Below are 271,541 nucleotides of genomic sequence, written 5' to 3'. Positions count from 1 at the left end.
AACATATACAATCAGTAGTAGAGCTGCTCAAAACTGGAAAAACAACTTCACAGAAAACTTAAACTTTGAAAACCTATTTTTTATTTCACAAGGCTCAAAATGGACCAATTTCCCCTTTCCTCCCACTTTTTGGGGAAAAGATTGATATATTTTTCATTTGAAACCTAATAATTTTTCTTGATTTTTTTTTTTTAATTATTTTTAGAAGGCCATTTTTCAATGAACCTTTTAAACTGTAAAATTCCAGCCTGGTATAGTCAGAAGCTAGTTGCAGCGAGAGAGAATACGGACAGGCTAGATTACAGCAACATCTGTGTTCTGCTTGCTAAGTAAAGGTATGCAAAATTTCGAATTTCCTGTTTGGGAAAAATCCAATATTTTAACATTTGTTTTTGTCCCAAATTGGGACAAAATGGTGATTTTTTTTTTTTTTTTTTTTTAATTTCTCAATGGAGAGAATTGGCACTTGAATGACAACTCTTAGGCATAGTGCCACAATAGAGAAATGCAGTCTAATGTTGAACTGACTCGAAACAAAATGTTTCAGGTCAGTTCAGCAAAGGTCCAGTTGACCCCAAACTTAATATTTAATTTAGTTTTTTCCTGATGGAAATTTGAAAATTTTCAACAAAATTGGTATTTCCCCACAGAAAATTTCAATTTTGCAAAAACTACATTTTCCATAGGAAAAATCATTCCAACTGAAAATTCTCAACCAGCTCTATTAATAAACTATTTTTTGTGTTAGTTAAATTGTTTTAAAAGCTGCTTCCATATGGAAAGACTCCACTGTCATGTGACTGTGCTAATGACTGGCAGAAAGCATTGCTATAGTGCAATACCAAACAAGAAATTTCATTGGATTAAGACAAACGGGTTTACCCACAAAGTTATTCTGTCTTTCTGATTCACTGTAGAGCTTCTGCATAGAACCTTCCCTAGCCCTGTTTTACCTCTGACAGATTTAAAGAAACTGTACACATTCAAACCATCACCTGCTGGGAAGAATTCTCCTAATTTGGTAACAAATTCACTATGACAGTCTTTTGAGTATAGAGTTGCCTGATCTAAAGCAACAAGAAACTTGCAGGCCACTCGGCTTGTGAAAGCGGTGGGTGTGCTAGCTCAGACACCGCAGCTGATAGCAAAGGTATAATCACCCAGAGAAAGACGTATGTCCTGGGTGCCTTTTAGGCTAAACCTAATGTAGGGAGCCTTGCAGTAATCTAATATGGCTGAAAAAAGAATGAATTACTGTGGTGAAATACACAGCTGAATGCAAATGTTAAAAACCACCAAGCGAGACAGAGACAAAAGTATTTCTGTAAACTTCCGCTATGTCTCCAGAAGCAGTTGCCAATCCAATGCCACCCCTAGATTGCATGTGCCAATATGGTAATGGGTATAAAAATGTTAAGTTCATATATCTAAATAGCCATTTGTATGTGCCAATACATAATTTGTATATGCAATCATAACAATTGTGCAAATTTGACACACAATAATTGTATGTACTTTTTAATGTATGCACATTTTGCAAATCAGGGCCTTTTCTCCTAACTATAGACCTGAAAGGAATGTTTGTTTTTTGGTTGGTTGGTTGACTGGTTATATTTTTAGGGTAGGTGTGAGTGATTGTGAGGGAAAGTAAGACTTGCCTGTTCTAAGAAACATGGTATTGGACTGAAATAATACTAAAAAAGGAGCCTGATTTTGCTATATTCTCTGAACATTGGGTGGCATATTAAGTAGATAGCTTCTTTTAGAGTTTATACAAGCTACTCAAACAAGAAGTGATTAAGTTTATACAAATCTCCAATTCTGGATACAGATTTTTACAAAGGAAATCTCAGAAACAACAAGGAACAAATATTTATTTAAGCACAGACTGGTCCAACAATCTTTTTCAATGCTAGTAAACCTAAAATTTAGGAAATGTCTGTGCATCACTAAATGCTGTATTTTGAGATGATCTTGTAACTGTGTTCCTAACTTTCTCATTTCTGCCAGGTGATTGCATGTTGCACATCTCTTCAAATTAAATTACTGGCAAGTTGGGTCAGTGCTTTTACCAACAATTTGCAGAGAGAGGAGCCTGTCAGAAAGACTTAATTGGCGATTTAAGGGATTGCTTTCTGGAGTCATTCTGAAATGACAGTTAATGCACAGATAGCTTTCCATGATAGCTCACCCACAAAAAGAAAATAACTTGCTATCTACATCAAGAGTATATTGTACATATGGAAGTTAGCAGAATTCTATATTTAGAACAACGTAGTACAGAATATCTATTATATATGCATGTATATGTCATATAATTTATGTGCACTCACATGTGCACATCCAGTTGATACGTACTACATATTTTCATTTAGAAGCCAGGACTTCTATTTACTGTAGTTACTTGCTAGCTTATTCCTGCTTTGCATGGTAAAGGAGTATAGCAAAGATGTCTACAAATCAAAGAGATTAGTATATTTTACAGGAGCAGGAAAAAATGTTCAAATAAGCAAAGGGTCTAATTTACACTAATTAAAGTAAATCAAAGATAAAATTTTAAAGCTACCCTTAATTCATTACAGTGCATCCATGTCTTGCAGCAGTCTGAACATAAGACATGAAAACTTGCACCTTATCTGGAGATCAGTTCAAAACCTAGGCACAACAGGATGAAATATAATGAATGCCAAATATTTGATATCTAAATCATCTAAATCTTAACCCTGACTTCCTTTATATAGGTACACACACTCTGGTTACCAATTGCTCATTTCTATTTTTATTTAGATTAAAATCCAGGTAGAGATTAGCAAATAGCACATTCAGTAGAGTTGTTGAAGTGGTTCCTAATAAAACTCAGTTTTTTCCTGCTTTCACGTCATCAACCACCAAAAAGCCCTCTAAAAGCCCTACACCAAGCACAATTTCTAGAACTGAAAAAAGAAGAGCTAGAAACACCAAAAAGTCCATTAGGGACATTAGCAATAGCAATCTGTTTTATGTGGAAGGCACTGAATGTAATTTTGGGCACAGTACAAAACCATGAAATGAGGGGTACAAGATAATAGAATGATATTGCAATACCTTTGGTAAACTGGTGCTGTTTGGTTACAAAGAACTTGACGGTACAAGTGGGGAAAGAACAAGGGGATCAGGACAGTCTCGTAGGCAAAGGGAGTCAACCACTAAGGAGCCAGCTAGATAAGATTAGGAATTTATTCCTTAACAATGCAAAATCAAATAAGTTTCTTAAGCAGCAAGGATCTATAACTTTTTGTATGTGAACATAGTATGCTCAATTCATTTTTAAGAATGGTAAATAAGATAGAGTTCCTGTATTGAAATTTAATCACAAGACTAGATGATGCTCTATAGAGGGAAGAACACTGAAGACAAAATGAAACGAGGGGAGTTTTGACTGAGGACCACAGGATTGGGCTGTATGTGGAAAAACTATTCAAATAATACATGTTCTTAGCAAGGACTACATGTTGTACTGTAGTTACTGTGGTTTTGATTTAACTTGATGGCTTTATTTGATTACTTGCCTAGAAAGAAGTGGTATTTTTTAATCTTGTTTTGCTGTTGGCATAGAGAATTTACGGTTAATTAGAGAGTCTTGTTTTCTGTGTAATACACTGTGCTGTTTTATAAGGTGTTCTGTTTGGGCATTGTGTGTGTGTGTGTTGCTTTTCCCTCCTCACCCATCATCTGTAGTGGCTAAGTATTTCTAACTTCTCTATTAATCTCTCCTCATATTTTTCTTACCTTACATATTACAGAAGTAAAGTGGCATGTTGTTTCATTCCTTTGTAGCATTGTGTTTTAGCAAAGTGTTTTAGGAAATGATTTGTGGGGAGTTTGTATAGTGCTGGAATCCTTGTACGACTAATTCAGATTCATGCATGATGAACTGAACAGAAGAGGGATGTTGCATATAGAAATTCCAGGGTACATGAGTATATCAGTGTGTCTACATTTACCTCAGAAGTTAAGGCCAAAACAACTAAAATTATGAGGTTACGCAGGGCAAGGAGACAGGCTGGACTGGCATGGACCTAGTGACATCAATTCAGAATGCTTATTTTACTCCTCATTTCCCTGTATGTACTCCACCAGAATGATTCTTTCACATATATCATCAGGTACTTGCTAAAAGAAAAATCCAGAAACAACCAAGCAGCAGTAGGTGGGCCAACAAAGAAATAAATCAGTGGCAACAAAACTAAACATATTGGCCACTTCACATACATACATACCTTTTCCACTGTTGATGTTAATGTTTGACTGCAGAATATCTGGTGGTGGGTTTGGTTTTTTTTCTAGATTTTTCAAAGTTTTAACAATAGGACAGAGACAAATCTGCATTTCTAATCTGACATTAAAGAATAACATAACTGAACTGTGATTCTGCTGCAAAAGAGTGTGTTTAATGAAAGTAGATCCCACTGTTAACAATAATTAAGAAACTCCAAAAACAAGGTTCACATCCAATCAGCCCCACTGCCCAGGAGATTCCATCAAAAGTGTACGCTGTGGAAATGAACACTCCATAAGCATTTATATAACTTTTATTAAATAGATCTATAAATGGGCCTGAACCAAAATCCCAACACCCACAAATTTCAGATCTAGATCCATATTTCACCAAATTTTTCAGCTTGGTTCCCTCTCATAATAAAACTGATTAATAATTAAAATATAAAACCAATAATAAGCATAAATGTGTGCAAAAATAAAATGTATAGAAGATATCTCGCCTCCACCTGTAGTGGAGGCAGCCGGCAGACACCCTTCAAAACCTATTTCACCAGTCTGCCTTAACTCCAGAAGCCCAATGTTGTGGCTACAGGTCAACTAAATTTCTTTATACTTCCTCAAATTATTGAGCTGCTAGCATTAAGTACTACCATCACACTTGTATAAATTATCTACATATAAAAGGCTCAGCACTTTCTGAGTTAAATTTATTTGAGCCATTACTTTTGGGGTCAGTTACACAGGTATGCATTACCAAATAAAAGTGTATTGCTTTGTTGTTTATATAGTGTTGTAAGAATGCATGGTGCTTTGCTGTAACTAGAATGTGGCAAAGAGCCAAGAATCCCTGTCCTTAAAAACTTTATCTAAAGGATAGAGCTGCTACAGTACAGTGTTCCTAATCATAGCACAGAGAAAGCAAACTGAATTGCTAATGATGATTACAGCTGGAATTGTTTGTGGACCAGATGGATTTTCATGAGTGGTTTTTAGCAGAATATCAAGGTACATTACTTGGCATGCTGTTCCAAGCATGAGTGAGGCATGAAAAAAGTACTCAGGCATTCTTAAAGGGAAAAAAAAGAACCTAATGTAAAGTCCGCTAAAGTAAAAGGAAAAATTCCCACTGACTTCAATGGACTTTGGAAGAGGCCCAAAGATATCAAGGAAGGAAAAATCATGAGTGAAGCAGGAGATAATTGTATAGATGTAGGCAGGATGGAGTTACAGTGCTTTGAATGTGAAGAGAAGTTTTAACTCTATAATTTAGTATTCAACAAATGAAAATAAAAGTTATAAACAGGTAAATTGCCTCTCCAGAAGCAGAGATTCCCTTTATTTTCTTCTATCTACTGATCCACAAATTGAATGACCTCTTTGTATACAAGAAAAAATATTTCCTTTGTACAAAATTTGCAGACTAGCACAGAATACCTAAGCATAAACCCAGACATAACTATCCAGAAGAGTATCCTAAGGTGCCACAAAGGCTTTTCTTCTTTAATTATCAGTGTGTAAGCCATCTACCCGCAAACTTTCTTCTCAATACACACCGTCTGAGTTGCCTCTCTTGCCCCACAGAAGACTCTGTTATATGGGTTTAAAGTAGAACCGATTACAACAGAACTGGCATTACAAACTTTAAAATCCCTTAATTGTCATGCCCACTTCACAGAGGGGCTAAATACTATTCCCATTTTACAACGTGAAAACTGAGAAACAGAGAGTGAAAGTCAAAATGAAAGTTAAGCACCTGAAGCCACACCTCTAGATTTATAAAATTGGAAAACTTTGGCGTATGAGTTAATAAATGCCAGAGAGGTATTTAGTGTCGAGCTGGGATCTGACACTTTCTCTCAAGCCAAGTCTACACTACAGACCTATATCGGTATAACTTCATTGTGCAGGGATGTGAAAAAACCACTCCTCTGAGCGTCATAGTTATACTGACCTAACCCCCAGTGTAGACAGCGCTATGTCGATAGGAATCTCTCCCATTGGCATAGTAGCATCTTCACTAAAGCAGCTGCAGTGCTCTACATGAAGACAAGCCCTCAGTCCCTTGTTTAGTCCACAAGACCATTCTGCATCTCATGCTACTGAGCTGCTCCACCTTGTGACCAGTGAGCATACTGGCTGCATGGCAGAGGAGCTGGCTCAACCAGTAGCCTTACCGGTGTGTCTGCACTGCAATTAAAAACCTGTGCCAGATAACTCAGGCTCGTGGGGCTCAGGCTAAGGGGCTGTTTAATTGCAGTGTAGATATCTCAAATTTATAAGGACAATTCTGATATTCAAGGCTTTGTCTTATATAGGCATCTATGACCACCCACCCCTGTCCTGATTTTTCACTGTCTGGTCACCGGAGTTCTGGCTCTGGTTGCAGCCCAAGTTCTGGGACCCTCCCACCTCACAGGGTCCTAAAGCCTGGGCTCCAGCCTGAGCCCAAACATCTTCTACACTAATTAAACAGCCCCTTAACCCCATGATCCCAAGTCAGCTGACAGGTTTTTAATTTCAGTGTAGACATACTTAGTGCTGTCAGCAGTAACCTGGTCATCACTGGTAAATCTCCCCAGATATCAGTTGGCTATGGTTTTTCCAGACCCCGGAATCCAGCCCCACATCACTGGGAGGCAACTGTGTGCGTAAACAGCGATGTCTGTGAACAGGCTTGGAAAGATTTGTTTTTTATCTGTAAATGTTAACATCAATTTCACTGTACACACACAAAGTGATGACAAAATATTTCCATCAATGATGATTGAGATTTATGGACAGGCAAAGTAAGAAAAATGCTGCTTGAGGACTGAGAGTGTGTTTTAAAAATATTTACATTTGTACATTTTGATATGTTGTTGACATTTTGTGTTTTAGTGGTTATAAAGCTTTCACTTTTTGAATCTCAACATCTCAACATTAAATAATTACTGTTTGACTTCCCTACCTCCCAGAATTCACCACAACTGTAGTCATTGAAATAAACATCAATATTATCCAGTGAATATATTTTTTTTAAAATAAATCAAATTCTGCCCAGTCTATTTGTAGAATCAGTGAATAAACCTTAGTAAGTGGTTTACATTTTCAAGGCTATCTTTGCTTTAAAAAAGGGCTAGAACAGTCCTTTTTTAATGAAAGCTGAGAGTCTCATTTATGTTTCTTGTTTCTCCCAAATCAGGGAGAGAGCAAAGGCTAGCTCTGGACTTGATGCAATGTGCTCATATTTACTGCTTGTTTATTTCAGTTGCATTTGTATGAGCTGAAAATGTTGTCCTTTAGCTTCCAGTATTGGGCACAGCAAACCAGATAAAGGTGTGAAAGATCCTGCCTCTGATAATGTTAGATGACTCCTAGGATAGCCTTTGTGCAGAGGTTGGGAAAATAATCAAATATGCAGCGCTGATTGCAAATTTCTATTTAAAATGCTCAATTTTAACTTTCAAACCGCTTCCATCATGTGCTGCATCCCATTTTGCTTAGTAAATGAGAAGTGCTTCAAGATACAATTGAAGTGCTTTTTCTCAGCAAGCTAAATGCATTTTGCTGATGATTGAGAAGGTCTATTTCAACCTCTGACAGGAAATGACCAGGACTGTCAGGTCAGACTGGATGGAAAAGAATGAAAGCCTCCTCATATTCAATCAGTTCCCAATTACAGTTTATCAGCAGGAGAGTAGATCAGAAATGAGTTTCTTTTCAACTGGAACTCTTTGCATATAGCCTTGTGAATCGGGATACTTCAAAACTAATAAATAACACCTGGTATTTAGTGCTCTTTAAACAGTTTATGTATTTGATTTATCTGCTTCTTGTTTTAATCACAGGCTTTTTAAATGTGAAAAATATAAAAATCTCCAGTCAATGAGAAATCTTTTTGTTTATTTTTTGAGCAACAATCATGGCATTATTCTTTTACCATTATTTAAGGATTTGCCAGGCTTATTTCTCATGACAGACCATAGTTTAGTTTCTGATGAACTCATCATATTGTGAAAGCTAAACTTATCTGGAGACTGCTAAAGCTATGAAACTTGACACAGTGAATCTCTTCTCATGAATAAATTGCAGTTCAAATCTTGTGAAATATCAACTGTGCTGGATGTTTGTGATAAAAGATTTTTTTACTAGCCTTTACTATGGGTAAAGTTAAACTATATTTTCCAAAGGGATTTCAGGGGAAAGAGTTTATGTTGTATGAAATTAGTTGACCTCTTTATAGATCAGTTACAGACCTCAAATTTCAGAATAATCACATAATTTAAAAACCTAGCTGAATCTTTACAAAAGGCTCAATCAGAACCATTGGTCACCTTGACCAAATAGAACAGCTTTTTTTTTTGTCCGTCTCTTTGTTCACTCTGTATACAAGAACAGTTTTAGTGCTCCTTTAAAACGATGGTCATACACATAAATGTGTATACATGCCCACCCTCACCCCAAAAGAAACATGAGCTTATAAATAGAACTACAGAGTTTATCCTAAGAGGCTTGATAATAGTGATCATGTGAAAATATAAAGCCATACTTGATCCAAGTATCTATTCAAGAACCCTTCACTAAGTTAAGTACACATTTGCTCTTTTCTGAAGGGAACTAGGTGAATTATGGAAGAGACAATTTAGGACTAGAATGTGCCACTTAGGCACAGCCTATAGCCAGGGAATGTATGGTTCTACACCACCATAGTAGGAGCAACAGGAATCATTATTCCTGTTTCCAGGCACACCTAATGGCTGCATGCCCACTTCTGCATTATTATTGATTTATTTAACATTCCTATTATGGTAGGATCTACAGGCCTCAACCTCTATGCTGAATCCCCTTTTCAGTGCAACATATTACTTCCTGCTGGCTGGCCAGCACATTTCAGGGAGGCAGAGCCCTTTCTCTATTTCCTGTCTACAGGGCCAGCCCTAGACCAAATGGCACTCTAGATGAGGAGCATCTTTGACACTCTTCCCATTTGTTAATCTTTAGAATACCTACTTTTTATTGCATTTGTAGTCCATTTCATGACTTTGATGCATGATTTGCATGCATGATTCTAGGAGGTTAGTGAAAAATGAATCCTGCCCCTAAATCCGCCTGCCACTAAATCTGACCTTGCATGTCTATTCCTCTTCACCCCTCTTTGGGACATTATGCACCCCCACGGATAGGGAAAGCACAGTTCCTGTGCTTTCCTAAGCATAACAACTGCCTGATCCTTACACAAGCTTCACAAGGGAGGGGATGTACTTGGTCCCTCATTGCATAGCAATGTAAGGACCATTAAGAACCTGCTCTATGGCGATTTGCTGTAACACTGGGAGTGGGGGAGTGCTGTGCATTTGCTTTTCTTGCTAAAGATGAAGTCAGCAGTGATCACACATCCTATACACTGATATTCTGCTCTCACAGTATGGGTAAGTGACTGGACACTATTCTCTTTGTGCTGCCTCAGCAGAAAGGGAATAGTTTAGTTCCTACCCTGGATATGTTGTGGCAGTCAGCTGAAATGTTGGCAACTCTTATCTCTTTTATTTCTTGTATTTTGTTAATGTGGGGAATGGACAAATATGAGTTTTTATTTTCAATTAAATACTCTGGGACAGCAGGACCGCTTTACTGATACCATATGCTGACTTCAGCTGGTTTTGAGTACAAAAGAGGAAGAGTGAGTAATTCCTGTAAATTGTAAGGTAAATTGGGGTTTAATCAAAGGTGCCATTAATGGGATTTGGGCATCTGAATCCTATAGGCAGCTTTCAATATCTCAGCCGAACTGCTGAATTTTTGACTGCTAAATTTCCCTCCTAAACTATATTTATCCTGTGATCCACCACCGGTAATAAGCACCAGATTTGCTGGAGTCAGTGATTTAATTCTGGTGTTTTTTTCAGTCCTAAATGATTTCCTGCTTTTCAATTCATCGTGCATTTTAGTGCAAGTTTCACAGGGCTTGAGCACTGTAGAGAGCAGATTCACTGCAAAGGGAGGGTTTCTCAGGCCTTTGTAGCTCTAGCTGAATAAAAGCTGACACAACACAATATTCCCCTTTCCCACAGTAAAGCAGTAATATTTTGTTGATTGCTTCTCAAAGAAGAATGGAAGGAGCAAACGGCTAAGTTGGGCTTAATGCTTGTGGCATTATTGATTGGGGGGAAACTAGCTTTACTAAATCAACACATCTCTGTGGCACCTTTACTGTGGCTTGTCCCCAGCCATTGTGCCCACACTTCGGGCTGAGTAGATCAGCTGCAAACATTCCCCATGCAGTGGAGAGAAGCTGTGGATACTCTACGAATATCACAATTTGACACACTTACCACACCAGATTTTCTGCAAAAGGTAGTGCGAACCAGGGATGAATTTGTCCCATATTGCAGTTTCCATATCAAAGTAATTTCTTAGATGAGCTTTACATTAATGCTCCCAGCTATCCCCCAGTAACAAAGAAAGCTCCCTTTTACTGTCAGGTTGCATTAATTCAAGTTTTTGATGGCTGTGGGACCCTGTGGTTTTACCTTGAAAATGTCCCATAGACTCTACATCTGCATATATTGATCCATATTCTGATCCATTTACTCCAGTGTAAATCCAGAGAAACTCTATTCAATCTATGGAGTTCTTGCAGATTTACACTGGGGTAACTAAAGCCAGAATCTGGTCCATTACTTTCTGGATGGTTGGTTTCCCTCAAGCAACAACACAGGAGCACAAAAGACAACTGCCTAAATCCTCTGGTGCACAGTTCAGCTGTGCCTTTCGCTATGTTTCTTGTTCACCTGACATAAAATTTGTTCACTCTTGTTTCCCTTAGACTGAAAATGTTAATTTGTAAAATAGCAACAAAACCCATCAAGTCCAAAAAGTACAGAAATGTGAGTCTAATACGCAATTATTCAAGCTTAAGGTTTGTCATATGAATAGAGACACTCTTTTAAAATAATACAAAAGTGTCAGATGAGCTTGAAATCTGAGTCCAGTTACTCAACCATCTTCACAATTGGCATTATTTGGCAACCTTCTCAGCAGGCTCTGCAAAGAGGCCTGAGATGAGCCTGAAGAGTGAATTAAAACATTTCAAAATTATTTTTATTTTTGGAAATGGCACTAACAGTAATGCCCTGGTGAGAGAGTTTCTATCTGGCCAGATAGTGATAGTTAATTACTCGCCCACATAGTGGGCTGTGCAGAACTCACTGAGGTATCATACATCAGGGAAAATGTACTTATTGCACCAATCCTTAGAAAGATTCAGCATCTATTCCTTTCCTTACCCAGGCAGTTCTGCTTATTGGCACAGAAGGGAAGCAGGTACAGTATGGGCCATGGAGGGGTTGTGTCACAGCCAAATAGTACAAAAATGGTGCAAAATACTATGCCATACTTAAAACAACCATTTCTAAATTAATAATGCTTTGTCTTGTGTGCTAACAAGTGTGCAAAGTCAATGCAAACGGGCAATATGCATTTATTGCTGCCTGTAAGTTAATGACATCTAAGAAGAAATGAGTGATTCTCAGAAGGTTCAGGGGTTTGTTGGGGTATGTTTATCACAATTTATTCAGACCCCTTGGTTGAGGAGCCAAGTAGGAGCTCTTACAAGTACAGGATCTCTCACAAAACTTTAATTTCTTCTCTATTTACTTTGTTATCCTTCTCCCACTCTCACCTTTAATGTCTCTTTCATGCAGCCCCTTATGCTGAGAACAACCCCTCATGAGCCTCCATTTCCTCTTTCAATACTCACTTCTTTCTTGCAGCTTTCTAGCCTTCACATGACCACGCTGCACTCTGCCAGCCTGTGTGGTATCTGTCATGGTATCATGGTGGTATCTGTCATGATTGTGTTTTTCATACTGCATTACACCCAGTTATGCCTGCAGATTATAAATTCTTCAGGAGCTAAACTCAGTCTTTTGTCTGGCACATTTCACCTTCTGTACAGGTATGGACACTTATTTGTCTGCAATGTAGCACCACAAGCTTTCTAGTACTTCCCAATTTTGTCCTGGTCAGAAATACTGAAAGGATAGGTTTTCTCTCTGACTTTTGGCTTTTTTTTTAATTTCAACTTAATTCCAGATGAATAGCTGAAATTTTGTGCAAGGCACCAAATACCCTAGTGTGATGCTTCCCAGAGGCACCTGACTATCTCCTGCCCTCAACATGTGGAAACCATGTCCGCACCTGCCATGAGTCAGCTCCCTGACTCCACTGACCCTGGGCAACAGACGCACTCTCCCTCTTAGCCTACCCAAGTTCTGCTGTCCCCATTCATGTTTGTGAGCGGCACATTCCAAACCCTGAACACGGCAAGAATCTCTCTGGAGTGTCCAGGCCCTGGTCCACTGGACACTCCCGGTATTCAGATTTGCTGCTCCCAAAAAAGCAGTACTCCCCAGTTTACGAGTTTCAGCTCCGCTCACCACTCCTCCTCATGCACAGCACTCAGGTGTGTTTTAGTGAAAGTAGAAAACTTTTTATTTAACAAAGAGAAGAGATTCAAATGACAGCATGTACAAATATTGGAAACAAGTGATTCCATATAAAATAAAATCATGACACACATTCTACAAACCTTTGTTTGATCAGTAGCGCCATAGACTGGCACAATCTCCACCCTGAATTCTGGCAGATGACACCATCATTTTATCACATGCAATTTATGGGCTCACTCCAACTCCCACTGCATTAATGCCATGCTTTTCCACTGACTTCACTGGGAGCTATAACATCAGGCCCTATTTGAGAATTCACATGCACAGTAAGTCAGAATTCAGTCTGGATTTGAGAAATGCATGCATGCATGCATGCATGCATTGGAACAACCAAGTTAGACTCTTTTTTCCAAATGCAAAAAAAGTTCATGTTTAGAAGGAATCACTGTGTGCGAACATGCTGTTAGTCTACTCTTGCATCTGAACCCACCACTCTTACAAATATTTTATTACTTTTTCCCAATTGACTACAGGTTTTTCTTTCATGCATAACTTTACTTTGTGCACAAGAACTTGAATCAAAAGCTTAGTTAGCCCTGAGATACCCTTTATTTAGCATCCATAAGATGGTCTTGTCTATGCTAAATATGCAATGTACTGTACTGTATATTGCTAAGAATACAATTTTTTTTTAAAGAAAGGTCATATATAAATATTCCTTTTGCTTCAATTTTTTAAAATCTTAGTGCAGAAACTAGGGTACATAAACTATTGGTGCTTTTAATCCTTTAGGAATTGTGGCTTTTTTTAATCATAAATTGTCCAAAATTTTCATAAGCATTGTACTGAGATCTACAGTATGTCAGAGTGTTGGGATGTCAGTTTGGTTCCTTTCCCTTTTGGCTGACTCTTTCCTCCCTTGAAGTCATTCTGCCTTGTAAATGGGAGAGATCAGAAGCTCACGTTAGGCAGTGGTTTTTTTTTTTATTTTCACATCCCTGGTTTGACTTTTGCACAGTTTGCAGTTTGTCAAGATCTTTTCTGAATGGATCTGTTTTATATCTTCAGTCAGTAAGTGTTCAAGACTCTGATGTATTTTGAAGTGTCAGTCATGGTCATTTAATTATATGCATATCCAACTTATCAAAGAGGTTTACCAGGGCAACCTGCAATTGACTCCTATTTTAAGACTTGCTGCTATCTAGTCTTACTTTGCTCCTGCTGGTGCAATTACATTTTATCACTGCTTTGCCAGAAGGCTATTATAGTAGATGCTGCCATAGCATCATTGCTGCTTAAACAAAGATATGTTCAACAAATAAAATATTTATACAGATTCACAGGAAAAACATTTTGAGAAGTTCCTTTTTTAAAAGCTGGAACTTGTTAAATAGAAACACAATAGACAGAGGTAAAAATCTGATGACCTAGTTCTGCAGCCTCACATATATTTGTAATTTAAGGAAGGTATCTGCAATCCTGATGGATCTTAGACTTCTTCATACCAGACTGGCAGATGGGAGCTATGCATGTTTATAGAATAATCTGGCCTTCTTTGCACATACAGAGCTCTCAGTAAGTTCAGTGGGTATTTTGGCTGTGCACAGAATGCATCATTGGGATGAGATTTGGGACTCTGGGAAGCTATACTCTCAGATTCTGGATGGGAAAAGAGACACTGATTGCTTTTGCAGTACTATGTATCACAGTACCTGTTCGATGTCTGCCTGGCCTCTTGGCAAGAGGGAGATCAATGGGAAATAGTCACCAACTCAGACAGCAGGAAAGGGAGTAGCAATGTTGTCAGTAGATGAAGTTTATTCTTCTATAAAAAGGAGACTATTGCAGGAGACAGGGACAATATACTGCCAGAAAGGAAAACATTTTTAAAATATGAAGTGATGTCCCTTTAAAATTCAGTTTGGGCAAATCTCCCTAATATTGTATGTTCATTTTATTTCACTTGTTCAATGCTCGTCCTGTATCTTCTCCGAAAAAATTAACGGTACAAGAACTAGGGTGGAAACCCTATCCCATTTCTGGATCACACAGGCCTGCAAATAGCCCTGGAAGATCATCTTATTTTTTAAAATTCTGCAGCAAGTGCAAAACCTTGATAGATTGTTGGCTGAATCAAGTCTCTAAAACAAGGACTAAGCAATATGTAAGGATTGAAATACCCATTAACAACATTGGTTTACTGCAAGCAGATGAATATGTGGCTCAAAGCAGCAATCTAACCAACTAATTATCTACCAACAAAAAAAGGAGAGAGAAAGAAAAGACACATTTTTCATTATAATAGCCAATCACATTTTATTCTTTATTTAAAAAATAAACAAAACAGGCCTTCAAACACAACACAAGAACATTCCCATTGATTAATTTGTTTTGCAATTTGTGGAGCTTTTGTGAAGCTGTTAAGATGTATTTGGTAGCATTAGTCACGAGGATAAAATCCAGTTAATATACACCTTAAAATGACTGACAATACCAAAGTTAAATTATCCAATAGGTCATTAGTGGGGATAGAACATAGAATCACAGACTTTAAGGCAAGAAGGGACCATCATGATCATCTTCTCTGACCTCCTGCACATTGCAGGCCATAGAACCTTGCCCACCAATTCCTATAATAGACCCCTAACCTCTCACTGAGGTACCGAAGTCCTCAAATCATTAAAGACTTCAAGTTACAGAGAATCCACCATTTATACTGGTTTAAGTGACCTGTTCCCCATACATACTGCCTTGAGCACCAGAAATACACTCTTCTACCACTCTAGCCAAAGGCATAGCCACTAACTGATTGTAGTAGCAGGCTTCTTTGGTCCAGCCAGTAGAGGAAGATATGATATAATAAAAACAGAAGGGGAGGAATGGGCTATATCTGTTGAACAACTTTTTAAATAATCGTTTACTCATAACCGATAGGAAGTTTAGAATCAGCTGTTTGATACCTATTGCAATTAATGTATTGAACTTAATTCCATGGCATAGGGCAGCATGTCCATCCAGTATCAAAATTACATGCTATGCACTGCACTTGAATGTTTTCTCCTTTTTTGTTGCTGATATTATAGATTTATTATATTTAAATTAGCAAATCAGCCTTAACATGGTGCATAACCTCCTTGCAATAAAAGAACACTTGAGCAGGCTCAGTAGCTGAACCTCATCATTTTCATACTGATGTTGATCTCTTGTCTTAAATATGAGACTAACTCTACTGTAAGATTATTCCACAGATTCTCATTCCCATTCCTTGTTCTTTTATAGAGAAGAAATTATTGAATTATATGAATAAGTGGTTATGGCAGAAACAAGCTGCACTTGTTCAGGGAAAGCCATGTTCATTGGAATACAGGGGTAATCTGAATCCTATTGATAGAGCAGGGTGGAGCATGTGTGTTTAATACATTTAATTCTGGTGTAATGCCCATTTCTAAAAGTGAAATCATCTAGGATTTTTGTACAAGTTTATATGTGTCATCTGTTGTGTTCATGCTGCCATCTTGAAAGCTCTTTCACATACCTATCCCAGGTTAGAAAAATGTCAATCACTTAACAGAAACAATATAAGTGACATAGGTGACCATTTATGCATGCAAATGGGTGAATATTTACATAAATGCCCATAGAAAATAGTCTGCCAACAATCTGCAGGTTAAATTTTGTTCACATAATCGATTTGTCATAAAATTGCACAAGGGAGCACACTCTTAAACCACAAACTGTGATAGCTTCCAAACAGGAAAAGAGGATAAATATTATGTAAAGGAAGAAATAAATTGGTTATGTGTAGGTACATATCTTACTCCTACAAACAGGACACAATAATTAGGAACAATTAAATCTACAGTTTAGTACTGATTCTCTGTTTTTGCTTGGACAGTAATAAAGTCTTAATTATTTTAAAGCATATATCTAATGTAGAGTGAATGTATTTAGCATAACTCATAATCACAGTATTCAGAAACACAGAACTGGAGCTAGTCAATTAGCTGGGGGGGAGGAGAAAACAAAACAGTGTTTGCAGCCATTCATATGAATTCCAAATGACTGTTCACGCAGCCATGTGCTCTTTTTTAATTAGCTATTTGTGAACATCTGTATCAATGAGGACCTTTGCATGAATATTTGGGAAATGATGGTTCTGCAGTCAAACCCCAATATTGCATGTGAGCAAAGAAAGTATTCAGAACTAAATAAGTGTTTTTCACTGTTACTTGGTATTTATTTGCTATGCACAATTTCTTCTGCTGTTTAAAAAGTGTTTCATCTAATCTGGGAGCAGAAGCAATACTGTGTGATCAGTCACACACCACAAATAAAGAACAGCCAATAGGCAAAACTAATGTTTGTGAATACCCAATAGGATAAAACTTGTTTGCCAGTTTTCAGAAAACACTTACGTTTTAATCTAATTTACATGGGTTGCTTTGCACTAAATTTGTAAAAATCTAAGTAGGTTGATGAATAGCTTGTGAACAGAAAAAAAAAAAAAAAAGGCTAAAATTTTCAGCTACTGTAATTTATCCACAATTAAGCATTAAACCTGATCTACCCCCTAAGACAACAATGTTCACAGCACAGCTTAAATTATCCTCTGAGACTACAGTGAAAGTACACAGAAGCAAGCAACTGTTCCAATAACTTGTCTGGGTCCCCAGCTACTATCACTGTCACTGTCTACATGCGGATGGAACACCCTTGTCTGAACATCACTCTGCAAAGTCTGAAAGAAATAAAATATAAATAAAAAAAAATCTTAGTGAGTTCTGTGCTCTGGCCAACTTCATGACTGGAAGCTAGTCCCTTTAATTGCCCCCTCCTTGGAATTTTTTCAGCAGGACTGTTTGCAAAACTGCTGTCTCACAAAGCCTGGATGTGACTAAAAGTTCCTGTAGTCAGCTGCTATCTGGATTTTACAAATCCCCTTTTATAACTCACAAATAGTTCCCAGTTCCATGGCATCACATAAGGGAACAAAAGTTTTAAACAAATGTTAAATTTCTAAAACATGCTGCCATGAATGTATCTGGGCACAATAATGTCTAGTGATAATTCTAACAATGTCCTGCTAGTTACTGGACAACAGATAATTAAAAAACAGGTGTGTGAGTCTTGTGCTCTGGCCAATATAATCAATGAAAATTGCTCCTCTTAGTTGGCCATGCTTCAGGGTCTTATTAGGACTGGTTCTCGAACTCATACCATTTGGATTTATAGCAACAGATACTAACAACCTAGTATTCCAGCACTGGCCAGCATAGTATGTTCATTATGCCCACCAAATCTGACAACTCTTTTGAGATAGCCACCCAATCCAGCCATCACTATATTGAACTTATTTGATTTTATGGGGTTTTACTATGTGTCTGCTAATCAGCATGATCAGCCTTCATCCATAGTAATAACTACCACTGGTGAGCACTGTGTGACGATAGGTTGTATATGTAGACATTTGTCTGATAGCAACTAAACTCAGACCACCAAATCATTTCACATAGACAACCAAACTTTGATCACTAATTATATGGTCCAAATTTTAACCAACCACTTAGAGATAAATGGTTCTCTAATCCATTTTACCCACTAGATACTAGGGATGTAAAAGATTAACAGTTTAAATGGTAATCAGCTGTATAAACATTTTAAACAGCTGACGACAGTTTAAACTGGGAGGGGGGAGTGGCAGCTGGGCTGGTTCCCCACCAGTGAGAGCAGCTGGGCAGTTCTTGCTGGCAGGGAAGCGTGGAGTGACAGCTGCCCAGCTACCGCGGTGAGGGGAGCTGCAGCTAGGCAGCTCTCACTTGGCAGTGAGGAGCTGAGCCCAGCATGGCCCCCCTCCCCAGTGTTTAACTGTTTAAACATTCTATTTTTAGAGTTTTAGTTAAACTAATTTTTACATCCCTACGAGACACCACCATTCATTACATTATCCCCCTCAAAATATAGTGCTTTTAGAAATGACCTAGCAATAGCTGTAAGAATAGCAGCTAAATGCTGAGATCACAGGATGATATGACAATTAGAAAGAGGTGAATCTCAGTAGCTGCAGAGTCCTGGTTCACTTCATTGGAACATCCAAAAGTCTGGATATTATCCAAAGCTTAATTAAACTATATGAATCTTTTCAGTCTGAAAAATTGGGTTGGAAATCTTGTATGAATATTATTCCTATTGACAGCCACAGACCAAGGAAAAGCCATTCTAATAGTATTTTAGTTTTTCTGGCGCTAACATTAGCCAGTAAACAGTAGTGGGGAAAACTTTTCTCAAGGGAAGGGATTTCTAATTTTTTTGCAATGTTTCACTGAACTTTATTGCCAAACTGGCTACCAGAGATGCCTGTATACAAATACTTCTTATTCTAACATGGAGTAGATATTTTCCAGCTGTATCATCTCAAGCTATAGCACAATACAGTTCTAATGCATGTTGTGGTAAATATTGTAATTTTTTTAAATCATACTTTTAACATATCACAGTATTGGGTGGATGAAGGATTCTGTCAAAAGCCAAAAGTTAAAATACTGAAGCTAACATGGCTGCTCCTACGTGAATAAAAAAATGTCAATACATACTACATGTTTGGTGCTTAATGCAAGCCTAATTACGTCATTTAATTGCTAATACTGCACACAGTGCATGGACCGTATTCCCTTCTTTCCTCCAGAGATTGTAAATTTGTCCAGTGGATAAAGGCAAGATGCTAAATCAAGACTCACGTTTAGGGGATTTTTGTATTCTCCTGAAATTGCTCTTGCTGCAAGTATTTTTTTTTTTTGTAATGTAAGTACAGAAGTGAAATGGCTTTTTTAATTTGCCCCTTCCATTAAAAAAAATTCTATATGGGCTGCTATTGCCATTGTTGGCAATAAATGAACTAAAAATGGTGTGTTTGCTATGGCTCATGCTTTTGATTCCAAGGGCACTGGAAAGAGGAGGGTCTCACAGACTAGTATTCTGACCTGAGAATTATCAGTTACTTTTGTGGACTTCTAAAGATACCTGAGCATTAGGAGCAAAGCCCTTTACACCAATCCTTTACAGTTCCACTTGAACTTTGTCAGCAGTTGCTTTCCACTGGAGTTGCCTTCTGGCCTAATTCAGTACCCCTTCTGGCTGTCTTCTCTTTAGTTTCTAATCTCAACCCTACAAAAGACCAAAATACACTTGACAGGAATGAGCCTAGCATCACGCTGAAGCACTATGGCAATTTTAAAAGGCTGAAAAGTCAAAACATTTTTTTTTTACAAATTTGGGGTGGGGGGGTTTCAACAAAAAAATCAAACAAATTAAGTGAAATGTTTTGTTTCATTTCAAATTGAAATTTTTGTTTTTGCCCCAGGATTCCAAAACTGAATAAAATTTCATTTTCAAGTTTCACTTTTGGGGGCAGCTTTCCCTTTTTCACTGGATAAGGGGGAAAAGAATTAGAAGAGAAAAAGAGTGGGGGGAGAATAGGCTTGTCCCTATTATAGTAGAATCTAGTCTTTCCCAGCCAAATGTTCAAACCATCATCCCCCAGTCAGTGTTCCAATCAGAATGGACTTCTGTACTACATTTGTCACAATGCCTGAAAAATCAGCTTCTTAGGAAACTGACAGCCTAATCATGTTGCTGTCATTGAACTTAATAAGCATTTTGCCATTGACGTCCACAGAAGCGGGCTTACACATCTGGCTAATGGTGATCAGCTGTATTGTCCGTGCGTGGTATGTGGGATAGAACCCCAGGGATTTAGCATCAAAAACACAGACCACTTGAAGTAAAATTATCTCCCTTGGCTGCTGTAGGACTAGGGTTTGGTTACATCCTCTTGGCATTCCAGTCATTAGAGGCCGATACCTTCATACACACTCAGACAGATCTGACACTACATCCAGCAAAGGACTTGGCCAAAACAGATTACAGTAACACACATTCAGTATAGATCCACCATATAATTTTGCTGTCACATCTTTTTTCACTATTACTACGGTTTCTATTCATAAGAAGCTATGGAATCCATGCCAAAACTGACAGGCCTCCAGAATAATTACAATAGCTTGCTTTTGAGACATTTTTAACAAGTAACTAGGGCTACTATTACAACAACACAGCAATGGATGTCATGTGGAAATTGACAACAGTATAAATGGTGTGCTAAGGCTGAAATGTTAAAAATCTTACAATTCTATAAAAGAAAAAAAAATACACCCCCACACATAGTTTTATACCAGTTGAAAAAGGCTTCCACCACAGCTGCTGTATGTGGGATATGTTGCAACCTGTCCTTGTAATAAACAAAGTTATTTCCTGGACAAAAGACAGAAAAATATCACTACAACCCATAATAAGTGGTTTCTGTTAATATAAGTAAGTTCCTGAAGATGAATATTTCAGTATTATTGCTATTACTTTCTACATACAGAAAAATTAATTTATCTGCCAAGGAAGGAAAAAGGAGAATTCCAACTGCTCAGTGAACAGTAAGCTTTTCATATACTGAGCTCGGATCACCAAATTCTTTCTTATTAATGTAGTGCAATAAGAGTTCATTGTGTTATGAGTGAAATTATTTCATTCCTTTTTGTTTCTTTATTTATCAGAGTCTGAAGTAAATCCTCTGGATGAAATATGATATCTTTCCAAGATATATTTCATTAACCCTTCTTTATTATTAACAAAATATAGCTACTGAAAATGAAAATGTCCTCTCTAATATGGAAAATGAAAGTTGGAGTAATGAGTCATGAGTAAGGCTTTCGGTATCTAAACAAAGTAATAAGATGCATAGGTGCTGTATTAAGGTGCCACAAAAGTTCTTTCTCTCTCACTGCTGCTGTTCAGATCTATTGTCTAATCACCTGTTTGCTCCACCCACCAGTTCTTAATGTGGACAGCACATATTACCAGTACCCTCAGTAATCAACTGATGTTTTACAGTCGTACGTAAAGCAGCTGCTTAAGAGACGAAAATAATGATTATGGCCAATATTTTAAAGAAAGAAATGAGTCTATGTCAAATTTAATTTCATGGCACATACTTGCTCCAATTTTTTTTATGTCTGTGCAAAAGTGTAACAAGCAATAAGTATTTAAGTGAAAATTTATTAAACTTGGTGCTACTCCACACCAATGTGTATTATTAGTCCCATTCTCTATCTGTACACTGCTCCATTAAGAGTCACACCTAGATTTTAGACACATTTTCTTCACTTTTTAACATGTGTAGGTTAGATTGGTTGCCTTGCATATAATTAGAAGGTGCTACCTCTCACAAATTTTCTTTACTTACATGACTAAGCATGTCATTTCTGTAAGACAAACGTTTCCTTTTAAATGAGAGAGATGCCCTTTTCTCAGTTTTCTAAAAGCTCCGTCATGCCATTGAGGCAAAGCACTGAATAAGAAGCAGTGCAGAAACTCATGGTCCCCTAGAAACTCCAGGAGAGATTGTGCTTCAGAAGACAGGCCCCTTTTGGAGCTACCTGGTGCATAGAAGGATTCTGCCTTCTGCACAGTAGCTGGATGGCCTGCGTCATGGCCACCACAAATTAACTGTGCCCTTCATGAATGTCTCTCATTCCTGGGAGTACTTGGTCCAAGCCCTTGTGGAAGAGGGCAAGAAAAAGGAAGGCTCCTTGCACCTTCCCCATCCTCCCACATTAAGGTTGAGCAACACCTGCCCCTAATTTGTATAAATAGCTTTGTTTTGATAATGTTACACTTATTTGCTGAAACATGTAAATACTCTGTAAGTGGCTCCTACCCTGCAGCCATGCCACACAAGAACTCAGCATGAGAGCACCGCACTAGGGGGATCTGCCAGATCGGGCCTCAAATTAAAACAGTTTAAAGGCTGAAAGCTATAAACATTTAAAGCACATAACTCATTCTCTGCCTGTTTGCAACATCTCATTTCTTATAAGGTGTCTGGTCCTGAAAGTGCTCCCCCTCCAATGTCCTGTTGGCTTCAGTGGAAGTTGAGCACAGCAAACGTGTAGGATTAGGCCTAGACTTCGTCAAAATCTTCCAGCTCATAATTTGTAATTGTTCTTTGGTTTTGTTTCAATTGTCTAGCAATTGAAATACAGACAAAATAACCAAGGTAGGGATTTTCAAAAGCTCCTAAGGGAGTTCCAGGGATTAGAACCTCTGCTTCCCTTGGGCTTCATACAAATATAGGATCCAATCCTGCAACCTTCACTTGTGTCATCCCATGGAAGGATGAACATTCTTTGATCTATAAATATAGAAAAAGAAGCTGTGATGGGGCAGATAGGCAGGAGGTTAATGAGGGGCTGTGGACACAATTGCCCCCCCCCCCCCGCCCCCCCCACTGCCGCCTGCTACATCAGTAGTAGGTGTCAAGAGTGGAGAGGGAATTTACGAGGAAGAGGCCCAGTTCAGTTATGGACTGACCATGCAAGAGAGTAAAGTTCCACTTCTTCCTCAAGAAGGGAAGCCTGATTCCAGCCAAGAGTCTCAGACAGCTTGCTACCTGGACAAGCCTCCTGGGGGATAGGTTAAGGAGGCCCAAGAAGACTAAAAAGTTCTGACTGTGTGGAGACAAGCCCTGAGCCAAAGAGCAGGGCTCTGCTGATGAATCTTTGGACAACTCTGAATTTGAGTTCACCATTTTCCTTTTATTTTGGACTCTAATACACTAGAAGGAGTGGGACTCAAGTGTGCCATAGCCAGAGGGCTAAGGCACCATGGTGCCAGAACAGTGAGATGGCACCCAACCATCAGGGACCCACAGCTGGATGAGTCATGCCCTGATAGGACAAAAGAGGTCACAACCTAGGCATCCAGATTGCAAATGTGCAGGCATGGATCTAGCCCTTGTGAAAGGGAGCAGATCAGGACTTAAACCTCCCTAGCAGCAAGGACATGGGACAATTATTGAAATGGATGGCAGAACAGAACTCCTGACACCAGCGACTCCTGTAAAGATGGTCACCCAGCAGCAACAGCTGATCTGAGATTTAGCTACTCAACAGCAACAGCAAAAACAACAGCTGGTGCAGCAGATCGTGCCCATACTGCAACCTCCTGCAACGACTGTGCTTTCTGGCATGGATCCAGCAGGGTTCCTGATATCAGACTAACAAAGATGGGACTTGAAGATGGTCCAGAGACCTTTCTTGAAACAATAGATCAGGTGGCAGCAGCAGCAGTACAGTGGCCACTGGAACAATAGGCAGTCTAACTGGCTCTGTACTTAACAGGAATGGTGCAAGCTATCTGTCATGGGTTAGACGCAACAACAGCACAGTATTATGCATGGTCAGGGGAGCTATTCTGGACTCATTGGACATCTCGGAGGAAAAGTTTTGCCAGTGATTTGGGGACAAATGATATCCTCCAGCCACCTGTTCCTGCAAGAACAACAGGAAAAACCCGTGAGATTGGTGTTTGGTGGTGACTCAGACCCAAGGCAAAGACAGGGATTCAAGTAGCGGAAACAATGCTGCTTGAACAATTTACTCGGATACTCACCACCCGGAGGAATGATTGGGTTTTATGCCACCAGCCAAAGACAATGGCTGAAGCCATCCAGTTAATGGAGAACTATATGGTGGCTAGAACAGCTGCAGTAACATCCAAAAAGGGCTCCTCTGGGACCAAGGGGTTGCCTCTGGGTAATAAGAAATCTGGCAGGCGAGTCCATGTGCTGAAAAATCCCATCTGGATCCTCCTTTGGCAGGATTTAGGAGGCCTGGGAAATTGCAGGGCTATGGCACCACAGCGCCAGACTTGTGAGGGGTGGCACCCAACCATTGGGACCTGCAGACCACAAGGAGGAACCACCTGTGCAACGTGATTACACCAAATTTTGAATGAATTGAGCAGATCAAATGACAAGCCCTTTCACTAGGCAAGATTATATGCATGGTCATATAGATACTAACTTTATGATACAGATGTTACTTGGCGGTTTCTGATATCTTTTCAGCTACTTAAAAAAAAAAAGTCCAACAAAACAATGGAAATGTAATTGGACCGTAAGTTGCCTATAATGTTGGTGTTAATTAAACTTTTTTTGACATTGTGTAGCTTTTTACCGGCCGGATCCAGCAATCCTTACACAAGAAGTTCCATTATCTTCAATTTTGAATGAAAACTACATCCTGCAATAGGTAACGTGATGCATTTTAATGTGCAGCAATACATCACTTATACAATCCCATTAACAAAACCATTCAAAATGATTAGAGGTTAAGAAATGACTTCATAGGGTTAGCATTCGCCAAATCAAAGCGCTAGCCTTTCCTTTCTCAGCTAAGTGCTTAAGCAAGTAGCCTTCTCTCAACTCTCAAATCGTCTCTCACACAGCATCTTTAGCCAGTTTGAATATGGTTTTCATGGTGGCAATACGGTGAACCCAATTTATCTGTATTGGTAACGTGTTGGTGAAAGATATTGTTATACTGAGAAAACGCTAAAGGATATGGCACTGTCTGTGACAGAAACGTGGTCTGAGCACAGGCTCAGGAGGCAGGGACTCCTGAGTTCTAAGCCCAATTTTGCCACTGATTCCTTTTGTCTTGGACGAGTATTGTCACTTCTCTGGTGCCTTTGTTTTCCTCTCTGTAAAATGGGGATGAGTACTTACCACCAATACCTCACAGGGAGGATGAATGAATTAATGGTTTCTAAAATGCATCACACACAAGTATTAAGAAAAATAATACAAAAATAACAACCCACACCCACTGAAAAATCCTAAGGCACTAGTAATTTTACTCTTATTCATAAAAGCCCAGCAAATTGCTGTGGGGTGGTTTTAACCCAGTTTGGGTATACCACTGCCTACATAAAGGTATTATTGCCACCCACTTCAGATGGAAATACCAGTTAGTCTGAGAGTGAGATGGGCTAACCTCTTTAGTCTTCGTGGTGTCTCTGCAGTAGGCATATGCCAATAATGTTCCAGACTTTGAACCTGGGAGTCTCCTACCTTACACCCAAGTGCATTGCTAACTACTAACCACAGGGAGAAGGGCTACAAGCAGTGTGATTATGGTTTTGTGTCATTAATGCATTCGCATCCAAAGGTGCAGCTTGTGCACCTTCTTTGTTTGTTTTGTACAGCATCTAGCACAATGGGGTCCTGGTCCATGACGGTGCCTCCTAGGTGCTATAGTAATACTACAACTAATAATAATAATCTGTGTAGGTATTTTTTATTTATTGATAGAGATATAATTTCACTGCAGAGCAGAACCTCTCTCTCTTTCTCTCTCTCTTAATGGGGAAAAGGAAACCAGGGTCTATGATGTGTACTGCCTCTCAGAACACAAAGAACAGTGAGATGAGCACAAACCAAAAACATAACACTGACCCTTTAGGAATCTGCCTATTCACATTAGCCATCCTGGAAGCACTAATGACAACCCATCAGAAACTGTGATCCTGGCCCTTCTCAGCTGATGAGAATCAAGAACATCTGGGGGCCCCGCTAATCGAGAATGTGAACACCATCATGGGAGTGGGGAATCTGCCACCACCAAAAGCTCACCATAGTCTGACCAGTGCTAAAGAAATTGTCACCCAGGATTTGCAATCTTGCAAACTTCACTTCCGCTCAATATCAAACCTCTGCTTTCTAATCAAGCTGTTCAAGAAATTAGTTAATGATCTCCAGTGTCAGCTGTCTATCTCACAGGGCCTTTTCAGTCAGACATTAAGCTCTGGCACTTATCTGAGCACTTGTTACTGTGGTGGATAACTTCTAACCTATAGACAAGGGACAAACCTCCATGTTCATGCTGCTGGATCTCTTCATACCATTCTGTGCTGTCGATCATTGAATGCTCTTGGCCCACTTTCAAGAGACTGCAGGTTTGAACAGTTGAAATGGCTCAAGTCCAAACCCAGAAGGTCGTAACGGGCAATTGTCCTCCACTTTCAGAGTCCGACAAGGCTCAAACCCCTCCCCATGTTATTCAACATCTATGGGAAGCCAGTGAGACAATCTGTGAGACAATATGGACTGAAGTGCCACCAATACGTGGGCAATACCCAGCTCTACATTTCAGCTACATCAAACATAGATTGCATCATCTCCCAGCTTGTTTGATGCCTGGCTGAGACTTGTTTGTGGATGAAAGGCAGATGGCTGAATCTGCACTTGGGCAAGACCTCTGAATATGGCCCAAGTACTATATCTGACACATTGAGTATTCTGTGGTTAAATCAAAGCCCAGCTCAACTCTCCTGGCAACATTATTTTAAAATATAACATGAAAAGACAGTCTAGGGACATTCTGAATGTTGAAACAAAATGTTTAGGTTCTAAATCTAACATTCTAAAGGTGTCACCATTATGCTTGAGCCCAAAAGACCTGGGCTTGGGCTCAAGGATGGTCCAACCTTTTCAGTGCTGTGGGTTGGATGCTAGTTTTGTGGCACCTCCACAGGCCTCATACAGAAATATAATTCCAGATTCTAGAATCAGATTTGTTTATGTTAGGGTTTAGGAGAATGTAGCTATTAAGGTGTTATAATAACACTAAATCCAAATAAGAGAGTAGCTCATCTCTTAGTGAGAACCCTGAGGAAAATGGTTTTTTTTGCACTAGAGTCCCAATGTGGACATCAATATTTGTGATAGCAAGTTGGAGACAGCAGTGAAGGGTGTCACTTGCAGGTACACAAAGCATCATGGTTGTCCATTACTCTCAATGAACAAATAATCTTCTTCCCACTTAGTTTGAAATGCTCTATTCTTCGCATCAGCTTTTCTTTTCTTAATTTCAGCCATTGCAGTTACTTGCAGCCTGTTGCACCAGGTTGTAACGTGCAACGTTTAACACCCGCAAAGCACATGCCACAATAAAACACACAGATATTCTCACAGCAGTAACTCATAAGCAACTATCCTCCTGACTAAGGAAGAAGAGTTTTTGCAATGGCCTCACGGCTGCCAGCAAGTGGGAGCACAAGGGGCTCTCAGGGATGCACGCAGCTGAAAATTGTTCAAGAGCCAGACAGAATCATCCTGCAGGCCAGATCTGGCCCTCAGGGCACAGTTGGACCACTGGCATCTCCAATAGTCAGCTCAGTGTTCTAATTATTGTCTTTCAACACCACGTAGCGTTAGATCACAACCAACTACTTTCTTTCAAACCAGAAAATGAAGTTTGACTTTAGAGTCACAGAAACAAAATATCACAGTCCAGTCAGACGTCTTAGTGCCAAGCTGCAGGGGGTCCTCAGATTCCAGTTTTTAAGGGCCAGATTGTCGGTCGAACTCAGTGCTGATGTGTAAAATGGTGTGAGTTGCACCCCATCATAGTCATTTAGATTCCTTCACACTCAAACTCCCTTAGAGCTACTTAACGCCCAACAATGAATAACGTAAACACCAAGGAGCCAGAAGAAGATGGAAATTAAAATAGGTCCCAACTAACATCTTTAATTTACATCATCTTCCACCTTTTCTGTATGTAAGTGACACATCAGTAGAGTGGGTGTAAGTGGCTCTGAGTCTATCTGAGTGTGAAAGTCTGCATAGGAAGGATGTCGCTGATAGTAAGACTATCTAATAGCAAAAGGTAGTTTAAGTACTGTTTAAAATAGTTTGTCTTGTTCTTTACATTAAATGTAAATTATAGGGGGACCAGGTATCAACCTCTATCTGTTTAGGGTGCCTAACACTTTCCATTATAAAAGATTCTTGTGATCTTCTTTAAGAGGCCCTAAAGCCTCCACTGTCTTGCAGCAGGCCTTTGAAATTCATCATGGGAATAACTCTCTGGTTAGAGAAGTGCTTTTTATTTGTCCCATTAAATTCCATTCATGTTAAGCTGAGTTTATAGAGTGTTTTAAAATTACCACCTCTCTTGTGTCTCCAGTATTCCTCAGGAGAATATTGGCAACCTGCCAAAATAATAACGGAACACAAACATTCTACAATGTAGAACTCTGCCCCCTCCATGGCAGCACACACTGTATAGAGAATGCTTGGGAGCTGCTAGAGCAGCTGTAGCAGGGCTGGGCTGGGCTCTCCACCAACGATTCACATGTCCCAGCAACCCATCCCTTCATTCTTGAGACACTGAATGAATCAGGAGTTCCCCCAATGCTTGAAGTGGAGCGGAGTTTCATCTGAGCTTCTGTCCACCCGTCCCAGAGTCAGCATATAGCCCTGTTATGCTGAAGTCCCTCCATCCTGACCCTGGATAACAGCCTTCTCCAGCTGCCAGCTAATGTAATTAGTTCTGTAGTTGAAGTGCCAGAATTCTGTGCTAGAGGTTCAGGGTTTGAGCCAAATGATGATACATGATGGAGGAACTATTGCAGTTGCACATAATGGATTTTTTAAAATGTTTTTCCTTTAAAAAAGAAAAACTAATTACATTAAAAAGCGTTTGCTTGCAAAGTCAAGCACTCGAACATTAGGAAATGCCAGATTTACAGTTGTCTGTGCACCCGTAATTCTTCTGCATCATGCATATACATTTTGATAGTCTCGTCACATAACTGTATACTGTTTTTCCACAGGAATCTTGCCTCATTCAGTGCTCAGGATAGACAGAAGGCAGATCTGCATAAGAAGATAGAATTAAGGTTGTCACAAGCAACCAAAAATCTGGCATTTCCTAACTTTCAAAGTGCTTGACTTTGCAACCTAACATTTTTTTAATGTAAGTGTGAGAGAGAGGGGGGGAAAAGGGGGAGGGGGAGAGATATTTCTTACTTTGGCAATGACTTCAAGCTATTAAGCACCACAATTCAAGGTTTAAATGCAATACCATGGGGGTTGATTCTGTAATTCTTTCTGAAAAGACAGAACTCTGTGTCAAGTGTAGGTATGGGACTCTAAAAGTTCCTGAATATAATTTGCCCTCCTATCCCACTTACACATAGTTAACTGCTGAACGTAAGGAATGTCAGTACTGCACAGCTAGTTTGAAGTGACATTTTCTCTCTCATTTCACATGCTTTCTTCAATAAGTTTGTAATACTCAGTCTCTTTCTCTGAGTTTACATGCTGCTGCTAGGCTTCTATCCAGGCTACACCCTTGCAGAGGCAGCTCTATGATGATTATCTCTGCAGGAAAGCTCAAAATGTAATGGGGTGTAGACAAATTATATATATCTATAGTTTGAGCAAGTCTATTTAAGTGTCGGGCACGTTCAGAATCTGTAAAACAATATTTCTCTCTCAAGTCCCTGAAAGTGTAACCAGCAGCTTTCAGCAATCCTCACACAGATATTCACTGGGACAGCCTGACTATTGGGTGAGTGGGTAGAAGGGGGATTAACTTGTAGATGATTTAGGGTATCTTTCCCAAACTTCATTGTTGCTCACGCTGGGGTCTGTGTGCAGCCACCACCAGGAAAAATGTTTTGCAAGGGAGCTGGAAGCCACAAGGCCTCCATCTTCCTGGGCATTTTGTGTTTGTTTGGATGAATGGAGCACTTCTTGAAGGGGTTCAAAGACTTTACTGAATCCGCAAAACCACCCAGTAAGGCAGGTAAACTGTACCCATTTTACAGAGAGTGGTTCTAAGACAGTGAGGTTAAATCATTTACCAACTAGCCAGAGAGGAAGTCATTGTGAGAGCCACAAATAGAATACGGGACTACCTTGCTCCCAGCAGGCCATGATGCATCTCAGAGTAGCCCCTCCTTGTGGCCAGCAGTCACTCTGACTGCTCGGGAAGGGAATGAGTTCAGCTGCAGGCAGCTGGCTAGGACAGAGCTTGCAGCAGCACAAAGACCATCTGTACTAGCCTGGATGATCACTCACCCATAACTATGGACTGATCTTGGATCCTCCCCAACATTTAGGGAACCGTGAGCCATGGGTTTCCTGACCCCAAAGGCCAGCTCTGGGTATTGTGGGGGTGGGGGGAATAGTGACAAACCTTCAGTTCTAGCAATTAATGCTTAAGAATATTTTTGCCAGGAAAAGGGCTAGGAACATGCTGTTTTTTAGAGAAAGCCAGGGTATTTCTAGGTCTACCAAACTGAGGGTAAGAAGTATGGCCATGAGTCTTACAGTCCTCAGAGACTGGCTCTGGAAAATGGCAAGCGCCCAGCTTTCTCTGTGCATGTCTGCCCGACTTTGATTAGTGTTTAAAACTGCTTGTTGTGCAGTATTCTCATTAGTCATATTTTCTCTTCCCTTCTGCCACATTTGTGCATGACTCAGGACCCCCTTGCAAAGGATAGCCCTTAGGGAAAAGGGGTTAATTTAATGGAACATTACATATTCACTGGTGTAGAAAGACCAATCCTTCAGTTACTGGCAGTAAGAAATCACAGTGAGTGTACATTTGGGAATGGGCACCTAAGACAATCCATTGCAGTCATGTTTGGTAGCCCTCCTCTGTTCCTGCATTTAGGATACCACCAGCCATTTTGGATTTTCTCACAGACATATTCGAAGCTTTAAAAAATTCACTTGAATTGTTAAAAATGCTTCTCTGAGCATGCATAAGGTACTGCAAAAACTCTCTCCCAGCCATCATTCTGGATTTCTTCCCTATGAGAAGTGATTCCCTGGTGCCTTCAGTTCTAAAAGTGGGTTTCATGAGGTTTCTTGGTGCAATTTGGAGAAGCAATTTGAAACTCAGTTTTAAAGCTTTAAAACATGATTATTTGGACTCCTTTCTCATGCCACGTGTGCACTAGAATCTTTTCCTAGTATAGTAATGTTAGTTAAGGGTGAGATTTTTTTTTTTAATATAACATTTTTATACTGGCAAAAGCCCTAGTGTAGTTAATGCAGTTATACAAGCATAAAAGTGCTTTTGCTGCTATCACTCATTTCGTTTGGAGAACTGGTATAAGCTATACTGACAAAAGCCCTCTTTTGCTGGTATAACCTGCATCTGCACAAGGAGGGTTTAGCCAGCATAATTATCCCAGCAGCAAATCTTTTCTAATGTAGACTAGGACTCAAGCCCTAGTTCAACACCATTGAAATCAGTGGAAAGATTCTCATTGACTTTAGTGGGAACTGGATTAGTCCCCCACAGTAGAAAAAAATTCCTTCTGCCACTTTTGAAATTTTAAAATATTTTCCTTTAGTTTTTCAGAACCCTAAAGAAGTATTTTAAAATGAAAAAGAACTTACAGCCTCAATAGCTGCTGTAGGGAATCACTCAGAGTTGGCTACGTTGGTTGAGGATCACTTCCCTCTAGCCCCATTTCAAACTTAAAAGCTTTTGCTTTCCACTTAGAATTTCTCTGTATTCATTGCATGGGCTTTAACAAGCATCTTAAAAATAAAATAAATCTTTCTAAACTGTGAGGAAGTTGCTTGTTAGTGGAGCAAACGTAATACTGCAACTAACCACAAATATTGATTTGATATAGATTTGATTCTCCTTTTGAAAACAGTAAATCCTTTTTTAATCTTATTGGGAAATCAGATTAAGATAGTGTGAAAACTACAGCACAAACAAAATGTCCCATCCTTGAAAGCCAGCTATTTATTCTGTATCAGAGATGATAAACTCAGGGCGAGAGAAAGAGAGCGTACAAATGATAAAGCACTTGGGGGGAAATGCTGGCTCCAATTGAAATCGTTAGGAATTTTGCCCTGTCTTCAGTGGGGCCAGGATATCAGCCTTCATGCTTATTATATGCAGCTTCTGTGCTACATTTTCTGCACAGTGAAATTTTGCAAAACCACATGTAAAGAATGTCATTTGCAACTGGACAAAGGCTGATGAGTGGTAAGAAATTGAATTCTAGTAAAGCTAAATAAAATTCAGGAAATTAGATCAGTTGATAAAAGCACAGAGCTGACCCATTAGTCTGCACAACATTGCCTCTTAAGGTTTATTCAAATGAACTTTAATTGTATCACATCAAGATACTTGAAAAGAAAAAGCTGTTGTACGTATGTGATGAGAGAGCTGATCAGAAGTCAGACCAATATTCTTCACCTCAAATGCTCTCAAACTCTTGTTGTTTAGCAGAAAGGTAGATTTTATGTAGGATTTCTGCCTTTTTTTTCCTACTTGCTCTCTCTAGAATTTTTTTATTTAAGCGCGAAGTATACTACCTGGTAGCTAATTTGTCTTTAGGCTAACTCCTGATGTCCCTACAAATTTTTTGTGTGTGTGTATGTTTTATCTTAGATAATTTATTGATTTCTCCAATAAGTAAGGCCACAGATTAGGGTGTTCAATCATTACACAAGTAAGGGGAGTTAAAACACATTGCTTGACAGTAAGTTCTAGGGTGTGCTGGAAGTTAAAAACCCTGACTGATGTACAGTACCAGTTTAAATAAGGAGGGATGCTACCACGTATTTAAGACTGGCCCAAATTTAATTCTGCAAGCACATTCTGTGTTAGATCAGCAGAGGAAATGGAGCAGTCCAACAATGAGGAGTTGGTCCAAGGGTGGAAAAGAACCAAGCAGATGTATGAAAGGTCAAGACACCATTTTGTGTACTGCCACAATGATGCCTTCATGCTTCTGGATCATGATATTCCCATTATCTGACTCCAGCCAGACACACAACAGGAATATCAGTAGGATCTGAAGTTAGTTTAACTGCCTGCTGGGCTAGAACTGATATCACACTCGCATGTTCATCTGAAAGGGTTCCATGACAGCCAAGGTTCAGGCCCTGTGGATCTGTGCACAGGACTCCAACTATTGAGGAAGTTTGCATTGTGTTCTCCAGGTGCTGCTCCAGCGTCCCCTCCATGCTGCTCACCTGTGCGCTCCGACCAGGGGGCGGGGGTTGGCTGGGGGGGTGTTCCTTAATCTGTCGTGTCTTCCTTCCGCCAGTCCATTTGACACATGCTGAGTAGTACCCAACTCTGTAACTTCTCCTGCTGATTTCAGTGTGGATATTTTCAGAGTTAGGTACGATTCAACACACCTGAGGGTATTAGAATCTGCCTTTTTGTTGCTCGTCCCACCAACTGGGAAGGATTTATATAGTAAGTGAAGGATAATGGAAGTGATACCACTAAAAGAGGTGCCTGTTATGAAGTCTGATATTTTTTTCTTCTGCTTCTGTCATTTCTCCTCTCCCTTCCTAATGCAATGTGCCTGCTGGTTGGCTGCACACCATACACCTGTTTCTCTCCCACTGCCCCATGATAAATTTTCAAGTGAGTTCTTGCATTCAAAAACCCTCTTTTTCCATATTATACCTTGTTTCCATCCTTCATTTTGATGCATAAACAGCTTTCACAGCTGAATCTTTTTATTCTTGAGCGGGGGATAAAACTTTCCTGAATTTTACTGGTTTTATTTCCATGTGGTTTATCATCTCTCTCCTCTGCTAAGATCAGGGCCCTGCTACTGCATAAAGGTGCTACAAATTTCTTCTTTAGGCCTCATTATTTCATTGACTTTATCCCCGGGGGAGATTTTCAGAACCTTGTTTTGCCCTAAGCCTCTGATTTTGAGACCTTGCATTTCTCTGAAGTAGCTCCGATTTTGAACTTGGTATGATATCGGACTCCCTCTTCTTACATGGCTTAGACAATACGAACGCTCTAGTAGCCTTTCCATAAACAGTCACTCTGCTTTGCTCCATGCATGGTGACTGTGGCATTCCCTTGCCTCAACTGTACACTGAACCCAGCCCTGTTTTTGTATTTTCCTGCTGTGATCCAAATTTTAATATTCCCCAGCAGCATTTCTTCACTTTATAGTTAAAGACCCCACAAACTGACCTTTCTAAGACAAATGACTTTATTTCTTCCACGTACATGGGTTTTTGCCCTGCTCCTCTTTTATCCCTTTTCTTTTCTTTTAGTGAGTGGAGGATTTTTTTAACCTGTTCTTTTCTGTATTTCTAGTGTGTTCACTTCTTTGTGCCAGGTGAAAGAAAATAAAGTTGGTAGAGTTATCAAGAACAACCTGTAAAGTTGAAAATAAATTCTGTATTTTGTGCCTATGTATTTTTAAATGCAGTTAATGCTTTCTGAACTCTTTCTCCAACCTGTCTCGGGATGAGCGTAATCACTGTTGGTGATATGTACGAGGGGAAGATCAGTTATATGTACACACTTTTCTGAGAGTGAAAAAAAAATTTCCACAGCGATAAAATCAGCAAAATTGGATCGCTGAGAATATATTTTTCACCTTTGTGTGAAACCAATGGAATATCTACACTAATGTTCTGGTTTTACATATGAAATCCCCTTCCTACTCCCCCATTAGAAATCTACTACAGCAATTACATACGTTCTTTAAAATACATATTGAAGTGAGCATTATTATCTACTTCCTGTAGTGCACACAGTCTTTGCTAGGAGCTAGTGCTCTTTTCTTTTAGTATTTTAATCCTCCGTTAGAGTATCCAGTTATCATTGTATTAACTTTGCATGGACAGACTGGCCAGCATGGTGTCAAGCTGGTAGCTGCCATCTCATAGACAAATCACAGCATCTGCATTGAACTGAGTTTCTCTCACTAGTTCTCCTGGGAAGGTTTTCTAGTGAGGAACAGAGGTGGCCTTGCAGGAGCTCTCAGGTGTCTGCTTCACCTGGCTAAGAGACAAGAAAACAAAATTTCACCAGGCAAATTGCTGAGCGATTGAAGTGAGAGGTGCAACAGTCAGAGCCCCAGAGAGCAGAGGCTTCAGTTTTGCTGATCAGTTTGAAAAGAACTTTCCAGTCACTGAAGAAAACTGAAACCACTCCAGCCCTAAGCCAGTGCTCTGCACCTGACATTAGTGCCGGGGTGAGGCTGCTCCCCTGGCCTCTGCTAGCTGTGGCCCCTCTCTTTGAAGTGGAAATTGTGGGGGCTGCAGATAAGGGGCCAGTGGCTGATGGGAATGACAGACACGCACTGTTTTAGCAGAGGGCTGTCATCTCCGCCTTACGGTGGGCTGTGCACATAATCCTCTTGGAGCTTCTCTGTAAGTATCCCAGAGTCAGGGGACATATCACCCCTCCTTGGGACAGTTTGGGGATTGGGCTGACTACAAAAATAGGGGCTAGAGGAAATAGGTTTGATGCTGGAAAGTGCTACTGTCCCTTTAAAACCAGTTCCTGTGAGTTAGGGCTAGAGCTGGGCTGGGTCAGTTGTAAAAGCCCCTTGCTGGCCTTTTGACTTACATCATCTCCCTAATCATCCAATCCTAATCTTCTATGATTCTGTGATCTCTAATCTGTCACAAACAAAACAAGTCAGCCCTGCTGATCAAATGCAAGGAGTGTTTTCTATCACCTGGCCTTTTGTGGCCTGCCTCATTCTCATTCTCTCAGAAGTCAGCGTGCACACAGAAGGCCCTTTATAAATACAGCAGTCTAGCATAATTAAGAATAGAAGCCAAGCATGCAGCCCTGATGACATTTCCAGCCCTGTCACTCACTTAGACAGCGACCTGCTGTCCAGATCAATCGAGGTGGCCTTAGGGATGGCTTACTCCTGCAAACACTTCCTTGGTTTTTTGTCCTTCCGTCTTTAGTGACTCCCTCAGATAAAGAGCAAAGCGTGTCCACTACCCAACTCAGGCAAGACCACCTAATCTGGAGCTATCACTTCTCTTTGAATAAGAGGGGAAGAATGAAACTGAAGCATGGGTCTATTGACTGCAATAAAAGGTTTCAGCTTTAGCAAGTTTTTAAAAAGTTTCTGAAGTGTCTGGGAGTTTCTAACTTCTGCTGTTGCAAGTGAAAAATGGAGGGGAGAGGACTAAAATGCACCTTTCAGATTAAATGTAAGCAGGTTTAGGTTTGAAGTATAGATGATATGTACCTAAAGCCATCCACCCACTCACTCTCACACATACGCAGACACGGGTGTGATTGTGTCATTGTTTCAAACACACACCTGCCTACCAGATATGTGTATATGGAGATTATTTATAGATATATATTAAAAATAGATTGATTATAGGTTCAACAAAATTTAAAGTAGCCATTTAAAATGTACTTGCTGGTTCTTTGAACTCAAGTCACAAGATCTTCAAGTGGTAGGTCTAAATTTTCAACTCTTCATAAATGATTGTACATTAATTTTCTTTCATCTCTTTTGCATTTAAAATACAACTTAGTTTTCAAATAAAAGAAATCCAGAATGTGCATATAGTTAGGAGAAGAGAAAGGGGAAAATAAGATCAAAATTCACTTTAATTGAGAAAATGAGGTAAAATAAATTTTCTTATCTGAAAATTAGACTATCTGAACATATTCAAAGCATAGCTATCATTTGAAAGCTCTTTAAATTAATAAATGACTGGACATTTACATTCACGTGAAGCACAGCTTTAACATTCCCATTTACCTCTAAGTAGTACAGATTACAACAAACTAAAGAAGGAAGAATATATATTTTTGGCTCAAGCATTGGATCTCAAGCTATCTTTCCAAATACAAAGAAGTCAACCCGTTAATAGTGCAAAATAATATACAACCCTGTCAGATCTGAACAAAATAACAGATCACGATACATACCCTGTATGAAACTAAGAGGCACTGTACAAATTAGACATTCTGGCAAGTCAGTTGAAATCACAGTTTAGGCTGCCTCAATTTCTGATTTTACAAAGAGCTGTTAGTAATACCTTTCAGTACAAATCATGTCAGTTCTTCACTCTCATCAAAAGCAACGTATCCCAAAGAAAACACCTCTGCAACTTTCGAAGGTGGATTTTTTATTTAAAAGGAGAGGATTAGCATTGGGCCAAGTATTCAGGAAAGGAAAGTTTTGTTGAATTCCCAATGAAAGCAGATAAATCGGAGCTGACAGTATTTGTTTACTTTTCCACACTTCACGGGGAAGGTGTAACTAATAGTACACGCACTGTAGTCTTTGCTGTTGTTAGTGTTCAGCAAAAATACCCTAGCTAAGCACCTGTGCTGCAAGAGAGATTCCTTGACTTAGCTGATAATTGCCCTTGCACATTAATTGCCCTTACTACACATGCATCAAAATGAGATTATCCTGCTTTACTGGGGGGTGAGGGGAGGAGAGGGCGAGAAAGAAAAAGCAGCACCTAGCAAATAGTTTCAAACTTCAGTAAAATGCTTCACGGCTGCTTCTTTCCCAAACGAGCAGTGTAATCCCTCGTGATACTTTTAAGGTGCTTTTCAAAAGCTTCATCTTATTTTTAAACGAATATATGTATTTGTGCGTGATAGTCACACAAATAGATCGCAGGTGTTTTCTTAATGAACAAGCCTCATTCGAGGAATTTTTTAAATCTGTTTGTAATTAAGTGAAGTGTAAATCAAAACCCTCTCCTGTAAACCATGTTAACTCACATGCACTGAAAGGTAGTAACACAACAAACGGGCTGTGATAAATACATGATACAGACATGTCAGTTAGCAATGTGATCAGAAGTACCCTGAAAGTGAGTAAGTTCGTACTTACTCGACCGGCTCTAGGTTAGACTCAGAGCGCTCTGCAATCTTCTTTTAATCCAAGAAAAACAGACAAGCAGGTTTTATGCATAGGATGGTTTATTTTACCGATGCTACTCGGGCAGACAACGTGGTTAACAGCGACCAAGCAACGATCTGCAAACCCAAGGTCTACCCAAGACAAATACAAGTGGCGAAAGAGTGTGTCATTACACAGGATGAGTACTGTGTAAACTCAGAGGGGTAGACGCTGCTCAGCTTTGCTTGTGGACACCTGACAGTCAGTTTTCCGAAGGGCTGACTGCCAGTAGGAAGTTTGCAGTAGTTCAGAAAGGGACGGACTCAGTTTGTAACGCTTTGGGAAGCTAAGGATTGGAGTCACGGAATAGCATCGTCTGACAGGAGTGGCAATGCCCTGTCCCCCTTCTACACCGGCAGACACTGCCCAGGAGGCTGAGCGCCTCGGGTTTGCAAGGATTGTGTTCTAGGGAGGAGACCGACACCCAAAAGTTGCACGTCGAAGTGGAGCTGCCCCTGCCGCAGTCCTGGAGTGAATGGTCACAGGTGTGAGAGAGGAGGGCACAAGCATATACTGGCGCGGAAGAGATGTGGGGTAATGAAGCAAGCTGAGGGCGCCCCAGAGCACTGAGGGTCTTCACTGCCTGCAAAACTTGCACTTGACAATTTTCTTAAAAGCGTTTTGGAAATCTTTGTTGAAATAGGCGTATATGACGGGGTTGAGGAGGGAGTTGGAGTAGCCAAGCCAGTTGATGACTGAGCATAGCCAGACCGGCATGTGGCACTTGTCACAAAAGGGCAAGACCAGGGCCACGATGAAGAAGGGCAGCCAGCAGAGGATGAAAGTGCCCATGATGATGCCCAGGGTTTTGACCGTTTTCCTTTCCCTGGCCAGAGCCATCTTCCTCTTGGCCTCAGTGTTCTTCTCATTCTTCTTCTCGAAGGAGGGGGCCAGCGGGGTGCTGCAGGGGTCGCTGGGCAGGGGCAGGTGCGTTTTGGAGGAGTTGTTATAGTGATGGACCTCGATGATCTCCACAGCGGCTCCGTCCTCCCCGTGTCTCACCGCCCCGTTGACACAGGCGCTGGCCTTGGGCTCCACGGTCCGCTTCCAGCTCTTGCCGGGCTCCCGGTTGCTTTTCCTCTGCAGGCTGGCCGGGGAGACCGTCAGGCAAGTGTCGGCGATTTTCTTCTTCTCCGCTTTCTTGACCGTCTTGCGGATCCTGAACCTGGCCGCTTTGAAGATCCTCCCGTAGAGCACGAGCATGAGGAGGAGGGGGATGTAGAAGGCGCCGAAGGTGGAGTAGATGGTGTACCCGGGGTCTTTGCTGATGGTGCAGGCATCGGGGTTCGACCTGTCCTCGGGAGTCCTCCAGCCCAGCATGGGCGGGATGGATATCAAGAAGCCGATGAGCCAGGTCAGGCTGATGAGGGCGGCAGCTCTCCTGGGAGTCCGCTTGTTGACATAGTCTATGGGGTCCGTGATCGCCCAGTACCTGTCCAAGGCGATGGCGCACAGATGGAGGATCGAGGAGGTGCAGCACAGCACGTCCAGGGAGATGAAAATGTCGCAGGTGACCTGCCCCAGCGTCCACTTGTCCAACACCTGGTAGAGGGCGGCCATGGGGAGCACCAGCACCGACACCATCAAGTCGGTGACAGCCAGGGAGCCTATGAGATAGTTGGCCACGTTCTGCAGGGACCTCTCCAAGGCTATGGCTGCGATCACGCAGGCGTTCCCCAGCAGAGAGCAGAGGATGAGGGTGCCCAGGGAGAGGGAGGTGAGGAGCTGGTAGCTGAGGGTCACCCCGGCGCCCTGGCCCCTCTCGGAGGACTGGTCGGTGGAGGTAGTGTTGTTGGCCACATCCATGCCGGGGCAGCTAGGAGCGCATGGGAGGGCGGGATGGGCGGATCCGGGAGCCGCCGCGGCGCTGTCACCGCTCCGGGCTCGGGCTCCGGCTCGCAGGCGTGGGGTTCTCCGCTCTCCTGCCAGAAGTCATCGCCTCGGGGCCCCGGGCGCGCCGCGCCGCCGGTGCGCCTGGCCACTCCGCAGAGCCATGGGCGCGGAATCTATTCGGCGCGGGAGCCGCGGCGGCGCTTCAGAGGACGTCAGCTGGCGGCGAGCGACCGAATCTGTCCATCCCGATTTCCTGTGCAAACTGCGCCGAGTTGTGCCAGCCCCGGCACTTCCCTCCCGGCAGCAGCCTGCAGCTCTCCGAGCGGCTGGCACCGAGCAGCCTCGCTGGCGCTGGCTGTTTCTCCCCGGCCCTCCCTCCCTCTCTGTCTCCCTCTCTCTCTTTCTCTGCCCCTGGCTGTTCCTGCTCCCCTTCCTCTCCTCCTCTTTCTCACTGTTTGATCGCCTCTCCCTCTCCCTCCCTCCCCTGTCTCGGCTTCCTCTCTCTTCCCCCGCCCCCTCGACTCTGGGGTGTCTCTAGCTGGATTGTCATCGGACTCCGGTCCCTTTCATCAACGGCGCGGGCGGCGCATGCTCTGCACCCAATAGGTCAAGAGAGAGCAGTGTAGTTGTGCTCCCCTTGTTTGTCCCCCGCAGAGGCAAGACAAACGCCCAGGCAGCCCACTTGGAAGGAACTACCCGGCGCCTCCAAACTGTGTCACTTTAAAACTACCTCCAGCGTCATCCCGTGATCTGCGCCAATCAGCCCCGAGAGCCTCTTGTGGTGTCCGGTTGGCGTTGCTCCTCTTTATGAAGACGCGTGCTGCGTCTTTCCCTGCCCTCTGGCCCGGAGCCCAGCAAGTTGGCGGGGGCGGGCTGGTTATGCAGTAGCATGCATTGGATGATGCTAGCTGTGGCTAGAGGCCAGGGCTAGGGAATCGGGGGAACATGTGCATGCCGAAGTGGTGTGGGTGATGCACATAACGGAGTGTGTGGCTCCTCTTCTCCACCAGCGCAGCGTCAGCACTTTCTGTCACTGTTAGCGTTTAAATGCAAACTCCTGCCCCAGCAGGAGTCACTCCGTTAGCCATGTAAAATCGGGAGTGACAGGTGCACTCGCAAGGAAGGGATCCCCTTCCTTTGCTAGAGCAGCCAGCTCTGCATACGCTTTTCCCTAGACCCAGGTGACAGTCCGGCGGCTAGCTGGTGGGCGCTGCCATGGGCCGGCTGTGTTCATTCGGTTCGCGGCCGGCCTTCAGCACCAGGGACAGCTCCAAACTTCCAGGGTATTTGTCGCCCCCTGCAGGTACAGGGCTTCGGGCTTGCGGAGCTCGCGTACCTGAGGCTGAAACGCGTCCGGCACAGCCTCTGGGAAAGCAGCTGGAAGGTGACTTCTCCGCAGAAGTCCTTCTTCCTCGGCAGCACTTCAGTTCCTTGAACACGCGGCTCCGGTTCCCCGCCTTTCCCTGAGAGCCCTTGAAAGTCGCGCTGCAAAGATAGTTCGCTTGGATCTAAGCAAATCCACCCCAAACACGTACTTTCTTGTATCATACACTTCGGCAAATCCTGCGCGTTATTAACATTCCACACAGAGATCCCAGCAGAGTAGAACTCGCCACATTGCAGCTGCCACTGCCAGGTTTGAGGTTAGAATTATTTGGCTCCTCTGGTCGATGGCAATGAGTTTTTATAATTGCTTGACTGAAAGGAACACACTAATGGCTGGCTGAATTATAAGTGAAAACGAATGCGTGCAAATATGATGAGTGGCATAGGGAAATTTCCTGGGATCTTCAAGATACAGGTAACGCTCACATTTTATTGACTGGTGTATTATTAAATCAAAGTGAATGGCAAAGTATGTCCCCTCGTACCACGTGAAATGTGCAGATCTAAATGTGCCATGAAGTGTGTATAGGTGCACACATACTCACATGCTACCGGTAATTCCTTTTACACTGTGTCAAATGATAGTTCTGTCATCAATGATCATGAGACTATTGAAGACTAGTAGATGGGTAGCAGAACAAGCAATAAAGCAACTTTTAAAAAAAAGATCAAGAGAGATAGACATACAGTAATGTGGTGTAGGTGTCTTGAGATGTATTGTTTTACACTCAGTGCCGGGCATGGTTCCCTCTCAATCATTTCAAAGCGCTGTAGTAATGAAACCCCCATTCGTGATGAGTCATGTCATTTCAGCTATAGCCCTGAAACAAAGAGGACCCTCTATGTCATCGGAGACTTTGTACTAGTGCTCTGAAATCTGATGTCAAAGTTCTAGTTCCCTACAAACAAGCAGCGCTGCGTTATCGTTCTTAAAGTTGCATTACAGGAAATTACAATGCAGCAAACTATTGCAATCACGATCCTCAGAAGATAAAAAACAACGTTACAGTTGCGCTTGATAAAAGAGGAAAAGGCTGGGTCTGAAAGAGAGAATGAAATGAGAAAAATATCTCTGGGAACAATCTTAAATAAAAACAGTATCAGATTGACATACCACAAATAAATAGGTTAATATCCAGTAAACGTTCCAAAGAGTCAGAAAAGTGGGAGGCAGCTTCTGGTCAGGGATCACATACAAAGTTTTATGATTGACAGATTTAACTTTTGCTTTTTATGGAAGGTGAAAATACTGGGACACTAACTTGGTATGGTATGGTATGTTTTTTTATTGTCTTATCACACAATAATTGTAAGGATGTGAAAGGATCTTTTATATTAGTTTGCACTGATGTCATGCAAAGGTAGGTCATGCAGAATGTTAAGAAATTGCCTCAAATTGCTTGACAGCAAGATTTGGACAATTTCCAAATAGATTGAATGTACACAGATACAATGGCCCATGTACACATACTCATACTTGCTAATCTGTACTTAGGAGTGGACAGCAAAGATACAGCTGTGTTCATAACTTTAACAGGTTTGGATAGCCTCATTAGTTCAGGTGTGATTTATCGTTTAGAAAAGAGGCAATGCTGCAGAACTTAGCTTTCAGGCTTTCAAGCTTTCCTGCTTGAAATCCCGAGGGCAAATAGAGTTGATGGGCAGACATAGCAGTAACCCCCAATGTTTGCTAATTAAATACAAGGTCCTACCCTATGCCCTTTTATATGAAAGTTGAGGGAAAATAGGACATATCAGTAATTGATACTTAGGTATGGCGTACTCCTGAACAAAACACCTGTCTCAGACATTGTTTCCCTGTGTAGTGAGGTGGTGTGGCGTCCCTCTCAGCCAGAAGGGGAGGGACCACTCTCTCTGCCAGGGTGAGCGGAGCCAGGCTGTGCCCACCATTCAAACCAGATGTTGAGAGGTGGGACAAGAAGTATAAAAGGCGGAGCCTCCAGCTCAGTTGATCCAGAGCCAGAGAAGGAAACAGATGTTTCTTTCTTGCTGCAGGCCTCTGGCTCTGCTACTGAGCTGGGTGGGCCCCTGACTCCAGAGGAAACTGAGTCCGAAGAAGAGCTGCTGAGCCTGCTGGTGTCCAAATACCCCAACAAAGCAGAGGACCCCTGGATGACAGAGCCCCACGCAAACTGTGGTAGGAAGTAGCCAAGAGAAACCAGACTTTAGTCCGGTTCTTGCTGTCAGAGCTTGCATCAGCATGTTTCTGTGGGATCCCCTCTTACCCAGTGGCAGAACTCTCTGCCACTGTTAGGCCCCTGGGCTGTGACCCGGTAGATAGGGTCCTCCTACCCTCTCCTGTCAACCACACCCCTGGGATGGCAACCTTCCCACGTGTGGCTGAATGGCTTGTGTTTATTAGCTCTGCCCTGCCTGAGGGTCAGAGCTCACCCTAGACTGCTTAGTGCTGCCCTGCTGGAGGACCAGGGCTCATAGCCTGCTTACTTGCTCTGCCCTGCCCAAGGGCCAGAGCCTCATAGACTGCTCATGGCCTTGCCCTGCCTGAGTGCCGGAACTCGCTGAAGATTGCTTAGCGCTCGATGCTGACGAAAGGGTCGACACCCATTGGATCTAGTTGGTTTTTTAAAAACAAAAACAGAAACCCTGTGCCTCTGGCTAAGAGGTCATTTTGAGCCAACCTGGAAAAATGGGTGAAGCACAAAACTGGGAAGCAAGAAGCTCTGAGTTTTAATCCAGATCTGCCACAGAATCTTTGTGTGGCCTTGGGAAGATAACATAGGCTAGAATTGCAAAGTGTCCTCTGATATTGGATGCTTCAGTTCTGGGCTGCCCAAACATAAGGTAATTAGGGTTTGTTTTTCAGATGCACTAAGAACTCCAATTTCTTTTTTTTTTTTTTTTTTTTTGGGTGGGGGGATGGGAGCAGCAAGAGTAATGGACAGTTCTGAAAATCAGTGTCTTAACTAGAGCAGGTCAAACAATGGGAACATTTTCACAAAACATTTGCTTTTCATTTGAAACTTTTCAGCCAGCCCAAGTCTTTACCTCTCTTCTAATTATATCAGTAAAATGGATGTGTTCTGGGGGGCTGAGTTAAATTGTGGCAAGCAGAGGGAGCCACCTTCATGCAAGGGAGAAGTGGTGCAGGCAAAGGGACATCTCGCTCCATAGTGGTGCGATGGCCTGTAGCCTATAGAACTAGCCTGCTTGTGTCTCAGGAACTGCAAGAGGAGTCAAAAGAGGAAGTTAGTGGAGAAACAGTTGTGAGCAGTCTGTTAGAAGAAAAGGGAAGTCAGAGAGTGGTACAGCAAGAGGAAGAGTTAGACGTTATCTCGGAGGCAGTGACTGGCATACCTGATAACATGAATAAAGCAAAAGAGGAGGAGATATCTTCTCTTCCGTTAGCATCTGCTATTGGTACGAAAGAGAATGTACCTCTTGAATCTGTGATTATACAGGGCTTGGAAACTGCTGTTTCTCAAGTGACTCAAGCAACTAGTGCATGTGATATAGTGATTTCTAGATTACAACGAGGAGCAATACAACAGCACAGGGATGTTATCCCTGTATCCCCACCTAATGTTACATGGGCACCATATGATTCTAGAGTTTTAGCCCCTTTACGTGGACGCTTGGGATAATTTGAACAATCACAAACACTGCCTAGATCCCTTGAATTTCGTGAACCAAGAACACCCCCTTGGTATATGTTGGTATCTCCTAGTATATCTGTAGAGCATTCAACTACATCTCTTCAGGAGCTAGGAAATGTTCTGCGCCAGTATGGGGAAGCTTTAAATGGGGAACGTAAAAATTTAATGGAAAGCTATCCTGATCCATTAACTACCCTAGAAGAATATTCAGTAGGAAGCTCTGAGAGTTCTGATGAAGAACATACAAATCAGGATAGAAGAAGAACTTCATCTCCCGAATTGGGGAATCAAACCCCGGAAATTATCAAATCAGATTCAGATTGTCCTGTGGCAGTAGTTACAGATATTAAGACCCTTGATTTGGTGGCTAAGCAAATAGGAATGATGGAGGACAGTAGCCTTATTGGAATATAATCAACACCCAGGACAAGCTGGAGTGACTATCCTGTCAAATTTAAAGCAAAGACTCAATGAGTCTCCACATCAATTTCATCTCCAGTTAAGTGCAGCCTGGCACAGTCATATGAGAGAAGACATAGATGGGCCACAATATATTAGTTTATTAATCAACAATAAACATTAGCAAAATAATTCTAACTCACGGAATAATCCTGGATCTTCGAGTGGGCGTGCCCCTTGACAGGATTATACGTTTGGACCCCGTGTGGGGCCCCAGAATCGTGTTCCTTTCTTTTCAGATACAACAAGAAATCAATCACAGCAGAGATTCAGATTACCACCACCCCGTCAAAGTGAAGACGTAGTCATGCCAGTGCTAAAAGCAATAAAGCAAACTTTGGAATCACAACACTAGGATATTCGGGAACTTCGAACACGTCTAACTAAGCTGACATTGGAAAGCCAAGACTTGGACCATCCCGTGGCCTCCATTGACTCATTTTCTTCTCTCCCATGGACAGCTTTCCCTGTCAGAGGGTTGGCTGCCCCTGAGGAGGTAGTTGAAGAACCAGGGGACAACTTATCTGCAGAATATTTGGCATGATGCCATCAGGCCCCAAGTGAAGTGTCATGTTGTAATGTAATCAGGCTACAGGCCTAAGCACTTTAACATAAGTCTTGAATATTACTCAGCATTTAAATGACTGAACAGTACAAATGACGGCTCCCAGACCTAGTCCCGCTACTAGTCTACTGGTTCCCTGACTTCAACAGGATGAATCCTTGAAGTACTCTGCTGTCATTGGCAATCTCCACCTAGGCCATGATCCCCCCTTTGGATGGAAAGCCCAGGGTAGAGTGAGAGTTAATATTGTTGCAAGTACGTTTGCATGTGGATTTCCAATCAGGCTTCCATCAGCTCCCAAGAGAAGCTTATCATGTATCATGCTCCCCAGATCTGTCCCCTTCCTATCCCTGTCATGCCACTTCCCCACCCACAGAATAAGAATGCTGCAGAAATGCTGCTTCGCTTCCCTCCTCAGCCACCCCAGATCTATGCCAGTTGCTCCCACAGAACACTAACTAAGGCATATCTTGTTCAGCCCTTGAATGGCTGGAGCTAGTGCCCTGGCTGGGAGTGAATGTGGTTATTTATTTCATTTCAAAGATTAATTCCATACTTCAGAAAATTGATTTCAGTTGCTCAGCAGAGAGAAGGGAACAGAATTTCTCTATTCAGTTGCACAGTTCCTGGTTACTGTGCTACTAATGTTGGGGTCATGCATTGCTTTGAATTTTGTACTTGAATACTAGTCATCGCAGTTAGCTACATTTTTGTTTTACTTGCAGTCCTAAATTATTATTGATGCCCAATCAAAAATGTTGTCAGTGTTTCATAGATCATAGGGTGAGTCTCCTTTTATGCCAGGAGCTTTCAGAAGAAACAAAAGTTATAGCATAGCCCCTTAGAGAAGACAATTTGCACTTCTTTGCACTGGCCCAGGAAAAATCTGGATCCTTAACTTTAGCAACTGAAAATTACATGATAAACATTAGGTCAAGACTGGCCCTTCTGCACCTGGTGCAGCTCTGGTGTGGGCAAGGTCTAGAAAAGGTGTTGTAAACCATCTTTGCATTTTCCTCATCTTGACTGGTCCCACAAAGCAAGAGAAGCCTTAGTTGTGTCAACTGCAGTGATACTCAGAGGAGCATTCTGACAACCAGAGATCACTACGGTGCTGCAGAGTTCTAGCCACACTCCTGTTTTCCCAATCACACCTCCTGTGCCAGAGCCAGGTGAGGGCTGGTGTACCGGGAGTACTGGGATTACCCTTTGTTGGGGGGATACCCATGCAGTTGGTTAAACCAGCATTAAGATGGCTTTGCACCACCTGAATGATGTGAGGAGCCTTAAAGGGCCAGAATCTAACCCATTGATTTTAAAAGACACAATGTGAGGCTTGTAATTGCCTTAAACAAAATACTCTCCCAGGTCATTTTTCTCATCTGACATTAACAAAATAAATCTTTATAATAAGAGCGGTTACATAATTCTAGAATGCCTGACTACATTGACACAGCTTCTTGGTTGAATCAGTCTTTTACTAGTTGCTAATTAAGACAACTATCTACTTATCAATAAACATTCACATTGATCTTTTAAGAACAAGCTATAAAACTAATTTACAATTAAAATAATTCATTTTTCAGTAGTTGAATGTATATACCAGATTCCAGCAATTTGGCAATTAAGCTGTATCTGGACAGTTGCTAAAATGACTATTAACAATTAATTCCAGGCTTTATAAGGATGTTCCCAGCCTTAAATTTATATTTTATTTTATTTACTTCACTTTTCATTTTTTAGCTTTCCATCCTACAATTGCAAGAGATTTATATTTCCCCTAAAAATATAGAATAGCCCGTAACATAAGCAAGAGGAACCTTTACACAAATGACATGAAAAGGATTTTGAATAAATATTGGCTTCTAGATAATGATTTGTGAAGAAGTCAATAGGAATTGCCATTTCTGAAACTAGGAGATGTATAGCAGCATTCAAAGGAGCCAAAGTAATAGAAAGAGTGTAAATGTTCTCGAATGCAGTGCCACTTCATCATTTCCCTGGCTAGGTTTTTATAGGTCTCAGCTTTAGGGATGTAATAAAACAGTTAACCAATTTATCATTTTATCAGAAATAAAAATTAATGTTCTTGAGTTAAATCACCAGAACGTAGATGTTATTGGTGATGTCCTTGTGCTGTCATGTCAGGGCCTTATGCAACATGGAAGATTAAAGATAAGTTATGTAGGATCTTTTTCTCCTTCATAAATAAAGGTATCTGTTCCTGTATTAAACAGAATTGCTTATTAGGGAGAGACTGTATTATTCCATGTGTCACACAGGATTTTCCCAAAGGAGTTCGGTGGCTTAGTAAGTCAAGTGTGTGTGTGTGTGTGTAGTTTTTTTTTCCAGACAAAGGTTTATATCAGTTTGTGAAAATTTGCTGTGCAATATCTTACTTAGCTCTGAATATAAATGTTATTTTAAAATAAATATGTATATAATCTCCTAAAGCAATAACAGACTATAATGTATGTGTGATAGTAGAACAGTCTATTAGAAGAAAAGGTATATTCGGTGTATATAAATTAAATTTTAGGAATGAATGAGCTCTACTGATTGAATTTATCCTGTTAATTAAATAAAGTTCTTGCAAGTCTATATAAACCAAATAATTTGTTTTATTTAAAAATATCATTAATGTCTAATCACAGTGAGAACATGGGTCAAATTCCAAAACATACTGCAAATATAGGGAAAATTACTTTTCCAGTGACATTTGGCAAGACTATCAACTGGTATTACTCTAAAAGTTGTTCTAGTCCAACTGTTCATACAGTCAAAAACCTCACAGCTGAGGTATATATAAATTTCAAGTAGCTACATTATTAAAAAATTAGTTAAAAAACAATTTTTCCTTCAATTATCCATCAAATCTTGTGTCCATGATTCTGTTTTAGCTCCAAGAACTGACAACACAAACAATTAAAACAGCTCAGGGAATTCTTATTTCACTTACTGCTTTTTACAGCAGAGGTTGATGCTCACTATTTACTTACTAACAAGTGCAACACACAGTTATGAAATTAAAACAACATCATTTGTAGGTTTGTATAAATCAAATATTTGTGTGACTATCTTCATCTTTTGATTGTACCCTTTTTCCTTCTCTCATGAGTCACAGCTGGTTGAATCCCTGAGATCACTTGAAACTGCTGGAAGTAGTTATTTAGTGAATGCCATGTAATTGCTTTGTGCAACATAATCTGTCCTGGGAATAAGTACAGAGCAACTGGATGCACTTCTTGGTTTTGCTTGATGCCTATTATGGAAAGCGCTTGCTTTATAAAACTCTTCGTCTGCTCACTGTTCATCTTATTCTCCAGTATGTTGCCATGTAAGCCCATAAATCTGAGAGCATTTCAAACATGCTAGTGAGAACGTTCTGAACAACTAGAATTTGAAATAGACAGTCCTTTTTCCCTCTACCCCAGGGTAAGGAGTGGCACATAACTGCACAGACCCAGAGCAGCCCAAGGAAGGAAGGAATGGTGCATCTAAGAGGATGCATTCCTTCCCTGCTTTCTCCCTGTTTATGGGGAATAGTAATAAGCTACTAGCCTTTATCAGTAGCTGATTAATTACCCTTCACCCAAGGACTGGCTCAACTATGCTGGCCACCACAATGGAGGTGAATGCAGAATCTCTTTCCACTGCTGCCCTTCCAAGGGGAGAAGTACCAGGCATGAACTCCCTGCTTTCCTCCCAAGCCCCTGCAGCAGATATGAATGGAAGCAATGCAGGGCCATAAAGACTAACTTATTGCCCAGAATGCCTCCATATAACCTCATAAACCAGACCACAATCAGTTTAATCAAAAACTTAACAAAATTTCTTCATGCACTTTTCTAAATACAGTTAATTGGAATTAATGTTACAACCATATAGACATTTCGCATGTCTAGCCACTTCCACCACTCTTGTTCCACCTCCTCTTTCTTTTTAGGAAGAGGTCAATATTGTGGTACCTGACTTTGAATTCAGGCTTTTTACAGCTACATTTAATTTGTTTTCCATTTTCTGTTTCTGTGGACTTTTCTGTTACAATTTTTAAGTTAATATGCCAGCTAAGACGTCTTGGGTAAAAAAAATTAGGAGTGAGATGACATTTTCTGCACAAACACCCAAATAAATCTGGTTTTGTTTACTTTAATGTCAGAGCAAAATTGCCATCGTGGGGATAAATTATGTTGCATCCAATTATTACTGGACAATGAGAGAGACTAGGGATAAGGAAGAAGATATTTATAGTTCATTGTTCTGGTAATAATATGATAATCTGCCTGGCTGCCAAACCACATAGAAAAGGGTTCTAGAAAAACAATATCTGTGATCTTGGTTGTATATACTCAAAGGCCAGAGGAATTTTTTGTTCAGTTAGGGTTTCTATCCTCTAAACTGTGGTTAAAATGTCATTGTTCAGTATTTCAGTCTCATCACACATTAGTTAGAATGACAGTTAGATAAAACAGATTCTAAAAAAAATTAGGGGCGAAATCCCAGCCCCACTGAAGTCAACAGAAAAATTGGCAATGGGGCCAGGCTGTCAGACCAGGGGCCTCCAAACACTGAGCCAAATTCTCCTCTCAGCTATGAGGCAAATCAATTGGCTTGAAACTCTTGAAATCAAGGTGGTTGCGCCAGTGTAACTGACAGAAGGATTTGGCCCAGTAGCTATTCAAAGGCTCACAAGCACACAGGTGGGTTGCCATCTGCAGTTAGAAAATTCCCTACCAGTTCAAACCACTGGTCCATCTTTATATGCCAATGGCCAGCACCAGAAGTTTCAGAGAAAGATGTAAAACTCCGTAACTGAGACGTATGCACTAATATATCTATGGGATATATCTTAATCTTAGGCAGTCTGTGATTGATGTATGTTCTGAAGCATGAGGGTTAAATTTATATCCCTTATGCTAATATAACTGACAGCATTACTCTTAGTCATATAAATGTCCTATTCTTTTTGGAACCCTACTGTGCTCTTGGCCTTAGTGCTAGATTCAGCAATGTTTTCCACAGATTAACGATGTGTTGTGTAAAAAAAAATGTTATCCCCTCTATCAGTTTTAAATTCGTTACATCTTAAATTTAATTGGATGGCTTCTTGTTCTTCTATTATAAGAAAGGGTAAATACAAGTATCTGAATTATCTTCTATATAATAATGATAATTTTATATACCTCTATCATGCCCCATTTTATTCATCTCCCTCTAAATTAAATAATCCACTCTCTCTTCACGTGGAATTTTTTCCATCCCTTCAAGCTCCTCTTCTGAACATCCCACTTGTTGCCATGTTTTTGTTGCAATTCTCAGAAGTTCCACCCCTAGAAGCAGTAAATTTGTGAATAAGGTTACAGGGTTAAATCCTTCCCTTGTAAGGATAAATATGCACGTGTGAAATTTTCGTATACCTCATGCATGACATCTGGGCACCTATTTTACTTGATAATATGTTCTTGATTTTCAGAACTATGTTGGCAGCTGCTTCTGTAGGCAAGATTTCTCTCTACCTGCAGTAAGCTACCCAAGGTATGTGTAGTCAAGTTTTTACCCTTAGTAGGCTATGTATAACTTTCAGTTTTTCCAGCATGCTTCTCTCTAATTTTTAAATACACAAGCTTCGTAACCATTTCTTACCAGTGATAATGCTGACCATCTTACTAACTCTTAATACCAGTATCTAATTGTTAATGTGCAGATGCAATAGCAGGGTTCTAAAAGCAAACCCTAAAGAATGTGCCTGAATTCAGAAGCTTGAAAAATGGTTAGAATTAACCATTTGGTTGTATGGGACTATCATAGGGTGTGTGTACCCCATGCTATCCCAGCGACTAAAGGGTTAAAATAGACTTTGCCAGCCACTACTGATAGGAAGTCTCCCCACAGCTGGGTGGATAAAGTGGCTAGGAAGCGGTAGGGTTGGAGTAGGGCAGCTACTGGAAGGAAGTTAGCAGGCTGGAGGAAGAAGCCTTTGGCTGCAAGCAACCAGAAAGCTGCCCAGAAACAGTTCCCCAGCAAGGGGACAATCTGTCCAGAAGACTAGAGAAACTGCAGAGACCCAAGGGGAAAGAAGGAAGGAGCTCAGGGCACTGGCAGGATTAGAACCCCTCTGGCCCTGTTTATTTAACTTGAGGGCCCTGAGCTGGAACCCAGTGGAGTGGGCAGGACTGGGCTCCCCTACCAACCTCTTAAGGACTGGGGAGCAGAGCAACCTCCTCAGACCCTGGAGCACTAAGTGTGAATTGACACACACACACACACACACACCCATTGTCCCATGTGAGCCCAGGGGCTGTGCCATATCTGGCCAGAAGGGGGCTCTGTTGAGCTGACACACCAATTCATTGGGACAGATCTTCAGCTGATTTAAATCAGCATAGCCCCATTTAAGTCAAACACATAATTAATCTCTGGAACTCATTGCCACAAGCTATAACAGCTGCAATAGCTCACTAGGGTTCAAAAAGGAATTGGACACTTCTGTAAACAAGAATATCCTCTGTTACAGAAGAAATCTGTTAATTTTTCACTCTTTCCACTGAGATGTGTCAGTCTACACCAGCAGAGGATCTGGACCATTGTAAATATCATTCAGATATTGTCTGGGCTTCTATGTTAGCTGTGTGGAGGTAAGACGAAGAGGCTGAAAAATCAGTTGTCAGAAGGAGTCCTGCAGGATCTCTCTAGTATACAATTGCCTCTCTGCTATTCTTTACTATTTAGGAAAGCAATGCTGGTAGTAATATTTTAAACTTGAATATTCTCTGCCCCATTCTGTTAGGGATGGGGATGAAGAAAGTTTCATGAGACACAGGAAAGTGAATGGAAATCCGTGATTATTCTAAGAAGCATAGGCAATTATGAAAATACATGTATGTATGAACATTTTTTTCATACATACATATTTGTCAACCGATAAATGGGACATTCATTGGAATATCTGTCACACTGCATCAGGACAGAAAGCCTCTCACCACACTGATCACCATTTCAGAAGGAACAGCCTCCAGGGCTGCATGCCTGATTTTGGATGACAGCCAGTTTTTGCTGCATCAGTGGACAAAGTGTTCCAAAACAACTCACTCTTACCATAATAATATGCTTATAATATCTGTTTTCTGTGGGAACTTGAGTTGCCTCTTCTCTAAGTGACTGTTGTATAAATAAAGACTGCCTAGAAGCAGCTTCAATTTGTACATATAACTTTTGCTAACTTTTTTTTTATGTTTTCAATTCTATTGCCAGTTTTTGTTCACTGAGGATGGACCTGGTTTAGTTTCTTCCTTCTCTGATCATATTAGATGCATGATCCACCTCATATGTATCAGATGTATCAGATCAATTTATATCTTAATTCTCAATAGAGGAATATCAATTCATCATAAATTAGAGCCCAGTCATACAGTCTTTGCTCAGGATAAATCCCCACTGACTTTAACATGCATTTTGCATTCATAAGGACTGCAGGATTAGCCACTATTTATGGAAAGTTGCCTAATGCCACTCTTTTTTCTTAAAAATAATTTGATGATCAGGATTATGGAAAGCATAAATCCATCCAAAAAGGGGTCTATGAATCTATGTTCACGACAACTATTTTCTTCTATGTACCACTTAAATTCTCTCCAATCAAAGTGATTACTTCTACTGAAGATATGGGCCATATTCAGCAAGATATTTAAGCACTTGCATAACTTTAGGCACGTTAGGAGACACCAAGCCAATGGAACACCTTAAGTATGCCCCTGAATTGGGGCCCATAGTCAGGAAAATACTTTCCAGTACTCAAAACTAATGTAAGAATAACAGGTAAAATCCTAGCCCTAATGAAGCCAATAGGAGTTTTGTCATTGACTTCATTAGGACCAGGATTTTACTCAAGATGTAGTTCAAGTTTATCATTAATTGAATCAGGATCTTGTTCATTTTCTCAGGACACCTCAAATCTCAAGCCCAGAAATGTTTGAGCATAATCAAAAATTAAAATCCATAAACACATATTTGACTTCATCTAGAAGAACATGAAACTTGAGAGGATAAAGTGTGCAATAGTATTTCTAATTCAAGAAATAATTATGTTAATATTGTTAGTTTATTTTTCATTTCCCAAATGCATGATAGATACTTTGAATAACTACAATGTCATCTCCTCTCATGGAGTTTGGGTTAAGGCTCAAAAAAGAATATGAACCCAATCCCGATCACCTGACTCATGAGTCATGTGAGCAGATATTAACCTTATGCTGGTTTGTCTGTCCTGGAACACAAACATCTTTTGCTTCACAAGTGCTCAAACCCTGCTTTAGCATAGAAGGATGAAAATAGGATCAGGGATTGAGAGTTTCCTGTGCTATCCCAGAATTATTTCTCAGTCAAATCAGATACAGTTGTGAACTCAAAAAAGACCAGAATTTTTTCAGTAAAGACCAGAGCATCAAAAGTTGTTTTAATGATATGTTTGCACTGTTGCTGGTCCCAAGATATTAGTAAAACAAGGTGGTTGAGATAATATCCATTACTGGACCAACTTTTGCTGGTGAAAGAGACCAGATCTTGAGCTACAAAGAGCTCTTCTTCAAGGATCTGGAGAAGGGACCTGCAGAAGATCTGTGTGTAGCTCGAGAGTTTGTCTCTTTCGCCAGCAAAGCTGGTGACGTGTATTTGATTTTCTAAAATTCCTACTTTTCTAGGCAAAAAAATGTGTTAAATAAGACAGATTCATCCTTAGTAATTGACTCAATTTCAGATTTAAAGCTCTCGGGGGTGGTATTCACTCATAAATTATCCTGCACTGTCTCAAATGCTATTTCCAGTATAACCAACCTGGGGCCATATGTTTCATTCTTGGCATCCAACAGGATCCCCCTGGAGTTGATTGCAAACAGAATAGTTTTCATGGAGATGTGAATTTCTAAAATTCCAGCAGCAACCAGTTCTAAACTGATAGCAGAGCAGGTAGGGCTAAATCATTATTTAAACTAATGGTTTAGCAGCCACCACAGATGAACTATTATCTGTAACTGCTTCTCCAATAGTATTGGACCTTGTCCTAAAACAGAGTTCCCGGGAGCAGTGTCTCTGCCTCTAGAGACATTCATCAATGGATCGCACAAAGATAATGGGTCTGATTTGTCTCTCTCACACAATGGATTTACATCAGCATAACTCAATTGTATTTAGTCCTGAATTACACCAGAGCCAGAAAAGTCACGGCCAGTTGGCAGAACTGAAAGGTACTTTTCACAAGTGGCCCCGTAGCTGAACAGTACTAAGAGGCCACAGACTACAAATCCACAGCTTAATGGAACACTCCCAGACTCTTTAAACCCTCTTCCCAATACAAATGGCCTGATTTCTTATCTTGTCAGACTGGTATAAATCTGGAGTAATTCTATTAGCAGAACATTGGTGTAAAGCTGGTATAAATGACAGGATCTGGCCCATAATTTTCAGTATGCAACTCTCTCCCATCAGGGAGCCAGAAACAGCCATTGTGCTGCCTCTGCTTTCCTGCAGGAAAGAAGTTGGCTTTATACAGTTCCTGAAGCAGTAACGGTAACAAGCATTTCTTATGGAAACTTGTTGGCCTCAATATCAAATTAATTTGTGCATCTTGTTTTCAAAGGAAAATTACGACAGTTGCAGAAAACTGTCAGCTATTTGGAATCTATGATAATAATAACGAAGGGGAGGAAGAGGGTTTGCAAACCCTTCATCTTGTGTCATCTTAGTTTTTGTTGCTAACGTTTAGAAATACAGATAGTTGGCACAAGCATGTTTGAGTGCCCAATTCTGAGATTTTTGTATGCATGAGACCTTGGACATCAGACAATTATTAAAGCACAATTTTACTTGCATCTTTAAAAGCTACTATTTGAAAATTTGACCAGAACAGTCTGGAAGGGGAAAAACAAGTGAAGCAAGAAACACAGAAGCTTAAAATAAGCTTGGAGATATGAAAAAGAATTTTTTTAGCCTAGAGCATGAAGCTGGTGATTGAAATCCTAGCCCCCTGCAATCAATGGCAAAACTTCCACTGACTAATCAGTGAGGCCAGGATTTCACCCAGGATGTTTTACCAAAATTCCTAATTTGTCCCAAATATCTGTTTAAAACTACTGGCTCCATACAATGGCCAGCAGCTTGTCTAGTCAGGGCTGAAAATGATTACTGTAACTCAGGTCAATTTACATATTTACAAATGTAGAATATACCTTATATGTTGCAAAGAAATAAAAGGAAATTGAGCTTCTGGGATGCTTTTAGGCAGCCACCAGGAAGAAAAGTTTTTATTTTTAAATAATATAATAAATTTAGTGCTTTTTTTTTTTTTTTTTTTTGACTGGCAAACAGGAGCTGCCAGTCTGACTTATTTTTTGAAACAACAGTGAGAAAAAGACCTTAAGCCCCATGGATCCCATAGAGAAACCAACTGAGACCTGAGAAGGGGAGCAAAGAAGCAGGAAGTGGAATGGCCAGTTATGGATCTGGCAAGTTTTGTCCTATTTTCTAGACCTTTTGTAAAGGGATTGAGGCCTAAATTCAGCAAGGCACTTTAGCACTTCCCTAACTTTGAGCATGTGAACAGTCCCAGTGACTTCAGTAGAGCTGCTTGCATGCTTCAAGTTAGGCACACATTAAGTATCATTGTTACTGAATGAAATCACACACTTGCAAACTATGTGGGACCCTACTCAGTACTCCTTACTCATTTCGATGGGAGTTTTGCTTGAGTGAGGAGTGTTGAATTGGGCTCTTAAAACTTAAAATTGAGTCAATGCACTTAGGATTCTTGACTGCACACACATTAGAACTGGTTTAAAAAAATTAAAAGCCATTTTTACAAAAATGTTTGACATTTTGAAAATACAGCAAATTTTTATAGGGCTTTTTTAAAAAAAATTGGGAATAGTACAGTTTCTAAATGGAAAAATTCCATTTTCATAAAGACTTTTTTGCAAAATCCAGACAACAAAACCCAAAGTACCACACCACACCACCACCACTTATTTTTAACTAGTAGTATTTTGCTGGTTTTACTGTTAATTGCATAGGGAAAATAAAATTCTTAGCCAGATTCTTGTCCACCACTCCTGCTGCACAAAGGAAGATAGAGAATGTCACTAAAGGGGCAACTAAAATCTCCCCTTGTGTAGGAGACTCTCTGGGTGGCATAAAAGTCAGTTATTTGGCTCTACCTGACCTGTTTCTGACCTCACCAATGTAGGCGTGGGTATCAGGAACCAAATGGGGTATGGCCAGAGAATGCAGTGCTCTGGTAAGCCTGAACTGGTAGAAGAGCCTCTGTTACAAAGGTGCTCTGTAACTGTACATATGTAAATAGCTGATAGATCAAATGGCAATAGGTGATTTTCAAAAGCATGTACTCTAGTTCTAGGACCTAAAGCATTGTTGTACACTGCAAATAGCTTCCTTTGTGCAGCTCTTTACAGCAAGCCTTCTGCAGCCCCTAAAGGACATTCCAGATCAAATTAGAATACGCTTGAGGCTGAACTAGTTCTCAACTGCTTCCCCTTCAGGAAGGCCAGGGGGAGCTGAAAGATAGTAAAAAGCCACAAATGCTGCCCCACCTCCCTTTATGTCACCTGGCAGGGATCAGACACACCTGGAAATTTTGTACAGTGTGTGAAATTGTTGTGGTTTCCTCCTCCCTACCCCAGCTTTGGTGAATCTGATCCATGGGTGCTATTGTTTGTGGAAGACATTGCAAGAGCTACCATTCAAACCACACACTGTCCCAAATTTGATGATATTTTAGCCCTCTCATACTAAATATTGGGAAACATCAGTGGAGGTCCAGGCGAATTCTGCTTGGAAAACGTTTAAAAATTAACCTAGTTCTCAGTCTGAGCCTACTGAATATGGATGTAAATTAGTCATTCATATCAAGCTGTAACAAGAACAGCTTTCACACTGGAAAAGAAGCAAGTCCTCAGTGTCCGGATCAAACAACTAGCCAAGTGAGCTGGCTGACTACAGCTGATAAAACTCATAGCTGAGGTGAGAAACTGCCAACATTCTTCACATCTTCTTGTGACAAGTTCTTGGATAAGCTGGGAAAACCAATATAACCAGAAACCTTAGTAATGTAACCAAAAAAAAAGGGGATCATGGGAGGACGCTGTCACTAAATAACAAGCCGTTAAAGAAAGTGTTAATACCGTGGCCAAAGTTGGATGTTAAATGTTTCTAAGTTGGAGTTACAAAGAAGTGTAATAAAAACCACTGACTGGAACTTATGTAATCCAACAATAATGAAAATGGTAATTTAAAGAATAATTTTTCCATTAAAAAGGAAAGGCAGGGTTTAATGTAAGTGGGTTATTCACGGAACATATACAAGTATCAAAGCGTGGGGGGAAAACCCATGGCTAATTATCTGGTTCTTAATAAATGCTAAAGCATCTTCAAAGATGATGCCTAAGATACTCATGATGAAATTACATCAAGGGAAGACTGTTCCAGTTCATACTCAATAAAAAAGCAAATCCTGCCCCCTCAGCCCTGCAGGCCCAGAGAGCTCAACAGACAGTAGAACTGGTGCAGTTTTGCTGGGTGGAGGGACCAGGATGCAAGGAACCCAGCGGTCTCTGTGCTTTGCAGGGCCTTCATCTATCAGTCAGTAGGTGGGTTTTGGTGTAAGGCCAGAAGGGGGAAGAAGTATGTCTGGAAGACCTTTAACTAGGCGGACACAGTGTGCAACGGTCTGTGTGAGTGAAAGGGTCACGGCTGCTACAGGGGCTTCTGCAGCCATGACAATGATTTGATAGGTGCTACACAGTTGTGGGCTGGAATTGCCATTTACTTCAATGGGAACAGAGTTAGACCAATGCTGAGCACTTCTGCAAATCCCACCGCAGTGTGAAGAAAGTACAATACTAGCTGGGGAAGTGTGACTTATATATGAAATAATTATTACCATTGTTGTTTCTAGTGTGAAAAGCACTGTATTATCCAATGACACCATCCAATTCTGCAGTTACCAAGTTACCAAGACAAGATGCCCAAGGTCCAGTCACAATTGCACTCTTACACTTTCACGTGCAATTGCCACACACACACACAGCTAGCTGATGCCTATATATACAATTACACTTGCAATGGACCATTTTGTCTCCTCGCTAGCAGTAACTGCACAGGCAAATGTGGGTGTATAAACTCATGTGTCTACTTCGTTATGGACTTCAGCCTCTTTTATCTTGACAATTTTCCAAAGCGACTCAGCATCTGAAGTTATCTCTGCTAGAATTAGTGAGGGCCCAATGAATGATTATGGCATTGGACTAGAACTGCTCCTATTAATTAAACTGTTGTATAGCCCCCTATCAAATTGCTCATGAAGTGGTATACCCTGGCATTTAAGAACTTAGATTAGGAAGCATTTTTTATTCAGTTTAATAACTGATTATCTGCAGAAAATGATCTAAATGGAACCTGGCTTGTTACTGTCTATTCTTGATTGAGTTAAACAGTGGTGACTTTAGGCATAGGTTCTAGTTCCCTCCCTCCCTCACTGCCACCCCCTCACACACACTCCTTCATGACCTGTCTGCATATCTGTGGCAACACATCAGTATCACTACTAGACAGTTGGAAGGCATCTTTCACTCCTCCAACATGAAAATGTAATCTGTTTCTTCCTGCTGAGAGGCACTATGCAATGGTGGGTAGTTCCTGCTCAGTCCTTATGCTACAGACCCAGGCAAGAAGAATTAAGGGTAACAAAGGGGATCTGACTCAACAAAGAAACATGGAAGGGTTCCTCAGGGTAATGCAGAATCTTGGAAACTGTTGCCTGGTTCTGAATTTCATCCCAAAAGTTTTGTGTGCAGATACCCCTGTAACACGCGGCCAAGAGCATATAGGAGGAAGGGTTGCTTTATCTTTTATCTTAACAGATAGGATTGAGCTTCCATAGGTTACAGGGTGTGGGGATTTTTATGTTTTGCTTCAACACCTTCCCAACCAACATGCGGATTAGACAAAAAAGGAAGTTGGTAGAATTTGCTTGACATTGACACTGAACCTGGCAACAGATTAGAAGCCTTTGGCAGCTGGCTGTTGAGATGATACCTCACTGAAATTAGCAACATTCACAAAATATAAAAATGTTTGGTAGATGGGTCTGACAACAATTCCCTCCCCGTACATATGTGTTGAAGTAGCCTCAAATTAGTTAGTGAAAGAGCATGTTGTGAAGTAGAGAAAATAAACTTTTTTCATAGATTCATAGTTTCAGACCAGATGGGACCATTAGATCATCCATTCTGAGCTCCTGTATTTCACAGACCATGACACTTTACCCAGTTACCTCTCCTGCATGGAATCTGTGAATGGGGTGTTCACCCCACACTTGCCCTGAGAGGGTTAATGCAGACTGAGATAAGAGCTAATTAACCCAACAAACCACAGCTGAGGGGAATCAAGTGGCTCAGTAATCCCCTGACTGAGTGAGGGAGCCCAGCTGAAGGGGAATGAGCTGGGCTGAATTTATAAAGGCAGGAAATTAGGCCTAGAAGGGAAACTGCTAGGAAAATCTGTAGTCAGTCCCTGGGAGGAGTGTTTGGTGGCTGCAGAGATGGGTAGCCTGCAGCCGTTTCCTAGGAGGATGGAGTACCAGATGGTAAGCAAAGGGCTCAGGGAAAGGCAGTAAAGGAACAGAATTTGACTGCTGGCTAGAGGGTCTGTGAGCCTCAACTTGGATTAGGGGTGGGCCTGGTTTCTCCTGTCAGCTACTGAGGAAGTGGCTCTATGAAGCAGGGAGTGGGAAGACTGCCTGGTGTTGTGGAATAAATTCTTTAGTACCCCAGAAGGGAAAAACATGAATGTGATCTGGCTGGAGGGCTGACTCACAAAGAGGCAGCTTCTGAAACCAGCGAGAGACTGAAGACAGAGAGAAGTGTGGAGAAATGGCATGCTATTGTGGGAAAGGATGTTGACCTCATGAAGCTAATCCCCAGAATGGCCAAGAGGAGGCACCATCCTAGCAGTGAGTGGAGCACCCTATCACAGAGCCCAATAACTTGTGTTTGACTAAGGCATAACTTATGACTAGATAAAGCATATCTTCCATAAAAGCATCCAGTCTTGATTTGAAGACATCAAGAGATGCAGAATCCACTATTCCCTTGTAGTCCATTCCAATGGCTAATCATGCTCCCTATTAAAAATTTGTGCTTATTTTTTAATTTGATTTTTGTCTGGCTTCAATTTCCAGTTACTGGTTCTAATTTATGGGCATTAGAATCTTCTTTATAGTTTTTTCCTTTCAGTATATGTTCTGGATTGTTTAGCTTTAGGATATTTCAAATAATATAATCAATGTATTTTTAATAACCCTACAACAATATTTTCTCCAATATGTCTTTGGAAACTTGCAATAGGTCTCCTCACCATTTCCTACCCCCACCCCCGTTTATCAGTCATGCACACTTGTTTGTTGTTTCAGGGCTTCTCACAAGCACAGAGCTGCTTCCACTGATTTCATTGTTTAGAGTAAAATGAGCACAAAAATATTCAAAATTACACTGCTTTTGCAAGGAAGAGAAGTCGTATCAAATTTGTAACCTTGACGAAGTCCCTTTCAGCTTATGATGCTATAATTCAGTGAAAATTAATTCTGTTACTGTGTAAAACAGATACATATTTAACACAAACAACCAGAAAACCCTTCAATTTTTTACAGTATTTTGGCAGTGCTCATATTAAATTATAGTGATCACTTTGCAAAGCAATGGCTTTTGAATCAGATAGAGGGTATTTATTTATAAGTAACACCAGAGCTGGTATACAAGGGGTAAAACCAAGGATTAGATTGAGCTACTACTCAGTGGTGTCATGCCATACCAACAGAGATCTGTTTTTCAGAATGTACGCTTAAAAAAAGCAACTATCCTTTTCGTTGCAAAGAAAACCATTCAAATATAAATTAATGGCAATACAGTATTGCCTTATTGAGTCTGTAAACAGACACATTGAAACAGCCCCCAGAGAGGTGTGAACTGCTATTCACCTCTTGCTGCGTGGCTCTCTCTGAAACCTAATGATGACAATTTAAATGTCAAGATGGTTAGCTATTTCACTGCTAGTCATTTAAGGAGAAACACCTGCCACATTAGGGACACCTGCAACTATGATTGAGTTTAGGCTTGTGGCTGGAGTTTGAGTAAAATGCTGCCACTTTTTTCCCCTCTGTGTTGCCCCCTGAGTAAAGTACTTATTCTATCAACTGATATCTACATGTAGCATTTAGAACTTAGGAATCTCTCATATGCTTGTGCATATACTTTCACTGTCTGTTTCACTGCCTACTGTACTACAAGCTCAGAATGGCAGGCAGGAATCCTTCCTTTGAGTTAGGAATTGTTAGCAGAGCAATAGCCTATGTCACTCTTTAGAACCGTTTATGATAGTCTCTCTTTTAGTGCTAACTGAAATGGATGTTTTACGTGCTGCTTTCAGTTTCTCTAATTATTGCTGGCTTTTATGTTAGTCACAAGAAAGTGTTGTCTAGTGGTTAGGACAAGGTGTGCATTCTCTCTCTCTCTCATATATGCACATACACAGCACCCTCTCTGGGCTGAGAACACTGCCTCCACAGCATTGGTACTGCTTAAAATGACCTAAAGCAAAAGAAATCCACAGAGTTCCATCAGTGTCTCCTGCCTTTCAGCCCTAGATAAATGTTCCTTTTTTTTTTTTTAAAGGAACACACCCTCCATCTACATGTATAAAAAATTTCTGGGGTTACACCTCGTGAAATATAATTGGAAAAAATATACCATTACATTTTGTAGAATAAACACACAGGGCCATATTAAGGCTAAATTCACATCAATTTCCACTAGTAGAATGCCAGGAGTAGGGCCTTGGGGGACACAATGTTAGGCGATGGCAGAAGGCAGCTCCAACCTGTTTTCCATTTTTTGGGGGGGATGTGGGGAGGTGGCAGATGGGGAACCAGCATAGACCAAAATGTTAAACATGCTGGACTGGGATTGGTGCAACTAGAGTATCTGGGGAATATGCTGATCCAGCACATCCCATAAGGAACCCCCAGCTGATTCTAGAAGTGCCTTTTCCCAGTAAAAAGCCCTGAGGGAAGGACAGGTATCAAAACTCCATCACCTCCTACCCTTCTGTGATCAACTGCCACACACACTTGGACTACCAAGCTAGCCAGACTAGTGTAAGTTAGAATCATAGAGTTGGAAGGGACCTCAGGAGGTCATCTAGTCCAACCCCCTGCTCAAAGCAGGACCAACCCCAGCTAAATCATCCCAGCCAGGGTTTTGTCAAGCTGCAGTTTAAAAACCTCTAAAGATGGAAATTCCACCACCTCCCTAGTAACCCATTCCAGTGTTTCACCACCCTCCTAGTGAAAAACCTTTTTCCTAATGTCCAACCTAGACCTCCCCCACTGCAACTTGAGACTGTTGCTCCTTGCTCTGTCATCTGCCACCACTGAGAACAGCCTAGCTCCATCCTCCCTGGAACCCCCTTTTGGGTAGTTGAAGGCTGCTATCAAATCCCCCCCTCATTCTTCTCTTCTGCAGACTAAACAAGCCTAGTTCCCTCAGCCTGTCACAAGTCTTGTACTCAAGCCCCTTAATCATTTTTGTTGCCCTCTGCTGGACTCTCTCCAACTTCTCCACATCCTTTTTGTGGGGGGGGGGGGGGCAAAACTGGACACACTACTCCAAATGCAGCCTCACCAATGCCGAATAGAGGGGAATAATCACTTCCTGCAATCTGCTGGCAATGCTCCTCCTAATGCAGCCCAATATGCTATTAGCCGCCTTGGCAACCAGGGCACACTGCTGACTCATATCCAGCTTCTTATCCACTGTTACCACCAGGTCCTTTTCTGCAGAACTGCTGCCTAGCTCGTCGGTCCCCAGTCTGTAGCTGTGCATGGGATTCTTCTGTCCTAAGTGCAGGACTCTGCACTAGTCTTTGTTGAACCTCATCAGATTTCTTTTGGCCCAATCCTCCAGTATGTTTAGGTCCTTCTGTTTCCTATCCCTACCTTCCAGGGTATCTACCACTCCCCCCAGCTTAGTGTCATCTGCAAACTTGCTGAGGGTGCAATCTACCCCATCTCCAGATCATTGATGAAGATGTTGAACAAAACCAGCCCCAGGACTGACCCCTGGGGCATTCTGCTTGTGACCGGCTGCCAGCTAGACATGGAGCCATTGATCACTACTCGTTGAGCCCTATGCTCTAGCCAGTTCTCTATCCATTTTATAGTCCATTCATCCAACCCATACTTCCTTAACTTGCTGATAAGAATACTGTGAGAGACCGTATCAAAAGCTTTGCCAAAGTAGAGGTATATCACGTCCACCGCTTTCCCCACATGCACAGAGCCAGTCACCTCTTCATAGAAAGCAATCAGGTTGGTCAGGCATGACTTGCCATTGGTGAATCCATGTTGACTGTTCCTGATCACCTTCCTCTCTTCCAAGTGCCTTAAAATGGATTCCTTAAGGATCTGCTCCATGATTTTTCCAGGGACTGAGGTGAGGCTGACTGGTCTATAGTTCCCTGGATCCTCTTTCCTCCCTTTCTTAAACATGGGCACTATATTTGCTTTTTTCCAGTCATCAGGGACCTCCCCCTGTTGCCACGAGCTTTCAAAGATAATAGCCAATGGCTCTGAAATCACATCAGCCAACTCCATCAGCACCCTTGGGTGCATTGCATCCGGCCCCATGGACTGGTGTATGTCCAATCTTTCTAAATAGTCCTGGACCTGTTCCTTCAGCACTGCGGGATGTTCACCTCCTCCCCATTCTGTGCTGCCCAGTGCAGTAGTCTGGGAGCTGACCTTTCTGACCTTTGTGCAAAGCCCAGAAAAGGCGTTGAGTACCTCAGCTTTTTCCACATTCCCTGTCACTAGGTTGCCTCCCCCATTCTGTAAGGGGCCCACACTCTCCCTAATCTTCCTCTTGTTGGTAACATATCTGTAGAAACCCTTCTTGTTCCCCATCATGTCCTTTGCTAGCTGCAACTCTAATTGTGCTTTGGCCTTCTTGATTTCATTCCTGCATGTTCGAGCAGTATTTTTATAAACCTCCCTAGTCATCTGACCAAGCTTCCACTTCTTGCAGACCTTACCACAAACAAAACACCTAAAAATAAAATTGTTACCAGGCTAAAGACTTGCCTGTCAAACAAATTACCCTTACACTTCTGCACATATCACCAACATTACAAAAGAAAAGAAATTTTAGTTCTAAACCAGAACAAGTATCACAATCTAGCATAACTGTATCATGGGATAGCAGAAGACCTGAGGGGCCATATCTAAAAATCCAACAAACTTTCATAGAGCTAGAGCCACACTGCTCACCAAGAGGGCACTGTTTCTGTTCTGTGCTTCCCCCAGCCTCTCTCGAACCAGAGCCACCAGCAAGCCAGATATTGAGGGAGGGAAAGCCCATTATACTTCCCCGCGGGGAACGTTCATTCCTGAACGCGGTGCGCTGTCCATCCACAAGAGATGGAGTAGTTCTATGGGTTGTCAGGCCACTTAGGGTACATCTACACTGCTGCCAGGAGCAAGTCTCCAGCCTGGGTAGACGCATGCTACAAATAGCAGTGTGGAAATGTGTGACCCCAGCGGAGGCTTGGGCTAGCCACCTGAACTCAAGCCCATCCTGTCTCCTGGCAGCTAGCCCAAGCCTCTGCTGGTGCCACAACAGTCACTTCTACTTTAGTTCACTGGCATGAGACCCCCACTACCACTGGTCTGTCTGTCCAGTCACAGTGTAGCTATACCCTTAGAATCCAAGCAACATGGGCATAGTCTTGGGTGTCCTGCAGATCCCTGGGGGTCATTCTGAAGGTTGAAAATTGCTCACTGGGTTCACATTTGCATCACATTTGTAATAATATTGGATTCCTTGAAGGCCTGCTCCATTAATCCCTCAAACATAGCGGGTATATTACATAGTCCTATTGGCAGTGCAATGAACTGCCATAAGCCCTGCTCTGTAGTAAAGGCAGTCTGTGCACAGAGTGACTCTTCTTCCTCAATTTACCATCATCCATTCCAGAGAATTAGCAAAGTGAACCATTGGGAGCCACTCATGCCTCCAGCATGTTGTCTGTGCAAGGGATTGGGTATAAATCCTTGTGGGTCACATCGTTCAAGTGTCAGTAATTGACACTGAGCCATGTCATGCCATCCTTCTTGCCTAGCAGCACCCTGGGGGATGCCCAGGGATTCAGGATGGTTCACTAGCTCCTGCAGCTGTTATCTCACAAATCTTCTGTCCAGCTTCCTCTCTGGGGAGGAGAGGCATGTGATGTGGGACTTGCTTAATATGCTAGGCACTACTTGTGCTGATCTCACATTTAACCAGGTGAGGTCACCCCAAATCATCTGGCTGCTGGGAGAATGCCTCTCATAATGCCACACCAACTGCTGTAAAACCATCCTTTGATCTCATCAGCTGAGATATTGCAGGCTGATGCATCTCCAATAAGCCCTCCCAGAACCCATGAGGCCTCTGTCTTGAAATGGGAATCCACTTGCAGCTGACAGACATCCCTCCTCACCCTTCATCACTAAAATACAAGTAGGTTCTGCAACAGCATGAAACAGCGAATATGTTGGTTTTTAAAACAAGCAAAGCACATCACTAGGCAAGGGGTTGGGCAGAAACAAGCAAAACAATCAATGTGAAATAACTGGAAGGAACTATTTCCCTAAAACAGTGAGAGAAAGAGAGCACAGAGAAAACATGGTGGCAGTGAAACTGGCAATTAAGCAATGGGAAACTAGGGAACAAAAATTCACTGGAAAGATTTCCCAAGAACTAATGGTAGAGTTTTTTTCTTTGTGAGCAATTCCCATCAGTGTCTATTAAGAGCTTCCTACTCAAAATAAGTCTCACTTAGAATCCTAGCAATGAAAAGATAGTTGATGTGTTTTCATACATGAATTAGTTTCCATAATTTCTGTATTTTATTCCCTTTAGCTCACATCTGAGTAAATCTTTCATCAGCATAGTGTTTTCCTAGTAGAGTAGTAGAACTGATATACATTTTCTTTGTCAGTTGAAATTCACTTATGAAGTCTATGGCTAGACAACTTTCCCTCTGTTTTATCCAACCTGACCCTCTCCTATGCTGTTCACCAATGGAGAATCCTAAAGTTATAGGGTCGATCCAGCAGTACTCCCCATTGATTTCCATCTCCTAGACCACTGCAAGCTCTGAAAACCCTTTCTCCTCTCTGAAATTTATGAACAATTTAAAGAGCTTGTTGCTCTAGCCATTACAATTCAGTAAAAAATTGATCTCGTATCCCTTAAGCTAATTGGCCATTTTCTTGCTCATGTTGGCCCATATAAGTGGCACAGCTTTACATGGAGAGCTTTCTCTGTACTTGAGATCTGGGTACCCAGGCAGTTACCTACTCCATACTCTGCTTCCTTAAAATTGGAGAGCAAATTTTATTCAAATGCAGGGACAGCAACTGTCCCGGATCACAGTCCAATACCATTTCAATTTGGCTTAAAGAAAAGGGACAAATCCAGACCTCGGAATTCCTGTGGCATGAAGTCTGGCTCCAACAGATTCTTTTATCTTGTAACAAAATGTAATTTTTCAATCTTCAGACATATGTCATGACTCATTCTTGATCCCATGAGGCACCCAAAGTTATAATAAATCCTCTGGAAAAGTCCCATGCAATGTAATAAGAAAGAAAACATAGACATTACTCTCTCTTGAATCAATAGACTTTCTCATGGGCTTTTAAAAACAATCCTGTAGAATTCTATAAAAGGAATTTATTCTCTCAAAAGGCTTTTTTTTTAAAAGTCCTAGAAAAATTATATTTTCTCCTTATATTCTATAGGACTTTCTCATATAAAACAGTTCTGGGAAAAACAATAGAATCTGACAATAGAGTAAACTGAATTCAGATTTTTTTAATCTGAAATAGGTGGAGTTCATATGTAGCTATGGTATGTAATGCACACAAAACTATCAGAAAGCTTATTCTTATCTATAGTTTTGGGAACTCTAAAAGTTCTATTATCACAGGATTTCATGAAGTTTTCCGTAGCCTCAGGTTTTCTACATGCTAGATTCAACATAGGTTCTCAACTTGGGGGTTGTGAACAGGTCCCAGGAGGTCGAGAATACCTCTCTTTTCTTGATAGCTAGATGAGAGAGGAGGAAAAGGGTCTCAATCTTTCTTTCAAAATCTTTTTGTACCAGGGGGTTTCACAGAACACAAGGCAAAAACATTCTCTTTTGGTTGATTCTGTTTCTTCAAGATATCTTTTATTTTAGGAAAAATCAGATCTAGTTTAACCCATGGGTGGGCAATAATTTTTGGGGACATGCCACTCCACGAACTCTGGTAAGTCTCGCAGGCCTGGGCCTCTTCCAGTCAAGTGACAGGAAGCAGGAAGTTTGGGAAGCGACCAGCCTGAGAAGCTAAACTGTGCAATGCTCCAGTTACCTTGGCAACTGGAGAGTTGGGCAGTTTAGTAATTCTTCGCCAGTGGCTTCTCGAACTTCCGGCTTCTGGTCATGTGGCCGGAAGCAGGAAGTTGGGGTAGAGGCTGGCCGAAAACTGCCTCATGCTCCAGCGTAGTGCTCCTGCGTGGTAGGCGGGTTAGAAAAGTTAGATGGGCCAGATCCAGCCCACAGGCCATATTTTGCCCACCCCTGTCTTAATCCAAAGGAATCAAGACTACTTTGCAGTGAATTATCTGAAAAATTATTTTCCAGGGAAACTTTTGAGAGCTGCTATATGTCTGCCTAGAATCTCAAAACCCTGTCTGCTAACTTGCCGAGGGATTAGAGCCTATGGCGCTGTTGAGAGAGACTGGTGCTGACATAGGAGAGGGCTATGACACTTCCTCCTCCCCATCCTTCTCAGTCTCCTTTTTGGTGACTTGCTCTCAAAGAGGGTATCAAAAATAAGTCATCCCTGCACTCCAAAGGGTCAGGGAAGCCCTTGTGCAGTTGCTCAAAGGGTTTCTGGTACACCTCACCACCGTTGTGCAAACCTACACAATGGCCACTCACAATCTGGCCCTCCAGCTCTTCTTTCATCCGTTTGAGAATCAGGACACACTGTTTGTATTGGACAATCTGGACAACTGCACTAATAGTGGTTTTGCACGTCAAATTGAAATGAATCATCCATGTTACCTCATTTTATATAACAGAAGCTGTGAACTCCCCAGGCTGGAAAGCCAACAAAAAAAAATTCCTTTCATGGTACAAACTGCATAAATTATATCCCATTTTATCACATTATATTATACTGTATATTGATTGTATAATTTATAACATAGGGTGACATGATTTATGCACTGTGCATCATACAAGGTTCTTGGCTGGTCACCTCACTGTCTACCCTAGGGCCTTCCTAGCATTGTGTTGACTAATGAAAGCATATAATGTGACATGGTGGATTTCATCCGGTCAGATGCCCTACAACAGACTGCACTAGGATGATTGAAGATTACAGTGGCAATTGCATATACCTCTCAAACAGATCCCACTCTGCAAAGAGGCATTAATTACTCACCAGCAAGTTCCATGCAACTTTTTTTTCCAATATTGTGCAATCCATTGTAAAGAACCATTTTTGTGGAAATACCGGGATTCAGTGAATCTCCTGTTCACTCTCAACATGGGATATTCACCGAGACAATTCCAACATGAACAACTAACTATCCCATGAACTCCTACTGCTTTTCAAAGGATTACATTAGTTTAATGTATGTCTGTTGCTATTTTGACATGCTATGGCATGTCATATTGCACACTATCACCACTGACATGGCATGAACTGATGAAAAAATAATAAATGAAAAAAAATTAAAATGTATTTCAAACAAAACTTTCATTTTGAAACAAAACCTTAAAATTTCTCCAAAACTAAATTTTTTAAAACAATTTTTTTTATTCATTTAAAAAAATTATTTTCCACAGGAAATTTTGTCAAAATGATACAATTCAGGGCAAAAGCTGATTTCTTCAAAATAGCATTTTCTGATGGAAAACTGTTTATAAAATAGTAGAAGATTAGGACTGGAAGAGATCTCAAGAGATCATCTAGTCCAACCCCCTGCTCAAAGCAGGACCAACCCCAACTAAATCATTTTCTCATGAAAATTTTCTGACCACCTCTTCCTGTAAATTCAAACTCTACCCTTGGGATAAATCTGAGAATGATCTGCAGGCAAGTTGTTACTATTTGCCTCTCTAAGGGTTTTTATTTTGGGGAAATGTGCCCTCCTAATTTTGTACAGCTAAATTAAGAGGGTGTCTCATGATTTTCTGAAAGATAGTAATGTATATATGTTCTGTGCGGATATGTGATAATGATAGCTGAGCATGTTGCTAGTTTTCCACCTGTGGGAGGGGGATTATTAGAGCACACAGCCACTATTGATTAGTCAATTAGTATTGATTAACTAGAGGGAAGTTGAAAGACAGGAAAATGTAATCATATTTCCTGAGCAATGAACCTCAGAGGGCTGAAGATCAAGGAGTTCCTGCTCTGCAGCCCCTAGTGTGAGCTGCTTATAACTTGTACTTTTATGGTGCAGAGGTAGGGAGGGAGAGGGAGGGAAGGGCTGACAGAGGCAGTGGGAAGTGATTGGTCCAGGAGTACCTGTCAACTCCACATTCTCTCCTCCCATGTATATGCTGGAAACCAAAGGGGCCCTGCCCTTTCAAGCTTCTCTCCCTGCTTCTCCATGTGAGCTGGCACCTGAGGAAGCCCTGCCCCTCGGGGGGGTAGGGGCTGAACCCATCTCCCTGACCCCCATGTCAGCTGGCATCTGGGGGAAAACCTGTCCCTTTGAGTGGGTCTGAGCCCCTCTCCTGCATGAACACAGCTGGAGTGCATGAAGAGACTTTCCAATGGCTATTGCCAACTCTAGGAGGCAGAGTTAAGGTTGCATTGGCAGGTACCTTAACTCTGTTGTTCCTGGTTTTTATAGGTTTAAGTTTAGCTGAACTCAACATTCTGGAAGAGCACAAAATACTACCAAGAAACCTTAACTCTGCTCTTAATGGGGTTTTTGTTGCTGCTGGTGAATACAGTATATAATGTTCTAAAAGCCACTACTTAGATATTGACATAACAGTAAGAATGTAAACCTTTCTAAGGACTCATAAAGCCAACATTTATTTAGCTAGTTAACATATGTATACAGGAGGCACTATTTTTCTGTCGCTTGCTATTTGTTTTATTTGTCATTTAAGCAAACAACATGAATTGTACTATAGAATGGGGTTCTTTCATCTGAAAAAAAATGTCCCAAGTGTCTGATCATGTTACAGTATCTCAGTGGGATTTCTTTCTCTCGGGATATTCATGCTGTGCTCATCACTGTAGCATGTCAGCATCAATGTTTTGATTACCTATCCACAAAATGGGAAATGGATTTTAAGGTCGGGGGGAGAATATAGTAGGGACCATTATTGGATGTTCACCCATTTCTCAGAAGTTTATATTTTGGTTGTGAGTGTGAGGGGGAGGGAGAGGGAGAAAGCCAGACACCAAAACTGCATAAATATCAGACTGTTAACTCATTCTGTAATGCAAATGAGCACTGAATTTACAAAAGTCAGCTGGTGGTCATTCCACATCTTGCAGTGTAATCAATCCTGGGGAAGCCACCAGCTCCTGAGTTAAGGTTACTCAAACTCCTGCACAAAATTTCTTTTTTTTTTTTTTTTTTTTTTTTTCTATCCATTTAGATTGATGTACAGCTTTGGGGGATGGGGAAAATGTTGGTCACACTGAAGGCATAATTTATTCAGGCTTTAGGAAAAAAATGAATGAGATTCACGATTATGGGACCTTGTACTCCTGGGACTAGTGAGGGGCTGTTTGTCTTGGCGAAGCATTAAAGGAATACTGTATCTCACTTCAGAACCTCATAGCCTTTTCTTCAGCTAAAGGTACAAGCAACAGATTCAAGATTATTAATCTTGATACAGTAAGCATTAGCTCTTTGTGAAACTTGACAGTTAAAATTTGTACAATAAAGTATGATCTAGTGGTTAATGCACAGGATTGGGAATCAAGAGATCAGATTCTATTTCTGGCTCTGCCATACACTTCCTTTGCAACTCTATTCAAGTCACTTAACTTCTCTGTGCCTCTAATTCTTTCTGAGAAACTAAGATAATTACTTGCCTCTCAAAGTGTTGAGAGACGTAATTCATTAAGGTTTGTAAAGTGCTTTGACATTCTCAGAAGAGAGCTTTTGTGAACCTATCATTAACAATTATAATTGTCAATTGTCGTTATTGTAAATTCATTGACATCCTTCCAGTGCCTGTGGTAAGGAAGCTCATGACCAGGCTGAACCAGCCTTAAGAAATCGTGATATGGAAACTTAATTGGGTTCTGTTGAATCTAGATGGAATATCTATATTGGATATTAGTATCACTTCTTTCTCAATCACAGAGAAATTTGAAAATTGAAGGAATTTGTATAACTTACTAATGTCGTCACTTCTAATACTTGTCCCCGATCACTAATAAATTAAGTTTAAGATCTATTATGTTGCCATGGTACCTGGTTTTCAATATTTTTTTATGTATGTCTCATACTCGTTAGTCATAAAGTCAAGTTAATTTTTCCATAGTGTCCTTTAGAACCCTGTATCCCTATAATCTGAAACTGCAATACAAGAGATGGAAATTACCATACTATGGAGATATTGCTATGCTTATATAACTATATGGAGACAGATTGTTACAAGAGGCTGCATTAAGTTTGCTTAAGATATTATGACTTTACATCTGAAAATTTTGAAAATATGAATCCTTTAGAGGCGATCTAAATGAGGTCACCTGTGTCATTTTACCAAAGAAATTATACTGATGTCTTTGCTAGCTAGCACTGTTGTTTAGACCAGGATAAAAGAGATTTTTTTTAGAATGTATTGGCTAACACACTTTCACCAACAGTTTTTTAAACCCTTGTGTACAAAGGGCAAGTTGTATTTTAATATGTATTAGCTAGTTAAGGGGACCCATAGGTAAATCAGAGGATTAATCTTGACCAGCTAATACATGTTAAAATACAACTTGTGCTGTCTACACTAGAGTTTAAAAATGTATTAACTAACATGTCTTTTTTTTAAAACACCTTTTATTCTATTATAGACCTACTCATACAGAAAATTGGATATGAAAATAATCTATAGGCCTGTACTGATAAGAATACTGAAGAAATTCCCTTTTACATGACCGTTTGCTGCAGGTGTTTCACATGAATTGTGCAAAACTCAACTGGTAAACTGTAACTGTCAAGCAAATCTGTGATTGATGTAGCTTGTCAGCTGATAGTATGTGATAGGACAAAAGGACTGATCAAATTGTCTTGCCAAAATTCACATTGGCTTCACCATGCTTTCCAGCCTCCTGTGCAAAACCACAGTGAACCATCAGTATAATTAGGAAAGTGATGTAGCTCAGATTTAAATCTGATCATAAAGAACCTGGATGATTGGGTCGCAAGATATGGATGTCAGGATTCTGTATCTTCGTCAATGTACTAGATGCAGGTAAAAAGGCAATTCTTATTGATAACTAGAAATTGGCCAGACATGGTGGTATTGTGAGAGTTGGCAAGACTGTTAACTTATTACCAATAAGACTGTGATGTTTTGGGGATCCACCCAGACCAGGAAAGGGTTCTGTCACCACTTCCCCTGTAAACCTGGATGCTCCTGTGTTGTGCAGCTTTGGCTTAGAGCCCTGGCACCGGTAGCCTGCTTATAACATGATGGCCTCATCCTGGCTTCCACCAGTCTGGTTATTCCTTGCAGGGTGACACCACCAGCCCTTCCAATCCTGAGTCTCCCCCAAACCATCTCCCCTGTAGTGTCCAGTCCCCCTCACTGGACCCTGGCAGAAGTTATCAAGTTTGCTGCATCCAAAGAGACAAAATACACACCAGCCTGCTAGTTTGGCTGAGGATTTTACACTTCAGTTTGAAGCACAGCACTTAGATGGTTTTGTAATAAAACAAGATTAAGTTTATTAACAAAACAGATATTTAAGTGATCATAAGTAAGAATAGGAGACACAGGAAAAGTTAAAAATAAAACAAAGAAAACATGCTTTCTTCTGACTAAAAGTTAATTCTACCAATTTACAATCTTTGCTTAAGCAATTTCCTTACATTCAGTTTTCAGCATCCCTAGTCTGCCAGACTAGGGGACCCACTGTTCCTAGGCTTGAATGATGCTGCATCCTATCATCTCCTCAGTGATGAATACCCCCAAAGTCAATCAGCAGTTCCTTATTTTTAAAACAAAGCTAAACTTTGGGAATATAAGGAAGACCTCCTCCTGTTCTTCCTTTCCCATTGATTTAATATGTAAATATGGATTCCATTGTTTGGATTCCACAATGCTTAATTTACACTGGAGATAAGTAGATAGCTACCTTACCTCCTGCACAGGAGAGAACCTGTTTCTCCCTTTGTTTGGTCACAGACTTTAAAGCATAATACCAGTGAGTGTCCATAATTCCTCATATAGTGTTAATACACTTGTATTTCACAATAACATTAATCACCAGTGTCCACAGTTTAAATAAAATACCTTACTCGATACACTTTTATAGTATAGTAATATTGTATACACTCGCTTGATTCACTTGCATGTTGTTTAGTGTACAGACCCTCTGTTTTCCCACTGGAAAGTCTGGACCCTGACTGTCACAGAGATAAGTCCATACCAAGTCTTGTCCCAAGGCCAAACTGCTTCTAGGGCTGATAGTTCAATGTTGCTTAGCCCACCTCTAAAATCCTCTCTGCTTCAGACTCAGGAGCAGCCCACCATTTTATTGCTTCGGGCTAGAGAGCCCTTCCCTTAGGATTGATGTTTCTGGCATGTGTTGCAGTACAGGGCTAACTTCAACCTGTGTCTGCAAGAAATTACACCTCTCTTCCTGCCTTCAACCTGTGGAGCTTTTTCCCATCATTCCCATCACCTACATTTTTTTGCTTGACAACAGTATCCTCGTGTAGCACTGTACTATGGAGACTGCTGCTAGCCTCTCCTACATTTTATATATATATAATACATTTATTTATTTGTTCCACTTTGCGTTGATCTATATATATAGATATATAATATATGATTCTCAGGCATCAGAATGGAGTTTAAAGGCAACTGAATAAATCCTTTGGTATTGGAGAGAGATGTGTCCCAGAAACTAACAGTGAAATACATATGTATTTTTACACTTAACATTCATTCCATTTAAATTTTAAGAACAGATATCCTCCTATGATATGTTTACTCATCTGAAGATAAAATAGTTTATAACCAAGTGTAGGAAGGTGCAGTGGCCTTCCTCCAAGCCTGAGCCAGAGGAATGGCCACAACTGCAGGGCTGGACTGTAAAAGGACCAGCAGTCCAGTCTGCCTGGCAACTGGGGAGCCGGCTAGTGATAGGTCCCGCCGGCCAGCCAATCCGGCAGCAGAGAGGCGGAGCCTCAGCGAGGGCTGTGAATACAAAAAGTAGGCCCTGCAGCTCAGTAGGGAGAGAGCTGCCGCCAGAGGCAGATGTGCCGTCCCGCTGGCTGCGCAAAGGCCTGAACTAGGCTGAGTCATTGGCCCAAGCAAACACCCCCTGGAACAGAGGCCCCGGGAACAGCCCAAGCGGCCAACCCCTAAGGGTTGGATAGGGCCTCCGGGCCCTCTAGTCTGGCCTAGGCCTACAGGCCCCAAGGACTGGACAAGACCTCTGGGCCCCAGTGACTGGACCGAGCCTCCTGAGCCTGAGGTCTGGGAGATCCCCCCACCCCCACCCGAAGCCGGCCCCAACCTGGATGAGCTGCCTGAGGCCGAGCCATCCCCCGAGCCCTGTGACCTGGAGAAGCTGCCCCTTGCAGAGGAGCTCCCCTCCTTGCCACCTGTGGGCGAGGAGGGACTGGCGGGCCTACCCCGTGCCATTTACCCCAGCGACCCCGAGGACCCGGCCAACACAGGTACCTGGGGATACAGGGAGGAAGTGCCCCTGTCTCAGCCACGGCTATCGCTGTCCCTGGGCCAAGCCCCATCGGTGTGTTGCGGCAGGAGCCCCGCTGACTCAGTGGCAAAGGGCCCTGGGCTGGGACACAATGGAGTCAGGTGGGCCTGTGTCTTCCTCTTCTCCCCCCCCTTGTCCTCGCCACCCAGGGAGTGCTTGCCATTCCCTGCTCTACTGACTAGAGGACACTCCCCGCCCGCCCTGCCTCAGGGCCGGGGCGACAGGCTGCTTGCTCGCCCGCCCTGCCTCAGGGCCGGGGCGACAGGCTGCTTGCTCGCCCGCCCTGCCTCAGGGCCGGGGCGACAGGCTGCTTGCTCGCCCGCCCTGCCTCAGGGCCGGGGCGACAGGCTGCTTGCTCGCCCGCCCTGCCTCAGGGCCGGGGCGACAGGCTCATACCAGGCACTAAGGTTCCCCATGTAAGAAGGTGCAGTGGCCTTCCTCCGAGCCTGGGCCCGAGGAAGGGCCACAACCACGGGACCGGACCGGACCCCGTGGTACACGTGGTGGAGAATGCAGGCAACTCCCTCCCCCCCCCCCCCCGACACTGAGGGGGGCTGCCGGTGTTGACGCTTCCTAGGGGTTCGGGCACTGCCCGAATCGACAATGGAAGCCGACAAGCTTATTAAATGGTGGACAGAAGCCCAGCAGCAGAAATGGCCCAGTTGCAGCAGCAACAGCAGCTTCTGCAGACACTCAGCACCCAGCAGCAACAACTCTTGCGGGACCTGGGGGCCCAGCAACAGGAGCTTCAGCGACAGCTCATGCAACAGCTGGGGGGCCGTGTATGGTTGGCAAGCCCTGGGCCAGAAGAGACCTCATACCAAGGCCCACCCGTCACCTGTCTCCAGCTGCGCCTCACCAAGATGGGACCCGCTGACGACCCCAAAGCCTTCTTGGTGACGTTTGAGCGGGTGACCATGGCTGCAGGTTGGGACCCGGTCCAGTGGGCGACCCTCCTGGCCCCCTACTTGACGGGGGGTCCCCCAGGCCACCTATCGGGCCCTGGGTAATGAAGAGGCCCAGGACTATGTGACGGTGAAGGCCACGATAATGGATGCTCTGGACATTAGCTCAGAGGCGTACAGACAACATTTCCGGGTAAAAAACCTTCTCCCCCCACTCCCCCCCCCCACACACACACAGGGCCCAACTGCGGGCTGTGACTCAGAAGCTCCGGGATGCCGGCTGGCGCTGGCTACAACCGGAGCAGCAAACGGCCCCTGCTGTAGCCAAACAGGTGGTCCTGGACAATTCCTTCACATCCTACCTGCCCAGGGGGAGGACCTGGGTGCTCAGACACCACCCCACCACCTTGGTGGGGGCGGTCCGGCTGATGGAGGACTTCCTTGATGCGGAGAGACCCCCAGGCCCCGGCCAGGCCAGACTGGCCAGGGCTGGAAAAACCACACCCGGGCCGGGTCCCCAACCTCCGAAGAGCCTGGCCGCAGCTGACTCCTGAACCAACTGGCTCAGGGACCCAGAGACCCAGGCCCCTGTTACGCCTGCGGCCAACGGGGCCCATCTCCGCCAACAGTGCCCAACCCTGAGCTGCGCTTACGGCATGGCGTATGCCGGAGAAGGGCAGGCCCAGGGACCCTCAGGCCTGAAGACCACAATCACGGTGGGCCTGGCCAGGAGACAGGTCGAGGCCCTCATCGACTCAGGGTGTGGGCAGACCCTCATCCTACAGGACCTGATCCCCGAGGACGGGAAGCCACTGGGCACAGTGGGTCTGTGCTGCATCCACAGGGACCTACAGTTCTATCCGACAACTATAGGATCATGGACCCAAGTCCTGTTCGTGGGGCTGGCTCCCCATCTACCCTACCCGGTGGTCCTCGGACAGGACTGGCCTGACTTTGGGGGGGGGTCCTCAAATGGGTGGATAATGCCGAGGACCCTTATGCCAGGACCTCTGAAGGGGACGCACCCGACCCCCCCCGGAGGGTGAGGACCAGCCGGACCCCAACCCCAAACCAGCTCCAGAGAGGAGCCAGGAGACGACAGCCCTGACTGACGGGAGCCCGCCGCCCTCAGATGGCCAACTTCTGCCGGGACCAGAGGGAGGACTCCACCCTCAGCCAGGCTTACGAACAACTGACTGTGGTAGACAGCATCCCAATCAACCCCCCAACAAGCCGAGCAGTGGCCTCGCTTTAAACTGCAACGGGAGCGGCTGTACTACCTGGAGAGAAGCCCACCAACTCAAAAACCCCATGCCCAGCTGGTGGTGCCCTGACCCCACCGTAAGGCTGTTCTACAATTGGCCCATGATGTCCTGGCAGCTGGACCCTAGGCGTGGACAAGACCCTAGCCTGGGTCCTCTCCCAATTTTAATGGCCGGGCGTACACTGGGAGGTCCGGGATTACTGCGCCTCCTGTCCCGAATGCCAACGAGTGGCGTCGGCAGGAGTCCCGCAAGCACCCCTGGTCCTCATCCCCGTGGTCAGGACGCCCTTCAAACAGGTGGGCATAGACCTGGTGGGACCCCTAGAAAGGAGTGTAGCCGGGTTCTGCTGCCTCCTGGTCCTGGTTGACTACACCACCTGCTTCCCAGAGGCCACCCCCTGAGGAATGCCACCGCCTGGACGGGGGCCAGCGAACTTGATAATGTGTTCGCCTGAGTAGGACTTTCCCGGGAACTACTCACCGACCAAGGGACAAACTTCACCTCCCGGCTGCTGCGAGAAGTGTGCGCCATCCTCAGGATCCAGAAGCTCCGGACTTCCATCTACCATCCCCAAACCAACGGCCTGGTGGAGTGATTTAATCGCACCTTAAAACATATGCTGCGGAAGTTCCTGCCAGAGGACCTGAGGCAGTGAGACCAACTAATCACACCCTTGCTCCTCGCCATCTGGGAGGTCCTGCAGGCCTCCATGCAGTTTTCCCCGTTCGAACTATTGTATGGCCGTCAACCTTGGGGGATCTTAGACCTAATGAGAGAGCACTGGGAGCAAGCCCCATCACCATCTCAGAGGATGCTCCAGTATGTGCTCGCTCTGCAAGAAAACCTCCATCAGACCAGAGCACTGGCCTAGGAGAACCTTCACGCTGCCCAGCAGAGCCAGGCCCAGTTCTACAACCGGGGAGCTCGAACCCAATCCTTTGAACCCGGGGACCAGGTCCTGGTACTGCTGCCTTCTGCAGAGTCCAAGCTGCTCGCCAGATGGCAGGGACCCTATGAGGTCCTCCGGGCCATTGGCCCCGTAAACTACGAGGTCTACCAACCCGACTGACGCAAAAGGAAGCAGGTGTACCACCTTAACCTGCTAAGCCCTGGTGGGAGCGGGAGGGGCTGTTGATCAACCCACACCCCCCAGACCCAGAGCTGGGCCCCCTACTCCCCGAGCAAGGGGAGCCGGGAGGACCTCAACTCGGAAACACCTTGACCGAACTCCAATTACAACAGGCCAGGCTCCTAATCGAGACCTTTCACAGTGACCCCCGGAAAGACCGACCAGGTCTATCACACCATAGAGACCCAATCCAGGGAGGTGGTGTGGACAGGTGTACGCTCACCCCCTCCCCCCCCGCCCGCCACCTCCAGACGGCGGTAGAGGAGGAGGTCCAGGCCATGTTATGCTTCAGAGTCATCGAGCCCTCAACAGGTGAGTGGCAGAGTCCGGTGGTGCTAGTGCCCAAGCCTGACGGGTCCTGACGCTTCTGTATTGACTTTCGGCGGGCCAACAAGATTTTAAAGTTTGACGCCTACCCCATGTCTCGCATCGATGAGTTGCTAGACCGGCTCGGGGAGGCCAATACTTCTCCACTCTCCCCCTCACGAAGGGGTATTGGCAGATCCCCGTGGAAGCGCACTCTCGAGAGAAAATGGACTTTTCGACACCTAGTGGCCTGTTCCACTTTGTCCAGATGCCCTTTGGGCTTCACGGGGTCCCTGCGACTGTCCAGCGGCTGATGGATCAGCTTCTGGCGCCCCACATAAGCTACGCCGCTGCCTACTTAGATGATGTTGTCATCTATAGTCGGGACTGGAGCGACTACCTCAATCAAGTGGCTGCCATGCTACAGACCCTCTGGGACGTGGGCCTGACAGCTAACCCCTGGAAATGCCACCAAGGGTGGCAAAAGACTACCTACCTAGGCTATACCCTGAGCCGAGGGGTCCTGCGACCCCTGATTGATAAGGTGCAGGCCCTACAAGAATACGCACGGCCGACCACCAAGAAACAGGTCAGGCAGTTCCTAGGGTTGGCCGGATACTACCGATGGTTCATACCGAACTTTGCCATCCTCGCCGCACCCCTTACAGATGCTCTGCGAAAGGACCAACCGACCCGTGTCAGTGGACCCCAGAGTGGGACCGAGCCTTCACAGCGCTCAAAGGGACCCTGTCACAAACCCGTCCTTCATAGTCCAGACTTTGCCCGCCCATTCATCGTACAGACTGACGCCTCGGCCGTCAGACTAGGGGCCGTGTTGACTCAGGTATTCAGTGAGGAAGAGCACCCCATCCTCTACTTAAGCCGCAGCCTGTTTCCCCATGAGGAGTGATATGTGACAGTTGAGAAGGAGGCTCTGGCCGTGAAGTGGGCACTGGAAACCCTGAGGTATTATCTACTGGGGAGCCCCTTCATCTTGGTCACGGACCACGTCCCCCTCTGCTGGCTCCAGCAGATGAAAGATACCAATGCCCGGGTGATGTGGTGGTACCTTGCACTGCAGCTATTCGCCTTCACCATCGAACACCATGCCGGGTGGGACCATGCCAATGTGGTTACCTTATCCCGGATGGACCCACTGGGGCATAGCCAGCCCCAGAGACTGGGGGGCTGGACTTGGGGTGGGGGGGTGTAGGAAGGTGCAGTGGCCTTCCTCGGAGCCTGGGCCTGAGGAAGGGCCACAACCATGGAGCCAGACCGGACCCTGTGGTACACCCAGGAATAACTATAAACAAATCACTAAGAAAGAAACAAGTGGATATGGAAATAATGCTTTCATCTTGCTTTTAAAATGTGTATTTTGTTTTGGTCCTTTATACTTTTAATGGACTCTCAGTCATTTAATATAAATGACATCCTCAGCACAAGTGATACAATTTTTCATTTTCTTAACGTTAATTTTTATATCTTCAGCTCTCTTGTTCTTTTCCTTCTCAGATAGTGTTCTGAAACAAAATTAAAAACATGATGGAAAGGCAATCCTGAGTCAGGCAGAAAGACAACAATAGGGACACAGGCCTTGCCTACATACAAAAGTTGCATTTGTTTAACTAAATCAATTAAAATTGATACAATTCAATTGATACAAATGTATAATGTAGATACATTTAAACCTGTTCAACACGTGTGTATTTGTTTAGTTTACATAAGTAATTTACTGACTCAAGCTAAACTGAGTTAAACTAGCTTAACTGCACCTACATTAGGATTTTAACATGGTTTAAGTAAATTAATTTTAAACTGTTGCAACTTTTGTGTACAGAGAAGGCTACTGTAACACGGCGCTTTGGCCTTCCTCAGAGCCTGGGCCCAAGGAAGGGTCGCAACGCCCTCGCTGGACAGAACCAGGCCCTGCAGGGCAAGCCACCTGGAAGCAGAGGGGCGGAGCCAGGGCCAGGGAGGGAAGTATAAAAGGCAGGCCCAGCAGCTCAGTCAGGGGGAAGCTGCTGCCGGAGGCAGATGTATCGTCCCAGAGGCTGCGGTCTAGGCCTGACGCAGGCCCTACTGCGGTTTGGAGCAACTGCCCCACTGACTGGAGTTTCCAAAGCCTGCCTGCCCGGAGGGCTGGGCCCTAGTGACTGGAGGGGGCTGCCCAGGACTCCTGGGTGGGGGAAAAACCCCCTAAGGTTGGCCCTGGCCTGGAGGAGCTGCCTGATGCTGGGGACACTCTGGAGCTGACTGAACCCAGTGGATTGGAGGAATCCCTGGGACCCTCGGACCTGGAGGAGCTGCCCTCCACTGATGACCCAGAGGAGTTCCTGGAGCTGCCACCAGTCGACGGTGAGGGACTCACAGAACTCCCGCTCACCAGCGACCCAGAGGGAGATACATGGATGCAGGTACCTGGGGATTGGGTGGGAGGAAGTAGCCTAGGGACAGCCAACCAGAGAGTGGTTGAGTGTGGCTGAGTCAGTCAGCACGTTGTGGCTGGATCCCTGCTGACTCTGGCAAAACGCTTTGCCACTGATAAGACCCTGGGCTGGGATGCAGTGGAGTCGGGTGGGCCTGCATCCCCCTCCCTCCCTTCCTTCCTTAACCACCCTGGGAGTGCTTGGCATCCTCTGCACTGCTGGCCAGAGGACCCTGAGCTTTGCCAGCCCCGCCTGACTGTAAGGCTGGGGACTATATACCACTGCACCTACCCCGCCCACTTGAGGGCCAGGGGCTATTGACTGCCCCACCAGTCCTGCTCGGCTTCAGGGCCGGGGGTTGCAACCTGCTTACATGCCCCGCCTACTTGAGGGCCAGAGGCAACAGACTTCTCGTCTGCCCCACCGTGCCTGGAGGCCAGGTGCACCAGACTACTCACCAACCCACGCCCTGTTTGAGGGCTGGGGGCCATAGGGCCTTGGTACTGTCCAGCCCCGCTTGTGAGCCAGGGGCTAAAGACTCCATTGCCTGCCCCGCTCTGTCTGAGGACCAGGGGCAATAGACTTCTGGCCCACCCCACCTGTTGGAAGGCTGGGGAGCTGTAGACCCCTTACCAGCCCTGCCCTATGTGAGGGTTGGGGGCTATAGACTGCCAGGGAAGCCTGCCCTGCTTGGGGCTGGGGCTACAGACTCATGAACAGGGAGCTTATTCCCCTCAGCGAAAGGCGCTGTGGCCTTCCTCGGAGCCTGGGCCCCAGGAAGGGTCGTGGCGCCACTGGCTGGACTGTGCCACCAGCCTACAGCTACACACATTCCAGACATAGACACAAACTTAATAAAGGAGAACGATAAGGGTTACAATGTTAAAATGACAACCTGTCAATCTGATGCATTTTTCACTTATTTTAACATGCACAAAGGAGCAAATCCTGCCCTTTATTAGTGTGAAAAGATTCCTGATGGTGGATCTGGTTATATTCTGCTCTTCATGAGTGGGTGAAATCTGTAGAGGCTGTTCATGCATGTATGTACGCCCACCCAACTCTTTGGCTTCAGGCTCTCTTCCCTCTGACTAGTTGCCCAAAATTCCTGTTTACCATTACATGCATGCCCTACTGGTTTCCATCTTGAGACCCTGCTGCATGCCCATTGAACAGGAGCACCCAGTGACAGGACTAGCAGTCAGGTATAGAAGAGGTGTAGCAAAGCAAAACAAAGGAGGTTCTTGCATTGACTGCAGCCACCCCATGAGCGTTTTAGCTACTTGCATAATCATCCCAAAGACACTGATTGCTAGCTGCACAGTGACAGGATAGGCTTGTATCTCTTGCTATACAGCCAAAACTCCTAGTTGTCTCCTAGTAGTTGAGGGCCTGCTCAAAGGCATATGGTGTGTGCTTCTAGACCTCCAGTGCCCAGTTGTATTGAGAGAATGTAAGCCTAAAGTAACAGAAGGTCACTGTGATGAGATGTTAGATGGGGTGGGTTCTGAGTTACTACAGAGAATTCTTTCCGGGTGTCTGGCTGGTGAGTCTTGCCCACATGCTCAGGGTTTAGCTGATGACCATATTTGGGGTTGAGAAGGAATTTTCCCCTGGGGCAGACTGGCATAGACCCTATGGTGTTTCTCCTTTCTCTGCAACATGGGGCACAGGGTCATTTGCTGGTGGATTCTCTGGTGGATTCTCTGTACCTTGAAGTCTTTAAATCATTAGTTGAGGGCTTCAATAACTCAGTCATAGGTTGGGGGTCTATTACAGGTGGGTGAGGTTCTGTGGCCTGCATTATGCAGGAGGTCAGACTAGATGATCATAATGGTTCCTTCTGACCTTAAAGTCTTGGAGCCTAGGAGTCCATGTCTAGGCTACAACATGGAACTCAGAGAAATGATTTGACAACTGCTGCCCCATTTGCAGTTGCTAATGTCTCAACTTGTGCCCTGGCTAAACCATGGAGTGGGACCTAGTACACATCCGTCTGTGACCTCTTGAGGTGGAGCCAGAGTTCTTATGTCCGTGACTTCTTCCTTTCTTGCCTCACATAGTGTGGGAGGAAGGGGTGAGAGGAGGGAGCAGAATTTAACCCAGTGATTGGAATCAGTATTTTAACTCCAGAAACGTTTTCTAAATAATCTGAAAGGAAAATTGTCTAGCATGTAAGGCTAACACTTTAAAACGTGGTTAAGAAAACTAAACTGAATCCAAAAGAGAGAAATGCAATGGCCAAGTAAAATATGAAAAGATAAAGAGCATTGATTTGAGTGATAGGACAAAAAAGCGTATCCCTTCAGGACACAGCAAGTGGAACAGGCTGGTAGTTTTAAAGGGAAAAATATCCTGTAAAAACCACTTGTAAAGAGCAGAAACATGAATGGGTGACATGACAATCCAGTACTTCATTTCCTTGACATTTTAATAGAAAAGACATGCAATGATTTTTTTACTCTACACTTCCGCTTTGTCAAGGATACACCTGAGGTTAATATTCAATATCATTGTTTCCAATACCAAACTAAAGACCTTTACCATTGCCCTCTTCAATACTTTTCCTCATGTAGAGAGCTCAGCCACGTGGTAGCATGCCCCAAACTCACTTGAGAAAATTTCTCTCCATTTCCTTTCTGCTAGTGCAATATGGCCCAAATTCCAATCCTCAAAATATCTGCCTGAGAAAAGAGGACATTTTGCCATTTCAAAGTAAAAATGATTCTTTAAACTATATGAATTTATGGAGATCAGTACCTGCAAGGAGATTGTGTCCAGGAGTGCACTACCCAGACCTTCTCAGGCACACCTTTAGTTTAGCTCAGCTGTACTCATCACAATACCATTTTCTGGCCCCTCAGTACTTGTTCAATCAGCACTGGGCCAGTCTCATTGCTCTTTGATATATGCTCTAAACTACACAGGCTGCCAAGAACCCCCGAGGCTGCCTTGCAGATTAGAATCACAATAGCACCCACAGTCCACCTTTTCATCAGGGAGGCCCTTTGTACTGGGGGGTGGAGTGGGGTGGTATAGTAGTCACTAGGTCAGCTGAAAATGACCTGGTGATCTCCCTCACAAGTGAAACCCTCCACAAGCTGGATCTTTCCTCTTTAGAGCAGTTTCACACCAGGATGCTGGAACAAACCTATCCTAATTGATTGTAGAATCTAGTCCTTTGCCATGAATAGTCTAATGTGAGTAAGGGAGTATTGCTCCCTAGGTTTCTGACATGTACAATGCACATTATTGGTAGTGCACAGCTTACATTAGTGTTAGAGCTAAATTCTGCCCTCATATACACATCTTACTCCATTGAAGTATGAGAGAATTTGACATTCAATGATGCACCAGAGGTTTCTCCTATGCCTATTCAGGTGGCAGAGCTAGTTCAGCTATGGAGGAGAGAGCAGGCTTCAGTTCTGCCTTGTGCATCATTATGTGGGCTTTTTGATCAGAAGCTTTATTGTGCACAGAAAAAAAAGAACACTGTCTGACTTTCAGATCCCAGGGGAGTTTGAAATGTTGTAGTTACAAGGCAAAAGCTGAGCAGATCTGATATGGAAGTCATTGAGAGAATACTTGTGACAATATTTTATGATCACTCAGCTGAGTAAAAGCTGACCTTTATGGACTTCATGAAAATAATACCGTATGGAACACAGTGTCAATAAAATTAACTAGCTCCAGGATTTTTGTATAGAAATGTAAATGTAAGAAAAGCAGAGCAGAGGAAAAGAATGTGTGACTCTAACCACTTACTTACTTGAATTTGACTCTGAATAGATGGTAATGAAAGTGTGCAAAGTGGCTAACATATAAAATTTGCTGTAGCCTAGAGTGGAGAGGTTTAGTTAAGCTATAACCGGCTCACCTTGGGACATCTGACTTGAGATCTTACTGATTTCGTTTAGGGATTCGTTAGTCAAAGTTCAAGGAAGCGGTTGGAAAGCTAAAAGAGAAATTAACTGTTGAGTGATATTGCTTTACGTTTCTAGTGAACTGCAATTTTTATGCTATAACTATATGAAAAGGGAGAGGGTCTATTTGTGGCACAGTGCTGAATTATACAGAGTTGTATTGTTTGTATTACCGTAGTGGGTAGAAGCCCTAATCATGGACCAGCCCCAAAAATAGCATTTAAACAAACACAACTATCATACTATTAGTAACTTAGTGGAAGGATGCAGTAGTTAAAAAAAGATAAGAAGAAAGAAACCAATTGCAGAGTAGGTCTTTTCTCATGTGTTAGTATTTGCAACACAAAAACAAACTAAATCAGCTTATTCAGAAAGATCACAGAGAAATTCCGCAGCATGGGGTTCAAACCAGTTCTCAAAAGTCTGTAGCCCTAGCTCCCCGCTCCCCTTTTGTTTTGCAACAGTTACTCCTGTAGCCTTTCCTCTGAATGCTGTTCGGGGAGTTGTAGTTAATGCCTCTTTCTCTGGAGGTAGGGTCGGACCAATACACAGTAACATGCTGTATTTTATACTAATTAAGGGATTTGTGATTAAACTTGTCATAAGAAAACTGTTTAGAAAGCAATTAAGATGAAGAATATTGATTTTTTGCATCATATTTCTCCAGGATCATAAACGTGTCACTGATTGTACAAGCAATTATTGTCCATTAGGGAAATGTAATTTTGATCAACTGAATTCTGAATATTAATAGTGTAATTAGAATAATTACATTTACAATTATTCTGATATTAAAAGTGGTAGGAAAAAAACTACGTAAGTCAGAGCCCAGAGTAGAGCTAGGGGAAACCACTGAAATTAGAAGGCTAAGAGGCAATGAGGTAGAGTACAATTACCCAGTCTTTTTGCAACCAAGAATTATATCTATGCCTCTTTTCCACAAAGCCAAGTAAAATATGTGCACCAAATGCACGCAACTAAATGCTCTGTGTGCCCAAGTGAAGTGTTCCAAGGCTATGATTGCAGACAGGGGAGAAATACAGCGACAGACTGTGTAGGTATTTTACAGGAACTCATGGACAAAACAGAATGTTTAAATTTAAAAAATTCTGGTTGAATGAGCTGAATAATTATGGCAGTCAACAAAAACTCTAGTGATTCTTCAGAAGATCTTGTGCAAAATCTTTACAATTTTAAATATAGCAGTTTAGCTAAGGATCAAATTCTGTTTCTCTTGTTCCTGGAAAGTCTCACTGAAGTCATTTGGACTAGTCTACTGAGCAAATGTTACATTTTTTACAACCATAATTGCTCTGCAGTTCAGTCAAATGATTGTTTCAAATGGAAAGAAACAAAATGTGAGAAAATACAGATCCTGAGGTTAAGATCAAAATGCAGTGTAAGGGGGTGTAGAAGAGAAACCTGAATGTTTTTAATTATTGAACTATTAGCTTCTATTTTTTCCATTAAAAAATAAGATAAATATATTGATACACTAGAACACTTACAATCACTTTTAATGTTTCTACTTATTCTGTGAATTAAGATAGTTTAGTCTCCTGACTTTATTTCTGGTATTCTGCCCATTACACCACCTATATTTTATTTTCCACTGACTGGTTAAATTCTGTAGTGTCTTCCTATCTTTTTTTTTTATGGCTACTTTGCCAGAAACTTAGTAGCAATTGATAGAATGTTTTCAAAATAGGAACCATAGCAACTCTTTTCTAATCCTCATAAATAATCTTCTGAAGCAGTTGCGACAGAAGAAAGACGTTCTGGCTCAAATTGACTGTGGCTGTTAGTAATGGAAAAAAATAAAATTTCATTTTTGTCTGTGACTTCATTACTTCAACGTCTCTTCAAAGGATCTGTTAGACAAGACAACTAGTTCCAGTCAAGAGTGCAATAAAAAAAATTCAGGTCTATTATTAAGAAATGTTAACCCTGGAATATTTTGTCTGTATCTTTATAGCTCAGCCTGTTAAGTGGCTGCAATACACAGTCTTAATCTGACCACTTGACTCTTGTCTGGTGTACCATTTAATTGCGGAGTTATTGATATAGAAAATGCAGTCCTATTACAGCAGCCTCAGAAAATATTGTTATACGTATTGGTCTATATCAGTGCCATTATTGATGTGTTAGGAGTGCATGTGGACTTTGCTAAACTGGAGATTTCATTGGTTTACTAGAAGATAAAAGCTTGGCGGTGGTAACAGCAGCTTTTTGTTTTTAGTGAATTTTACAGCTCACCGGCCCAATTCTGTTTCCACCAAAGTCAATAGCAAAACTGCTATTCAATGGGAGCGGAAGCATTAGGTTGCATTGAAAATCAGCTACCAGGCATACTCGCTAACATCATCACAATTTTAATATACATATCCAATATATAATAAACAATTGTAACCGCACACTGTATCCCCTCCCTACCTCCTTTGTCTCTTTTTTGTATGTCTGGATCACAAGTTCTTAGGCTGGGGATTCTGACATTAATAACCTAGGCCTTTGTAGTTGTGATGGGTCAACAAACTTCTTATCTATCTTTCCAAGTTACATAACATATTTTATATGGAAGGGAGAAGCTGTGGAAATTGCTTACAGCTGGAGTATGCAGGTAATCTCTTCCATTACTCAAAGGGCTTCGTCCTGAAGCTCATACTCAGGGAAACCTCTGAAATGCATAGGAGCTGTGAGTGCGAAGGCAGATTGCCTTAAATATTCATTCAGGTCCCAGTCAGTCTATATATTTCCACCTGTAAATTGCAGAGGTTTGCATTCTAGTTTACAGACTACACTGCACACTATTTACAGTTATTACTCTTACAGTTATTTCTCCTCTAGAAAATGCACAAATTGTTGCAGTGCGAAGCTCTTCTTAATATCTCTGCTGGATAGCCTTTCTTGATGTAGCTTTACTTGGGTATAAGGTTTGTGAACAAAGCATATTCAGATTCAGAAAGAATAAGTAATGCACAGGCTTGCACAGATAAAATCTGTCCACGGGATGACACTACTATATTCCAGTTCAGGATTTACTTTTATGTTAACAAACTCTTAGTTTGAGGTCAAGGGAGGAAATTCAAAATGTGTTTTTGAAGACTTTGACAAGAAGACTTGAAATTACATAAATCTGAACAGTCAGAACTTCTTACTAACATTCAGGAGTGGAGATAAACAGCTTCAGATTTTCAAGATGTGGGCTAGATCTTTAGCTTCTTCAGACTCTGTAGGATCATCATATTGCTCCTTTTTTCTCTGACTTGCAGAACATAGATTTACATGGCAATCAAAGAAAATCTCGTTCCAGCCATGTCTGAAGGTTCTCCATTTGACTCTTCTCCATTGATTTCCACAGCCTCAGAGCCCCTGCAGTTGGTAGCAGCATATGACAAGAAGAATAAAACTACAACATTTTCCAGAGATGATGATGATGATCTGCTCTGGAATGTAGGAAGATGTTAATGTGGTCTATAGGAAAGCCTTAACAGTTTGAGATTAAGAATAGGACACTGCTTCATATACCATTTAGGACTTAAAGCATAAATAGAAGGATTTGGATTGGATTAAAAAAAGGTGTTGCACTTGAGCTCCTGATGGCAACCCTGCTGGAGGGTGGTGAGGTCGAAAAACTCTGGACTGTTCATTTCAGTCCTATATGGAATATATTTAATTTCGACTAATGTGATTAACAATTTGATATTTTTAACTTGCCTTCCTTGTGTTAAAGTGCTTCTCTGACACTTTTCTATTTAACCGAAGTAGAATATTGTGTCTGAGAGTTTGTGATGTAATCAGAGGAATATGATTAACTGTATTCCCAAGTTTTCAAGTAAAACTAAATTAACTTCTCTGAGTGAATTTAAACCAGAGAATTGCATTGTTAAAACTGGTGCAAAATGTAATGGTGCACAGCATCCACAAAAAGCACCTTGTTTTGAACGCACACAGCACAATGTGACTTGCACTTGAATCAAGTCTTGAAAGGCCTGTGGATCTCTGTGCCCATCTCACAATACCCAACACAGCTCCCTCCAGTAAGGGTGTGATATCTATGCTATTTAATACGTACTTACATTTTGAACGTGATTTCTTTGCCTGGTTTGAATGGTTCTGTCCTGCACATACATTGTAAGACTCAAGGGCTAGGCCCTCATAATTGCAGATACCATGACTGAGAATCGGCAGCCCCCTCCACTCCTTGGATCCTAAGAGGTTTCTTTTATAAGTGAGCACTACTGCTTTTGGGTGGCAAAAGTCGGGAGCATCTCATCTCAGTTGCTTTGGGGCCACCCATCACAAGGGTGATTGTGGGGGGCCAAGGTCAGCCATGTGTGATCTTGGCTGCTTTAGGCAGACTGTTACTGTACCTTCATGGAACCATTTGACAAAGAATGTGCTCTGAGCTGTCATCACTTGAGGGTGACCAGGAGCATGATAGCATGCACAGGGTGGGCCAATTGAACCAATGCTGCTGCTATGCCAGAACTTGCTGTCCATACTAACACTCTACCTGGCAGTTAGCCTTGTTGAGCACAGGGGCAATCCAATCAGCGAAGCAAATATTTGTGTACCATTGGTGTGATTACTTTGTGTGGGGACATAGTGTGTTATAGACATGCTAGGGGGTCCAAACAGTGGTTAGCATGCTGCTTTGGTTGGGTTGTCACTAGGATTTGAATCTGGGACCTCTAGCTGTTCCTGATTCTCCAGCCCTCAACGAAGGGCTTCAACTGGACATAAGTGGTGCAGAGGAGGTGTGCTGGCTCTGTTCTGTGGTGAATTTCATCCATGCTGTTGGGGAAATGTCTTCATAGATCACAACACTTTTGTAATGGCTCTTCAGTGTTCTTTCAACTATTTAGGGAGTATCATATACTAGGACCAAACTCTAAAACACCAAGGAATTCTTTTATACAATGGAGAGTTTCAGAGAGACAACTACAACTGAGTATACCTGGTAATTATCAGCACAAGCTAATAGTATTGCCATATAGTGGGAAAAATCCTTTTCAGCCTGAACTAACAGGGTGGGTAAACTGACTGTTAACTGTCAAGTAAGTGAAAATGTGTGTCTCATAAATCCAATAACAGACGGTAGGTTAATGACAGTCTGTATTCTCTTAGAAGCACATCTGGCAATAAATCCTATTATCTATCAGCCTTGTGCCAATAATCACAGCAGATCTTTATTTGAATGTAGAGAGAGAGGAGCTGGGTTTGATGCCCTGAATCCAAATCAGTTCACTGCTGGCTTGGAAAATATGAACCTATGTACCTATCCTATAGATAGTACTGTTCCAAAAGTCAGAATGGTATGAAAATAATACTCGTTGAATTCTCTATCTGTTCAGCTGTTCATACCTTGCCTATCACAGTGAAAGCTTTGCATCTCTTTATGGAAAGGGTTAAAAGTTGCTGGCCTTCCAATACATTGTGTTGAGTTAACAGCCAAAACTTTAAGCCCCTTAGGCAGATGGGAACCTCCCACATCTCCTCACTCCATCTTGACATAGTTGACATTCCTCCTTTTTTCTGTCTATTTCTCTTCCACTTCTCCCATCAGTCAGCCAAGCAACAGCTTAGAGATGCAAAACTGAAAAATAAGACTTGCCAGTAACATACTCCAGTCCATTCCCCCAAAAATAGGGGAATCAAAACTGCTTTTACTTCCTGGGGAGGAGGAGCTTACTACAACAGGTTGGGGACCGGTTGCCATCCCTACCTACCATGACACCAACTAAGCATCAAGTGAGGACCATACAGAAGGAGAATAAGAGGAGTTTTCATTTTCCTTCTCAAATGAGCAACTTTCTGCACCTTAAAAGGTTTGGGACTGAGAGCTCCATCTTTTTTAAAGAAGACTTAGGCTTAGTACACACTTACCAGGAAATTTGGCGCCAGTCCATGGGAGTTACACATGCTACCCAGAGTAGCTTGCGTGACTCCCGTTGACTTCCTAACTTCCCGTTAGCACGCTGTCTCCACTGCGTTGCGCCAACAGGAACAACTGCGCTGCACCAACAGGAAATGTGTTCCCGTCAACACAACACTACGCCTTTTGAGGAGGAGGTTTAATTGAATTGACTTCCGGATCGATTGAGCGGATCTTCACTGCCATTCAATCGATCCAGATAGATCGATCTAATGGCAGCAAATTTGCCGCCATCAGTGTGTACATACATTTAAAGCCAGGTAATGTCTGATTAAGACAAATTTAAGCACTGCTGTACTACAATTTGAAAGTCCTGCAAAACACACACCTTTTCTTCATGCACCAACCTATTTCATACAGCTAGGCATTTGTGCAATTGCTGGAAGAGAGCAGAGACTGTTTTCATTGTGTCTGGTCTTTGAGCAGGTTCCTAAGATTAGGAAGAGATTTCTTTTGATCTCCCAGCCCCTAGTGTTTATCTACATACTTGCTTGTTCATGCAGGGGCTGGCTACCATCTGAATAAACAGGCATGGGAAGTGGAGAGAGCCATGTTAAGCCTGAGGTTGGCAGTGAGAAGTCCTAGGTGGAGCGGGCCTGCTGAATAGTAGTTTAGTAGAGGGAGAAAAAAATAAAACAGCTGGTGCAGGGCTAAGTTAGAGTATTTCAGGAAAATCCTGGAGGGAAACAAGTGCATTCTTTGTTATTGGTGTTTAATACTGTATCTCTATTAGTGACTTTTTTCTGTAAAGTCAGATTCTTGGATGCTTACAGATCAGAGAGAGCTTTTATTTGGTTGGGTTGTTTGTTTCAATAGAGAAATGAACACATCAGCCACGGGGAGAGACCCTTGAGTGGGCAATTAATGACTGACCAAAGCCATATTCTTTACACACAAACAGATATAGCCAGTAAAAACCAACACATTTTGGGGGGGTAAATGAGACATTTATTACATTTGGTATTTAAAAGAGAGAGACTCATTAGCCAGCAGGAGACACCTAAGGCAAGTTTAATTACTGGCCAACAAGGCTACTTCTCTCACTGAGATGATTAACAACCAACAGGGAGAGGGAAGTGGGACTGGAAATGTGGCAATAGTGGAGTCATACAAAGTGGATCAAAGAAGAAAAACAATTAAATAGAAAGTACTTGATGTGCTAGTAGCATTATCAGACTAAGTACTCAGTTGTCCCCAAAAACTCAGTCAGCTCCACTGGAATACACGTGTATATGGTTTGTTTACTTATGAAATTTCAGAAAAGATTTATCAATATTACAGTTACAGAAGGGGAAGTACTCTTGGTTAGGGAAGACTTACTATGATGAAGCTTAAGAAATCCTGGATTAGCTTGTGGAACAGCAAAGGTGTAGTGGTAAGTGGATTTTTATCAAATAATCAAAATATTGGTACAGGAACTACTCAGTGTGTCTACCTTTATCTTTACCTCTAAATAGGTTGTTTTCCCACACTGAAGTTTTGAGAGGGAAACTAGTCTAATGTGCTTTTATGGATTTATTAAAAGGATAAGTTAACAAATATGAAACTAAGCAAATGTGTTACTAACTAATTTACTTCTAATTGCCCTAATCCAATGTAATGCAATGATCAAATTAAGGTTGTAATTTAAATTAAATCAATAGATCAATGGTTCAATTTATCAGACTGGCCAATGACTACAATGAGTAATGACATCAATTTATAAGGTTAACACAAGAATTACTTCAATTCAATTCAATGAAAGTTAAGAAAGAATGCCTTTATTTTAATTTAATCAATTGAGCTAAGAGCCTGCTAAAAGCAGTAGCTGACTCTTGCCTTTGTTTTAAGGAAGTATAACAGAAAGGTTTTGTTATAGCTTCCCACTTTGGTGTTCCATCTTACATTTCTCTGAATACAGACTATGTTAAACACTATTTACTTAGCACAGTTTCTTTTCCCACACTAATACAGTGTCCTGCATATTTGTGACATTCTTATACAGATGCAGAAGTGCTTCTTAAATCAGGCATTGAGCAGTTTTGGAATAACATGGTTTTAATCCAAACTAATTTCTTAGGGTACATTCCACAAAGATGCTTAGGTATCTCACATGTTTAGGCACCACTGTGCTCCACAAAACACTTAACTCTGTAGGTACTTAAACTCACGTGATGACCAAGTTTTTGCCTCTGGGCATGTGCACTGCAATCTGACTCTAGGAGTGTGCAATCTCCCACCTGAGCATATGCACTGCAGCCTCATTCTAGATCTCCAAAAGCCTGTTGCCTGCCTGCACTGGGAAACCAGTCACTAACTAGAAAAGAGAGACATTTGGCTGCCTAAGTCACATGTGAGGGCCTGATCTGGTAGGTGTGCTTAGAGGCCACCGACTGGACCAGACCCTTAAGGTGAGTTCACACACAACAGCTGAATCTCCCTACACACATTACCCTGGTGGACTCTTCTAGGATGGGGGGAGATTTCCAGCTCAAGACCCCCTTTCCGCGAGAGAGAAGGCATTTGAACATGGATCTGTCACCTCTCAACTGAGTGCTCTAACCCAGTGGTGGTTCTCAAACTTTTTAAATGGACCCCCATGGACTTTTGTCTAACAATCGTGCCCCCCATCCCCTGAATCACACCCCCTTACCCCCTTTTGAAAGGGGGGCCCTTTCAGAAAAAAACAGGGGGGTGCTTCCCACGCTGTAGGCCTTAATAATGGCAGCCTCCCTTCCCCTGAACCCCCCCTTTCAGAAAAAAACTGGGCCTACAGCGCAGGAAGCGGAGAGCGCAGTAGTAGCAATGCAGGGAGCAGCAAGCAGCGGCAGTGGCGCAGGGACAGCAACCGCCGCATCAGCGCAAAGGCATCAGCAGTGTGGGGAGTGGGCCTGGTAGCGGCAGGGGGCTGCCGCTGCTACAAAAGGTAGGCAGCAGCGGTTGCTTTTGTCTCCAGGGAGCGTGTCCCCTGCTCCGTGTCCCCCCAGGGGAGCCTGCCCCCCATTTCGAGAACCACTGCACTAACCCCTAGGCTATGGAGTGTTCCGCTTCTCTGTCCCTCAGTTTCTCCTATTGCAGGTGTTCAACTGTAATTAAATAATTGAATAACTAAATTTGAATGGGGTCCATGAAAGAGTTAGGATGACTGCCTAACCTCGTGGTTAACACCCTCAACGGGGAGGGGGCTGATCCCTGCTTAGATCCCTTCTCCTCCTCAGGAAGAGGGGAGGACTTAAAGCAGGGGTTTCCCACATTCTGACTGAGTGCCCGTGGTGGTTCTTGGGGTACGCAGGACTGAGTCACCTTGTTACTCCCTCTTGCTAGAGGCAGGGGGGTCTTGTCTGTGGTAGCTGGGTGTCAGCTCCTTGACACCATCAGCCTGTCAGTCACTCTAGCCCTCTCCTCTGGGCTGTGCAGTGCTATTACCCGTCTTTACCTTGCAGGTAAACAATAGGTGCATCACAATCCCAGAGTGCCTTTGAAGTAGGGATGTAAAATGTTAGTGTTAACTCTTTTATTAACTGCTAACCGGTTAGTATTAGTCTTACCGTTAACGCATCCCTACCCTTTCCTATGCTTTTGTTCAAATCCCAGCAGTGAACAGCTTCTGGGGCAGGAGAGCAGAAGTGTGAAGGGCTGCTGGACCGCCAATCAGAGAGCAGTATCCAGAGGCCGCCCCTGTCCGCAGAAGCTCATGCTCTGAATCAGAGGAGCAGCTCTTCCTCCCATGGAGAGCGGTGAGGGCGGAGCGATGTCAGACAGTGAGTCCGGTCCTGAGGGGTGGCAGAGCCACGTTGCTGCCATGTGAGCTCATGGCTCACTCCTGCGACACCGTCAGGGTAGCTCTGCCCGGGACACTGCCCTCACACAATCAGGCAGCCACCTGGCAGTTGCGGGTAGGTGGTAAACGTGGGGGGTAGGAGCCTCCAGATTCCAGCAGCTGCCACCGCTCAAGCCAGCCCAACTATTAACTATTAAAATGATATCACTTAAACGGTTAACCAATATAATTTTAATAGTTTAAACGGGTACTTTTTAAAACGTTATTTACATCACTACTTTGAAGCATTTCCCTACCTTCATGTAGCAATATAGTGCTATCAAACCAGGTATATTTCACATAGTAAAAATCATTGCCCTATTTTATATTTGGTAAAATTTAGGCAAAGAGAAGTTAAGGCCTATGTTTTCCAAAGAGTTTGCTAATTTTGGATGCCCAAATTGAGCCATCTCAGAGTCTGAGTTTTCAGAAGGGCTGAGCACCCATGGCACTCACTGAAAAAAAACTGAAGTTGCGAATTCTCAGAATGTCTAATGTGGTCTCTAGAGGCTAGAGTCACAAAAGTGCTTAGGTGCCCAGCTGCCACTTTAGGTGCCTATATTCCAGAATCAAGCACCACTGGTATTCACAAAACCCTCACTCATCTACCACCAAAGACTGTAGGCACCTAAACTTACTTGGCACCTAAGTTTTTGTCTAGGTCTCAGTGCCCATGTTTCTACCTCTACACAGGTGCACTACTGCCTCACTCGGTATCCAGATGCCTAAACCCCAGTGTAATGCACAAAGTGGGGTAAGATAGGCATTCTCCTGTGTAACTCCTCTCTGCAGACTGAGTTGGTAAGTGTGCTCACAGCAAGCTCATACAAAAGGGGACAGTAGGAGCCCCCCCATAACGTCTAGCCCACAGGTTAGGGTAGTTGCCTGGGGTGTAGGAGATCACCAGCTCAAGTCTCACTATTACCTGAGAGAAGAGGAAGATTTTGAACAGGGAATCTACCACCTATTAAGTGAGTGCCCTGACTATGGGATATTCTGATGTTGAGCTACTTCAGTCTCTCCTGAAAGAGAGAGCCTGTAAAAGTTGCTCCATGGGGGATAAATAATTGGAGTAGGGGTAGTGTATCATGGCTCACCTATGTTTTGGGTGAGTGCTGTAATCACCAGGCTATAGTGTTCTTTTCATTCTTATGGGAGCTTTCACTTTTTGTCTGGTCCAATGACTTTTTATGTATTTATCCATATTGGAACAGCTTCAACCAGAGACTGAGGGACTAAAAGGGAGACTGGGGGAGCTTAAAGTTATTAGGGAGATGTCTCTTCACCCTCCCCCAGTGTTGCAGTGCCTAAGTTCCTTTGTGAATCTAGTTCTAGGTTTCTCAAATTAGGCACCTAAATCAGTGAGTGTTCCTGAAAATGTATCTGTAATTACTTGCTTTGGAGGCATTGTGATCTTGTGGCCTCTTGTAAAATGGAAGTCAAGAGGCCTGTGTCCAAATCCTGGTGTTGACAGTGTCTTGATGTGTGACCTTGGGCATTTCAGTTAAATTCTCTTAGCTTCAGTTTTCCCATTTGTAAAACAGAAGAAAATATTTACCTCATTGATGTTGGCAATTTGAGGCCCAGCGAGATAAAATACTATATAAAAGCAAAGTAACATTAGAAGCAATGGCAGAAGGTGGGAAAAGAACTTAGGACTCTGATTATTAGCTCACTACTTAGTCCTCTCTACCACAAGGCTTTTGGGATAATACCAACTTTTCCTCCAACTTTTTCAAAACTCCCATGTTCAAACTTTCACACTCAAGTAGCTTTTCAACTTTTTATATATTTCACTAAAAACAAATTTTAGAAAAATCTGAAATTTCATGGGTGAAAAATCAAAAGTGCAGTAAAATAACACACAAATAAGATAGAAGGAAGTTATGGAGTGATCTGGACATCTCAGAAAGCAAATCTTTTATCTGTTGATGAGATTCAACTTATATATGCAGTACTAAAGTACAGAGTAGAAATAATTAAGGATTGTTTGAATTATAAATATATAATATATATATATATAATTTGAAATATACCAGAAGAGTAAAGCCGGGTAAAAATGGCAATCTACAAATGAATATATTATCTGAATCATTAATGAGAAAATATTGAATAGTACTGTTCCTACTACTGACTTTGATGAGCCCTATTTCTTACCTCTCTCCAGTTTGATGTACTTTGATCAGTTATTCTTAGTTCATGGAAACCAAGTCAATTAATGTTGTATCTAAACAATAGAAGCAAGAGAACATGTTTATGATTTCTCTATTTTCCTGCAGAATTTTTTAACAGACTTAGGAAAATATGGGAGCAGGGATACCTAGCAGGTGACTGGTAAAAGGCAAGCCAGGTTTTAGGTCTATTAAAGGCTTAGGCAGAGGTTAAAGCTAATCTTTATTTTGTCTGAACCAGTTCACTTATGTCTACCTACCCTTTCCTGTTTTAATAGACTCTGAAGGAAAGCAGTTGCTGAATACTTCGGCAACTCCAGCATCCTTTGATTTTTGTACCCACCCATTACGTAACAACAATTCTTTCTTCCTCATAAACACATCCTGAGAGAAAGGAACCGTTAGGTTCATTGTTGATCCCTACGTTTTACATAAACATTCAAAGCTTAAACTAATAAAGATGGAAGCTACTTAAGAAACAGCTACTGAGTTCCAGGTTATATCCTGGCGATTGATGACTGGTTGTGAGATGTAGATGGCCCATCAAGAAGTTGAGGGCCATTAACCCTACCTCCCTATTAATTTCCAGGAAATGACCTTCATGGAAGTCATTAAAAGAATTAAGACCAAAAGTTCTAAACTATCATTTTGGTGGGGGTTTTTTTAATTGTTGCTTGCTTACAACATATTGATCATTATGGGATGCATAGTTTTCTGGGCACCACTAGAGAATTAATTGCCCATTGCACTAGTCAATTTGCTTGTGTGAGTTGTTTGCTGTTTGTTCATAATTTTTTTCCAAAATAAGCCATAAAATTAATGTTAACCAATAAATCTTTCTGCAAGAAAATGTATCATTTCAATCTACACTCTGGCAGATGTGAAAAATTATACACTCCAGTAACAAAATAAATTGTCCTATTAAGGCTTAATATCATTCATCAATATTTGATGTGTAGCAACCATCAATAATAAATGTCATCACAGTCTAGTGATTTAAAATTAATTCCTTGGTAATGGAAATAGTCAAATAATCATTATTTCTGCATTCTTACTTCTTAGATTCTTTAATTTTTTAAATTCTTCAATTCTTTATTTTCTAATACAACAAGAGTCCCAACCAATGCAATAAATTGCTTTCCCTCTATATAGTTTGGGTCTTGGTTGTCTTTGACACCCCTCCCGCATTGCAATGTATCATCGTTGTCATCACTTTATTAGTAGCAGTATTATTGATGACAGTCCCTTGGTGTTTGTTCTTGTGGGCTTGAAGCAGGGCAATCTTAATGGAGGATCACTGACTGTGGAACTCACTCCCTCTGCTGGTCTGTCAGAGCCTACAGCTTTTGCAGTATGATGAAAGGTTCATATTTTCACAGCCAAGTCTTTACCAGATGGGTCTAAATGTCAACACACAAACTGCTGTAGCGGTACGTAGCTGTAGCACTTCAGTGCAGACACTACCTATGCCAGTTGAGGGGTTCTCCCATTGGCATAGGGAATTCACCTCACCAAGAGGTGGTAGCTATGTCGATGGGAGAATTCTTTCGTTGATCTAGTGCTGTCTACAATGAGGGTTAGGTCAGCATAGATATGTCTCTCAGGGATATGGATTTTTCACAGCCCTGAGACATGTAGCTATGCTAATGTAAGTTCCCAATGTAGACCAGCCCTGAGGCAATGTCTTTTCTGATCTCTCGTCTGGTGGTGGCTGATCATGTGGAGCAAAGTTCGTATTGATAGCCATTATGTTTGCCTTATGTAAGTTTACTCCTGAATGCACAGTGGACTTCAATTTATTTCTGGTGAATTCAAGAAAGGAAATGGAAAGAAGATAATAGAGAAAAAAAGTGAGATTTAATAGAGAAGGGAGAAGTTTGACAAAGGGAAGAGAATAAAAATGAAGCAGAGCAAAACACCAAATTGGAAAAGGAGAAAATACAGAATGTAAATAAGAAATGAGTGAATAAAAAATGAAAGAGACCATATCAGAAAAGAAAATAGTACCTTGAAGACAGAGGAGATACAAGGAACGTCCTTGAGGAGGGCAAAAAGAAATTTAGAAAAATATTAAACAGAAAAATGACTGAAGTAAAACGGATGCTAGAGAGCATGGAGGAAAAGATGCATCAAAATATATTGTTAAAATGAAAGAGAAGGAAGAAAAAACCTAATGGAAACATAGAAAGCCAAATGCTGTGCTTATTTTCACCTGTGCAACCCTATGAAATGCTATGGATTTATCTAGGTGCAACTGGAAGCAGAATTTGTCCTCCTGAGTTTATTTTATAAAGGTGTATCCTAAAACATTGTCAAAACACACATTTGATTTTACATGTTAGAAAACATGAGGACATGATGGGGGAGGAGGAAGAGGGGATAGTGAGGGGTTGTTATAGGCAAGTGGTGACAGGAGTTCAGTTTTACTTCACTTTAAGGCAGGGATAACCAAGCTAACTATTTCTCTCTATTTTAAGGCTGATTCCTAAGGGTCCTGGATGGATGGAATTCTTGATAACAGGCCCTTACCTCTGGAATTAAGAACTGCAAGAAATTCATTTAGGCCTGAGCCTACCTACATTCAGGTAAGTGTAAGGCTTTCTCCAGACTTTTAAATAAATCCTTCGTTTTTCCTTGTATCATTAAAACATCTTTCTTGTCTCTGTCCTTTTAAAGCTGAGGTGCTTAAGGTGTTAATTTTTATATGTAGGAAATGTTTTTAACTTAGACTAAGCCATGTATGTTGCCCCCAAATACTATGTGGCTTGGAGCTGTATAAAAGCTTGCAATAAATTAATTTTGATTGCAAAGTACAAAGAATTCCCCCCATTTGTCCTCTGATCAGAGCAAATAAGAAGAACCAAACATCTTCATCATGTGGTATCTCTGTGGAAATGTAGATGTGTTGTGTTACTCAGGGGTCAAATGAAGGAAGATTGAATTGCTTCACTTATTCCTCATTAATTACAGTGTTTAAAATGGCTGTAGCATACTAATTTATAACAAAGTTACTGTGCTGTGTTATCTCATAACATAGTAGGTAAGTAATACGTGCCTCCCTGGAAAGTATCCCAGCGTTAACACTGAAATCAATAAACCCTTATTTCCTAGAATGTCAGTGATGTTAATAGTCCAATTAAAAAGAAAAAGATTCCCAATGTGTTTTAAAGCAGCCTACTGTGACATAGCCAGGGATCTTGAAATTCTGCAGTAAAAAGGAGGAGATACCATAGCAGATTTAGTGCAATGATAATGTGAAATCCTAGAATCAACTGTTTGCTGAAGAATGGCAGCTCACCCGAAACTAGTCACTGCCTACTAATCAATTATTTGTCTTGTGGTAGCACCTACAAGCCCTAGCCATGGACCATGGCCCCACTGTGCCCGAAAGTAAAGTAAATTATCTAAGTAAATTATAGTGGACAAGAGGGTCACACGCACTGTCTTTAAGACCAAGTGCCAGGGATTCCTTATATTACAAATCCCTAACCCAACCTTAGTTACATGCACACAGCCTGCTGAAATATATTTCTTTTCTATGTACAGTAAAATGTAAATATCATATGATTATAAATTGCCCAAATTCTTGTCCTCACTTCATCACAATTCCACCCCATGTCTCCCTTTACTTCTAAGTACATGTCACATTTAGATTAAAAACAAGTTAGGAGTGAGAGTGTCCCAGTTAGGCCCCAATCCTGAAATTTACAATGCACAGGGTCCCATTGACCCCTGCCCACTGTAAACGTCAGGATCAGGGTCTTTAGGCACTGTATAAATGAATACGAAGAAAGATACAAATTGTATAGTATTCTTTTAAAGCGTATTCTTGTATCCATTGCTTAAATCCACCCAGCTATTTCCTCTAACAAATTCATACCGCAAACTTTCATATATTTGACATCCTGAGATAGCAGTAATCTAAACAGTTAGTCTTCTTAATATAAATCAATTTAGTCTGTCCTTTGGAGTATTCAGTAAAGTGGCACAAATTCAGTGTTTATAGCCTACATATCTCTCCAATCTTACTCAAGTTCAAACTAGTATTTGCTCCTAAATTATGTATTGACATGTAAGATTATGATCTCAGGGTATTTAGAAAGAATCAGTTTAACACTTTAACTAATCAGTTTTCTGTTTACATAATGTCCTTTACCGGCCTTGCCTTTAGAACAGATACAGAAGATAAACATTATGCAAACTAGCATTTATACAATCGTTTTAGAACAAGCATTCCAACGTGTTTTACAAAAGGGCAAAATCACAGAGCTGAGTTGGCTAACAGAAAAGCTTTAGAAAATGAACATTTCAAGTCTACTTATAAAACAAAGATAGAGCATTAGATAGTCCATTGCCATTGAGCAGGAAACTCTAAACTCTGACAGCTCAGAGTTTCAGGCTCTGATAAAGGTTCGGGCTCTGATAAACTAAAGTTCATATTTAAGAACTATAGAGGTGCTCAGATATTATCGTCACGGAAGCCATATAAGTCCCCATTTAGAAATAACTAAGGGGAACAAATCATTCATTGTCGATCTCACTGCAGAACACATTTTTAGATGAACATATGACAAAAAGATTACTTTGCATATTTGTGAGATTCTACATGTGAAGTCACAGGCATCATACTATGATTATTCATTTTATACTTGCTATTATTAGACATGAGCATGGGAGTTTCTTTTGAATACAACAGGATACTTTAACATCGCATCATCTTAGAAACATGAAGCACCAACACACTTGTTTTCCTTTTGATATACTGTAAAATTGCAAATTCCAAGCTCTTCATGATATTGATAGGATTATAATACTGGAATTCTAGTTTCAGAGCTATAGAATGGAGGTAACGGACTCAACCGCCAAATGATAAATGTTAACATTTTCAAATAGTGACAATCATTTATTTCCTCAGTTGAAATTAAGGTGTGATTGGAAATGTCATGCTTTGAGCATAAAATGAACAGGAATGCCATTATCAGACATTCCTACTTATTTGTTTGATTATTGAAACTGAAAGCATGGTACTTAAACATGCTGATTTAAGAGTAACTGCTAAACAGCTAAATGACTTTTACTTGCAAATTTGTTATTATTACATATTCAGTTATTTAGTTTTGTAAAGTACAGTGTCTGCACACCCTAGAGAGAAAATTCAGAAATATGCTAATGGAGACCATGTAAAGAATGTGAAACAAACATAAAATGCACCTGAAAGTACTCACTAGAAATCCCTGCAAAAATATTATTCATGCAGAAAATACTTGAGTGGTAGTGTATTCATTTAAATTTGCATTATGAGATTCTTCCAACATGGTTTCCTGACTTCTGAATTCTTTGAAAATAATGCAGTTTTTCGTGATATACATAGCTGCATTTCTTGTAAAGATCCTACCTGACCAAGGTGATTTGTCCTTTATTCTCAAAACACAGCATGTAAAAGGAGAATTTATGTACTTAAACCTAGATGTCTTAAAACAGAAAATAGATTGCATAGTTTTCTTTCAGTCAAATGTTTTGTTCATTCCCTCTACTTCTTTTTCTATCTTTGACATTTGTCAGATACAGAATCAAATGCATTAGACAGAAGTATAAACACTGATTAAAAACTAAATTGATTTAATAATTCTATAAACGCAAAGCAATTTCCACTTTGACAGGCATAATTCATTTAATTTACATGTACCTCATCTTAGAAGCAACTGAAATTGATATGATCTAGGGGGAGTTATGTCAAGTTCTGCTCTCCCTGGCTTTTTCTACAGTGGAGAAAGAGTGATAAAAACATTGGAATCTACTGGAGTCTTGTTGTAAATTAAAGCTCCCACAAGAAGGAATTTTTGAGCCAAGAGGGTTGGAAAACGTGGGGGTGGGTGGTTAATGAAAAATCTTCATTCCCATTTTTGTCAAAATTTCATTTTATTGGTATTTTCCAGCAAGGTCTACATGTAACAACTGGCAGTCCATGGATGCTTGTATGTCTTATCAATAAAGAAACTCAGTTTATGAAATGAGGCTCCCCTTCACTAAAGATGATATAATCATCCCTTAATCCTCCCACTTCAACAAACATGTTCAAGGTCGTACAAACAGATTTTTCATAGATGACCTGGACAATTAGATCCAACCATCTCTTAGAATAGTGTCTTAGAAAGTTACTCACTTGCCACCCACTAATGTACCGGCTTCCTTTCTGTTGTCTCTGCTGTTATCCCTATGCTGTAGGGGCACTGTATGGGGCAGGGGCTCCACTAGCTTCTGTGCGGGAGAGAGACAGCCAAAATGGCTTCCCGCATAATTCCTGCAGACCCAGCACTTAGTTCTATCAGCCCACCTCCAACTCTGGGGGTACCACCTGGGGCAGGAGTCCTCATCTCCTGGGGGGGGAGGGGGAAAGGAGGGCCACCCCAGAGTCAGACCCTACTCTCCCTATTCACTGTCTGTATACAGACAGCAGTTGTGACCCATTTCCCCATGGGATTACAGCCTTCTCCAGATGCTAGTGAATTTAGTTAGTCCTCTAGCTCAAATGACAAATGAATAGTGAAGTGCTGAAAGTTCATGGTTCAAACCCTGCTGATGATGCATGATGCAGAGGGTTGTTACAGTCAGAACATGGTAGAAGTTGTACAACTTTCCTTTTAAAAAAAATCTAGGAAATTACATACAAAGAACATTATTTGTGTTCATAGTCAAGTATTTGAAAGTTAGGAAATGGCAAATTTGTGGTTGGCCATGCAACCTTATTTCAGTCCCTGTTTTCAGCTTCATTACAATACAGTGTTTAATTTCATGATCATGTCCTATTTTTGTCCGGTGGACTCCTGCTGCATTCAGGATGGACGCATTAAGTTTAATTAAGTTTACACTGGCAACCATAATTCTGGCATTTCCTAAATTTCAAGTGCTTGACTTTACAACCTAAATAATTTTTAACAGTATTTTTTGTATGTCATACAAATATGTATTAATATTATTATATTCCTTTAAAACGCCTCAGAGAACATTTTGTTAAATATAGACAGAGTACTCACTTGTCTAATGGGACTGTCCCAAGTTTAGGGTGTTCTGGAACTTGATATATCAGACAAAATGTCCCATGTGATAAAATGTCAGCTGATTAGAGAAGTTACTATGGGATGTATATAGCATAATATAGATTCTACCCAAGAATTATATAGAAATAAGTGATGTGGCTTTATGTTGACCACATGTTGTATATTGGCATAAATCAGTGTGTGCCAACAAGCTACATTGTGATACACAGGTGGACAGTGCGCAGCCTTGCAACCTCTCCATCTGAAGTCTCTTATCTTTTAGAAAGATCCCTACTTGTTTCTGGAAGGGTGCATTGTGCACTGCTGCCTCTGCGCCATATATCTATCTAGATTAGGTCTTACATGGCCTGCATCACCATAGTTTCTGAGCACCTCACAGCCTTTAATGTATTTATCCTCATAACGCCCCTGTGAGGTAGGGAAGTACTATTATCCTTGTTCTACAGATGGAGAAGTGAAGCACAGAGGGACAGAATGACTCGTCTGAGATTACACAGGAAGTCTTTGGAAGAGCAGGAAATTGAAACTGTTTTCTGACTTTCTTGTTAATGCCTTACGTGCTGGACCATTCCTCTTTACATGAATCTCTGCTCTGCACAACATCTTTTGCAGGGTTTGAGCCTGGGGTAGAAATGGTCCTGTGCAGATGGCTCTCACCACTTCCACACGGTGGAAAAGACCACACACAGATGGTCCTTTCCATACACAGACCCAGTGGAATGAATAATCAGGCCCTGGATTACTTATTCCTGCATGCTCTTACACTATAGCAGGGGTGGCCAAACCAGGGTTCATGAGCTGCATGTGGCTCTTTTACAGTTAAAGTGCAGTTCGTGAAGCACCCCTATACCCCCCTTATTCTCCACCTACCAGACAGGGCTGGGGAGCTCGGAGTTTCTGCTCCAAGGCAGGATGGTGGGGCTAGAGAATTCTGCCCAGCAGGGAGAGGGGTCTGGACAGGGGGTGTCAGTAAGTTTGGCCACCCCTGCACTATAGGACAGAATCATATGTAACGATGCATACACTTGCACTGAGGCTGAGTTAGAAGTGGGAGGCGCACCTGTTGAAAGTCATTAGGTAAGAATAAAAGGGGTAAAAAATAAGGGTGATGTCATGGTGTCTACTAAAGACCACCTAACTAGGAAGAAGAGATGGATGAGGCTTTGTTTTTAAACAACTAACAAAATCCTCCAAAACACAGGACTTGGTGGTGATGGGGTATTTCAACTACCCAGACATCTGCAGGGAAAATAATACAGCAGGGCACAGATTATCCAAAAAGTTCTTGGAATGCATTGGGGATAACTTTGTATTACAGAAGGTGGATGAAGTGACTAGGGGAGAGACTATTCGGGATTTGACTCTGACAAACAGGGAGGAACTGGTTGAGAATTTGAAGGTGGAAGGCAGCTTGGGTGAAAGTGATCATGAAATGCTAGTGTTCATGATTCTAAGGAATGGTAGGGTGGAAAACAGCAGAATTAAGATAATGGGCTTCAGGAAGGCTGATTATAGCAAACTCTGAGAATTGGTAAGTAAGATCCTGTGGGAAGCAAGTCTAAGGAAAAAAGTGAGTTCAGGAGAGTTGGGAGTTATTTAAAGAGACATTATTAAGGGCATGAGAGCAAACTATCGCAATGCATAGGAAAGATACGAAGTATGATGAGATCTCAAAAACCTGAAAATCAAAAAAGAGTCGTACAGAAAGTGGAAACTATGTCAAATTACAAAGGATGAATATAAAAAAACAACACAAGCATGTAAGGACAAAATTAGAAAGGCCAAGGCACAAAATGAGATTAAACCAGTTAAGGATATAAAGAGTAACAAGATAGCATTTTACAAACACATGAGAAGTAAGAGGAAGACAAAGGACAGATGAGGCCCATTACTCAAGGATGAGGAAAAGACAGTAACAGAAAAGCAGTAATGGCTGAAGTGTTTAATGCTTTTTTTGCTTCAGTTTTCACCAGAAAAGTTAGCAGTGACTGGATGACTAACATAAATGGGGTAGGAGATGGGGCTAAAATAGGAAAATAACAAGTTAAGAATTACTTAGACAAGTTAGATATCTTCAAGTCAGCAGAGTCTGATGAAGAACATCTTAGAATACTTAAGGAACTGGCAGAAGAGATATCTGAGTTATTAGCAATTATCTGTGAGAACTCTCATAGGATGGGAGAGATACCTAAGGACTGAAAAAATGCAAATATAGTACTTATCTATAAAAGGGGGAAGAAGGACAACCCAGGGAATTATAGACAAGTCATCTTAACTTTGGTTCCTGGAAAAATAGTGCAACAAATAATCAGATAAGTAACAGTAAACATGGATTTGTCAAGAAAAGATCATGTCAAACCAACCTAATATCCTTCTTTGACAGAGTAACAAGCCTTGGGGTTGATGGGAAGTAGTAGATGTGATATATCTCAACTTTAGTAAGGTTTAGGATATTGTCTCATGTGACCTTCTCATAAGCAAACTAAAGATATATAATCTAGATGAACCTGCTGTAGGATGGGTGCACAACTGACTGGAAAACTGTATTCAGAGAGTAATTATCAATGGTTCACAAATGAGCCGGAAAGGCAGATCTAGGGTCTTGCAGGGATCTGTCCTGGGTCCAGTTCTATTCAATATCTTCATACATGATTTGGATAATGGCAGAGAAAGTACACTTATAAATCTGGAGATGATACCAAACTAGGAGAGGTTGCAGGTGCTTTGGAGGACAGAATTGGAATTCAAAAATATCTTGACAAACTGGAGAAATGGTCTGAAAGAAATAGGATCAAATTAAATAAGGACAAATGCAAAGTACTACACTTAGGAAGGAATAATCAAGTACACAAATACAAAATGGGAAATGGCTGCCTAAGAAGGGGTACTGCAGAAAAGGATCGGGGGGTTGTGGATCACAAACTAAATAAGTCAATAATGTAACACTTTTGCAGAAAAGTCAAACGTTATTCTGGGATTTATTAGCAGGACTGCAAGACATGAGAAGTAATTATTCCATTCTACTCAGAACTGATAAAGCCTCAACTGGAGTATTGTGTCCAGTTCTGGGCACCACATTTCAGGAAAGTTGTGGACAAACTGGAGAAAGTCCAGAGGAGAACAACAAAAATGATTAAAGGTCTAGATAAAATGACCTATGAGGAATGATTGAAAAAATTGGTTTTGTATAGTCTGGAGAAGAGAAGACTGAGTGTGGGACATAAGTTTTCAAGTACATAAAAGATTGTTATAAAGGGAAGGGTGCTAAACTGTTCTCTTTAACCACTGAGGAAAGGACAAGAAGTAATAGATTTAAATTGCAGCAAGGGAGATTTAGGTTAGACACTTGAAAAAACTTCCTAACTGTAAGGGTAGTTCAGCACTGGAACAAATGTTCTGGGGAGGTAGAATCTCCGTCATTGGATGTTTTTAAGAACAGATTAGACAAAAATCTGTCAGATAGTCTAGATAATATTAGTCCTGTCTTAGTGCAGGGGACTGAACTAGATGACCTATAGAAGTCCCTTGCAGTCCTACATTTCTATGATTCGATGTGGAAGCAGTTCTAAATGTAGATGTACTCAGTGTGGAACTACAACCACATCTCAAGAAAATTTATGTATTTTCAATATTAAAGGACCAATAACAGTATGTCGGAGTAGGCAGGCATTTTCCTCCAGCATTATAATAGTGCAGCCAGGCAGAAATCTTAATCCTAACGAGTTTTGCATTCTATAGGGATTAAGAAATACTTAGTCTGAAAATACCTAAGTATCACACAGGAAAAAGTAATTACTATCTGTAACCAGTTTTATGACTCCCTGTAGTGGCAAAAACCAGTCTGATAATTTCAATTATTTCAAGATGTAGATCTTGTGAAGAATAGCCTTATTATGGAGAACTGGTCAGCCATTAGATTGACTGGCATCATATCCACCAGAATAGGCCCTCAAAGGATCTGGAATCCATGTTGTTTATTGAAAGAAATGATCAATATGTGTCAACTTTCCCTCAAAAACCAATAGTGTTCCAGCTGAGACACCAGTTATAGAAGAACTATAAGGGGAGTGCTATGGACCACTACTACGATGGTAACAGAGTTGCCTCTTTTTTTACTCCGGGAACTCTTGAAGTTTGGAACCCTCATGTCTGGGGAGAAAACATCCAAACCACATAGGTTTCCAATCTTATTTATTTCATTAACTAAACTAAATGATGAAGCAAAAGCATAAAATACATATAAACATAAACATTAAACATATTAAAAGAAAGTGGATTAATATCAAATCATCAAATTAGTTAATTAGCAGGTTTATTAAATCATCTAAATAAACCAATACTTTCTTATAAGCTCTATGTAATAATGTGCAAAGGCAGCAGTCTTGTTTAGTTAAGAGTCCCAAAAACAGTAGGGCATTATCCATTTCAAAGCCAGAAAGTATATTTAAGATCCAGTCAAATAACGGATGCAGTTCGGATCAAATCACTCTCAGATGAAGCTAATTTTGAGCCTATATCTCTGATGCCAGTTAAGGCAGTCTGTCCAAATTATTGGTGGTTAGCGAATAACCAAACTCTCCTCCTGCAGCACAGAGTCCAGTGAAACATTCCAATATAATTCAAGGTGACACAACTTGTTCCTTTAATATTCAAATGAAAAAAAATGAGGTGAAAATAACATGATTTCTCAGCATTAAACATACCCGTAAAATATATATATGTGATCTTTTAGGCAGCAAAGTTTGTTTAATCTAGAACTGCTTTAGATATTTGAAGTAACAGTACTGGCTGCACCGCTACCTGCTGGTTTGGCCCATGATCCCTTCAGGGGATTGTAATGAGGGGCTTGCTGGACCAAAATTGAGGGGGTGGCATTTTAACCCCTACGTGCACAGGAGGATTGCAGCTCCACTCACTTAATTTTACCCCCATGGCTCCACCATCAGGACAGAGGTGCCATGGAGGCAAGCCTAAGTGTTGCTGCCTTTCGCTGCTGCCATGGGGCTGACTCCTGCACCAGGGCTTCCACCTAGGAACATGCCTGGCCTTGCCCCCCCTTCCAGAAGCCCACGTTCCCTCTCAGGGATGGGAATGACATTGCATCTGGGCAGGCCGGACTGGAAGGTGAGGGCTGAGCATGGCGCAGACTTGGCGGGCCCGGCACTAGGGCCAGTGACTGCAAACAGGGATGGCTCCATAGAGATTCACAGTACATGTCATAGGAAAAATACAGGGGGCATTCCTGGCTGACCGTGCCACTGTGGCTACACTACTATTTTTTGCACACTAGTTCAATGGCAGCATGTGTGAGTATATCTCCTCAAGCTGGGAATCATATTCCCAGCTCCACTGGTAAACATACCTAGAGGGATATCCCTGTTTTACAGATAGATGTTTAAAACTTCCCTTTTGTACTTTGCTACTCAGCAGCTCAATTTTCAACCAAAATTTTCTGACACACAAGATCTGGGAGAAAGGCCTGCATATAAATATTGACATTGTGATTTTTAGGAAGAAATTATTATTATTTTTTTTTTACTGAAGTTAGGGTCTTGTAAGAAATACCTTTGACTAAAAAGGTTTTAATAAAAGAACATCGGATACGGGTAAAGAGTAAAACAAGAAAAGTACTTTTTATTTCTTTAACAGGTTTGCAAAGCTGGGCACAACTCCAGAAAAAAATATCTGAAAGGAGCGCGCCCCTCCTTTATTATTCAGCAGTATATATTTCCTATCCCGGCCGAAAGAATCCCTCCCTTCGTTCCCCATTGGCTGGGTACTAAAAGGTTTACACCTTTCCCGACCGCCTACTACATACATGGGTTTCTTTATACAAACATCTTCACATGTTCATGCTAATGAACCAATTTTCTATGCAGGGTGTGCGATAATATTCTAATACCTTATTACGCATGCATCTTTTAGGGTGCCTTTTTGACCTCCTTTTAACTGGATTGTCTAATCAGGAGTTTTTATTCCAGAAAGGCAACTCCCAACTACTGGGCCCGTTAATTAGCTAAGTTGGCACATAACTTTAGCAAAAGCAGGAAGGGGGTAGACCTTAGTTTCTTCATCTTATGGTTTGCCCTTTATCTGTATCCAGGCACTTGATGTCTGCTTGGCCTTCAACTTCTTCTTTATCTATTAGTGGGCCCCCGTCGCCCTTCTTTCTCAAGCATTTCTTAGGCTTGAAGCTGATTAAATAACTTTCTAAGTTAATATATGCATATAGCAAAAGTATTACTTTTCTATACCTACAACTATTTTATTTCTTTTAACACTTAACTCTTTCAGTTTTTATCTAAATCTGCCTTGTTTTAGATAGTGGGCACTAGTCTTCGCTGAGGTCATTTCAATGTACTTCTTACAATTTTTTTTCACTAGGTGTGCACGAAAAAGAACTAGATTTGCGGTATCTAGGGAAACCCTTGATCTTCTTACCTTCATTTTTCCCACATAGGGTAAAATTTTCAAACGCACATAAATCACCTAGGTTGCTAAGTAACTGTGCCACTGTAAGTTTTAACTATAGACTAGCCTTTAGAGCTCAGAAAACTGACGACACTGTGTACTGTTGTGTCAATCGAGGCCTGTTCCCTGGTGAGAGTCTTTAACTGTCCAAAATGAGTAAATGGTGACAAAAGACTATCTTGACCTGCCAACACAGAATATAAAATTGTTTATAAAAATGAGCACAAATTATATTGAAAGTAATTATTTGGAAACAAAAATGAGAGAAATTGTCTAAAACAACGGTTCTCAAATGCGGCCACCGTGGCCGCATGAGGCCACCAGTGGGTTTCTGTGCGGCTACGAGTAGCTGGGGAGGGAGGGGCACGGAAGGATCCACCCGGACCAGCCAGGTTTCACCTGACCACAAGCTGGGACTTGTTGGGAGCAGCCCCCTCAGAGTGAATAACCCCCGGCCCTTGGCTCCCAGAAGCACCTTCCACCGCCGAACTGCAGTGCCAAGGTAAGTGACCCCTCACCCCCGCGAGCCTGCCTCGGATCCGCACCCCTCTGTGCCAGCCACTGGCTGCCTGCCAGTGCATCAGGTCCTGACTCCCACTCTCTTCCCTCCCTGCCTTCGCCTCCCCCCTGGCCGCGCCCGTGCCTGGGGTCCCAACTTCCACCCCTTCCCTCCCTGCCTTTCTGGCACCCACCCCCGTTTCCTCCCTGCCAGCCGCTCGATTGCCTCCACATGCGGGTCCGACTCCTTGCATTCATCCACTCACCCCCCGGTCTCCCTGCCGGCCACGCCAATGCCTCTTGGTCCCAACTTCCACCCACTTTCTTCCCTGCCTTTCTGGCACCCCTCCCTTCCAGTCACTCGATTGCCTCCAGGGTCCTTGCATTCACCCACACAATCCCCCCTCCCTGCAACCGTGAAAGTGACCCCCAGCAGCCGCCTTCCTAAACTGCAGTTCTTCCCCCCAAAGCAGCCCCCCCTCTGCCTCCTTCCAGCTGGCTCAGGGCAGTTGCTGCACATGTAGCCAGATTGGCTGCTCTGTAGGGAAGAACAAGTAACTCCCTCCAGCCACCTGACAGGAGCTGCAGTTCTTCATGCACCCCACTGACCTTTCTTACCTGAAAGGTGAGTGGGGCAAGTGAGGCAGCCTTTCCATTCAAACAGCTCCTCAACTTTTGCTAATATTCTGATCCACACAATTGATGCATCAAAACCCAGAACTTATTATTTGGACATGTATATGTGCATGTTTATTTGATTTTTCTAAAGTTGACTGAGTATATTAGGAAAAATCATCAATGCAGCCACCAGCAAGACTTCATGGCTGCACTCTGAGGCCACCAAAAAAATTGTTGTGAGAACCACTGGTCTAAAAGGTGAAAGTGAGGCAGCCTCTTCAGCACAGAATCATCACCATGAATGAAGCTGCTAAAGGGCTCTGTTCTCTTATGAGGAAGGAGCCTTGAACCCCTCTTCAATGCCACCTACTGGTCAGGAGGTCACTTTTTAACTTTAACTCAGTCATGATTGAACAGTAAGTGATATCTCCTTTCCTTTCTTCTCTCTGCCTCTCTTCCAGAGCAGGAAAGGCTGACAGGGACATCATGACAACACAGACAACTTATTTGCAGGAAGTGGATGTCTGATGCCACTGATATTTCCTTCTGCTGGATTCAACCCTGGCTGCTATTATTGTCACTGTTGTTACTATTTCCATTGCTGGTATGCCACTCTGTTTTCAGCACACCCATCACTTTAACAGGCACACACTGCTCTAGCTCCGCCCATTCCCAGGACTCAGCCAGGTTACAGCTCCAAAAGGTATTCAACAGACCTACCTTTCCCATGGCATCTAGCAAGCCATACAACTGTTCCTCCACTGGAACCATTCCATGGCACCATCTACATCGTCACCCATCATAGTTTAAATTGTGAGGAACTGTGCAAGGAAACAGAAAGGCAGTCATAAGGAACCTGATTTCAGACATCCAGTTCCTATAAACTGCATAGGACAAATACCTAGGCACGGGTCAGAAGCAGACAGCACAAAACGACATGAATTAAAGTTGATGCTGATCAACACAAGATCTGAAACTAACAAATACTATATAACCTCATTAGTGATGAGCACTCAACATAGCCTGCATCACCAAGACCTGGTTGGATGACATCACAAGCCCTGTGCTAGCCCATGTTGTCCCCCCAAGATACTACATACATCACAGACTGAGAGAGGACAAGAAAGTAGACAACGCTGCATTAATCTTTTTTTGCAATCCTCAAATCCAAGAGAGATGTCTCAGGTAAGACAACTTCATTTGAACTAGAGCCAAAGCTAACATAAATGTTATGCTCATTACACACTTACGGATTCATAAAAATACACCAGACTCTGTCCTGAGAGACTTCAATAGGCATATTGACAAGGACACAAGTGCAAATGCCCCAAAATTAATCTCCTCACTTGCCTTGCTAGGTCTTGCACAGGGTATCTCTGATCCAGCCCACGCAGCTGGTCACACCCTGGACTTGTTCTTTGTCCTAAATGTCAAGATTAATGAAATCCGAATCCAAGTACTGTCTCAGACAGACCATCTCCTCTTTAAGGCAGTGCTCACCTCCAGGCAATAAGATCAGTGGTCCTGATTCAGCCACGAAGACTCATAGACTTCAACAATTTCCAAAGCCTGCTAAAGGACAACAGCACTGCACCCACAAGATGAGCAGCAGAGGACCTGGTGAATCATCATTATTGTACACTACCATTGACCCTGGACACACTGGCCCCCAAACAGTCCCTCCCTCCCATTGTCCATACAGATCTCCTTGGTTTTCTGACACCCATGCTGCATGAAAAGAAGAGGGGTGGAACTTGAGGACAAATGGTGAAAGCAAAGGCTGATACAGGGTGTCTACACTGAGAAGTGAAGTAGTTTTAATTTCAGTCAGCATTCACCCGCTGAACTAATGAAGCGTGATCACACTCTCATTGCGTCAGGGGATTGTGTCCCCACCATCCACTCTTGCACTGATAAGCAAAGCAGTGCACCATGGATAGCTATCCCACAGTGCAACTAGCCATGAGGGCTTTTGGGAAGGTCTTCATCCTCCAATGATGCAACGTCATCCTTTCCCCTCTCCTTTTTTGTCCTAAACAAACAGGAACACTTTTTCATGCCATTTTTTGAAACCTGTCTCTACCACACATACACCATTGCCAGAGAGGCATGCAGCCCACTCAGCTCTGCACTATCATTGTGAGCATCACAAACACTTCACGACAATCCTGCAGTATTTTCAAGGACAAGAAAAGAGCTGCAGTGTGGAATATTGCCATGTTACTCAAGCTGTTCTGCTACAAGACACAGAACGAAACAATTCCCATTTGCTGCTGGCTGTCACGCGGCAGCTACAGTCGGTGGAGCACCACTTCTGGTCCCAGGAAACAAGCAATGACTGGTGGGATCGCATCGTTATGAAGGTCTGGGATGATGAGCAGTGGCTGTAGAACTTTCGGATGCGTAAGGCTGCTTTCCTGGAACTTGGCGCAGAGCTGTGCTCAGCCCTGAAGAGCATGAATGCTTGCTTGAGACCCGCTGTGACAGTGGAGAAATGAGTGGCCATCACTCTGTGAAATGTAGCAATGCCAGACTACCACCGGTTAGTGGGAAATCAATTTGGAGTCGGTAAATCCACTATGGGATTCAGTGATACAAGTGTACAGGGCCATTAATAAACAACTGCTAAGAAGGGTAGTGACTTTCGGAAACTTGCAGGACATAGTGGATGGGTTTGTCGCAATGGGGTTCCCAAACTGTGGTGGGACAATAGGGATGTGCATGCTATCTATCTTAGCATCGGACCACCTTGCCACAGAGTACATAAACTGAAAGGGATACTTTTCCATGGTGTTGCAGGCTCTTGTGGATCACAGGGGATACTTCACCGACATCAGTGTGGGGTGATCTGGAAAGGTGCATGACATGGGCATCTTTAGGAACTCAGGTCTGTTAAAAAAGATGCAAGCAGGGACTTTCTTCCCTGACCAAAAAATAACTATTGATGATGGTGAAATGCCAATAGTGATCCTGGGAGACTTTGGGTACCCCTTGCTCCCCTAGTTAATGAAGCCATACACCAGCATCTGGACAGTGTTAAGGAGCAGTTCAATAATAGGCTCAGGAGATGCAGAATGGTGGTGGAATATGCCTTTGGACATTTAAAGGCTTGATGGCGCAGTTTGCTCACTAGGTTAGACCTGAGTGAAAGCAACATCCCAATAGTTATCTCTGCCTGCTGTGTGCTCCATAATGTCTGTGAGACAAATGGGGAGAAGTTCCCATTAGGTTGGATCTTGGAGGCAGATAGGCTGGCTGCAAACTTTGAGCCGCCAGATACCAGTGCAACAGTGACAGCCAATCGCGGAGCACTGCACTTCAGGGAAGCATTGAAAACTCATTTTTGCAATGAGACAATAATGGGCGTCATTTATCTGTGCTGTGCTTTCCCATCCCATTCCCCACCTTTGCATCACTGTCCCTGTACCTCCTCTTCCCCCACCATTTATTCCCGTGTTAGTAATAAATAAAGAGTAATGAAGTTCAAAGAAGTAAAACTTGTATTGCTTATCCTTAACAATGCAGGGAAGGAAAATAATTTAACAGTTGGCAAGCATTCTCATGGGGCTGCACCCCCCTCCCATTCAGCCCCTGGCTCAATGCTGTCACCCCACTATCTCCTGTGCCTCCAGTCTGTCCATCCCCCATATCCCATGCCTCCTCACCTGGCTCTGCAGTGAGCATGCTGTGAGGAAGGCAGCTTTTGCCCCCTCCCTCTCCATGACTGGCTGCTCCAGCCAGTAAGCCAGCTGACCTCTCTTCTGGTGCCACATCAACCCCTTGTTGGTGAAAGGTGTAATTGCAGCTTCCCTTTGCCTCCCTGTCAGAATCAATTATTCTCCAGGGGAGGGGGGCAGAAAATCTGTGGGGGAGTGATGGGTTCCCCCAGGGTGCCACCTGGGACTGGGGTATTGTTGTGCTCCCTTAACTCTCCAGGCTGATTTGTCTCCTACACTACTTTGCTAGTGACAAGCAACAAACCCTTCCAGGTGCTGTTATCACTCAGCCAAACAGTAGGTGGAGCCCTACATTCAGCTAGATTGCATGAATGCTCTCAGAGCTGCTCCCGAATCTAACAGAGAAAGGCCCCAGTCAGTCTGCCCCAGTTGCCTGGCCTGCACCATGAAGTTGCCCTGTTCTGTCCTGGTCAGAAGTCTGATTCTGACTAGTAAGTTTATCACCTGGTTTGCTCCTCCCTCAGTATGGAGAAAACACACCAACTTTTGTTAACTGAGTGGGGATTTTTCCAAACACTTCACTGAAACACACTGTTTTAATTAAGACTATAAAACAGGTTTATTAACTACAGAAAGATGGACTTTAAGTGAGTAGAAGAGGTAGGCATAAGAAAGCAGAAACAGGTACCAAAGGAAATAAAAATAAACATGCAAACTAAATCTTAAACCTTTAGCACTAGGCAGTATCTAAACCAGTGGTTCTCACAACAATTTTCTGGTGGCCTCAGAATGCAGCCACCAACTCTTGCTGGTGGCCGCATTGACAATTTTTCATAATATACTCATTTAACATTAGGAAAATCAAATAAATATGCACATATACATGTCCAAATAATTGTAATTTATTTATGTAGTATTTTCTCTTTTTTTAGACTCAATAACAAAAATAAGGTACAGTTGTCTCCATTCTTTGCTGGGCCTAATAAACAATGATAAAAACACATGAGGTTCTTTAAACATTCTCATCTTTTTTATTGTTTCTTTTGCTTTTTTGGTAAAAGATGGATGTCTATACAATTCTTAACCAAATTTAAAATGATTTTACACCATAAAAGTTCAAATAATAATGAAAAAAATCTGCAAATGTCCAAAATTGCTTTCTCTTTTGCAAAAATAGATGCAAGAATCAATCCAGTCCAGTAATAATTGCAACTAGTAACAACAAACAATCCTGTTATGTTGTAGTTTGCAACTTATTTCCTAATTTATTTTACTTCAGATAATTTTGTTCTGATGAACATAGGTCCAAATTTAGTCTGAACTGTCTCCTTTTGTATATTTCCAGTACGCAAACTTCTCCCATTTAAGAACAAAATAACACATTATTATTCAACTTGTTTCCTGCTAAAAATACAGTGTAATAATGAAATTACAGTTCTAGGTTTTGATGCACCAGTTGTGTGGATCAGAATATTAGCAAAAGTTCAGGAGGCTGCCTCACTTGCCCCACTCACCTTTCAGGTGAGAAAGGTGAGTGGCATGCATGAAGAACTGAAGCTTCTGTCAGGCGGCTGGAGGAAGTTACTTGTTCTTCCCTGCAGAGCAGCCAATCTAGCTACATGTGCAGCAACTGCCCTGAGCTAGCTGGCAGGAGGCAGGGAGGGGGCTGTTTTGGGGGGAAAGAACTGCAGTTTAGGTAGGGGGCTGCTGGAGGCTGGGGGTCACTTGCGCGGCTGCAGGGAGGGGGAATGAGTGGGTGAATGCAAGGACCCTGGAGGCAATCGAACAGCTGGAAGGGAGGGAGGAAACTGGGGTGGGTGCCGAAAAGGCAGGGAGGAAGGGGGTGGAAGTTGGGACTCAGAGGCATTGGTGTGGCTGGCAGGGAGAGGGGGGTGAGTGGGTGAATACAAGGACCTTGGATGCAATCGAGTGGCTGGCAGGGAGGAAAGGGGGTGGATCTCGGGAAGGCAAGGAGGGAAGGGGGAGAATGTCTGGACCTCAGGCACTGGTGCAGTCAGGGGGGAGGGGGACGGATGTTGGGAAGGCAGGGTGGGAAGGGGGAGGATGTCTGGACCCCAGGCACTGGCGTGGCCAGAAGGAGGAAAGGAGGGGGTGCCCAGACCCCAGAGGCAGGTGGGCAGCCAGTGGCTGGCATGGAGGGGTGCGGACCCTAAGGCAGACACGGGGGAGGAGGGGTCATTTACCTTGGCACTGCAGTCCGGCGGCAGAAGGTACTTCTGGGAGCCAAGGGCTTTGGGTTATTCACCCTGCAGGGACTGCTCCCAACAAGTCCTGGCTTGTACACCTGCCCAAGAGTGGCCAGGTGAAACCTGACTGGGAGGATCCTTGCTCCTCCCTTCCCAGCTGCTGGATGCTCTCGTGGCCGCACAGAAACCCCCTGGTGGCTGCATTTGAGAACCGTTGACCTAAACTTAGCAGTTTTCTCACCCCACCTGGATGTTCCAGTTCTCAGTATACAGGCTTCTCTCAAGCCTGTGTCCAATTTCTTAGTGTTCCAATGGTCCTCCTGTTGTTTTCAGCATTGATGGGGGAGGAGAAAGGACCAAGCATGGAGCCTCTGTTCCTTCTTTTATATCTTCTGATCATGTGGCCACTAGACCCTAGTCCAGGCATGTCTGGGTGGGTTCTGCTGAGTCACAAGGTTGCTCAATCCCTGCCATGTGAGTGAGTCATAGAGTTGAGCAAACTCTATTATATAGCCTTGTCCAATTGTCACTGTGTTGTAATCCTTTGTTTACAGCTCTTTTACTGGCTGATGGCTGCTGAGCCCCTCCTGGGCTGGGGTGCTTCCTCTGCTGTTACAAGCAAGTGTATAGCATATTGTAATAACTCATCAACTATACTCATCAACCTCAAAGAGATTAAAATAATTGAGATAGGGATGGAGCAAGGACTTCTATAAACTCAGGCTAATAATTTAGCAGTTGAGATGTAAATATTTTGTGAACAATAGATAATAGCAAGATTTGGGTGCAAGATAAAGCTAATTCAGCATACACTGAGTTGTTGTAGATCGAGGAAAGAAATACAGGTGGTAGGAATACACTACCAACCATCTGACCACGATGGTGACAATGATTGTGAAATGCTGAGGAAGCTTAGGGAGGCTACAAAAATAGAAAATGTAATAATAATGTCACATTTTAACTACCCCACATTGACTAGAAACATGACACCTCTCAGGATGAAGGCAGAGATAAAATTTCTGGACACAGTTAATGACTGCTTTTTTGGAGCAGCTAGTCTTGGAACCCACAAAGGGAGAGGCAATTCTTGATTTAGTCCTAAGTGGCCCACAGGATCTGGTCCAAGAGGTGAACGTAGCTGAACTGCTTGGATATAACGACCATAATGAAATTAAATTTAACATCCAAAGAAACCCTCTACAGTAGCATTTAAATTCAGAAAGGAGAACTACACAAAAATGAGGAGGCTAGTTAAATTAAAAGGAGGAATCACAAGAGTAAAATGCCTGCAAGCTGCATGGAAACTTTTAAAAAACACCATAATAGAAACTAAAACTATATGTATACCCCAAATTTAAAAAAAAACAAAACAACCAAAAACACCAGTAAGAGGACTAAAAATATGCCTCCGTGACATCTTATAAAAATTGGAAGTCATATCCTACTGAGAAAAATAGAAAGGAGCATAAACTCTGGCAAGTCAAGTTTAAAAATATAATTAGGCAAACCAAAAGAAAAATGTTAAGAGCAATTAGTAAAAGACACAAAAACTAATAGTAATTTTTTAAAAGTACTATACATCAGAAGAAGGAACACTGCCAAACAGTCAGTGGGGTCACCTGGCAATCAAGGTGCTAAAGAAGAACTCAAGGAAGACAAGGTCATTGCAGAGGACTGGTGGATAGCTAATATAATGCTGATTTTTATAAAAGGCTAAAGTGGCGATCCTCGCAACTGCAGGCCAGTAAGACTAACTTGAGTGCCAGGCAAACTGGTCAAAACTATAGTAAAGAACAGAATTATCAGACACATAGATGAACATGATATGTTGGGGAATAGTCAACATGTCTTTTGTAAAGGGAAATCATATCTCACCAATCTACTAGAATTTTTGAGGATGTCAGCAAACATGGATAAGGGTGATCCAGTCGATATAATGTTCTTGGACTTTCAGAAAGCCTTTGACAAGGTCCCTCACCAAAGGCTCTTAAGCAAAATGGGCAATCATGGGATAATAGAAAAAGTCCTCTCATGGATTGATAACTGGTTAAAAGAGGAAAGAAAAGATAAGAGTATATTGGTAGTTTTCACAGTGGAGAGGGGTCTCCCCAAACAATCTGTCCTGGGACCAGTGCAGTGCAATATATTCATAAATTATCTGGACTAAGGGGTAAACAGTGAGGTGGCCAAGTTTGCAGATTATACCAAATTACTCAAAATAGTTAAGTCCAAAGCTGACCGCAAAGAATCACAAAGATATCTCATAAAACTCGGTAATGGGCAACAAAATGGCCAGATGAAAGTCAGTGTTGATAAATGCAAAGTAATGCACATTGGAAAACATAAGCCCAACTATACATTGAAAATGATGGGGTCTAAATTAGCTATAACTACTCAAGAAAGAGATCCTGAAGTTACTGTGGACAGTTCTCTGAAAACATATGCTCAATGTGCAGTGGCAGTCAAAAAAAGTTAACAATGTTAGGAAGCATTAGGAAAGGGACAGAAAATAACACAGAAAATACCATAAAGCCACTATATAAATCCATGCTACACCCCTAGGTTGAGTACTGGATGCAGTTTTGGTTAGAACAGGAAAATGTACTGAAACGGATGACAAAAATTAGTAGGGGTATGGAATAGCATCCATTCAAGGGCCAGGTCTACACTGGCCACAGATTTTGGCGGCAGTCAATGGGAGATACGCAAGCTATGTACAGTAACTTGTGTATCTTCCATCAACTTCCTAATGTCTACTTACCGTGGCATCTCCACTGTGCTGCGCAGATGGGAAATGCCCTCCCGTCAACGCAATGCTATGCTACTTGCCAGGGTGGATTTATGGAGTCAACTTCCGGGTTCCATTGAGCAAATCTTTACTGCCGCCCAATCGAATCCGTAAAATCGATCCTGCACTGGCAGCTGTGCCACTGGCAGTGTAGACATAGCCAAGAAGAGATTAAAAAGATGGACTGTTCATCTTAGAAAAGAGATGATTGAGGGTGGATATAATAGAGGTCTATAAAACATGAATAGTGTGGAATAATGAAGTATTATTTATCACTTAAAATAAAAACCAGAGGTCACTCAATGAAATGATTAGGTGGCAGATTTAAAACAAACATACGGAAGTACTTTACACAATGCACAGTCAACCTGTGGAACTTATTGCTGGGGATGTTGTAAAGTCCAAAAATATAACTGGATTAAAAAGAATTCGGTAAATTCATGGAGAATAGGTCCATCAATGGCTAATAGCAAAGACGGTGAGGGATGCAACCCCATGGTCTGGGTGTCCCTAAACCTCTGACTGCTAGAAAGTAGGACTAGATGACAGGGGATGGATCACTTGATAATTGTCCTGCTCTGTTCATTCCCTCTGAAGCATCTAGCATTGGACACTGTCAGAAGACAGGATATTGGGCTAGATGAACCATTGATCTGACACAGTAGATACATTCTTATGTTATGTTCTGAGTGGATGTGAGACTTGGACAATCAGAATGATGGAAATTTATTTAAAAAGCGTGATGGGAAAGTTTAAATGTCCCATTGAAACACCAGTGTTTTTATGTAATTTTACTGTGAATGTTGAGATATTTGGTGTTGTACTTAAAGCCCAGTTCCTGGAATCCTATGATCCTGAGACTCCACTTTCATTAAGACAGTGTCTCGCTCCTGTGGTGTTGGAGAAAAGCTTTGAAAACGTGACTCTGATGCACCCTGATGGCTAAAAAACCTGAAGGCAAATAAAAAGAACCTAAACTTATTGTTATTACACATCTCATGATGTTTTAAGTCAATCATGATTTTACAGCCTGCCTGGTGATACCTGAACACGAGGGGTTGGCAACACAGGGGGATGTTTTTATGGTGTGATTGCCACAAAAAACTTGACGGCAGTTAGACTGCTGTTGCACTGTGAGTCTTGCCCAATAGTGCCTCATTGTTTCCTTGTGCTCCCATCTGTTTAAGTCTAGCCATCTGTTGTCGCCTGTCCTATAGTTTGTAAGCTGTGTAGGGACTGTGTGTCTGTACAACGCTTAGCCCAGTGGGTCCTGGTCCATCACTGAGGCTCCACCCTCAATACCAACACTATGTCTTCAACCCCTCGTCCATACAAACGCCATTAAATATGCAGCTGACCCCAGGGGAACCGCTGCCCTAAAACCCACCCCCCAGTCGTGCTGAGGGAAGGCGCATCTTGCGCTGCCCTATTGTCCCCACCGTCACCTCATGAGGCTGGGTGGGGGAGGGGGGAAGCAGCAGGTGATAACTCTGCCACACACCACAGCTCCCGCCCCGCCTCCAGGGCGGCGGAAGCAGCAGGAAGAAGGGCGGCAGCAGCCTCTCCCCACTGCCCCTGGCCCTGCCCCGGGGATCCCCCGGCGAGCAGCCCCCTCCCCACCGGCCTGGGCTCCGACCACCACGGAGCGCTTTTCGCTGCTGTTTGTCTCCAGTTTCTTTCCGTCGGCGGCTGCTCGGCTCCAGTCCCCGCCCGCGCCTGCTTCAGAGGCCGGACCCGCGGCCTGAGCGAGGGCCGGGTACTCACGCCCTCCTCCCCGGCGTGCGGCGAGCGGTAAGCAGGGGGCGCCCTTAGCTCAGCCTGGCCCGCTGCCCCCAAGCCGGGGAGGCCGCGCCAGCCCGGGGCCCAGCAACCCCCAGCCCTGCGGGGCAGGCCCTGCCTCCGAGTGGGGCCGGCCGGGCGGGCCCCTCATGGGGGGCGTGGGGTCCGCTCGCTGAGCGGGGCGGGGCGGGGCGGGGCGGGCTTGGCTGCTGGGGTTAGGGGACACGTATCTCAGCTGTCAAACCGGCCGAGTTTCCCCAGGCTGCCGCGTTGGGTAGAGTCGGTGCCCTTCCCCCAGCGCCGGCCCCCGGGGAGACGAGCCACAGGTTGCCTTGTGGGTCTGGCTGGGCCGAGCTATGTGGAGAGGAAAACTCGCCAGGAGCTGTTCCGCGTTCGTGATCTCATTGTGCAAAGAAGAAATAGCCAAGCTCTCTCCGGTCCCCGGGTCCCCGCAGGCCATCGTGAGCGATTCCCGGGATCCCTTCTCACCAGCGCTGTTGGTATCAGCAGGATTGGCGTGTTCTTCTATGTAGTTCATCGTCCATCTTTCTGACAAAATGCAGTTCCAATGTTTGGTGCCCTTTCTGCTGCCAAGATGAAGGGTGGTGTGAAGACTGGTGACTTGTTTTCATGGACAGCGCCACTGTAATGTTTCAGGGCTGGTCTACACTAAAGAGTTTTGTTGACAAAAGTCAGCTTTTGTCACAAAACAGTGGAGCTCTACAGACTAAAATGCTCCTCCCACCTATGTAACTCCCCTGCTATGCGGACATAGTAAAACCACCTCAAGGAGAGGTGTAGAACTTATGTCGACTTAGTTAGGGCGACAGACACTGTCTCCCTTACATTGGCTGTGGGGCTGTCATTTTTGTCAATTTCACTGCTTTTTGACAAGAAAGCCCCCTTGAGAGCTGAGCAGCTGGTCTCCACTCCTGGCTGGGAGTGGGGCAAGAAGCTTGGGGGCCTGGTCTCAGCTCTTGGCTGCAAGTGGGGTGAGAAGCCCAGTGGTTGAGACATGAAATTGACAAGGCTACTGGGGTATGGGGGGAGAAGAATGAGATGCTGGGGCAACTGGACGCCACTCCTCAGGGGCAAGAAGCCCCAGGCAGCTTTCCCTACCTCCCAGTGGGAAATGGGGAGGGAAGAAGCCTGGGACTGGCTCCCAGGGAGGAACTGGAAGTGGGTGGAGTCAGCCCACCTGGAGCCTGGGAGCTTAGAGACCAGGCTCTCAGCTTCCCAGGTTGCTCCTCTTAGGTTGGTGGAAGTGTTCCTCCACTGACCCAAGGAGGGCAGTGTGGCCATCAGCCACCGCTTAATTACTACGGTGACTGTAAGTCGACCTACATTAGGTTGACTTTTATTTTTCTAGTGTACACAAGGCCTCAGTGAAGACAACACTATAGCAACAGGAAAGCTTCTTCCATCCACATAGTTAATCAACCTCCCCGAGAGATGGTAGCTACGTCAACAAGAAAAGCTCTCCTGTTGACATAGCACTGTTTACATGGGTGATTAAATTGGTATAACTATGTTGCTCAGAGGTGTGGCTTTTTCACACCGCTGAGCAACGTAATTGTACCGATATAGGTCTGTGGTGTAGACTTGGCATTAGTCAGGTCTGGAAATTGTCCTGAACTTTTCTCAAGGAGCCTGAAGACAGCACCAATGTGGCACAGACCCCTGCAGCTAGCTCTGGACTATCCAGGGTCGTAGTGGATTCTCCATCACTGATGATTTTTTAATTCTAGGAATTATTTTGGGGTGCAAGATGCAGTTGATAGCTGAAGTGAGCTGAAGCTCACAAAAGCTTATGCCTGCTGAAATTAAATTTGTTAGTCTTTAAAGTGCTACAGAACTCTCGTTGTTTTTGTCCTTTGGAAAGTCATTCTTGCATCAAATAACTGTACCAGACAACATTTTAAAATCATGAAATCTAAACAATTGGCACATCTTTGATTAAATTCAGTCCTGGCATGAACTGGTGAAAGTTTGTTGAAAGTGTCCTGCTTACATCAGTAGAGTTTGGTGTACTGCATTTACTTTGGTACTTCTTTATCTTTCCTGGTCTCCCATTCCCTCATTATTTTTATTTTCTAATGGTGTAGTCTTCCTCACATACAGATGTGTAATTCCTGTCAATATATATTTGCTATACTAGAACAGCACTTACTTAGGCACTTAGACTGGAATTTTCAAAGAAACTGAAGGGAATTAGATGCCTAACTTGTCCTGAGGGCTTGTCTACACTACAGAATTAGGTTCACTTAATTTAGGTCAACCTACAGCTACCATAATAATTCAATCTGCTATTGGTATCCACACTACTCTTCTTCTGCTGGTGGAGTGCATCCTCACCAGGAATGCGTGCACTGACTGAAGTGGGACATTGTGGGGCACTGACAGATGTGCGGGCTTGAGCCCGCACTTGGCTCAAAGTGCAGGTTGTCACCGTGGGATGTGGGGGAGGGGGACTCCAGCTGTGAGCCCAGTGTCAGGCTGACAGCTTGGGAAGGCAGCTGTGATTTCCACCCTGGGCTCAATTTCACACCAGCAGTGAAACTGACATTCTTGTCAATTTCACGGCTCCACCTTTGAGTCCTTGCTGCTGACAAAATGACAGGCAATGTAAGACACTGCATTGCCCTAACTACACTGACATAAGTGCTGCGCCTCTCACGGAGGTGGAATTATTATGTCAGTGTAGCAGACCACTTACTTCGGCAGATGCCTCATTCTAGTGTAGACACTGACATAAGTAGGTTGACATAAGGAAGATCTAACTTTGTAGTGTAGACCAAGCCTGAGTTCCAGTGGGAGTTGGAAACTTCCATTTGTTTCTTTGAAAATATCTCCTTTAAAGACCAAGGTGATAGGCATCTTAGAAATACTTGTTAGGTGGAAAAGAACACTATTTCTCCAATCTTTGACTTTCTTTGAAGAATATCTACTAGATACTTAGGAGGAAGGCTTAAAAGCCCCTAATACTATATCGTGAAGAGATCAGGTAGGGATCAGTTTTATATCCTCCAACCCAGCTGCTAACACCAACTCCACTGGCCAGCAAAAACCAACTCTCCTCAGTGCCTCAGTCCAAGACTTACAATCTGTAGCAATCACCGTTTCTCCAGAGCTTCCAGTAATTGCTGCAGTAGCAAGTCCCAAGTCCCAGAATTTGAAAACCACCCTTAATTTCTTGCTGTGACCCAATTCCCACAATTTGTTGTGGCCAAAAAGGCGTGTGTGTTATGGTGGGTCATGAGATGATTTTTGGTGGGGTCAGGGACCAAAAAGAATAGAGAATCGATATTTATTATTTTATATCTTCTCTTACTCATCTCTTTTCCAAACCAGTCCAATGATAAAATCCTGTCTCTACTGAAGTCAGTGTGAGTTTGGCTATTGACTTCAATACCATCAAGATTTCACCCATAGTCCTTTGAAGCCCCTACGTTTTTCTGTAATAATTTTCACTGGACTTTTCTTGATCTTTTCTAATTATGTCTCTCTTGAGATTAAGTGATCAAAACTAAATACAGTATTTGAAGTTAGTACTTTAGATTTATTTAATGCTGGACCTAAAAATATTATTAGACCTCCTAATAGCCAGTGGCTGCTAGAAGGGAAAAGGGGCTTTTTGTTTTCCTTCCCTATCCTAGAACTAACTGATGGTTGGGAAGGTGGTCCACTACTGAACACCATCTTCCAACTTCCTGGCTGTGTGTGTGTGTCCGTCCATCCATCCGTCTGTCCTGTCCCCATCCTTCACCTAATTTTTGGGTGTTCCTCAACTGTGAATAGCTCCAGTGCATTTTCATGTTGCTGCTCATTGCTTTCCCATATAGAGTGAAAAAAACATGATGTGATTTTTGTCTTGGTTTTTTTTTCCTCCCCAAAAGATTCTGAACAGCATCCATGAAACTGATGTGATTTCTGTTGCTGCTTGGCAAAGTTGTAAATAACTGCAGAGGTGTTGGGACGATCTGCAAACTTAGGAAGATATCATTGCAGTAGGTCACATTTGGAAGGTTATCTTTGAAAACATAGGGGACACAATTTTTCAATTCTCTAGTGATTTTGATGTCTCAATTGTTGAGTATTTAATATGACACTTTCAGGGCACTTTCTAAAAGTCAGGTCTATCCCAAAACCACTAGACACTTTTGAAAATCTTGGTGAAGGGCTATATGTTTAATTTTCACTGACCTAGGTTGTGAACTATCTGTATTGAACAATAGTGCTATTATGATTCTAACGTTTGTGCGTATAGAGTGGCTTGAAGCTTCAGGTTCCACTCATATTCTAGCTATGATGTGCCTTTTAAGTTCATGGTGCTCATCAGCTAAATGTTTCTGAACATATGAGACAATTATTTAAATGTGAAGTTCTCCATCCTATTATTAATTTCAGCCAGCTATTATAATACAGCACTGTACAATTAAAATTGCTATGGTACTGCTGCAGAAGTACGTAACAAAGAAGCAGTCCCCCTAAACACTATTCATTTTAGTAAAGACTCACTGCAAAAGAACCAAGTAATTTATTGTTAAGCCTGTATCTGTTTTTTCCATAAGTATCCACTTCATTAAGAGTTTTTAATCTGCTTCTGCAACATACAAACCCCACAGACGCATTTGTGCCAAGTCTAGTGCTAAAGAAGCAGAGATCATTATGGCAGATTATATGCTGGCATTTTTTTTTTTTTAACTTTTGTTACATATGTCTTCATTTGCAGAAAAATTGGGCATAGATTGTCTGTTTCCTCTGTAGTCAGAACTGAAGAAAAGCAAAGGTGTGCAGAACTTTAATAGTCCTTCAGGAATTTTTTCATTAAAAACAACTGCTAGGGCAGAACAATACTGCAAACCACTGTAATTTGTTTCTCCAAATTAATTATTTCCCTGGTTTTTAAACTATAGTTTGACATAGCTGTACCCGAAAGGCATTGTTAGCCACAAAAATAGAACCTGTATTTTTCAGAAATGAGACCGTTACTGTAAAATACTTATTATGAATGCATAAAATCAACTAAAATATCTTTGCATATGGACATGGGTCAGATAAGAAGAAATGTGTTTTTAAAATGCTCATTTTATGAAGCAACAAAAAACAAGTGATCATCTGTTTAGCAAAATAAATGATTGAGTGCTTCCCTGATGTTATAATAAGATGGGTTCTTTTAATGGTATGAGTAATGCAATGAAGCATAATGTTATATGTAGATAAACAAGCCTTGTTTGAACATAAGTAAATGTTAGTGAAGGACAAGAGCTTTATTTTGGAAATTTTTGAAATACAAATTTGAGCTAGTCAAAGAAACTGAGAACTATACAAAGATTCATTCTGTTCTTGAGATCCTCACTGATGCATTGCAGGACTAAATACATAATTGTTAATGTATATTATAAAATAGGCAAGAAAGACCTATCGTCAGTCAAATAGATCAAAGCTAATTTTGTAATATTTATAAATGCATAACTTGGAATTACTTTTTCACAATGTATTTAAGGTGTGTTCAAAATTACATTTGCAGTAGCGCTCCTGACTGGTATTATTCATTACGTTTCAAAACCTGAGATTGATTTGGATACTTTCTTGAGAGAGACATTTAACACTTTTATACCCTTTGACTGCTGCTTTCAAATATGTCATATGCTGAAGAATTGTTAAATAACTGTGTTGACAGTAACTGTGTAAGCAAAACTCAAGATACATTGATGTCCTATGTGGTTCAAAGCATTTGCATTTTTCAAATTCTTGCCATGTGCAAGACAAGGTCTTGAATGTGAATATGCTTAAATGCACCTACAATGATCTCTTATTCAACCAATACTGATCTGAAGCTTTTACTTACTACTAATACTATTCTATTAGTTTGTCTAATAAAAGAATACTAGAGTTTTAACGTAAGTTCATACTTTACCTGTGGGTTGAAAGCTGCAGGAAAATATAAAAAGCACTGAAGCGATCTGTCTTATTTTAGTTTCTGAGCATGACCTTTATTTTTTTTTTTTTTAAATATTCTGGCTGTATATTATAATCATAATTAGCATTTAAGTAAACAGAATATTGTGACAACTAAAGCTTTGGTAAGAGAGCTGAAGCCTAGTTTATTGTGGAGGAAAAAGCAACATTTCTGCTGAAATAAGTACTCCGTTTTTGACATAAATATGTGGATCATTTCAGTGCTTTTCCTTTAATGAGATGATCTTTCTTCAGAAACCAAGCAGATAGGTGACATACAGCCTAGGCTATTGCTTGTTAGAGAGAAATGCAAAGGAGATCAATGGACTGTATAAACAATTGGTTAGATACCTCTGAGCTTTTATTATTAGTGTAAAGTCAGTAGAAATGTGTGAAATTGTTGACTCAATTGCAAATTGATATTGCAGGCGCACACATCCTTTCTACGATCTTTCGTCACTTAAGGTCTTGTCTACACTTGCGGTTATGCCAGCAAAATTTTGTTGCTCAGGGGTGTGAAGAAACACTCCGCTGAGTGACATAAGTTTTGCCAGCATAAGCGCTAGTGTAGCCGCGTTATGTTGGCTGGAGAGAGTTCTCCCGCTGACATCATAAAACCACCTAAACGAGGGGCAGTAGCTATGTTGGCGGGAGAGCTCTCTACACTCACGCCTTTGCTGGCAAAGCTCATGTTGCTCAGAAGAGTGTTTTTTTACAAATCAGAGCGGCAAATGTTTTTCCGGCATAAGCGTGAGTCTAGACAAGCCCTAATTTTAAATGCTGATTTTAATTTTAATGTACCCTTTCAATGCTTAGAGTACGGATGGCTAACACACTATGATCCAGGGGACACTTTAAATGTAAATCTTAGGTTTAATTTTCAGGTAGCTGGCACAAGGATATCAGAAGAAGCAGGGGACTGGAACAGGAGGTGGATTTCTGGCAGGGCAGAGGGGAAAGGAAGAGTTTTATGAGGTTCCTGTCAGAAAGATTGAAAGAGAAATTGGCATGGAGAAGAGACTTCAGAGGCTAAAGACTTAGGGAAGACCAAAGAAAATTATGGAATACAGTGGTGGGCAAAGGCAGAATATCAACTTTCATCTCCTTCAGTTTGGTGTTATCTTAATGTAAGCCTCTATCTTGCAAGTGGGCTGACCCTTGGCCTGGAGTGATGTTCCTGTTGACTGAAGTAGTAGGTGTCCTCTCACACAGAGTAACTTGCAGGATCAGAGCTTTAGATAGTAAACTCACTGGATAAGGGATCTTGTCTTTTTGGTATTCTAAAGAACCATGCAAATATATGGTGTGATATAATTTAATGAATAATAACAAGTGAATGGAACTACTCAAGGAGGTAACGTGGTCTAGGGATAGGATACAAAGCTGGGAATTGGGACACATGGGTTCTATAGGTATTTCCAAATCTACTACTCTCTTCTGTATAACTTTGAGCAAATCAGTTGACTGCCGTGTGCTTCAGCTTTCCGATGTGTAAAATGGAGATACCAATAATTATCTTTCATTGTAAAGTGCTTTGAAATGTTTGGATGAAAAGTACTATATAAAAATCAAAATATTTGTTGCTAGTGTGAGTGTGCTAGTGTGACTCCTCATGTGACTAAGATTTGCAGGCTGAGGCCCTGTGTAATTAGAGCAGATTACAGGTACCTAAACAAATTATACATTTTTGTTGTCTTTACAGCTCTAACAGATAAACAGTTGAAGAACCATAGGTTAAAATGAATATCCTAGAAGGTGACATGCTTCGTTGCTGGAAGTGTAGAAAATATATAGCAAATTCTGATTGCCTCATAAAATGTCATGGAAAACAAGTATTAGAAGTAAGTACAGCTTCTTTATTTTTCCATTGCCATTGATTTAGTACCCGTATATAATAAGATTCCATGAATGTCAATGTGTGTCACTCTGAAACCAAAATGTTTGTCCAGAAAGTGTGAAGTGATGAAAACAGTGACAAACATGGTTGAGAACTGTTTTTGTTCGGAATATCACCAGCTTGAATCATCACTGGGTTTTGCTGTCTGTAACCATCAGTTTTTAAGTTCTCAGCCATTTTGATTTAACAAATTACTCCCATGTGGTGTATAGTTACAGGCATGTATCTATGCTGTGCCAAGAGTCCTAGACCATTGTGATGTTGGAGGTAGCTTAATCGATCACCACCCTTACTCTGCAGCTAATTTGCATATATCAGTTTAATTGGTTGCATGAGGGAGACTGCACAGATGGTAGATTACTTGGCCCAACTGCCACACCCATATGCCCAATTGTCCCCTGCATAAATCAACACAAATCTCCTCGCAAACCTCCTAGACACAAATCAACACAACGCACATACAGTAATCCCAAATATACATAGCCCCTCAACATAGCACATACCCCTCATTTGTCACCTGCACAAATCAACACAATTATCACAGCATAACACAACCCACACACAAGTAACGCAACCAGCACAAACAATAACCCCAAACACATATAGCTCCTCACTGCAGCACACACCCCTCATTCACCACCTCCATATATCAACACTAATCTCCCAGTATAACACCCATACACACAAAGCTACACAACCACTTTACACAACAAAACAACTGTTATGTTTGGATACTTGGAAGTTACTTGCACTCACAGAGAAACCAGCAGACAGGGACAGAGAGACATGTAACACACACAGACTGAGTTTATTCAAGACCAGACAGAACTGGCTGAGCGATGCCATAATATTTTAGCTCTATTAGCTACAGCAAGCTAGGTAGGACACAAAAAAACATAACAATAACCAGAACACACAGTAACCCCAAACGTTACTCGTTTGGGGTTACTGTGTGTTCTGGTTATTGTTAGACGCCTAGAATATCTGTGAGTCAGTGTTTAGTGATGGTTGAGAGCATTTTATTTAGGATGTCACCAGGTTCAGCTAGCACTGGGATTTGTGGTCTGTTACCATCCAGTTTTTAAATTATCAGCCATTTTAAACGTTTTTACACACATGACTGTATGAATTACACCCATGTGACAGCATGGGCTTTCAGCTACTAATATAAATGTAACATAGGAACAATGGAATTGCCAGGCCAGGCCAGGCTAAACCTTAGCCTATTTCCTACAGTGAACAGAACCCAAATATGGACTATTCCACAATAGACAATTTAAGCAATACTGCCAGCGAAGCAAGCAAGTAGACATTTAGGGGTAGGTTCACGAAGAGATTTAGGCACCTACGTCCAACATTTGGACACCACTGACATTCACAAAACCATTGTTTAGCTGCTGTCTAACCATGTAGCCTGTAAATCACCATAGCAGCCTAATTTTCCACTGATGGGCATGCACAAAACTGCTTAAGTCCTAACCCTGGCCCACACCTCAGACTAATTGCTCAGAGCCTTCCCTCATGCTTAACCCAGCAGAATCTTCAAACTAGGCATTCCACCGGCCTATCTCACCTGTAGGGGCTGATCAGCAATGCATGCTAACCCACAAGAAAGACAGCCAGATCTGAATAGGTCAGGAAATTTTGGGATGGGCTGACTGGTGTGTGTTTCAGAAGGCCCAGTAGTTAGGGCATTTACCTGGGATGTGGAAGACCCATGTTAGAATTCCCACTTTGCCTGATTAAGAGCAGGAGTTTGAACACAGCTCTCCCACATCCCAGCTGAGTGCCCTAACTACAAGCAGTAGGCTGTTCTGAGGCGGGTCTCTCTCAATTGCTCTTGTTGAAGCTATTCCACTTGTATACATATTTAAATATTATTTGGAGCAGGGACTTGAACCTGACTCTCTTCACAGCCCAGGTGAGTATCCTAACAACCTGGCAATAAAATTAGACTCTCACTTTTTCTGTCTCTCATCTAATGAATATTTAATTATACAAAGTGGAACAGTTTCAATAGGAGAGATTGAGAGAAAGGCATGCCAGAATACTAGCACCTGGAGGTTAGGATACTCACTTGTAAAGAGGCAGAACTAGGTTCAAGTCCCTGCTCCAGAGCAGTGATTTGAAATCAGGTATCCTATATCTCAGGTGACTGCCCTAACCACTGAGCTATTGGCTATAGTGATTCTCTGCTTCTCTTACTGGTTTTTCACAAGAAAGAGCTGACCTGGCTTTGGTGCCTACCTGCAGGAAAGGGTTCATCTCTAAGAATCCTGAGCAAAGATAGGCACCCCCCCTTCATCTTGTCAGTCAGGTACCCAAGGCCCAAGTCAATGACGCCCACCCACTTCTCTAGGCTTCAGAGCCTGAGCTCCAGCTTGAGGTGCAACTTCAGAGTGCTGTCTGCACATCTATTTTTAGAGGGCTAGCACAAACCCTGTTAGCCCAAGTCTGTCGACTTGGTCTGGGAGGCTCTCTCCTGCAGGTGGTGTAGATATATTCTTTGTTCTGGGCCCTAAGCCCTGCCCCTTTCCTCTACATTTCACTCCTGGCTAGCTTAGGCAGCTCTCCACTCAATTTTCTGGCTTCTTAGTATATCTCTCTTAGGCACCTAGCTCTCCCCATATAATACATGAGAGAGTCTGGGTGTCTATCTTGGGACTGTGAATTGTATTGGTCAGCAGGGCACCTAGGAGTTAGGTGTTGCAGTGCCAAAGTCCCCTTTGTGAAACGAGACCTTAGTTATTACTTTGTTCTGCAGCATGAGGAGGGTTGACATCCCTTATACATTTGTATGCTAGCTTGTGTAAATATAGATATTTTTATTATTCATGTAAAAAGTCCAACCCTTTTTTTGAATCCTAATAAACCTGTTGCCTTAATATCTTGTAGCAGTGAGTTCTGTGGTTTCATTCTGACATGCATTGTTAGTAAAGTTAAATTTTATATGCCAGCTATTTCTATGTGTGAAATTGACTGTTGCTCTTTATTTTTAAAAGATAAGATGTAGGAGATGTGATAAAAATATTATAACTCACCAGATCTAACCTCTCTTACAACAGAATGGCCTACACATTTAAAATACTACTTTTTGAAATCCACAATCTCTTAATTAAAAATAATCAGACGGAAAACAATGGATGAGCACCTCCTGCTGCTTTGCAACAACATTAATTATCAAACTGACAATCCTGCTGACATCTTTTATGGTTTTGGATCAAAGAGAAAAGTCAACAGAATACACTATATTGATTTTTTGATGCACTAGAAGCACTCCAAAATGCTATGTTTGCCTGCCAGTGAAGAAGGAAGTAATCAGTAGTGATTGAAATTAATTTTCATTCTTTTAAGAGGGTAATATAAACAATATAGCATTAAATATAGCTGTACAGCTAGTCAGTGATCAGGGATTTTATAAAGTCACAGACTCACACATGCATATTGGTTTGCATAAGTACACAATTTAAAACTCTCTAGAGTATCATAGGCTATTGCTCTCAGAATTCCTCATCCATATGTCCATAAAAATATGGCTGTCTCAATTTATTGATTTTTTTCCCCAATATTATTTTTAACTCAATTTTTAGGCCCAAGTCCTGGCCTGAAGCACATCTGCAAAATGGAGCCCAAACACTTCTGCAGCCACAGAATCGAATGTGAATGTGGAGAAAGGGGAAACCCTCTAAAGGCAGCTAAGTAGCTCCAATAGCAGCCACTCCATCCCACCTCCTCTTCCAGGATGGAGTCACAGATTCTGTGTCCCCAGTTAACATATACGGAAATCAAGGTGATGAGGGATGATGTCAGGGGAGACAGGGCCTTCCTGACTTTACAGTATATGAGGGCTGGAAATCCTCACCAGTTGACTGACAAGTGGGGGGAGAGTGAGCAGGGGTCCTGGCAAAGTTGGAAGCCAGTGAGTAAAATTGGAGCTATTGGCCAAGAACTTATGAACTATCCCCATAGATGGCCATATTTTCAACGGTATCTAGTGGGATTTTCAAAAGTACCTGCGTGCCTAACTAATTTTAGTTGGAATTAGATGCTTTTGAAAATATCATTGGGTGCTTATTTGTCTCATTGGGCACCTAAATACCTTTGAAGATGTTACCCTGTGTCCTTAGTAGCAACTCATGTTTGGTGAGAACACTTTGAATAATTGGGCTTTATATAGACATTCCCCAGAGAGATGTAAGGCGGGTGCAGAGGTGCACGGCAGCTGCTATTAAACCTTAGGACTTCAATAGCCTCTATGATTGTTATGCGCCTCTCCCATTTAGGAATTGTATCCAGTGCAACTGTGTAGTTGCATATCCACCACAAGGCCCAAAAAACTGTCCTCCAAGGTATTGTGGATCAAGGCCCATCCACAAGACCGTGCTCTGCTATGTTCTGGGGTCTGTGTCCCCTTCACGTACTGCATTCCTCCCTCCTCCAGCATAGCAGAACTGTATTTGTTCCACTGCATTCCAGTGATCCTTACTTGAGCTGGAGGTTATGCTTACTATAGTTAAGGATACGATTTAGTCACAGAGGTCATGGATTCCGTGTCTTTCTGGGACCTCCATGATTTCTGGGGCAGGGCTGGAGCTGCTGTCAGCCATGGGGTTGATACTGAACAACTGATCGGTGGCAAGCCCTGGGGCTGCGGAGCAGCAGCTACCCAGCAGCTGGTCAGCCAGCCAGCCCGCCCGACCCAGGGCTGCTGCAGAACAGCTGGCTGGAGCAGCTGCGAGCCCTGGCAGCTCTGTTATCCCCCCTGTCCCAGGGTGTTTTCAGTAAAAGTCAGGGACAGGTTGTGGCTTCCATAAATGTTTGTTGATTGCACGTGACCTGTCCCTGACTTTTACTAAAAATACGGGTGACAGAATCTTAACATTTTTGACAGTCATTTTGGGAATAATCTCTCTTCAGAGTGACCTTTTCTCAAAACAATTAGGGCCAAATTCTGCTTTCAGTAACACCATTGTAAATTCAGTGTAAATTCCTTTGAAGGCAGTGGAGTTATTCTGGATTTGCACACTTCCACCTGACATTGGAAGGCTAGATTATGACCCACATGAAGACCAGGAAACTTAATAAGAAAACCTCAGTTTTCTTAGACTTCTTCAATCTTGTCCATATCCATCTCTGAGGCCTTACCAGTCTGAGATAGACATAGCTCCCATTTACAGTTAGTGTGTTATAGAAAGTTTTTTAGGAGCAAGGAGCCCAGACTTTCCACCATATAGCTATCTTATTTTTGGAATATCTTTTCTTCTGGTGTATGTTTTAAGAGATGTGTTCTTTCTTTATCAAAAACATCATAATTTAATTGATGTATTCCTTCACTCAAAAATCTCTTGTTTATCTACTCTTAAGTAAATTAACCTTGTTTGCAGTTCCTACTTCCAGTTGCATGTTGTTTTTCTTACATTGCTGTCTTGTTTTATAGAGATGTCCTTAGAGCTTTTTCCATTGTGTATCTTCAGAAAAAGAGAGACTTAATTGGCTATTACTGTTTAAGCTACTGCCCATTATACAAGATTACCTCTCTTCCCCCTCTCCAGAGTTTAGGGTTTTGAAATATTTTTGTTACTTTATAATTCAGGTATTTTTAATATTGTGGGAGTAGTTTCACCTCCTTCTGGGAAAGGAACTTGTGGTCAGAGCTCTGGGGAGCATCAGTATTCCATTGGCCCATGCTGGATGCTTTAGAAATAAGTGCTTAGGGAACTCCATTTTCATCATCCATAGGAACATGGAATTAAAACTAGTGTTCTGCAGTGACATGTCAACAGAGGATAACAATTAAAGGAAAATTGTTTTTCCGGGACATTGGAAAGCAATTATTGTGCTGAAATGATAAGATCATCATCTAGAGGTTGTCATCCAAACTGTGCTTTGAATACCCAGGCTGAGGGAAAGCACTGACTTCAGACTCATAGTGGAAGACATAATGGCAGCTGAATAATAAGTAAAGAGGACTTGGAAAGTTGGAAACCTTAGGAACAAATCTTAAGACCAGATACCAAGGTGATGAACTTGCTATAAACTTTTTAGATAGAAATTCTGACTCTTGTGCAAAACTGGAGTAAATTGACTTTGTGCAGGGCTTCTCAGTGGATTTCAGGAAGAAGACAGAATCTATTTTTCCTGATAGCAGTGCATTAGCAAAGCAACTTTAGTCGTTTCTGGAGCTCCTCCACTAATGGTCAGTGGATCTATGTGTAATGAATCCATTTGCCATGTCTGTGGTATCCCTCCCTATTTCCAGCACATTATAACTATACCAGTCCTGCTGAGTTTCATGCTTACACATGTTGCATGATTTAGTCTTACACTCAGTATCTTCAAGACGAAAGGATAGGCAGATGATTGTAATTACTTAAAGTGCAATTAATAAAGCTTTAACAATTTTAAGGCTCAACTGCAGTCAAGATATATTCTTAATTACAAATACTTGTTCATCACAATTTTGTTTCTTCTTTTTGGTTCTTCACATTATTGCCATAGTAACACAGTAATACACCTTGGTAATACAACTGTCTGAACTACAATATCCAACCTTTAAAAAAAGCAGTTTTAAAACTACTTTAAAGATTTAGGCTGTTTCCAGTTCTTGAACAGTTTAAAAAAAAAAGAGAGAAAGAAAGAGAGAGAGAGAAAATATAAGACCGATTTTTGCATTGGCAGAAAAACTGTTTTTAAAATCATTTCCTAATACACTTGATTGTAGAGTAGACAAGTTCAAACATTGTTCTGCCAGATCAAAGAAAGGCAAAATCAGCTGTTTATATTTTCTCTAGTTGTTATGTGAAGGAGTATGGGTCAGAGAATCTGTCTACCGTCTGGAGAACCAGAAACACAGTATTCCTTACAGCGGTTACCTGATTACAGGTTTAGTGAGAGCACCAGGATATATGGATTTACCAGTTTGATAGTAAATAATTTAATCCATGAAATGCTTTATTTATTTTAACAGTTATCTACCCTTCCTAACTTTTTAATGCTTTAATTTGTATTTGATTCTAAAGGCTCTTTTCTAAGAAAAGAATATATACATGAATGTTGATTATCAATTTAATGTGTCTTTGTTTTACAGAAATCACATTATTCAACTACTTCTCCATATACTTGCAATGTATGGCACATGAACTTGGAAGCTCTTCCAGACTGGGTAAAATGTGCAATAGAAAAGGTAGGCTCCTGGATTTATAAGCGTGGTATTTGATATTTTATTTGGAGAATGAAGAGGGGCAGCAGGCATTAGTCAAGGCAGCATTGCTGATGCACCAGGTGGATATACTTCTGTTATTTTGTATATTTGTATTCTTTCTTCTGTCCATCCGTCCATGAATGAATGATCTTATATTCCTGGTTTGCTATATATGAATTTATTTACCTTGGGCCACATCATCCACAATTATAAAACAAAGTAGCTCCATTTAGTTAAACAGAGCTATTCCAGTTTACATCAGCTAATCATCTGGCCCTTTAGTTTTTGCTGGCATTGATTACTGTGGTTAGTAGTTTTAATGCTACTGTTAACAAAGGAGTGGCATTTGTCCACAGAACCGGACTGAAGAGGGATAGATATAATTTTTTAAAACTCTAGCATATAGTCCCATTCCTGCTGATCCTGAATAACAAATAGTCCCATTCCTGCTAATCTTAAACCTTTACATATCCAGAGAAAAGATAGCCTTTGGCTCTTCTGAGTCTTTAACTGTTCATCTCTCTAGAAATCATCTCTCACAACTTTTTGAGTTACTACTTTGAGACTAGCAGCTAGTATTGTGGAATTTATTTAATAGACAATTATAAGCACTGATATTGGCCTAGGGTTTTCTTTTTCTGATTATCCTATCTGATTTTAGGACTCAATCAGTATTGACTGCTTCCTTCATTTTGGGGAGAATTTTATTGGATTTTAGCATTTCATCATAAACAGCTAATAGCGTTTGATATTACACACACAAAACCACATTAAAAGAACATTAAGGGTGCAGAGTCAAACACTCAGAAGTTAGGAAATGCCAGAATTAATCTTGCCCGTGCAATCTTAATTTGGCCCTCTTTGGATGCATTATAATAAAGTCCTTAATGATATGATCACACACGATTTTTTTCCACAGGACCCTGCCTCATTCAGTGCACTGGGTGGACCTGTTCTGGGGTCCATCTGGATCCAGTGATTGAATCTAGATTATGTACTGAATGAGGTTATTGGCTACGACCCCTGCCTCTTTTGTTGCAAAAGTCGGAATGTGGTGAATGATGCAAGGGATTACAGGAAGAGAAGGGAGAGTCTCATGATTAAGGCAGTTGAATGCTTCCCTGGAGAATTGAATTCTGTCCCTGTCTCTGCCACAAAGGTCCTACATGAGTCACTTAAACCAAACTTTTCACAGGTGGCCACTAACTGGTTTTAACTTGACACCATTGATCTGATTTGCAGAAATGCTGAGCACTCACACCTGCAGTTGAACTCAATGGAAACTGTGCTTTGAACATATGAAGTAGTGTATGATGCTAAGTACTGTACTCGGAAATATCAGGCCCTACGTGTCTCAGATTGGGCACCCAAAATTAGTGGATACTTTTGACAATCTCTCTGTGCCTCAGTTCGCCATCTGTGAAATGGGGTAATACAAATACATCTCAGAAAGGTGTTGTGACAATGAATTTATTAAAGTTTGTGAAGCACCATAAAAAAGCCTATGAGGAAATTAATAGTTCTGTCTTCAGAGCCAGGTTTGGCTAGTGTTCAATAAATAAGGCAAGAAACCACACATTGAACAATAAGGAGAAAACCAAATATTACATAGCTGCTTATTAAGTGAGTACCATCCAGTCTGTGCACTGAATGAGGCATGGGTCTTATGAGAAAAAAGTACGTAATCATGTAATTAAAGATTTTATTATAATGTATGTGCATAAGGTAAACAAATTAAGGTTGCATAGGCAACCTTAATTCTGGCATTTCTTAACTTTTGAGTGCTTGACTTTGTAACTTTAATGATGTTCTTTTAACATAGTTTTTTTGTGTGTAATTTCCTAGGGTTTAAAAAAAGTAGTCTGAAAAAACAGTAATTCCATCAAGTGGCATCGTACTGACACTCATTTGTGTAGTCAACAGGGTTGGAACCTTTAGTTCCATTGCACAGACCTTTGCCACTTCAGCTGCCAGAGTAATTCACATCAACAGTAGATTGTCATCATCCCTATGGGCTGGCACTTGAGGAGATGAGTCAAACACTTTGTTACTAGGTTTCATAGATATTTGTTGACAGCAGAGGAATGGTGAATTGGGGATCCTGGATTGCTTTCCAGGTTCTAGAGAGAAGTGTGTCCTAGTGAACACAGACTCTTCTGGCTGCTCCGCAAGCTTGGCCCCTTTTGCCTGGTCACCACCAACCTGTGTCTGTCCCAGTCTCCTCTCTTCCCCCAGCCCTGGTCCCAGTCCCATGCTTCTTTGCCTAACCAGTCTCAGTTTCCATTATTCAGGCTTCTCAGCCCTGTTTTGGTCTCTTTGCTTAGCCAGTACTAGTCTCCCCCTTGAGGGTCCCTGTTTGAGTTCCAGTCTCCCTCCACTCTCCCAGTCTATCACCCTTCCCCACTCCTGGCTCCTCCTCCAGTCTCCTCTAGTTGTTTCCCCCCTCCCTGACTTCTTTTCTCAGTTTCTTTGTCCAGCTAGTCCCAGTTGTCCCCCTGCAACCTAGCTCCATATCAAATCTCTTTCCTTTCACCCGCCCCACAATTCTCAGTCCCAATCTCTTTGTTCTCCCCTTTCCCTCAGCTCCTTTTCCTATCTCAGTGCCATCCCCTCTCACCAACTGGGTCCCAGTCCTCCTCTCCTTCTTCCCATTTCCCTTAATGGTTACCAGCCTTCCCTGTCTTCCAGTCCCAGTCTGCTTGCCCAGCCAGTTACAGCCTCTCATCTTCACCCTCCCGCTAGCTCCCAGTTCCAAACTCTTTGCCTAGCCAGTCACAGATTTCCCCTTCCCCACCTTCACTCTCAGTTCCAGCCTCCTGTGGCCATGTAGTTCTAGCCTTCCTTCAATCTCTGTCTACCAGTCCCAGTGCCCCACAACTCCAAGTGACCATTTCTCTCCCCTCCACACCTCTTCCAGTCCCAGTCTCAGCAGGCTCTGTGTTCCAATTTACTCTTTCCATCCCCCTCTCCTTTCCCCTGGTCCAGCGTTTGTCCTCTCTGCATTTGAATTAGATGGCTTCCTCCAAGCTGCCTCGGTACCAGCAGAAGATTCACTGAGTGCACAGGAGAGACAATATCCCTCAGCTCAATTCTGGTACCTGCCCTGCAGCAACTGCAGTTGTGAATCCCTAGTGAATCCCTGAAAATGCTCAGTTGCTCTGCGATGATGGCTCATGTGCAGTCCAGTCACACACAAGAATTTTATGGGGGTGGATCACGCTCAGTTCTCATGGAATCTTTGGAGATTTTAGCTGCTAAAGTAAGAATTTTATATTGAACGTGTGAACTGAGATTTTATAAAGGCTTATAACTTAGCTAAATTTGGACTGATTTTCACAGGAACAGTAAAAGGCACATTCATGACACAAAGGCCACCCTCCTGCCCCATTCAAGTCTGTGCTCCAAAGCATTAGAGCTTGTCAAAGAAAAGGGCTCCAGAAATTTTTTTAACATTGCAAAATAGTTTTTTCCTTAGCCTCGTTCTCTGAAATGGCTAAACCATTCTGGCTGAAACTTCCCAAAAAATTCATCCTGAGTTAGACACCAGTTATGGAAACGTTTTGTCCAAAGCTTGACAAAGTTATAAGCAACTGAAAACAGACTGTATAATGGGAAGTGTCAGACAACCTTAATAATAGGCAATGCTATCAGCTCCTCCTATAATATAACTTTAGGTTCCTGAGTTAGAAATATCTAGCCTAAGTTTATAATGTTGTCTAATCACTTGGACCTTAATCCTGCAAACACTTAAACATATGTTACATTACCCATACAAATAGCTCCACTGAATAGATATTGATTTGAACTACTCTGTTCATAAGTAACGAATGTGCATGACTGTTTGCAGAGTTGGAGCTTTCATATGTATTTTCCTTAAAAAAGGAAATAGTGACTTGAAAATGATGAAATATTGTTTATAATTTCACTTATGAAAATTATTACTCCATTTTAAAATTCATTGCTTGGAGAATGTATTTTATTACCTGCAATGTTCAGCTTAACTTTTATTGATGCCATTTCTGCTTTGAATTTCTCATTTTTAGTGTATTTGCTTATACCTTACATTGTCCCTTAAAGTAAAAATTCTCTCTTTTGAATTTCTGTGATAAGTGGAGCTTTAGTCGTTTTTGTTGGAAATCTCGTCCCACTGTGTTTGGTATTCAAAAGGTGTATTGACACTCAAACTTAACTGTGAAATTGTACCTGCTAATTCACAATTAATTTTGTGGACTTATTTAATCATTTTAAAGAGTTTAATGTTTTATTAGTAATACGGTACTATCCTCACTCTAACCACAAAATTTCTAGGAATATTTAAGAATATTTTTAAGCAGCTGTATTTTGAAATGTGTTATCTTTCTAGAGTTTTTGGAATTGTCTCTATAAAGTACAGTTTTCAAAGGTCTAGTCTGATTTATGTTTGGTTTCATTTTTATTGTGCAGTCCATTTTCTGTCACTCACAAAACAAAAAATGGACCCTTTTATTGGAAGAAAAAATAATCTAGTAGTTTCTCTCTCTTTTTATTTACAATGAATCCATTGTTTTTTCTCTCATGTGTAGGCAGAGTGGATGATTGGAAAACTGAACTGCCCATTCTGTGGGGCCCGTTTGGGAGGCTTTAACTTTGCCAGCAATACAAAATGTTCTTGTGGCCTGTTTGCAAATATACATTTCTGCAAGAGTCGAATTGATTATCAGCCAGCCTGTTCAGTTAGACTAGCAAGATCATCAATAAAACACATTTCACTTTGCAAAGTTCCATCTGGTTTTAACAACGAAGTACAACAGAGAATGACCTGTGGAATTTTGGGACCCAGAAATCAAGGGCTTTCATTCATGGCTAAAAATACTAATGATACTGGAAGATTAACAGAAGCACTTTGCCTGGAGGTGAGATCAACCAGCTTTGAGATGAACAGTAAAAAACTGCACTTCAAAGAGTTTAATACAAAAAAAAGTCTTCCAGCTCCATGGCCTGAGAATGATAGATGCACTATAAAAACTTTTCATAGAAAAGCACATAGTTTGGATTTGAATATCAGAGAGAGACTTGTCTTGTTGCCTAGTTTGTATGGAGTTTCCAGTAAAGGGCATATTTACCACAGGCAAAATGAAACACAACCCATTTACCCAAGAGCTAACTTGCCGTTAGAGTCCAATAGAAATAATAATTCCTTCCAGGGCCTGCATAATTCTGATGAGCTACCAAAAAAGTTTTCAGTTACTTCCTGCAATACATTAACATACAGAGAGACAGAATGTGATTACAGTTTTGAAGCATCTGGGGGTGCCATTGCTGACCAGCTGCCTTTCATAATGGACCTCTCTTCATCTGGGGGTGCTATAGAAGAGGACATTGGACAGCAACACATCACACCTGTTGGTCTTCTGCAGCCTGCCAGTGTTTCCTTGGTTGCTGTCAATCATAAGCTAAGCAAAAGAGAGAGAAACAAGTTGAAGAATTTGAGAAAAAAACAAAGAAAGCGAGAAAGGTGGCTACAGAAGCAGGTGAGTGTATGAAAAATGAGCCATGTTTTTGCTTGTAAAATTTGGTGGATCAGACCTTTAAGAGAGATTTTTTTTTAAATATTGCCTTTTAGTGCTTATGAAAGATTAACAGTACTGTCTACAGCCAGGCATCATGCAAACAAGAGTTGTGGAATCTTCCTACATACTATTTTTTTTCAGTTCAGCTTATTCTCTACCTGCAGCATTACTGCTCTTTGACTACAAAACCAAATTTTGATGAGTGGAGATTGCCACTGTAGTCCATTTCTGTCACATTTCTGAGTTTTGTCATGTAAATTGAAAGTGCTGATTCTCAGGATTTCCTGGCTACAGAGTTAGCTTGACACACTTTTTCACAAAAGTAATGACCAGACAGGCAAAATATGTAAAAGCTGTGTCAGAAGACTTTTACAGTTAGCTATTACTTATCATAAAATGATTATATATAACAATAGTAACATTATTATAAATATAAAGGATAACAGCCTGTAAGAATTTTTAAAACATGAAGGGGTCTGATTCTCTGCTGCCTTGCAGCTGTTGTAATAATTACACCTGTCCAAAGCGGGTGTAAAATCCTACCATTGAGAGCTGGTAACATTTTATGTTTGCTTTGCACAGGTATGAAAGACTACATAATGTGAAAGTCAGTAGACTTTCAATAGAGAATTAGCCCCAAGAAGTTTTCATATGTAATCTTTACATTCTAACTGATTTTCCATTGAAAATATCCTACTTTAAACTCTTTCTGATTATTTTTTTTTAATTATGTAATAGCAGTGTGAATGCAATTACAGTTTTCCATTTACTGAAACTATAAAAGGAAAGAACAGAATTAAAAGGCTAAACTATTTTTGTCATACCAGAGGTGGTCATGAGATGTTTTATAAAATGTCCAGGAACAGGTATTATGACAAACAACAAAGTTATTGCTAGGTCCTAGGAAATGAAGAAATGAGATAAATTATAATCTACCGTGTGATACAAATATTAATAGAATATCCTAAGTATAAAATTCAGGCAGAATTTATAAAACTCTCAGCAGTAAAATAGCATATGCCTGGTAAGAGGTATTAAAAATATAAAATAAGTATTGTTCAGATCAGAAAAATAGTATCTACTTAAAAAATCACTGCTGTTTTTATGTGGATATGTAATTTTAACAATGCTAAGCAGTGACACCATGCCACTATATTTCAGCTATGGAATATAAAGCCACTGCAAATCCAATATTTCAGGGGTTAATATTTGATTGCTTTAAACTTCATAGTGCTTAAACTTGGTACACTACATATACCATCATTTTACACTCAGAACAAGCTTATTTGAATTGGCTATACCCTTTTAATAGTAAATAACAAAACATAATATTAATTTTAGTTGTTTCAGATTGTTTTGGTGTTGATTTTCATTTAAGACAATACTATGCTCTGGAGTGAAATTCACCCATTTTCCAGAGTGCCCGCACAAGGCATAAGCATCACAGGCCCTACCTGTGGGGACTTAAATGGCATATAAGTCTTGTACTAATTCTCTGCACAAAGTGTATTTCACCCTTAATATATTGCATTATATAGGCATAATTTCATTCCAGTTTGATTAGGTCCATGAGTAATTTAGACCCATTACAATGTACTGTAAATGGAGCCACTAGAATACAACAAAAACTCATATTAAAATCAATTAATTGATTTCAGAATTGCTACACAGTGGGGAAAAAAAATCAGCCTGGAAAAATGACCATGCAGGTGCAATGGCTGTGTTTCTAAGTTAAATACAGTGTTCCAACTTGTACATGCGGTACATGGGACAAATCATAAGATTTTGCAGTGTCCCATGGAACCTATCATGTTGGAACTGCAATTTTGTATTTCTCCCAAGGGAGAATTCCCACTGCCATTATGTGACATTTTAAAAATTTTGTTTTGGCTTTAAAATACCTCTCTGAAATGAAGAAAAAGTTTTAAAAGCTTTTTTTCTGAGTGGGATTTTCATAGCTAATTGAGGGCTTTGGATGCCCATTTACCATTAACTTAAATGAATGTTGGAATGTACAAGTCCCAGAGGTAGCTTTGAAAATCTCAGCTTTAATTGCTTTTGTGGAATGAGTCCAAAATGGCATCCACAAAGACATTTTGTATGCGGAATTTCTCAGTTTCCAGAGTGCAAAACCACATGAGATCTGCAAAGCCGCCACACCTTTTAGAAGTGACATCTTAAAAAATAATATTTTGCAGAAAGAAACTTCTTTACATTGAGGACTGGAAGAAGGAGAAATACATTTACACAATTCTCTCCTTTTTTAACCTTTATCTCCCCCGTTCCTCCCTATTTATATATTTGATGCATCACATGACATACAGTTGTTACATATGATAAACCTACTTATTGAATATACAAATTCAGAAGAAGCTATCTAGCGATACTGTATAAAATATTTTTACTTTAACTGAGCTGGTAATGGTCATAAGTTGTTAGGGTTTTTTTTTTGCATGGCATTGGTCCTCAATTATAGCCAAAACTTGATCTAATATTTTAATCTTAATATTTAACATTTTACAGTGTGATACAAGGAAAACACCAATATTTATTTTTAAAGGATTCTCTGTATTATGGAGCATGATTGAAGCCTAGGTTATCACATGTCTCATGGTATGATTGTAGATAGCCACATAAACTGAAGCAGATTCAGTAAGCATAAGGATAAATATTTATTGGGAGGTTATGTTCAGTATAATCTGGGAAAAACTTCATTTTGTAATATCCTTGAATAAAATTGTTAGTTACCATATGTAGGCCTTGCTGGAACCGTAGGCATGGCTAAAAGTATGAACGAAAGTAGACTGTGAACCAAAGTAGGTCTTGTTAGAATAATAACACTAGGTATCAGCTGACCAAGAAAACACATTCCTGAGGAAATGGTATAGGAACACACAGACCCCTCGTAAAGATAAGGATGGGATGTCAGGATAATAGATGAGGATGTTTTGTTCAAACTATGAGATATAAGGTACAAAGATGGTAACTAATATGGAATGTAATATGTAACTTGTTTGTATCAGTGTATAAAAGGAGAGTGGAAGGAAGGCCATCTTTATATTGGCCTAGAGGAAGACATTACGTTGAGTGAGCTGATACCTTATCATGGACAAGATGTATGGTTGTTCACCATCTTCATTAATGATCTGGATGATGGGGTGGATTGCACCCTCAGCAAGTTTGCAGATAACCCTCAGCTGGAAGCTAGTGGAAGATTCTCTGGAGGGTAGGAGTAGCATACAGAGTGACCTAGACAAATTGGAGGACTGGGCCAAAGGAAATCTGATGTTCAACAAGGAGAAGTGCAGAGTCCTGCACTTAGGACGGAAGAATCCCATGCAGTGCTATAGACTGGGAACCAACAAGCTAAGAAACAGTTCTGCAGAAAAGTACCTGGGGGATACAGTGGACAAGAAGCTGGATATGAGTCAAAGGTGTGCCCTTGTTACCAAGAAGGCTAACGGCATACTGGGTTGCATGAGTATGAGCATTGCAGCAGAATGAGGGAAGTGATTATTCCCCTCTATTCGGTAGTGGTGAGGCCACATTTGGAGTATTGTGTTCAGTTTTGGGCCCCCCACTACAGGAAGAATGTGGACAAATTGGAGAGAGTCCAGCGAAGGGCAACAAAAATGATTAGGGGACTGGGGCACATGACTTAGGTGAGGCTGAGGGAAATGGGCTTGTTTAGTCTGTAGAAGAGAAGAGTGGGGACAGGGAGATTTGATAGCAGCTATCAACTACCTGAAAGGGGGGTGGGGGGAAAGGAGCATGGAGCTAGAGTGTTCTCAGTGGTGGCAGATGGCAGAACAAGGAGGAGCAATGGTTTCAATTTGCAGTGGGGGAAATCAAGGTTGGATATTAGGAAAAACTTCTTCACTAGGAGGGTGGTGAAGCACTCAAATGGGCTACCTAGAGAGATGGAGGAATCTCCATACTTAGAGATTTTTAAGGCCTGTCTTGACAAAGCCCTGGCTGAGATGATTTACTTGGGGTTGGTCCTGCTTTGAGCAGGGGGTTGAACTAGATGACCTCCTGAGATCCCTTCCAACCCCAATTTTCTATGATTCTATATATGCATTAGTATACCTGTAACCAGTGAATCAGGGCACTGATACCTTGTTTTATTGACAATAAACCTGGCCAAGCCTTCGCCACTGAACCAAGCCTGTGGTCTTTCTGTATGATTAACATCGAGGTCTGCTGAGTCAGCAAGCTGCAATAATGCAGTTTATACACTGGGGCTCCAGGAATAGCACAAGAGCAATATAGAGATACAAGAACAGCACCAGAAAGCAAATTGTTTAGTTTTACATGTACTGTAAGGCTAATTTCCTCCTTAAAGGAGAAGCACCTTCTATGTGAGTTTAGGAGATACCATTTAAAATCAATATCTAGATACTCAGGATGAAATTCTGGCCCCACTGAAGTCAATGGCAAAACTCTAATTGACTTGAATGGAGCAAGGATTTCACTTTCAGTGCTCTAGCTTTCTCGAAAGATCCAAACTATTGTCACTTCTGTATTTTAACATAACAGCTCTGAGAAAGTGATGCCTAGTTTTAGTCTTTAATCTGTAGTAATAGAGTTTACTAGCTGGGCTTTCATATCTTTAATGTGAATATGAAAGAAGAGAGATGAAATTATTTTGTTTAAAAAAGAGCAGGAATTATTATTGAAATCTGATCACTAACATCACTGAGGATATTTCTTTTTGGTAGCTTTTCTATAGATATTGTTATTCCACTGAATTCCCTTATCTCAAAAATGGCTCATCTGAACAACCTCAAATTTGGACAAGAATCTTCTACTGCCACAGGTTAAACAATCGAAACTTGAAATGAAAATTGCCTTTTTTTTAAGGATCTTAGAAGGGGGCAAGATTGGGTTAATAATGGAAAGCAAATCTCATTCTTTAGTTGGAGAAGCTATCATCTAAACATAGTTCTATTTTTTAAATAAATTTATAAGTAGAATGGGCAAAATATTTTGGCCGAAACAAAAACAAAATGTTGACATTTTCAGAATGAAACATTTTAATTTGAAATGACTCGTCTTTTCTAAATTTACTTTGATTTCATTAAAAATATTAAGGCTTTTTTAAAAACACAGGTAAAAAGAAATGTTTCATTTCAAATTGTACAAAATGTTTCATTCAACCCTAAATGAATTTTTTTAGACTTTTGGAATGGCCATCGAACCAAAAAAATCCAGTTATCTGCTCAACTCTAATTAAAATAAGAGAGAGATTTTAAGATATATCTGTTTTATGACACAACTAAAAATTAGATTTCAATTTCATTCTATATTTTCTGACTTCAGAGTGCTTGATTTCTCAACTTTAATGTTGCATTAAGGCTAATCTTATGTATGGAATATTTAAGCTATCATTTATAAAATGTGCTTTTTTGGCTCACTAAGCATATGTGGCAAGCTGTGCAGTCATCACACTCCTGCTCTTTCCCCTGTGATATCACCTTTCCATGAGAGTATGGACTCAGAAGTGCAAACCACACCTGCACAAATACATGACTTTGTCCAACATGTCACAAAAGAAGAAAAGTTCCAGAGGGGTAGCCACATTACTCTGTTTTTAGCAAAACAGTGAGAGTCCTGTGGCACCTTAAAGACTAACAAATTTATTATTTATGCCCAAATAAGTTTGTTAATCTTTAAGGTGCCACAGGACTCTCGCTGTTTTGCTAAAAGAAGAAAAGATTCCCTCCTTACCACCAGACCCCTTTCCATGCACCTCCTCCCCTCCAGTCAATTTGTGAACCCGGCCCTCCTTGCTAGGCTTCCTTTACTGACGCTACCATGTCAGACCACTTTGTACCATCCTACTTAGGACCAGAAGTTGTGGGTAGTGCCACAATGGGACTGGTGTTTTGAACAATGAATTGTTCTGTGGCATCTCAGTGCCATGATTTTCAGATTGCTTGTCACCACATACTTAGCAATCAGATGATAAAAATTCACAAAAATGAAAGTGCATAAGCTTATAGTGGGTTGATTGAAAGAGTTTAGATCAGGAACATCTCACTGCAGTGCTCTTTGTAGCAGTCTCTGTGAATGACTTTTTACTGATGTATAGAAAAGGATTAGGATAAATTCACTTCACAACTGTATTGTGCTTTTCATTTTTATTTATTTTTAATTAAATCTTTTTCTCCCACTAGCAGCTTGAGAGAGAGGATATCTTTTCAGAATTTGGACAAATTCATCTGCAAATGCAGAGGTTTATTCTCTGGATTTAACCCATTGAAGGCTAAATTTATCTCTGTCTAGTTATTTTTCATCCAGAGGTCACCTGGATTTTTCCTGCGGTACACTCTGGCAGTCCCTGTGGAGCCATCCCTGATACAGCTGCTGGCCCCAGCACCTAGCCTGTCTGATCCACGCCACACTCAGCCCCTGCCTTCCAGCCCATCCTGCCTAGGTGCAGTGACACTCCTCATCCCTGAGAGGGACAAAGGTTGCTGGAAGCGGGGTGAGGATGGGTGGGCATCCGGGAGAGAGCCCTGTTTCAGGAGCCAGCCCCACAGCAGTGGTGAGGAGCAGCGGTGCTGATTGACCTGTTAGCCAGTGTGCTCACTCAGGCCACAGGTCCAAACCTGAGCGGTGCTGTGACACCCTTCCTCCCCTATCCCACCTGAATACGGGGGTTCCAATGCCACTCATTCAGTATTGGTCCCATGACAGAGGGGCTGCACAGCCAAATCTGAGTAGGCAGTGGGGCAGCAAGTGCTGGTGCTCCTTGACACTTCCAATGGTACATAATGTGCATATGGCTGCAGGCATCACTGTTTCCATCCCTGAAATGCACTGCACATTGCCAGCTATTGTGGTAAGACAGACTATATCAATTTTGTGTGTTATAATGAGGTACATGTTACTGTGTTTATAACTGTGTTAAAATTCATCAGCCTTAAACCGTAAGTACTCTGTATAGAGTTCTATGGTATTTTGTGCGCTTAACCCATATCTGTACTGTCTGACTTTTGTTACCAGTCTGTCTCTATAGAGGACTGCATAGAATGGGATGTAATGACTCAGCTGTGGTCTTTTAACAGCAGGTGGCACCAAACTTCCTTTAACTACAAAATGATGTATACCAATTAACTTCTATCAAAAAACAGCATACCGTGTATAGTTCAGGAAATAGGTTTGGTACAGTATACAGAATGGTGATAGAGTAAAATAATTAGTTTTTATTTCTAACAATTGTACACTTTAAGAATAACAGTGGTGCTTCTTACTATTGCCAAGAATCTGCCAGCATTTCTATTATAAAATGTCTTTAGTAAGGATCTTGTTATATATGTACTTATACTAAAAGTATGTCCTGGTCTGAAGCTTGTGATAAAATAGCTAAAAGGGCTCAACCAGGGAACTGTCCTTTGGCCTTTCTTTCAATTTAGTTTTATTTGGTTTTGCAGCTTTTTAGTTACAGGACGAATATGTGGCTTGTTTAGAATTTACAGCATCTCATTGGAAAGGATCCTTGAAATCCAGGTCAAGAAAAAACATTGGGTTCTTGGCTTTAATTTATAATTTGACACATGATATGTGCTTTTGCATCTCTTCTAAAAGATATTGAAGCTAAAAAGTGTCTGTCCTACATGATCAATTTTTAAAAGTTAATTTTCATTATGCTACTAATGTTAATTTAAACTCAGATTAAACAGGCAGATAAAAAGTTATGATATTAGCTAACTGTTGTTTTGGGGTAATTATTACCATCCTGTTTAGAAGTCTTAAGTTTAAAAGGCAAACTTAGGCATGATGGTCTTATGGTAAGACACTGGACTGGGACTCGGGATGTAAAGACAATCTAAAGACTTGGTCATTTTGGATGAACCAGAATCACCTCTACTGATGGGTGCTGAAAAACGCTTGGTATTGGACTCTCATTTCTTGCTAGTACTGCACCATTCCCTGACACAGACATGCTTTCTGGTGCCCACTTGAATGGACAGACTCCCTGTCACAACTCCACAATCATCTCTGACTGCCAGATTTCTGTTCAGGGGTCACTCGATTACCAGTCCAGAGCTGCCTCTCCCGACACACTCTCCATGAGGAAATCATCAAAACAGTCATGCACAGACCACCCCATGCTCTTCCTGGTATGAACATTCATGGGTGCCCCCTTTCTTCCCATATGGACCTCCCCACTGGTCATTCTGGGTTGCGTGGGCTACCTGTAGGGACTAGTTCTCCAGAGCTCCCAGCTACACTCATAGGGAGCCTCAGAAGCAGCAGCCCTCCTGCTCCTCCAGATCTCCCCCATCAGTCATCACCTCAAGAGGAATCTTTTGAGGATCAGGCGATAAGTGTTGCTTCCTTATCATCCCCTGACACTAATATCTCTTTCTTCTCACCTGATGATACAGTGATGCCACTATCCCCCTCAAACATGGATGATTTTAAGCAATATCAGGATGTCATGATATTGCAGATTTTCTCCTGATCCTGTTGGAAGAGATTAATGAGTTTCAGCATAAACTGATTGACATCCTTTGTACTGCCTCCACTGGTAAGATAACTCTGCCTATGAACAAGGTTCTACTTGAACCTGCAAAGACACTTCAACAGATTACAGCTACCATACCCTCTACTGCAAGAGAGCTGATAAATAGTACTGTGTTCCCCTTAAGGGTTCAGAGTTCCTGTTTTCAACCCAAACTCCTTAGTGGCTAATGCAGTCAGTGAATGTAATGGACAGCAACACTCTAATGTTCACTTCTCATGATAAGGACCAAAAGAGGTTAGATTTGTTTGGCCACGAAAGTTAGCATTCTTTGAATGCTTGCTCATGTCGATTCCAAGTAGGTGTGTGTGCGTGCCCCATGCACAATCGCCAAAAGGTTTTTCCCCTAGTGGTATCTGTAGGGTCATCTCTCATGCTCTCTGGAGTAGTGCCCTGCCGACCCTCTGCCTTTTCAGTTCCTTCTTACCACCCATGACGGTCATTGGAACATCTCTTCTCTTGCTTAGCAAAATCTTCCCCAGTGGACTTTTTCATATGTACCTGTAAATAGTTTAGATTTAATAGTGATAGTTCATAGATTTTATAGTTAGAATAGTTAGGATCCCGCTTATCGGGGTCTTTTCTCCTCTTCCCCCCCATCTCTGGGGCTGGGGCATGCCTCAATCACCTGACTTTAAGCCATGGGTGGCCTGTAAGAAACCTATGCCAAGAAACAATTCACATTCAAGTGCCTGTATCAAGTGCCTGGGAGAGATCAAGTGCCTGCAAGATCTGCAAGAGTTCCACCTCAGAACCAAAAGGAAAGAAGCCCTGGTCACATAGGAGTGAACCGTACACGTCCGACTCTGAGGTGGAGTCATACAGCTCAAGAAAGAGCCAGCATCATTCGGGCAGAAGGCATCAGAGGGTTGATGCAGCACAACTCCTCTCCAGGCCTTGGCATCCCCAATGGCAGATGCCAGCTCAATGGCCATTCTGAACCCCATGGTATTCCACCAGGCGCAAGGGTTGCATTGCAGACTGTCCATCTCACTTGTTTCTGAGAGCAGAACCTTACCAACTCATGCAGTTGGGAAAATACCGAGTGGCATCGGATGTGACACTGAACCTAGTCCCAAAACTGATGTTGAGCCTGGCACCGAGTAGGACCTTGACTCCAGCACCAAAGGCGAAGAACCAGTGCCATGGAACCCCTTGGGTGCCAAAGGGCAAGAATAGGGCACAGTGCCCATCAGAGCTTCTTTTCCTTTGTCTCTGGGCAAAGCAGCAGCAGGAGCAGCGGCTGCATCTACTGTGGGTGACAGCAAGCTCAACAGGAGCTGTTGCACAGGATGGCACAGAACACAGGGCTCCAAATAGAGGAGATCTAGGAGAGTGCAAATTGGTTAACGTTTTAGTCCTGGCTGGTCCCTCCAAAGTCGGTTTGCCATTAATAAAGACACTGTGAGATCACCATGGCAAATGCCAGCTCTTTGCTTCCCACAGGCCATCTTGAAGTCCCTAGGCCTTCACACTCCGGCACCTCAAAGGAGGCACTTCATACCTCAATCCCCATCTCAGTTTTATCAAAATCAGCCTAGGCAGGACTATAATTGAAAGAGGGGCAGGAATTACAGGAGGAGGCCTACTCAGCCTTCCTCCAGTCCAGGGCCTGGATCCATGAGACAATCCACCAGTCCCAAACAAAACTTTAGATGGTGTGCCCGAGGATGGTGCACCAATCAAAGACTCGGATCCACCACCCCTTTGTTTTTCAGACTGCCTATCCCATATTTATCATGCTTGGGCCCAGATTATGTCAGACCGCTGGGTACTACACACGGTGGAACTGAGTTACTTGCTCCAATTTTCTTCCCTCTCTCCCTCCTTCCTACCCAACCTGCACCCTCCCCAGCCTCTCATAAGAAACTTCTACTACAAGTGATGCAAGCTCTCATAAGAATCTGAGCAGTGGATCAGGAGGCAAGGGATTTTATTCCTGGTATTTCCTACTCCTGAAAACTGAAGGTGGGGTCAGACCCATCCTCGATCTGTGAAACCTTAACAAATTCATGAAGAAGCTGAGAGTCCGCATGGTGTATTTGGCCTCCATTATTCCCTCTCTAGATCTGGGAGATTGATATGCTGCCCTCGACTTCAAGGATGCGTACTTCCATGTGGCCATCTTCCCAAGTCACAGGAGGTTCCTCTGATTCGTAATCAGTTGAACCCACTACCGGTTCACTGTCCTACCTTTCAGCCTGTCTGCAGTCCCTTGTGTATTCACCAAGTGTATGGCAGTAATTGCAGCATTCCTGAGAAAGCGGAAGATACAAGTCTAGCCTTACCTCAACCTCTGGCTAGTCAAGGGACTCACGAGGGTGTAGGAGGAGGCATATGTGAACCTGATAAGGTCAACGTTCAATAGTCTGGGGCTCTTGGTCAAAGAGCAGAAGTCGACTCTCATGCCCACTGAGAGGATAGAATGCATTGAGTTGGTGTTAGACTCGATTCAAGGAAGGGCATTCCTCCCGAAATCTTGTTTATTGTCCCTGTGTGGCATCATAGAGGACTTAAAGTGCTGTCCCATCATCCTGGCTTGAAATTGCCTGAAGTTGTTGGGGCACATGGTAGCATGCACATACGTTATTCAGCATTTGAGATTATGCCACTGGCCACTTCAGGCCTGGCTAGCTTGAGTGTACCATCTGGTTTGGGACCATATACAATAGTCTAACTTCCCCCCTTGGTGATTGAGACCCTAGATTGGTGGCTCAACCCACACGTGGTATTCACAGGAGTACCTTTCTCCGCACCTCACCCGTCACTTTGCTTACTCACAGATGCTTCAGCAGTGGGCTGGGGATCTCATCTTGGGGAGCTCAGGACCCAAGATCTTTAGTCTCATGTAGAACTCTTACTCCGTATCAATGTAAGAGAACTGAGAGCAGTATGCTTGGCCTGTCAGGCCTTTCAAGTCCATTTGGAAGGCAAGTGTCTATCGGTCATGACAGACAATACAACAGCGATGTTCTATATAAACAGACAGAGTGGAGCGCATTTCTCTCCCCTGTACCACGAAGCCCTCAGACTATGAGACTTTTGCATTGCTCAATCATTACACCTGGAGGCATCCTACCTTCCCAGAGCTCAGAATGAGTTGGTGGACAGCCTCAGCAGATCCTTTCTCAGTCATGAGTGGTCTGTTCACTCAGATGTGGTGAGCAACATCTTCAAACAGTGGGGAGTTCCCTGCATAGCCTTGTTTGCAACAAGGCTCAACAGGAAGTACCTGCAGTTCTGCTGCTTCCAGAATCACAGTCCAGGATCAATTGCAGATACGTTTCTCATCTCATAGGTGGGTCAGCTGTTCTATGCGTCCCATCTACCCTGCTCATTCACAAGGTTCTGCTAAAGATCAGGAAGGAAGGACCCTTCATGATTCTGATAGCCCCAGACTGGCCATGTCAACACTGGTACACCATGTTTCTCAACCTCTCAGTGGATGCCTCAATCACTCTGCCTCTAGTTCCAGATCTGATCACCCAGGACCATGGCAGCCTTCAGCACCCCAACCTCCAGTCTCTTCGTCTCACAGCATGGAAGCTCCATGGCTGAAGTCTCTGGAACTAGTGTGCTTGGAACCAGTTAGAGAGGTCCTCCTTGGCAGCAGAAAACCTTCCACAAGGGCTACTTACCTAGCTAAGTGGAAGAGACTTTTGATTTGGGTGGCTCAGAAGGATATCCCACATATGCCCTCATTCTTGGACTATTTGTTACATCTGAATCAACAGGGTCTGTCGGTGTCTTCAATTAAGGTCCACCTGGCCGCCATCTCAGCTTTCACCTATGGGTTGCAGATTGTTCGGTCTTCACGTACCCCAGCGTTGGGCATTTCCTTAAGGGCCTAGACAGACTATACCATCATATGCATCAACCAATTCCCCAATGGGACCTTAACCTCGTGCTATCAGAAACACTGATCTAGGTGAGTTGAATATCCCTGGAAGACCTCTGAGCACCCCCAGGGCTACACATACCCCAGGTTGAGAACTACTGTCCTGACCCATCTAACTCTTGACTCCTGTCTCATGACTGCATACTGTGGTCCTACTACTTGATCTGGCCATCCACAACTCGACCATAACACCAGTGTACTATAGAGCCTCCCAGAAAGAAGCCCAGACCCTTCACTTCCACTGTGATGATGACACAACATTTGTCATTGAGCAGACATCCATTGTGATGGCTTGGTTGAGGACTGCAAATATTCCCTTCACCCGGATCTACAGCTGTACAGTCCTCCCTCACTCTCCACCCTTTGGGGACCATCTCTCCCTTTTTTTAGAGGTCCTTTAAACAAATTACTTTGGACAAATCGGTTTTGGAGGACATAACATTGGGTTACTCCATCCATTTCACCTCCATTCCTCCACCCCACCCTCCTTTTCCATCACTTTTCAGGGACATATCTCACAAATATCTGCTGACACAAGAAGTTCTGTCCCTTCTTCACATAGGAGCCATAGAACAAGTACCCACTTACTACAGAGGGAATGGGTGCAATTTCACATATTTCCTAGTTCCCAAAACAAAGGGTAGATGAAGACCAATCTTAGATATCAGGATGGTAAATACTTTCATCAACATACATAAGTTCAGGATAGTGACATTCACATCTATATTACCATTGCTAGACCTGGGAGACTGGTTTGCAGCTCTCAGTCTCTAAGACATATACTTGCATAATGTGATGCACCTAGTTCACTAAAAGATTCTACATTTCGTAGTCGGCCAAGAGCACTTTCAATATTGAGTGCTCCCCTTATAACTCTCCACCACCCCCAGCATCTTTACAAAAGTTCTAGCAGTTGTAGCAGTTCAGCAACATCAGTGGGGAATAGTTGTCTTCCCCTGTGTTGATGATTGGCTTCTCAAGACTTCCTCTTACAGCAAAGTTCACATTGCAGTGAGAAATGCCATAACTCTCTTTGACATGCTGGGATTTCAACTTAACAAAAAAAAGTCCACTTTGCTCCAGTCCAGGGTATAGTTTATAGAAGCTGTCATAGACTCCACACGATTCAGGGGCTTACTTGCTGATTAATTGGTTTATAGCAGTAACAGACCTGATTTCTCAGGTTGAAATAAGCCCTCAGACAACAGCCAGAATGTGTTTGCTATTCCTAGGTCGTATGGCAGCATGAACCTTTAACACTACACACCAGGCTACATCTTGTCTGTTCCAGGTTTGGCTGAGGACTGTTTATAACCCGAGTAAACACAGTCTTGGAAAATTAGTATTGATTTCACGAGAGGATCTAGGTTCCCACAATTGGTGAAAGAAACCAGTCAAAGTATGTTCTGGACTTCCCTTCACTCCCCCCATCTTCCTCTGTGAATAGTGACAGATGTGTCTCTCAGAGAATGGGGAGCTCATTGTCAAATTGTCCACTCAATAATCCATTCTTCACATCAACTTACTGGAACTCAGAGAAGTCAGATAGGTTTGCAAACTCTTCCTACCGGTTATCAAAGACCGATCTGTAAGAATAATTGACAGACAACACTATTTACAGACAGAGAATAATTGACAGAGCCACCATTTACTATATAAATTGCCAGGGAGGAGCAAGATCCCCCTTTCTTTGACCTGAAGTAGTAAAGCTGTGGAATTGGGGTTTAAACCATTGGGTCCTATCTATACCATATACTTACCATATACTACCAGGTCTTCAGAAGACCACTGCCAACCATTTAAGCAGGCATTTCTGTCAGCATCATGAATAGGAACTCAGCGACTTCATACTCAAAGGGATAGTCCTTATTTGGGATCTTCCAAAAGTAGGCCTCTTTGCAACTGCCTCCAACAGGAAGCGTTGGAAATTGTGTTTAAGAGGGAGCTGGGGTCATCATTCTATGGGAAATGCCTTCCTAGTTTCTTGGTCCAGGACTTTCCTATACTTCTATCCCTTGACGTGACTACTTCTCAGGGTCCTTTACAAGATCAGGCAGGACAGAGCCAGGATCATCCTAATTGCACCAGACAGATATGTTTCCCATACCTGATTCACCTTTCGTGTTATCCTGTGGTTTGAGTGATGATAGTACCTGACCTGTTAACTCAAGACCTGAGGAAATTCTTTACCTCAGCTTGACAGCTCTACATCTCAAGGCATGGCACTTGGATGGCTCTCAGGGGTAGAAATTTCCTGTTCAAGATAAATACAAGAGATTTTGCTCAATATTAGAAAGGAATCAACTAGAAAGACATACCCTGCAAAAGTGGTTCCATCACTGTTCTGAGTAGCGCCTGTCTCCTATTGACTCTCCACTATCTGATGTATTGGGCTACCTTCTGAATTTGAAGAACTCTGGGCTGTCTCTGAGTTCTGTTAGAGTTCACTCAGCAGCAATTACAGCTTTCCATTCCATAGTCAAAGGACTCTCCGTCTTCGTGCACAACACCAACTCTGTTTATTAAAGGATTATCAAACCTTTTTTCTCATGACAGTCAACCTTACTCTGGCATGGGATTTAAATTTGGTCCTTAATTCCCTGATGAGGCCTACCTTCGAATCACTGGTTAAGTGTGTCCCCTTCTACACCTCTCCATGAAAACTGCATTCTTAGTGCCTATTACTTCTGCTAGGAGAATTGCAGAATCAGGAGCTTTAATGGCTGACCCTCCCTATGCCACCTTTTATAAAGAAAAGGTGTCTTTCCGAACACTGCCTCACCCCTTCCTCCCCCCCGCTTTTTCCTACGGTCACGTTGGACTTCCATATTAATCAGGTCACTCAGCTTCCAGTTTTGTATCACAAACATCTCCAAATTAGAGAGGAAGCTGCTCGTCCGACCCTAGATGGCAGAAGAGTGTTAACCTTTTATTTAGAAAGGATGCAACCTTTTAGTTTCCGCCCTGGCTGCTTGTCTCTTTTACAGATAGTTAGAGGAACCCCTGTATCTACCCAGAGACTTTCTAAGTGGGTGTTTGGATGTATCTTTTCTGGCTATGAAGCCACCAATATCCAACTTCCTCCCTGGATCATAGCCTACTTCACTAGATTACGGTCTACCTCTATAGCCCTATTAAAGAATGTTCCAATTGCAGAGATGTGCAAAACTCCCACATGGGTTTTGGGTTACACCTTTTCTAAATATTATGTTCTAGTTCATGCTTCTAGGGCAGATGACCTTTGGTACTATGGTTCTCTAGTCGCTCTTCTAGATCTGGCTCCAAACACCCACTTCTGTTGGAGGGTACTGCGTGGGAGTCACCTGAAGTAGACCACTCATAGGGACAATACTCAGAGAAGAGGGAAAGTTTACTTACCTTGTACAGTAACTGGAGTTCTTTGTATTGTTTGTTTCTCTGACACAGTGCAGGCTCACCTGTTTGCACTCTGATAACACTAATAGTAATTAGTTCCCCAGTAGGAAGCTGACGGCACGGCGGGGGGGTAATTACTCAATCAAGCTCACCCCTGAGCTCTGGGCTGATAACAGGCAGCACAGGAAGGAAGTGCAGGGGGAAGGAAGGAGAGAGGGAGGAACAGGACTAGCTGAATCTAGCCAGACAGAGACACAGAACAGGGAGTCCTCTGTTACCCCCAGGCCTTGGTGAGAGGGTCAAAAGCTAGTTGAATATTGTAAATAGGTTGTTGCATAAGGAATGTTGTGCAGTTGGTGGAGGGAACACAAAATAAAAAGACACAGTTAAGACACAACCAAGGGGAATCTGTGCAGTTTTGCAGGGAGAAGGGAGGAGAGGAGCCACGCCCCGTGACAGTTCTTAGGGTTGCTCCACCTTCTTCCCATCTACTTCAGAGTCTTTGCCTTCTGATCTTTGGGGCAGAGAAGGAACTGATGGTGATTCATCTGACGCTGCCTTATATAGCCATGCTACATGACACAAGGCTAGCTAGGGTGCATGTGCGAACTGAATTGGCTCTGCTACTAAGAGTCTCCATTCAAAGGCACATGTGCGTCTGAAGTGGAGCATCCATAGGGACAAACATCTCAAAGAAATCCAGTATGTACAAGGTACATAACTTCTCTTTCCTTCAGTTTCCCAAATAACCAAATATATGCAAGTTTATTGGGTGCTAAATACAAGAGAAAAGAAGGATTTGTCTTTTATTATTCATTGAGTGCTATAGGTGAGCACTATACAGTACAAACACAGAAGAAACAAGCCCTGCCCTGGGATGTTTACTGTATATAAAACAGCACAAGGTAGCATTCTGGTATATTTTATATACACTTGTTTAAAAGTCAAACATGGACCTGGGAAGACTCCTTTTTTCAAACATTGTTTGGGATTAAGTCATGGTATAAAATTTGGCAAAATATTTACATACCACCCTTCTAATTTGGTGCTGAGCATCCTCAACTCCTACTGAAGTAAGTGGGAGTTGGGGCACTTGGCACTTCATAGAAGTTGGCTTCAAAAGAAGCAGCTTGATTTAAAAAAAGGACTTGGTAAACTTTAAAAGCACAGATTTTTGGTATTTGGGAAATAGTTCTTTTTTCTATGACTCTTTTTTTAATTGAGGAGGCACTGCACGCTCCTTTCATACAGAACGGAGTTATCATAAGTAGAGAAAAGAACTCAACAGATGGTAAAAAGAAATCTGCAGTACTAAATGAATTTTTTAGAAACTATAAAGAGTGTTTTTGCAGAAGTACTAGTAATTTGATTGTGTGCCAACTTATGAATGTTATGTTCTCAGTGGTATATAATTTATGATAAATCATTTAGACTAATTTTTCATTGTTTTGGGGCTTGGTTTTCAAATCTGGGCTCTGTTTTTGTAGGCATAATTTTGTACACACAATTCACTTATACTTCCTCCAAACAAGTCACTGCAGGTGCACAAATGGGTGTGTATAACATTTCATAAACAAAATTCCATCCACAAAAATGGAAGCATGGCTTGAAAATCAATGAGGTAACTGGAACATATCAAAACTGAGATATTATGCCTTTGAATATATACATGTGTAGCTTCTTTGTATCTCTTGTTTTTTGATGTGATGATTTTGGAGTTAAACTGGATTATTCTCTGGAGTTACTGTTTCAAATAATGGGCCAAATGAACCCATGGTGTAATTCCATTGATTTCAGTAAAGCTATACAAAAAATCTATCTGTAACCTATTGTTTCTGAATATATTCATTCACTTGAGTGAGATATCTATCGATTGATCAATTGATTGGCTTTGTTTTATTTCTTATTTATATATTTCCAGTAGTTGTGGAGTCACACCATCAGAGCAGGAGCTTTGAGAGGCATTTTTGTGTAGTGTATGCTTACCTCTTGGAGGGTTGCAGTGTGTGCTCCTCTGTGGCCGGCAGACATTTGGGAAGCAGAGTTTTCTAATAAAAGGGTGTGTTTCTGATCTGACAACATAGCAGTGGTACATTATCCATCGCTAGTCCTCCAGATCACAAAGGGTCATGAGGTCGGTAAGGGCTTTTATACTACAGTGTTTCAACCTTAACATCTGTTTCTCTTCCAAGCATGTCCTTGGGGTTGATAACAGCATAGCAGATACATTGTCTTGTTTTTGGTTGGACAGATTTTGGAAACTAGCACTAGGAGCCAGCAAAGAATCGGACCAGATGCTGCTAGCACTATGGAACCAGGTGTACACTCCTAGTCAGTGTAGCACAGCGGTTGGTGGCTCTATCGCAGTGCTATGAGAGAAGTTTTAATGATTTTTTCAGTTTCAGGATCTGGAAGGCTGGTCACCTATGTGGCTTCTATGTGGCCCATTACAGAGGAACATGTGCTGCAGTATCTGGTTTCATTAACAACCTGAAGACTGGAATCCTTAACTATCTCCAGTCACCTGTCAGCCCTTCCATTTGTCAGTAGACTGAACGGTTACCCAGATCCTTGCAACAGTTTCTTAGTTTGAAGGTTTCTAGCAGGGTGGTTGCAAAGCACTGGCCCCAAGGAGGATACACATCGTTCCATCATAGTTAATACATTTAGGGATCTGGTGTGGATTCTGGAGAACATACATTGTTGGGGACAGGAGGTGGCCTTGTTCAGGGCAGCATTTTTGGTAGCACATTTTGGACCTTTTAGGATCAGCAAGGTAATATTTGGATCCTATAGGGATTCTTTTAGAAGGGCCTTGGAACTGAGGGATATACACTGTCAGGGGCAAGCAGCTATATTAAACTTGCAGAGGTCAAATATGGATCAAAGAGGCCAGGTGAATCCATAACCTTATGGCACGGTGGCGAGCACTGTGGAGGCTTTGAGGGCATACTTGGCGATAAGACCGGAGAGGGATGGGCCCCTCTTTATGCAGTTTATAGGAGTCCCCTCACAACATATCAGAGTATTGAGACGGACTGAAAAGGCTGTGGCTCCCAGCCCATGAATTTGGTTCCCACCCATTCACGATTAGGGTGGCAACAGCTGTGGTACAACTGAGTATGGGGGCTAGGGCAATTCAGGCAATTGGACCTTGACATTTGGAAGCATACGGAATGTATGTGAGAGCCCAGATGGGGGATCAGCATTAATTTTCCATTGTGTTTTCGTTCCAGAGATAGGAAGACAGGCCAAGCAGGTAGTGGTGTGGTTCTGCAGGCACTGTATTGTTTACTGGGCCCACAGGCATGTGTCCAGGTTGTTTGATGGTTTGCAACTGGGACTCAGTAATGAAGAAGTCCTGAGCTGGCATGGAAGGAGGGGCATGTTATGGGACTAGCTAATGCCTCTTTTATAAACTGGGGGGCCCTGTGAGTGGGCACCAGATATTATTGTGGTACCCCTTGGGGAAGAAGATTTGGGAACATGTAAAAGGATAGCCTTAATGCTTAGAGCGAAGAGGGACTTGGGGTGGACCTTGCAACGTTTCCCAGGAGTAAAAATTGTATGGACTTTGTCAGACGCAGTGTCTGGCTGGGATCTATGAGCCCCTCTTGGGTTGACAAAACTAAGAGGTATGTGAATAGGGAGGTGGCCAAATTCATGAGTTATAAGGGTTGGAAATTTTGCATCTTGACATAGCATATGGGCACCAGAATTATTCAGAAAGGATGGGGTTCACCTCTCAGACTTGGGGGCTGACACGTTTTTGGCCAATATTAAAGGGGACATTAGGAGATGTCTGGGAACCTGGCTGGGCATGAGGGGGAGGCAGCCAAGCTAATTGCTTGCACATCCTTGTGGCAGATGTCCAGTGCAGGTACTCCTAAGGGAAGGGATACAGTGATCAGATAAATTGTTTGGTTAAGGATTTAAAGGAGGTATTTATTAAAGGAGTGGAAATGGGGATTTGGGGCTCCTATGACTGGCACAGCAGGGAGTCAACTCCCTCCTCCTTTATAGCTCATCTTAACTCTCCTTCAAGGTGGGAGAGGGAATGGTCAGGTCCCAGTATCAGCTTGCCTGGGGAACAGGATGGAAAGGGGGAGGCTGAGGCAAGCCCCCTGGGTAGCTATGAAAATGATCATGAAGTTACCTGCATTGTGTACTTTTATCTGCCAGGTTCTCCCAGAAAGTTAATAATAAAGTTGAGACATAATTAAACCACATCCAGTATCTTCTGCCTTTCTTCCAGTATAGTCAAATGATGAAATTGTTTTGTAGTAACTAAACCAGCCATAAATTTTACTTTGACTCTTCAGTCACTTCCGTTGGAACCTACACTAACAAACTTCCAGGCCTGGGCATTCCACAGTTACACTGAGTGGGGAAACAATCTTTTTGCAAAAGGATAATGTGAATTTTTTCATTTCCTTAAAAATGACCACTTTGTGCAAACTGTGAACAATCACTGAGTATTGTAAGAAACTGCAAGCATCAATAGGATGCCAGACAAATAAAACAGAAAAAGCATATAAGAATTAATTGCAACTGTAAAATTGATAATATAGCAGAGGTTCCTATGGGAAATAGAACAATTTAAAGTAACAAATTACTGGGGAGGAATTGTTTCATACACCACTGGAAAAGACTAAAGATATGTTGTATGGAAGTCTGTATCTCTCAAATGTGCTGTCAATAAGCGGGACTAATTAAATAGAGTCTGGATATGATTAATCTAGTGGTCCTGTACAACACAATAATACGTTTATCTTATACATCTGGCATTAAACAAATTAAAAAGACTATTGCTTAGCAATTTATCCAGAGTAGCTTAAGAGCCATTTTCAAATTAGGCCTTAGACTATAAGATATCTGCAAACCTTTTCCCCTTTCCCATAAAAGATTTGGTACTCTTAGTAGAAGCTGTGATGAGAGGATAAGTTTTGGCTTCGTGATCTGTTTGTGTTTAGTTGTCAAAAATAATTCTTATACATGGTGTTTAGTAATTGTCTAGTTGCTTTTGTGCAAAACTAATTTATAATTAGTTATTGTTAATCAAAATATGCATGCGGTAACTGCACTTTTTTCATGAGATTTTTTTTTTTTAATCTGTGTATGCCTTCATTTGTGGTTTTTGACTTTACATAAAGGCATATGCGTTTTTGAGTATGCCATAGTCTGTTTATTTGCTATTTTATGTTTATTTTATTTTAGGTTTATGGAGTATAGAGAAATCATAGTTCACAACAAAGAAGGACTGCAATACTTGCTAAGATTCAAAAGCTATACAAAAGCAGGGAAAGTTTTCATTTACAAAACCTTCCTGTGAAAAGACTTGGTTAATAGCAGATTTTCATATTTGTGTTAAGTTCCAGGTCTCTCAACTGCTTATGAAATACTTTAAAATTACTTACAGGATAGCATCTGTTTACTCTGGGAGATAGGCAGAATCGAGTCAGAGATACGTACCTGTCAAAGGACCTTGAGCTGCTAATGGTAAGTCAAACAAATATGCAGTCCAGATACTAAACTGAAGCATCTCATTGTAAGGTACTAAGGCCTGGATCCACACAGGAATTTGTAGTTGCATCACCTAACTTTTAGTTGCCTAAACAGAATCACAGGACCAACAGTGCAATCCCCAAAGCCTGAGTTAGGCACCGAGACTCTCTATATGTTGAATGAGGAGAGATTGGGCCTGCGAGTGTGATCTACAGAAGCCAGCACGCTGGATGAGGATCTGAATTAGCCAGTGGGAAATGCTGATGAGAGGGGTGTATCTTAAGCCCACCCTTTTCATGGAGTTAGGCACCTAAATGTAGGGAAGCGTTTATCTCTGCTTGCAATTCACAGCCTGAAACCCCTCTCCAGGAGGCTTAGGGGCCTACATCATTTCTTGTGAGAATGAATTAGACACCTGCTTCACCCCACACAATATCATCAAAGGAGGTAGTGGTGATGCCCTCCTCATAACTTTCAGCTAAATTTTTCTTGTGCTTACCTAGGAGATGGGAAACCCAGGTTCAATTCTGCCGGAGAGGGAGAAAAGAGGTGGGAGACCTTTGTTCAAAACCTTTCTCCCCCTCCGGCAGAATTGAACCTGGGTTTCCGACGTCTCAGTAGAGTTCTCGAACCACTGAACTATGCAGTATTCTGATGTGGGTCTCCTTCAGTCTCTTCTAATGAGGTTGATCTTGGAGTCTCCCATCTCCCAAGTGGGTGCCCTAACCGCCAGGCTACATAGTCGGTCTCAATTTCTCACTCTGTGACCCTTAGGCAGGCAATAGGCATCTGAACACCTAGAGTGGGGCAGCAGCACTCATGCTCAGAGGCAGAAACATAGATGCTTAGGGAACTTTTAACTTAAAAATGTAGGCTTTGTGTCAGTTTAGGCACCTACATGATTTGGTGGCAGCCAAGTAGGGATTTTGTTGCGTGCAGTCACAGCTGAAAGTGGAGCTTAGGTGCCTAAATCTGGTATTTAGGCACCTAATTAGTCATGTGGATCTGGGCCTAAATTCCTTCATGTTCCATTCAAGTGAACGGGAATTTAGAGCTCTTGGTTCGCAAGATTTGAGCCCATTATGTGGTAACCAGAATGTCATAGAACTATACCAGCAAGATAACACTTGAATGTACTGAATGCTTTAAGACTAGAAAAAATACCAATTTAGTAGTAACCTTACATTTTCAGAAATTACAGCTTATTAGGGATGAGCAAGGTGATCCATATTAAATGATAATGCTTCTCCTCCCCCTTAACCCTAAAAAACCCCTACCTTTTCTCAAAACACTGATGGAACCCAGACCTTTTGTGGTTCAAAAAAGCTAAATGCTTTCACATTATTTTACATTATTGCATTCCTCTGTACTTCTGATTTCCATCAGAGCTCAGTGTGAAAGGGACCAAAATGTTATGAAAGAGCCTGTTCCTGTGAGATTTTCAGATCAGTTTTGTAGGCAAAGAGGTTCAAATACGGTTCATATTGCATATTCCATTTCTTTTGGGTGACTGATTTAGCACAATGGTTTCCAGAAGAGTTAAATAAGGGGATTCCACAGATGATGTCCCTCAGTTTTCATAAGACACTGAGGAAGAAGTAGTCATCTTTCACTGCCTTCATAGCTGTTGCCTATATTTTTTTGTGATTTAGACCACTTAAATTAATGTATAGAATGTTTGAGATTTTCTTAGCTATTAAATGGTTTGGGGGTTTTTGGCTGTAATAGATTATATATAAGGGGGATATTTTGTTTAGACCACTACAAGCATATTGTTAGGTGTTTGTTTAGGCCACTGAATACAGACAGACCTTGCAGTTCTTCCTGGCTATCTAGCTGCCAGATTTCAGTAAACAGAGCTTTTGCTACTTAAGGTCACCCCACACAGGAGGGGTCTAAATCCCAGCCTGAACTGAGCAGTTACGAAAGGGAGTGCTGATTAGGATACAGTAAAGATGAAGATAGATTTCATCATTCGTAGCAGTGAAGTGGAAATTGATTTTATGCATTAGAAGAAAAAGCATAGGATAGGAGAACTATTCTTGGCAAATACAGATTTGTCTTGGATGGTCAGATTCCTTATACAGAGAAATACTGAGCTGAAAAACAAAAACACCATCTTCATAGTTACTGTGGTGATATATTATTATTTTCAGCTGCAGCACAACAGAAGACCCATCTGCTTTATAACAGTAAGATTTCTTTGAAGGATATAAGCAGTACAGCCATAAGAATTCAGAATAACTTGAATGTCTAATTGTTGTGTTTTTCTACAAATCTTCTGTAGAAATCAGTTTAGCTCATACTATTCTAGTGACTATGTTAATAATATGGCACCACTTGCCAATGGCACATTTTCCTTAAATTAGGTGAATCTATATATTTTTAGAGTAAAGAAAGCCAGTGAAGGTATCTAGATGATTATGCTAGTGTCATTCTCAAGATGGATATATTCCACAGAATCATACATTTCTAGGCCAGAAAGGTCTATTGCAATTGTGCAGTGTGACCTTGAACAGACAGTAATTATCTGGAATGCCTGCCAAAATATACAGTATATCCCCCCCAAACACCCAGGAGATTTTCTTCGCTGAAGTTCTTTATCAAAACCCAGTAAAGTCAATGGAAAGACTGTCACTGACTTCAGTGGGCTTTGAATCAGTCCCAGAATCCTGTTTGTATAATGCCAATACTATAAACAGCTTTACAAGGGGACACTGCTATGAGATGGTGGCTGGTACTCAGAAATGTTAATATAATCATTTAATTGAGTTGTCTTTAATAAATCCTATTCTAACCATTTACTGAACCTGTAAAAATCAATTCAGTAAGAAATTGGACTTTACCATTTGTTTTTTGTAAAAGTCGCCGTGATCCTGAAAAGTAAATGAAGCAAACAAAATGTTTGTTCTACTTCTCAGTTCTGATTGCACCATGAAATAATCTAGGCTCTGATCCTTCAGTCCTTGTGCCAGCACAGAGCTACATTGAAGTTGGCATAGCTCTGAGCAGCTCAGGGGTTCACCTGCTCATAGTAAAGTACAGGATTAGGCCTGGTTTAGTAGTTACTTGATACTGCTGAAAACAAAGCTCATTCCTCATCAATAAATTGGTTATATCTATATCTTTATTTAAAAAGGAAAGAATCATTAGCCATAAATTGAATTAAGAAGTATGCCCTCCCTTTTTCCCCTCCTCCAAAAAATATATGCCTTTGGGATATTTTAATGCGTTGAACTATTGTAAACACTATAAACTTATAAAATTAAAAAAAAAAAACCCTTTAAAACATTTTTAACTTCAAAAACATTTTTAATCTTTTAAAAATATTAACAATTGCAAACAAAGTGCAGGTTTCTCCTTTTTTGGTTCATAAAAGCATCCTTATGATTCTTAGTCTAAACAAAGTCTCAGTATCTGATCTGCCATGGTGGGGACTGAATGGGGGAGGAGCTCCTAGCATTAGCAGCGGGACCAATCATAATTGACCCAGAAGGAGTACATGGATCCACTTTCATCTCCTCATGGATGACCAAGAGATCTAGCAGGTTGTTGGACAGGCCCTTCTACTTACTGAGACAGGACCTACCAGTCCCCCAGAACCTGCTCCCAACCCTTCACAATTTGTTCATGCTCTAGATTGTTAGAACTTCCTTCCAAGGAGCCTCGTAAGCAGTGCCACTTGTCCTTCTTTGCTACTGTTAGTTCCACCTTGCCTGTTAGCACCGTTACCTCCCTTCCAATTATATGCATGCACTGTCCTCTTGGCTGTGGCATTCAAGGCCACAAACAGATCTTGGTGCTCCACTTGGAGGTTGATTCAGAGTAGTTGGGTGCCTGGCTGCAAGCTCCCTTGCCTCATTTTTTCTCTACATTCTTGGCAACCCAATGGCTCTATAGTCTTGCCACAAGCTGGAATTGGTGCCAGAACAGGGAGTGTGTGGAATGGTATATCTGCTGCTGTTTAACCTTCCCCTAGCCTTAGGATCCTCTTTAGGGCCACTCACTATTTTTGTGTGTTTTAAAAATTTACTTTATTTCCCTCCCTCCTTCCCCATAGCACTTACACAGGTACAACTCAGTTTCACAAATGCTTTTTCATGAAAAGCAAATAGAAAAGGGGTGAAAGCACCGCTGAAGCAAAGTTATTCTGAATAAATGTATACAGAAAATATTTTGCAGCTCCACACAACATATACTGCATGTGATATAAAATAACAATGTTCTGTGTGTCCCACAATCCTAGGATTTAAACTGAGTTAGCAATTTAGGATCCAATTGGAACCGAGCACCCTAAACTTCTGTTGACATCAATAGGGTACTCGGCATCTTACAAGGTGTAGCCTTTGATAGCAGACTTAATTCCAAGACATTCTGAAGTCTTCACATAATGCAGCATGGAGCAAAAAGTGTGCTATTGGCACTGCTGTGATCCATGTGTCATTTTGTGAATGTTCCTGCTATGAAGTGTGCTAAGGCTACTGTGAAGAACAGGAGCCTCTAAGAGCCATAGTCTGACCACCTACTTCAGGATTGGCATAGCAAGGTTGTGACCTAACCACAACCTGTTTTCGGTAATCATACTTCCTGTCCCCCTCAATGTCAAAAGCAAGGAGAGCATCTAGTGTATGAATCTCTGTGTCAGCAATATTCCACTGTAGCATCACACTTGCACGTGGGTGATGGTCTCTGGGCCACTTACACAGCCTTTGTGACCAAAATACAGAGAGTGGTGGTGCAAAGCAGGTGAAACACATCTTAGGATCTAACTCTGAATTTTTTTTACCCATTTAGATTATAGTATAATACAAAGTTTACATTTGTTATTTGTGCTGACTACTGTTTTGTATATTAAAAAAAAAAAAGATTTGGATTTCAAGAGCATCATTGTAACCATGACAGTACCAGTAAAAGAGACTTGGCTATTTGCCATTACATTTTCTCGTTGATATATCTTCAGTTGAGTCATTTTGTTGCTTCCATCTATATGAATCATAATTGTTCTCAGTGGAAATGTATAAGACATTATACCAGTGCTTTCCTGTAAATGGAATCATGTTGAGGCTTGATGTATAATCAGTTTATTGAAATTCTGTAACATGAATACAGAAATGTAGTTTATTGATCCATTGTCTACAATTTGCGCCGTCTTTGGAGCCTTTATGCCAGTGGTTCCCAAACTGTGCAGCTTTCCCTCCTAGGGGGTGCGAACGAACGTTAGGGGGGGGGGGGTGCGGTGGGGCCTGGGCTAGCCCCCCTCCTTCCCCAGCCCAGCTCTGGCCCCAGCCACAGCTCCACTCCACCCCCAACCCAGCTCTGCCCTCATTCCCTCTCCACCTCGAGGCCAGCTTCACCTCTAGCCCCAGCTCCTCTCCCATCCCCAGCTCTGCCCCCAGCTCCGCCATCAGCCCAAGCTCCTCTGCTAAGCCAGTTGTGCAGTAATGGAGGAAGTGGGAGGGTGGGCATGGATAAGGGGGCGGGGTATGACAGGTAAAGTTTGGGCACCACTGCTCTATACTCTTGTGTGTACTTAAACCTTAAATCCAAGGATTATTGGTGCATTGTGTATCCTCAGGGTTATGTTGTTTTGGAGCAGACTGAGGGAATCTTTAATTTTATGGATCTAGCCATGTGCAGTACCTCTGTGCTACTGTAAATATCAGTTACATTTTAAAAGAAAAACAATGATCAGTAGCTGCATTAGAAATCAATTTTTAAAAAGTTGTTCAGGAGTTGCCCTCAGAAAGATTAAATAAATGCCCTTATATACAATATATGGAACCTGACAATATTCTATAGAGGGGAAAAAAGAGGGAATACCATGGCAAGAAAAAATATGTAGAATTATTTTAATAAATAAGTTCTTCATTAGGCTGGAGTATGGAAGAGCTCTCCAGCAACTAAGCAGTATAGTTTAATTCAATGAATGTGTGATAGATATTAGTGTAAAAATGTTGAATTTTTTTCCATCTGATAGGATGGACACTAGACCCATACATCCCTTTATGCCACTCTGCAATCTCAAAGATGATGGATAATTGTCTCCATAAAGGGGAATCTCCAGCTTGTATAAAACCTGAATAACTATGCCACTCTCTCCCCACAGGCATAGGGATGTGGCAGGCGGCAGAAACAGTTGTGACCAGAGGGAACTGCACATCAGAAATCCCCAGCCAGTGGAGCGGTTCTTAAGAAACTCATGTAGCTGGCACAACTGAGGATATGCTTTCACTGCACAGTCAATCTGACCCAGGTTTTAGTTCAACCCCCTCCTCCCATATCAATGTCATCCATACAGGCAAAACCTCTGACCTTAGATGTGCTTTAAACCTGGCCTAACTTACTTGGCTGGGTGGGATGGGTTAGAGCCTGAGGTCCACTTTAACTTGGGCTGGAGTCCACCCACTTTGAAGTGAGGTCATAGGCAAAATCACCTGCATACTGATACTCCTTCGGTGCCTTCCCGCAATTTCCCCTTTAAGGACAGACAAGTTCTCCTGCTATTGACACAATTGACTTAGAAAGAATCTTAGACTGTCTCAGCACAAAGGGCTATGAGATGTGACCACAGACACATGGGCAAGTGTAGAAACAGCAAGAACACAGTAATGCAGTTAGGACTTTGCATTGGGAATTCTCTGACTTGAACTAAACTAACCTGGGTGCGCGCACCCAGGTGCCAATCACCTGGGCTGATTGTTCATTGAAGACATACCCTGAGATGAGATTTAATTCTCAATTGGTCCTAGAATCAGGGAACTAGAAAGGCATATTAAGGCTCCCTCTTCTGTCCCTTTCTTCAAATCCTAGGTCCTCTACTAAGTGTAGCCTGAGTACAAGTGGAAAACTGACCGTAAGAACATAATGTACATTACAAACCAGCAAGTTAGAAAAGATTAGTTATAACAGGCTTACAAAAATAATCTGAAATTGCAAAAGTTATATTCTTATCCTATTGTAACATAAAAATGTCCAAACGGTTTTTTGAATAAAATTAAAAAGTCACTGGTTGAAGTTCTCTCTGTGGCAAATTTTTACATCAGAGTTTGGGAATGCTGACACAACCGTAACAATAGCACTGACCCATTAATACAAATAATACTGCATAATAGCACAGTTCTCTTATTACATCTCAGTGAATACATTTTTCTTCTGCTGTTTTTCTTAGAAATAACGCGTTTAGAAACGTGGCCCATTGCAGTGTCTCTTGATAAATTGGCAAAGGATGCACAGTTGATACATTTCACCACTGCATAGCTGTGATAGTGGGTGTAGTTTTTATAAGTAATTTAAAATGCTACCATGTATATGCAGTTACAAAAACTCTCACAACTGAAAGTAAAAAAAAATTGGCAGAAAACCTAATCTATGCCCTGTTTTATTCTTTTCCCTGAAGCTTGTCTGTTTTAGCTTCACTGTGCAAGATCAAAAATTCCTCTCCTAAACCTAAGAAAATTATTTTTTATTCTTTCTTCAGGTAGAGAAATAAAGTGTCAAAAGGTTGTGCTGTGTCTGTACTATTGCCCTCTTCTTCATGGATCTTATCTAGCTCAGAATTTGCATTGCCTTCTGAGGTGCCATAAGCACCACAAAACTGCATAACCTAGATACATTCCAGGCTGACCTATTCAGGAAAAAGAGCAGAGCGATATGCAAAGGCAAAAACAAAATCACCGGCTCTGTGCTTAGGATGCTCATACACGCATGTGATTATAAGCATAGACCTTAAAGTCTAGGACTTTATATAATGTCCCTGCATGAATAGTAATCGTTTTTACTGAAGTTCAAAACCAAAAAGTTAAATTTATAGCCAAAATTTAGCTATGTAGTTTTTCCTTAGGAATTATTTATAGCAGTTTATTTAAAGTCTTGAAGAGTTTTAGCATTCTACATCCTTCATTATTGTTTTATAAAACCTAATAATGTATCTCACAGTATAGTTAAAATACATGGTGTCTGCTTCAAGGACATACAGTCTACTTCAGGGACATACTATCTACTTTCAGATATGACTCAGTGGAAGGGAGTAACCAAACAGCAGGGAGGAGATGGTAGAAGGAGATGAGTTGGAGCAATAGGATTAAGCAGTGGCAAAACAAAGGTTTGTACATAGCATGATGCATCAAAAACAAAAAACAAAAACACCCAAATCCCCCCAAGTAAAATAAATTCTTGTTTCTTGTAGTTATTGTGGCAGAAGTCAGAGTTAAAGAGACGGAATAGCTGGCCATACCAGGTCAGGAAGAGGGATTCAGTATGGGAGGAAAATATTCTTATACAGTTGTTGGAGAAGCAAACGAACAGTGCAGAGTAGCAGGCACATGATAAGAGATGCTGGCAGGGTGAAGTGATTAAAATCAGTGATTTAAATCAACAATCAGGAAAGTTTGATTAACATCATCAAGATTAATGTTTTGCATTTGTACTTTGTAGTGCCTTTTCTAAACAAAGGTTGATTCTCATTGGTTGGTAACCATTGAAACATGTTGATTTGCAACTAAGTCTTTACACTGAATTTGGTGCGTCTTTGTGCTAAACAGGAAGACATGCTAAATCTATAAAAATATTAATTGCTGGAAGAAATGTGTAACTTACATTTATTTACATTCTTAATTTTTGCATTTTTATTATGCTAGAAAATGATGCACTTCTTATCTATTAAATGATGATTTACTTCCAATTTGTGTCAACCTCTGTTTGGATGAAAATTCAAATAATAATAATGCCCAAAACAGCATTTTAATTGTTTTAATTAATTAAAACAATCTTAAATATGCTAAACACACACACAAAAAAGTGTTGCATTTGAAAATGATTTATTAAACAAAGAAAGGTATTATCTGTAGTTAGTAAATTGAACTGATTGTTTCTGATCACCATGTCCTTCAAGATTTTAGAACTAGTAGATCACCTTCTCTCATATCTAGCTTTTATTCATAGATTGGAAGAAGAAAACAAGCTTTTTTGCTTTTTCTCCTTCCAATTCTTTTCTTAACTTCAAATGAACTAGTCGTTGAACTGAACTAGTTTAATAAACTGAAATGAAGAAAAGATTCTCTTTGCATCTGCAGAACAGGCTACTGCTGTCAAAATTTGGTTTTGCACTTCAACAAATTCTGGTTCAAGGTGCTTAGTCAGTGACTTCCATCAGTTCAGTGGTTTGACTTACTTGGCTGCCAAGTTTTAAACATCTGCTTAATATTATTTTTGTTTTCAATTTAAATGAAATTAAAATATTATAATAAGCTTAGGCCTTAAGATAGGTTGTCAGTTTCAAACTTAATGTTATGTAGGTTTAATTTAAAAAAATAAACATATTTTATTTAAATATTAAAAAATCCTATTTTTTCTTAAAGTTAAACCTTTTTTTAATGAATCATCAATTTTTATTCACCATGGACCCAGGATCAGATACTCTGTAGAGGAAGAATTATAACAAGCCTTGAAATTTAAACTTGATCTGGCAAAAAAGGAAAAACAAGTGTTCCTTTTTTTTAGGCAAAAACTGCCATTGTGAGCATGTGGAATATGAAATGCAGAATTAGGTGCATGGGGGTGGGGGAGTGGTGTGGAGGAATTTAGTGATTTTCACTAATTAGAAATAAGAAAACTTTTCCAACAAGCATTGTTCATTATAAAAGTTCACTAAAATCATGTGGCTGTCAATTAATATATGAGCTACTTAATGCTGCAGAGTATTCACTCAGGCTGGTAATTTCTCCTTATTTGATTTTCTTCTACTTACTAGCAGCCACAACCTATTTGTCCCCTAATATATGAGAACTGACTAATTTTGATGTGTCTGGTACAAAACAGGAATTAACTCCACATTTTATAAGGTAATTTTCTTATAAAGTATTTTTCTCCAGTTGAGTTAAAAGCAGTTGTATTGATTGTGGTGTTTTGGGGCAGGCTAAATTATTAATTTAGCTTCATTTGGCAGATAAAAGAGTTTTCAATCAATGATCTTATGAAAGACTATGTGCTTTTTCACAGAGCTGTTATCTTCATTTCTAAGATACAATAGTATTAATGAATATTTCATGCAATGTCTGCATAAATAAGTAACTATGGTCTAAAACAAAGTATGATCTCAAACTAAAAATGCTTACTTGATGAAAGTGCAGCTCCATGGAAAGCAGATCTTTCATTAAATTGCAAAGTGCCTAAGATGTTCTACTTGAGTTAATTGCTTTCAAAGTTAAATATTTAAGGTTTTTGCCAACTGACCATTCTGCACCATTCAGAATATGTTTTCACTTCAACCTTTATTTAAATTAAAAATAAGAGAATCTTCTTCAGTGTGGCCTATGCAGATTCTCACTTGTGAAGTGCACTTTCTGATGCTGCTCAACTTTAATAGAAATCTAGAAAAGTAATGGCAATTGGCACTGGATAACAGCCTCCATATGGTAGTTATAAGAGGCCATATCCCCCTTTCCTTTCCTTTCCTTTCTCTGGCAAAGCTGTGTGCATAAGGATAATCACTTTTTGTTCTGAAAGTTTTCCTTAGATTGTTGGCCATGGTCTTGTTATAGTTGCTGTAGTTTTTAATACTGTAAATAGACAGTTTTTAGGTAGCTTCTGCATCATTACTGTTTGAATTCCCAGAGGGCATCATGTCCAACAGCCGAAATGTGACAATTGTAAACTTTACAGCCATCGAAACACCATGCGCTTCCTAAAAGGAACAGTTAATTTCTTTCCATCAATAAGTAGAGAGTCTTTACATGGACGATCGTTCTGGTGCTGACAAAGTCCCAAATTGTTGTCCCCTTATGCCCATTGAGTATCTGCAGGATTGCTTGAGGAGAAAAGTGAGTGAAGTATCAGCATCTGGCTCACAGTTAATTCATTTATCTTTTGAACTTTGGAGATTGCTCTTTCTTCCACTTGTCAGGAAATCAGCATTTTCAATCTCTCTTAAGCCTGCAAGAAGAACAAATGACTTGCAGGCTTTAAGGGCAGACCCCTCCTGTACTCTTTTCCACAGAGACAGAGTTGTCCTGCATTCTCACCCAAATTTTTTGCTGAAAATTGTGTCTAAATTCCTCCTTAATCAGATTACTAATCTTTTGGGTTTTCTTTTTAAAATCTCACTTTCACTATGGAAAAACTAGGCTCCATATGGTAGATCTTTGGGAAGCTTTGGATTTGAGTTTTTATTTGCATAGAGCTAAGATCTTTACAAAATCAGCAAGAGTTCATAGCCATTGTGGATCAGTGTAAAGACTTACTCATTTCCGCTCCTTGCTGGTCTAAATGGATTAGATTGTGCATTGAGACATTTTATGCCTTTGGTAGGGTGACTCTACTTGTAGATCAAGAGATAAAGTGTTGATGGCCTGCTTCTGAAATTGTTTTACATATTTAAAGAGCACTATTTTCTTGATATGGAATCTAAATCAAATGCTTGTTTTAGGAGGGTGGTTTTGCAATCCTTGTTTAATTAGAAATCCCGAGTTTGTATTTTTAGAGTTGTATTCCCACTGGTGGAAATATGCAAAAGCCACCTAAAAGAATAAAGAAAAGTTATTTACTATTAACTATATCTCTTCAGTTTGCTGACTGCACACTATACCTTCTGCAGCTCAGCACCTCTCACAATTCTGTGATGGTTGGGCTGTTGCAGTGTAGCTGATGATGGCTGTGTGTGTCCACTTCTCTATTGCCCTCCAGAACTCCTGCCTCCAGGGCAGCAGCTCATAGCTTCAGCAATTCCAAGGCCAGAAGGGGCCATTCTGGTAATCTAGTCTCACTTCCTTTATAATATAGGCAATAATGTCCCTAAAATAATTCTAGAGCATATCTTTTAGAAATGCATCCAATCTTGATCTTAGAATTGTCAGTGATGGAGAGCCTACTATGACCCTTAGTAAATTGTTCAGATAGCTAATAACCATCATTTTTAAACTTACACCTTATTTCCAGTCTGAATTTGTGTAGCAGTTAGAGGCAGTTAGTTTTGCTTCCAACCATTTGCTTTGTCAACATTGATTTTATTACATTTTTGGACAGTAGCAAGCAACTTAAATTCTTTCTTCCTCCTCTTCCTCCTCCCCTGGACTAGGTATTTGGCAGGATGGTGGTCTCAGCCACTCAGTTCCATCACTGCGTTGCCTTCCCTCCCAGACTCCTCTGCCCCTGCCCCATTCCCCCCACCCTCACAGGCAATGGCAGAGCTAATGGCAGAGCTATCCCTCAAACGCTGGACTAAATCAAAGTGGTGTTTCATATGTGAGATAGCATTTACAGACTCTTCAGGGGGTGGTTATGCCCTGCTTGTCCGCAGCCATGTGACCTTCACACTGCCAGGGCATGGGTCTCAGAGTTGGACCAGCGTGTCACAACATCTTCAGCCTTGTGGAGCTGCAACTACAACACAGATATGGCCAATTAGGAACTTCTGAGAATTCGGGGAAAGAGTCTAAGGACAAGAAGAACGCCAGCCAGCCAGTTAAGTGGTAAGTCGCTCAACAGACCTGGGCTGAAAGGAAAAACTCCATAAAGGATCCAAAGTTATCCCCCTATTTATTATACTGAAGTGGGTCTTCAGCTCCCTGAGATAGAAGCAGAGATCCCTTTATTACCAAGGTGAATTAGGGGATTTTTATGAAGAGACCCTATCCAACAAGCAGTGGGACTAGGACCAAGAGTGAGAGGAGAGAGGGAGGCATATCTAGAGGGCTCAAGACACTCAGTAAAAAGGGCTTCAGGAGACTTCTCCCTGGCCACAAGCGTGTGGGAACCCGTGCAACACAGGCATAAAGAGCCAAAAAAAAAAAAAAAACACAGGAAGCACAAAAAAGGAAAGAAATGTGTTGGAAAAGAGTCCACAGTACCTATTACCAAAAGCCACTTGCACAAAATCCAATATTGCAGAGGGACTTCTTTGTTGGAGGAGGAGGAACATGCTACAGAGTGGCACTCTCCCCTTCTGAACCCATCCCAGCAAGGATTCTACTAACAGAAGTGGAAGGAAGCATCTGACCCCAAATCCATTTGCTTTTTCCATCAACCATTCTCGCTTGTGTATTGCCTACAAAGTAAACTTTGACTTAATTGAAGAGCATATTCAAAATGTAGTACTTGCAAGTACTTGTTCCATTTTCATAAGTTAGAATCCTAGCTGATTTTACATTCAATTTTTTTCTACCCAACAGCACATAAAAAGTAATATTTTAATTCAGAAGAAAACTAGTTTTCATTCATTTTTCAATAAATTTTCCTGGCTAGAGATTGTTTGCTGTTTTGAAAAAGCCAATTTGAAAAACCTTCCACTGATTCCTCAATATTGATATTTCTGTGCAGAATGATACAAAGTAAGCTCTTCTCTTTTAATATGAAAGGCATGTTATATAAAGTGAGCTGTCACATGAGCAGCTGTTTTTGTGTTATTGCTTGGTAACCTAAAATTCAGTTGTTTGTCGTTTAAATACTCTACATGTTGTTTTAGAAAAGCTGTCAAGTAAACAAAATCTTCATTCAGGATTTAATACTTGCTGCTGCCTGTCACTTGTGCAAATGTTGTTCACGTTATAGTACACTGCTGTCAGCCAGCTTTTCCCAGCATATGGAAATGCAGTTTAATGCTGTGACTGTGCTTGCTACAGTCACTATACATAGAGAGTAATGGGTGTGACAAGATTTCTACTACAGAACCTTATTTTCAGAATTTATATGGTACCTAATCTCTGAATCCTGGCTCAGTAACTATGAGTCCAACCTTGCAAATCTCTTTTACCAGGCATAGAGATGGTAGGTTATATGCCATTGATCCTAACCGATAAGCAGTATTTTAATAGATATTTTTGAAGAATTATAAAATGAATATTGTAGGAATGCCGAAGGATATATTAGCTGGATTCTGACAAGTGTTAGCATTATATTCATTTTTAAAAGATCCTTTCAAAAAGAAATCATTTTCAGATAATTTGTGCTTAGTATAAATTCGTTTCCTTCGATATTTAAAAAATAAACAGTCGCTGAGTTATTAATGTTCAGAATTCAGATACTAATTAAATATACACAGTAATGTTGTTACATGCATACTGTGTGGAATGTATAATTGCTGAGTGAGTTGAAAAATAGAATTTAAAACCCATGTAAATACTTTAGTTTAATCCAGTGTACACATTCTATAAATTTTGGTTCTAGCTTTATTTTCTGTAATTTTGTAACTCTTGTGACATCTATAAAGATTTAAAATAGAGGTGTCAAAAGTCATTCGGAAGAGAGGGTCAAATTTTATTTTTAATTATGATCCATGGGCCAGGGTATAAATTCAGGACGTGGTATTCCCCATAATGCACAAAAGTGCTTTGTAGTAGTAACTGAACATTTAGTTATTTAATATTTGTTCAGCACCTTAATGTCACCTTTATCAGTAAGAATATATTTTCTCCTTTAGCCACATTGCTGTTTCTGCCCGTTGTTTCTGTTCTTTCTCATCCTCCTTTTTTTGTTTCTCTCCCTCTTTCTTGGTTTTGTGACACTTCTCTGTTCTCTTCTCTGCATTTTTTACCCTGCAGCAAGTCGCAGTTCCCAACTTGAGGACAGGTCCACACTTAAAACACTGCATCGGCACCTCTGTAGTGCTTTAGTGAAGACACTCCTATGCTGACAGGAGAGCTTCTCCCATTAATGTAGTTAATCCTCCTCTGTGGGAGGAGGTAGCTATGTCAATGGGAGAAACTCCCTCACTGACATAATGTTGTCTACATAGGGGGTTAGGTCGGTATAACTAAATTACTCAGGGGTATGGATTTTTCAAACCCCGGAGTGACATAGTTATCCCAATATAAGTCTGTACTATAGACCTGGCCTCAGTCTGCTTTACCTTTTCCCCATGCCCATTCCATCCAAATTAGTTAATGGTGACATTTAATTGTGATCTGGGCTTTAAAGTTAATGCTCCAATCAAGTTAATGGGGAAGAGAAGTTCACATCTCTGAATAACTGTTTCAGGCTGTTTGCACGCTCAAGTTACTGCATCTGTTACATTTGGTTCACATTTGAAAGGTTGTCTCAGCCACTATGAATGCAAGAAACTTACTACTTCTTTTTTTTTTTTTTTTTTTTTTGTAATGAAAGCTTGGATTGTGGAGAATCGGAATGTGTCATGTGAGCCATATTAATATTCATGCATGCTAGATCCCACCCATGGACATTTTTTCCTGAACTAGGGTCTTAGCTTGTATTCTTTGAGGACTCAAAGCACACAGAGAAACCACTAAGAGGTTTCGTGTGCAAGTAATACAGGCTGTGTCCCTTAGAGAGTAAGAATCACACACTTCTAACATTGCATAGGTATACTTACACAATGAACTATAGAGGTTTGGGAATTTTTTTCAACTGTGAAAAGACTCCCAGGAAAATTAAACCACAAAAATTATTTCAAGTAACATTTTCTATTCAATGCTATATAGGTTCTAATACCACAATCTTCATCATAATGTTTGAGTGCCTTCCAGTAGCATATTAAACACATCAGGGCCAGGCCATGAGCGGCCTGGCCAAGGGATTAGCATCAGGCATGGATTGAGGGGCAGGAACCAGTTACCAGGAATCAGGTTGGGTTGGAATGCCAGGAGATCAAAATCGAGAGACGGGCAAGGCAGAGATCAAGAGTCAGTTACCATGAGTTAGGCCAAGTCAGGGTACGAGGAGGTCAGGTTCGGGCGATGGAACCAAATGGAAGGAAGCAGTACCAAGAGTTAGCCGCATCAGGATACTGGGAGATCAGCATCTGGCAATAAAGCCATAGGGCAGGAACCAGGAGGTAGTTGTCAAGGGTCGAGCCAAGTCAGTATACCCGAAAGTCAGGAACAGGTAAACACCAGACCAGTGGTCAATGGCAAGGTGAAGCCCAGTTGTACAGACAACTTCATGCTTCATTCTCTGGCTTGAATAGGGGCTGCGACCCAGTCAGGAGCCATGAATCTCTCCCAGTCAGAGTGTAGGGACTGAGCCTGAGCCCCAGTTGGGCTTCATAGATCCCAGTCCCAGCTCTTGTCTGTGAGCTGCTGGCTGGAGAATGTGAGTGTGATGACTCCTAGCACCTGTGTTCGAGACCCACAGGCCTTGGCACATGACTACAGATATGTCACGTGTTTGTTCTCTTATCCTCTCCCCAGGGGGAGAATTGTGTGCAGGGGAATGTCTTGTTTGGTAGTGTTGGGAATTTTTATTTTTTTAAAAAATTAATGTATCTTTTTCTATGTATTTGTTAGAGAAGGCAAGGTCAAAGAAATGTGCCTTGGACTTGGAGCAGAAAGTGGTGTGGTTTGTGACGGTTCTTAGTTTCTGGAAGAGTTCATTCCAGCATCTCTTTCAGGCCTTGAGAAAGTTCTGTCTCCTGCATAGACAAGCTTTACTCTTATTTTTGAGAGTTCCATTGTTCCAGAGGAATGTAGTTGTCGACCATGGTCTTCGTCCCGGATTTTTAAACGGTCTTTTAGATATCCTGGGACCAGGCTATGGACAGCTTTGAAAATAAGACCTGAGAGCTTTAAATTGATTCGAAATTCAATAGGAAGCCAACACAGAGAGCAGTGGACAGGCTTGATGTACTTGCAGTAGCATGTGTTGTTGAGGAGACATGCCGCATCATCCAGTGTTAGTTGGAGTTTCCTAAGAACTGAAGCTTTCATGCCCAGGTATATTGAATAGCTGTAGTCCAGCCAACAGATGACAAAGGCATAAAAATCACAAGAGCAAAGAAATGGGTTAAGACCATGGCTTGGTATAAAAGTTGTTAAAGATGTTCTTTTATCCATAACTTTGAATTTCTTTGCTTTCATGGATTTTATGTTCGACACTTAAAACTTGGTTGTGCCTTGAAAAATCAGGACTGTTGGTGATGGGGCAGAGATGTTTTTTTCACAGGCTCTGTAGAGCATGGGTGTGTATGACTAACTAACTCTGTTGGTTAGGGGTTGGCATGGCCCCACTCCCATTGTCACCAGTGGAGCTATTCTCAAAGCTCACACAAAAATTGTCATTTTGTCCCTGGATGGGAGGCTCCATCAGCGTGCGCGCACGCACACACACACCCACCCACCCCCTTTACGGGTACGTCTGCATTGCATGTAGCGTGCATACACTACACACACCCCTAGCACAGGTATAAATAGCAGTGTAGATGGTGAGGCACTGCTTAGATGGGTAAAGACATTCCTGAACCCTTTGGGTATGTACCCTATAGGGCTCTCTACATGCTCAAGCAGTGCCTTCCCCATCTACACCGCTACTTTCAGCAGGGTAGCGTCCTGCTGCCTCCCCCTTGCTGGAGCTTTTTCCCACCACAGGAAATCAGGGAAGAGTCTTTTCCTGCTTCCCCCTCCCACCGGAGGCTTTCACTAACAGATGTAGCTACACAATGCAATGTAGACGCAGCCTACTTTTCACTGTGATGTATAGCTACACATACCCTACATGCCACCGCCAGTGGTGTGCAGTGTAAATGTATGCTAAGATTGCACTTGTTCTGCTATGTAGCATTCCGTAAAGTGGCAGAAGACATTTGCATTGAAAACCAGCAGACGAAAAAAGGCTTAGGGCATTTATTCCTTGAATCCAATACAAATATAACAAGTCTGTGATTAAAATGTAAAAGTCAACTTCATTACTACTAACATGCTCTGCTTTTGATTAAGGAACTGACATAAATTCCTTACCTGAATGATTTCTTAAATAAGAACAAGTATGTGGCAGGCAGGCAGGCAGCCAATCAAAAGCTGGCATGCTAATGTTGGTACTTTGCATGCTTTATGGAATTGGGTTAATTGTCTTCCTGGAAGTTATCGTTCCTTATCAGAACATGTTTTTGTTCTCTCTGGAGGAGTGGAACCTGGGCTGCTGCTCTCTGGAAAGAAATTAAAATGAAATTTATTCTGCAAATGTGTTTAGAGCACCTATTTTAATAACGTTAGGTGTTTGTTCAGATATTTAAAATATACAAAACTAAAGAACACTCTTACCCATTAACCTCAACTGTCAAAATATAATTTACCCAGCAAAAGAAAGCCTTCCCTCATTCAGCCACTTAAGACTCTGCACACATCCACTCAGCAAAAGGCCAAGAGAAAAAATGAGTGTCTTACAGTATTCCTCAAGATCACACATCCAGACTCTGGAGGACTAGAGGAAAGGGCCAGTTTTAAAATTGACGTTTTTAGTTTAAAAGAGGCTATTAAAGAGCTATCCATTATTGCAAATGCCGTGGTATTTCATGGGGAAGTAAGAAGTAGCTAGGTCCCAATCTCCTGCCTCACAGTAGTCACCTTTGAGCAGTCTGGACGGTTTCAATATTAATGTTTATCCCAGGACACTGCTCAGCATCCTCTATATCTAATTTTGGAAAGTTTACCAGATCTCATTTGGGAATCCTGAATAATGTGAGATGGTCTCATGGGAGACCTCTCTTCTGCAGAGCTTTAATAAGGTTATTTTGGATTTTCAGGAAAGATTATTTTTTTCTGCCTTTTGCCAGGTGTACATTTGGAAATAGTGTCCGCTTGTACTAGACAAATAAAAAAAGTAATTAAAAATAAAAATACACGTTGGTACCTGGCATGTTACCATATTAGGGAGCAAAAACTGTCAATGTTATCTATTCACAATTACACAAATCTGAAATCAGTTACATTCTGGTAATCTGAATACATATTTTTTGTTTCTGATTGAAACAGAACTTTCACACAAGAAGTAATTGAATAGATTTATTTTGCAAGGAATCTGTTTAGAGAAATGGTTATCACCTTTCTGTGAAGTGCCTCTTATCATTGAGCATATTTTAAATAACTGTACTTTCACATTAAAATATTATATAACAGTTGTGCATTGCAGCTAAACTATTTTCTATTAATTCTACAAGTTTCCAAATGCACTTGTATCTTCTTAGTGTCAGTTTTGAAAGGGCTTTCAGGCTGGCAGCAATGAAATTTCTATTCTTTTGTAGCCTTTCATGGCTGTGACTGCAAAAATTGATAAATACTTCTACTAAGTGGAAAAGATATTCATAATAGGTTTATGTGAAGTAGGGTAAATATCCGACCATACAAGTCACTAATGTGAGACAGTTTTGACAGTCATTGAAAATATTTTGAACTGTTTCTCTCTAGTAAAAATGCCTATTGATGGCTACCAGTATTATTTAGAATTACAGTAATAGTGTCTGTAACACAATATTTTAATAACCTATACATCTTACAAAAATGTGTTATCTCCAAGCACCAACTTTCTAGCCATAACCAGCCAGTTTTTGTTTTTTTTTTTTTTTTTGTATGCTTCACAATAAAACTGAGTCTTTAGGAAAGATTTGAACCAACTCTACCCTCGTATTCCAGCCTTCCAAATGACTTGCTTCTTCTGTGAAATGTTCACTAAACTAAATGGCTGATTATGACTGGATGGAGTTTCTTGAGGATCATCTATATATCTTTCAAAACAAAATTGTTTTGTCATTAAAACATTTTATTACCAATATGGGCCAAATACCACCTCAATGATTTTTTATTATGTTTTACTCTTTTTCCTTACCCATTGTCTGTTTGTTTGTTTGTAAGTCTGTCTTTAAATTGTTTACTCTCGATGGCAGAGATGGTGCTTTCTTTTATGTTTGGAAAGCAGACCTAGCACATTGGAGGTAAACTACTGGAAACAAATAATAATTAATCTATATCTAGAAAGCATTTTACCATTGAGAGAGAGATGTACTAGGACTACATCTTAAAGCCATCCAGAAAGTGAAGGCAGGGTAGACGAAAATAGTTCACTCCTTAAATTGAATGCCTTGATGTGAACATATTCAGCCAGTGGTCCCTAATCTGCACTGGCTACCAGTGGGTTTTTAGGTGAAGGTTAAGGTGTTTGTATAAACCCCTAAATTGCCCAGGATCTAACTCACTGAGAGATCACCAAATTCCCCCCGCCTAACAACTGCAGCTGAGATCAGCAAAGGCCTTCCAGCTGAAGGCCAGTGTTAACAAGGAGGGACGGGCTGCCAGCTGGGCATTTTCTACAAGGGCACCACTTTTGGAATTTGCTCTCCCACTTCTGTGTAATACCCAAAATCTTGACATGTTGCAAAGATCATCTTTTATCCCCCAGGCATTTGGAAATAAGAAGGGAATTAAAACTTTTGAGGTGTCTTTTCTGCTGGTGGTGAGTTGCATTGCATTCTATCGCTGTGCTTTAGTTATGTTTGGGTATTTATTTTGTTATATATTTAAGTAACGTCAAAAGTGCCTAGAGTTTATGGATAAGCCTCATTTTTAAGATTTCTATAAATCCAAAGAAGTAGAGTTTTCTGGTGAATATATATATTTTTTTCTTACTGTCTAGAGGCTGAAGTTTTAGACAGTGTGAACTATTTGGAAGTGGGGGCCAAAACTTCATGACACCTGTTACAAATTAGAAAAAGGTCATGTTAAGGATTTGGACTTCCTAAACTACTACTGAAATGATTAACCTTAGAAAAAATCTTTTTCATGCCTAAAATGATCAAAAAAACATTTTATAGGGATATAGCCCCTGTTAAAAAATTGATAATGGACTCCTGGTTACAGCCTAAACTATGGCATCACAACCTGCACCTGCATAAATACTGCTGATAATATAATAATTAATAATGTAACTGAAGCAGTAAAGTTGTACTGCTTTAGGCCAACTCATTTCCAATTTGGTGAATTCCCTATCCTGATATAGGATGAAATCCTGGCCTCATTGAAATTAATGGCAAAATTCTTATTGACTTCAGTGGGGCTTGGGTTTCACCCACAATGGCCATTAAAGTGTCAAATGAGTATTTGGCCTTAATTTACTTGTTATAATGAGTATTACTTAGTACAGGAGATTTTATACATTTTGTAAAGATATTGTCTGAATCTGGTGTCAGGTCACGGAATTGAATTATTTTACTACCTCTCATTCAAGCCTATCCACACTATCTGTGTGAATTACCTGTTATTTTTTTGGAATCTTCTTGGGCCTGATCCAGTGCCCATTGACATCAGTGGGGGAGCTTAATCATGGCTTTCTCTGCATCCTGTGCCTACGCTGCATAGTAAACCTGGGCTTTGACTCAGGTTTAAATCCAACTGCCTCTATCACCCACACACACACAAATCAATCTGAATCAGGTCAGAATCCTCAGGACTGGTCCCACAAACTCAGCTGAAGTATCCATCCAAGCCTGAGTCTCTCTGTAACTTGAATCCAAGCCCAGGCATTTTGCAGTGTGGACCCAGATCAAGTCCAGGCTGCCAAACTTGCCAACTTTATCTCCGGAGCCTGTGTTTCAAAGACCTTCCATCCCAAAACATACCACTTGATTCCCAGGAACTGTAAGTAACCCCTGATTCAAATACAGGTGCTCAGTATGTAACCCTTCGTTTCCACATAGACTGCTCAGCTGGAAACACAGTTAACCCTCCTGTGTGTGTGAGCTATGGCCAGCACTAACAAGAAGTTCTGCATCAAATGCATTGCCAGCTTCAGAGGAACACAGCCAGATTCTGGTTAATCTCTGATGTGAGGCAAGCAAGACGTTAAACTTCGGCAAAAGCACAAGAAATGATAATATCTACAAAGCTGTATTGGAGTAGCTGGTAGCTTGGGGATCGACTGGCCATGCAATCAGTACAGAGAGAAAACCCAGCAACTCAAGACAGACTACCACAAAGTCAAGGATACTAATGGCATCTCTAGGAACTCCCTGTCTTCCTGCCTCTCTTACAAGGAATTCGGCCAGATGCTGGGAACTTCAGTGAGCACTGAACCCACAGTGATGCATGACAATCTGCTGAGCAAGGATGGCACCAGAGGAGAGCCAGCCGATGGGTGAAGGGCAAGAAGTGACTCTCATGCTGAGGCCAGTTATAGAGAAGTCTATTCCTCTGGAGCAGCTGCAGTGCACCTTCGGTGGGTATTTGGAGGAACTATTTGGAGACAGCCCTGGGGAGTAGCCCACAGCAGAAGAGGAAGCACCACTGGAGCCAGAGACTGGTAAGTTTCAGCTGCCGTGTTGGTTGTTAGTAGTATACTGTTGGGAGGAATTTCAGTTTATGGCCCCATTCAGTTATTAATGCAGACTGGGATGCAGAATCCAGGCCATTTCCCTAGCGCCTTCTCTCTGACACACGTGGAAGCAAAATGGAATTTTGTAAGTGTATCTTACCATGGTGTGTGATGGCTGTCAGTGCTGTTCCAAAGAGTGTCTGAAGTAGCCAGTGTTTTTTGCATAAATAAAATAAGCCCATTGAAAAAAGAAGTATCTTTTGACATTGAAGAAAAGCAGGTCCTTGAAAGAATAGAAAATGTAATTTTTTATCATGGTCAGACATTAATGCGCTCTTTCATTTTTCTTTCAAGTCCCTTCCACCTCCACAGGGCAAACGCCTGGAAGAGCAGACTTTCCAGCTATGGGCAAAGAGAAAGGAAGTTTAAGATGAGTAGATGGGAGAGATTCTCAGTAAAACCAATCAGCAACTTGAATACCAGAAGAAGCAGACTGAGTATCAGAAAGATAAGGATACAAGAAGTGTGAAAAGAGAGAGAATGCACAGCAGGATGAGAGATTGGAGGCATAGTTCTTCGAGTGTGACTGCCGGTTGAGGGAGGAAGACAGAGCACAGCAGAAGGAGCTGTTTGAGTGGTTACTTGCGTTCCTGACCACCAGACTGCAGGCTCCAGTGCCAGCTCCACTGCTACGCACATTTCCTGCACCAGCCCTGCTCTGAATCCCCTCCATGCTATTGTATCCTGCAGACTATGCAGCCTTTGAGCAATTCAGGGGTCAGCTGTTCCATGTCACAGGCAATGAACACTAGTTGTGGCCCACATGTGCAAAACACACTAGAAAGACCCAAGAGAATGTTTGGTTACTGTTTTGTATGCTTGGATGGCAACTGGTCTGCATATCAGATTTTTACTTTGGTATTTCATGTTTAAATACATGTTTAAAATAAAGTGTTGAATTTGCACACAATGCAACATTAACAATTTGTATTATATGTAATGAAGTGGAACATCATCACAGTGCTCCACAAATTGTGAGTTGAAGTATGTGGCCAGTCTCAGTAAAATAACAAAAATCCATAATCCATAAGCATAAAAAATCTCCATATATTTCAGCACATTTTGTGGAAAGGTACATTACAAGTGTTTGCAAAATTCAACATAATATTCATTAAAAATGCTTCCCCAGCTGCCCCACACCCAGAAACAGCACAATTACAAGTAGCATTTCACTGTTTCTTCTGTATGGGGCTATATAAGCCCCATGATGTGAGCACACAAAGCATCCCTGATTTCTGTGGCACAGGTGGATCCAGCCCCAGTAATGACAGGTGCACTTTCTGGCTGCGTGTACCAGTTCAGCAATTGAGCAGTGCCTTAAGCCCGTTCCTGGCAGAAAGGTTCTCCCTTATCTTCTTAGACATTGTGCAAAACACAGCAGGCCACAAAAATGCAGTCAGCACTGACGACATTGGCATCCAAATGGTTCTGAAGGCAGTACCAACAGATTTCAGTCTGCCAAATGTACATTCGGTCACCGCTGTACAGCTACTGAATGTGTAGCTGGAGTTTCTTTTGTCTGGTCCTCTGAAATCAGGGTATGGTTTTGTAAGCCATGGCAAAAGGGGATAAGCGGGGTCCCCTAAAATAATAGTGGGGTAGTGACTCCATTTATACAATATCATTCAGTGGGAATAATGTCCCAGCTTGTCCATGAAGGTAAAGTCCTGATTTCCAGAAAACTCTGGCATCATGCACCTTGCCAGTGCATCCCACATTAGTATCCATCAGTCTGCCTCTGTGGTCAACCAGGGCCTACATAACGGTGGAGTAGTTCCCTTTGCAGTTTATGTACTTGAGCTTCTTGTGAAGGGCAACTATGGGCTTCAGTTCCATCAGCAGCCCCAGTGCGGTTTGGAAAGCCCATTCTCTCAAAGCCAGCAATTATTTAAAAAACTTTTGTAATGCCCACCACCCATTGGTAAATCACAGTCCCAATTGCCTCCCAAACCTGCCACAATAAGCTCCACAATTGACTTGTGAACTCCAAACTGGTTAGCAACAGACCTGTAAGCAGTCAGGGGTAGCCAGCTTTCAGAAGCTGTAGCAACCTGCTTCTGGCACAGCTTGGCCTTCCTGATTTGTGTGTCCTGGCACTGAAGTATTAGGACAAGCTGATCACAAACCTCCAGAAATGCCTCCTTCATCATTTGAAACTTCTGGAGCCATTGCTGGTCATCCCAGATCCACGTGACAAGGTGATCCCACCAGTCTGTGCTTGTGGCCGTGCTCCAGAAGCACTGATCTACATAGGCGAAATGTGTGGCTGTGACAATAGGCATAAACAGCATCAGGGGTCATGGCTGGCATGCCAGTGCTCCTCTTCAAGAGGTGCTTCGACTGGTCAAATCCACCAGCATGTCACAGATGTTCTGCCTGATTCCCAAAATAGGACTGACAGCATGAGCTGGAGATGTTCTTCCCCAACGTTCTTCCACTGAGTCAGGATCCATGTTGATGATGATTCTGACTTCTAGGAGCATGAGATTCAAAAATGGCTTGGCTGGATGTGTTTGTGGGCTCAACCCGCTTTTGGTCAAGTCAGACAGGATGGACACACAAGTTTTTTGACCACAGTCCACTATGAACCAAATCCTGGAGCAGCTATAGCTGGTGAGAGTGCTAGGAACCCTGAGGTATGTTGGTACATCCCTAGAAGGAGAAGGTCTTACTCAAGTCTGCATAGTGCTGTATGGATGAGCAGTGTGGTTGGGTGGCCTGGGTTTACAATGCAGTGTGGATGCATAAGCGCGGGCTTGGAAACACCAGGTTTGCAGGTGGGATCCCACAGGCTAAGGCTTACTATGCAGTGGTGACATAGCCTCGATATTTAAGTTGAGCATCTGGCTGTAGGATGGAATGGAAAATCAGGAAAAAAAGAGAGAAAGGGTGATCACCCTCTCCCCTGCTTTTGCTGCTTTTAGTACTCTTCATTAGCCCCTCAAATCGGGGACTGGCTTCCAATTTACGCTTCTGAATATCTGTCTGAGCCGGATTCTTGTGGAAGGTGCACAGTAAGCACTCACTGGTTAAAAAAATATAGGTCTAATAATTCTTCGGTATTAACAAAGCATTGTGAAATGAAGGGTCGGTGGTAGGGAACAGAAAGCTGTTGGATAGAAACCTGGCTAGATCATTGGGCTTACTGGCTAGTGATGAATGGCACAATGTGTAGTTGGGAGCTGGTAACAAGTGGAGTGCCCCAGAGGTCGGTTCTGGGGCCAGTTTTGTTCAACATCTTCAATAATGATCTGGATGATGGGGTGGATTGCACCCTCAACAAGTTTGCTGATGACACTAAGCTGGGGTGAATGGTTGATACACTGGAGGCTAGGGGTAGGATACAGAGTGACTTAGACAAATTGGAGGATTGGGCCAAAAGAAATCTGATGAGGTTCAACAAGGACAAGTGCAGAGACCTGCACTTAGGATGGAAGAATCCCATGCACTGCTACAGACTGGGGACTGACTGACTATGCAGCAGTTCTCCAGAAAAGGACCTGGGGGTTACAGTGGGCAAGAAGCTGGATATAAGTCAACAATAAGTCTTGCCCTTATTGCCAAGAAGGCTAACGGCATATTGGGCTGCATTAGTAGGAGCATTGCCAGCAGATCGAGGGAAGTGATTATTCCCCTTTTGATGAGGCCACATTTGGAGTATTGTGTCCAGTTTTGGGCCCCCCACTGTAGGAAAGATGTGGACAAATTGGAGAGAGTCCAGCAGAGGCAACTAAAAGGATTAGGGGGCTGGAGCATATGACTTATGAGGAGAGGCTGAGGGAACTAGGCTTGTTTAGTCGAGAAAAGAAGAGTGAGGGGGATTTGATAGCAGCCTTCAACTAACTGAAAGAGAGTTCCAGGGAGGATGGAGCTAGGCTGTTCTCAGAGGTGGTAGATGACAGAACAAGGAGCAATGGTCTCAAGTTACAGTAGGGGAGGTCTAGGTTGGATATTAGGAAAAACTTTTTCACTATGAGGGTGGTGAAGCACTGGAATGGGTTACCTAGGGAGGTGGTGGAATCTCCATCCTCTAGAGGTATTTAGGGACCTACTGATCTGAGCTCTGAAATGAGATGGGTGTTTATAATATTTTCAAAAGGTGTTTATACATACACTTGCCTATCTAGATACAGAAATTGTTTGTATATTAAAGCTGAATTTTACCATTAAAGATCTCACCATTCCACTTTCTGTTCCTTTTTTACTGACCATATGTGGTTTCTTATGTTTTCATTTTTATTATATTATTTGTTTTTGCTTGTACAGTGCTCCTGGAGGGGAAGAGTCTAAGAAGGGAGCTTTATCATTTCAATTATTTGAGCATTTGAGCAAGAAAATATTGGAAATTAATTAGATATCCTATAGAAGATATACATATATACATGGCATTCATCACATCACTGACATGTTGGTAATGACTTTGCTTTTTACATGACTTGGTAATTTCACAAGCCATCCTTTTACAACTGCAACAGAATGACAGATATGGTAGCTTCAATTTCTTGAGAGACTATCTGATTAAAAAACACTGTAATAAAGTTTCCATTACAATGCAATTAGTGTAAAATGTTCACAGTACTGCTTCCCCCTACAAAGCAATTACAGTTTTTCAAACAAATAATGTGCATTTGAAAATAATGAGAACAGGAGGAGGATCTCTGTAAAGGTCCTTTTGTTAGTGAAATATGTTGCTGTTTTAAACTCTGCTAAAAATGGAAAGATGAAGAGAAATTGCAGATTGGCATGTAATACGATCATAAATGCTACAACAAAAGAACACAGAGAACACATTGAGAGAAATCCAAAGACAGTAGAACTCTACATTATTAATATTCACCCTTTCTCAGGTGTAAATAAACATTTTAAAATAATTTGCAATTCTCTTCTGCACAGTGAATAAGGAGTGGACTAAAGGTGTTAAGGTAGGGAGACAAACTCAGAAAAAATAATTAGTCCTGTTCAAGTTCACTGAACATAGTGTGTTTGAATTCCAAACTTGAACACTGCTGTGTTGTCATGATAGAATGAAATGTTGACATGCTGATACAATGGAGTAGAGTTGCAACATGGAATTTGCACTGAAGTGTCATCTCATTGCCAACACCCCCCCCCCCCCGAAGAGACCATAATCTGGGAGTCCATCCTTAAAATGTGGGGAAGAAGAGAAGTATGGCTGTGCCCTCATTCATCTTGCATGAATCAGCCACTTCTGCCAACTGTGTTGCGTCCCTAGGGTCCAATTCTCCCTCCAAAAAAGTCAAGAGTAATTTTGAATCAGTTACTTATGCCTTGTGATGCGAGTGTATATTTCCTGTAATGACATTAGGCTGGTATCAAAACATCCTATTTGGTATTCATCAGACTTTGTCACTCTGACCCGAACTACTTTGATTATCTCATCCCTAACTTCTCTGACATTTGATTCTTCTGTATGCCATTTGCCGTAGATAGAGATAATACAATTTATTATACAAACAGGCCTCTTTTGCAGATTGTAGCTATTAGTACTCATAAAGTGGCTAGTTAGGGACTGGAGTCATTGAAAATATGGATGTGATTAAAATTGCATTTTCAGTGCCAGTAAAAATAAAATAAAAATTTGCTACCATTGCTGTATTTTTATTTTATTTTAACTATTAGTAAATGCAAACTCTTATTGCAAACATCCTTTAAATGAAAATGTAGGGCACAAAATCACAAAAAGGTCATTCTAGCAAACTAGTGTGTGTATTTTACGTGCAACTGTATATAACTGCTCTATACTGGTTTGTAATGTTGCTGTGCATTGTTAAACAGTTGCCATGTTTAACGCTGAGGTTGGTGCATTTTAATGGTCAGTATATATTCTGTATAAAAAGGGGGCTGCTGACAGGGTCTTTGTGAGAGCCCCTTCTCTTGAGAATCTGCTCCTCTTACTTTTATATTAGCCTGGATCTGCTGGCCATAAGGACATATTGCAAGGTTCATCTTTTTAAAGGCGCTTTTGTGGAATGAGATGCTGTAGGAGAGCAGAGCTGATAGGGAGAATGTGGTATTTCTTTTATCTATTACGTATAAATTATGTAGTTATTTGTATGCCTTGTGGGGTTGCTGTTGGTTCTCTTTTGTTTATATTAATAGTAGTGTTAGTTAAATTTCAGGGACACCTAGAAGGGGAGACTCTCGTGGTCTTTTAAATCTAAATAATAAATAACTATAGTAACAGAAATATGCAGCTTTTCATCTAAGGATCTCAAAATGCTTTACAAAGGAAATAAGCATGAAATCCCCATTTTACAAATGGTGAAACCAAGGGACAAGGCGCTGAAGAGATTTGGCCAAGTTCACAAAGTACATTAGGGGCAGAACTCGGAATAGAACCCGCATCTCCTGAGTTGCACGCTGATACCCTAGCCACTGTGCCAAATGTATTGTTTTTAAAGCATTTTGTGACCCTTGGGAAGAAAGGTACTATGTACATGTAACCTAGGATACATGTCTGAAAACTGATTCGTTCCAGAGGGGTAGCTATGTGTTACCTCTTTTCTGTATTACTGCATCTGCCTCTGTGTTACCTCTTTTCTGTATTACTGCATCTGAAGAAGAGAGCTGAAGTCTCTCGAAAGCGTATGTCTACAAATATTACATTTGTTAGTCTTTAAAGTGCCACAGAACTCTCGTTGTTTTACCTGAAAACTGAGTTATTTTCAAACTATGCCACGATTATGAAAAGACGCCTGAAGATTTGCGTGCCTTGTAACACAAATTTGCATAACCAGTTTTGCAGCTGTGTACTTCCTAAGCACCTGAGTATTGGTTAGTCAAGGATGTCTAGTGGGAACATTGTTACGCATCTTCTCAGCATTTAGTTGCATGTTTACTTTATAGAGATTTCTAGCATAACTGTGAATTCCTTTCTATAGTGCTCACAGTATGGGGATAATTTCGGAAGTTAAATAATCCTAAATATGAAACAATAAAATTGCTGTTTAAAAGGTACTCTAAACTTGTTTGTCATGCTTAAATAATGTTTTCAGCTGGTCTGCTTTCAAGTAGATCAAATAATACACATTTCAATAATTATATGATTTATGTTGATGTTTTGATTATGAAAATATAGCTCACGAACCAAGAGCGTGACATCTCTAATCACATCTACATTTCATTTGTCAGGAAGTAAATAATGTAACTGTTTTGACATGTTCATTGCTTGGAGCTGAATGAATTATCTATATGGCTTCAGTGTGTAGCTCATGTAATGTCCTCTGAATATCCTGCATGGTTTGCTATTGCCATTGTTTGTTAAAAGAAAACAAGTTATTCCTCTTGCAATAGTATTCCTGAGTTGACAGTGTATTCAATTAGGAAACAAATTTTATTTAAAAAACGGTAAGGCTGAAAGTATGTTTCAGGTCTGGTCTACACATAGATGTTGCCCTGGTTCTAACTAAAGATGTGATGTTAAACAGGTTAAATGTAGCTTACTCAGGTTAGCTTGCACCTGTTGTAATTTACAGGTGCAAGCTAAACTAATGTAAGCCAAGTTTAAACCTACTTAAGCGTATCTACACACAGGGATACATAGGTTTAAAATCACACTTTTAGTTAAACTGATGAAATTTCTGTGTGTAGACCCAGACCTCAGTGGAGTCCAGCTAAAAGCCCCCGTAATCTTCTACTAGAATCTTACATTTTTTAAGCTCTGGAAATGAACCATTAAAGGATCTGGCTTGTTCCTTATACCTAAATAATCCTTCCGTGTTCACTGTTGCCTCACCCAGTTTACACTGCACATTAGATGTAACTTGAATCCTAAAACACTGCAAAAATAAATGCCAGGATACATCAATATGAAAACTTGGTAACAAGGAATTTGAAAGTTCTAATGTGGAGCCATTCTCTGAAAGAATTTCCTGGTTTAACCTCTGGGAATCTAAAAACACCCAAACATAACTACATTTTCCTTTCTTTATACAATCAAGTTTTGTGGGGAATAAAACTGCTGCTGAAACACCCAGGAGAGCAAATTCATTCTTAAAAATCAACAACTTCTTCCATCATGCTTGCAAGGGAAATGTTCCTTTATCCATTCTCTGGAAAGGGACAGAAGAATATGAATTCTGTCACTATTTTAAGAGGATATTATAATAACTGGATCATAGAAAAAATGGAAAGTATTAGTTTTCCTGTGGAACTCATTTATGCATTTTTCTCTTTGAACCACTCACTAGTGTGAATACATTGCTTTGGCATATGCTTTAAATAATTCTGAATACATTCTGTATGCCACCCAGATGCCATCAGTTTTCTAAATCCATTCTCCTTAAACTTTGCTCAGAACAAAAATGTTGGTGCCAATGCAATGAAGTGCCACATTGGATGAATAATAGATTAATAGAACTGCAACATATTGGGTCATCAGATTAGTCTCTCTGCCAATGCAGTTTTATTCTCTGCAGTACGTTTTCTAGTACTTTGTCCAGTTTGTCTAACGTCCCAAGTGATGATGCTTCCATTACTTATATTATGAGATTATTCCACAATTGGTTGGCTTTCATTGTAAGAAAAGTTTTTCAGACATTCAGCCTAAATGTTCTCTTTTCTTAATTTCATTCTGTTATTTCTAGTTATATGCCCAGTCTATGCTCTTCAAATGCTTTTACACTGTTATCATGTCTCATTAATTATCATGTAGCTAAATTATACATAGTAATCCTTCTAATTTTTTTTTTATAAACTAATCCCTAGACACTTTTTTACTTTTCTTTAGACTTCTTCCATTTGATCTATATTTTCTGATACTGAAATGCCCAGGACTGAAGGCAGTGGTCCAGGTTTGGTCTCACCAGGGTAATACAGAGAGGGACATGCAGAAAGCAGTAATGTCAAGTCTGACATAGTGATAGATGGCAGCAAACTTGGCAAATATAATCTTGAAATATGAAATGGACAAAAAGAAAGACAAAAGACAATTTTGAATTGTGTCACAAAATAGCTGTTAATACCCTCTTGTGATTGATTCACAAAGCAGCTTTGGTGTCTGTATCTTCCTCAGACTGAAGTCACTGCAATGCAAGACATCCAAGAGAAGCCATGGTTGAAAGCACACTGATGGATACAAATGTTGACTCTAGAATGAATGAGTACAGGAAAGCTGCAAACTCTGTCTAGACTGGGCCAAGCATCAAATAGAGTCCATCGCCAAAAAAAAATATGAAAAATTGAGAATCATTCTGATTACTATATCCACAATCTCTGTAAGATAATAGTATCCTCTTTATAAAATGACCAACAATACAGAGTATTCTAGACTGGTTCCAACCAGTATTTTATACAGACATACAATATTTTTTCTTTTGTTTTGCATTCTTTTTTATTAAACTAACCATGTTCATCTTTTTTAAATTTTTATGTACACTATGCCAATGTTTACAAGGACTTCGATACAATAATCATTAAATCCTTGTGTTGGTCAGTATACTGTACCAAGTTTAAATGGAATATTTGTTCCCTGTTTTTTCCTGTGTCTAGGCAGACAAGTGTAAAATAGCAGATGTTAAACTGCATTTCCCATTTCCTTGCCCTGTCACTCAAAAAAAGTGAATCCTCTGAATTTGGCTAGAATCTCCTATTTGATTTCTGAGCAGCTTTGCAAGAAAGCTCACAGGAGAAAATTATGTGATATTAAACTATAACAGGACAGAAAAGCTTGAAATCATTAGGACTCATTATTCAGTCCCCTGGAGGATTTTGCAAGAAGGCTCTCAAAGAAGGGAAACTTCGCCATTCTAAATCCAAAAGGCATGGCATCTTCATAAAAATAATTTCCAGAAAAATTAAATGAGATGCAATGTGCTAATTATAAGTCATACATGCATTATATCTTGTTTAAAGTAAGTGACAATATGTCTGTGTCATAATATTCATAGCCATATATTGAATATAGATTGCTCTTTCTATGTGAGATAAAAGATGTACAAAATTGCTCCATATACTTTAAAAACACATGTGTGCAGGAGTTTCCTACTCATTACTAAAAATGCAGTGGCTTGCTTGTCTCCTTTTAGTATATTATTCTTTCTATGGTGAAAAGTTCCAGAGGGGTAGCCGTGTTAGTCTGTATACACAAATCAGACATGACAAAAAAAAAATTGGTAACATCCATAAACCAGTTGGAGAGCACTTCACTCTCCCAGGACACTCTGTAGCTGACTTGAAAGTTGCCATACTTCTACAAAAAAACTTCAAAAACAGACTTCAGTGAGAAACTGCAGAGCTGGAACTCATATGCAAACTTGACACAATCAAACTGGGTCTGAATAGGGACTTGGAATGGTTATCTCATTACAAGAAGTAATTGTCACTTTTCACACATTCTCACCTTCTAATAAATGGTTGTGAATAGGCCTCATCTACTGTAACTGAATGGATTTTGCTAACACCTACCCTCCCCATTGTTGTTCCTTACCCTTGGATGCATATATATACCCCCTATCTGATTTCTGTTTCTTGCATCTGACGAAGTGGGTTGCAGCCTATGAAAGCTTATGCCTGAAGAAATTAAATTTGTTAGTCTTTAAAGGACTCTCGTTATTCTTTCTATGGTATTTTTAAAAAAAATACAAATTCTAATCTGAATAAGAAATATGTAAAAAAAAAAAAATTTAAAAACAGCTCTAGCTTTTTAAAACAAAATATAGATGACTAGGTTAACTTAGTAAGAAGTAGAGGTTAAATACTTTGGACCTGACTATTCTGTCACTTCACTGACTTCAGTGAAGTTATTTCTCTTTTTTTTTCATTATTTCTCTTTTTCCCCAATGGAAATGAAAGGAAATTCAGGCTCAGATGCTTTAAAACCTTAGGTCAGATCCCTTGGGACTGGCTGCTTGGTAGCTGGCATCACTCAGGGAGGGGCCACAAAGGGGCAAGCTGGCTTCCAATCTGATCCCAAATAGCAATTTAGAACAATCCTAGGTATCTATAAATTGTCCTGGATGCAACAACCCCCAAAGGGTTGCTCTGGGAAGAGAACTCCAGTGAGGCCCCTTTTCTTGACCATGTTCCTCTGCCAGGGGGATGACTGCAATGGGTCATGGTGTAGCACTGCAATTGGGTGTGGGGTAGAGCTAACTATCCGGCTTCATGTCACTGGAGGATTCCCCTACACAATGGAAATACTTAAATGGCCACTTAAAGTGTTTTTTACATATGTTTTGTAGAACCAGAACAGTGGAAAATAGGGTTTTGGTCTTTTTGTATTTCAATTTTTACTACTAGTTTAGTATATTTCAGAAATACTATGGATCACTGGCAAGAACTCAGTGCTCTTTATTCTGTAGCCTGCAGAAGCCATTCTTTTCATGTTCAGAACCAGACAGCACTGATTGTCTACCACTCATTAAACAAAAAAGTAGAGTTTCATCAGAAATAAAAAGGTACAAATAGTTACTTAAACTATAGTACCTGTAACCCTACACAAAAAATTAAAAGGTACTAAAGTTTGAAGGGTGTTAATTGGATGTCAATAGTAAATCTTAAATATTTTAAGCTTCTGTATCATATATTTCTTATTTAAAAAAAAAAATCAAAAACCCCCTCCACGTTAGAGGCAAACGTTTTCAAAATGGCCTAGTGAGTTTGGATGCCTCAGAATCCAACATTCTGAAAATCCAGACTCCTTTGGGGTCTCTATCTCAAATTCAGCACTCATAAACCAAGGCACCCATTAGTTACGTTCCATGAAAACAAGTTGTTGCACAGCGGTTGATGTCAGTTTGGATCACTTTGAACATCACTGAATAGAACAGGAAGGAAAAAAAATAGGGCCAGGTAACTGCAGGAAACCTGATATCACTTCATTGTATATTCAAACTTTCCAATGGAACATAGGAAATTGTAGAAACAGAAGAAGACTAGGTAGTCCACCTGAGCACCTAGGTGTCATTTCTCAGAAGAATTATTTGTGAAGAGCATTTGGGCTACATTTTATTATGGCTAATCCATCTGGATTTGTAAACAGCAACAAGATCACATTTCAGTGTCACTCTTTAAAGGTGACTGGAAAATAACTGAAAAAAGGATTTTTGCTCTTTTCTGTGATATAGCAAGAAACCTGAAAGATTTTTTCCCCATCCTCTGACTTTGATTTTACACTAGAAACTCTGGTCTTGTTTACCCTAGAAACCTCTGTAGATGGTGTACTAGAAGGCTTATTGCATCAGAAAAACCATGCAAGTGAAGCTTTATTAGTTAAGTTGAGAAGAGATGTTGAGTCAGACTGTTTAAAACTGTTTTTTGTTTTCTGTTAACTCCTATTTATCTCAAAAACTTAGAAGAGAAATGACTTAGTTAAGGATTCACTTGGATTTCAGCCCTTCAATTGAGGGCTGAAGAATCTCTCTGTAGAGGAGTCTCAGTTCTCCAACAAGTTTTCTACCAAAATGTTAGGAAACCTGACTCAATATTCCTGATATTTGTAAAGCAACAAATGCTCAGAAAAAAATTGGCTTTTGAGATTTTTTTAGGAAAAAAATAAACAAATTTTTTCAGGCTACCTTTAAACAACATAAAAATAAAAAGCACAAAAGCTTTTCTTTTGCAATTGTTTAAAAAACATCCAGGTAAGTTAGTTTGTTGTTATAGTGGTATATATTATTCTTATTCCATCACCATTAAAGCATCAGTGTTAATTTGCAGTGACAGGTTCCCATCTTGTTACTACTAAGTTTCTCAAATATAGCCTACTTTATAATATACTTTTCTTGACTTTATTTTTTTATGTAGGTTAATGTGATATTTGTAAATACTGTTTGTAGATATGATCTGTTATGTAATAAATATTTAAATATGTTTTAGAAAACTCAGTCAAGATTTTTAAAAATGGGCACCTGAAGTTAGGTTCTTAAATATTGTTGGTGTAATCTCTCAGGTGTTATCCACACAGTTATCCAGGAGTATGGTAGGGTGGCTTCTGAGGTCTTATTCACTCAGTAGCCTCCCAGATCTTATACACACAATTCCCAAGAACTCAGCTGAACTCTGAACTCATCTCTGAGTTTTCTTTATTGGCCTACACTCAAACTACACTTGAGCTGTATGGGGTGGGTACAGGATTTACCACACACCCGAAATTACACAGACTGGCTTTCTTTATATATATTTACACGACATTACATTCACTATTCATTGAATCACATATTTTGGGATTGGCTTGGTGACTTTGCAGGAACAGTCCCTGTACAACACACTCTGGCCGTGCGCCGCCCATGTTTGCCTTACACTTTACCTCATCTTTACACTCACGAATTCTCTTGCCCGTTGTTGTCTTGTTCTTAGTAAATGGTTCCCTAGTGTTCCCCCTCTTACCTTAGCTCGCTCAGTCTGTCTTTTAGCTTACTGATCCATTTGCTTATCTTAGCACAAACACTCCATTTTCAGCCTGCTGATAGAGTTACATCCCTAATCCTGTCTTCCAAGAAATGACGTCTCCCTCATGTTTAATTACTGATGTCAAGCTAGGCCTACAAATAGGTGGCCTGAGTTTTCAAAAGTGAAGATCACCTCGTAGCTCCCATTGGGTACTCAGTACTTCTGAAAATCAGGTCACTTATTTAGGTGTCTAAATATTGGTTTAGGAACCTAACTTTATAAAACTATTTTTTTAAATCTTGTTCTTATGCAGATAGTGTTGGCAAATCTTTTTCCTGTGAACCTGTTTGTATGAAGTTTCCTGTAGTAGCCCCAACAATCTTTACTTAGGTTGTACTCTGGAAAGAACAAAATGAGCTCCACAAGAAATGTTTCATTTTATTCTTTCCCTGCCTTGTTGGAAAACTGTGTCTGAATCTTGTCAGTACCTGTAAAAATATGGATGAATAGCTATAGGGTAACTACTACTAGTAGTGACTGTGGTCAAGACTGCATGTTTATTAGCTGTAGCCATATAATATTAAATAATTAATTTTGGTTGAAATTTACCCTCTCTCTCTCTCACACATACAGTCCCTCCTCCCCCCCGAAAAAGCCTGTCGTCAGGCTTTGGGTGGGGAAATTAAAAACATTAGGTAAAGTAATGGAATCCATGCTAACCTTAAACTATGGGCACAGTTCAGTGCTGCAACACATTCTCTCTGTGGCTGTTATACAGCCTTGTGGCTAGAATAGTGTCAGTTATGCAGGGGCTTTGTCTGTTGGCTATGCATAAGTGTGGATTCTTTAGCTCTGTAACAGGGTTGCTGAGTTCCGTTGACCCACTGTGTTTTCAGGTGTTAGAACCCTGCAGGAGTTGCTGACTCTTTTCTTGTTTGGTAGTCTATCTTCCCCGGTATCCAGACTGCAGTTATCTGAACAGAGGTAACCGGGATCTAGAATAGAGAAATCCTAGGAACAGTGAAGCTTGGACAGAGGACTAAAGTTTATGTTTACGTTGTTGTTCCTTATAAAGCTAAACCCCAGAAAAAGGGATACATTTGGACTTCATTGATGTGTATTTGTGTAGATTCTGTTCAAAACAGGGTGGGAACTCTGGCCTCCCGCTCCCTCAGTCTGCTATGTGGAGACATGTAATGATAAGATGAGTTGGTGTTCTGCAAAAAAAAAAAAAAAAAAAAGAATCCCTTCATGTATTGTCTATTAATTGAGATTATTCCATGCATTATGTGTAAATTATGGTTGATATTGTGGTGGATGAAGATCAGATGCATTGTTTAGAACATTATGGTTATATTTATACACAACTGCCAAAATGTGGCAAAACTGTTCCAGACATCTTTTCACAACTATTTTGTTATATTTTTCCTGACAGAGAGATCCAGCAAACAGAGAGGATGCCAGAATAAATGCAAATACTCTGCTATTATTTCAGTGCAGCAGGTCTATTGATAGACATGCAGATTCCGTAGCCACAAGGGACTACTGTGATCATCTAGTCTAATCTCCCATCTAACACAGGCTGTAGAACTTCCAAAAATAATTCATAGAGCATATCTTTTTGAAAAACATCCTGTGTCATGACCTGATGATGAATAGGCTGGCTACTTTTGTAAGTATAGAATTAACATTTCAGCACAAATAGATGGTATTAGTTTTATAGTTCTTCATATAAGTGAAATGAATAGAAAAGAGCCTTTTTATCATGTTGCAGTACTTTTACTAGCAGAGGAAAATATATATTTTTAGACAGAAAGACAGTGATTGCTCAGATGTATCGACTAGACTGTAGTCTTGTTTACAGAGTGAATATTACTTCAAATCTGTCATTTAATCTTCCAATTTAAATACATCTGCAAATCCCACTACTATGTTTAGTACATATGAAGCTCCCAGCGCAGTTTCACATCAATTTCTGAAATGAAAAGAAGGTATTTAAACCCAGTGAGGAGGAGCAGTATGCTGCTTCATATTGCAGCTTCTGCACAAAAAAAGCCCTGTGTGTTCTCTTTGGATGAAATTCAGAAAGAGTCCATGCAAGGTTTTATGCACTATTTAAATGCTGTATCAAAGCCTTAAGTGGAATGTAGGAGCTTGTGTAGGATTTTGTTCTGGGACTAACGTCACCCTCTGTGTAAACCACTGATTGAGATGAAATTAAATTATTAGTAGTAAGTATTTGCCTTATTCCTAGACGCCATGACATCGTCAGTGAGTGTCCTCCTCTTGGGCACCCCCTCCTGGCTTCAAGGCAGCCCTGCAAGCAGCTCCGTACCTCAGTTTCTCCTTTTGGTTCCTGAGTAAACTCAAAGGAGACTTTTTTTTACAAGTCCAGTACCAACATCCCTCCTTAGGCTTTGGTTTATTAAGTTAAAGTTCAAATATACACTCCCCTGGTATCTCAGGGCTTTTCTGTATTAGCGGTCTACTCCCAGCCCTTCCTAGCTGGGGCAGTCCGCCCCCCGCCCCAGTCTTAGAGTCTTTCCTGCGGGTGCCTCTCTCATTCACTGAACTCTGTTTCTCACTCACCTCCCCCTTGGTTTCAGAGCCTGAGCTCCAGCCCAAGCATCTACACAGCTATTTTTAGCTATTTTAGCTATTTTTAGCAATTTTTAGCCCCGCAAACTCAAGTCTGTAGACCTGGGCTGTGAGACTCACTGCTGCAGTTACATTCAGTAAAACATTTCAGCTGCCAACATCAGTTTAGTCTGCAGAAGAGAAGAATGAGGGGGGATTTGATAGCAGGCTTTAACTACCTGAAGGGGGTTCCAGGGAGGATGGAGCTAGGCAGTTCTCAATGGTAATAGATGACAGAACAAGGAGCAATGGTCTCAAGTTGCAGTGGGGGAGGTCTAAGTTGGATATTAGGAAAAGCTTTTTCACTATGAGGGTGGTGAAGCACTGGAATGGGTTATCTAGGGAGGTGGTGGAATCTCCATCCTTAGCAGTTTTTAAGGGTGGGTTTGACAAAGCCCTGGCTGTGATGATTTAGTTGGGGTTGGTCCTGCTTTGAGCCAGGGGTTGAACTAGATTGCCTCCTGAGGTCCCTTTCATCCCTAAAATTCTATGATTCTATGATCAGAAATAGCTTTAATGGTAACCATAACTCATTTTAAGCACAAATTCATATTTATTTTATTAGGTTCAAAATCAAAGTCAGAATGATGAGGGGCTCATGGAGTGATATGTTTTTGCTATATGAACAGTAGGCTTAAATGCTCACACATTAGCATGGATTTGATTCTTGAGAGAGAGAGAGAGAGAGAGAGTATTTTTATGGCCCACCTCTATATTAATCTTGATAATTTAATAGAAATAATACAATTTTAATTTATTTATTCAGTGGAACAGTTGCCACTAGCTTTAAGAAGAGCTGTTTTCCAACAGTTTTCTAATATAATTTTTCTAATAGCAATTTTTCAGAAAGTGATAAGATCTTGAGTGGCCAGTTTAGATGTGTATTCTAAGAGGCGATAGTTCAGTTGGCGCATGCAAAGATCTGAAGGGATTAATCAAGCAACATAACAAAGATTGCTTAAATAATTTCATTTCTAATGACTTGAATGTCATCAAAACTTTTTTAAAAACTAAAATATATATAATGTTTGTGGTAAGGGCTGCATCTTCATGTGAGTACAGCACCTGTCGCAATGGAACTACAATCCTGATTGGGAATTCTGGGCACTATCATAATATAATATATACAGTGTTCTTGTAGCCGTGTTAGGATATTAGCGAGACAAGGTGGATGAGGTAATCTCTTTTATTGGCCCAACTTCTGTTGGTGAGAGAGACAAGCTTTGGAGGTTACTCAGAGCTCTTCTTCAGGTCCAGGAAATGTCTCAGGCCTTGTCTACACTACCAAGATAAGTCGACCTATGTTAGGTCCACTTACAGCCACTGCATTAATTGCTGAGGGGGATTACAGCAGCTGACTGGATTCTGGGCATGGATCTTTCCACCAGAGGCAAGAAGCCATGGGCGGCTTCCTTCTACTCCCAGCTGGAAGCAGGGAGGCGAGAAGCCTGGGCAGCAGCTTGGCTCCTGTCAAAGAGCTGAGAACCCTGACTCTTAGACCCCAACACTGCTCTCTTCAGTCGGTGGAAGCAATTCTGGTGAGGACGCGCACCACTGACAGAAGGAGGGTGGTATGGACATCAGCCACTGCAGTAATTACAGATTGTACAGACACATTAGAAGGAAATATTATGCCTAGTTTCACAAGGTCCCGCAGCAGAAGTACAGTTAGCACCCCTGGTGGTGATGCAGAAACATTGGCTGCCTTAGCCCTCTGTAGTCCTGAGCTCTCGTCCTGAAAGTGCTTCCATAGTGATCACCCTGTAGGCTTTCACACTAGATTGTCATAATGGTCCCTTTGCTCTTCAAACATCTATGAATTTCTTACACTAAAACTGCATTTAAAAACCATTTAGTCAGCTAGAAAAGAAGCTGCCTTGTTATAGGATATAATAATCATGCTCATGCAGCCAAGTTGTCTTTTCTGTGTTAAGGAAATTGACCTGATTTGGGCATCCTTGAGCAACTACATAAGGCAAAAATTAGCATTATATGAATAAATTGGAGGTGGAAGTTCTTCCTTAAAGGAGGATGCAGCATACATACTGTGCAGCCCAGAAGGTTCACAAAGCCTTCATGGCAGTAGCTGTAGATGCCCATTGGGATAGATTACACTCAGTATCTTATTCTAGCTCTTTTATTTCCCCAAACAGCTATCTAAAAGTACTTCAAGGAAGTGAGATACCAAATGGCTTTTTCAGTGTGAAGTAAATTATTTAAATGCAGATCTTTTTTCTGATTGCTTAGGGAACTGTGTCCTTTTTACACTCTCTGAAGTTCTACCCTTCCTATAAAAATGATTAACTATAATCATTTGGGGGAAAAAAATTCATATTTTTTAATTTAAAGCTTCATTAGAGTTGCAGGAAATGTGATAACGCCAATGATGTGTTAATGCCATATGCTATTTAAAGTATCGGTTAAGTGTGTCTATCATTAATATAATCTATTTTCAGTGAAAATAGCATCTGAAGATATGACTGGATTACTTCAAGAAAATTTAAATGTACACCCATTAATATGGTTTGATACTTGAAAAATTAATCAATTTCATTCAGTGTAATACTTATGGAAGAAATGAAACAACATCCATGACGACCAATAAAGGAACAGAGAACATATTTACTTTATGCCCTCTTTTATGCACACCTGACATTGGGCTTACAATATTTTTTTTAATCAATTATGTAACTTATTATTATTTCATATTTATATTCTAGAGAAACAAAGTGGATGAGGTAATAACTTTTATCTGACCAGCTTCTGTTGGTGACAGAGACAGGCCAGGTCTGCACTACGCACTTACTTCGGTATAAGTATGTCGTTCATTGTTGTGAAAAATACACACCCCTGAGCGACATAGTTATGCCGATCTTAAGCCCCCATGTAGACAGCACATGGGAGAGCTTCTCCTGCCAACATAGCTGCCGCCTCTCGCGGAGGTGGAGTTACTAAACTGACGGGAGAGCTTTCTCCCATTGGTTTAGATTGTCTTAACCAGAAGCGCTACAATGGTGCAGCTGCATCAGTGCAGCTGTGCCAAGGCAAGTTTGTAGGGTAGATCTGCCCACAAGCTTTCGAACTTACACAGAGCTCTTCTTCAGGTCTGGGAAACATACGCAGTGCGTCACAGCTAAATACAAGGTGGGATATAGTGTTTAGCATAAGTGGTTAACACATTTCAAGGGAACATTCAAGGTGAAGTGGCCCATTAATGTCCCTTTAGTCATAGGTGAGAAAAGGGAAAAAAGCTTGGGGGGAGGGGCTATTTAAGTGGATTATAGATTGTTGTAATAAGCCATAAATCCAGTGTCTCTATTCATTCCATGATATTTAGTATCTAGGAAAGTTATGAATTTAAGCTCGCAGGCTCATCTTTTGAAGGTGTTGTGCAAGTTTTGTTTGAGGATGAGGACTGAGGGTTCAGATATAGAGTGATTGCTTTGTGAAAAGTGTTCAACTGCGGGTGATATAGTATTTTTGTCTTTTATCATTTTTTTGTTTGATTTCAGTTGAGAGCATAGTGATTGTCTCATTTCACCCACATAGTTGTTATTGACATGTATAGGACTCAGAGGTCTTGAAAGGTGTTGTGCAGAATGTTGATCATTGTTTTTCCCTTTCCTCCTGTGACTGTTAACGGGCCACTTCACCTTGAATGGTCCTTTGAAGTATGTGTTAACTACTAATGCTAAACTATCTGTTCCACGTTTTATTTAGCTGTGGCACTCTAAGGGCTGGCCTACACAGCAGAGTTTTGTTGACAAAAGTCAACTTCTGTCGATAAAACAGTAGAGGTGTACATGCTAAAATGCTCCTCCCACCGATGTAATTCCCCTGTTATGACATAATAAAACCACCTCTTCAAGAAGTGTAGGGCTTATGTCACTGTAGTTAGGCCAACGCAGTGTCAGTGTGGACACTGCATTCCTTACATCGGCTGTTGACTGTCATTCTTGTCAATTTGAAATTGACAAGAAAGCCCCCGCTGCCCTGGAGAGCTGAGTGGCAGGAAACCCCCACTCCCAATTGGAAGTGCGGGCCGAGAAGCCAGGGTGCTTCTCCGCCCACTCCCCGCTGGAGCAGCCTTGTCAATTTCACCAGTGAGCCTTGAAATTGACAAGGCTCCCTGTGGAGAGGGAGCACGAAGCCAGGGCAGCTAGATCCCACTCCCCAGGGGCGAGAAGCCCCTTGCAGCTTCCCACGGCTCCTGCTGGGAACAGGAAGGGGAGAAGTCTCAGGCAGCTTCCTCCAGCTCCTGGCTGGGAATGGGGAGGGGAAAAGCCCTGAGCAGCTTCCCTCAACTCGTGGTGGGAAACGGGGAGGAGAGAAGCCCTGGGTGGCTCCTCCATACTTACAGGATGGGGGACTCTATCCTGGGAAGAAGTAACTTAAAGATTGGAGGGTTGTGGCAGATAATCAACTGAACATGAGCTCCCAGTACAATGCAGTAGCCAAAAGAGCTAATCTAGTCCTTGGATGCATAAACAGAAGAATCTCAAGTAGGAACAGAGAGGTTATTTTACCTCTGTATTTGGCACTGATGGGGCCACTCCTTGAATAATAGGTCCAGTTCAAGAAGGATGTTGATAAATTGGAAAGGGTTCAGAGAAGAGCCATGAGAATGATTAAACGTTTAGAAAACATGCTTTATGGCGATAGACTCAAGAAGCTCAATCTGTTTAGTTTAACAAAGCGAAAGTTAAGGGTGACTTGATTACAATCTGTAAATACCTACATTGGAAATAAATATTTTATAATGGGCTCTTCAATCTATCAGAGAAAAGTATAACACGATCCAATGGCTGGAAGTTGAAGCTAGACAAATTCAGACTGGAAATAAGGCGTAAATTTTTAACAGAGTAATTAATCATTGGAACAAAGGGTCTTGCAGCAGCCTCTGTCACTGACAATTTTAAAATCAAGATTGGATGTTTTTCCAAAAGATATGCTCTAGGAATTATTGTTGGGAAGTTCTTTGGCCTGTATTATACAGGAGATCAGACCAGATTATCACAATGGTCCCTTCTGGCCTTGGAATCTGTGAATATGAAATAAATGCCTTCTGTGCCTCAGTTCCATGTCTGAAAATGGGGACAGTAGTACTTCCTACCTCAAAAGAGTGTTGAGAGGATTAATGCACTAAAGATTGTGCAGCACTCAGATACTACAGTGATGGGGGGGCCATATAAGTATCATAAATAGATAATTACCACAATATCATAATGGCCTGAGTTAAGAATTATCTGAGCTGGTGACCTGACCCCATCTGTAGCCTGCGTAATCATAGCATTTAGATACAACAATCATTAATAATTTAATTGCAACTTAATGTTGTCAAATATAGCCCATGCACTAGATTTCAATTAATTTTAACTATATGGAAAGTTTGAAGTGTCTGTGTTGTTCTGATATTAAATCATTCAGGACAAAGAAAAGATGCTAAATTTCTTAAAGGACTTGTTTTTTAGTCTACTTTTAATTCAAGAAGCTAATAAATTGACTTACTTTTAAATTTTTGGAAAAGTCATTCTGTGCCCAAAGAGTCAGTCCTGTAAGTTTGGGGAAAAGGTGCTGTGTTTTTCATACAAAACAAAGAGGTTTAAGTGGAAGATGGAACTCAACTTTAACTATAGGGCCATGACTGGCCTTTCCATAATTCCATTTCAGAATTGGCAGCACAGTGAGTTCTCTGGGGTGTCAATTTATACATTGCTTGTCGTGTTGGGAGTGAGTGGGACAGAGCTATGAACAGAGGCCATCATGAATATATGCACTGTATGTGGAGTTTAGAGTACAGCATTTGGTAGATTGCTGTAGAAAACTCGTTTTTTAAATTAAAACAGGATTAATTTTTGTCCTGTTAAGTAATCACCTGAATGGTCCTTTAAATGTTCTACACATGTTTTATATTGACATTATCTTATTTTCATTATTAAGCATTTTATGAGTTTCAGTTTGAATGTTTTCCCAGCTTATTTGTTGTTGCCTTTTTTCCTGCCTTATAAGAGATCAGTCACTACACATAATTAATCATTGGTTCAGAAACTGTTGTCTGCGAAGTATTTTATCACTTAGATGACCAATCCCATTGCCTACAGCTTCTTCTAAATATAAAAACAAGAAAAAAAGAAGAAAATACATATCTGGAGAAGAAGGTAGCATTTTAGTTGTTTTTCACATGACCAATTTATCCAGCACAAACTGAAGCAGAAAAGCCTGAAAGGAGGACATGGCTTCTGGCAATAGGTTGCTCCAGAGAGCTGCTTAAGCTACTTTGCTCTGCTTTGAAGTTTTAACTTGTTTTTGGATTTTAGTGAGTGGCCAAATAGGGAGAGATTTAGAGTGTAAGTAGTATAGAGTGAATTATTAATTTATAATACAGATAGGCCAATGCCTCTGGCCTACATATCTGCTCAAATCTGATATATAGGTTTTAAGCTTAAATTTGCTAGAAGCCTGTAAAAAAGCAGTTCTGCACTGAATATACTTGTCAACCAAAACACAGTGTCTGAAGGTACACAAACCCCAAAGGGCCTATTGTCCTAATTTGGAAGAGCTTCCACCTTCTTAGTCAGTAAAGAATTTTGATGGGGAATTTTCCTAAACATTTCAAAGTTGTGGTTCTTTGCGGGGGTTTTTAACTCACTTCCAAAAAGTCACCAATTTAACCACCTGACTGCCCAATCAAAAGAGCAATGGGTTTTAATTGCAATTATATTAATTAACTTGGAGCATATGGAAAACAGAAGCTGCACTGGCTTCCCATTCTCTGTTTCATCATTCGTAAGCTGCTTGTCTTCACTTTCAAGGCCCTTCACGGTCAGTTCCCACCCATCTCTCACTCGTTATCAAGATGCTGATGCGTGTCTCCAGTCGGCCCATGATGCCTGCCTGCACTGCCCATTTGTTTTATTTTTAAACCGTGACCTTCATGCTTTGTCCCAGGCTGCCCCACACACTTGTGAGGCATTCCCTGAAAACATCCATAAAGCTACCTCATCATCCACCTTCAAATCCCTCCTCAAATCTTTCCTTTGCCATGATGCCTACAAAAAAACATGACACGGGTTAGGCTGTTAATGTGCAAAGACCACTGTTTATCATGCCGACCAGTGTTGTCTTGTTATTTGCTTGTACTCCCCCCTCTGTCTACGTCCATCTTTTTGTTGTCTTATACTTAGGGCTTGTTCACACAGTGATGTTAGTGTGTGGGAAGCTGGGGTATAAATCTACAGCTCACTAGAAGTTCCTGAATGTGCTTTGACCTATTGCTGTTTCAAACATTAGTAGGTCAAAACACACTATAGTATCTTTAGTTCATGGTAGCAGAGTCCACACAGCCAGTTAATGCAAGCTAGAGCATGGTAGATTTACACACAGTTTGCTGTGCACTAAATCCCCATGTGGACAAGCCCTTTGATTATCAGCTTCTTGGGTCAGGGACTGTCTTTTTGTTCTGTGTGGGTACAATGCCTAGAACAACAGGGTCCTGGTTTCTAACTGGGGCACCTAGGAGCTATGGTAATACAAATAAATTAATAAATAAATAATAGTTTCTTCCTTTCTCCAAATTGCTTCTTCACAAAACAGGAACCATCTATATCTATTCTTTCATACCTCTCTACAATCTGTGGTATATGATTCTTTCTGATAACATCTTATGTTTAAAAGAGTAACCTCCTTTGTTACTCTGCAAATCACTGTAGCCTTGCTTGTGCCATTTAGACTCAGCACTACATTGGGGGTGGTGTGGAGGTGAACTGCCAAAGCAGAGCTTCCAGAACTCTCCAGTACACAGGAGAGCAGGCACACTGCTGCACCCTTTTAAGGTGTGTATTATATACATCACTGTGTAGCTGACTAGCTGCACTTCCTGACATGTAAAGGATGGAAGCATGGCTCCATGTACTTTTGAGCCTTGCACATCTCTGCCTGCCTCCTTTGAGACATTGTTCACACAAGGGTGAAGTGCAGGAGCAGTCTCTTCTCTCCCTTGAGCGTGGGAACAACTGTTTTATCCAGCCTTTATGTTGGCCATAAAAAAATGGAGGAAGGTGTCTTACTCCCCTCTCCATTTACTATGCAAATTCTAGCCCTATAAAAGAAAGAAATGGTGACTACAGTATACATTTGTATCTTTTATCAAGGAACTATCACCTAAAAAGGTGATAAGTAAATGATGGGGTGGATGATCATAGAAAACTCCAGTATTCAAAAGGTGACGTATAACAATTTCCTAACAATTACCAGTTGCTTTATGAGAGACAAGCTAGGTGAGGTAATGTCTTTTATTGGACCACCTTTTGTTGGCGAAAGGTACAAACTTTCGAGATACATGGTCCAGTAAAAAATATAACCTCACCTACCTTGTCTTTCTCATATCCTGGGGCTAACGGCGTCAACAACAGTGCAAAGAGTTGCTTTATGGCATTGGCATTTTGGAAAAGTGATCCAAAAACAGATATAGGTTTGGATTAAGGTCCTATTCTAATGTACAGGAGACATGTAGATACTCAGCTATATGTAGAGGGTAGTGGGTAAGCCTTGAAGTTTGCCTTTTTATAATGATAATATCTAGCACTTATATAGTGTCTGACATGTGTAAGTTGAAGTATAGATGTTAAGTAATTAAACCTCACAACAGGATATTTTAAGTTGTATTATCCCCTGTTTTATAGATATGGAAACTGGGTCACAGAGAAGCAGTACCCCTGATCTTTACAGAGAAATAACGGTCAGTGAATCCATGTAGCAGCAGATATACTGTCCTGACCCTCCCCCACTCTTCCCCTGTAAATCTGCTGTCCAGAGCCCCAGGCCGTCTGGGAGTGCAAAACACCCTTGTGGGCTTCATAATTAAATGCCCTACTACTAAGTAGGTCACACAGGTTCTGCTGCATTCATGGCTCTCTGCAGCTATGAAGGAGTAGTTAGCATTTTGCCGTTAAGGAGGAGGATTTTCCTTGTATTTTCCAAGCATGTTTGTTCTGGGAAAACAGATGGCTCAAGTTATGCAGCTGGTATTGATGGAGAGCTAGTTTTAGCCTAGTACTTCGTAAACAAAACCAATTTCATCTTGTGTAAAAATTGCCCCAATGTACTGCCAAATGAGGTCATATTGTTTATGAAATATTATCATTTATCATGGTTATTTTTATTTATTTGTGAAGCACACAATAATATGCACCCCAACAGTACTGAGGTTCTGATAAAATGTCATATGCAGTGTTTTTGTAGCCGTGCCTGTCCCAGGATATTAGAGAGACAAGGTGGGTCAGGTAGTAACTGTTATTGGACAAACTTCTGTTGGTGAGAGAGAGACAAGCTTTTGAGCTTCTCAGAGCTCTTCTTTGGGAGAGCTCTGTGTAGCTCGAAAGCCTGTCTCTCACCAACAAATCGGTCTAGTAAAAGATATTGTCTCAACTACCTTCTTGTTCTGATGAAATGTGTGTTTTATATTTAAGGGTTTGGATGCTTCCATGTTGATGTGTTCCTTTTGTTATGAATTTAGAGTGAGACACCCTTTTTTTTTTTTTTGGCTTAAAAAAAATCCAGAATGTTAATTTTACATTAATTGGATGGGAGGCTGGAGTCCACTACACTCTACTCTGTTGTATCAATTTCTGGTAAATACGAAGTCTACAGGATAGGAGCCTAGTAATAAATAAATAGTGCTCACTTTCTCCTCCTTCTGTTATCATTCACTCACCATTTCAGGACAATCTATTGACATAAATATCATGAACTAGCAAATTAGCTACCAATCAGGCTTGGAGTGTTGCTTGCACTACCCAAAACATATGCCGTTATCTTTAGGCTTTTGTGCCTCTGTTTCAAAAGTGATTTATGTGGAACACATTCTCTAATGTTTATTTTATTCAAGGCCTTTTAAAATAGTCTAACTTTGATAATTAATTTTTGCTGGGTTAGTATATTTTTTCAAATACATTTTGCATGTTTTCTCCCCCTTTTTATTTGAGATGGATATTTTTGCAAGATGATTTTAAAAGCGTAATACTCATTTTTGTCTTCCTTCTCCCCCCACCCGCACATCCTGGACATGAACTTTTTTAGAATTTATTCAATACATTCTAAGCTGGTCAAATGTAATTTAAAAAAAAAAAAAAAAGTAATTTAACAGGTGATTTTGCTATTTTGGTGTTGTGGCATAAATGCTTTTGTGGGACTTACTGCATAGTCTACCTCTTTGGTTTCAATGACTTCCCTTCACCAACATTTCTTAAATCTGGTGCTCCACTCCAGATACCTCCTCCTTCATTCAGGCCCTCATTTGCAGTGGTCTTTCTAACATCTCTTCCACCTGGCAATTCAGGCTGAACAAGGTGTATACAAAACTGTGCCACCATCCAGCTTTCTCCACTCCCTTCTCTGTACACTATGTATGTTGGTATCCTTCCAGTTACTCAAGTTTACAACCTCGTTCTGATTCTAAACTCCTCTCTCACTTGCTTAGCCTCCTGGTTTCCCCATCTGCATCTCAAATCTATCCCTTTCTCTCCATTTCTGTTTCTGGGAACATAGTGGATAGAGCACTGGACTAGGACTTAGGAATCCTGAGTTCTGTTACCAGCTCTGCTACTCACCTGTTGGATAATCTTGGAAAAGTCACTTCTTTCTATGTGTAAATTTCCCCATCTGTAAAATGGGGCTAATGCTACTTACCTCCTATTGTAAAGTGTTCTGAGATCTATGGATCAACAGTGCTATGTAAAGGCTAGGTATTATTATTATTATTATTATTATTGCTTTGGATACTATCACAGGCTGGCTGGCTCTTTAAGTCAAGCCGGGCTCACCCTTGCCTATGATCAAACAGCTAAGGATGATGGAGACCTAATTATAATGACTGATCCCAGCTGTGGGGACCAAAGAGAGAGAGAAACTGAACTGTGAACTCAGACTAGGGGAGAAGATCCCCAGGAAAGAGGAGCAAGGGGAGGGATCTGTCTGGGAAGGGCCTGGAGAAGTCAGGTTGCAAGAGACCCACAGGGAGCAGATCAGGCTTCTGTGGGGAAGGCCTTGAGCTGAGGCTTGTAAGAAGCAGGGAGACTTTTGGGGCAAACTGCTGGAGTCCCTGGGGAGTGGAGGAATCCTGCTGGGGAAGAAGCAGTGTAGGAGGAAATTTGTAGGGCCCAGGAGTAGGGGGCAAAAACAGAAGACTTTAAGAGCAGCCCAAGAGAGACAGAAGAGCTATTATTTTAGACTTACAGTTGGACCTTTTGTTACCTAGGAAGGGAATTGCACTTCTAAGTCGCAAGAGCGCTGGGAGGACCACAAAAGTGGGGAACCAGGGCCAGCAACCAAAATGGGGCAAATTTGAGTGGCGTTGTGACCTTGTGTGGCAGGTTGCAATGCCAATCACTCAAATTTGGCCTGGCCTCCCCTCTGTCATGGTGGAAGGGTGGCTAGGCTAAATCTGAGTTACTAGCCTTGCGAGTTGGTGCACAGGGCCCCACTGCCACTCACTTGGTTTTGACCTGGTCACCTCTCTGTCATGCCAGCAGGGAAAGAACTCTGCCATTGTGCAGCTTGGATCCAGTCAGGAGCCAAGGGGAGGGCAGCTCCCCATTGCAACCCTGCTGAGTTCAGATTCTCAACATGGAGTGTATGGCCTCCATCTCTAAAAAATGGGGTGGCAATGGCACTTACCTCACTGCCCCCTTCGCCCATGCCTACTCGGAGGGCCAGGCCATGGAAGACTGAGACAGAGATGAGCTATTGGAGGGCTAAGGAAGTGGCCACAAGGAGGTGCTAGAGGCGAAGTCCCCTGCAATGCTGCATCCAGGCATGAGGGGGTGCCCTAGTGGTGACATGTTCCTATTACTGTAACTTTTATCTTGCCCCTCTTTTACCTCCATTGTGTTCTTCTAGCAGCTGTCATATCTCGTCTCTATTGTAAACTCTAGATCAGGAACAGTCATCTGATTCATACTTACAGCAATCAGCACAGTGCTGATCATAAATGGAGCTTCTGGGCATTGCTGTATTACAAATAATGAACAATAATAATAGTTCAATGTGAGACTTTGGTTAGATGACGTTTTAAACTGCTACTTAGCTCTCATTCAACTTTCTTACTATATGTTGGTAATTCCCTGTGCTTTTGACTTTGTAGTTCCAACTTGTGCAGGGTGTATGGGTAGGTAGGTAGGGATTGGAGGTCTTTTACAAAGGGTGTATAAGGCTGTAAAATAAGTTAATTTACTGTCCTGATCTGCTAAATTAAATTACTCCTAAATAGGGTCTCACTGCACCTTAGAGTTACTTCCACCTTACTAGTTGCAATGGGCTCTGGGATTTCCCTGCATGCACATGTTATAAAGATTCCAAACCTTCCTAGGAACCTCCCATGGGGTCTTCCATGTCATTTGCCTCCAGCTCTCTGCACTGCTTAATTGGCCCATGCAACATTTCTAAATTGCAGGCAGTCAGACGACTTTTTCCCCTTCTCCCCCAACATCTCTCCTTTTCCTCCAGCATTCATCTGTATTCCTGGGACAGCAATGGGTTGATGTTTTCTGATTCTGTGGGCTTCATAGCAGATTTTGTTCATGGGTTGTCCCATGATTGATTTGTGACTTTCCTCACTGCCGCAGTGCATCAGTGCTGCCTAAATCCTACTGAGCCATTTCTACTAAACAGCAAATGCTACTTCTTTGCTTCTCTTTTCCAGTCTGTCTTCTGACTTTATAAAGAGGCAGCCCTATAGTAAAGGCACCTTCACTGTTAAATTTCCACAGTATTTCAGAGCAGAGCCCTGCGTGAGACTATTGTTTAATCCCACTCCTGCTGTTATGGCAGCAGGTCCCGTGGGATCCCAGTCCCGCTGCAGGGCTCCACTTTAGAGACAACGAAAATCCTAATGAATGGACAAGATACTTAATCATTAGCAGGGGCTTATGCGCAGGCCCAATTTCTGAGCAAGAATGAGAGGTTGTCTGAGGCTGGTACTTGGCATAAGGTGTAAGGCTTTGATGCTCATGCAATCTGAAGACCATATGGAAGGACCGGTTGGTCCTCCTACAAGTAGATTAGCTCAAGAAAATGCAAAGCAACTAATGTTGGCAAAACCGTTCACTTGCCAAAGTTTTTGAGTCATTATCTTCGCTGGAACATGTCTTCCACAAGTGAACAATGGTCTTTCAAAGGCAGAAGAAATGCACATAGTGTTTTTGTTTTTTTCATGGTTATTAAATTTTTGGGTTAAACTTGGCAGATCTTTATTGTTATAAAATTACAGAGAAAATATTAAGGTTTATAGGAAAGGCAGAAATCTGTAAATTGTTATATTTGTATCCATTTTTTTTGGTTCAATGTTTATCTTCCCTTTTAGGCTCCCAGGTATGATGTCCATGCTTGTTTCCCTCAATATGCTTGTTATAAAAGGCATTTCTGTTACTTGAGGATGCTTCGTCATCTCTTTGAAAGAATTGCATATTAACCATTGGGAATCATACCTTTATTTACTTACTTCTTATATATAATAGAAAACCATCCTCCCTCCTACTTGACTGATCCAAAACAGTTTTAAACTGAGTGTGAAGAGATTCTACTTTTTTTCTTGCAGAATCTGAATGATAACCTGAATACAGATGATGAGCATGAACAAAGAGGAGATAAAGAAAGCTACCTCTGTGCAGTGTGCCTGGATGTTTATTTCAATCCGTATATGTGCTATCCATGCCAGCACATCTTTTGTGAACCTTGCTTAAGGATGCTTGCCAAAGACAACCCAACCAACACTCCGTGTCCACTGTGCCGTACTATAATTGCTAGAGTCTTTTTCCAAACAGGTATAAAAACAAAACTTTTTTAAATATAGAAAATACTCGTAACTTTTCCTTTTCACATTTTTGGTCTGAATAAATATGCAGCTAAAAACATAGCAAGATCTCTGCGAAAAGTATACAGTCAGCTACATTCTGTTGTCATGTATAAATAATTAATAAATAATAATGTACATTATGGTAAATCCAGACTAAGTATTTGGCCCGGTAACACACATCATTAATGACTCCAAAGTTAAGATTGCATTGAAATTTGGTTGCATTTGAAGTATGACTAAAATCCCTCTATTTCAGACTTTAGTGGTTGCATTTAGTTTCTGGTTTTGGTGCAATAACTCTTGAATTTCCTGTGCATTCCTTCTTAAATATTTATTAGCTTTTGCAGAGGAAACACTTTTAAAATGTTTCCTTTTTGAAATTTATCCTTAACATCTCTTGTTTCTTTGGCTCAGTGTAGCTTAACAACCACAAACTCCAAACTTTATACTCACACGCATTGTCAGAATATGTCCCTAAAAGGCCACTTTTCAAATTTTACACTTGGTTGCAAAAATAATTATTTCTCTATTCATCTTAAACTAATTTCATCATAGACTAAAATAAAACCTGATAGAACTGTCCAGGACCACCATCTAATTCTGTTCTTTGACTTGGTTCCTCAGAGGTGTTCGTTCGCTCACTCCCATTTTGCATATAAATACTTTGGAGGATCTGGGCCTTAGATAGGGTTGCCAACTTTCCAATTTCTCAAACCTGGCCACTACAGGAGCACCGGAACCGCCACCCATGCCCTGCTCCGCCTCTTCCCCCAAAGCTCCACCCCCGCTGGCTCCCTTCACCCCTTTCCCTCATCATTCGCTGCTCCCCCACCACCACCACCATTTGTTCTGCGCTCCCTTCCTCCCTTCCCCTCTCCCAAACTAGGCTCTCTCTGCCCAGAAGAGGACTACTCACCTGCCATGCGGCTGGGAGCTGCAGACTGATGCGGAGCCTGCCTGCCTGCCCTTGAGATGCAGGTAGGAGGCAGAGTGGGGCTGGCATGGGTTGATGACCTGGAGCCTCACTCCCCTACCCGCGCACCCTTAAGGCAGGTAAAAAGTGATCAGGTCATGACCCCCTGACTCCCCCTGTTCCAGTGCCCCTGCAACCCTCAGCAGCCAGCATCTTGGGGTGGCAGGGTCCTGTGGAGTTGCCTGGGCTGCTCTGCTCTCCCCAGGGATTCTCCTCCACCCAGCAAGGGGGTCAGGCCCTACTCTCTTACCCCCACAGTGACTCCTGTGGGCCCGTGGCAGAAGCTAAGTCAGCCCCGCTTGGGGGGCCAGAGAAAAGCAGAACCAAAAACACCTCCAGCCAGAGATAGGCCAGCCCCTCCCTGTGCTCCCACCTCCTGCCCAGCAGTTGCGGCTCTGCCCTGGGCTCCATCTGACACTTCCAGGCCCAATTCTGCGGGTGGAGAGAACTGACACCACTGAACGTGATCCTGTGCCATCCCATGTTTGCATACACACACCCCCGCCGGCTCTGCACCCAGGGCAGCTGCCCCGCTCAGTCCATCCTAGTTATGGCCCTGGAAAATTGCGGTAACCGGACTTTTGGTGTCCAGTCAATACTTCGGACAAGAGACTGTACAGGTCCCCTTAAAACCAGACCTTCCAGTCGAAAACCAGACACCTGGCAACTCTACCTTAGACACTGACCAGCCTGTCTCCCAGACTCCTAAGCTCTGCTCTTCTGACTTTAGAGAGCTAGAGAGGCAGGTTGCATGGTAGTTGTTGTTCAAAGTGAACAGGGATGTAGGAAAGGCTAGGAGTGAGTAGTACTATGTGACATGAGTGAGGTCTTGTGGGGGAAGAGTGAGGAGGGGACAAAATTATAAGTTCAGATAGTTAAAAAAGCACATTCCAACACTGTAGGTAAAATTCACTTGTGATATGGGGCAAGGCCTTCTGCACCATTTAAATCTTGTGTAGAGGATGCACAGATCAGTGTGGCAAGAGAGACCATGCAGGTGTGCCTGTGTATTCCTTTCATGTTTCAGAAAGTCTCTGCACCAACCCCATGTAGGCTAGGCAGCAGGGGTATGATGGCAATTCAGGGGTTCCATATTCAAGCAGAATCAGTGCCTCCAACACCCTGTGCATCTGGGGCATAAAGGCTGCAATCACTTAACATATAAAAAGCTTGATACTCTTTTGGCTTTATGAAGATGCAATGGATTTCATCCACAGTGCAGAAGTGCTGTTAGTTAGCATAAGAAGTTATTTGTATAGAGAAGAGAAGCTATTCCACAAAGTATGCTATAATAAAGTATTATGGAGAGAACCTGAATAAATGCTAAAATTGTATTTGCAAAAATGTTTAAACTTGTTAAGATACGGTATGTATGTAATTTTTTAAAAAGTGAAATACTTGCTGCATTTTTTTGTAATTGTGTCCTTAGTTTTATAAAAGTAAAAAGTTTACTTCATACGTGTGGCCATGCTGTAAATACAACCTCAAGAACAGTAAGGCACAACAAGCTTATGAGGTGTTATTAGTATGAATAATTTTAGTGGAGGAATTTTGCAGTCAATGTAATTCGTATACTTTTACAGTGTGATATCACTTAGCGGCTTATTTGAAAACAGATAATCTAGTTTGCCTTGTTATAATATAAACCTACTAAGGAAAATGTTTTATAGTTGCCAGTTCATTATAAATTGAGTTAGTGTTAAATCAATAAAGAAATATTGATGATACCATATTCGTAGGGGAATTAATAAATCAGTACATATGGGGAAATGAGCGGTGCCAGACTAATCTAGAGGATACATATAGACTTTCTCATGGGAGATTCTGAAAGACTTTTAAAAGCTATGGTAAAAAGCGATTGCTGCCATAAATCTGTGCAGGCTACTGAATAATTTGCCATTCTTTATATTTTACACTACTACTACTGACTGGAAACCTGATTTCCCCAATTAGGGTATTATGTATTCTGAATAATACTCTCTGCAAGTGTCTTTTAGCATAATCTCATTGTGTTTTAAAAACGCTATCTTCAAAAGCAGTAAGGGGGTTTCTCAGAATTTTTTTTTCCTGAGCAGTTTTGAAAATGAACCACAAGCATAACTGAAATTGCACGTCACAAAGCAAGAGAGGTGCAGGTAAATGTTCAAATCCACCTGGCTGTAACACTTAGTGTCCCATATCTAGACACCTAAATAAAAGTGGTTTTTAGAGACACAGAGCTCCTGCAGCTGGAGCCAATGGAAATTGTTGGTGCTCAGCTCCTCTAAAAATCAGGCAACTTATATAGATCCGTAAATATGTATTTTAGTTGCTTAATTTTGGGCAAAAGAGTTGAAATATTTTGGTCAATGTGTATTGTCAAGTAGGAGGAAACTAGAACATACTGTGTGGATCCTATTAGAGTCAAACAGAACCTCATCAGAGGCTATTTCCTCATGGTCTTAATAGTATTTTAATCAAAATGTGTTCAGTGGTGTACCTTCTGCATACCTTGAAAATCACTGATGGAGAAGTATGCATGGTATTCATATTATAAATTGTCCATAATTTATTGAGGGGCAAATCTAGCCCCTTCCTCCTCGTTAGCAGAGTTTTTAGAGCCAATAAAATTGGTGTGCTTCTTTGGCTTGGGAATGGTGAAAGGATTTGGGGATTTCTGCATTCCCTGGGTGCCATGAAGGTTAGCTCGAGGGGATACTGCATCCTTGCACAGTAGAATTTAGATGGGCAAGCTTGGGCAGGAGTGGGAACACAGCCAGTGGATTTTCAGATTATGTAGATCTACTGACCTTTACCTCCAGTAGCAAGGGCTGCTGCAACCCTAGTCTTCCTCCTTGGTCTTTTTGGAATCTGCCTGCACCAAGCTCAGCTTTCTCAGCCTCAGTACAGAGGAAAAGATTTGGCCTTTAAAGAATTCATAAAGCATCCACCACTGAAAAGGCATCAAGGACTGTACATAAAACAGTATCAAAGTTTGTAAAGTAATAAAGTGAGTCCAGTGACCCAAGTACATAATCCTGCATGTTTGGGACTTGATTTTCATCTAAGCCTTATATGACCTCTGTCTTTTAAAGGCACAATTTTGAATTGTGGGCCCAACTGTTAGTAGTCAGTGGGAGCCACATTGACTTGACCTTGGAACGGAGTCTCATAGTTCTGGTAGCCAATGCTTGGATTTTAAAAGTCTTTCCTCTTACCTATTGATTCTGCAAATCTCTCTCCTGGATATGCAATCCACTTTTTTGCTATGGTAGGGAAAACATTTTAAAAATATTTTTTCCTCTGTTTTTTTTTTTCAGGGGGTGTATTGCTACAGGCAGGTTAATGTGGCGAGCAAGATCCTGCCCATGTTAGGTTGTGTTGCTATTTTCAGAACATTTTAGAAGATTTAGAACAACAATAAAATTGCCCCCAAAATATTTCTTAAGTAATTAATGACTGTCTGGGTTTAATAACTCTACATCCAAGAGGGTTATTAATCCTACCACCTAAGGAAATGTCTTGGGATCCAATTGGCATTGGTTATATAATTTCTGTTAACCCACAATATGGGGGTGATTGTAAATAAAAATTCTAGACAGTTTTTCAATCCCCAGTTCTGTCTACTGGTGTTGATAACTGGTATTGTCTGGCTGTTTTTGAAGCAAATACCAGACTGTACCTGAGTAATGGAATCACAGTCAGATGTATAGACTCTGTGTTCATGAAAATGCATTTATACTTACTGATGTTTACTAAGATGATCTAATTGTACATGCTGTACATTGCCTCTAATTGTTTATGTCTGTACATTGGATCATCGCTAATGTGTAATAGGGATTATTTGAGTAAGTATGTGATGTATGCTGCCTTTGGTCACTTATAGCTTCTATGCACCTATTTTTAATGTGTTTGCTTGCTTAATTTTAAAAGGGGAATATTTATAATTCTGCAAAGAATTTTTTCTTGGTCTTAATGTCATATGTTGGTAGGAAGCTTGGAGATAAGGAGGTTAAAGAATAAATTTAAGAATGATGCTGGCTATAGCTGCAAAATCTGATTCTCTTGTGATCTTTATCAATTTGAAAAGGTCTAAAGACGTAGTAATTACAGTAGTAATTACAAATACTATGTTATACCATAAATAAGGCATTTTTATCTTTTGTACTATGCATTTGTCCAAATACATTTTTTGTGTGTATTCATTTTATAATTATGTCTTCTTTTCCATTAATTACAGAACTGAACAACTCTACAAAATCTGTCTTCCCAACAGAATATTTGAAATTAAAAGAAAGCTTTCAAAAATCAAGTTCTGCAAAATGGCCCTTGCCCAGCTGCAGGAAACCATTCAGAGTTTGTGAAGGTAAGAAGTTCATTGCAAAAAAACATTGCTGTTTGGATAATATAACACTTTAGACATGCAGAGCCTAATTCTCAAACATGTTCATGTGTAATTAGTACCTAGTTTTCATGTGCAAATGTTTACTTAGAAATCAAAATATCCAGTGTGCCTGTACAGTCACAGTAATTGTACATGCAATTGTACAAAGATTTCGGAAAATCTTTTGTAAACATAGAGAGGCATTTGCTTTTTGCTTTGTAAAAAAATTTCAGTTCCACAGTGTAGTCGTTGAAAAGAAACCACAGGAACCCCTTTTTTGTAAAAGTGTAAAAAGCCAGTTTAGAAATCTGTCAAATAGGGTCCAATACTGCTGGCTTTCTACACATGAAGCAGAATAGGAATTGTTTAGCCTTTATTTTATGTCTTTTTTTGTTTTTTAACTTTCTTGGTGAGTCTCTCCAGTCTAATTTGCAGGTCAAATAAGGTGAACTGTAGGTTACTAATAAAACTGGGTCAACCAAAGTCATCATTTTGACATTGAAAACAACAAAAAATGCTTTGGATTTAACTATCTTGAGTAGTTTTGTATCATCTGCAAGCTTTGCCACTTCACTGTTCACCCCTTTTGCTAGATCATTTATGAATATGTTGAATAGTACTGGTCCCAGTACAAACCCTTAGGGGACACCACTATTTACCTCTCTCAATTCTGAAAACTGACCATTTATTCCTGCCCTTTGTTTCCTATCTTTTAACCAGTTACTGATCCATGAGAGGACCTTCCCTTTTATCCTCTAACCACTTACTTTGCTTAAATGCCTTTGATGAGGGACTTTGTCAAAGGCTTTCTGAAAATCTAAGTACATTATATCCACTTGTTCACATGCTCGCTGACCCCCCTCAAAGAATTCTCCTAGATTGGTGAGGAATGATTTCCCTTTACAAAAACCATGTTGACTCTTCCCCCAACAAATCATATTCATCTATGTGTCTGATAATTGTGTTCTTTACTATAGTTTCAACCAATTTGCCTGGTAATTAAGTTAGGTTTACTGGCCTATAATTGCCGGGATTGCCTCTGGAGCCTTTTTTAAAAATTGGCATCACATTAGGTATCCTCCAATCATCTGGTACAGAAGCTGACTTAAATGATCGGTTACATATCATAGTTCTCTCTCAGCCATTTATATTTTTGTATTATATTTATGCTGAGCTCATCAGGTTGTTATAACACATTATGTAAAGAGCAAACATGGCCATATAGTTGGTAATTATTGTTTCTTCACTTATTTATTAAGTGCCAATTGCATTCTCAGCTCCAGACAGAACTTAAATAAATAAAGACAAGGTCACCACCCTTCGGGGACTACAGTCTAAGATGCCAGTGGGCAGGATGCTGGGCATAGGGGGAGTTGGGCACTCTTGGCACCTGTCAGAATTTCTCCTTGCAAGAACAAGTTGTAAAAGACAATGATCAAACAAGCATACCAAAAGCTCTGGAGAGTGGTAATTGCTTAGAGCAGCGGTTCTCAACATTTATTTCCCCGAGTACCACTCCGGTCAGGTAGAGTCAGGTCGAGTACCGCTTCAACTGTCTGTACCTGGCCAGAGTACTACTCGGAAAATGAGCGCAGTAAGCACTTTGAATCAATGCCCTCCGCCGAAACCCTACAGCCATTTGACCATTTTCGGCGGCAGCAAGGGGGCATGATTCGGCGGGGGGAGGGAAGAACGGCGGCTTTTCTCAGCGGGCGGGGGGAGCAACGGTGGGAGGTTTTCTCGGCGGCGGTGAGAGGGGGAGGAATCAGCGGCGGGGGAGAGAACGGCGGCGGGCGGGTTTCTCGGCCCTGGGGGGGGGGGGAATCAGCAGCGGCGTTTGTCGGTGGGGGCAGGATCGGCGGCAGTGTTTGGCGGCGGCGGCGGGGGGGGAATCGGCGGCAACAGGGTTTCTCGGTGGCGGGGAGGGGGGGATTCGGCGGCGGAATCGGCGGCGCAGTTTGCCTCGCGTACCACCGAGCCGGCTTCCGCGTACCACTAGTGGTACGCGTACCACCAGTTGAGAACCCCTGGCTTAGAGTATATTTTTGTTAATTGGGGCGGTAACAGCATAATACTGAAATGGGTCAGCATTTGTTGACTTTGTGGAAGAAATGGGTTTTAAGGAAGAATTTGAATGAAGGGAGTGTAAGTTTTTGGGGTAAGGATTTCAGGCAGGAGATGAAATTAGAGGAGGCACAAAAAGGAGAAGGAGAAAAGGAAACAAAAAGGAGCAGTGAGGTTGGTAGCACTGGTGGATGTGATGGGATAATAGCAGTGAGGTAGGCAGGGACAGGAATGACCAGACCCTTGAAAGTGAAGGTACCGTTCTTTTTACAGTACAGCGCGTTACTGCATTGCTAAAGCATCAGAACACATTTTGTGGCTGTGGAGGAAATATACAGAGCACTCCTAGTATTACTTACCCAGCAGCTATAGTAGTCACTGCAGAGATAGCTGTTGTCTTCTAATTTAATGCAGGACAGGCTTCCCACAGGACAGAAGCACCCCAAAATATGTTGTTCAGATTTAATAGTTTGGAAGTCAGAATAAATGAACCTTGAAGATAATAGCCTCCCATCAGAGAATGCCAGATCTGATGATAGTGAGCCCATAGTGGATTTGGCTAGATGTCAGCAAAAGGAAAGAAGGAAGCTTTTTGAGAGCTGAACAGACTTTAGATTATGTAGGAAGATTTATTTATTTGAACTGATCCAAACTTTGTATAAAGTGCAGGATTATTATAAGCTTGAGGTTTGGACCAACAATTTTATTTTCTGAATGTATTCACTGATCTAAAATGATCCCTAGGCAGCATACAAATCATAATTACTGTGAAAATTGTCCTGAAAAATGTAAAATTGTTGTATTTCAGAATCTAATTAGAAAAGAAGAACATGTTCACAGGTTCTCATTTTCTTTACACAAAAATACTCAATACTGAAACTCTTCTATTTCTAGCCCTACAAACTCTGTGCTAGCTTTTCTTTTCCAAGCCTCAATATTGCATATCACAGCTTAGATTGTTTCTCTTAGAACAGATAAAATATTTATTATTCTCCTTATTTTAGAAACCTTTTTTGTCAAATGCAACCAATTGCTGTATGAAGCATATTTTAAATGGAGTGCATTGTATGTATGTTCTCACAAGTCTGGGTTTTCAAAACATTCAGTGTTCAAGAAATGATATATTGTTGCAGACAGAGTGTAAATTTTCATAATAAAACACCCAATCTGTATGAAAGAAAATATTTTGTTTAAATCTGATCTTTTTGAATTAAGTACATAGAACATTTAAAATCTATAGGGTCATGGAAATAGAAAGGAGGGTTTGGGTAAAGGGAGTTTTCATACAAAAACTAGTCCACCAAACACATGTGCATTTGCTTCACCCCTCTTGTTTTAGAGAGATCATTCTCTTGGGAAAAAACAGGAAGGGAAACATTGAGAATACCCCATAATTTTGGCAGATGCTTTGCTGTTATACTCATCTTCCAGTTTGTCATGTTGTGTTATATAAATTTTAACTTGTAGGATTCTTGATTGGAGCTTAGGGAGAAATTTTTAAGGGCCTCCATTTTATACATAATTCTTTTGAATGTATAGCTCATTTGCATGTGTTAATCAGTAATTAGATGCCCAGATACTCAATTTGCATATGCAAATACCCATTAATATTTGCAGATGTGCTAACTGCACATAAGGAAAGGGGACTTAAAAATGTTGCTGAAATATTTCACAAGAGTGCATAACTCTTTGCAATGAGTACTCAGTTACCAAAAAATAAACTCATCAGAAATGTTTTGATGAAAGATCATTTGTGTTATGCAAGAGCTAAACCAGGAGATGATATTATATTCTAGCATTCATTTTTGCTTCATTTTTGAAGACGAAAATATAAAGAAACTCTTTCTGGAATCAAAGAGCCCTTGCAAAACCAGAGCTTAAAAAGGTATTTAAATAAAAGACCAGATTAATTTTTTAAAATTGTGGTAACTGTAAATTAAGTAAATACCTTCCTAAATAGACTTTTATATATTGGACAGAATAAGCCAAATTCTGCATTCATTTATATTTATGTAAGTCCCTTATATTAAATGAGATTGCACAGGTGTAGTCAAGAAGACAGTTGAACTCACACTATATAAAACAGTCATCAAAAGTCTGATCCACTTATATGCTATATTAACTGATATTCTAATAATCAATTAGAGCATTACATTGCTATATTTTTAGTCAGTGAAGACCCGCTCAGTCGATCCAGAAATCAACGTATTAAGACCACCTTCTCAAGTGGCATAGTGCTGCCTCGATGGGAACATGGTTCCCGTTGGTGCAGTGCAGTGAAGACGGTGCGCAGAACAGAAGCAGAGAAGTCGACGGGAGTTACGCAAGTTTTTTGCGTAGTTTGCGTAACTCCGGTTAACTGCCGCTGAATCTTGGAGGTAAGGGAAGACAAGCCCTAAGTATCTGAATAATTGCTACAGCAGCAGTATGAAAGCTATTAAGTATTGGAAGAATACTCACAAGCAGCTCACAAACCACAGTTTGGCCACCCCTGACCATCCCTGACAGGTGTTTGTCTAACACGTTTTTAAAAACTTCCAATGAGGGAGATTCCACAAACTCCCTAGATGATTTGTTCCAGTGCTTAACTATCCTCACAGTTAGGAAGTTTTTCCTAATGTGAAACCTAAATCTCCTTGCTGCAGTTTAAGCCCATTACTTCTTATCCTGTCCTCAATGGATAAGGAGAACAATTTATCGCCCTCCTCTTTATAACAACCTTTTACATACTTGAAGACTGTCACGCCTTAGTCTTCTATGCTGCAGACTAAACAAACCCGGTTTTTTCAATCTTTCCTTGTAGGTCATGTTTTCTAGACCTTTAATCATTTTTGTTGCTCTCCTCTGGACTTTCTCCAATTTGTCCACATCTGTCCTGAAGTGTGGTACCTAGAACTGGACACAATCATAGAATCATAGAGTTGGAAGGGACCTCAGGAGGTCATCTAGTCCAACCCCCGCTCAAAGCAGGACTAACCTCAGTTAAATAATCCCAACCAGGGTTTTGTCAAGCCACAGCTTAAAAACCTCTAAAGATGGAAATTCCACCACCCCCTAGGGTAACCCATTCCAGTGCTTCACCACCCTCCTAGTGAAAAACCTTTTTCTAATGTCCAACCTAGATCTCCCCCACTGCAATTTGAGACCATTGCTCCTTGTTCTGTCATCTGCCACTACTGAGAACAGCCTAGCTCCATCCTCCCTGGAACTCCCTTTCAGGTAGTTAAAGGCTGCTATCAAATCCCCCCTCATTCTTCTCTTCTGCAGGCTAAACAAGCCTAGTTCCCTCAGCCTGTCCTCATACGTCTTGTGCTACAGGCCCCTAATCATTTTTGTTGCCCTCTGCTGGACTCTCTCTAACTTCTCCACATCCTTTTTGTAGTGGGGGGCCCAAAACTGGACACAATACTCCAAATGCGGCCTCACCAATGCCGAATAGAAGGGAATAATCACTTCCCGCGATCTGCTGACAATGCTCTTACTAATGCAGCCCAATATGCTATTAGCCTTCTTGGCAACCAGGGCACACTGCTGGCTCATATCCAGCTCTTTATCCACTGTAAACCACAGGTCCTTTTCTGCAGAACTTCTGCCTAGCTCGTCGGTCCCCAGTCTGTAGCTGTGCATGGGATTCTTCCGTCCTAAGTGCAGGACTCTGCACTTGTCCTTGTTGAACCTCATCAGATTTCTTTTGGCCCAATCCTCCAGTTTGTTTAGGTCCTTCTGTATCCTATCCCTACCTTCCAGGGTATCTACCACTCCCCCCAGCTTAGTGTCATCTGCAAACTTGCTGAGGGTGCAATCTATCCCATCTTCCAGATCATTGATGAAGATGTTGAACAAAACTGGCCCCAGGACCGACCCCTGGGGCACTCCACTTGTGACTGGCTGCCAGCTAGACATGGAGCCATTGATCACTACTCGTTGAGCCCTATGCTCTAGCCAGTTCTCGATCCATTTTATAGTCCATTCATCCAACCCATACTTTTTTAACTTGCTGATAAGAATACTGTGAGAGACAGTATCAAAAGCTTTGCTAAAGTCAAGGTATATCACGTCCACCGCTTTCCCCACATCCACAGAGCCAGTCACCTCTTCATAGAAAGCAATCAGGTTGGTCAGGCATGACTTTCCCTTGGTGAATCCATGTTGACTGTTCCTGATCACCTTCCTCTCTTCCAAGTGCCTTAAAATGGATTTATTGAGGACCTGCTCCATGATTTTTCCAGGGATTGAGGTAAGGCTGACCGGTCTGTAGTTCCCCGGCTCCTCTTTCCTCCCTTTCTTAAAGATGGGAACTATATTTGCTTTTTTCCAGTCATCAGGGACCTCCCCCAATTGCCACGAGCTTTCAAAGATAACAGCCAATGGCTCTGAAATCACATCAGCCAACTCCATCAGCACCCTCGGGTGCATTACATCTGGCCCTTGTGTATGTCCAATCTTTCTAAATAGTCTTGGACCTGTTCCTTCAGCACTGCGGGATGTTCACCTCCTTTCCATACTGTGCTGCCCAGTGCCCAGTGCACAATACTCCAGTTGAGGCCTTATCAGTGCTGAATAGAGTGGAAGAATTACTTCTGGTGTCTTGTTTACAACACTTCTGTTAATACATGCCAGAATGATGATCACTTTTTTTGCAACAGTATTACATTGTTGACTCATATTTAGTTTGTGATCCGCTACAACCCAAAGTACCTCTTCTGCGGTACTCCATTCTAGGCATTCATTTCCTGTTTTATATTTGTGCAATTGATTATTCCTTCCTAATTGTAGTACTTTGCATTTGTCCTTACTGAATTGTATCCTGTTTACTTCAGACCATTTCTTCAGTTGATTAAGATTGTTTTGAATTCCAATCCTGTCCTCCAAAGCACTTACAGCCTCTGTCAGTTGGGTATCATTTGCAGACATTATAAGTGTACTCTCTATGCCATTATCCAAATCATTTATGAAGATATTGAATAGAAATGGACCCAGAACAGATCCCTGCGGGTCCCCACTCAATATGCCTATCCAGCTTGACTATGAACCATTGATAACTACTCTCTGAGTACGCTTTTCTAACTAGTTGTGCACCCACCTTACAGAAGGTTCATCTAGGTTATATTTCCCTAGTTTGCTTTTGAGAAAGTCATGTGAGACTGTGTCAGAAGCCTTACTGAAGCCAAGATATATCACACCTACTGTTTCACCCCTATCCTCAAGACTTTTTACCTTGTCAAAAAAGGATATTAGGTTGGTCTGACATGATTGATGAATCTATGCTACCTGTTACTTATCTTATTATCTTGTAGGTTCTTACAAATTGATAGTTTGATTATTTGCTCCATTATCTTTCCAGATATCAAAGTCCTTATTCCTCTTTTTTATAGAAGAGTTACTATATTTGTCCTTTTCCAGTCCTCTGGGGTCTCTCTCATCTTCTGTGAGTTCTGGTGGCTCAGAGATCTCTTCGGCCAGTTACTTAAGTATTCTAGGATGTCTTTCATCAGGCCCTGCCAACCTGAAGACATCTAACTTGTCTGAGTAACTCTTAACTTGTTCTTTTCCTATTTTAGCCTCGGATTCCACCTCATTTACACTGATATTCACTATGTTAGTCATCTGATCATTGCTAACTTTTTCGGTGAAAATGGAAAAAGGCATTTAACACTTCAGCCATTGCTGTGTTTTGTTATTGTCGTTCTCTCCTCATTGAGTAGTAGGTCTATTCTGTCATTGGTTTTCATCTTGCGTCTATGTATGTTTAAAATGTTTCCTTGTTACCCTTTATGTCCCACGCGAGTTTACCTTCTTTTGTGTCTTAGTCTTTCTAATTTTGTCCCTACATGCTTGTGTTAGTTATTTTTATATTCTTCCTTCATAATTTGACCTAGTTTCTACTTTTTGTATGACTCTTCTTGGAGTTTCAGATCATTGAAGATTTCCTGCATACTGCACACTGAAGATACATATGCACCTATTCTCTTTCCTCACACACATGAAAGAAGGAAAACACAGATCTCTTTTTGTCACAATCACAGCTCTATAACTCACCTCAAAGTAATTCATAGCTCTTACAAACAGTCCTCTACCAAATAGAACTAACTACTTCTTCCACCATTCAGTTACAACTGCATCTGACACTGACCACACTCACTTTACCTGGAATGCATTCAGATAGTAAATGTTTAGACTGTTCTCATATCCCACTATGGACCATACGCTTTGTAATAAAACTCCTCTGCCCTGCTAATTATATGACATTCACAATTCTGCAGTGAATTGATGGATACTGCATTCTGAAAATACACGTGCTCTTCCCTTTGCTCACACACATTAGAGGGTGCAAAACATACATCTCCTCATATCTGAAGCCTGTGTTAACTAGAAATTAAGCTTTGGCTTAAAGTTTGCCTAAGTCTAGAGAAGTATGGGAAATTGAATTTGCTAGTATGAGAAAGTTAGACATAAATCGGAGACGGTAAGATGGGAAAATTGAAGTTAGGAAGGACATAACCCAAGGTTTTTAGTGAATGTTTTTAGGAATTAAGATTTTAATCAAAGAGTCAGAGCAATATAGATAGTATGGGAAGGACATTGGTGCATATATTAATTTAAATAGTGTATAATGTAACAAGCCAGTGAGATGGTGGAAATATAATTATGGTAAGAGGTGGTTTAATGTTAATTAGTATTATAATGGATTATAAAAGGAGTAGGCTTGCTAAATTGCAGAGAGCGCCAATCAATATCAAAAGGGACGGTTATGTTCCGGAATTATATTTCACTCTGTTGTCAGTGGACTGATCACCCATTGATACACTATGTCATCTTTATGTATTTGCGGTATTGTGTAAGTGATAATTGCATGCCTGTTTGTTTAGCTAATTATTTTCCTTTTAAATAAAGTTTGGTTTTATCATTCTGAGTGTTGCCTAGTGGTCTACTAAAATAATTTCCTGTAACTGACTTAGAGGCTCAAGCCTGAAAACTAATTTAGGTTTTATTGCACCCTTATCTTTAACTATTTAATATTAATTGGGCACATTTCAACATAAAGGTTACTAAAGGTTACATATCATAACTAAAGGTTAGCCTTGTCACACACCTCAAAGTAATCCACACATGTCCTTATATCACAAATACACCCAGGCCCACTGATGGGGGAGCAAGGGGGAAATTGCTCAGGGACCCAGAGATTTAAAAGGGCCCGGGCAGATGGGAGGATAGATATTCATCTTCCTCTCCTCCACAGCCTTCTTCCCCCGCTGCTCGTGCAGGAAAGAGTTTTCATGGGCAACCTTAACTGTGCATTTCCTCTGTATAGCTAACCTAGTAGTCTAGTTCCTTCTTCAGGGACTGTAAGGTACTGAGTGTCTTCAAGTATATTGAGGATCCTCAGCACGTTGCATGATCAAGTCCTCAATGCACATGAGGTGGGTAAGGGCTCTGTGTGCTACATATTTTGCAGAAAAAAAAATAGAAATGTTTTAATAATTCTTATTGGTATAATTTTTACACACCCTCTGCATTTAAACCCTGTATTTTGGGTGTGTGGGAAAAGCACATTTCTCTGAATGATGGTGTTTTTTTGGTTTTTAACTGCCAGTTATTTGAAAGCTGTTCAGAATTCTTGAATGATAGACGTAGTTTCTCCATGGATGGATCAGAGGATAGAGTGCAGGACTAAAGAGTTGTAGCATGTACCTTTGACTTAATTTATTACAAGGGCATAAGCACCAAAATAAGTGAAGTATGAGATGGAGTGGTATAAATGTTGATCAACATGAGTTTGGGATGATCTTCATAACTCAGTCATGGGTTTTCCACTCATGAGAAATGTGAACCATATCAAAATCATTTTGATAAATCCTTTATATTATACCACACAATCATGTATTTCTCTCTTGCCCTCTATCTCTCTCAATCTCTCTCTCTCATTACTTTTGGCAACTTTGCAATTAACATTTGTCAGCGTTATTCCCTTAGAGTTATCCAGGTGCTTCATTCTGAAATATAGAACTGCACCCTGTGATCATTCAGTGATTTTTTTGGTTTTTACCTCTTTTCTGCATTTTATATGACTGAGACTTAAAAAAAAAAAAAAACCTCTCCTGGAATGAATCCCTCACATGCAATAAAAAATGGGCTTTTCAGCTATAAGAGAGTCTTTGATCAACATTTTTTAAATAAAAATGTGAAGTGTGAAAAATATTGAAGTACTCAGTTTCTGGACATAGCTGCTAATGATTGATATGGCTGTAGATTCACCCTGGATAAAAAAGGGCTAAATTTCAGTAATCTGAGAATTAATCCAGCCAGGGACACACATGGAGAAGAAGCATAATATGTATTATTTTTAGTAGCTCTCGTGACAGGTGTTATGAGTTTTCTTGTTTTGAGGCCACTCACATTTTAAAGAAAAATCCTAATTTTCAAATTGATGATACCCATGACTCAATTGTTAACTGGAATGTCACTAAGATATCACTTCAGAAGTGGTACACATCTGTTCAATTATCACCTACATCATATTTTTTTATTTTAATATTAATGCCCACTTACTTTAGGTTTTAGAAGAAAGATAGCCTAAAAATATACTAAATAAGCAAGTTTTGTGTTAAAAGACACCAGTTTATTCAAGGTGTTTTCTGATTTGGTCGCACTAATGTATTTGCAAGTAAACATGATATATTATATAGTATTTTATTGCTTACATCCTAGATTATAAAAGGACTATATATATATTTGCCAAATAAAATTTTTGGATTAATTATAATTTGTCAGTTCAACACAGTTGAGAGCAGAAACTGATGACAACATCCTGATCTAACAAGCCCTGTTAAAATTCAAGCCATTAGTCTGTTGGTCTTCATTTGCAGAGTCCTTGCCAGATTATGACTGGCTTTATGCAGATGTGCAAGTAGGGATGCCATTTGCCCACACACCTGCAGGAATCAGCAGGTCCCAAACTGCACTTTCCTGGGCACAGGGACTGCTCCTTGCTAGCCATCCCAAAAGGGATGGGAAGAAGGCAGGTCATGGCTACTTTGTATTGTTCAACAAAGTTAGCTGGATTCATAAGGCAGAGCATCCACTAAAGGATGCAGCAGACACACTTCACCTGCATGCTTAGGAGCCTGAGGTTGCATTGTGCAGTAGATAAATGTGTATTGCAGTAGCACCTAGTGGCCAGGTTGGCTGTATCCTTCATTACACTTATTTGACTTCTGTACTTGTCACATCTTGTACCAGTGAGGCAAACAGAATACCCCACTCCAGAGACTAAGCTTGAACATTATTTGTTGATGATGAAACTCTTTCCATTCCTCTAGTATCATCTCTGGGGGATGTTAAACAGAAGCTACAAAAGTTAGACACTTAAATCAGCAGGTCCAAATAAATTCATCCAGGAGTTTTAAAAGAACTGTCTGAAGAGCTTCCATTAATGTTGATTTTCAGTAAGTCTTGTTGCACTGGGAAAGTTCAGGAAGACTGGAAGAAAGCTAATGTTGTTTTTAAAAAAGATCAATGGGAAGAACCAGGATTACCCCTGGCAGCCTGACATCAATCCCTGGCAAGATAATGGAGCGGCTGATTCTTAATAAAGAATTAAAAGAGGGTAATGCAATTAACGCAAATCAACATGCGTTTATAGCAAATAGTTCCTGTCAAACTAACTTGATATCTTTGTTTGATTGATGAAAGTAATAGTGTTGGTGTAATATACTTGGTACAATATTTTGATTAAAAAACTAGACTGACATTTGGCACGCATTAAATGGATTAAAAACTGGCTAACTAATAGGTCTTATAATATAATTTTAAACATGGAATCATCATTAAGCAGATGTGTTTACAGTGAGATCCCACAGGGATCAGTTCTTAGCTCTATTCTGTTTAACATTTTCATCAATGACCTGGAAGAAAACAGAAAATTGTCATTTTCTGACACAAAAATTGGGATAGTGATAAATAATGATGAGGACAAGTCACTGATTCAAAGTAACCTGGGTCACTTGGGCACAAGCAAACAGTATGCATTTTAATACAGCTAAATGTAAATGTATACATCTAGAAACAAAGAATGTAGCCCGTACTTAGAGAATAGGAGATGCTATACTGGGAAGCAGTGACTCTAAAAAAGATTGAGAATTGTGAAAGATAATCAGCTGAATATGAGCTCCCAGTACGATGCTGTGGCCAAAAGGGTTAATCCAGTCCTTGGATGTAAACAGGGGAATCTCGAGTAGGAGCAGAGAGGTTATTTTACCTCTATATTTGGCACTGGTGTGACAGCAGCTTAAATACTAGACCCAGTTCTGGTGTCCACAATTCAAGAAGGATGTTGATAAATTGGAGAGGGTTCAGAGAAAAGCCATGAGAATGATTAAAGGATTTGAAAACATCCATTACAGTGATAGATTAAAAGAGCTCAATCTATTTAGTTTAACAAAGAGAAGGTTAAGGAGTGACTTTATTATAAATATCTACATGGGGAAGAAATATTTAATATGGGCTGTTCAATCTAGCATAGAAGAGTATAACCCGATCCAGAGGCTGAAAGATGAAACTAGCAAATTCAGACTGAAAATAAGGTGTAAATTTTTAACAGTAAGAGTAATTAACCATTTGGAACAATTCACCAAGGGTCATGGTGGATTCTTTATCACTGACAGTTTTAAAATAATGATTGGATATTTTTCTAAAATATATGCTCTGGAAATTATTTCTGAGACGTTCTATGGCCTGTATTGCACAGGTCAGACTAGATGATCACAATGGTCCCTTCTGGCCTTGGAATGTATGAATCTGTGAATTATTTCAAAGATCAGTTTGTTCCTAGAGCATTTATTTTGTAGAGACCTATTAAGAGTTATTGGAGAACAACCTGTTTGTATGGTGAATAGATGCCTATTTAAAAAAAAATCAAAGAAGGATAAGCAGGGCAGGGCAGAGTTGTGGGGGCATTAAAAATGGGAAGAAAAAGCTTGAATTTGCTGCAGTAGGAAAGGGGAAACCAGTGGAGGCATTCAGAGAATGGGGTGATGTGGTTACAATGATGAGCAAGGAAGCTGAACTTAACAATTGTACTTTGAATAGACTGTAGCAGGAATATGTATGTAATTCATGGAAGTCAGAGATGCTGACACTATAAATAAAGTCAGGACATAATGAGAATTTAGATTAGCATTTTAGCTGTATGGATAGAGAGAAAAGGCTGAATCTTACATATATTTAAAGGAAAAAGTGACAAAATCGGACATGATCTGGATGTGCAAAACAAAGGTTGGGAGAGTCAAAGGTGACAGCGAAGTTACAGGTCTGGTGGATAGAGATTAAGGCTTTGTCAACAATGTGTGAGGGAAATAGCGTATATGGTGATACAGACATTTTATAAATGTTAATTATTTTGTTTAAATAGGTTTTATCTTGATAAGCATTATAATAACTTCTTTTTTTCTATCAAATTAAAGTTTTGCAAGATAAGCTGTTTGATTTATGGCTAGCTCCTAAATATATAAAGATTACTATAAAGTTTTGTTTGCAAGAAGAATGGTGACAACTGATCATAAAATATTCAAATTTATTTCTAATTTTGCTAATGAATGAATTCTGAGTGACTGGTTGTTGCCAAATCCTTTCAATTTATTGTTATAGGATTTTGGTCAAACTTTCCATAAACTGGTAATAATATTATGTCTTCTCAAGACCTTTTCACTCAGACAAGGCCATATCAGCTTCTTCCAAAAGTGGTCTTGTATTTTGTATTTTTGATATTTTGGGGAGATCACATACTTACAGTTTCTGGTATTTAAACAAAAAATATTTTTAAAGATACTGGCTTAAACAGGACTTTTCTGCGTTGACATTAGGCAAGAATGACCTAATTCAAATGTGATTGGACCAAGTTGCATGTCTCCAATGTAGGCTTTGCACCTGATTTCCCTAAAGCCCTTAGAGGGCAGCACTGCTTAGTGGAGTGAGCAAAGTTCACAAACCAGAAGAATCAAGGATGAGGCCAAGAATCCTCACCTCTTCAGTCAGCAAGACATCCAAGGAAGAGTGAAGTACCAGAACCCCAAGACTGATCACTTCAGGGAGAAGAAGTCATGACATCAGTGAACAGGCTTCCCCAGCCTTTCAACAGTCTCGCCACCTAAAGAAAGCCCACTCATGACAAGTGCTGTTCTAGCAGCAGCATTGTCTGGCTGCTTGACTGAAGTTCCAGTTCCAATTTCATGAGAATCCAGAACACTGAGAGCTAAAGAGTTTGTGATTCCACTGTTATATCTTAAATATTCTGTTTTTCTTTTTTCTGTGCTTGTCTTTTGTTTCTATTAGCTGTGAAATGTCCCAGCCTTTTTATTCTTTAATTTTAGGTTGTGAAAGTCTGATTGTGTGAGGGTGTGTGTGTATATATATATATATATGAGCATCAGTAAAGTGCATACAGGGAAAGTGCCAGAAGGAAAGTTCCCCAAGTTTAAATAGCATTAAAAGACAGTCTTATAAATATAATCATTAAAATGTGATATATATTCTTCCTTTAAATGTCCTAAGAACTTTAAAGTTATCAGCTGTAAACTGCTAAACCAGTATTGTAAAACTTCTACGTGTCAGTGTTGTTTTAAGGCCTGTATTGGAATATCTTTGCTGGGGGAAATGGGAGAGAGAAGGAAGAGTTAGCCTTCTCCCACAAGAACTGAAGTCAGAAGCTTTGTAATTGGCTGAGAGCTTGTGGTTCAAACATTAGATGATCATTTGGTTTCAGTATCAAAATACTTAACCAGCTCTAAGTTATAGATTTGATTGACTTGGTAAAACACTTTAGTTGGAGTTTATAACCAGATAGCCACCCCTTTAGACCTCTTTTTATGATTTAGGATAGATTATTTATTGTATTCCTGTCATGATTTCACTAATTTGATTTAATTCCAGTCCAATATTGAGGCTAACATGTTGATTTGATTTTTATTTGATAGTTTTATTGCTTTATTTGTAGTTTAGTATTAATGGTATCTTAGCTTTAGTTATTTTGTTTTTGATTTTATGTGTTTGTTTAACAGTTTTAATAAAATTTATAAAACTGATACTGAGTCACATTTTTTTCAATAAATTATGTGACTCCAGAACTTCTGAGGACCAGGATGGATACAAGCCAGGCAACCTAAAAGCCTCACCATCTCCTCCTAATTAGCCTTTGGTCTCACGAATGTTAGAGAAAGTGAGGAATGGGGGAGGGTTTAGGAAGGAAGATGCATTCCATTTGTGCTATATTAAGTTTAAATTGACAAGGAAACTTACAACAAGAAATGTTAGAGAGACAGGCCGAGAGATGGAATTGGACTGAGGAAACAAACAAGAGTGGAAAAGTAGATTTTTGAGTCTTCGGTATAAAGATGGTTTTGAAGAAAGGGTACTGAGGGAAAATATAAGTATTTCATGGATGGACCCTGAGGGAAAATGAAAAGGAGAGGAGGAGAACCAGCCAAGACGAAATTGAAAGAACAACCAGAACAGTAAGAAGAGAACCCAGAGAGGATGGAATCACAAAAGCCAAGTGAGGATAAGAAGTGAGGATAAGATTTCAAGGAGGGTATGATTAACAGGGTCAAAAGCAGCCAAGAGGTTAAAGAAGATGAGGATGTGGGAGGGGCCCTAAGATTTGGCTAAGAATAGGTCATTAGAGACTTTGATGAGAGTGGTTCCAGTAAAGTGGAGAGGTTAGAAGCCAGTTTGGAGGATATTAAGGGTAGCATTGAAGGAGAAGTATTTAGGAATTTAAGGTGGCGGTGTATTCACTGTTTGTGGAAGAGACAGGGGAAATGGGAGATTAATTCGTACTGGAGAGGAAGATTTGGTCAAGATTTTAAGGATGGGCAAGTCAAAGCATTCTTGTATTTTGTAGCGAAAGAACTAATAGGAGAGTGAGAAGTTGAGGAGAAGGGTGAGGAAAGGAGACAATAGTAGCGGGAAGGATATGGAACTACTGGGGTAGATAAAGGCGTTAGAAGAGGAAAACTGGTGAGAAATATCAGTGTTGGTTATGGGAAGAGAAGAAGATGTTGAAAGATAAGGTGTGAGGGATCTTGTTGGTCTTTTTGGAGAAAAAAAATCACTCTTGCATGAAAAGGAAGGATGGTACAGAATGGAGAAAGGTTTACATAGAAGTCAAACTGGGTGAATGGGCTGCTAGGATTGTGATCATGGATATCAAGAAATAGCATTGTTCAACCAGGAGATGACAAAACTGAAGAAGGGAATGACTTTGTAATGGAAGAAGTCAGCATGATTGTGGGGCCTTTCAGAAGAATTCACCAAAGATGGAGGAGAGCAAATGAAGTGTATGTTGGGAGTGATCTATGTTTGAGGGTTTGGGAAGCTGACCTTGAGGTAGGAGAGAAGGACAAAAGAATAGAGGTGGTCGAAAGTACAGGGAAGAAAGTCAGTGACTGAGTCAATGGAAGAGGTGGAGCAGAAAGTGTGGAGAAGGAATTGAGACAAGAGAAGTCATAGAAGTCAGAATTTGTTAAATATTTTCCTAGCATAACTTTTCCATGTAAATCATTGATGTGTTGCCACAGGGAAGCAAAATGATTGTGAAATGTAGGGGAGGTGTCCTGTGTGATTGTTAGTTGCAGGGGAGATGATCTGTACAATCACAAATGGAGGGAAGATTTCCACAAGACAATCTCATTATTAGGATGTGTTCCATTGCATGAAAATGTTTGAGAACCACTACCTAGAAAGAGAATATTTACATATGAAAATGCAGATAAGTATAATACATATTATACATCTAATAAAGTTATGTTGTGGTGAAATGTGTTTCTTTAAAATGCAGAATATGGAGAGCGTGTTTATTCTGGGTTAGATTGTGCCCCATCATTTTAGAGCTGTAACATGCTACTGGAGGGGGAGTAACCAGCTTCTCAGTAAGCAGCTGTGTTTAGGGCTGCTTGGATTGTCCTAGGTGTAGGCGCAACAGCAAGGGTGCAGATGGGCAGGGAGTAAGAGGAGCCAGGCCTTCATTATCCCCTCCACACAGGAATATAAACTGCACCTTGGAAAGGGGTGAGGCAACTTATTTCCCTCCCAGCGTGAGGGGAGCAGAGGAGAAATTGTGACTTTTGGTGATGCCCCTAGGATGGGGCAGCTCTATGCCCCCTAAACAGGACTAAGACTGAAGGACTAGTCATATGTGTGCAGAGCAACTGTATGACATCATTACCTGTTCATTGAATTGTTTAAAGTGATTGGGTTTTGTAAACTATGTGCTACATAATTTATATTATTTATCAATCTTAACTGGTTAAATTCTGAGGTTTTAGAAGAGGAAAATAGGATTTGCCATACAGGGTCATACAATTAACATCTAGTATGCTACCTCTAGGGCAGTCAATACCATACGCTACAGAGGAAAGCAAAAAAACCCAAACCACACAACCCAATACACCTGTAAACAGTTGCACAATCCTGTGCCTGGAGAGCAGGTGTCAGAATTCCATCCTGACTCCTGCAATAACTAGGTTATGTCCTGAAATGTGAGATTCAATTACTTTTATTTTAGCATGCATTCCAAGATTCAGAATAGCCAGTAAGCTCATGTCTCTCAAAGTATTAATAATAGAATAATCACAGATGTCTGGATGGAGACAGTATGGGCATTCTAGCAATTCTAGGCTCACACCACCCCCTTCACCCCCCACAACCTCCAGTTCTTCCTTGATGTGCAAGGGGAGAAAGCCTGAGTCAGGAAAACACAAATTGTTGTTAGCTTTACATTTTGAGTGTGGGGAGGGACTGTGCACAGCCACTTTCCAGTATGGACTAAATATTTTTAATGAAACTGATCAATGTGGTGCACTGAAAAAACAGAAAACAATTTTTGTTGATGTTAGTAATGCTAGATTATGGAAGTAAAAGTGTGCATGCAAACCACCTGCATGAGTTTTACATGATTTTGTAAATTCATGCACTACAGAAAGTTCAGTAAATTCATGCACTACAGAATTCTCTGTCTTGCTCCATATTCTTTACCAGTAATCTGATCCGTCATTAAGATATACTGTTCAGCCTTCTGTCTTGTATTTTAACCAATGAGAACCAAATTATTACTCCATAAAAGAGCATGTGATTATTGCTATCACTTACTTGTACTTGGTATCTATTTAATGTTCAGAATATTATTGCTACTTTGTGTGGAATACAACAAAACAGACAAAAGCATTCTATCGAGGCTCATGGAATTTGTCTAAACTCAAATTAATGATAGCAAGAGTTAATGTACAAATATCTAATTTATAAATAGGAGAATAAACCTCACTGAATGGCAGTTCATCTCACTTATATTGAAAATCTCACCTTCATTTCCTGTCCAAACTAAGGCTGCCAGTTTTCTGTGGCAAGTGTAAAAGTTTGTAATTTTGGATTAAATTAAATTAAACTCGCAAAAGACTTCAAGTGAACAATGATGCAATGCTATTTTGAAGGCCTATATATTACTTATGAGAGGCATAAATTTGCCTAAGGCCTGGTCTACACTACAAACTTCGGTCAACAGAAGCCGCCTTACATCGAACTAATGATGTATGTGTCTACACTACCGATCCCTTCCGCTGATCTAACTCGCCTATAATGTGGACTTAATTACTCCACCTCTGTGAGAGGCGTAGCGCTTAAATCGATGTTGATGAGTTGACAGAGAGGCAGCATTTTGTAAGTCGAGTGACTTGACCTCTAGGAGGTGTCCAACAATTCTCCAGAGCGGTCACAATGGGATCATTTTCAACTCCGCTGCACAGCAGCCAGGTACACAGGAAACAGCCCCTCTGCTGTTAAAGCCCTGGGAAATTTTGAATTCTCATTTCCTGTTTGATCAGCATGGAGAGCTTGCCAGCCCAGCTGATCATGGTGACTAAATGACCCAAACGCACTCCAGCCTGGAGTACTCAGGAGGTGGTGGATCTTACTGGTCTGTTTGGAGAAAACTCTGGGCAGGCACAGCTCCAATCCAGCCAAAGAAACGTAGACATCTACGAAAAGATTGCACAGTGCATAGTGGAGAAGGGCTACACCGGGGATACGCATCAGTGCTCTGTGAAAATCAAAGAATTTCGGCAGGCGTCCCAGAAGACAAGGGAGGCAAATAGTCATTCTGGTTCTGCACCACAGACATGCTGCTTCTACAATGAGCTGAATGCAATTCTTGACAATGACCCCACCACGACCTCCAAACACTGTATGGATACTTCCCAGGCGTCTGAGCCCCAGGCCTCCTCAGGCAACAACAAGGAGGACATTCTGTATGGGGAAGAGGAGAGTGGGAGACAGGTGAGCAGGGATTCACTCTCCCCAAGAGCCAGATGCTATTTTTAACTCCAGAGCAGTTCTGCCGGTCAAAAGGACAGCATGGTGGCCAAGCATGCTACTGGAGAAGGCACCTCTGGTGAGTATGCAATCCCAATCAAACTGCAGGGATTACATGCTTTTATATTTTATGTGTAATATGAAGAAAAAGTGAGATGCAGTGAATATCTCTTTCGACAGTGGCCACTCCGGCTATGCAGAGGGTGTCCCCTCAGAAAAGACTGTTCATGTGCACAGGAATGGTTTGGGAATCCTTTATGAAGATCTCCAGGATACTTTCCTGGAGGTACTCTGCAATCCTTTACAGAAAGTTTCTGGGGAGGGCTGCCTTATTTCTTCCAGCACGGTAGGACACTTTCCCATGCCATTCCAGTATTAATATCATTGAGAGACACAGCATAGGGGCCAGGTCTGTACCCAGATGTTTGCAGCATCTGCTCCCTTGCTGCCTCTGTTATCCTCAGGAGACTAATATCATATAGGTTCACCGGTCCCTGGTCTCAAAGCAACATCCACGTTGCTGGAGGTGGCGGCACTGTCCACCTGTACTCCCGATGCAGGTTTCTCACAAGTTCACAAGTCCCGTCACTCATGCCACTGGGCCGTACCATGCTGAAACAGCAAACCAGTTAATTGAATTGCTAGGGATTCTGATTATGTTCTGGCTTGCACTTGAGTGTAATATAAGGGGAGTGATTTTTAAATAGCAACATTGCGCTAGACATAGGGTATGCAGTGACAGTGGTTGCCTGTGCTTTGCATGCCTTGCAGTGGAAACCTTGGCCTTCAACGCATCCTTCACTCCGGCAGAGAGGCTGTCGCAGATTAGAAGGCAGAAAAAGAGAACTTGTGATGACATGTTCAATGAGATAATGAATGCCTCTGGGATAGCTGACACAGAACTAAGAGCCTGGAGGATTTCATTATGTGAAAAACTGGACATGGACATGGAGAGCAGTCCAGGAATGTGAGCGTGCCATGCAGGATGAGATGCTGTGGATTAAGAAGGACCAATCAGACATGTTGAGGCATCTGGTTGAGCTTCAAGAAAAGCAGCTTGAGGCTAGACTCCCTCTTCAGCCCATGCAGAACTTCCTGCAAGCATCGCCCTGTTCCCAATCTCCTGCTCCCAAACATTCCAGGACGTGGGGAGGGGAGCAAGAAGATACAGTACCCCTTCCACTCAGCGCCGGGGGAAGCTACTAAGAACAAAAGGCGTCCATTCGAAGATTTTTGATGGGCAAGATTTCTGTGCTTTCACAGACAAGCTGCATTTGTTTCTCCTCTCCCAATTTTATCACACCATTTGCCCAAGGTTAAATTATTTTCCTGTTCTTTCAGATTCTTTATGTTTGTGCAATAAAAGTCAGTGTTTCATGAATGAAATACTCTTTATTTATTCCAATCATCAGGGTTTGGGAGGAAGGGGAGGTATAGGGAAACTGATGCAACAGAGAGAAAGGTATGGGAAAGCACTACGCAGATAAGTGGCACACGTTACTGTGGTTCATTACTTAAATGGGTTTTCAAAGCCTTCCGGAAATGCAGAGCTCCTTGCTGGGCTTTTCTTATTGTCCGGGTATGTGGTTGCTCAAAATTAGCTGCCAACTTATCCGCCTCCATGCCCCATCCCTGCGGAAACTTCTCTACCTTGCCTCACAAATATTATGGAGCACACAGCATTCAGTGATAACGATAGGGATATTGTTTCCACTGAGATCTAACCTAGTAAGCAAACTGCGCTAGTGACCCTTTAAACATCCAAAGACACATTCCACCACCATTCTGCACTTGCTCAGCCTATTGCTGAACCACTCCTTGCTGCTATCTATGTGGCTGGTGTACGGCTTCATGAGCCACTGGAGCAAGGGCTAGGCTGGGTGTCCCAGGATCACTATCGGCATTTAAACATCATTAATGGTTATTTTGCGATCTGGCAAGAAAGTCCCTGATTGCAGCTTTTTTAACAGAACATCCAATGTTTATGTTGGTGAAATGCCCTGGTGATTCACCAGCTCGTGCAGCACCATTGAAAAGTATCCCTTTCGGTTTATGTACTCTTTGGCAAGGTGGTCTGGTGACACGATAGGGATATGCATGCCATCTATTGCCCCATCGCAGTTAAGGAATCCCAAGTGGTAAAACCATCCATTATGTTCTGTACGTTGCCCAGAGATACTACCCTTCTTAGCAGAAGTTGATTAATAGCCCTGCATATTTGGATCACAACAGCTCCCACAATGGATTTACCAGCTCCAAATTGATTCCCCATTGACCAGTAGCAGTCTGGCATTGCAAGCTTCCACAAATCAATCGCCACTCACTTCTCCACTGTCAGAGCAGGTCTCATTTTAGTGTTGCTGCGCTTCAGGGCTGGGGAAAGCTCTGCACAAAGTTCCTGGAAAGTGGCCTTCCGCATTTGAAATTTCTGCAGCCACTGCTCATCATCCCATAGCTGCATAATGATGTGACCCCACCAGTCAGTACTTGTTTCCCAGGATCAGAAATTACTCTCCAGCACGTTCAGCTGCTGCATGATTGCCAGCAGCAACAGGGAATTGTTTCATTCTGTGGCTTGCAGACGGGCTGCTTAACTGATGTTACAATGTTCGACGCGGCAGCTCCTGTCTCAGCTTGGGAAATACCGCAGGATAAGACTCGAGGTGTTTGTAATGCTCACAACAAGAGTGCACAGCTGAGCGATGTCCATGCTTCTTAGGCTATGCAATATTCATGGCTAAGCCAGGCTTTTGAAAAAAGGTGCAAAAAATTATGGATTGTTTGCTGTTGATATCAGGGTAGGGAGGGAGGAAACTACATCATGGGAGGCCGAAGCCATGTTCCCATTCCCCCTGTGACAATGTTTTGGTTCCTTGAGGCTTTGCAAGTCCCCTGCAACTAGTTGCACTGTGAGATAGGTACCCACGGTGCACTACTCTGTGCATCAATGTGCATCAATGTAAGCGCAGCTAGTGAGGACGCATTCCACCGATACAATGAGCAAGGTGTGGACATGCCCAACTGACTTAATTACTGCAGCGACTGGATGTCGACTTAAATTAAGTCTATTTAACGTTGTAGTGTAGACATGCCTCAAGAGTTTGGCTGTGAACTTAACAGTGAAAGGCCAAAAAGGATGCTGAACTCAAAGAAGTGGGGGGGGTTTAAATATGTATTAGCTTTTAGGGTTTAAAACTTGGAAACCTATGCTGGAATTCATTGTAATTATATATATGTTGAGTACTGTAGGAATACGTATAGAAGAGGAATCAATGGTCCTTTATAAAATGTCAAAGAAAATATTGGAAGATACAGCAATGTGAAATAACTATATATAGGAAATAACTATTGCGGCAAGAACTTAATTTTAAGATTTGTACATAAACAATACATACGACCCTGTGTGTCTAGAAGACAGGACTGCAGAGCTAGTAGGTCGCTCATAGCTTCAGGCTGCTACCTAGCAGCTGCTGTAACTTGCTTGTGCTCCACTTCCCATGACCTTCTGTGGACACAGACCATGGAACGTTACACCTCAAGAGTTTGACAGACAGCAGCCTCATGGCTCCTGATAGACTCCCTGTGCTATATAAACCCAAAGGGCATCCAGGAAGTGGTCAGGTGACAGTGTGGCTCTCTTGTAGCTATCATGCCCCTTTTTGCTCCTGAATGCCTGGCTTTGACCTCAGCTTGATTTGGATTTTGTCTCCTGACTTGGACCCTGAAACCTGATTCGGACGCTGACCCTTGGTATTGACCGTGCTCTTGGACCTGACTATGAACTTCTCTTCTACACCCAGGTTTGCCCCTGCTCTGACCCTTGGCACTGACTTCTCTTGTTGGGATCCTGCCATGGTAGATACTTTCCTTTTTATTTTTAAACATAGAGCATTTTCCAATATAATTATGTAGATTCTAATTTCACAGTTCTTTAGGGTGTATAAAATTGCAAGAGAATACAAGATCGCTTATGAACGAGCCACTAGTTATGATGAAATTACTTAATAAGAATCAAAGTTTTTCCTATCAACTGAAATTTGGGGACTAAATTTCTCTAAGCTGCCTGATTACTTCTTTTCTTGTAAGGTCCAAAGAATCAAATCTGTATCAATCACTTTAGCGATGGCTTTATTATAAATTTAGGGGTTACTCCACAATTTTGAGTCTAATTAGATTTTCTTTCCATTGTTATGTTAGTTGCCCTATGACAGGGTCTCAGTGAATGTAGAACATAGTAGATATTTAGTATTCATACGGAATCAGAATGATTGGAAAAGCAGGTTTAAATGATATAAGCTCAACAGAATGGCCTTCATTTGGTATCACTACTGCTCAAATCCTGATGAAACACATGACTGTCAGAAGTCAATCTGGAGATTATTTGAGAAGGTCTGGCAACCTGCATGCTAATGGCGTTCAACTGAGTTTGAAAATGAGTAATAGTAATACATATAAACAAAGAAAATAACTTTTTCTGCCCATATGAAAGTTAAGTAATGGTAGATAGACATCCAGCATTCTCTTCTGTAATTATGCCAGACACCGTGGTGGCTGAAGTGATGTGATTTTGCTGAAGAAGGGTGAGCTGGATAGATGGGTGGCCAAGCAGGTATGGTCAGATTGTAGAACGGGCAGTGAAATCCACCACCACACAGATCCGCCTATCCTCCTGCTTCTGTGGGGACTACATAAATCCCCATGCAGGCTGTTTTACCCATTTGCCATGAGTAAAACAGGCTGCATGGGGATTTATGTAGCCTCGATGAAGTGGCTGTGCAGCTGATCTCTGGCCTGCCACAATGGGATGAGGATTCCAGACCTTTATGTCCCCAGTCATCTGCCCATCTAATAGAGCACAGTACTGGGTTCTGTATTGAGTCAGATCAGCTATGTACAGGATTTGATACTGCTGTCATTGAAAACAATGGCAAAACACTCATCAGTTTTCAAAGGAGTCTGATTGGGCCAATAGTGTTAATACTGACTTCATGCTGCAATAATTAATTGATGCACAAGAGTTGTCAGAATTCTACTTTATTGAGGGATTGATTTTTGATTTATAGAAATGCTAAAAGGGTTATATGTCCACATGCTGTAGGCGTCTTTGTCATAACTTAAAAATATATACTAAGTGTTACAATTTAACAGAACCCACCACAAGTCCCCCTCCCCTCAGGCGATTCCCTACCCTGACAGTTACATTTCCTCTGGTCCCATTTTCAAATGCCCAGTTTCAGATTAGTTTCAGCATTAATGACTCATTGAGGGCCATTACCTTTAAAATGAGCCCAGGGAGAGAAGCCAGGACAGCACCAATGAGTCATCAGGACATGTAGGGACATGCCTGTGGTCCGGAGAACTGCAAGTGCCTTTCCCTGCCCACGTGCTGTGAGCTTGTTTTTGAAGCCATATGGTACACCAGAGACAATGCAGTTTCACAGTCTCCATCCTGTCTTCATTCCTGCTTCCTACCTACCTCTGGATCAACTCATCTACAACTGAAGCTGTGAAACAAAGTACTGAAACCCATCCAGGTACTGGATTTACTCCACAGGAACTACAAGCCTGCAAACTCCACAATTCTGCTGAGAATCTGATATATATGACCTTTAATGTCATTTGTATGTATCTGATTGCTTTGACTATTTAACATCTTATTTGTTTCTTTCCTTTTAAAATAAACCTTTAGGTTTAGTTACTAAAGGATTGGCTTACAGCGTGGTATTTTGGATAAGATCCAAACTTATATTGATCTGGTAATGTGGCTGACCCTTTGGGGATCAGGAGAACATTTTTGGTAAAGAGAATAGAGTTTTAATAACTCATCTCTTTACTGGACCTAGTTGCTAGTTGGGGCCAGAGACTGAAATGCAATAAAGGGGGCTGTGTATTTTTTTGGGAGGGGGCTTCTTGATAAGCTGTGTGGGGAATCAGAAGCACTGTTTGTGACTGCTCGGGGAATCTAAGTGCAGAGTTAGCCACCAATTTGGGAGAATCTGCTCTCCTTTTTGCAGTCTGCCCTGACCTTGGCATTTTCAAGTCAGCTACGGTAGGCACAGACAAGTCACACTCAGTACTCTTGATACTGTGTATTTCAATAAATACATTAATTAAAATAATTTAAATGTATTTAATTTAAAAAATGGTTTTAGCTTACAAATCCACCATTGCTCTGTGTGTGCATGTGCACGCACACATTCATACAAGACACAATTGTAATGTAACAAAACAATGACCTGGGTGATATTTTACTGTCAGAAAAGCAGCGAGTGTAAAAAAGGAAATGCTTTTACAATCATGCTGTAATTCTCATAATAGTGTTATGAAATTACATGTATAATAAACCCCAGCAGGTGTGAACCAATAGACTATTTTGATGAATTTCTCCACACACACAATTTTTTTTAAAGAGCAATTTTAAAATAGCAATAAACCAAAGGGTGGTGATATTACCTAATATCACCACATCTTGCATTTGTCTTGCATTTCTTTCTACAAGTAGGTGTAGTTTTAATTCTGAGAATCACCACATCCTTCCACGTTAACTTCGTTATTCTAATGTTGCACAAGCATGTCCAGTAGAAGTGGTCTTTTTATTATTCTGTGACTACATTTTTTTTTATTATTATTATTCTGTGAGTAATTTTTTTACTGAAATTTTCCTCAGCTCAGAGTGATTTTTTTTTTTTAAGCTGGAGCAAAATGGATTCATAAAATTCATAAAATAAAGAGAAAATTTTGTTCTTATTGTTTGCAACTTTATTTTAAATGCCATTAGATCCTCAGAACAAGGTTGTAGAAACCTGAAGCTTGGCAGGGACATATGTAACATGTGCCTTTTTTTTTTTTTTTTTGTGCTTTGGTGAAAATCCTTTTTGATTTATTTGACTTATAAGGATTAAAAAGCATACTTGGCACATGGACTTGTTTCCGTTACACAATAACAGATTTTTACTAAATCTGCCTATATACCAGTGGCACCATGCATTCTTATGCTTGTGATTCAGGGGAAAATTCTCATTTAATGTATGATTGTGCAGGCATGTTTATGAAAGTGGAGTAAAACTGGTTTGAATATACAGATGCCTGTAGATTATGATTTGTGAGGATGTTTATGGAATAAGACAAGGCTCATTTTGGAGCCCTCCAACTTTCTGGTGCACTCCAAAGAAACCCTGCCTCATTCCATACAACATGGAAAGGTTTCTCTTGAATAAGATGAGGATCATAAACCTGCTTCATTCAATTCACTAACAGGGCACTCAATGAAGCATGTCTCTGCACAGAGGCTCTTCTCACATTGCATAAGATGTACAGTGAGTAGGACAAGGTCTCCTCAGAATGTGCATACTATGCAGGACAGAATGTTCTTCTGCTGTCTAGCAAATAAGAACACATGATAGAATCTCTTTGTTTAATTGTTTTTGTTTTAAATACCAGCACTTTGAAAGTCAATCCACCTATTTAGACATCTAAATACGGACATTAACGTGATTTTAAGAATCTTTGCCTAAATATTAAACAGTAGCATCATTCATTATAGACAGTTCAGCCTACACAGTGGATAAAGTAGTATGTCCCCTTGTTGTTAAAGGCTGTGTCAAAATGCATACATACAAGGGAACAGAGTTAAGATTTCACAGACAGCCTTAACTTCAGTATTTTCCAGGCTTTCTGCTCACTCCAGCCATCCCCTAAAGTTTGCGGGAACATGGCTCCCAGTCTTACAGACCTTGATTGACTTGTAGAAAGTGGGATTGCGTGAGAGCAGGAGGCTAAGGGAAATGATTGAGGAGTTTTTCCTCCTTCCTTTGGAAATCTTAAAGTCTGCAGAGGAAAGAACCCCTTAAGACTCTTTTGGCAGAAATATTCTTTTTCCTCTGATTGACAAGTCTCTCGCAATCACTTATACTTTCAGATCTGTCTGTGCAAAGAAAAAGGACTTTGTTTTTATTTTTTTCTTTCAAGTTTAGATCTCCAGCAGTAATTTGACATGATACGCTAAGCTTGTCAGAGCTGAAATTGCTTAGCTGTGTTCCAAAAATCCAAAGTTATTGACTTTTGAAATTACATTTTAGTCAACTCAGTTTTGGTCCTGGGCACCAAAAGAGAAATTCTCAAAAGTGCCTCAGTTCCATTTTCAAAGTGACTTTTTTTTAGACAAATCTACAAGTTTTGAGACTAATTTTTTTTAAGTACTTGAGAGAGTGTCAGAATCAGATTTATAATCCAAACTCATTTGCAATCTAGTTATGCAATGATTGTTAACAATATACTTTTTGTAAGGTGGCCCAAATGGCCTTTTCTTATCCAAAATTACCTAGAACCACTCTTCTAAAGGTGACAAGTACAGTGTGGTTTAGATGATTTTGCAGTAGCATTTTTTCATGATCATATAGTGTTGGAAAATCAAAAACAAAAACCTAAGTAGGTTTTCAGTGTATTTTGGGATAAGGGGACATTTTTTTTCTCTACTAGCTCGTGTTGAGAGCAGGGATTTGGTTTCTAGCCTATATGTGCTGTTGCCATTTTCAACTGAAGCTTAATTGATTAACAGATGGTAACTCAGGCATGTCCACATTGCAGCTGGGAGCGAGCCTCACAGTGCAGGTGGACAACTTGTACTAGTGGGGCTCAAAATAGCTAGCGGGTGTGCTAAAAATAGCATGTGGATGCTGTGGCTCTAGCAGAGACTCAAGCTAGACACCCAAGCTCAGACTCCAAGGATGAGGGTGGGATTCAGAGCCCGAGCTGCTGCCCAAGCGGCAAAAGTCCACACTGCTATTTTTAATGCACTAGCTTGAGCCCTGCTAGCACAAGTCTGCCTGCCTGTGCTGGGAGTCTTGCTCCCAGCTGCAGTGTAGACACACCCAAATAATAAGGAATTAAAATCTATTCCATATATTGGGTGCCAAATCCTGATTGCTTTGCTCATGCTCATGGAAGTCAATGGGATTACTTGTTTGGGTAAAGGGAGCAGGATCTGGCTGTATATATTCTTAATGCAGCATCAGATGGATTCCTGTGGATTTCTACAGCAAGAACAATTATAGAATAGCAGTAGTTTCCTATATTAAAATTGCTGTTCTTGAATGTAGAATGATTACATTATAAAGTCTAATCCAGGATAAATTTAATGCAGGTTTGCTTAAAGTAAATCACATAGAGATACAAATCTTTTAGGGCTCCAGCAACTACCCAGTCATAACTAATGTCACTAAATGTTTGCATAATTATACTCTGATTACAAGATGATTCAAAATTGTTGATGCAAAAATAGCCTTCTGCCATTTTGTGTTGTATTTACTATATGAGTGGAAATAAATAAAAGTAAATCACATATAGTAGTCTTGATTAGGACCCTCTAGAGAGGAAAATATACACTTAGGATTAAAAGCAAATAGTATAAAAGCAAATAGTTATAACACTGGTGATAGAACTTAATGTTAATTGCAAATTCATTTAAAAAAATGGAATTCAGTTCAAATAAATCCAGATTTATATTTGGAAATGATGTTTAACAAGTCTTTAAAAGGAGAAACACATAAAAAATATGCTCCTAAATATCAAAACTAGATTTGAAATATGGGTTTAGAATCAAGATGTGATTTTTATGTAAATCACATCTTTGTAGTGGCAGTAAAAGTTGTAAAGGAGACTCCACTATTTTCAATAAGTAAAGGAATGTTTTTAAAATGTAAACATAAGCAAGGCCCATTTCTTGCAAAGACTTAAGCCCCTGCTTAACTTTAAGCGTGTAAGTAGCCTTTTGGATTTCAATAGGGCTACTTACTTACTTAATTGGGTATACATAAGTCTTTGAAGGATTGGGACCAAAAATAGCCTCCAAATTCAAATCTGTAGAATAATTTTTTCTCTTTTACAGTAGCTTGGCATTTTTTTCACCATGGATTGCAATCCTAGACTTAACAAAGTCAGTGGGAGTTTTGCTATTCACTGTGTGGCATCAGAATTTCACCCATGATCTCTTAAAATGCATGAGGTTAAGCTATTAGGGGGTATTGATGAATTACAAACCAGTAAGCCTTATCTGTCCATGGTAAATTGGTCAATTAGTCTTATAGATGTTTTATAATTCTATTTATATTACTGTTATGTAAGGGCTAACCAGAACAGATTCTACAAAGGAAACCTGTGCATCACTAATAGACCAGCATTTTTTGACTGAATCAGTAAAATAGTGGATACAGAAGAATCAGCTGACTTAATTTATTTGGATTTTCCAAAGGGCTTTCAGAAAGTGCTTTACAAGAGATTACTGAAGAAACTGAGTAGTTTTGGTTTGAGAAGCAAAGAATTCTCATGGATCAAATGCTGGCTAAGACTCAGAAAAAAAGAATAGGAATAAATGGCCAATTTTGGTCTTGCCTCTGAAAAGACACAAAATTCTTTCAGTATAACAGAATATAAAGGAAAACAGTCTACATTAATTTAGTGAAGGGAAATCCCATGGCAGAGAGGGCTGCTTTCATGAATGTTTGAAGTCAGCTGAAGTGACATGATCTGTTTTCCACCAGGCATTTTTATTCTGACTTTAAAAAAATCTTCCTGTATTATAAATGCTCACAAGGGCTATGTGGTTTACAGGAGCAGTAGGTTACAGAGATACACTGCACCTCTGGGAATAGAGGATCTGGAATTGCAGATCCTGTAACAAGGAGGCATTTCCCACATGCTGCTCACAGGATGGACTATAACAAGGTGGATTTTGAGGATGATAGCCGTGGATGGCGGTTTGACATGGACATGGTGATAATCTACATTTATTCTGTCAATTGGGTCATAGGATTTATTGTTTTCTGTTTTCTTTGCTATTTTTTCTTTCCTTTTTAGGGAACTGCATTCTTCCTTTAGAAAAACTGAAGAATCCTGCAAACAAAGACAAGATGAATAGAAACGGTTGAAAGTAATGAATACAGATTTTTCTTTGTGTGGTCAAGAGTTTTTATCATTCAGAATTGTATTAGGCTGCACCAAACATGACATGGTACTAGTGATCTAATTACTGGATGCATCTGATTCATGCATCAAAGGACTTGAATTTTGTTGAAAACAAAAGGTGAAATCCTGGCCACATTGAAGCTAGTGGGAGTTTTGCCGTTGATTTCAGTAGGGCCAGAGTTTCACCCACAATGTGCAAAATCACCACACTATGTAGAAATGAACCATCAAGATTTGGTTTGAGGAGTTTCTAATCAGAGGGATGCAGCCTGGTCTCGTAGACCTGAGTTCAGTTTTTGCCTCCATACTGATATACTCTGCCACCTTGAACAAGTCACCTCAACTACCGCGTGCCTCAATTTACTCATGTGTAAAAGGGGGGTGATGATACTTGCCCATTATTGTCAAGTGTTTTGAGATCTCCAGATTAAAAGTCTGACTTATTATAATGCAGCCATAGGCATTGCACAGATATATATCACCAACTCCTTCTCAAGGACACAATCTGAATGCTTGGAAGTTTTGTCAGTTGCTGTACCTATTTGTACCAACTTTTTAACGTGAGAATGCATGCTTCTCCAGCTACCAAGCCCAGCCTTTGCTCAGCAGTAACTCACTGGCACTGATGCATTGTGCATAGCTGCCAGGGAAAGGATGGGAACTGCTCATTGTGCTAAAGACTCACCTTTTCAGAAAATGGCAGTCAGAAAGGACCTGATCATAACTCCAGGTTCTTCATGTAGAGGAGACCCTCTAGGCACAGATTGCCAAAATAACATTTTTTCCAGCTTACCCAATCAGATAACTGTCTATGGATCCAGCAATTCATATGGGGGAGGAAGCAAGTAGTAGGTAGACTGGATATAGGGCATGATCCCATGGCAGACAGTGTGGAGAGACTCTGGATCAGCACCTCTTCTGGAGTGGGGAGCCCCTGTCTGTTTCAGATTCTCTGTCAGCACACCCCCATTGGAATTGCTCTGCCAAAGATCTGCAGGGATGCAGAGCTTGTGCAGATGACTCTGGCCTCAGTGAACTCCCATAATCTACCGTGACCCGTCCTGCAAAGGAACCCTCCGTCCTGCCCCAACCAAGGAGAACAAAGCAAATATTTCCTCTCTCCCACTGGTTTTCCAATGAAAAAAATAATCAGGTCCAGAGAAGAGGGCATAACCCCTGCAATGGTGCAAGACTTTCATCCCTAACATTCTCCCACAAGCAAGACAGGGACTACCCCAAACTGCGTCTCATAGTTATGCACAGGAAAGCAAGTTTCTCAAATTCCAGTAGAAGTAGGAGCCTGCATGGAATTTTTACAATAATTCATAAATTGTTACAATTTGAAGACAATCCAAAAGGAGGATCTGCCAACTTTGACCGTGTGTGTCAAAGTAAATTATTAGCACCTTTCATGGGAAGGATCCCAAAGCACTTTAAGGTCTATATCGATCGATCACTCTCTCAGTATGGAAATGCAAGTGAGATGCAACAACCATTTTACGCTAGCCACACTACAAAACATTTTTTAAAGTGGAAAATCTTCTGCTGACACTACAGGACGGATTTCTGATACTATAGTAAAATTTAAGAACAGAGTTTTTAATTACTAGGGATTTAGTCCTGTGAGGTACTGAGAACTCTCACCCTGATCCAGGAAAAGCACTTCAGCATAAGAGTTGTCCCATCAACTTCAGTATTTGCACTGGAAACCTCAGGAGCTGCTGGTTATTCAGTAAGTGGCACATGCTTCCAATTTAGCTAACACCATTCCATCAGATTGCAAGGGAGCAATATATTCCTGGACGTGCTGCCTTTCAGATGAGATTGAATTGAATGACTGCAATGGGACTGCCCAGGAACTTAAAGTTAAGCATGCGCTTAAGTATTTTGTTGGCTCAGGGCCAGAATGATCCTACTGTGCAGGGTCAGAAATGAGCAAGGCCTCAGACTTGAACCTCATCTGAAAGATGGCTTGTTTTCCTCAACCTTAAAAATCACATCTTTAAGATTAGACTTCCCTTTGAGTACAGCTAAAACGATGTTGACTGAACTGAATGGATTTGGTCACTTTCTTTTAAAATTGTTCTGAAGGGCAGTGGAAGGTGTAATAATTGAAATTCACCACCAATATAGTTGTGGGCATGAGAAAAAAATAGTGTATGCAGTTACTTTACCTCTAATTATAATACTTTGTCTTGTGCTATTGACAGATGAGCAGTAGGCATTACTGTAGGAGACTAAAGAGTTAAAAGCTGGACAAGTGGTCAGGCCTAAATTACAGGGAATGGGGTCAAGGCAAGGGCACACTTAGTTTCTCTTAATCGGTGTGTGAATTTTAGTTAGAGTCTGTTATCTCTCTTCTCCTCCCTTCCTGGCCATCTGCTCAGGGGATGAACCTATTGCTATTTCTGTGCAAAGTCTTTTGGTGGGAAGAAAGCATTATCTTCCTTCTCCCCTGGCATGCCTTTACTTCAAAGAATGTTAGTGTAAAATTTATAGTTTTTAAGGTGATGTGCCTGACCTCTGTATGGTAACCCTGTAAACAACAAACAGGGGCGGGTATAATTATGTAGTTGTTAATATTCATTTTATAGGTGTCAATGTAACCAAATAAGGGTCTATGGGGAGTTGCTGAAAATGTATATATTTGCATACTGTTATAAATAAAAGAATTGTAAAGTAACCCCCTCGTTGCTCACTCGCAGCATTGAGGTGGAAAGAGCAGTCAATAAAGGGTTCCAATCTCCCCAATCCACCCCTGGGACAACCTGTTTGATTATTTCTAACAATTACAGTCTCCCAACGCCCCCATTAAAACCTTGGAGGCTTTAATAAAGCTCCTGACACACTAAAACTCTCAGCAAACATTTTTCAGAGCTGTACCAGAACTAAAATTATAGCTTCTGTGGGTTTTTAAACTTGCGAACCAACTGCTCCTGTCTCAGCGAAAAGAAGGAAGGTGGAGCACCTTTTCTGCCAAAATATACTTGCACTGATTGAGCTCAAAAACTGTTAGACAGAAAGGATGTATCACAAAATAATCCCTTTTAGCTAACTTAACTAACTTGGTGTTAGTTTGAAACGTAAAACACAATTTTTTTTGGAAATGTATCAAATCAGATTTAAGAATTTAACTAGGGTGCTTCTTAGATGAATATATCAATTAACTAATATTTCAAAATACATAAGAAATCTATTCCAGGGAACACCAGTTAAGTGAAAGTAAAGTTCCATAGAAAATGTCTAGTAGCATTTTATCATGGGTTTATTCTGAAAGAGGACACAGGGAGGGAGACAGTCAAATGTAGTATTGCCCCCTTCTGTTTAAGTACAAGACTTGATGGATACATTTTTCTAAATTTAGAATAAATGAACATTATTTTGTATAACTTTTTTTGAGGTAGATATACGTACATACATTTTGTCCGTACCGTTGCTTTGGTTAATGCTATTAATTACAAAGTGTAATGAATTAATCAGCTAATAAAGGAAATGGAATTAATGTTTCAGATTTTTATATAAAGCTGTTCCTTCTTCAGAAAGACCAAAAATGGGTAGAATAGTTGGAGTCGTTTTTTTCTATTGCCTCTTTCAAAATAAATCCTTATTAAAAATGAACTAAAAATTTCAGTCTCAAACATGCTTCCACTGAAGTCTTGTCACAAAAATCCTATGGACTTCAGTGAGTCCTCTTGTGAGCTCTTTTCCTCTTAATCAGTTGGTCTTGTTCTGGAATGTGTTCTTATCTATAAGTGTTTGCAATAAAATCTGAAGTTTGTAATATTTTGCAGCCATGTCAATAGGTATTACGTTGGGTGGAATTAAATTTGAATTTTTTTGTTCAACCAGTTTTATGTTGCTTGCTTAATTCTGTTTTGTCTTGTTTTTGGGACGGAGTAGGATGGGTGCGGGGGGGGGGGGGGGGTTAATAATTAATACAATTATCTTTTTCTATGTTAGCATTCTTTTAATTGTTTTTGTACTTCGCATGGAAACTTAAAGGGACTAGAAGCATTAAGCTGTCAAGTTTTGGCATAACCCACAGTGGCACACCAACTCTTTATTCTGGATCTGAATACATTCTGTGGCTGATTTAGTACACATTATTCTTTCAAAGAGATATAACTGCATTAAACAAACAGCGGCATAATGCAAGAGACCTAATAAGATTTTAGCCTACAACAGAGGCAGCTGATGCACAGTTGCTCACACATGAGGTTTCATGCTAACCTGCTGACAGATAAATTTGATTAGCAGTTGCACTTTTACCAGTGGCAGGTCCTTCCCTGCACCCCCCCAATCTCTCCCCAACATTAGACATTTTTAAAAAAACAGGGTTACTCACCAGTAACTGTTGTTCTTCGAGATGTGTTGCTCATATCCATTCCATTATAGGTGTGTGCGCGCCCCGTGTACAGATTCCTGGAACTTTTTTCCCCTTAGCAGGCCCTGTAGGGTCGGCTTAGGCGCCCCCTGGAGTACCGCGCTCATGCCGTGGTACATAGGGTGCTGCCGACCCTGTGGGCCCTCAGTTCCTTCTTTCTGCCGACTCTGACAGTGGGGACGGAGGGTGGGTGTGGAATGGATATGAGCAACACATCTCGAAGAACAACAGTTATTGGTAAGTAACCCTGTTTTCTATCTTCGAGTGATTGCTCATATCCATTCCATTATAGGTGATTAAATAGCCATACCTTGGAGGTGAGTAGGAGTTAGCATTGCGCCGCCCTTGCCAGGACGGCTCTGCCGAACCCCGCGTCCTCTCTCACCTGCTGCACGATGATGTAGTGGGAAGTAAAGGTGTGAACCGATGACCAGGTCGCTGCTCTGCAGATGTCCTGCAGGGGCACTCTTCCCAGGAAGGCCACCGATGAGGCCTGGGCTCTGGTTGAGTGCGCTGTTACAGCTCCTGGAAGCGGCACCTTTGCCTGCTCGTAACAGGTCTTGATGCAGGTGGTGATCCAGGTGGAGATGCACTGGGTGGAGACAGGTGAGCCTTTCATCTGGTCCGCCACTGCCACGAACAGCTGCGTCGATTTCCGGAACGCCTTGGTTCTCTCAATGTAGAAGGCCAAGGCTCGTCTGACATCCAGGGAGTGCCATCTCCACTCCTCCTCCGAACCGTGCGGTTTGGGAAAAAACACGGGGAGGAAGATATCCTGGTTATAATGAAACTGAGACACCACCTTCGGCAGGAAGGCCGGGTGGGGTCTCAGTCGCACCTTGTCTTTATAAAAAAACCGTGTAGGGGGGCTCTGAGGTTAAAGCCCTTATCTCAGAGACCCTCCTGGCTGATGTAATGGCCACTAGGAAGGACACCTTCCAGGAGAGGACGAGCAACGGGCATGCCACCATGGGCTCGAAGGGGGGTCCTGTCAGCATGGTGAGGACCAGATTTAAGTCCCAGGGAGGCACCAGGTCGCGGACCTGGGGATATAGCCTCTCCACCCCCTTAAGGAATCTAGATGACATGGGGTGTGAAAACAAGGAGCTGCCCTCCATCGGCTGGTGGAAGGCCGAGATGGCCGCCAGGTGCACCCGCAGGGAGGCCAGGGCTAAGCCCTGCAGCTTCAAGTGAAGGAGATGTTCCAAAATCACCTGTATTGGCGAGGAGCATGGTAGGATGCCCCGGGACTGGGCCCAACAGGTAAGACGCTTCCACTTGGCTCGGTACACCACCTGGGTGGAAGGTTTCCTGCTGCTAAGCAGGCCCTGCTGTACTTGCAGGGAGCAGGCTCTCTCTCTCCCTCCGTTAGCCACAGAGTCTCCAAGCTGTCAGGTGGAGGGAGTCCAGGTCCGGGTGGAGCAGGCGACCCTGGTCCTGGGAGAGCAGGTCGTAACGTCTCGGGAGCGGCAGGGGCGTGGCTATGGACAGGTCCAGCAACATGCTGAACCAGTACTGTCTCGGCCAAGCTGGGGCGATCAATCTGATATCCGCCTTGTCTCTCTTGATCTTCAAGAGGACTCTGGGTATCACGGGAATCGGGGGAAACGCATACATGAGGGCCCCCGTCCAGTCTAAAAGGAAGGTGTCGGAGATGGAGCCCGGCTCGCGACCTCGGAGCGAGCAGAACCTCGGGCATTTCCTGTTCCAGGACGACGTGAACAGGTCCAGTTGGGGAACACCCCACCTGCAGAAGATGGAAGCTACCACCTCCGGGTGCAGTGACCAATCGTGCCAGGGAAGGAGCGACCTGCTGAGGCGGTCCGCCTTGTCGTTCCTGATCCCTAGGAGGTGAGAGGCAGATATATGAAAGTCGTATCTCACTGCCAAGTCCCAAAGTCGTATGGCCTCCTGGCGTAGGGCCGAGGAGTGCACACCCCCCTGCTTGTTCATATAGAACATGACTGCTGTATTGTCTGTTAGGATCTGTACCACTCTGCCCTTGAGGAACCGGAGGAAGACCTTGCATGCCAGGCGGACTGCCCTGAATTCCCTGACATTGATGTGTAGGGACATCTCGCTTGGTGACCAGCGCCCTTGGGTGCTTAGGTTGCCAGTGATGTGCGCTACCCACCCCACATCTGAGGCGTCCATGATCAGAGTCACCAACGGTATTACCTCCCTGAAGGGAACTCCCTTCAACACCTCCCTTGGGTCCTTCCACCACAGCAGGGAAGCCAATACTGGGGTGGGTAATGTGACCATCCTGTTCAGAGGGTGTCTGACTGGGGCGTACACTGAGGCTAGCCACATCTGGAGAGGCCTGAGTTTGAGGCGAGCCAACCTTACCACATACGTGCAGGCTGCCATGTGTCCCAACAGCTGCAGGCATCGCCTGGCTGTCGTCGTGGGATATCTGTGGAGGTCGTCCATTATGGCAGCCATCGTCTCGAAGTGGGGCCTTGGGAGGAAGGCTCTGGCCTGGGTGGCATCTAGTGTGGCCCCAATGAACTCTATGTGCTGCACCGGGGCGAGAATGAGAAGCCCCAGGTTGGTGCAGGCTGCACACGTGAGCTCCAGGCTGTTTCTGACTTGGCCCTGGACCTGCCCCGAATCAGCCAGTCTTCCAGGTATGGGAATATCTGAACTCCCTTGCGGCGCAGATGGGCCGCTACTACCGCCATACACTTTGTAAATACCCTTGGAGCGGAAGAAAGGCCAAAGGGCAGGGCTGCAAATTGGTAGTGGGCACCAGCTACCATGAAACGTAGGAACCTTCTGTGTCCTGGGATGATAGAAATGTGAAAATATGCGTCCGTTAAGTCGAGGGCAGCATACCAGTCCCCTGGATCTAGGGTAAGAATGATAGAGGCTAAGGAGACCATCCGAAACTTGAGGCATCTGATAAACCTGTTCAGACGGCGGAGATCTAGAATGGGCTTCAGGCCCCCCCTTGGCCTTGGGGATTAGGAAGTATCAGGAGTAAAACCCTTTTCCTCTTGCCTGCAGGGGAACTTTCTCCACCGCTCCTAGCTGGAGGAGGGAGCAGACTACCTGAGCGAGGAGTTGCTCGTGAGAAGGGTCCCCAATGGGGGATTGGGTAGGAGGGGAGTCTGGAGGAAAGGCCGTCAGCTGCAGGGCATAGCCCCTGCGGACAATACTAAGGACCCATCGGTCCTAAGTGATGGTTTGCCAATGAGCATAATACGGCCTGAGTCTGGGCAAAGGGCTGGTTGAGATCCAGGAGGAAAGGAAGAGTGCCACCCTCTTGCGCACCATCAGGATTTTTTATTATTTTGGCCCTTATTAGGGCCTTGCTGGGCCCCTGCCGAAGACCCTGAGCGGTCGCGGCGGTTAGGACCTCTGAACTGCTCCTGACCCCTCCTAGGTTGAGCGGGTCTGGGAGGTTGGCTAGGAGGCGGCTGAGGCTGCCGCTAGGCCTGAGGCCGAGACTGACGCCTTGAGGCCTGTGGGGTGTAGAGCCCTAGGGACCGCAGCGTGGCCCTGGAATCTTTCAGGACATGCAGCTTATCATCAGTTTTGTCCGAAAAGAGGCCAGCACCGTCGAAAGGGAGATCTTGAATAGTGTGCTGGGCCTCTTGGGACAACCCCGACGATTGGAGCCACGAGGACCTTCTCATCGCTAAGGCCGAGGCCATAGCCCTACTCGCGGCGTCCACCGCGTCACTGGAGGAGTGCAGGGCCACTCCTGCCACTGCAATGCCCTCTTCGATCACAGTGGTAAAGTCCGCAGTCTTGTCCTGGGGTAGGACCTGCGGGAGGATCTCAGCGAGTCTCTGCAGCAAGGACCAAAGGTTGAGATTGTACCTCCTGAGGAGCGCCTGATGGTTAGTGATCCTCAGCTGCAGAGATGCCGTCGTGTAGACTTTGCGGCCAAACAGGTCCAGTTTTTTGGCCTCTTTGTTCTTGGGGGTGTTACCCTGACCCCCCTGTCTATCCCTCTGCTTCACCGCGTCCACAACCAGTGAGCATGGTGCAGGGTGATTATATAAGTACTCCACCCCTTCAGCGGGTACAGAGTACTTTTTCTCGACTCCCTTGGCAGTAGGGGGTACCGAGGCAGGGGTTTGCCAGAGGGACTTCGCCACCTTGAGAACCCTCTCGTGGATGGGGAGGGCTACTCTCGAAGGGCCTACCATCCCAGAAACCCCAAATAGGGGATCCTCCTCCTCTGAGAGCTCTTTAAGATCTAACCCCAGGTTGCTGGCAATCCTCTTCAGCATGTCCTGGTGAGCTCTATAGTCAGGTAATGGAGCCCTGCGATCCTGGGAGGTGACATCATCCGGGGACGAGGATGAGGACTGAGGAAGCGGCCCTGTGGATGGGCCTTCCTCTGGGTCTGATCCCCATCGGAGGGATGGGCCTTATCCTGCTGGTTACAGGAGGAGATGGTGGTGAGGGCCGCAGAAGAGTGGAGTGAGGCGGAAGCCTGGCCCACCTGTGTACCCCAGGGACCCCAATATGGACACTGCCAAGGCCCCTGAGGCCATGCTGGAGCTGGTACCGGTGCCGACTGGGACACCCGGTGCCGAGATCTGGAGCCGGAGCCGCTGGCTCTCCGCTTACTCCCTTTTTTGGGAGAGCGGCTCCTGGAGGACGACGGTGAACGTCAGTGCCGTCGGGTGCGGTGCCGGCGCAGAGAGGAGCTGCTGGCGGGAGGATCGGGACCGCGATGATCGGCACCGACCAGAGGAGCGGGACCGCAACGAGTGGGACCGACCATGGGATGACGCACGCGTCGGTGCCGGAGGTAGTGGTGCCGGAGGCAGTGGTGCCGGTGCCAAAGGCTGCTGTGCTGGTGCCAGAGGCAGCAGCGTCGGTGCCGGTGTTGGTGCCAGAGCCGATGGCAGTGGTGGTGCCGCCATGTAGGTGCCACCAGGATCCGTGCCGGGCTAGGTGCCGGGGATCGGGACCGGTGCCGTGTGCTGCGGTGCCGAGCCGCGCTCTCCACGGAGGACTGAGAAGTTAGTCCTTTGTGAACTCCTCGACCTCCCTCGGTGCGGTGTCGAGGAGCTGGACTCGGTGCTGGAGCTGGGAGGGGAGCCCGCACTCTCTACCCTCCTTGGCCGTCTGGGGGGAGACTTGGACTCCTGTCTCAACCACCCACTGGGGGCACCCAGCGCGGGTTTACCCCGCGACGCAGGTCCCCTAGCCCTCGGCCGAGGAGGGGACGGAGACGTGGGCAGGCCCATGAGGGCACATGCCGCGGCGAACGCCTCCGGCGTCGACGGTCCTTGCAAGGGCACTACCCCACTCCGCGGAGTCAGGGAAGGCTCTCTGCGTGGAGCTGCCGGTGCCGGAGTAATCTCGACGGCACGTGGCTGGGGCATCTCCTGACTCCCCCGGAGTCGAGTCGGTGCCGGGGAGTCTCGGTGCGCGGCGTCCTTGCGGCGCTTCGGGGCCGGGCCCTTGGTCAACGCTGCCGGTGCCGGTGGAGCGCTCCGCATCGAGGAGACGCTCGGTGCCGCAGGTGACCGCGCTGGTTCGGAGTCCGGACGGAGGGCGGACGCCATCAGGATAGCCTTCAGCCGCGCTTCTCTCTCCTTTTGGGTGCGTGGCTTGAAGGCTCGCTCTACAGATTTTACATTTGTCCCTGCGGTGCTGCTCCCTGAGGCATCGGAGGCAGCGAGAGTGAGGATCACTCACAGGGACAGGCTTAGCACACTCGGTGCAGGGCTTGAAACCCATTGAGCCAGGCATGGCCCAATGTGAAGAAAAAAAACCCTGAGGGTTTCCTAACTATCTACTACTGAAGGCTTTGTTCTAAACAACGAAGTGGCTGAGACTTGCAGAGCAATAGGCAATGTTCCAGCAACCGTCAACGGGCGGAAAGAAGGAACTGAGGGCCCGCGGGGTCGGCAGCGCCCTATGTACCACGGCATGAGCGCGGTACTCCAGGGGGCGCCTGAGCCGACCCTATGGGGCCTGCTAAGGGGAAAAAAGTTCCGGGAATCTGTGCACGGGGTGCGCACACACCTATAATGGAATGGATATGAGCAATCATTCGAAGATAGAACTAGGAAATTCATACACAAAAAATTGCTTTGAGAAGCACAAAGACTTGCTCTATTCAACATATTCATAGAATATATATGTCACGTAACTGACACAAACCCACAAAAGCAAGAATGTGAAAAGGTCACACCTTACCATTACTACAACTATTAAAGATCCCAGACCATGCTCTACAACCTTAACTCTGCCCCAGCCCCAGAGGGGTCATAATTCCATCAGCCCCCTTTGATCTGGGCAGCCCCTCAGTGCCAGCTGGCAGAGGCCACACCATACCATCCCTTTCATCTAGCCCGATGCACTCCTTGCCCCAATTTACTGTCATAATCTGTATCTAAGAGTTGTCATGTAAGTTGTCATATGCAAACTGGTAACATGCTGCTCAATAATATTGTTTTATGTAGGGGCAGTGTATGAAGGGTTCTAGGTGCTTGCTGAAATCATGTTTCGCTAATGTGTCAGGTAGACAGAGCACCGCCTGTCCTGCAAAGGATGGTTGTTTTGCAGGCTTGACTGTGTGTCCAGTGTAAATGAGGCAAGTTGTGACCTAAGACAACAAAAAACATTTAAATGCAATGTAAACAATGCCATCAGGCAAGCGAATGGGCGGGGGGGAAATGACCAGTTAACCATCTTGACAAGGGCTGGAGACTGCACTTCTCGGAAGCCTTCTTGCCTCTTGAAACAGGGTCAATAAACTTTGGAAGGTATAACGGAAGGCAAGAAGCTCTTTTGTCAGCTGAGCAGACAAAGAATCAAAGCATGTTGGGCTCCATGTTAGAGCCTGGCTAAAGAAAGGCCAACAATACTGGACGAATGACTGTGGTGTGAGAACCATTTTGAAGAAAAGACTCTATATTAAGTTCAAGTTTAGGTTTTGAAATGTATCTTTACTTTCCTTTGTAACCTTTTCTCACCCTACTACCGCTATGTGGTATCATGTAAATCTAGGTCGCTTGATAATAAACTTGTTTTACGTTTACACAACCACCTCTGCTGTATATTAAACTAAAGAGTAAAAGTCTCAGCTTATCTAGCAGGCTGGTGTGCATTCTGTTTCTTTGGAGGCCAGCAAGCTTGAGGATAGGAAGTGAGAGGAACTGGACACCACAGGGGGAATGGTTTTGGGGGAGCCTCAAGTCTGGAAAGGCTGCTGGTGTCACCCTGCAAGGCGTAACCAGGCTGGGGGAACAGGGTTGTCAACTTCCTAATTGCTGAAAAACCTCCGCCCACTTCCCCAAATCCAAGCCCCCTTGCCTGCCTCTTTCCCAGAGGCCCCAGCCCCTGCCCTGCCTCTCCTCCCTCCATCGCTCGCTTTCCTGTCCCCCAGGATTCACCTACTGCCTGCAGTGCTGGGCTGGGAGGAGCTGACATGGAGCCTGCCTGCCCAATCGGGGCATGGCAGAGGGTCAGTCCCCAGAGCAAGGTGCTAGGGTGGGGAAATTGGGGCACAGCAGGGTGGGGGTGGTGGTCTCTGTATCATGGGACTGGGGCAGAGGGGAAGTGTCAGTCCCTGGCGTGAAGGGCCAGGGTTGTGGAAATCGGGGCATGGCAGGTTATGAGTCCCAAAGCGAGTGGCTGGAGTAGGGAAATCAGGGCACAGAAATGTGGCAGGGTCCATCCCTTGAGCAACGCGTTGGGGGTGAGAAGATCAGGGCACAACAGGGCATGCGGGAGTCAGTCCCCGGAGCAAGAGGCCGGGGTGGGGAAAGCGGGGCACGGAGCGGGGTCCGTGCCTGGAGCAAGGTACTATGGTGGGGCAATCAGGGCACAGCAGGGCAGACGGTCTCCAGAGTGCAAGGCCAGGGCACAGCGGGGCATGGCAGGAGTCAGTCCCTGAGGGAGGAGGGGGCTTGGTGGGACAATTGGGGGACAGAAAACTGGGACGGGGGGGGAGGGGTCCCTGCAGCAAGCGGCTGGGGTGGGGAAATTGGGGCACAGCAACACATGGGAGAACGGGGCCATGCCTGGAGCAAGGAGCCAGGGTGGGCAAAGTGGGGCACAGTTTGGGGGTTGGTTCCCAGAGTGAGGGACCAGAGCACAGCGGGGCATGGTGGGGATCGGTCCCTGGTGTGAGGGGGCAGGGTACGTGGGGCAGGTGTTGGGGCGGGGGAAGGGAAGGGGTCAGTCCCCAAAGTGAGGGGGCAAGGGCCAGAGCAATTGGGGTGTAGCGGAGCTGGGGGGAGAGGGAGGGTTGGTCCCTGGAGTAAGGGGGGGGGTGGGTCAGGAAATCAGGGCACAGTGTGTGTGGGTCAGTTCCCAGAGTGAGCGGGCCACGGTGGGGCAATCGAGACACAGCGGGATGCGGGGGGGGAGGGAGGACAGGTTGGTCCTATAGTCAAGGGCCAGGGCACGGCAGAGTTCAGGGGCACAGTGGGGTAATCAGGGCATGGTGGGGGTCGCACCCCGGCATGAGGCCTTGAGGTGGGGCAATCAGGGAACAGTGGGATTGGGGGGGGGGGGGGGGTTGATCCCTAGACCGAGGGGGCAGAGCATGGCCGGGGGGGGGAGTGGCCTCCTACGTGAGAGGGCAGGGTGGGGAAATCGGGGCACAGCAGGGGGACATGACAAAGCAGCGCACAGCGGGAGTCGGTCCCCAGAGCGAGGGGCCGGGGAAATTGGGGCAGTGGGGAAGGGGTTGAGGGGGGGTCAGTCCCCAGCAGTGGGCCATGGTGGGAAAGCGGGGCACAACATGGGGGTCACAATACAGCAGGGCATGGCGGCGGTCAGGCCCCCAAGCGAGGGGGAAGGGTGGGGCAATCGAGGCACAGTGGGGCACGAGGCAGTCATTCCTTGGAGCGAGGCTGCAGGGCACAGTGGTGAATAGGGAGGGTCTGTCTCGGGCGGGCTGGGGCGATTGGGGCACGTGGCGGCGGAGGAGGGGGGTTGATCCCTGGAGCAAGGGCCCAAGGTTGGAAATCAGGGCACAGTTGGGGGGGGAGGGGAATTCCCCCATCCCATCCCCAGGCAGTGGTGGCGGCGCGGGTATCGCGTTTGGAGCCGTGTCCAGAAGCCAGCCAGTTGTCTCCATCACGCCTCAGCTGCTGAGTCGAGCAGCTCCTCCTGCCATCTCCCCCCGAGTGGCTGCAGCCAGTTACTGCCGGTAACCGGACTTTCAGTGTCCGGGCCGCAGTGCTGACTGGAGCCTGCCAGATTCCCTTTTCCAGCGGCCTTTCCAGTCCAGTACTGGGGACCTGGCAACCTGGATGAGGCCATTGTGCTTGGGCAGGCGACTGGTGGCAGGGCTCTTTGCCAAAGCTGCACATCCACAAGCAACCCCTGGTTACAGGGCAGGCAGTGACACAATCCTTTATTGGGTTAGATGAACCCCCGCCCCCAGGCTGCCCACACCCGCACGCCTCTCTTTTAACACACAACACTTGCCCAACACACACAACGCCTATGCCAAACACCCACCACACCTAGGGGAAAAGGCTGGGGCGAGGGGTGCGGAAAAGGGTGAACGAGGAGCAGAGGATAGGCTGTTTTGTGTGGTGGGTGGTAATGATCAGGTGTGTACCTGTGGGCAGAAGGAGCTAGTATGAACAGTTGGGCGACTTATTGAAGCATTTCAGTCTCATTTGTGTATGGAGCCTCGTGTGTGTGTGTGTGTGTCTCTCTCTCTCTCCGTCCCCAACTGCTTCACCATAAAGCTTTTTCTGCATTAACAAATGGCTCCTCACAACGGGAAAACGGGAGCTGAGAGTTTATGATTGTCCCAGTGCCACCGAGGAAGGAGCTGTCAGAGCCGGTATTAGACTCATGAAGGGTCTGTCTTCAGACTAAGTCCATCACTCTGGTTTTTCTTGTAATACTAGCGGGCAGGGAGAAGCTCCCATTACCACTGCCTATACTGGACTTTCTTTGGCTAACTGGAAGACTTGAGTCCCCAGTAACGTCAGCACCTTTCATGGCCCGCTTAATTGTTTTCTCAAGCCTGCAAAAAAGCTAAAAAAAAACCCCCAAAACCAAGGCGTTTCAGCACCGTCATAAAAAGCCCTCCGTGAACAATTAATTATGGGGAAATCTGTGCGCATGCAGGCCCACGATGCGGTCTGAAGCATGGACGGCGGGTGAAGCTTCCCCTTGGGGAGGCTAGCTTCCTGGCCCACCGCTTCTGCTGCAGCCCTGTCCGCACTCCACCCCCGCCCTGCCACAGGCCCCATATGCACTCCCCCCCCCCCCCCAGGCCTCGCCGCCTTCCCCGCTCTGTCCCCTCCAACGCTGGAGGGACACGGCGGGTGGGAGGTCGTGCGGGAGCACGGGGAATGAGGAGGGAAGGGGGGGCAGTGTGGAGCAGAGGAGGGACGTGGTGGGCAGCGTGGTCTCAGAGGGCTAGGGAATGGGGTGAGCGGCGGGGGACGTGATTTCATGGGGCGTAGAGCATGGAGGAGAGGAGGGACACAGCTAGCAGCAGCTGGGGGGTTTCACAGGGTGGGAGCTGAGGAGGGATGTGGCAGCTGTGGGGAGGGTCTTCTGAGGGAAGGGGATGGAGGAGAAGAGGGACGCATGTGGTGGGGGACCTCCGGAGAGAGAGGGTGGAGCAGAGGAGAGGAACAGCCAGGCAGTGGCGACCTTGGGGAAAGGGCAGGACAGAGCAGAGACAGGAAGAGGCGGGGCCACCATGGCTGCTTACTGCCCCCTGATTTATCATACCTACTGCTCATGGTGTAAAGGCAAGGAGCCCTTCTTGTGGAGGCCCCTTTCATCCAATGGTTTACATGTAATCGCCAGGTTAAGGAGTGGAACCCCTGGCCCTGGCTTTTCCCACAGTGAGAAAATTAGCAGGAAACTTTAGGCAGAACATCATATTTTCCACTTAGTTACATCAGAAGATACAAGTAGGAGGAATTTGGCCCATATTTTCTTTATTTCTGTTGTTTTAAAATGTCTATAATTTTCTGGTTGGAGCAACACTTGGCGCTTATTTTTTTTCTTTTACTGATACCTTGACTGGCCACATCTAGGCAATACATCCAACCTCATGTCAGATGCCAGTTCAACCATTAAGGGCCACATTCTGTTCTCGCATTCATAGTAAAGGCTATGTTTGCTGTACTCATCCAACTGTGGTGTTGAGAAGAGTAACAAAGAAAACATCATGAGGAACCTCAATACATTATATATGTGCCAACAGGTCAAGTTTGATTTGTTTCATTGCCAGAAAATAATTCTTTGGGGCTTATTGTTTTTATGAATTTATTTCTGAAAATCTGAAGTTAGCAATTTTTAAAGATTTAGATCAAGATTTTCAAAAGTGACTAATGATTTTGGGAGCCTCAAATCGTGGTGCCCAATTTGAGACACCTTATAGGGGACTGATTTTAAGGGGGTTGAGGGTTAGCACTTTCTGAAAAAATCAGGCCCCTGTAAACTATCTCGGATGGGACACTCAAATCTTGAAGCATCCAAAATAAGTCCCTTTTGAAGATCTTCACTTTATGGGCTTATCCAGCAATCATTAGAGTCAACTGGAGTCTTTCCAGAGCTGTGTAATTACAGCTAACTCCTCATTTATACAAGCAACTGGATGTCTGCCTTTTTAATCTTTGGCCATTACTGTATAGGATGCTCTAATGGAGGTTTTCTTTTTCAACATCTGAAATTAATTTGCTTATTTCCTGTGACATGCGCATGGTCAAATTCTGCCTATAGTTACACTTGTGTAATCCCAATGATTTAAACAGGGAAAAGGCTAAAAATCCACTGGATTAGAAACATGCAGGTTTCTTTAGCTATTTATCTAACATTATTGTAATTTAATTCTGGTAAGTATACATTAACATCCAACAATAAAGTAAACAGTGCTATTTGGAATTACTTTCTAGTGTAATTCAGTGAAAGCTTAGCTGTAAACTACAATCTTTAATCTAGGACATTATACTTTTTTCTTGATTGTATTTATACATGGTAAATTATAATTGTGGGAGGGAGAATGTTCCTAAAAGTACGTTGCAGAGGTATCTGGGCCTGTGCTGAGATTTCATTAAGCTTCTTTAATTAAAAATTAACAGACAAATCCTATGGGACAAATGGCTTCGTTTCTGTTACATTCTGGAGGAAAAATGCTGAACAGACCAACAAATATGATCTGAAGAATGATCCTGGAATTATCATCAGACATGTACTTAGTAACAAAAAGCCCAGGGCTTGCTTCTCAAAGAAATCCTTTCAGTCGGACAAAATTAAATTGGAATTTTTATTAGGATCAGATTATGCCATCTAATGCACGCATGTGAGTCCCATTCAAGTCACTGGGAGTTAAGCCAGGGCATTGGAAGGCAGAATTTATTCCTTTGAGGTTAGTCCTTATGCAAAAATTCCTGAACACTCAGTTCTTCAAGTGTCCTCTGCAGATTGCCGTTCTTGGGATGCACCTCTGATGCAGCTCTGAGAATGGAACCTTTGATAGAAGTGCTGCTGGAGTGCGCTCACACTCCCTCCTGCCCCTTTCCTTACCGTTCATGAATATTCTGAGGGTGAAGCTATATAAGAGGTGTGGATGATCTGGCTGCTTCAGTTCCTTCCAAAAACCAGCTGGTAGATCAGGAAGCATTCTAGGCCCTTGGCCTGGATTCTTATCCTTAGGTAGTGCCTTCTACACTTTATCATTCTTATTAGATTAGATTTTAGTATAAAGAGTTGGATGTTAATGTTAGTGAATGGCTTTATTTCTCTTAAAAAAGAAACAAGGTATTTCAAGTAGTAGTTTTAATAGATCATGGTTAGAACTTTGGTAAGAGGCTAAGATTTAAGAGGTAGGCCTCATGTCCCTTGTTTTTTCTGGCATTGGATGCTCACACAAGATACCTAGCCTGCCTCCGGGAGAGACACACTCCTTCAAGAAGCTTAGTCAGCAGTATTTTCACCCCGAGGGCTTGGAATGAATGTCAGAAGAGACTTCAAGCACTGCATCTGCAGGAGACTCTGGAAACCAGGCCTTCTGGATCTGGCACATTTCTCAGATCCATGAGAGAGCATAGATCAGCATCATCTCCTGATGCTTATAGGGAGAAAAAGCAGGAGAAAACTTTGCAGAAGTTTCCAAATTCCAAGAAACTTGTAGTACCCAAGAATGATCCTAAACCATTGGATCCAAAATTGAAAAGCAGAGAAACCCCATTGGTGAGAGCCTCTGTGAGCTGGGCCAATACGTGGGAGGGACCTCCTTGGACAGTGCACAAAAAGGACGTTGTCAGCAGAGCCAAAAAGCACATTAAGTGGATATTACAGATCCATTGTCTGTGGATCCTAGACAATCAGATCTTCTATATTAAAACAGAAGGATCCAGGTCTTATAATGAAGCAGACAATGAACATTTTGGAGATTCTGAATCCAGCTCTCCATTCCAAGCCTCCTGAACTACTGGCCATGATATTGGTGGCTCCTATCCATGCAGATCCACAAACTTAACTTATTATGCATCCAGAAAGAAGAGAAGAACTTCAGATCCCCATACTATTGATTCTCCTCCAGAGAAGAAAAGAAAGTTCATGAATCATCACCTCACACTTCCATGGGTTTTCTGGTAAGATGCTATAGTCCTTTTCTTTTCTGTACCTGAGATCATTGATTTCTCCTCTACTATTGGGGTTGGATCCAAGGTTGAATCCTCAGTCAGAAGTGGAGTCTGAGCAACCTAGTCAGCTGGCTAAGGCTTGTCATAAAAATAGATATTCTGCAAAACAAACGTATGCAGAAGATCCATACCACAGCAGATACTGTGAAATGGAACTGGGCATAGATTTCTGGATGGATTAGTATGTATCCTCTGGGGCTAGATGGCCACAGTGGCCCACTCATAGGTATTACTCAGAAGCCTCACACCTTTATTCTACTAGAAATCTTCCCTTTCTAAGAGTGCAGGCAAGATTTCCATCATCAAATCTGATGCTCATGGATCTGGAATGTATAAAGAAAGAACAATTTCCTATCATCATACCAGACACACTCTCAGAAGAGGATCCATCCGAAAACAGAATTACACTTCCGGTAAGTATTGTCTACTACTGTTTCTGCTCAGTCAATGTAAAAAAAAAAAAAAAAGTGGATAAATGACACCAATTTTGCCACATGAGGGTTACTTGTTTTTCACACTTGCCCAGAGTCTACTGTCCAAAGATCTTAGGGTGGTTATATTCACTCCACACCTTCTGAAAAAGCAAGGATGGATGGGCTGGGAAAAAAAGTATTTTCTTGATATAAGAATGGCAATATGTTATTGGCTATATATGTTATACGGCTATATGTTATATGCTGTATGATATAAAAGTGGCAATATATTATTTAACAAAATCGTTCATTGAAAACTGAAAAATATTCTGGTCCTACAATTTATTTATTTCTGAAACCAACCCAAAGTACTGTTGTTTGCTGCATTTGCATGACTAAATTTTCAGTCTGCAGTAATGTTGTAGTCATATCAGTCCCATGATATTAGGGAGACAAGGTGGGTGAGGCAATATCTTTTATTGGAACAACTTCTAGTGGTGAGAGAGACAAGCTTTTGAGCTAACACAGAGCTCTTCTTCAGGTCTCACCAGCAAATGTCGGTCCAATAAAATGTCGGTCCAAATTGTCT

General features: G+C 41.9%; 2 protein-coding genes and 1 pseudogene across 2 annotated transcripts; 1 reads left to right on the top strand and 2 right to left on the bottom strand.

Moving 5' to 3' along the window:
• Positions 1-33,089: 33,089 nt before the first annotated feature.
• LOC137167033 (ragulator complex protein LAMTOR5 pseudogene) lies at positions 33,090-33,369 on the bottom strand (annotated as a pseudogene).
• A 4,727-nt stretch (positions 33,370-38,096) lies between these two features.
• On the bottom strand, positions 38,097-39,878 carry HTR1A (5-hydroxytryptamine receptor 1A). The gene has a single exon (XM_067568661.1). It carries the CDS (start codon positions 39,876-39,878, stop codon positions 38,649-38,651), a length of 1,230 nt encoding a protein of 409 aa, XP_067424762.1. The 3' UTR covers positions 38,097-38,648.
• An 83,027-nt stretch (positions 39,879-122,905) lies between these two features.
• RNF180 (ring finger protein 180) lies at positions 122,906-254,508 on the top strand. Its single transcript, XM_067568781.1, has 9 exons — positions 122,906-122,999; positions 130,651-130,789; positions 137,933-138,028; positions 142,609-143,556; positions 216,565-216,790; positions 222,015-222,140; positions 224,137-224,147; positions 238,226-238,235; positions 252,247-254,508. Exons 2-9 carry the CDS (start codon positions 130,688-130,690, stop codon positions 252,432-252,434), a joined length of 1,707 nt encoding a protein of 568 aa, XP_067424882.1. The 5' UTR covers positions 122,906-122,999; positions 130,651-130,687; the 3' UTR covers positions 252,435-254,508.
• The last annotated feature ends 17,033 nt before the right edge of the window (positions 254,509-271,541 follow it).

Source organism: Emydura macquarii, unplaced genomic scaffold (assembly GCF_026122565.2).
Source record: "Emydura macquarii macquarii isolate MOO-44397 ecotype Brisbane River unplaced genomic scaffold, CSIRO-AGI_Emac_v2 contig_2897, whole genome shotgun sequence".
Classification (NCBI taxonomy): Eukaryota; Metazoa; Chordata; order Testudines; family Chelidae; genus Emydura; species Emydura macquarii.
The sequence above is the reverse complement of the archived record's forward strand: the minus strand, read 5'-3'. Positions and strand labels throughout refer to the sequence as shown.

Coding starts and splice junctions, on each gene's coding strand:
- HTR1A (XM_067568661.1), bottom strand. CDS start 39,878: ATGGATGTGGCCAACAACACTACCTCCACCGACCAGTCCTCCGAGAGG.
- RNF180 (XM_067568781.1), top strand. CDS start 130,688: ATGAATATCCTAGAAGGTGACATGCTTCGTTGCTGGAAGTGTAGAAAA. Junction 130,790..137,932: donor ATGGAAAACAAGTATTAGAA/GTAAGTACAGCT, acceptor TTTGTTTTACAG/AAATCACATTATTCAACTAC. Junction 138,029..142,608: donor TAAAATGTGCAATAGAAAAG/GTAGGCTCCTGG, acceptor TCTCATGTGTAG/GCAGAGTGGATGATTGGAAA.